The sequence below is a fragment of the Perca flavescens genome, chromosome 4, assembly GCF_004354835.1.
Source record: "Perca flavescens isolate YP-PL-M2 chromosome 4, PFLA_1.0, whole genome shotgun sequence".
In the NCBI taxonomy this organism is placed as follows: domain Eukaryota; kingdom Metazoa; phylum Chordata; class Actinopteri; order Perciformes; family Percidae; genus Perca; species Perca flavescens.
The window spans coordinates 18,526,209-18,755,489 of record NC_041334.1 but is presented as its reverse complement, the minus strand read 5'-3'; the positions used below and the strand labels follow the sequence as shown (position 1 = coordinate 18,755,489).

The following is a 229,281-nucleotide window of genomic DNA, read 5'->3' as shown; positions in this document are numbered from 1 at the left end:
ACCACAGCAAATACATACACAATAGACATAGAAAAATAAAGCTGCACATATGGCTAAATCTAAATGTTAGTGCTGCAATAGGAAAGTTAATCTGAGACATGACAAACTCACCCAGCTGTGTGAATTAAGACTCTAGCATTGGGTGGAATTATTAGGATTGAATCTTCAATTTGGACATCCAAAATTTTAGACTTTCTCCTGACTTATGCTAGACTGGTTAGACCCAGCCTGATCTGGTGGCGATTTGATTTCGTCCTGCAGCTCAGGCTGGAAACCTGTATGTTTATCTATCCTGCTTCAGTCACAAATTTGTAGGAACCAATCACAAACTGTCTTATCCACCAGGCGTGCTATTGGTGGGTTTAACACGATGACGATAGAAAAGCGAAGGCAAGCAGCTTTTTGTTTATATTCAACATGACGGCCACCGAAGCGCAGCAACCCGTTGATGCCGCTGTCGCTGCTGTTTTAAAAGATTCCAAAGGCAAGTTTTCCCTGAAAACGGAACATATACTTGCTCTGGAACAATTCCTACAGGATGCGTTTGCCTTACTACCGACCGGATTTCTTGTCTGCCTTGCTCTGCAAAGTACGTCACCCGGATCGTTGGTCTGATTGGTTGCAGGACTATCCAATTGCGTACGGAGTCATTTGAACTATGCCTGTTGATCATGCCTCTTGTGCAGTAGAAAATACAGATCAGACTCCCCAGACTAATGTTCAAACTTAAAAGATTGAGCTTGGTCTGGTGATAGCCAGACTAGATTTATGCCCCAAACCCCCCAAAATCATTAAATGGCAGAAATCCAAATCAGAACCTAATTATTACTTACTTATTGCTACTGAAATACAAGAGAGCATTATTACAGTGCAAACCTCCACAAACACTGAGCAATTGTTTAACTTGCAAAACTACAAAATCTGTATTTTATAATTCTTACAAGGGTTTGACTCAGAAGGGCAAATACATTTTTTATTCAATTTAATGAAGTTGGAAATATTAGTTGCATGCACTGACAAGCAGATGGTACTTAATTATATGACAAACTTTTGCATCATTTACGACTGTACATGGGTATTTTGATGGTCTTCACCAGCTGCATCCTTCTCTTACTTTAGTCTCAGCCACACTGGGTTTGTTTTGGATCAAATCAAAGTGCCCTCTAATCGCCATGCCGCAACAGCTGCACCGGCTCTGGGCAGGGCCGTGCCGTGCCCAGCTGCTTAATTTGGGTTTCAAGTTGGATATATCTTGGGTAGTTAATCACAGAGCTTAGAAAAGTTGAGGTAAACTGATGGTCATTCATTACCCGGGGGCCCCATTTCAGAAAGACGGTTTAGTAAAAACTCAAAGTCGGTTGATGGAAAAACTGGGTTTTGTGTTTTACAAAGACGGTTCAGCTTAACTCTGAGTCAGTTACTATGGCAACATACTTTGTGAACCTAACCTGCTCACTAGCAGGTTTTCTTCAACTAACCCTAAGTTTCTTTCCCCTTATACCCAGTGTTACCCAGTTATAATTCTTTAGCTCCTCATGTGTTAAAAAACAATGACTTTCTTTTTATGAAGAGATATCCTACAAGTATGCATTCCAGTATTTAATATTTGTCATGTTGTTGAAACAAGTAAAATCATCCACCTCAACACACTCTTAACTGATGTTCTAGCAGTATTTCAAATTCTGTCTTTTTCATCTGCAGCCTTATGTGGTCCATTTCAAGATCAGATTTTTTTTTTTTTTTTTAAGTACACCTTGTACAGCTTTTTCACAGGGAGCTATTCTAGATACACAGAGTTACAAATATTTAATCTTTAAGTGCCAGTCCTTCTTAATTTCATTGTAAGCCATGGGCCAATGCTGAACATCTTACAGAGCCAAATTGGGCTGTGGAAGTGGATGGCCCCTCTTCCTCGTAATCCCCACCCAGCATTGCTCTGTGTAAAGAAAAGAGTTTTTTTCATGGTACACCATCAGTTAAATGTAAGGTGTAAACCTCAAGAGGATTCTCTGTATCTTCCCTTGTAGCAGCTGACAATGTGTCTTCATCATCCTCCTGTAAGAGTAAAATTTTGAATAAATGTTATGTTATAGCAGGCTCCACCTGACAGATTACACCATCTATAACTGGTAGAAGATGAAGATAAGTGCCCAACATAATTCAAATTTTGTTTTTACAACAATGCAGGCCACATCACAGTTTCCCAAATTAATAACTGAATTGAGTCACCTTAAAATAGACATTGTAATGTCTATAGGACAAGAATCTGAAAAAGCCATAGGTCACCCACTGGTCTGACTGAGGACCTCAAGAGAGAACTTTATTTGTTTTTATTTTTCAAATGAATACTCACGAATTGACTCGGTCAGCAAGTTTCTGCCTCGGCAGTTCCTTTTCTTTTGCTGTTGCAACTGCATTGCTCTTTTTCTTAAATAAATGTTCATATTCCACATAAGCATTCATTAATATTTATAACTCCAGAGGTAGTAGAAGTAGGAGGTTGGAGTTTTTTTTGGTCCTGTTGTCATGATGAATCATGTTATCTGCATTCCACTGATGAGGGCTTTTTAAATGCTTGTGCACACACTTTATAGCCTGGTTGACGCTAGACCCTTCTCAGTTGTAACTGAGAGTGGGTCTGGGCAAGCTTCATAGCACAGCCCATTTCCAAAGGGGCATTACCAATGGACGCCGCTCAAATGCCTCTGGGCGCAATTAGATAGTCCTTCAACCAATCAGACCAACGATCCGGGTGACGTAGCAGCGACAGCGGCATCAACAGGTTGCTGCGCTTTGGTGGCCGTCATGTTGAATGTAAACAAAAAGCTGCTTGCCGTTGCTGCGCTATTGTCATTGTGTAAAGCCCGCCTCAACAGTTGTGATTGGTGCCTCGATTTGGAAAAATTGGAAATGGGCTTGAATGGGCTCTTGGCCAGACTGACTTGCAGAGCAAATCAAAACTGACTAACTGTCACTAACCTCCACCCACTCCACCAACCATCTTGTCGGTGATTGGCTGGAATGTGTTTTGTTGTATTTTGGTGCACTGCCTGTGCCCCTAGTGTTTGTTTGACGTTTACGAACCCTGTGTTGTCTCCTGAGACCGGGCGTATTCACAGTGTATTCAGGGGGGCAGGCAGCTAGCGGATCAAGGAGAGATGCCTACGATTTGACACAAAAATGAAATTGCGCTAAAACCATGCAGGAACTCATAGTGCACCTTTAACTCAGAGTTGATTGACCTAATTCTTATCACCTGTTCTGAAACCACAGTTCAGAATTAGTCAACCCAGAATTCAAGTTGGAACTCAGTCTGTTAAACCTGCTTTCTGAAATACCCCTCTCCTCTCTGCAAATGCACGCACGCACGCACGCATGCACAAACACATGGATGCACAAACGCACACACACATGCATTCATGAATATACACATATCCTACATTTTGCACACATGCGGAGGTGCTTAGGTATGTGGAAATTCACGTGAGCACACTTCAAATTTAAAATGTTTTATTTAGTCTCATTAATTTCATTAGTGTGCATGAAATCCAGAATAGGGTGAGGTTTTATACACATACAATGACACTTGCTCCCACACCCTGCCCCTCCACTTCTCATCAGGCTTCCCCAATGCTGCTGTTCCTCCTCAGGGGCAGTGCAGAATGTCTCATCTCATCCCATCACCCTCCTCATATTCAGACTAAAATAAAGAGCAGAGATGCTTCCCTCCTTTATCACCTTTGCTTCTGCTTACACTCCTCGCTAAAAACCACAGCAGGCTGGAATAGATGGTCCAAAAAACCCTGGTGTGTCACAAGAACCGGGTGTAATTTTAAGAACAGTCTAAAGTTGCCGAAATTATTGCAAAATATTTCTCACCTTCTGAACTGATGCAAGACAAGAGGTTGTATTTGCAATATGTCCATCATACCCAGACCGTCTGCACACAGAGACTGTGAAAGTGTCTGTTTCCTCTGAGTGCAATGAGGATATACAGTGCAATTAAGCCATTCTTAACAATCACACACTCACGCTAGTGCTTTGGGTTACTAAAACCTATTATTGCTATTTTGTGCCTCTGTCACACACATGTTAGCACCCTATCTGACTCTTTAGCTCTTTTTTTTACTGTAAACTAATTTAATCAACAAATTCTCCCTGTTCTCATTTCTCTTTTTATAATTTTTAAAGATATGTTTTAGGTTCTGTAGAATACAATCAAGAGAGAGAGACATGAAAACACATGCTTTAGTTGGTTTCAGGCTCTTGTATAACGGCACTATACAAAGCCTTCAGGCCAATGTCTATCCAACTGGTGAGTAAAATACAAACTTTTGTCATAATTTGCAGACAAAGATGTCGCTTCAGCATTGAACATGTTAAAAATACTTATTGGGAATTGTCATGTAGCATAGCCAGAGCATCAAAGATAGGCAGGCAGACTTCTTCTCTTCCAAAACAGCGCAGATTTATTTTCAGGGTGCCACACATATAAATCAGAAAATAACAACAACAAAAAAAATACAAAACTTGAAACTATCAACAGAAAACTGGAGCTAAAACAACAAAAATCTACTTGGATAAAATGAGACAAAGCATGCGTTTGAGCAGCAAGGCTTCTCCAATAGTCTGTCCCAAAAGTCGAGAAGGCACGTGTTTATATCAGCACTGCTCTTACCTTCTCTTTGTACAACTAAACACTCAAAACTTTCCTAAGCACGTGTTTGTATAAGCACAGCTTCCCTCTCCCAAAGCAATAAAATGCCACTGCCTTTATAGGACTCTCAATCAGCCCCTGGACTGCACCACTATGTTCCAGCGGTAAGTTTACCAAACACTTCTAACTTTACCAAAGTCTGGACAAAGTTAGACACAGTTTGCACACAATAAATACATCTTTAATTGCCCCTCAAATGCATTAACCAAACTCATGAAAATTAATTACTCACAGAAAACCCGTGACTTGTAATGGAATGAAATACAGTAATAGATGATGAGTAATACCAGTAGGAGGCAGTAATGCAACGTATGGGATGCCAATTGCCGTAAAACCCAAAAGAAGAAGAAGAAAATACTTTGCTGTAATAGACCAATGCTTGAACTTGGCTGTGAAGCAGATTTGATACTCTAAGCTCAATTTTATTTTCTGTTCAGTGTGGGGGAATAGATGTGCTGAGACTTAGCAGCAGGTTCTACCCATGACATTTCCGCTGTGACTATCAGTGTTCATCAAAATGCAGCCGTGACATTTTGTGTGTTGTTTTGACTGGAGGCAACTGTGTTACTAAGCACAATACTCTGTCACTGAGACGAAGGAGATAGAGAAGGAGAAGCCGAAAGGAGAAACTGAAAGGAAAAAGAGCGACTGCAGAAGGAAATTGAAGGGGGTGGAGATAAAGGAAAAGAGAAGGGGCCAGGGGGCAGGAGAAAGTAAAAGATGAGGGATGAAAGAAATGGGGTAGGTGGTGTGTATATTGTAGGTGGGTCAGCTGCATGGCTTAAGAGCAAGGAAAGGTCACTTTAAAAAAAAAAAAAAAAAAAAAAAAAAGCAATATTTTGTCTCAGGGTGCTTTTAGAATTGGGCCACCCATTCATTATTTAGGTAAGAGCTAAAACTTTAAAACTCTGATCCAGTCTTCCGTCTCTATGAATATTTAACCCCACATTTGGCCCTGGACTAAAGGGCAGAGAAAATAAATAAACCTGATTCAAAAGGTTATAGGATCAAACTGCCAAGTCACAACGATGGTAGGAAATAGAGTTTTAGGCGAATAATTATTGTATGTATTTGTGTATAATAAAGAAGAAGATTTATTTATTTATATTAGGACAGCAGTCCACTTACCCGCCACCGGATAAGCGGACGAAGATGGATGGATGGATGGATGGATATTAGGACAATGCACATTAATCAACATTTCTGTAAATGCACCAGTGATAGCCAGTTGGCTAATTTTCAACTGTAGTCCTAGTTGCATGCATGTCTTTATGGTGGGAAGAAACCGGAGCACCCGGAGGAAACCCACGCAAGCACGGGGAGAACATGCAAACTCCACACAGAAAGGCCTGGGACGACCTGGGATCGAACCCAGAACCTTCTTGCTGTGAGGCAGAAGAGCCACCGTGCTGCCGATAAGCACTTAGGACCCTCCCCTCCCCCATTCTTCGTCTTCTCCTCTCTGTTCCTTACCTCTCTCTCTGAGGAGAGTCAGATTGATGCAGAACTAACATTCCAGCATACATGATGAGGAAGACTTTGAATTTCATGGGCCACACAAAGGGAATAGGATGCTGTTGTGATAGCAGACAGAATTTGGCCATGATTAGTAAGTCCGTCCCTTCAGGCCACATAAAGGGTGAGAGAGAGGAGGATGGGAGGAAAAAGCAAAGCATGAAGAATTATGTTTTCCTAGTTCAACTCTGTTAGATACAAATCATGTTCATATGCAACTTATCTGCATAACTAGCCTAATTTAAAATGTACTTGAGTATTCAGATTTTAGTTACCAGTTACTTTTTAAATTAAGATTAAGTTATGAAATAGTTAAAATTAGTTTCAGCCTGACTAACGACAACAATAAAGTAGGCATACTGCTTACATATTGATAAATCAATAACAATGACCCAATAATATAACAATATAAAACTCACTCTGCATTATGAGTACTGTCACTGTCGAAACCTGGCAGACAATTTAACCTGTACCGCTGCACTCACATGACACACTCTACCTGCTGCAACATAAATCAAACGCACCCTTTGATTTCAAAGCGGGGTATATAAAGTGTCATCACCTCACCCCATTGTTTTGCTCTGCTAGGCTACTGTAACACACCTGAATATGAAAACACCTGCCGCTGATGGAGCTGACATGCTAACATGTTAGATAATGTAGCTTCAGGATTAACGTGCTAACGTGGGCCGTGCTAACGTGCATTTCGTAAGTTGTTGATGTGTGCTTGATGATATCCCAGCTGCTAAAGCTGATGTGTTGGTTACTCTTGGCTGCTAATTTCTGCTCATCTATTGCTTTTTATAATAGTACTTTATGTGCACTTTGCTTCAGTATTTTATGGTTTTGTTTATGGCACAGTGAGATATGATGCGTTCATGCTGTTGATTTTAAATATGAATGTTCATTTTTGAGTATTATGAGGGTTATGGCCTGGACTGTTGCTGTTGTTTTGGGAGGTTTTATACTATCTAGCCTACAGTAGAGGCTAATATTGTTTATCCACTTTCAGGGAGTAAAACATCACGTAGTCTTGCACATTGTTTATTTGCATTATTATTATTTTTTTGCAATATTGGTCACGTGAGACACTCAACATGGTCTCGTCACAAACAATATAAGTAATCACATTTACACGTTGTATTCAGTGAAGAAAAAGTGAGATGTTTTAACTCAAAGCTTTACTTCTTCCATAACTAGATGTGAACAGTTGAACTGCAGTTTATGCTGGTGATATGTTCATCTCCAGCCTTAAGCTTATATGCATTTTGCCCTGATCTGTATGGAGAACTCCTGAGCTAGACACAGATCCGTTCATAAAATTTGTTACAGGTAAAACACAAACTCAATGGATGGTAGGAAATCTGGAAATCTTCTTAGCGATCCATAATCTGAGAAAAACGTCTGTCATTATTTATCCTTTTCCAATAAAGTCAAACCTGAAAATATATTTTTTCACAATATGAGAACCCTTTGTCTATCGATCTGATATCAACTTAGCGGTAGATGCTAGGTCATATCCAGCGAACAACAACACAGGCATACTGCATACATATACATACAGTATATACATACATATATTTGACCCCTGCTAGAAGGGGATGTTGTAATGAATAAATATGAGGTCATTGCAGAAATAATCTACTTTATAATTAATTATACATGATGATGTGACTCACTTTATAAGTAATGAGATGTAACCCAAAGCCTGTCTTTTAACCTAACTCTAACCTAAAGTGCTAACCCTGACCCTAACCTAACTTAACATTTTAACCCTAACCTTAACCCTTCATAGCGCTGGCGCTTATGGCACAGTCTCGTTCGCTGGGCACTGCTTAAGTGTCGCACCCTGCTGCTGTGTATCAGGTAGTTCTGGGTTTAGATTTATAAATAAATACTATATTTCTTGCAATGATTGGAAGTGTTTTGTTGGGCCACACAGTGGAGTGATGAGGCCTATGTCACATTTCTAAGTTTCTTGTGAAAAGTAAACTCCAACCCTACAACCTAATAAAGAATCCATGGACCAGATTGTTGTTGTTGATACACCAAAAGAGACCTTGCAGCGCTCTGCTTCAGCCTGGAAATACATTAACTTGAGGAGTCAACTACAGGCATCTTTCTCTCCCACACTAATCATTCCTCTCTAGAAAGCTCTTCAGGCATTGAGACAGACGTGGAGGGAAATGTGGGGAGACAGCAAGGACAGACTAGTTAGTTGGGTTTGGAGAGACTGTTTCAAATGTCAAACAGATCACTTTATGAGCAAATGGTTGAAAAGAACAGACTTTAAAAACCTTGAGTTGTGAAAAAAAACCTTTCCCAATAACAGATGTACAAAATGGTCGTTGATGATGACTTCTGTTGAGTAACAGCATTAAATAACTGTCTGTGGGTGTGAGTCAGAACTGGAGATTTGTGTTTAATCTGGATTAATGATGACGAAGAACCCCCATTGGTCCGCAGTTTATGATTTAATGAAAGCAGGGAAGAGGTAGACCCCCTGGGGTGATGTGCGTGTGTGTTATTTGTGTGTGTGTGTGTGCAGAAATAAAAAAAAAAAGTAGGAGAGTAAGAAATGAATAGAGCGAGGGGTGGAGGACGGAGGGACTATATATGTGTGTATAGCCTATCCGTTGGTGTTTAAAAAAGTGTGAGTGCAAACAGTCACTTCATGAGAACAACACCCTGCAGAGATAAGACCGGCTGAGTACAAGGCTCAATTATTTAATGTTTGAGGGTTTAAAAGAATTGGAGGGGATTGGAGGGCCTTCATGAAAATGTATGCTTTTTTGTTGTTGGGGGAGGCAAAGTTTAAACGACGGCCGCTGAGCCATTAGCAGAGGTCACCTCTGATCTGAGTGTATGTTGGCCATGTTGGTGGTGGCAGAGTCTTCCCCTCTGACTGGGGCGGCTGCCATCACTGGCAGCAGGAAACCCAGCTCCTGTTTAATGATGACGAATGATCTGAAGAGGAGAATAAAAACTCCACGCTATGTGGCTCTGCAGGCGCTTGGATCTGAAGCTGCTGCGATGAGATGATCTCCCAAATTATCGCAGAGAAGCGGTGAATGGAAACATCACTTAATAATATGTTGTAATGTTGTCAGTGTGGGAGGCAGCAGGCTTCATGTTGCTTGTGTTGACAGAAATGGAAAAATTTGTCTCTGTCTTGTCCCACATTGTCACTGCCGCTAATTTGAAGTTAGATGGTAGCTGTGTTTATCTGTATAGAGCAGCAACTAAAGATTATTAATTCATCCGATAATTATTTCCTGGATTGATCGGAAAGTCATAATCATAATTCCCAAGTTAATTTATTCAAATTACTTGTCTTGTCCGACCAACAAACCAAAACCCAAATATTTAATTTACATAGCAAATCCTGAAATATTATTAAAACAGTTAATCTACTTATCATTTTAGCTCTATAAACTTCATCCAAGAAAATAAATGATTGCTTTATTACTGAATTTATTGACCAACGATACATCGCTGATCATGATGAGTTTTCTGAGGGTTCTCTGGCTTCCTCCTATAGTCCAAATAGACATGCCGGTTAGGTTAATTGCTGACTCTAGATTGCTCATAGGTGTGAATGTGAGTGTGAGTGGTTGTTTGTCTCTGTGTGTCAGCCCTGTGCTGGCGACCTCTCTCACCCAATATCAGCTGGGAGCACCACCCGCTAAGGATGAACGGTTACAGTTTAACTTGGCAGAGTAATAGCTCAAAATGAGTGATGCACTGAATTATATTATAGCTCATGTTTGAGTTGTTTGTTATCCAAGTTTTTAGGTGGATATTAAAGTGGAACAAATTAGACTGAAGAAGCTGTCCCTGTTATTATTTTTTTTTACTATTACCCATAACCTGAAACTAGCTTTTTAATGTGCAAACATTTCGGCTGCAACTGATGATTATTTTCCTCTTGTTTATTTTGTCAGGATTTTTTTAAATAGTGAAGATGCATGTTAAGATTTCCCATAGAAGGGGATGTCTTTAGATTGCCTGTTTTGTCTGAATAACTGTCCAAAGTGCAAAGCTATTCAATGTATTCAATGACATAAAACAGAGAAAAGACAAACTGTAACCAGTGATTGTCATTATGTCTTAATAAATGACTTTAATGATTATTGATCATCAAAATTGTTGTCAATTCACCTTTTTTTTCCCACTAAACAATTAATGGACTAACAGTTTCAGCTCTAGAATTAACCCCAACCGTGAACCATTGCTGTGTCTGATTTCACCCTCCAAGAAGATTACATGGGCAGGACACAGCAGGAGACAGAGAGCCGAAAGCCCTGAAACAACAGCACCGACAGCACTTGTCAACTGCCAGTCTGTGGTAGAGTCAGACCAATGTCAGACTACATTTGTACAAATATACACTGAATTCCTCAGATTCACAAAAGGCTGGCAGGCAGGAAGGAGATCAAAGCGTGGAAACATTCCTGTGTATTAAGTTCACCTGTCAGAGCACCTCAAGACATAAATCACAGCTTCAGAGGAGGGTGGTCTGCAGGGAGCTTCATGTTGCAGTCAGGTTTGTGTCAGGTTGAAATATTTAGCTCTGCTGGGATGTATCTTTAAACATAAGTTCTGTGTTCAGAAACTTTTCCCACTCATGAAGAACATTAGAAAACTGTTTTGGTGCATTTCACCATATGAAGTGAAGGTAAACGGGTGCATTTTGCTGTCAAACGGCAGTCCAGCAAGACATACCGTAGATCTACTGTACTACTACTCACATTGCTGCCTTTGTAATGTTTGTTCAAATGGCAAGAACGATGCCTGTGCACATAAGAATATCAATTAGGGCTGCACAATAATTTATCTAATGTCTTTCAATAGAAACGTATAGTTTTTTTTCTAATAAAAATGTCAGAAAATAGTAAAAAATACCTTTCCTGCAGCTAAAGGTGATCTATTCATATTGCTTGTTTTATTTGAAGAACAGTCCAAAACCTGTTTACAGTCAAACTATAAGGAAAAGACAAGCATCAAATTCTCACATTTGAGAAGCTGAAACTAGCAATTTTTTGCTTGAGAAATTACTAAAATGATAAATAAATCTGATTCATGTTTTAGCAATCAACTAATTGACTTATGTTGCAGGATGTAATGCATAACAATGGGACACAGTTAATTGTATTGAACATTATTTTATTGTTTTGTTTTTATTCAGCATTTTTACATAAATTTGCCATACATTGATAGCAGAATAATAGTGTTTCTTAAGTGATATTGATTTCCGTCTTCCCAGCTCTACCCTTGATATATTTTACTACTATAAGTTGACTTACCATAACACATAGCACATAAATGTGCACACTACGTATGCGGTATATCCCGCTTAAAATCAGTGTTGACACTAGTCTATATGCAGCTATTGTTTCAAGCATTTGTTTTTTAACCGCATGCATTTCTCATGCATATACACCCCAATATCTTACATTCCTACACGTTAATTTTACGGGTGTACACATCAAACATGTTTGACTGCACACTCAAAAATGACTAGGAGCATATCATGCGATGAACCTTTTTAAAGTGTTATTAATGCATTTCTGGTGTAAAGCTGCGCCCCTTTCCCCTCGCTATAAGCTTGAGTTAATAATGTTTAATGCAATCGTTTCACGTCTGTGAAGTTCCACTTTGCATGCATTAGCAGAACAAGAGAGCGCAAGACTTATCTTGAACGATAAGCATTGCACTGCAAAGAGGCCAGATGTTAAATCCCAAATAATTCACCCTAGATTTAACTCTTGCATTTATCTCTCTGCCAAATCTGTTTCTGCTTTGTGGCTTTAAGTTGTAGTCTTTCATTTCCAAAAGTGAGGGTGTTTATGTGCTACTACAAATGACCTATGGTTGTGCTAGCTTTAGAATGTTTGAGTGTATATGCGAAGGGGTCTCATGTTTCTTGTGGGAACTCCTTGCAGAAAGCCGCACTGAGTGACGATTCTGAAATTTAGTTGCTGACGATTATAAAAAGTGAAACATGAGCGCATTCCTGAGGGCCAATGTAGAGCTGTGTGGCTACACAGCTGAGGGCTTATTGAAAGATGAGTGCTTAGCAGAAAATTAGCCTACAGTGAGATCGAGAGGGGTCACAGAAACATACATGCACACACATAAATGCATACACTGTATTCCCCATTCACCTCCCCCCACTAACGAAGATCTCTTTTTTTATATGATTATCACACGGGCCCCATCGTTATGTTCATGCAATAAGTCACAGTTGACTGCTTAATCGTAACATGCCCTTGTCTTTGTGTTGAATCTGAGCTCTGCAGACTCTCTGACTTGACTCTGTAAAATTGTACGACTGTGCTGCACTCAGGCATTGTGCCCCAGATTTGGGGTGGGAGTGTTGTGAGGCTGTGAGAGAGCGACAGCTGACTAGCTGGGACCAGAGAGGAGGGAGGGAGGGAGGGAGGAAAGAGGGAACGGGGGGAGGTGGTGTTGGTCAGACGGCAGTCAGCTTCCACTACTGGGATCCTAGGGGAAACTGAGCCAGAAGAGAAGGGACTACAGTTGCAGCTGTTGTTACACACACACACACACACACACACACACACACACACACACACACACACACACACACACACACACACACACACACACACACACACACACACACACACACACACACACACTAATCTTCACTGACCGTGTCAGTGTTATGTCAAGTTATAAAATGTTCCTGTGAGATGGGGTTAAATCTGAGAGAATATTTATCTGAACATATTTGGCAGCAGATAAAAGTAACAGATAGTAGAAGAAGTATTGTACTGTGGCGTAAATGTCAGGTTTCCCTTCATACTGTATAGGTTTTAGAATGACACATTACCTTAAGAAGCAAGTTATGGGTTTTCATTCTTGAATTTGAGCTGCAACTAACGATTATTAACAATAGTGACATATAACATATAACATGCTGATTGTTGTTTTCTGACCAACAGTCAAAACCCAGTTATACTCTGTATTCAGTTTAAAATGATATAAAACAGATAAAATCAGAGTATCCTTACAATAGGAAAGCAGGAACCAATGCATATCTGGCATTTTTGCTGGAAGAAATGACTTACAGTTAATTACAATCACTTTGCTACTAATTTCATAACCTTGATGTGATTTTTCAAAACTCTAGACACAAAACTCACAACAGTCATCACTTGTAACACAGGCTATCCAATGTTCAAAACATTGGATTGTGCATTCATATCTCTAAAGAAGTCTTGCCCTTGCACAATCACTAGTTCAATAAACAAATATATTGTGAAATACCATTGAAACATTACTTTAGATCACCCACACACAAGCTACCCATAATTTCACTGGGTCATCGTTCGTACAATCATTAAATATTGTTGTACAAAATAGGTGATACATGTTTCATGATGGTACTACAAGTAAATACATCCCTGTAAAAGTACTGCAGTAGTAGAGAGAATACTACAGACCAATGTGGTATAAGTATATATATATATATATATATATATATATATATATATATATATATATATATATATATATATATATATATATCATACCTAGAGATTGGCATGGTTTGATTTCAGTTAGTCTAATAGATGGTTTCATTTGCATATAGAGATGATTTTATGGAAAGTACCCCATGCCAATCTCTAGGTATGGTGAAGGGTATGTGATGATTTGGGGGTATGGTGAAGGGTATGGATGAAGGGTATGTGATGATGTGGGGGTATGGTGAAGGGTATGTGATGATGTGGGGGTATTTTAATGCCAAAGGCCAAGGGAACTTCATCAGGATGCATAGTATCCTGGATCCATAAAATAACTGGCCTTTAAAAATAAAAATCTGCCGGCCTTTATGGGAATTTAACATAGGGGTGTACTTATTTATGCCCCCTGTATTTTAAGGAAGAACATTTATTTATTTACGATACATTATTCATTCACAAAGAAAATTGGTGTCCTTAAAGATTGGATTTTTCCTCATTTTTTTAATTAAGGCATTAAGATCAATTTGCAAAAGATGATTTTTTTATTCCTCTTTTTAGTCAACTTTAACATGGGTGTCCTAATTTTTTCACGACTGTAAATTATATATCTCAATCATCAGTAGCGAGTTGGAAGAATTGGACAAGAAATTCCAAGGGCCTGAATCCATACAGTGCAATACTGTCAATACTGTAAATAGTCTGAAAAGTTGGTACATGGGACCATAGAAACAGTGTCTGGTAAACAGTAGTACAGTACAGTAAAGGTAGTACATGGGACCATAGAAACATTGTCTGGTAAACAGTAGTACATTACAGTAAAGAATGATGATGAAATATTACATCCATAGATGATGTAGTCTATTGGTTCATGCTCCACGCTAACTGGTGACAATGAATCTCGTTATCTTGAAACTTTCATGATCTAAACATGGAATATTGTTTGTCTGTTTCCATACAACTATGCATTAAGAGTAATGCAACAGTTACTTATCATTTTGAGTAGTTGTATGGATTGATAGTTAGATGATTGTAATGAAATGAATAGACAATTATTCTGAAATGTAATGTGTGAATTGCTTTTTGAAATAGTAGTACTTTGATGTTAAGTTGTGTCATATTGAACAAGTGATCTTTGTTAAATGAACAAATGATCTTTTGTTTATGTGTATTGTATCCAAGCAATTGAAAAAAGTGTTAGAGTTTTGAAAAATGTGTATTTTGATCATTGGTTGTGAGTTGTGTGTCTAGAGTTTTGAAAAATGACGTCAAGGTTCTGAAATTAGTAGCAAAGTGATTGTAAAAAACTGTATTATACAAATAGTTAGTTTAGTTTTCTGTTGATCAATTAGTCAATTAATAGATACATTGTTTCTGCTCTAAAAGAGCCACAGCTTATCATGTGAGGGAGTTATTTCTACACTGTAGAGCAGATATCTTTTATAACAGCCCAGGACCTAAGCAGTAGGTATTACTTGCTTTTCTTGGATGGAGTGCTCGGGGACAGAACGATGAACTGACTGATGTGGTTTGATGTGTATCTCATAAAAAGCATCTCGGGGATGAGTGTCCTGAAGAGCCTGTGAGGAACAGCAGGGCTGCAGAGTTCACGTTGCTTTTGTTTATTTATTGAAGACCCAGATGGAGTTGTTGTACAGATTTAGAATCAATTTAGTGCACAGTTGATGCACAGGCAGTGAGTGACTTACTGGCTTTGGCCTCAATGAACCTGTAGTCATGCAGCAGCACTTTACTATAGTGAGGATGCAGAGCACGGCAGAAACAAATCGGGCTGAAAGCAAAAGCTGGTTGCTAGGGTCTTATATTTTCCTTTATTTTGTATACCAGGTTATGAATATACAATATAAGAGCACATTTGGCTTTTTATATAATATATGATAATGTGTTTTGAATTTCAAAATATCTCAACTACTTTGCAAACTTTATAACCTGCTAAAGGAGATCGTGTGAAGAATCAAAAGCTCCAGTTTTCCATGTCATGATATGCCTAGATATCAAGAAAATATTCGTATTAATATTGTGATATTATTTTTGACCCTTTTTGCCCAAACATATATGTCAGGATGCCGTTTGTCTGCTTTCTGGAAAGTTTCAGCTCCACACTAATACAACTAACAGCAATAACAGATTCACCATCTGACACACAGAGTGACATTTCTTGAAAACAGATTTAATTTACAAAGAGTCAGTGACAGTTTTACAGTGCACATGACACATAATCACTACTGAAGGTTCGCAGAACCCTGATGAAAAATATCAACAACAGTGCTGAAAATGACACTTAGACAACTGTAAATAGGAAGACACAAATGTTACATTTACATAAACACACTGTTTGATATGACATCTCAGACTGTGCCTCATAGCACAAACTTCTCAGCAGAAACAGTCTGGGTGTGTTGGACCCTCTGAAGTATGTATTGACCTGAATACTGAGACAACACCATATGGAACGACTGGCCAAGACACTCAAAAGGCCTAAGGCCTAATCCCTTCTGGCTAAATTGATTGGTCTAGGATCCCATTTAAAACTGAGTGATATTAACACTTTTTCATAATAATAATGAGTTAGAGAATTAGATTGTCCTTGCATAACAGTGGTCCTCTATAAAAACAAAGTACTTTGAGTCCGAGCGGGCAGTGTCATTTATAATCCTGAGGGAATCATGATATTTATGTGAATTTGTGAAGGAAGCTGTAGTTTTTTTTCTAACTGTGTAACAAATTGCTTGAAATGAAAAACACTGAAACGGTTTCTTATGATACGAGATAATAGATACTGTAAGATTAACTCATCAGTTTGTGGTTTAAATACATGTGTGGTGTTTTTTATTGTAATGTTACAGTGACATATTTATCCGTGCAGAATAATGAAATACATGTGATGGGATATTACAGTAAAGTTCGTTATTGCTGCTGTTTGGTTGATGACAAATATGTACAATGTTCTGTACACTGATACGGTCAAATAACGATTACGGGTCTGTGCCTCCACTTTCAACTGTCTCATCACTGTTACAGCCCTGTGATGTATTCACCTGTGTTTAAACAGTATGTAACACTTTCGTCATAATTCAGTTCATCCTCAAAGCTTTGGGATTAAACGAGCCCGTTTTGCATCTTCCTTGAGGCTGTGGTGAACAAGCTTTACATAACGACCAGGTACCAGATGGCAGTCAGTACTCGTGGTTGGCGTTGCCATCTTTACCCCCTCCTCTCTCTGAGGACTGACAATTGACTCAACATGTGCCATGTCTACACTGCAGAGAACAAAAACAAGCATTTCTAATGGCAAGCACAACATTGCTGATTATGATGAACAAATCTCAAAGTTTAATGTGCAATCTTTAAAGAAGTCATGCACTGTATTGCTGTTGCGTCTTTCTAGGCAAGATGAGATGAGGCAGGACATCTATATTTTTTTCTGTACTTGAAAACCATTTCAATGCGGCAGTGTCTCATAGTTTACTCCTGTGTAACATTCATTCCCTGAGCTAGGTGAATGAGACGGACAGGGTCGGTTAAACCTGAGTTTCCAAGGCTTCGAGGCCTGTTGGAAACAAAAGTGAGCTTATGACTCTTTAGTGGCAGTGCGTTCGGTAATAGCTGTTTATAGCATCACTAATAAAAATGGTAACCATGCAATCCAACAGTTGGTGTTTCTATTCATAGATGCAACAAAGTGAGATATATGAGAGTCCTGTAGCAGTGAAAAAGTCTGTGGCTATTTCATGAAGATCTGTAATGTAATGATGGTGACATTCTGAGAAAGATGTCCATTTTAATGTACTGTCTTTTAAGACATCCAGAGAACCCAGCCATACATGCACACATTTTAACAATACAAAACTTGCAGCATAAATCCTAAAAAAAAATTTCTCTCTGTCAGACACTCTCCAGCACACATGCACGCACGCACGCACGCACACACGCACGCACGCACATATATATACACACACACACACACACACAGCAAACAAGGTTTAGGTTTTAAGGATTGTCAGACAAAATGTTGCCCTGATAATCTTGTTAAGGGCGTGAAGTTCATTGGTTAATTTTTTGGAAGAAAACTGTATCCAAGCTTCTCATTCAATCATTCATTCATTCCCCCTCCAGCACAGCCAACCCCCCCAGCACCTGTCACTCACTCAGTTTGGCATCACTGGCAGTCTGTTGCCCCGAAACTCCCTGTCAGACCCACACAGCTGTGTTGTAGTCAAACAAGGGCTGCATTTTCTCAAGACCAGTCTCTGGCTGTCTCCTGTCTAAATAAATGCCAGCAAATGGCTGCTGGTGGAGCTGGGGGAAGTGGTGTTGGTGGTTCCTCTCTGCTTCAGCTAAATGAGGACATGGCCTGCCTTTGCCCTGTTGTCCATTTGCCCAGAAGGGCAGGTAGAAGCTGCCTTTTGAACTTTTAGGGGCCACTTTCTTTGGCCTTTTGAAGAGGTCGCTCTCTTGCAGCTCCGGAGCCATCCAACCAGGCCTCTCCTTGAGCAGCTTGTCCCTGTCAGGCCGGACGCTGCGCAGGAACTTCTTGAAGATGTTTGTGGTTAATGAGAATTTCCTACAGATCTCCTGCGAGCGGCTGAGGCGGAGAGGGTGAGCTGGGGTGTCTGGCCTGTCCACCTCTCCATCCGCTATCCTCTCCTCTCTTCTCTTCCTCCTTTCCTCTTCTTCCCATTCTTCCCTCTCCACTTCGGGAAGGTCTAGCCAGTTGCCCACGAGGTCGGCGAAGACGTTGTCGCCAAGCACTAATGGCTGACGGTTGCGGCTGCGGCTCATGAGTGAAGAAGTCCAGTCGCTGGCATCGTCTGTGCTGTCCTGGGAGTAGTCGCTGTCCAAAGAAGGGCCTTCTCTGGAGAGGCTGTACAGGATCCCAGGAAGGTCCACCGCCTGAGCTCGACCGGAAGCCTGTGGCTGAGGGTAGGGCTCCGGTGGAGGGTTTCCCACGATTGGTCCATAGAAATCCACCTGCGGGGCGGAGTATCCTGACCACCTTTTGGGTATAGACTCAAGGTCAGTCACGCTTTGTGCGCTTCTTTCACTTCCCTCGCTTTCACTCTCAAGGCTGGATGCTGAGGAAGATGATGTTCCCAGGCTGCTTCTGTTTCGAGACAGGCTCTTGTCATCACGGCTGAAGGTGTTTCTGCTCTCCCGTGACGGCCTTGGACTTGGCATCGGACTCGGGCTGGCCTCCTCAAGCATGTTTTGGCTAAAGCAGGACCCGTGACCCTTGCCTGAGGTTGAAGCCACTGTTGCTAATGCTTCAGGAGGAGCTGTCGGAGCTGGATGTGGGAGTCCTCGGTTAATATGCCGACCAGAAATGTCGAGGTTTTCTACTGCTGTCTGAACCTGAAGGAGCTTGAGTTCCTGAAGGGCTCCCATCATTGAATTCATCTGAGCGTGGAGGCCATCTCCGGCTTCTTTCATACACAGCTGCAGGGAGACAGAGAGACAAAGGGATAAATAGACGATGATGACAGACAAAAATCCAAAATGTCCAGATCGGTTTAACTGTTAAAGACCTTGTAGAGGTCATCAACGCAATCATTTGACTCCTTTATCTCTTGCAGGGCCCTTCTCATCAACCATCAAAGACTGATTTCCTCACTGCCCCCCTTCTTGTTAATCATTTATCTCAGCACCAGTACAAATCCAATTACATACCATCAACTAGCAGCATCAAAGGCATTAAATACATGTATTCAGGAATAAAGTCACACCACCAACAGTCCTGTTTTTTGTCTCTGTGTCGGTTAGACTCTTCGCTTGTGTGTTATGGGTCACGTGACCTAGTTTTAGGTGACAAGCCCCATATGGCTTGCACACAAGACAGGATCCAACCAATGACAGCTGTAAAACAGACCATTCTCCTACTCTTTTTATCTGTTTTTCATTTTGAATTCATCTATTTACTTTAATCCATATTTTCTCCCTCCTCCGAGCTCTTTGTCTTTACTCTTACTTCCCTCTGTGCAGCAGTAATCATACACTCTGATTTTATCCTCTTCCTACTTTTCCTCCTCCTCTCTCTTTTTACTCTCATCTGTTTAAGAGCCTGTGTCATGTGATCTTGACCAACCGTCTTGCCCTGAAGGCAGACAGAAAGTCCAGAGGCAGCATCCTGACCTGTCTTAACTTGTAGACTTGAATCATTTGACCCAGACCTTTGAATCATTCTCTTGATATAACAAAAGGTTCTTCTTCATAAAGAACATGCTCACATTGGAGTAAGGTACCTGCAGGGAGGCCTCCTTTAAAAAAACAAAAACAAACACCTGACACCTGTGGGAAGACAACTGAAAGCGTGCAAGGAATTTGAATAAATGTGCTGAAGTCTGTGGGAAAATGTTGTTTTGAAGCTTCTAAAGCACACCTACAGAAGACGACACTGATCAACAGTTCTTTTTCCTATAAACCAAGCTGTCTGTCAGCATCTGTTGGTTAAATCGCAACAACGTAGATAACTGTCAACTACATATACATCTAGTTTATTGCACGTAAAACAGGCCTCAATCATGAGAAGAAACTGCTACTTTATGTCAGTAGTTTAAAATAGAATAATCTGAAAACGTTAAACAAGAACTTGCTGGACTTTAGAAATCAAACCCACACCTTACCTTCTATAAACTGTCACAAAGCAGGGGGTAAAGATATCCCTGTCTGTCTCTCTGTTGTTGTTAGTCTGCACCTCTGCCAGCCTGTCACCCTCTCTCACCTTTCAAACGGATCAGTCTGAAGGCCCCTATATGTATCTCTCTCCAATCGGGGGACACCGTTGGGCGTGACAACCAATCAGCGCTGGCTGTCTAGACTGTAATCCCCAAATGGAGGGTGTGTGTGTGTATGGGGGGGGTTACTCAGGCGGAAACAGACAATGAGAGGAGTGAGAGGGATGGTGAGAGTCAGCCGGATGAGTAGGGATGGAAAGAGGGGAGGGTGAGACAGAGGGGGAGGAGGGTTGTGTGTGAGATGGGGAGGGATCCCTCGCCATATGTTAAGATGTCGAAGAGAAAACTGTTGATGGATTTAATTATGGATGACACCATAAGAACACATGAGGGGGGTTATAGATGGGAGAATGGTGGGGAGGGTTGGTTGTAGGTGTAACATCACCCGGCTGTGATACTTAATCTTGAGGGAGCAATGATTGCATTGACCCACTAGGTGGGAAAAGAAGCTGCGTAAGACAACTGGCAGTACGGCATCATAAACAAAGCAACCTTTAAGCACCGTGAGAGGAGGGACTGTTGCAGAATGTGGGGTTTTCTGGGAAAACAGACAAATGGTCTACATACAAAAAAACATTGTAGCCATTAAAAAACAGGCAAATATACCAAAACTACAATAAACTTCACATAATAATACATATCTACCTCAGGATTGTTTACCCCAATGGCTTTTCTTAGGCTCTGTGGATGGGAATGTCAGTTTGTCAGTCAACCACTTTGGTCCAGACTGAAATATCTTAACAACTATTTTATGGATTGACATGAAATGTCGCACAGATATCCATGTTCCCCTGAGGATGAAGCTTACTGACTTTGGTGATCCCCTGGTTTTTGTTTTAGCACATGGCACATGACATTTGTGGTTTCAAGTGAAAAGTCTCAACAACTATGAAATTTGGTACATACATTTATGTCCCCTAGGAAATAAATGGTTATCGCTTAAATTTTCATCTTGCACCATCATCAGGTTAAAAGTTTAACTTATTCAGTACATGCCTTATGACCAAATACCTGCAAAACTAACAACATTCTCATCAGCATCAGATGCACGTTGTGTTTAATGCTAATTAGTAAATGTTAGCATGCTAACATGCTAAACTGAGATGGTTATACCTGCTAAAAATCAGCATGTTAGCATTGTCATTTTGAGCATGTTAACATGCTGACGTTAGCATTAAGCTCAAAGACTTTTGACTTTGCAAAACGTTTTAGAACAGTGAAACTTTCTTATATAATTCAATGTGACTATTCTGCCACTTATTTTCTCAATTATCATGTATTCTATTAAATACTTCTGGATAATTGTCTACAACCAAATATTTTGTATTTACAATTACATAAAACAGAGAGAGTGAAATGAAGTATTCATTCTTAATAAATTACTTAATTGATCTTCATAATTGTTGTTGATTCATTTTCTGTAAATTGATTCAGCACTATATACTAACACATCTGTGCCTTGACACTTATCCAACCCTGCACCATTAACATTACATCTTTGGGGTTAAAACAGTCTGCACATTTCTAACATATGGCTGAGTAGGTGCACGGGGGCGTGAATAGCCTCTAACATCAGATAATAAGCCTATCATTGCACATGCTGGGAACAAAAGCCTCTGAGCTTCCCGCTGGCTCGCTAAATTAGGCAGCGAAGGTACATGTAATTAGCACAATCAGGTTGTCTCTTCTCTCTGTGCCTTCCACATATGGCTGACTTCATTAGCTGTAATTGGCTGTGTCCTGGGAGAGACTGGGAGAGATCACATAGTCACGGTTTACTTTCCTCCACATCAAAGGTCAACAAGTCTGCAAACAAGATGACGTGCAGTTATGTATTGTCGTTACATCTTCAGAGGCAGATACGTGGCTTCAGTGAAGTTTATGCAGGGATCAGCTGAGGGATTACCGCACTCTGAGCTGCTGGTGAAATCTGGACCACTTAAATGTATTAAATTTCTTTTTGAAATATTATCTGCTAAGCACACCGTTCTCAAGCAGTCTTAAAGGGCCACACCTGTTTGCACACGCTTACCAAAAACACCCTAATTTACCACACACATGCAATTTTTCCATTATCCCCAAAACGCAGGCATTTCCCCATGTTATTTAAAACACACTGAGTTGTTTACTGGCATTTCTATTCTAAGGCTACATTAATAATACATATTGTGCCCTGCGGAACAAACAGAAGAACAGTAGTAAACTAAACCCCATTATTTCACCTTTACAATGCCAACTAACTTCAGGCGCTCCACCATTTCAAGGCTGAACTTTGTGGCACAAATATGTCAGCCTTGTCAACCTTCATTCTGCCGTCTGCTAAGGATGCTAAAAGTGACTATAATCCTGCGGCGGTTTCTAGTTCAAACAACGATGTTGTTCATCCTGAGATGTTTCACTTTAACTATGTGTGAATCAGCTCAGGGCATCATTAGGACAAAGACACAGATGATGCAGACCTGACAGGACCTACACAAGCACCTCAAGGTATTACCCAGAAAAAAATAGAGATGAGAAGAAAACAAAAAGTCTGTCTAATCTTATTTATTAAGAGAACTGTGATGAAATTGTGGCTGCAGGGAATTTTAGTAATGCCCCAAAACACTGGCATCATTAACTCAGTCTTGTTAAGTTTAGTTAAATCTTCTTTTTGAACTCATGCCTCCAAACTATTTCAGCCATTTAATCCATCAAGCGTGTATTTCCATAAAAAAGATCATTTTAAAACCGCAAGCCGAGTTTAAATCTGCTAAATGAATGAAAGAAAGACAAACGGGCAGTCCAGATTCTTTCCTTTCATCCCCCCACTACTTCTTCTTTGGCTGCAGTGATGCCAGCCAACCATATATAATTGCCAATTAAAGGCTGAATGCTTCAAACTTTAAGAACAATGGTTGGCAGTCTTGCATTAATGTTGAATGGATGCTTATTAAAAGGTTCTGGCCGTTTTCATTTAAAACAATTGATTGGTGATTCTTTATTTTATATTCTCATGTCAAGGCCCATCTATTGTGAAGATGCATCCAGAAACCATTGAATATGCAAGTGATTTAAATACCACAAAGTATAAATATACCAATGCTCCCCCTCTACTGTCTGTTGAGATCGAGTTCTCTGCCTTCATTGCAGCCTTGATATAACCTCATTCAGTTATGAAGGCAAAAAATAAATTCACTGTGCAAACACACTGAGCTCACATGTCCACACATGCCCAAACATGCCTCGCTTGAATGAAGTCAGTGTCTTTTTATAAGGCATGCATGCATGTGTGGGCTTTTACATATGTTGTGTTCACTGATATACATTAACTGGATTGCTAGGTGAGAAATAAACACACAAATGTGAACTCAAAAACAAACCAGCGTTCTCTTCTGGCTGTGAAATACAGGCTATTCACGGTTGTTGTTTATTTGTTGTTGGCTGGAGGGGGAGGAAACAGTGAGGCCAAGGTTATAAGACCCAAACGGTCTTCCTGTTCAGAAGGAGCTGGCCAGCAGCAGCAGCTAGTGCACTCCACCCTCCCTCTACCACCAGCCCTAATTAAAAATGAATGCTGGGCTGTGTGGGTCAAGGACAGGAATGGGTTCTCTGTCTGGGGGATACAGAGAGGGTCTCTGTGACTGAGCTGCTGGACACGCCACAGACTGCTGTGGACAGCCCCGAGGTCGCAATCAAGAGTGCAATAAAAGCTGTGGAGCATTCACTGAAATAAATAAATCACTGTGCACACAGCAATGAATGCCTCTTTGACAAAAAGGCTACATGGTGACTCTGTTTGCTCCGAATGTCATGAAGGTCATGTTCAGGAGAGAAAGAAGTGTGAATAATGTTCAACAAAAGAGTATGGGACACAAATACCTCTTGTATGATGTCATGACAAAGTGGTCGCTAACCGAGACATCCACATTTTTAACCCAAATTTTATAATTGTAACTTTCAATATGTTGATATGCTACTATTGCATGTCTCACTATATAATTAGTCCTCACCGACAGCAGTATCTTGCCTGACAGATATTTTTGGTTTTATTTGTGCAGATTTTGAAATATTTGTCTCTTATATTTCTGCCTCAACCCTAGTACAATTAAGGTAAATGGAACTTCTATTGTGGTGCTCCCAGCACCAAAAAAATCTATTAAAAAAATCTACAGAAAGGTTTATTTTGTCATGATTACTCTGGATAATTATTAATTAGGGACCACAATGGAAATAAGTCTTTGGGCTTTATTGTGTTATCCCTGACTATTTATGTATTTTTAATGTATGATGCAGAGTGCTGTTTCATATATGTTTTTATATTTAAGTGGTCAAATAAAATCAATCAATCAATCAATCAATAATCAGAGACTGTCCTCCCAAGAAAAATTATTGCACCTGTTGATGCAATGTCTATGTGCAACTTACAATGCCCCTTACAAAGCCTAGTGGCTGTGTGCGTTTCTGTATGGCAACAAAATGTCAGACACTGAAGGCTGTTCCCATCTTGTTTCATGGAATCAATCAAGAGTCAGCAGTGGTTTCTTTTAACCATGACCATGATCTGTTTTTTTAAATCCCAAACCTCAATCTGTCCCTTATGTTGGCCAAGTAGTTATTTTAACCCAAACCATGATGTTTTCCTAACCTTAACTTAAGTATTTCATATGCCTACACATTCAGTACCATTCTAAACATAGTGGTATTGAGCGTGTTGATAATATTATCAATGCCTAAATCTAACTAAACCCTAAGGGTCAGGCTTAAAAAAGTAATGTGAGTTTGGAACAGTCTCGAAAAGCACTGGCAAACAATAGTCCATACTGCCGAAAGAGGCATCAATTCCCCCAATGATTATATAGGTAATTTTTAAAAGCAAGGGTAGGATAATCTATAGAACTCACTGTGAAAACTTTTCATTGGAACTAGTTTGTACCAAAAAAAAACTTACTGTGAAGACTTCTGACAGTAGGTTCTGTGGGTTAACCTGAGCAAAAAGATGATGCTCATGTATTTTTTAAATGTAACTTTGACTTCAATGCCGTGAGCACCACACAGGACTTAAAACAGATTGTATTTAAACCAAATTTATCACTGCTTCTCTGCCCCGGTACCCAGAAAAGACTCCCTAACGGCCTTTTCCGAGATGGGAGGTGGTTTAATAGCTTGTTTCCTGCTAGAGCTCATTTACACCAGCACTTAAACGATGCTGCTGTGGGAGACACGGGGTGATTAGGATCCGTATCATCATTTTTGGCAGATGATATTTGGAGAAAATCTGGGACCCAATCTGTTGTCTTCCTGGCTGAAAATCTAGAGTGCAAGCAATGATCATTAGACAGATCTTTGATAGCGCAGCAGTTGACGTCAGCACCTTGTGTGTGGGCAGTGAAAGTGCACGGCCGCTTCTCCAGCCCACAATTGTAACATCAAGTGTGACATTAATTTTGCAGCGACTCCAGAACCTGCCCCCTCTTAGTCTAATTTCAAAAGCTTTCATGATAGGTGGCTTGAGCGTTGTGGAGCATTATTAGCATTTAAAAGCTCATTGATTTCAGTGATTTATTGGGATTGAATGGTCCTCCATAGGCTTTAATGCATTATATTATGAAATGCATAGTAATGTGCTATGTATATAGTGTACATGCCAGTACATGTTCAGTGTGTTATACAGAGCATTTTGGAATATGAAGTTTGTTATAAATGCAGTGGCAGTAAATGGGCCTCTTTTAAAAAGGCTTTTCATATTTTTATATAAACATTAGATCAAATGACTATGTGTAATGTATTTGTGAACCCACGGAGAATTATCATCCAAATCTGCAGTTTTCCTTAGCTCTACAGAGCATCTTTTAGATCATTGTTTTGGTTTTATGGCCTGCAACGATACTGTTTTGATTCACTTATCACTGTTTTCATTGAATTTCTTTTTCAGTCAGCAGCTGATTTTAGGAAAAAAGCTGTATTAAACCCACTATCCACTACCTGCACTGCACCAAACGCCAGGCAAACAAAGTTAGCGACTAGCTGGTAAACATAGTGGAGCATTTAGCAGCTGAAGAGCCAGATGTTTTTCTCAGGAGTTGGTGGAGACCAAAGACAGAGCTAAAAGGAGAATGGATATTTGTCAGGGGTCCAAAATACGACTCCAAATAAATGCTAATGTTCTGTGTCTGCTGGATGTGTAAATAGGCGTCTGTATGAAAACATGTTCAGCACAACAACTTCATACAGTGATAATTTATCAATGTTTACAGCTTGTTCCGCTGCCACCAAGTGGCCCAAAAAAAATCAATTATTGCTGCTTTAATATTTTCTACAACACATCTTCCATTTTAGTAGCAGAACAATTAAAAAAAATCTAATTTCTCCTGGCCATAGACAAAGCAATAATGTCAGGCAAAATGTAATTTGAAGGCCCCAAAGACACAACAACATGAGGCAGAGCTATACTGACCTAAACCTCAGTCACAGCAACACCCATGAGAAATAATCCACATATTTTTCTTCAAATGAAAGCAAACAGAGGAGAGGAGATACACAACTCTCAGACTCAATCTCAGACCAGCGGGGTCATGTGTGGTTACAGCAGCAGTGTAATTAACCACTCAACTGTGTCTCAAAACAGTAAATCCTAAACATCTTTGTTGGTGATTTCCATTCTGTGATGCGTGATAAAGCAGGTTATGTGTGCACAGTCTCATAATGATAAACAGGCTTTGTAAAAAGGTTAGCGGTTTCATCTCAAACACAATGATCACCCATGCAAAACCCTGCAGCTGCCTCCAAGAGCTAGGCCAATTTTAGCCGAGGGGAAGGAAGGGCAGGTTGGAGATCGGGAGGCACCAAACAAACAAGCTTAAAGTTAAACCACTACACTTCTTTGTGTTGGGTGCCATTTTCTGATCCCACACCCTAAAGGTAACAAAGAACGGTCAACTTTAAGGCACACAAGCTTTTCAGACTACACTATACACTATTTTTTTCTCAGATTTCATGACCTCATTCTTGCAGGCTTTCGTGTTGAATTCCAAGCTGACAGTCATGTTTCGAAATGTGCCTCAGGTGGGAAAGAGATAAAAGAGTATGATGCATATGAAATCAGCTTCAGCAGTGATGACACCAAAATGTTTGACTTTAGTGTCTGAAGTGCAGGTGTGAACCCTACATTTAGACAAGATGACTCAAAGTCATGTCAGCTTTGTATGTTCGACTCTGAGCAGGCAGGAAGGGCTTATGTTTTTTTTTTCATGACTCTTCGTCTGTTGTGTGGATAATGAGTCATGCATGGACTTAAAAATATTTCATTGTTGCCATTATATCCTCAGGATTTCTATGGAGCCTTGCAGTGCTTTTTATAGGAACAAATGGGAGCTAACAGCCTGTTCATAAGTTCTATTTTCAGTTGGTAGAAAGGAAGAAAACGATGATATGTTCCTGACTTTGAGTTTTAGTATCACTGGCGTGTTGGATGTGGTCAGCAGTTAGGAGAAATTGCTTGTCAGGTCAGGGGTCAAATGTTCCAGCACGATCCGAGACTACCCCACACAGACTGACACCCCCCCCTTGTACGCAGGCTTTGAATGCTATGCTCACATTCTATGACACTGCTAACTAAACTACATATATTTTCCTTCCTATTACGCTGAACAAAAAGTCTGCATTATTGCCAAGTTATTGTGGCATGGGTAATGTAGTGCAGTCAAATCAATCTACAATCAAGCTGCATTATCCCGATGATGTATCTTTGAAAAAATTAACTGAGACTTGATAGTAAGTGGGATGGAGTACACAACTCAAGCAAGTTTTAACAGTCTGCTTACATATTTTCATACAATACAGAGATGAATGGACACCAATAGCTTCCTGAAACTGAAAAATGTCTTTAACACAGTGGTTTAACATGGTTTGCAAAATGTTTATCTGTGATTTAAGTATGGGATTTGTAGCAAATGGACTAAAACATGCAAAACAACTAGGATGGTCCTTTAAAACCTACACCACAATCTTTATTGAAGAAATAGACTTTGCAGCAGGTGAAAGACGGTTGTTACATGTTTGTGATCTCTGCGTTGCAGATTGAGCTGGTTTACTACTCTCCAGTGGGCACTGGATAAAAGTCCGTCACAGTGGAAAGAAAAGTGACAACCTTGGCATCGACACCCCTTGCTTTTCTAAACGACAGATTGCAACCCACATGGCCCTTTGCAGGGGGAGACTGCCTCGGCTTTTTAACTGGCATCTGTTCTCTGTTCTCCTGTTTGATCCCCGGCATGGCGCGACACTTTTTCTATTATGTTACCAAACTGTGATATGGCAGCTATAACACAACATGTCCTCCTGGCATCAACGTCTACATCCCTAAAACCTCAAGTGCCACTTCACAGACGTGTGGCTAATTCGGAGAAGCCAATTCACAGAAGTCACAGAGCAGATCATGTTGCAAAACACGCAGCCATGCAAGGCTTTTCTGTGGGCCAGTGGCTGGATTGAAAAAAAAAAAAAAAAAAAATATGAGTCTGCTTTGAAGATGATTCCAAATGAAATCTGTGCCAGTTAAGGTTCCTTTGAAAATAGGTCTAAAGTGTGTCACTGCCAAATGATTTGAGTGTGAGGGTGCAACTTACAGATTTTGATTTTACATCTCAAGGACGGGGGTAAGAGATAACACTCTAAATTTGCCACCATCAAAGAAATTAGTTTATTAGAGGAGAGAAGATGTGAACATATTAAATAAGAGAGACTGACAGCTTGATTTAGGGCATAATAATGTGATGAATACCAATTTCACTCACTCCACTGTAAAAGCAAGACCTTGCTGTTGTAGGGCTGCAACTAACAATTATTTTCTTTAACGCTTAATCTGTTGATTATTTTCTTGATAAATCAATTTTGTTTTGTGAGTAATTTTTTTCCTAGCTCAAGGTGAGACCTTAACATGTTTTGTTGTTTGTTTTGTTCGATCAACAGTTCAAAACCCAAAGGTATTCAGTTTATATTACACAGATAAAAGCAGGAAATCCTAAAATTTAGGGAGCCAGAACCACAACTCTTGGCATTTCTGCTTTAAAAGTGAATCAAACGATTATTCGACTATGAAAATAGTTGCTGAATCATTTTCTGTTGATCATGATCGTTTTAGCTCCAGTTTATTGCAACACATGATTTAAATTTACTACGACTCTTACTACTTTTTTTATTTTTAGGAACCAAGAGCAGTCCTTCTCTTTGAGAAGAGGAGAAACGGTCTTGAGCTCATTAAGCTTAAAACATCTGTCCCAGATGCGTGGACAGAGAGGAGGAGGATATGTACTCATGCATCTGGTGTGCTCAAGGCTTTAAGCTTACACAGATTAATGCGATTTAAAAAATACACATACATCCCCAACTGAACTAAAAAAACTAGAATATGATGGAGATATTTCAGGCCATGTGATAGGCTATGCAAAGAATAACCACAGCTGATGTTATTTTGAATATTTGTTTTGTGAGAAATTAATTTATGTTGGCGCGCACGTGGATTTGTTCATTAAAACTGTTATATGTTTAATAAGCACATGAATAAAGTAGAACAGCATAATTTAGAGCTGATTGCAATAGTAGAAGTACAGTAGATAGAACAGAACATACCAGTTCTTGCTTCAGTCGCCTCAGACACGCATCCATGTTTTTGCATTCTGGTTTAGAGAGCTGTTGTTCCATTTTTTTTTTCCAAATACAAAAATTTCAGATGAAAGGCTTCGCCAGTCGCGGCTCGAGCATGACTACGAGAGCTTTCTGCTGGGGAGGAAAATTCAAACAGCGATCTCGGGGAGAGCAGAAAAGAACTTGGGATTGGAGATGCGCAAATCCTGCTGAGGAATGCGTGCACGGCTTGCAATGACGCGAATCCTGTAATGAAAAAAAAACTCCTGATGACGAAAATGCGTTTACTCCAAAAATGATAATGAGGTCCTTCTTGTGGCTGCATCAAGAGACTCACTCCATGCGTGTGTGTGTCTCAGTAGCCGCTGCTTGGATACTGTCAGTCTGCTGTGTGTGTTTGGGAGTGTGTGTGTTGGGGAGTGTGTGTGTTGGGGAGTGTGTGTCTGTGTGTGTGGTGTGTGTGTGTGTGTGTGTGTGTTGCTCAGCCCGTTTTTTGCCCCTCTGCAATTTTCCCATTCAAGAGGAGCGCCTACGTTGCCCATCCAATTTCCTCCGATGAAAAAACCTCTCGACAGTCTCATTCAAACTAAGATCAGATGGGGATCCGTCATTTATCATGGACGAGTAGATTTCACAGAGATATGAAGAGAGGGACGAAAACATCTGGAAATATTTGAATCAAGGTTGAACTATTTAATAGTTGGGGCTACTGAAAGAGCATGCGTAAATATCTCTATCCCACAACACTGACAGACCCTAGAACAGATTCTGCAGCCACTGCTTCAGCTCATTGGACTGAAGGAGGAAGTTTGAGGAGGATGTGGCGAAAAGAAACCATATGTGTCATGAAACGAGCCATAGGGACAGTTTCCTGGCCACCTTCACTGCGGTCAGAGAGGAAACACCTGAGCCACAGCTAGGCTTTTGTTGCTTGACCCGGATAAGGCTTTATTAGCAGGGGAAGGAAGAGTTGCATATACAAGAAACTCAATCTGGAAGTTGTTTATCACTCCGTCCCTCACTATATAGATTTGACATTTCTGAAAGGTAGCACATTCAGTAACACTCACTGTATTTCCTTCAATCTGAAGATGTCAAGGTAACTATATGAGGTCTGTTTTTACCATGAAATGATTGTGTTGCTAAAAAGAAAACGAATGTGGGACATTTACTGTAGTTTGAAAGGCTACTTTAACTAGAAAATGAATTTCCTGTAAAAAATGCGTGTGAATGCTAAAAAGCTAAATTGCTAAAGCTAAATTGGATTGCTAGCTTAACTGCGTAAGAAGGTGAAGTAGTGAGAATAGTTGGAAAAGTGGGAATGGTTTTAATTAGTGTGAATCTTATTGAAAAGTTGAATAACACCAGTCATGTAAAAACGATGTGAAATATTTAAAGTTTTTTTGAAAAGGTAACACTAAACTAAATTATTGGCTTTAAAAGTTCAATAGTGCCAACAGATGTAGAACATCATAGGTTTGAATTTATTTTCTTGTTGAAATATGACATATGAGCATATGTCAGTAAAAGTCATAGTAGTATAGTATGTCCAAAAAGTCATAAAAAGTCATAGTATAGTATGTCGAAAAAAGTAATAAAAAGTCATGGTATAGTATGTCGAAAAAAGTCATAGTATAGTATACTACTATACTATACTATAACTTTTTTCATAGTATGACATACTTTTTTCATAGTATGTCGAAAAAAGTGATGAAAAAGTCAGTATAGTATATCAAAAGAAGTCATGTCGAAAAACGTAATAAAAAGTCATAGTATAGCATATTGATAAAGTCATAGTATAGTATGTCAAAAAAAGTCATTAAAAGTCATAGTATAGTATGTCGAAAAAGTCATGAAAAATCCATAGCAGCTTATAGTATTTTGAAAAACATCATGAATATTCACAAACAAGCTTATGTTTTCCAAACATTCTATCTATTCAGGTATCTGACCTGACACACATGTTTATGTTGTGTTATATTGCTCTTTTTCATTTTGTATATTTGACCTCAAAACTCACTACAACACATAAGGTTTGAACACACAACCTTAAGACTTCTACGCATTCTCTTATCAACCTGAGCTATCTGACCTGACCATCTGGTTGTAGTGTCTTTGCTATTTGACTTCTTCACTTAAGGCTCACTGATATTTAGTACAGTAATTCATAAAAAATGTCAGTAAAAGTCATGGTATAGTAAGTCCAAAAAGTCATGGTATAGTGTGTTGAAAAAACGTGATAAAAAAATGATAGTATATTATGTCAAAAAAGTCATAAAACAGTGATAAAATAGTATGTCGAAAAAAGTCATAAAAAAGTCATATTACAGTAAGTTGAAAAAAGTCATGAAAAAGTCATAGTATAGTATGTTGAAAAAGTTGGGAAAAAAGTCATAGTATAGTATGTCGAAAAAAGTGATAAAAGTCATAGTACAGTATGTCGAAAAAATTATAAAAAAGTCATAGTATAGTATGTCAAAAAAAGTGATAAAAAGTCAGTATACAGTAGTATGTCGACAATGCCGAAAACATCTTAAATAGTCATAGTATATTACGTCAAAAACATTGATGGTATAGAGTATTGAAAAAAAAGTGATAGTCATTGTATAGTATGTCGAACAAAGTCATATTATAGTTTGTTGAAAAAAGTCAGTATAGCATGTCAAAAAAAGTCATTAAAAGTCATAGTATGCCAAAAATGCCATGAAAAAGTCATAGTATAGTATGTCGAAAATGTCAGGAAAAAAAGTCATAGTATAGTATGCCGAAAAATGTCATAAAAATTCACATTATAATACGTCAAAAACATCATCATGAATATTGACACACAACCTTCTGTTGTTCTCTTATCACCCTGAGATATCCGACATGACACACAGGTTTATGTTTTGGGCATATTTATCTTTTTCACATTGGACCTCTAAACTCAATGCAACACATAAGGTTTGAACACACAACCTTCAGTCTTCTAAGCATTCTCCTATCACCCTGAGATATCTGACCTTACATACTTGGTTGTACCATCTTTGCTATTTGACTTCTTCAGTTAAGGCTCACTTATATTTACTAAGTAATTCATAAAAAATTTCAGTAAAAGTCATCATAAAGTATGTCCAAAAAGTCATAAAATAGTATGTCGAAAAAGTAATTATAAGTCATTGTATGTCGAAAAACGTCATAAAAAAGTCATAGTACAGTAAGAAAAAAGTCATGAAAAAGTCAAAGTATAGTATGTCGAAAAAGTTGGTAAAAAAGTCATAGTATAGTATGTCGAAAAAAGTGATAAAAAGTCAGTATGCAGTAGTATGTCGAAAATGCCAAAAACATCTTAAAAAGTCATAGTATATTATGTCAAAAAAAGGGATGACTTAGGATATCAAAAAAAGTGATGGTCATTGTATAGTATGTAGAACAAAGTCATATTATAGTATGGTGAAAAAAGTCAGTTTAGCATGTCGAAAAAAGTCATAGTATAGTAGGTTGAAAAAAAGTGTTAAAAAAGTCATAGTATAGCATGTTGAAAAAAGTGATAGTCATTGTATAATATGTCGAAAAAAGTGATAAAAAAGTCATAGTATAGCATGTCGAAAGAAGTCATAGTATAGTATGTCAAAAAGAGTTATAAAAAGTAATTGTATACTATGTCAAAAACAATTATAAAAAACTATGGTATGTATGTTGAAAAAAGTGATATAAAAGTCAGTATACAGTAGTATGTCGAAAATGCCAAAAACGTCTTAAAAAGTCATAGTATATTATGTCAAAAAAAGTTATAAAAAAGTCATAGTATAGTATGTCGAAAAAAGTGATAAAAAGTCATAGTGTATTATGTCGAAAATAGTGATAATCATTGAATAGTATATCGAAAAAAGTCATATTATAGCATGTTGAAAAAAGTTATAGTATAGTATGTCGAAAAATGTGATAAAAAATGCATCGAAAGAAGTCATTGTATAGTTACAAATGTCGAAAACAAATGAGCAAAAAGTCATACTATATAAAAAAGGGATAAAAAAGTCATAGCATAGTTTGTTGAAGAAATTGATTAAAAAAAGTCAGTATAATAGTATTAACTTAAACAGTGATAACACAAAAACTGTAAAGATATCAAAAATCTTAATGACATCTGTAGGTGAAAGTATGTGGGAGGAGTAGCATCTCAAAGAGGAAGAAGCCTGAAGAGGATTTGAAGATTGCTCCATTGACTTCAATGTACATTTTCTTTTAAAAAAAAGCCTAATATTTTAAAATTCATAAATAGCAGAAGAAAAGTTCAATAGTTGCCATCATGTCCTTAAGGAGCTAACCATTTTGATATTGAAATGTTTTTTTGTAGCTGAACTTATGCAGAATTTAGAGGCAACGACAAAAAGTTGAAGAATAAAGAATCAGATAACAATACTGTGAATGCTGCTGAATCAGCATTCACACAATAATAAAGCCCAAAAGGGTCCCAATCCTAGGCCGGCCATTGAATGTAATCTTGTTTAGTTCTTTGATCGGATAGTTCAAGATTTGATTCAAAATGTTTCCAATTTTAGACCATTTCATTTAGGCAAAGTTGTTTTATGTCTGCTTGTGTTTAGACAACATTTATGATTTGAGAACTTTGGCTTCTTTAGAAAAACTGAAACTCTGTTAAACCCCGTCATTTTTATCGACCAATTTCCAAAGCTCTATAATGCAAAAAAATAGATGAGGGAGACTGGATAATGTCAGCGGGGTTACATAATATAATGCATCACATACATGATAAAATTCAAATAAATCTTTTTCTGCTAGTTCCTCCTCCCTGTCCAGCGAAGACCTTCTGAGGAAACTTGGTGCCCATTATCAGGACCTGATGTTGGTGATGCTTCCCAGATGAATTGACTGAGGCTAAGAGAGAAAGAGAAGGAAGAAGGTCTATCTCAGATTCCAGGGCCGGGCTCAGGCTGGAGTTTTTGCCCAGTGCTGGGCTCTAAATAGTCTTTGCCAGCCCTTCATCCACAGCGCTGCGTAGGAGGGTCCGGCTAGTCCACACAGCATTCTGGGATGGGAGAAAAACGCGCTCTGGTTTATTGGCATTTCTTTAAACCAATCACAATTGTCATGGGCGCCGCTAAGCACCCGGCAGACTACGCTCTAAACCATAGACTACACTCTAAACCATAGACTACACTCTAAACCATAGACTACACTCTAAACCAACCATCCAACCAACCCAACTTCATAATGGAACTAGTTTAGTAGAACAAGTATCTATTCTGGCAACAAGTAAGTACATATTAACAAACACATTAACTAACTCATCAACTAACATTAAATAGTAAATAACACATTAACTGACTGATAACTAACATTAACTAACTCATTGACTAACACACTAACTGACTATTAACTAACGCATTATTAATTACAAATTCATGCAGAAATGAAATGGACTATTTGCAGACAGAAATGTATCATATATGTCTAGATTTAAATCAGCCCATTTAAGTGGGAAGACGCTGTACTTTATATCTTTATCAGTCAGGAGTGAGATGATGACACATGGGACTAATTTAACATTCAGGGGCTGCTTTATGATTCAGAACCATTTCATCCCAAATGTGACCTCCAACCTGCAGCTGCTTCTCCTTCATGTGTCCACTTCCTCCCAGCTGTCAGCATGCACAAGATAAGGAAGTGTCTCATCAGATCACTCTGCACTGAAACACAGAGGCAGCACATGCAGCAACAGCAACTGTCTAACTATACATCTGCAGACATATATTTATACTACACTGTTGTATTCATCCTTTATGTGACTGTGAGTGTTATGACTTGTTTGGTAACCCTAACTTTGGTTAAAAACAATTAAAACTACCAAGAAAAGAAAAAACATAATTGTCCTTGCAATAAAAACGCTCTGTGATATGAGAACTTGTGCTATGTTTTTATCACAAATGTCATTCCAACACACACTGCCAGTGTTTGGTTGTAAACAGAAACTGCTATAGCTCCCTACTGTCTGGGCAAAATAACAGAAGGGATTTAACCTAACTTATGAGGTTTAGGAAATAATGAGTTGACTCATTTTGTCCAAGAATAGAAAAAGTATCCTCTGCTTTGCTTTGTCAACCCATCCCAAATGATACTCAAGTTAGAAACTTAAAAATTGGTGTATTTTGCAATCAGTAGTTGTGTATGTGGGTCCCTTTGCACCAAATTTGCAACGTTTAAACTGTGATTTGTAATATAGGGTGATTTTAATGTTTAATTTGAATGTCATTTTGACACTTTCGCTAAAAAAATGAATCGGAACTTGCGTTTCATGCATGAGCATGCAAGAGCCCTGTAGGACTCGTAAATTGATATGCAATTTGCAAGCGACAATCATTTGTGAGGCATGATGCCGCCATCTGTGTGAAGACAGTGCTCGCAAATCACTTTCGTGAAACAGGCCTTTGAGTGTTAGATTAGTATTTAGGGACCTTCCCCAATTTCAATATCTGAAGTTATCACAAAGTAATCACAATCCGTGTGAACTGAGGGGTAATCGTGACTTCAGGACTAGTCAACCATATTTAAAGGAAATCTAAATTATGCATCAGTTCTGTTAATCATCTTACTGTACACATGAGTTATATCTTGGTGTTATGTCACTTCTCTGTACTCGTTTTAGATTAAAAAAAAAACGGACTAGGCACTGTGATGATGCAATGTCTTCCAGTTGATGTAATAACAGTAATTCCTTAACTGTATAATGTGCAATAACACCACATCAGTCTCCTGAACTGTCAGGTGATGTGTTACATAAACCAGTAACTGTTAACACTTCACACAAGGAGAATGATATGAAAAGAAATGATAATGGGAAGAAAAAGAGGAATCCAATAACTTGAGTTATTACTCAGTACTTTTCAGTCAGACATAATAGATTCCTTGTGAGGTGGCAATCAATGTGTTATGTGTACACAGCCAATATTTATTGATTATTGACCTTTGGTACAAACATTTTTTTTTTTTTTTTTTACAGTATGTCCCTTTTAAAGCAGACTTAATAGTCTGCCAAATATGTTAGTGCACTGCCATCTAAAGGTCAGCATGTGTCACCACAGGACTTGCAGTAATGGGTGTAGCTTTTACAAGGCATCCTGGTGACCTACAGTATAGGCTAAAGGTGCTGTCCATGAACTGCGTCTTTGGTTTGAATTGGTCATTCCCATTCGAGCGCCCCTCATTTCCTGTCACATCTCTACTGTTACTTTTCAAATAAAGGCATTAAAAAGTCGTGTTTGTAATGCATTGTGATACAGAGTGGCAGCCGGTTGGTGAGCATTGGAAAAGGGATTTTTTATGTCTTAAACATTTTTTTTTTACATGTAACGGAGAGACAGTTTTGAGTCATTCTCACATCATTCTAATCATATATTTCTTTGCCTCTTCACTATATCAGGAAATAATATTTCATGTATTTTATTGTGCAACAGCAACTAATAAAGGATATAGAAGTTTTGAGATATAGAACCTACAGTATATCATTTGAGCAAAAATTCAAAACAGTCTACAGGAATTGTATTTGATGCTCTGCTTGAAAAACCTTTCCAACAATGAAGCAGATTCGTGAGGGAGCTGGATGTGTGGGTTTTTATCTCCAAACTGAGTTAGTCATAGCCTGTTTGAGTCATCCAGTCCTTCTGTGTGAGGACATGAGCCAGACGACCACTAATAATGGGTAATAAGCTGTGAAAGATCAGAGTCGCTTATGTGGGCAGGAATGAGCTGACAGTGAACCACCTGGTTAAATACATGACAGTGGAGTTTCAGAGGTGTGTCACAACTTTGTTTTGACTTTGTGCATCATATTATGTTACAGCATTTAAATGTTGTTTTTGCATGTCTCCATTTTTGCCCTTTGCTAAGCTTTGTGTTTACATAACTAGTTTGGTCATATAGTGTTCCTCTATTTTGTGGCTACAGTTTAGATTTTTTTTCTTTTTTAAATCAAAGTGAAGTTATCTGTATTTCAATACAATAACTTTCTGTATATTTGTGATTATTCATTGAAATTGAAAAGATTATTGTATTTCTGTTTTTCAAAAAATGAATAGGTAGTTATAAAGTAAAAACATAAAATATGTCCTTCAATTTTGTTTTCTGGAAGAGAAAATGTAGTTTAAGTCCTGAAACGGATTATATTTTCCAATGTCACTCATAATCTTTTTTAATCAAAAAGTTTTGAAGTTTTAAATATTACTCTTGACATAGTGTTCAAATGAGATGAATGATACCAAAGTCAGTAACGTAAAGTAGCAATTGTTATCTTGAAGAAAGACCATTCCAGCCTGTTACATTTAGACACATTGGGGTTGGATGTAATCACTTAATAACTATTCTATTGAACTAAATGTCAGATTACTCAGACCTTTAAATTCAGTAATGATGAAAAAAATCAATACTAGTGTCCTCTCAACAAAAGATAAAATGTGTGTTATGCTGCCATCTAGTGAGACATGTACAGATGTGCAGATAGGCACATATATTGGCCCGTAACGTTTTATTGATGTGGGACCTAATGTTGCAACAAAAAGCCTATAAAATAATTTTCAGGGATATTTATATGTGAAGCAGATATATTGTAGCCTATATGCAATCTCTCCAATATTTGTGGACTTTTAATGCATGGGCTCAACAATATGAAAAGTTTTTTGTTGAATTATTAATCTTCCCACTCAGGAACTATTTTTTTCAATTATTTTAACACCACATGAATGCAGCACAATGTTGTCGCAATGTTGACATAAGTGAAAAAATAATTTGTGTATCCATCTCGTGATTGGGATCCGCTCCAAAGTGTAATGGGTTCTTCCTTCGCCTATGCTTCACCCTTCAACAAAGTCTCATGACCCTTGGGCCAGTATTTTTTCTGTAATCCTGCTGACAGACAAACAAACAAACTAACTAACCATCAAACGGCCAAACCAAGCTGAAAACCTAACCTCCCTGGTGGAGGTAAATCTACATTTCCATGTTGGTGACAGGAGGGAGAAGAAAGACAACACGTGGTTGTTGTGGCAGATTTTAATTCTCATCTGACACTTCATAGCTGTTATAACAAATAAACTGACAGAATACTTTAAACACAGCAAAAAGACAGAAAAGCTTAGTTCAAAAGGATAAAAAGATAGGAACAACACAAACAGCAATGCCAAGACTTTTAAAAAAGTGACCCCCACAATGCCTTTTGAAGTCCATCATATAATGACAACAAGGAATCATCAACCAGTGTGAGCAGTGCGTTCAGTTGTTGAAGCATGGTGATGATCTATGATACTGCAAAAGCCCTAATGTGCAGTGTCAACCAAGATCTGAGTTATAAACACCACAACGGAGCGGATGCTTGTTATTTTTGCATTAACAGTGAGGAGAAATGATCTAAAGGGTTTGTTATTTTTTTTTTTTTAATATATAGCAGCATAAAGAGTACCACTACTTTGTTCTTACAGAGGCTGGAGAAGTGACCCTTTTGGCACAAATACGTTCACCTCGGTTTTAAAACGTGACAAAATACAGAATGCAACACAAAGTATACAGATACAGCCAAACCAATTTCACTTGGTGCTTAATGACTGAAAAACACATTCGTAGTTTCCACTTTAGCAAAACAATGGAGACAAATAAACACATTGTTTATTTTATACAGATAACCATAGCACACTTTGCAAGTAGTAACACACTTTTCCAAACAACAGGAGTCTATCAACTTCAAATGAACAACAATGTGCAGCAGGTAGGTATATAAACAATATTAATGCTGGAGATAAGGCCATAAACCATTTTTAATCTATTTTGTTTCAATGTTAGAATGCATTATTGCTGCCATCTTGTGACCATTTTTGAGATTATCCTGATTGAGCTGCTTATTAATTGCCTATCCTTAAAGTTGCTGTAGGTAGGATTGTGAAGACTTCTCAGTCCCTCCCCCCCTTTCCGCTAAAGCCCAAAATGGTCTCCTAAGCCCCTCCCCCCCACAAGGGAGAATGAATGCGTGTGCACGAGTAGTGATTGACACGCAGTTAGACACCCCCCTTTAACTGACCTCCGAAATAGACCTCAACAGTCCCACAGCCGATTCCGGAAGTAAAAATCCCATTCATTTTCTCCATAAGGATTTAGAATATCAGTCATAATGTCTAAACCATCCGTGGTAGACTGACCAAGAGCTACGTGGTTGTAGGAGCTAGAAGTCCGTATGAAATCAACCTTGTTTTAAGAAAAACATGTTTTATCCGCAATCTTATGGAGAAAAACTACACTACCCACAATCCTAAGCGTAATATCTCTGATTGGTCCAACTCGCTGTTTCCATAGAAACGTTTACCGTACACAGCGAATAGCTAGAACGATCTTCTACTATTGAAGTCTATGATAGCTTCCATACACGGTATTGTACCGTTGCCTTTTTTGCCGTTTTCAAAATGTTTTTTTGCACCGAATCAAATGTGTTATGCTCACAATTCATCTCGTAGCTGGTTGGCTTTGTTCCAGACTTAAATCACTATATAAGCAATTTTCGAAATGTCAATGAAACACTTGGATGGGGAAAAACTAGAGATGGTCCGATACCAGTATCGGTATCAGTACCAGTATCGGTATCGGCTCCGATACTGCCTAAAACGCTGGTATCGCTATCGGGAAGTACTGGAGTTAATGCACCGATCCGATACCATGTAATAAAGCCCTAAAGAAAATCTACGTTAAGTAGTTTATTTATGTTATTTTTAAGTCTGACTGTCAAACTGGATAGTATAAGAAAGTTCTGGGCGCACAGATAGCTCAGTTGGTAGAGCGGGCGCCCATTTATTTAAAAAAAAAAAATTATTTAATTTAAAGTAAAGAGTAAACTCCTCGACACAGCAGGCCCGGGTTCGACTCCAACCTGCAGCCTTTTGTTGCATGTCATACTCCCCTTACATGTCTTCTGCTGTCCTATTGAAATAAAGGCTGAAAAATGCATTTTTTTTAAATTTGAATAAAAAAAAAATAAAGTTCTACGGCATTCATTGTTTGTGTTTGTTCATGTTTCACAAAGAGTTTAACCCTGAGCCAGACAGACAAAGATAGAAATCATATCACATCCATACAGGGATAGTAGTATACAGTTGTTAAAACATAATAAAATATATGACACACTGGTATCGGATCGGTACTCGGTATCGGCCAATACGCAAGTTCATGTATTGGAATCGGTATCGGGAAGCAAAAAATTGTATCTGTAGGAAAAACACTTCCGGAGTTAGAGCCATAAAAAAGTGGGCAGTCACTGTTGAGCTCTATAATTTGACAGAACTCAGCTCAAGGTTCTCTTCCTGCCTGTTGCTGAGGCAATTAACCATATCACATGGTCTTCATGAGCGGATTGATGACATGCTCTAGAGCTTTTATTTCATCCACAGAACTTGTCTTTTAGGTCCATGCTGTTTTAGCGAATTTTATGCATGTCAACATATCCGTCTCCATGACAACTAAGCAAACTCTGATCTGCTGATGAAAAAACATACGGATGAAAGCTCTGGGAAAGCCAAGAGGACCTTGAGTTGGGATTATTCTATCAAACTAGCGTATTCCTGTGTATTATCATGTATTGGCTTTCTTTTAAAGTACATTTAAAACTTAGAAATAATTATTTAAAAGGGAAATATTTTCAAGTTGCCACCTCATGAACACACTGTAGTCAGCTGTGAAATATCTTTTCATTGACTGTTTAACTCAAGACACAAAGTGGTACAACTGAAGGGAAGCAACTTAGGCTTTGTTAGAAGTTATTGAAAGGAAAAAAGAGACAGAAGATGACAAAATAAAATTTCCAGCCAAAACAAGAGTGACTGGATTCCCCCAAAACCATTTTTGTATTTGCATATTTTACCCTTTTTCTCTCAATTTTAAATATCTACAAATAATAATCAGGTTTTCATGTAACTTTTTAGTTTCAGGTTTAGCTTAAAAAAAAGCTGGATTGAACATGAATTGGCTGTTTTCCTGTAATGTTCTGGGTTGGTTGTTTGACAGTGGTGATCAACCTTTTTGGCATTCAATACCTAAAATGCCCACTCACACTCATGTACAATACACACATTACCTTTTTTTCATCTCCCTCTCAGCCTCCAACACTCTGCGAGTAGAGGCAGCATAACAGCTGCAGCTTTTACTTATTCCTCAGAACAAAAAGCCTCACATGTATATACACAAGATCACATACTGGTATAGTAAAAATACTAAGGGGTTAAGGCTGGAAATATTCTCTATTTTTCCCAACAAATCTAGTGAAATGACCAAAATCAACAATGATTCGATCCTCCTAACAAAACCTGTGTAGACCAAAGCCTGATATAAACCTTCATAAAAACACATCAGTGAACCACACTGGATGAACTGAAATGTTGGAGCAACATTTGCTTGACAGAGAGGGTGAGAAGGTGAGACAGTTTTGAGAGACAGGCTGACACACTGCTGTGATCTTTTCATGTGATTTGTTGACACTAAGAATAAATAGAAAATAAAGATGGCCTTATTCTTTTAATCAAAAAATAAAAACTTTACTCATAAGTCATTTTGTGGTCAGCTGGAGGATTATCAGGTTGAGAACTACTACTTTGTCTCACCTCAGTATTAAAACCTATAAGTCATGAAGACAGTGTCTTTCAGACTCACTCCCTGTAGTCAAACTCCAGTTAGAAATTTTAACAGGAAGCAAATAAAAAGCACAGTTTGGTTTGAGTCTTTGATATGATGAATAGATACAGTTTTGAACAAAAAAACCCACTCTTTTTAGTCTCAGACACATCAAACTCACATTTCAGCGATATATTAGCAGCATCGTCGGTACTGTGACTTTTCAAATGATGCTGTAAAATAATAATAATAATAATAATTTTATTACATTTTTTTACTTCAAAATACTTAAGACAAACAACACATAACGCAAATGAGACCCATCAAATTCAAGTAAACAGATTAACACTTTTCTTCATCCTTCTTCAAACACATTTAAAGTGAACGAAATATCCTTTTCTCTATTTCACTGCAAATTCACTTTAAATTTACTGTGAATTTCTGGTATGTTGAACAGCATCTGCTGATGTATGGATATCCTAATTGCACAATGTCTTTCAATCTTTTCCATGGTACTTGCTGTAAAACATCTGTACTGCTGTTAGAAACTATTAGAAATGCAGCGGCTCTGTCCGTATCTACAGTACATACACGACATGACGAGTGCGTGATTCTCGGTTCACATATCTACAATCGTTTACCTCCACATCATCTCTGGAGTACAGCGCTCTTCCTGTTGACCCTGTGAGATGGGACATGGTGCGTCCATAAAGGTAGGGTAACCTGCTTCGCCTCCTCCTCCTCCTCCTCCTCTTCGTCTTCTTCTTCTTCTTCCTAGTTTCTCTACTCCTTACTCCGTCAGCCAGAGAGTCACAGTGCAGAGACTTTGACGATGTTGGTGCCAGCTGAGCTTGTTGTGGTCTGGATGCTCAGAGTTGCAGGGTGACCTGGGGGTTGGGGTGGCCTCCTCTGTGGGGGCCCGCGGAGGCCATCGGCATCAGGGGTCAAAGCGGGGGGCGATGGGAGGCTGATGATCGCTGTGGTGATCCGGCCGCCTTTGCAGTTGATCCTGCTGCTTTCATTGGTTTTCAGGTTGAGGTTTAAACGACTAGAGGCAGAGTAAAATAGAGTAAGAGAGACTATATACAACTTTATAATGTACATCTACACAGACTTTGTGCAGTCAGTGAACGCAGCATGTAATCTTGAACACTATCAAGAAAATACAGTACATAACAGGCATATTTTCCCCCAGACTTTTCCATTAAACACATCCCATGTGAGCTATTAACAAATAATAATAAAAATAATGATAATAACACATTCACATATATTCCACAGAAGCCACATCATGGGATTTCTCACATTTCAACATTTCTAACCAAAGAAATACAGTTGAATAACCAGAGTTGGGATGTCGTTTCTGAAAAAGACACACTACTAATTAGGTTTTCAAATGTGACTCTTATGTTCATATTCTCAAAACCTTGGAACATGAAAAGCTTCTGCATGCTTTACAGCCTTTGGAGCAAATGAGAAAATCTGTCTTTTTGTAATTTGGGTAAACTGACCCTTTTAAGTGGAAATATTGTGAGCAGCTAAATTGTAAACTATTTCCCCCTCACAAAGTTGGCAGAATTTAGCGAACAACCGGGATACCATGCCTCTGTCTCCCCTCTGATGCTGCTGTGTGTTTCTGCTGTGCTTTACTTTTACCTGGCAGTGTGTGACGATGGGTCACCACACTGTATGTGGATGGCACTAAGCTCCTGCAGGGGGCACTGGTTTGATGGGACGGGGTAGGTGGAGGGCAGGCTGGCGTTGGGCAGAGGAGTGTTTTTCTTTACCCTGCAGCCACAGCAGGTACCCACAGAACTGGATATGGAGGGGCTGGGTGACGGGTAAGTCTGTAGCACTGTCTCTAAACAGTTCTGCTCGTACATCTGCTCGTCCACAAACTCATGAGCCTGGAGAGAACAAACAGGATGGTGGTTTAAATACACAGGGAGGGATTGGTGGACAGAGAGAGGTAAACAGAATAAAGACAGACTCATGGGACTTTTAGTCAGAATCTCCAAATCACTGTGCAGACTAATTATAATTAATTAATTAATTAATTGATTAACCTCTACTTATATAAAATGTCTAGTGAAAAGTATATCAACGTTTTGAGGCTTTTTTGCCAAGAAGTTGTTTCTTTCATCCAACTGATATTGAATCACAGTTAATGAGGGAAAACATTACTGCCCCGGTGATAGACATCTTTGACAGCAAATAAAGTTTTAGATGTGATCTGGAGGATTTGGGAGCTACAGGGTAAGTCAGTGTCAAGTACAATCTTCTGATAAGGCAACTTTTGAGAGAGATTATAAAATGTTACTCAACCCACAAAAAAGAGCAACACGTTTCTTTTTTTTTCAAAAGTTTATATAGTAATTATAATAATAATGGTTGTGTAAAGCTTGACCACGTCAGACAGTCAATATAGGTTCAAATGTCATAAAAATATATACAAAATACCATGGAGCAATACAGATAGGAAAGAAATACAAATAATAATGTTTTGTGGGTTGAGTATGCGGTTCCCAATAAGGGAATGTAACCAAGTACATTCAAGTACTGTACTTTAGTACAAATTTGAGGTACTTTACTTGAGTATTTTCTTCTCATGCAACTTTATACTTCTACTCCACTATATTTATTTGACAGCTTTAGTTACTAGTTACTTTACAAATTAAGATTTTTGCACACAAAACATATAAAAATATACAAGAACAGCTGAAACAATTAGTCGATTAATCATTTGACATAAAATGAATTGCCAACTATTCCAAACTTTTACAACAAAAACATTTCATAGTTCCAGCTTCACAAATGTGAGAATTTGCTGCTTTTGCTTTTTAATTATTTGAATACTTTAATTTATTTTCAATAATTTTGAGGTTTTGGACTGTTTGCTGGACAAAACAAGGGGTGAAGGAGTCTCTCTGGATAATTCTGATGGGCATTTATCAAATTTTAACAAACTAAACAATTACTCAATTAATGGAGAAAATTATCATCAGATTAATCCATAATGAAAATAATCTTAAATGGTAGTCCTATACAAAATAGTTAATAATTAGTTCCACCTCAACCAACTACAAATCAAAGTCTTTTTCACTGGTGAAACATTATTATCATCATGATTCAATCCTTAAATGACGATTAACAAGTGTTTACAACCTCATTAGGTGGTGTGGTAGATCTTTAATGCTAAAAGTGGAATCAAAGATAGAGAAGTGTTCGAGTGTGCTACCCACAGTGGTTTTCTCCAGACAGTGCAGTAGGTGGTGATGTTGGCTCTGTAACAGAGAGGTGGACTTAGTCCGGTTCTGCTCATCCTCTTCTGTGTCCTTAGTCCACACACACACACACACACACACACACACACACACACACACACACACACACACACACACACACACACACACACACACACACACACACACACACACACATGTTGACAAATGATATTGTTGGTGTATCCTCCTCACTCATTAAAGCCTCTCACTCTGTGTGTACAAAAAGACTCATGGATATAAATTTCGTGGTCATCCGTAATGAAAAGTCAGACGTGGCTCTTTTATTCTGCTTCGTGTCTACCAATTTAAACTGGACTATCTTGGTTTGTCCAAGATTCTGTTTGCTTTCAAATAACATCCTAGCCAATTAGTTACAGAGTGCACCACATATCTGTTTGGTGTGAAGTGATCCCTAAACGTTAGCAAGTGGTTTATTTATAATGAATTGTCTCCATTGTGCATCTTTTGTGCCATTAATAGTGTAATTGCCTTTAGTATGGTTCCTTATGTAAGCAGGCTGCAAAATAACTTCCCCTTTAAGTTGACTGAACTAAAACTATTCTAAAAACTGTTGTCCACTCTCTTACTTAATTATCTAAGTAGGTAACACTGAGCGTCATGTGATGCTCCAGGCAGCTGAACAGTTTTTGATGTATGAAGCTTCAGAAAGAGGAAAAAAGAAGAGTTGAGAAAAACAGAAACAGAAACTTATGGAACCATTTCTGGTATGTCTCCAAACAGGACTTGATTTCAAAGCTCAAGCTCCAATAAAGCTTAGTCTCAAAGTCATCACAAATGCCAAAAAAACATGAAAACTGAAAATTCCCTGCCCACAGCACACATTGTTACTCAAAGGATTTGGGTGGGTGGCGATCCAGCCCAAGGACTCTCATTCAGATTCCAGACACATGAACAATATTGCGATGTGGGCATGAGAAAACTACGCCTTCTGATGGTTGAATGTGTTGATCTGCCCTGTGGCACAGGCCCTATCAAATACACTGTATCGCTAGAGACTGAAACGTGTGTCAAGTTTATTTTCATGTGACCAAAGAAGGTGATTTGATACAATCCATCTGATATGTGACCCTAATAGTGTTAACCTCACCGAGGACATTTTTCTTATCTTGTGTCTTGCATTATATCTGGAGTGAAGAAAGGAAGTCAGTTTACTCAACTGCTGATGGAGAATGACTGGCTCTTTAATTTCACCTAATAATGTGAATAGGAGCTGCTGATATGGATAAAATGTATCATGGTTTATGAAATCTACTGCAGAATTACCGCCATCAAGTAGGCTATTTCTTTGGCTTGGTTTGTCTGTCAGTAGGATTACGGAAAAACTACTTGGTACGGTGCAGCATGGGCAAAGGAAAAAGCCATTACATTTTGGAGAGGATCCAAATCACGGGGCGGATACAATTCATTAACCAGCTTTTCCCAGCTTTGAGAAGATTACCATCCAGTAAGTTTGTACTTTCTAAAAGCAAATTTTATGAGTAGATCTGTGACTGAATGTTCAATTGTAATACATAGCATGCAGTTCCTAGATCAGAGTTATTTATCAGATATGTTGTAAATGTAAAATGAAATCCCACATTGCCATGAGTCAGGCCTGCTCATTGATTTGTAGCACTACCCAAAATGAGACACAATAGGGACCTTGTTATAGAAAATGGCTGACATATTTCTATTGTCTCATGACACTTCTCATGATGTTCTGGAAATCTGCTTTTACAAAAGACAAGAAAATGTTCCAATTCAAGAGCTGTTATTTCTGTGAGTGAATTTACAACAATCCATAAGGGGTGGGTGAAAAGACAATATATTCTGTAAGATGATATAAATGTGGTCATACAGTGCGGTGTCATACTGTGGTACTGTAGGTTCATCTCTAGGTGTATTTAGACCCTTGTGGCAATGTTGCAAATCAATGTGCAGAAATGCTTCATAGTTGTATTGGATTTGTATATGATTCCTGCATGAATGTGTTAAATTCACTTTATTCATGAAAGCAGACATTCACATCAGTCTCTCAATTGATTTTCTAGAAAATGCATTACTTCATGATAGACAGTGATAAGTCAATATGACAAAGATCTGATTGGTTCTGTTGTCAATGAAAACAACTCCACACTTGATTAAACCGCTGGAAAAAAAATGCAATGTGGACAGTGATTGGGCATTAACCATGAGGGCATATCACAACAAATCCTGTCACTCCTGTCAAGTGAAAATTAAGTTCACAGTACCTAAAGGGATAAAGCTGTAAGGTCTTTCTATTCAAGGTTATAATAAAACTTGACAGGATTATCAATAAATCACCCTCTATGATATTATAATGAGCCTGTGATCTCAGTAACAAATAAAAGGCTGTCAGAAAATTAAAAAGCCTTCAGGGGAAACTGGAAAAAACAGCAGACCTGAACTTCTAATCTAACTGTAGGCTGTGAGAGAAACAGTCTTTTTGTCATATAAATCACCACTCACTCCCACACCAGACCCAAGTAGGGCTACCGACTGACTGACAGCAGTGACACCACCATAATTTGATGCGGCAGGACTCTGGCAGCCTCATCACACACATGCAGAGGATGCAGAGGGATGTGGGTCGCTCAGCACTCACAGATGGCATTTATATGATAATTCTAACCAGTTCCAGACACCCATGCGCTTTCACACTGGACTTGATTAGATCCAAATGCATTTTAGCAACCATCTGCAAGGAGGGGAGTGTGTCACAGAAAGCAAGAGTGATGGACTGTATGGGAAGGATATAGGCAATTTGCTCATGCATTACCGAACGCATTTTTCCATGGTAGTGAACGAGTAAAAGTGGAGGAGAATGTATGGGCGGATTCTTACTTTACAAAGTAGAAAGTTGGTTGATGTCTGCCAGTACAGATAAAGAGGACATGTAATTCAAATGAATAGATAGATGTGTTAAAGAATTACACTCTTTTGCTTTCTTGCAGATATTTAGATGAGAAGATCAAAGAGCTAGAGACAGGAGGTAATTAGCTTAGCTTAGCATAAAAACTTAAAGCGGGGGAAAACAGAGCCTGGCTCTGTCCAGAGTAAAACTAATATCTGAAAGTTAACCCCTGAAATCTACTAATGTTGTATCGCTGTTGTTCATACAACAGAAATATATATAAAAAAATGAAAAGTTGTGGTCTTACTCCATTTCCTGTGTTATTTGTGTAGACTTACTCGTTGCTTAGCAACATAATGGTAATCATAACTAACTCCCTGTAAAACTACAAAATTGTGTTTATGTACAAAATAAACATAAGATGTGTTTAACAGAGTGTTAGTGAGCTAGTGAAAGGTGCTGGTATAGGCTTATTTTGGAATTTAGGAGAGAACCAGGTTGCAAAATTACGAATCCCACTATGGCCACGCCAAGACCCGCCCTACGAAGCAGCTCGATTGGTTGGGGTTAGGCATTTCACCTCGAGTGGTTAAGGTTAGGGTTAGGGGATTGGTCAGGGGATAGGACCTGTACATGTAAGCATGGACGCCTGGCCAATAGTAGTGTGTGAACGCTATTGAAGGGCGGGTCTTGGCGTGGCCATAGTGGGATTCGTAATATCGCAACCAGGTTAGCACGGTGTCCCCCTGTTTCTAATCTGTATAAGCTAACTGCCTAGCTAAGGTTCTATACACAGATATATCGCTCTCATTTAATTCTAAGCAAGAAAGCGAATAAGCATGCTTCTCAAAATGTTGAACAATTTCTTTAAAGTGACTTCAATGTATGTACAATACCTGCTTAGAACCAAATAGCAGACAAAGTTAGCAAGCATTTAGCAGCTAAAGCGTTTAGCAGCTAAAGAGCAGGAGAAGGTACAGGCCAAAAACAAAGCTACATTACATTCGCCAGCTGGTCAGAAACATGACTTAAAATAAATGCTAATGTAGCTTTGTGTCTGCTGGATGTGTAAATATGCAACGGTTTGCTACTGTAACAAGTTCACCATATTACATAATATTTCAGTGTTGTTTTTACAACTTTAATGAATTACAAATTATTGCAGGTTTAAGGTATGGTCATGTAAAGACAAGAACATAACAACACTGTAGTTGCCTATAATCACAGAGAGGAGGAAAGACTGAAACATTTTGTACCTTTTGTAGGAACAGGAGTCTGTGAGTGTGGGATTTAAGTACCCCGTTGTTCACTGCTGCAGTATTCAAGCCTCTTTTTTTAATATGCTAACCATCTAATCATCACTAAGAGCGACACAACAAGCAAGCAAAGTAAAAACAACCTCTGTTGTCTGACTTTTCCAGTTTTACAGACATGGATTAAATCAAGTCTAGGACTAAAAGACAACTAAGAAAAGTCAATTGTGTGAATACACTGAACGCCTGCATGGGGGATTATTGGCATAACTCCTCTGCTACCACCCCTGCCCTGTATAACAACAAGGCGGTAATGACTCCAACTTCTGCCTCTAAATGACTTCTAAATTGTCTTTTGCTTTATTATAGCAGTAATTGTTTATCATTTTGTGTTTGAGTGTGTGTTTATGTGAAGTTGCTGCTTCCAAGCTATTGAGTTGCAGTAAACTGAAATAATTAGCAGAAGGGTGTTTGACAAGGAACACGATGATTAATTTCTCATATCAAGAATTACAATCTGCTGTATGTCATTTTAAATGAACACATTTGAAATTACTTCCCAGTAATCATCGCGCCCACTTTGCTGTTGGTGGCTCTGCGTGGTCAGAGGGTCACGGGTTGTTCTCACCGTCAGCTCCAGCATTTCGTTGAGCAGTCCGTTGCGTTTGTTGTGGAGGAAGGTGTTGGTGCTGCCAGACTTGGATATCCTTATCCTGGCCAGTCTGGCTTTCTGGGCGTGGGAAGAAGAAGAGGGCACAGCATTAGACATGGGTGGCGGGAGGTTACAGGAGATGACCAGTATTTATTGGTGAGAATCTGCCAACTCGTCACCTAAGCTCTGTGCCAATTTTTCCAGCTACTACTGTAATTCTTTAACCATCACAATTTCAAATTTCTTTCATGAAGACTTTCTTTATGTATAAGAACAGAACTATAGATACTACTCACGACATACGCTCCATGGCCAACAGTATGTGGACAGACAGGACTCTGTGCAGAACCTATCCCACACCTTGTTTGCAAGCGTGAGCTTTGTCATGTAGAAACAGCAAAGGGCCTTACCAAAACTGTTGTCAGGAAGGTGAAAGCAAACTATTGTCTAAAAGATCTATGTTATAGGATTTTGCTTATTTGTGACGGCCTAGCGCAACCCATGACAAAGAGCCCCTGACCAAAAGGTACACAAGAATATGAGGAGCTGAAACAGCTAGTCTATTAATCAGTTAATCGATCAACAGAAAATTCACTGGCAAGTAGTTTAATTAAGTTATTTTTCAAGCAAAAGCACAATATACAAACAGTCTCTGGTTCGGTTCCAACTTTTCCAATGTGAAGCTTTTCTGCTTTCTGCTGTCTTGTGTTTTAGAAAACTGACTATCTTTGGGTTATGGACTGTTGGTTGCACAAAACAAGACGTTTGGAGATGTCACCATGGGACTTAAATATAAACGTTTTTCACTATTTTCTCACATTTTATTTACAAAACAACTAATTGATTATTCATCAATCAGATTAATTGATCATGAAAGTAATTGTGAGTTGTAGGAGGGGGGTGTCCACATACTTTTGGCCAGATATAGTACAGAATCAGATCAAAAGCAGATTTTTCCTTCAAAAACTCACTGAAACAAAACACGAACAATCTCACATAGATGTAATTAGATGTGATTTAAGATTTCTGCCTTTTCTTGTTTCATTGATACCGTGTTATTCTAAATTTCTGTTTATTACTATCAACTCCAGTAAGGGAAACAACCATTTTGTGGAACTAATGAGGATCCAAATAAACAATAAAAAAGAAAGCCTCTTTGAGTCCACAGTCTAAATCATTTCAGTTTGGTTCTTTCAAAATAGGATAATGAAGATTTAACCTAAATCATAAACTTATCAGAAAAACACAATTAAAAAACAACAATGCTAAAACTTGGAAAAATATAACAGAAAAATGAAGCAAACTTAACCAATGGATTCTGCCCATAAGAGGCTGAGGAGTTTACAACAATGCACCTGTCTGCTAATTAAAAAATGTGTTCAATTTCAAAGCCTGTTTGCCAGCTCCTCTTTGTCTATGAGGTGTAGCAAAAAGATAAATGCGATAACCGAACAGAGCAAGGTAGACAGGAAATGAGAGAGAAATCGCATTGGGAATTTCTTAAATGAAGAGGATATTAGGACGACTCTACGATATACCTCTGCCTCAAGTGCTTCTGGACACGTAAGGTGTGATATTTCTTTAACCTTGTCCTGCTCTCTCTACCTCCCCAATAAATGCATTTCAGAAACAGGAGACAGGCAGAGCAATATCTGCTTCCCAGATATAAATCAAAAGTAATGCAATTAGTTTGGATACTTCAGAAATGGTCTGTCAGACTGTAGATACCTGTGAAGGTGTGAGGAATGCTGGAGACTGAGATGTAATAATAATGATTGTGTATATACGTGCACAGTATGTGAAATAGAAAGGAAGAGGAAAAAAAAAAAGGACAACCGTTGACTACTTCTTTCTACGTAGCTTCAGCTAAACCGTGAATGAATTTGAAAGGGAAAGTGCTGTCGAGCGCTGTTTGCTTTTTTTATTGATCAAAAGCTCGACTTGACACGAGGAAAGAAAGTATTTTGTCTTCTCTGATGGTCCATTGAGCCCAAATGGTTGTCTAAGGAATCTTTACTCTCAGCTGATGAAATTCTGCATTTTTTTGGAGTCCAGAGATGTGAGCAAGACACAAGTTTGGTGAAGTCTTGAGACACAAGTTTTAAGTTACAAGTCTAATGAAGACTGTCCTCCCCTGAAAAACAACCCCATAGGTTCTTCGTACAAGCAGCAATTATGACCCATATTTAAATTGTATTGTTAGGCAGAGCCCTCTAATGGCCGTATGTAATTATGATGGAAGCAAAGCAGGAAGTAAGGTGACAAAGTATAACAGCGCCAAACTCTGCGTAAGGAGGCAGATTGGGGTGGTTGATGGTCAAACAAAAGGAATTTCACCAAGGACACTGGAGTTTGCGTCTCGTTTAAAAATAAAAGTAAACAGAGAGTTATTTTAACTTTACGGAACAAATGGAACCACGTCACGTTCTATGTGTTCTATTGAAACAGCTGGGTAATCGTTACCTAGCAAGAATGAAGTGCATCTGTTGGGGGACTATTTTTAGCTGTGGATTAACATAAATGTGTGGCTCTAGCGAGTATTCACGGCAGGCGAATGGTCTCTATTGACTAAAATAAACTAAATTGCCCATGCTCATAGTGGGAACATGTCACCAAGTGCAACTGTGTGTCATTGATGTGGTTTTTTTTCAACGTTTCTGGCCAACTGGATGAGAAGGGTTGGGTATCGTTTTTTTTCCGCATTTTAACCATTGTGTTTAATCCAGCTACTAGCTAACGGTAACGTAGCGTCCCGTGCAGCGATGCTTCTGAAAAAAAAAAGTCAGGCACCGAAATGAGGCACCGGAATTTTCTTTGTTATTCTCGTTACTACGTTTACGTCGGAACCGGTGGCCTATTGGCACTGCGTTTCAGTACCCAATTCTAGTGATAAGAAAGTATTTCATGGCTGAAGAAAGGGGAAATTACTCAAAAATTTGGTCTGTTCAGAGACAGGCCTAATGGGCCTCCTGAACACTCTGTCCAAAGCCCTGTGATCATGGAATCTTGTTTTTTTTTTTCAAATTTCTTTTACATATTTCTGTGGTCTTGGTTGACTGAGTAAATGAAGAATAGACCTTTTTCACGGCAGACATGTTGACATGTCATAGTAGGAAAAGCAGAGGTGTTTTCAAAACCATTAATGATGGCTGCATTCCACTTAGGAGAGGCCCTGGTATTGTGCATGCTGACTCACTGAAATAGCTTACTGAGCCATTGTTAAGGTTATCAATTTCAGCTGTGCTTTTCCTACTATGACAAGTCAAACTGTCTGCTGTGAAAAAGGTCCATATGCTCCAACATTACCACCGACAGCCAGAAAAAGGCATGACATGTTCCCCACCTTTACTCCAATCAGCCTTTCTGCTTTGTGTTCTCTTTCTCTCCTTTCCCTATTCCCTCATATCCGACCTCCTTCTCTTTTTACTCTTTTGCTCCTGTCATGTTCTTTTGCACTCACGTCTTCGGCCTTTTTTTCCCTCGACAACCTGCCATCTCTCAGTGCGTCTCCACTTGACTTTGCTGTCCCATTACCGGTGTGACCTCAGTCCATTTATTGCCTCGACACTCAGCAACACTCTGACACTCAACGCTTTTTTGAGCAGAAATAAAAAAGAAACTTGTCTTTTTCTTCTTCTTGTAGCTAGTTTCCTTTTTCAACTTATCACATTCGTATCAGGGGTTGTTTCTCCCGCAAGTTATGCCATCTGTGGGTGGCTGAACACGAAGAGAAGAGACACTACACTCTACACTGAGCCCCCCTCACTCACACACACACACACACACACACACACAATACAGTTAGTAGAGAACGACTATCATTAAATCCAATTTAGATTCTCTACTTTTTTCTGACTGTGAAGCTACAACGGGTACATGAGAAGACCTTTTTGTAAAGTCAAATCCCCAGATGACTACATAATTGTAATGGGAGCCAGGAGCAGCCTGTTGGTAGAGAAGAATGAAGATAAATAAGACCTAGAGCTCCCGATCTGGGTTCGGGGGGCAGAAACTGTAATCGCTTTCAAGAATGAACTTAAAACTCTTCTATTTGATAAAGCTTATAGTTAGGGAGTGAGGAGTTGCAGTGTTCACCTAACTGGCCCACCTGCTTCTCTTCATAATTGTTAGATTAATAATACATCAACAACAACAAAGTAGAGGGAGGCAGGCCAGCCAAGCCCGATCCGGCAGGGGGAGAGTTCTAAGCCCGAAAAAGCTACCTCTCCTTATGACCTGTCTCTCTTAGTTACGCTGTTATAGTTACGCTGTTATAGTTCTAGACTGCCGGGGGACTTCCTTCCTTCCTTTGACACACTGAGCTGCTCTCTCCTCTCCCTTTCTATTACTATTACTATTACTATTTGTGTGTATCCCGTCCCAGAAATGCTTGTTACTAATCCTAGCTTCTGGGGAGTTTACTCCCCGGAGTCCTTATGTTTTTTCCCCCAGCGTATTTCCTTGGAGAACGGTGGCACCAAGATCCTGGTTCCAGCTGTCGTCGTGGTCCTGCTGCACTCCCTGCTGAGCTCAGCTGTGCCCTGCAATGTCATGCTGAACCCTGCAGCTTCCCGCTACATCCAGTCACTGTTCCATTATTAATGTGACTATTATTGCTACTGTTCATCACACCCCCAACCGGCCCGTCAGACATCGCCTACCAAGAGCCTGGGTCTGTCCGAGGTTTCTTCCCAAGAGGGAGTTTTTCCTCGCCACTGTCGCACTGCTTGCTCTTGAGGGAATTACTGTAATTGTTGGAATTGTTGGGGCTTTGTAAATTATAGAGTGTGGTCTAGACCTACTCTATCTGTAAAGTGTCTCGAGATAACCTATGTTATGATTTGATACTATAAATAAAATTGAATTGAATTAGAGAGAAAGGGAAGGTCAGGTGAGATAGACTAATAGAAGAAGGGGAAATGATGAGCAGAGTTAATATAAAACAAATCTTTTCTCCTTTTCTTCCTTCTCTTTCTGTTCTCAAACTTTTACGATAAACTTATACTTCAATATTTCATATTAAAGAAGTACTGTATTTCACTGCTGGGAAGATGGCCTTCTCATAAAACTGGTCTGTCTATGCAGTAGAAAGACTTTGAAATGTGTGCTACATGACCAGAAAACAATGAAAAAAGGCTGTGGTGTTCTCTTTTGCTCAAAAGGTAGAAAACCTACAACTACCAGAATGCACTGCGCCACGCCACACCAATACACGCGTGTGTTTTCACCATACAGAAAACAGTATGACGCCCATTTCCTGTGCACAAACTTCTGTATTACTGCCAAACAGTGAACTAAAGATAGGTTTATGAAAACATTTTAGGTGAGAAGTAGGCAATACAGTAACAGAATCTTTGTTTGTATTTGATCAGCTTTGTCTTTTTTTTCTTTTCTTTTTTTTTTACAGTTTAATCTAAGAAAGTGGCGGCTCTCTCTCGATCTGCTTCTATACTGTTTGTGTCCGTATGCGGAAGTACAATCTGTAGTTTCGAGCAACAGCCCTCAAGCTTACCATAGGTTTAACATAGTTCATTTACACATACTACCCACATTGTTATGTTACAACGCTGGTTGAAAATCTGCAAAGTATCCCTTTAACAGTAATACTTATACTTAGTATGTGAAAGAGGTCACTCAGACTTATGAAGCCACCGAGAATTATCTTTACATTTTTGGTGTTGTTTTTGGAATAAACAGAAGTTTTTTGTGTGTGCTGAAAACAAATGCATAAAAACCTAATGTGCTCTACCTGCCCAGCACCATCATGTATCGCAGGGTTTCTTCTCGAGAGGAGATGCTAACTCTAAAAGAACTTCCATTAACTAATTTTAAGCGAATAAACTGCTACAGCATAGCATCGTCAGAAGTTGGTGCTATAGGCGACGCATGGCTGTAGCTGTAGCTCTGTAGCCCCCCTCCCCAACTACTTTATTGCTTACTGGTCAAATTAAGCCAAACTAGACCACATGAAGGTGCAAATGAGTTCACTCCATTGTGTTTGAACTGAAAAAAAACCCTCTGCTGATTCAAAGCAATATATTAATAAGGAAAGCAGCCACCTAGGATTCTTATATCACTATGGATTCAAACCAGACTTTTCCCTCCTCAATTAGCTATCAGCAGCTGCTCTCTAACTTAATAGCACTCTTATCTAGCCCGGCAGAAAGGTCAAGCCCACTGGGTGACTGTAATGAATGGATAGCTAAAATTTAGTACTTGAATTTGTGTGTGTGTGTGTGTGTGTGTGTGTGTGTGTGTGTGTGTGTGTGAGAAAGAAAGAGAGATAGGGAGTGTGCATGAGCAGAAGGACGTTGAATAATGTGAGTCTGAAGGGCAAAACATTTCTTTTGTGTGATAGTTTTGAAAGTATGGGATGATGTAAGTAAAGGACAGTGATTTGCAATGCGGACGTACAATTCCTAATTAGGGTCAGTCCTTTTCACCATCACCTTTAGTTTAGTTTGTAAAATGTCATCTGTGCTTTTGATTAAAAAAAAAGAAATGTATCAATCATCAAGATCTTTTAACCCTCTGTCATCATTTTAATGAACTGAATATATATAAAAAGACATTCAAGAGGTTTCTCAAGCATAACCATTAGTATCCACCCACCCACCGTTTTACTCAACACTTATAACCTCCCATTTATTCTCATTAATGTAATAACATCTAATAATCCTGTGTACTTTGGCCTTTTAAAAAACCGTGCACTCCTAATGGTCCGGTAATATGTATGTGCACACGCCTCAACACAAACACTCTTATTTAACCCACACATAACTCTTGAATGTCCCTGTTGGAGCAGATGGGATGAAATAAATACACTGACTTTTACCTTCTGAGCGCGACGTTTGTCTGCTCTTTGGTTCTGGTGGTAGATGCGACTGAAGTTGGAGACAATAACAGGGACGGGCAGAGCGATTACCAGCACGCCGCTCAGGGAGCAGATGGAGCCAAAGATCTTCCCGGCGATTGTCTTTGGCACCATGTCTCCATACCTAGAAATGAGACAGAAGAGAAAAGGTTAAAAAAAACAAAATGCTGAAATAGATGGTGTTGACTTAGGATACGGTAGGTATGTTTCCATCCACCTCTTTGTTAGGCAATTTGTGCATGAAAAAATACATTTGGAGAGGACAGAGCATTTGAAGATACCTTGACATTTTGGGGCCTGCTACTGTAGACAAAGCATTGATTTTAATGCTGCCTGCCACTCATCAGAAAGGTCCAAAAATAAAGAAACAAAAGAGCGGCGGAAGCCCCCATTCCAAGTCCAGACAGGGGTTCTGGTTGCATATGAATGTAGTGGCAGATAAAAAAACACCACGGGGTCCACATGGATCAGAAGGGACAAATTAATTGCCATCATGTATCAAAGCATCAAAGCTGGTGGTGCTCATTTAATTAGGTACTTTGTAATCTGTAAGAACGTGATGACAAATTAGTTTATTTAAAAAGGTAGTCAGAAGTAGTTCCCTGATCTCACTTTGTCTGTGTCCGAAAGCACTCCCTATTTTAGAGCACTATATTTACTTGTGTGATTTTATTTGAATGTGTTTTTGCCAAAAATACAACCTATATTGCATTAGATAAATGCGATAATCCCACTTATGAGACACTCCACCTGTCATTGAGGGCTGCGGAATCAAGCTGTAAACACATTACTGACATCACCTTTTGTTAATATAAAAATATTAATTGGAGCAGCTATAACTATTAAGTATTTATTATATAGATAAGGGAATGATTACAGACTGTTCCACATTTTAACGCCTGTTGTTTTCAGCTTCCTTTGGGCTTCCAATAATTCAATTACAGGTGACTGGCTGCTGTAACAGGTGGACAGAGGTAGAGAGATAGGACCACTGCTATATATTCAGCTCAGACTGGGCATAACAAAGCCTTGCCAGTGGGATCCATGGCCAGTAAGAAGCCAAGGTTAACTCACTGGCCAACACTGTGGGCCATGATGGCGTGTAGTGAAACAAATGGATTTTAAAATACAGACTTCTAGAAAGAGCTTGTAAGCGGCTGGGAAAAGACACTGGAGAGGCCGCTGACAGGTTTAAGTAGTGGTATGCAGTGACGGACTGGCCATCTGGAATTTGGGCAAATGCCAGAAGGCATATAATAATTTGTCTTTGGTTAATTTTGATAAGTTGTTTTATGCATGCAGCCAAAAAAATACAAGATTGTACTGCAGCAAGGTGCGTGGAAAGATTCACTCGGAAGGCAGAGTTCCTAAATTCCAAGCTAGGTTATTGACAAAAATAGGGCCGGTGTGTCGCAAATGTCAGGGCTGTTTTTTGATCCCAGTCCATCACTGGTGGTATGTGAAGCAATGTTTACTGCCGCATGATCGCTACCATTTTGAGAGAAAATCAAAGTAATCAGAAAACGAGGAAGACTACAAGAAAGAGGAAGTGGATATTCTGCATAAGAGACAGTTCTTGGGACCAAAGTCCTCAACACACTAATTTCCTCACGGGCCACTTTAAAAAAAAACAGATAAAGCATGGGTTTCGATTTTGATCCTCAAAGTTCCGAAGTTAACACTTGCACTTATGAAAAAGCCCATTTTTCTCTTCCTCTCTGGCTCCTCTGAGTTTCCTCTCCACTGCGTTCTCGACACAAGACTCTTGACAGGTAAGCCTCATGCACTGTTGACCACTGTGTCTATTGAGGGCCGCTCTCTGCCCAGACGTGGGGACTGGCGTTCCACTTTTCAGACTGTTTATTCATTTTTTTGGGCCCAAAGCTCCTACTCTCTATGCTGAAAAGCGCCATAATCCGAGATTGCCTCCTGTTTACTACCCACAAATTGAAGAGCTGGGGGATTATCACAAACCCAGCCTTCTGCTGTGCCTGAACAACGTACAAGAGGGAAGAACGTGATGTTGCTCAAATCCTCTTTTGAAAATGACTTTTTTCTACAAAGGAAAGAGGATCTCAGATGATGCAGACTGCAATTAATGACACAAATGAGGTAACATTAAAAGACAGTTTTGACTTATTTCTCCTATTTCTGGCATACAGAGGATTGACCTGCATCAACTGATCCCAGTAAAATAATCTGGTCCAAATCCAGAAAAAAATACCCTTAAAGGGAATATAGTGAAAATTTGTTATGTTGTTTGAAAACTCATAGCAGGCAGGCTGATGTGAACTGCGAGCACAGAAGGCAGAAAGTCAGAAATATGAGGAATTATTATCAAGCAAAGGAGATTTGACCACAGGCCTTGTTGTTATTGTTGCTGAGTCCTGCTCATGGCTGCCAGGCAATCAGACAAATCACTTCACAGTTCGCTCCACTCACTGTCTGTCAGCTGAGGAGAGATGACATTCTCCTGGCTGTGTCTCTGACTGCTTTGTTGTAATAATGTTTGACACTTTATATCCAATGTGACGTGTCAATCATCATTACAACTGCGATACGGTGGAATATTAAAAATGTTGCCCTTTGCAGTGAGTTAGTTCACTTCAGACATGTAAATAAGTCCTGGACTTTGTTGTGTTATCCCTGACAATGTCTCATATATTTGTATTTGTTTACTGCTGTATTTGATTTTTGTCAAATAAACTGCACAAAACTAAATAATCTGTTTCACACAGCAGTGGGCAGCTGCAGCATGAAATGTCAAGAGTTAGAAACGTTCGCTCATTTAAATTTAGGATTAATTAGGGAGAAATATAAATATTTGTGTATAAATAATACAAAACACTGAAGGGCAGGAAGGTGCTCATCTCCTAGATAAGCAAATATGGTGAATATATGGTTTGCCTTAATGACAGGAAAGCTGTTAACCTTTTCAAAACAATATTCGGAAAGGTGCTACCATGAGACAGGCCAGTATAGAGTAAATCACGTAAACAATGAATTATTCAAGAAAAGCCTGCAAGAGTAGTTAAACGATGCAACAAGGCCATGAAACACAGCAGTAAGGCTATTTCCCCGGTAAATGGTCTTCTACAGGGATTCATTACTTTGCTTTTTCCATCTGCCACAGTTTGAAACAGAAGCCTAAGCAGGTGGAAAAATCAATTGTGAGGGGATTTATTCAGTCATGTGTTTTACCTTTCCAATCTCTTTGTTTTGCTCTTCATTAAAAGAAAGTCTGCTGTTGCTTCCACAACACGTGGAAGCAACAGCGTGCTCCTCATAGATCTGTGATGGGCATCAAGTAAAACAGAATTGGATTGGACGTGCTGCATCAAAAAGGCCCAATGAAACCAAAGCAATCAATCCGGCTGAATGATTTTTGTTTATGGGAGGTAGAATTAAAAGCGGCAGAGTCAAACCAAGTCAAACATTGTTAAAGCTGTGATGAAGAACATTAACTGTTATCATGAGAGTAGCTAAAGGCCAAAACAAGTTTTTTAATCATTGGGGAGGGGTAGGGGGGCTGTGTTACTCTTGCTCAGGTGTTCAGAGCTTACATTGGAATTAGTGTTGTTTTGTGCAGTCCATGCAATGACTTTAGCATTACTTAACTTTGTGTAAACATGTTTTAATTTGCCCTACCAGCTGGTACTTGAAATGCACAACAACCATTGGAATTATTGCTGCAGCGACGATAAGTGGGTTCAATAATAGTTCTAAACACAACACAGGTTTTTTTTTGGTCTACTTGAAAAAAATAAACAGCTGAATAAGATCAACAGATAACATGAAGTGGTGGAGAACGCAGCACAGCAGGCACTGTGATTGAAGATGGAGGGTCACTGCTGGCTGCTAATGCTACTAAAATGGGTCCCAGAGCTGATTTAATGGACTATGTAACCATTCTTAAGAAGCACTTCATAACAGATCATAACATATTAATAAATTACACATTGCATTGGCGTGAAAGCAGGAGTATGGCAGAAAGACTGAGTATTGTAAAGTGTAAATAACGTTGCGCTGTTCTCAATGGTGGCAAGAAAGCTACGAGCATACACAAAGGCATTTATGCTTAAAGGGGTGGTTCAGAATTTTGGACATAGGACCTAATTTCCAAGTTAGCCAGTGTGTTATTTATCAGTGGAGACAGTTTTCAACACTTTTCATCCAGTCCTTCCAGTTGCAGAGTTCGCTGGTGCTAGGCTAGCGCAAGTCAACAGTATCTGCTAGCCTACCATTAAAGCTAAAGTCTTACACACTCCACAGTACACCCGCGGCAAATTGATCAGAAAACCAGACTATTGATGTAAATGTCTGTTGATAAAATAATGTTAGAAATAAAACTACCCTTGCATCTCAATGATCACATTACATTTTGAGGGACTAGTTTCTCAGCAGCGGCGGAATTTAACTTAGCTCCAGTTAGTAGTACTGCGCCAAAAAGTAAACAGAGAAGCGCACTCCAGTCGGGAAACCTTGTAGTAGCCTAGTACATTGATATTGAAGCATTGGATTGGAAAGTAAGGACTAGGCAACATGGTGATTCAGTGTGCATTTAGAAATTATAAAAATAAATCAAACATATGGGCACCACAAAGTTTCCACAAATTTACATTGGGAGATACAGAAAGGAACCAAATGTGGCTTCTTGCTGCTGGCTTGGACATCAAGACACCGCCTGAGACTCTACTCAAGTGGCGAATGTGTAGTGATCATTTTAGACCAGACGACTTTGAAAACCCCCACAATCTAAAGGACCACAAGTCACTGACAACGAATGTGGTTCCATCTGTCTAGTCTAGCTAATAAAGCTAGCCCCTTTCATAATGTTAGCCTAGCTGTTACTGATAGATTGAGACTGACAACATTAGTGGAGATAACGATGCATTGTGGACAGTGACAACGTTAGCTAACGGTATAGCTACACTCTTGGTAGATACCTGGCTGAGCTAACCGCTAACTTTAGGTAATTGCTGACAGAAAAGTCATGTAAGATCGGACAGTTTACATGCAAATTGCTAGCCCGTGTGCTTTCATGTACCGGTAACGTTATGTGAGTTATAGCCTGGCAGAGTGGAATTAGTTGGAGCTCACAGCGGCAGGTAAATAAACTTGCGTGATTGTCATGTAAACCGGCTTTCTCAGTAGCCTAGGTAATATCACTCCACCGCTGCTGTAGCCTATGCTACCAACTACAGGGAACAAAGTATAACTATTGCAATGCAATGCAAGGGTAGTTTTAACTCTAACATTATTCTATTAACAGACATTTACATCGATAGTCTGGCGTTATCATTTATTTGACTCGGGTGTACTGTGGAGTGTTTAAGACTGCTTTTAATGGCAGACTAGCAGATACTGTTGACTTGCACTAGCCTAGCACCAGCGAACTCTGCAACTGGAAGGACTGGATGAAAAGTGTTGAAAACTGTCTCCACTGATAAATAACACACTGGCTAACTTGAAAATGAGGTCCTATGTCCAAAATTCTGAACCACCCCTTTAACATGTTGTTTTTTGCAGTATGTTCTGAAATGCCAGGGCGCGTACAAACAACATATTCTATGAAGAAGCAAGAAGTTAATGAGTGTTACTGAAAGAGCGGCATAGACCAAACATGCAACTCCTCAATGCTGAGGTGGAATTGTAAGGAACGGTGAACTCATATCTCATTCGAGTATTCGTGGACATACTTAATCGCCTTTATACTTTCCATGTAAAGAAAGGTGACAAAAATTTTGATTAACAAAAATTGAAAATGAAGCAAAGTTGAATATCCTGCAAACAATTTGATTTTGCCTGGCAAAATATTTACTCAAATGTAGATTTTTAAAATCTACTGTTTTTAAAGCATTTAAAAACAAATTGGCTATCTTTCTAAAATCTTGAGTCAAAATGAATAGTAAAAATAATTCATTATTTTACTTTTTAATTCAAGTTGTTTGCTTTTATCGGTTTTTGACAGTCATGTCTGAAAAGACCTGCGTGCGCAGTGGCCGCTTAGTTGACAAGAATTTGGCGGTGTACTACCAAATGCCACGACAATGTGCGGAGCCTTCGTGCTTCATGCAAAATACGTGATGATGTTATTTTTGGCTTGTGCGAGCATAAATCTAGCTTAAGCTTCCAATGTTTTAAATCCAATTATGAACTATAACTTTTCTTGGATCCCCCCAAAAGCGAATTGTGAGTATGCGGCTGGCTGCAGTACAAGGCAAGACTTATGGGAATAATGTGAAGAGCAAAAACTTTAAGCTCATGTTCACTTTGAACCAACTTTGAGGTCATTACTCTTCTTAAATTACACTTTCTATATAATCAAATGCTTCTTGTGTCCATCTGGTGCAATTGATTCAAAGCTGACAAACAAAATGATAGATTTATTGTTTCAAGTCATCAATGATTCTACCAACTCATGGATTGTTTTTCAGCTGGATTTTGCTGATTTAAGAGAGCCTGCTTAGTCCAAATGTCCGTTATCGTACTGGTGCGAAGATATATTTGCCCTAATAAGGTTAAATTGATCTGAATTTAAATGTTTAACTCCTCAAACACATATGCACCCACATGTGCACATGCACAACTCAAACAGCGGAGGACTGATAGAAACTAAATATTGTAATACTACAGTAAAAAAAAAAAAAAAAAAAAAACGTGACAGCCACAGCAGCAATAAAGCTAAAAACAAGACAGCTCAGGAAACTTTTCTAATGAGGGATAGGTATAAGCATCATCTCAGAGAGGCGCTATGAGCTGATTGTGAATATTAGCCTACTTACTCAGATATTTAGTATAACAACAGCAACAGCAGTTACTTATTGGACGCAGTCTCACGGGCAGGAAAGTTCATGCTGATGTAAGTCTGGGCTTCCTCCGGCGTCGAGAAGATCCGTTCCTGGTTGTTATGCGTAATGCGAAGACGGGCCGGGTAAAGGATCCCGAAACGGACCCCCTCCAGACCCCGAAGTTGTTGTATCCTGCTCGGGCTCTGGCCACACGTGCCGTGTAGTCTGGGTAGACTGAAATGGTCATCCCGTCAAGCTTGATCTGTTGTCTTTCACTGGCACGGCGAAGGATGTTGGCACAGTCCTGGAAGTAGTGCATGCGGGCCACAATTACGCGTGGTCGGTCGCCTTGTCTGGGCGCTGGCAGCAGCGAGCGATGCGATCTATCCAACACCGGCGCCTCCGCTAGGCTGAACGCCCTCTGAAGTAGGGTTGAGATGGCGCCTGTGGAGCTGTCGCGGCTCTCCGGCACTCCGACGATCCTGATATTATTTCTCCTAGAGCGCGACTCTAAGTCCTCACATTTGTCCTGTAATGATTCCGACTGAGCCTTGAGACGATCAACTTCACGTTGCAGTGTAACGATATCATCCGTGCACGACGACAGACACCTCTCCATCTCGCCAGTGGTACTTTTCAGCATGGCTAGCTCTGTAGTAACCGAATTTTGATAGGATTGCAGTTCAGACCGTACAACGTTAATGTCGGCTCTGAATCTCTCCATTTCCTTTTCCAGCACGCTTCTAATCTCCATCTTGATTATATGTCCAATATCATCACGAAGAGAAGTGAGCAATTCTTGCCTGAAAGCTTGAGTAGTTAGTGCCACGGTCTTGTCAGCTGGGTTTGGTTTATCACCATGGTCCGGGGATGAGCCAGGACCACTGGGCCTTGTGGACGATAAAGTTGCATTGCAGGCTTTAGTAGACTTGCCAGCCATTGTTTTTTCGTAGGCTGACGTGCAGGAGTATGATAAAACGTAACAAAGTGGAATAAAGAAGCAAGTTATGTCGAAAGGTGCCTTCTTTACAGAATTTAAAGTAAAAGTTCTGTGGAGCCTGGTCGGTGCGTCTACTCCATAGCTTGCTCGCTAGCGCCTCCCATGTTTAACTGTTTTAATTGCACTTTATTCGCATATTTATCGCTCAGTTCTTTAAATTCTTATACTGCACTATAAAATGTATTCTTGTCTTTTAAATTGTTTTCTAACTGCTCTTTCATGTTTTATATAAAGCACTTTGAATTGCCCTGTTGCCGAAATGTGCTATATAAATAAAGCTGCCTTGTCTTGCTTATTTATTCATCCAAGTTACAAACATCATAGACAAGGAAACAGTGATAATTGTAGGTGAATGCTTTGCACATGTAAAGTTTGAGAATTTAAAATCCTTTCATGCCTTCAAAGGATTAACTTTAACACATTCATATAAATCTACTCAATATGTGGTAAGCTGCCAAATCCTAATAGCTTTTTGTCACGGACACACATTTGCTGTGTGACACTGCAGGTTAAATAGGAGATCTCTTTGCATGAAGTTTACATAATCTGCCTTGAATCTGAATGGCTCTGCTAGTATGCTACTATAATCAGTGTTGGATAATCCCATTGTAGATACAAGTGCAGATTTTGGAGAATGTCAATCCACTTTGCCAGGCACTCAAACAATCGCCCAAACAAAGAGGCAATGAGAGGACATTGTACTTAAAGTATCAAAAGTAAAAGTAGGCTACTCATTATGCAGAATGGCTCCTTTCAAAATGTTTTCATCACAAACAAATAGTATTTTTTATTTGCGTTTTATTGTTGTAGTTTGTCAATGTGGAACCAATTTTAGATACTTTGTATACTACTGGGTAGATTAGTAGTATAGTACTGCATCATATCATTGGAGCATAACAAAAAACTGTATGTCAAATGTGTCAAATAAATGTAGTGGAGTAAAAAGAACAATATTTCCATCTGACATGTAGTTGAGTAGAAGTATAACGTAGCAAATAAATTGAGTAAATAAGCTCCATAAAAAGACCCAACTAATTTTGAAACCCTTTGCTACAGCCCTGCAAGGGATGTGAGATATTAGTTTGCGTGAACTGCTGTCACTGAGAAGAAAGCCCCATCCATCATGACCTATGTGAGCTCCTGTTTAAATTAGAGGCTGGTCTATCTCAACAGGGAGAGTTAACATCAACTAACCTGCCACAGAGGTCAGTTCAGAACATGACCTTAACAGCAGTGGGTTTATTTAAAAGCATGAATAAAGCGGGTGTATCTGAGGTTAATTGTTGACCAAATGATGATGTATGAGAGACCAACAGCTGCACAAAAGCAGAAAATAAAAACAGTGAATAAAGGCTGTTCTTGTTAACCTTTATGTACCCAGGGAAGGTTTCCCAAGCAAGCATTGTCCTTTTCAACTCCCTGCTTAATATTCATACAGCTATGCTGCCAAGTACAGCCACTGTCCAATTTTTTTTTCCCCATTAGGTTTTTTTCTGCTGGTCTGAAGATTTCAAACAAATTGTACTTTAATATAACATCAGATCTGGTGACCAGGTCTGTACTGCGAGTCATGTACAAATACGGTCTGCCAGGGGGAAAATACTTGTTTGACTTATTGTCAATTGTGGGTTTTAGTGACCATAATATTATAGCAATTACCAGAAAAACTCACACAGGGGCATCACACTTCTCAGTTTCCCTGGTAAAGTCTACTCCAAGGTGCTGGAAAGGAGGGTTCGGCCGATAGTCGAATCTCAGATTGAAGAGGAACAATGTGGATTCCGTCCTGGTCGTGGAACAATGGACCAGATCTTCACTCTCACAAGGATCCTGGAGGGAGCCTGGGAGTATGCCCATCCGGTCTACGTGTGTTTCATGGATTTGGAGAAGGCGTATGACCGGGTCCCCTGGGAGATACTGTGGGAGGTGCTGCGGGAGTATGGGGTGAGGGGGTCTCTTCTCAGGGCCATCCAATCTCTGTACGACCAAAGTGAGAGCTGTGTCCGGGTTCTCGGCATTAAGTCGGACTCGTTTCAGGTGAGGGTTGGCCTCCCCCAGGGCTGCGCTTTGTCACCAATCCTGTTTGTAATATTTATGGACAGGATATCAAGGCGTAGTCGGAGTGGGGAGGGGTTGCAGTTTGGTGGGCTGGGGATCTCATCACTGCTCTTTGCAGATGATGTGGTCCTGATGGCATCATCGGCCTGTGATCTTCAGCACTCACTGGATCGGTTCGCAGCCAAGTGTGAAGCGGTTGGGATGAGGATCAGTACCTCTAAATCGGAGGTCATGGTTCTCAGCAGGAAACCGATGGAGTGCCTACTCCAGGTAGGGAATGAGTCCTTACCCCAAGTGAAGGAGTTCAATTGACCTTGGGGTCTTGTTCGCGAGTGAGGGGACAATGGAGTGGGAGATTGGTCGGAGAATCGGCGTAGCGGGTGCGGTATTACATTCAATTTATCGCACCGTTGTGACGAAAAGAGAGCTGAGCCAGAAGGCAAAGCTCTCGATCTACCGGTCAGTTTTCTTTCCAACCCTCACCTATGGTCACAAAGGCTGGGTCATGACCGAAAGAACGAGATCCAGGGTACAAGAGGCCGAAATGGGTTTCCTCAGGAGGGTGGCTGGCGTCTCCCTTAGAGATAGGGTGAGAAGCTCAGTCATCCATGAGGAGCTCAGAGTAGAGCCGCTGCTCCTTTGTGTTGAAAGGAGCCAGTTGGTGGTTCGGGCATCTGGTAAGGATGCCCCCTGGGCGCCTCCCTAGGGAGGTGTTCCAGGCAGGTCCAGCTGGGAGGAGGCCTCGGGGAAGACCCAGGACTAGGTGGAGGGATTATATCTCCAACCTGGCCTGGGAATTTCTCGAGATCCACCAGTCAGAGCTGGTTAATGTGGCTCGGGAAAGGGAAGTTTGGGGTCCCCTGCTGGAGCTGCTCCCCCCACGACCCGACACCGGATAAGCGGACGAAGATGGATGGATGGACCAGGAAAACTAAAATTCCTAAATGTAAGTATAGTAAATGTATGTAGGTAAATGTATAGTACATAAAAGGATGTTCAAGAAATTCATTCTGGAAAGTTTTTTGGCAGATGTTGGTGATATTGACTGGACTGATGTGTATGCTGCTGAAGAGCCTGAGGCCTCCTTAAATATCTTTATGGAAAGCTTCATGAAGATTGTTGATAGGCATGCCCCTATGAGAAAGTGTATTGTAAAAGCGAGACCAGCTCCATGGCTGAATGAGACTATAAAGAGCCTCATGAAGGAAAGAGATGAAGCCAAATCTACATTAGTAAATTCTGGATTAGTGGAGGACAGATTCAAGTACTATCAACTGAGAAATCAGGTTCCAAAATGGAATAGATCGATGAAAAAAGAATATTACACGCAAAGAATAAATACTGTAAAGCAAGATGGTAAAGAGCTCTGGAAAACCCTTAATGAAATAATGGGAAAACGGACAACTGGAGGGGCTTCATTTGTGGAATCAGAAGGCCATCTGATATAGCGAATTATTTTAATGATTTCTTCATAAATAAGGTCCATGCACTAAGGCAGAATATGGACAATACTGATTCTAATTATCTAAAGCTCATAAAATTGTGATGTTAGACAAGAGGTGCACTTTCCAGTTTAATACTGTGGAGGAGCGGGAAGTAATGAAGTTGTTGAAGTCCCTACCCGAACACGGCTCAGTGGTTACTGACATGCTGGACAGTAAAGTACTTGGGCTGGCAGCTGACTATGTTTGCGGTCCGTTATGTCAAATATTAAATGCATGCTTAATGAAAGGCGTTTTTTCCCCACTATCTGGAAAGAAGGTAAAAGTATTCCATTACCTAAAGATGGCAGACTAGCACTCACTGGGAAGAACAGTAGACCTATCACTATTCTCCCAGTTCTTAATAAACTGATGGAGAGAATAGTCCACTCACAAATACAGGAATACTTTGAATGTAATGGCTTGAACACAGATTTCCATCATACTTATAGACATAAACATTCAACTTGTTCCACCCTTACAGTAATGACAGATTACTGGCTCAAGGAAATGGATAATTTAAAGATGACTGGTGCAGTATTACTTGATTTTGGTGCGACATTCAATGTCCTAGATCACAATCTACTCATCGGTAAACTAGAATGCTAAGAATTTAGTCCAACCGCCATCCAATTTATGAAGAGTTATCTCACAAGTAGGACGCAACGAGTTTATTACACTGGCAGCTGGTCTCACTCTAAGGTCTTGGATTGCGGGGTCCCGCAAGGGACCTGCCTGGGACCACTCTTATACGCCATCTTCACAAATGATTTACAATCGGTATTGTGTAAAGCAACTGTACAAATGTATGCTGATGATTCCACATTGCATTATGCTACAAAAACTGTCAGTGAACTGGACAATGTTTTATCAGCTGAGTATATGGTTTTTGATTGGATAAAACAAAATAAGTTGGTACTGAACATCTCGAAAACCAAATCAATTATCTTGGGATCGAGTCATAAACTGTCATCTACACAAATGGGTTTGAACTTGTCTGGGGAACCTATAGAACAGGTAGATAAAGTAAAATTACTAGGCACAATAATAGATAGTCAGCTGTCATGGGCAGAACATATTGACACCATAGTGAAGAAGATGGGTTGTGGTATCTCTATGGTGAGGAAATGTCTTTCTTATGTCCCTAGACACATCGTGGGACCTGGATCATTGTGCACCTGTATGGTCATCCACATCTAAAGGTCAACTAAAGAAATTACAAACTGCCCAAAACAGAGCTGCCAGGTTACTATTACATTGTCCCAGTATGCACCGTCGACTCTCATGGTTAACGGTAGAGAACAGGCTGGTTTTCAATTTTTTTTCTCAACCCGTTTTCTTATATAACCAAATTGTTAGGTGTGATCAGGTTCATTCTCATTTGACTAGGTCAACTGATGATGGCCAGATGATGTTACCACGCCCAAAATCAAATGCTTTAAAGAGAACAGTTATTTATCGTGCCATCAATCATTGGAATAATTGCCCACTGAATATACGTAAAATCAATAGCAAAGTCTCGTTCAAGTACCATCTGAGAATGCACTATTTAAAATTGTAAGTAGGGAATGGACATATTTACTGTATGAATGTAATAATGAATGTAATAATGTAATAACTTATTCTGAATAATTTCTGATGATGTTTATTATAATGATGTCTACAATGTTTTACTGCTTTTAGATTATCATTGTTAAGTGATTTTTTTTTCTTTTTGTTGGACCCCAGGAAGATTAGCTCGTCCCACTTTGGTGACAGCTAATAAGGATCCCTTTAACAATAAACAATAAACCCATTGCATTAATTTGAATTAATTTGAAGTTTACTTTTTTTTTTAATAGGTTTTAAATGCATGAGTGTTTTTTCAGCATGGCAACTATTTAGATGTTGTCTCAGGGTCTTTATACAAGTCTTAATTGCAGCAACATAACATCATGGAATATAAATATAACTATTTCTCCTGCATCCCGCGTCCCATTTAATACGTGCACCGTTTTGTTTTAGCAACACAATTTTGGCATCTCACTTTATATCAAACAATTCTGTCTTTATCTCTGTCAGCGTATGGATCTGTGGGGACACAGCGCTGACAGCTGTAGTAATGTTTTCTGATTTTTTCCTGCCACCTAATATGTCTGCTGACACTGCTAAATCTGTTATATTTCTTCTGCTGATTTCCAGCAGCAGGCCTTTTAGCTTTGCAGTAGAACATTTTTATATTTGGGGTAAGCATGAATGTTGTCCACAAATGGAACAGGAAGCCCGACGTTTTATGGGTGTTGTTGATCATTTGCATAAATGATCAAATGTCATGTGTGCCAGCTGGTCATGAACAAGTGGTATTCCCAGTGGTGAAACTTAGATCATTTACTTAAGTAAAAGTACCAATACATACAAATACTCCACTCCAGTAAGAGTAAAAGTAATATATTTAAGTATCAAAAGTAAAAACTTGGCATGCCTATTTGACTTTAATCCAATCGTTCCAAACCAACGGGTCAGGCAAAGGGTAAAGGGTAAAATTAATTAGGGGGGTCATGAGATGATTAACAGGAAGAAAAGAAGAAAAACAATGATCTGCTACACAGAATTAAATAGTATCCAAGATTTCACAAAGAAAATATTTGAAGAAGTTGAGAAGCTTGAAAAGTTGAGAGAAGAAATGTCTCTTAGGTGAAATGGCTAACAACTAAAATATCTGAATCGGGACAAGGGGCTCCAAAGGGACACTTTTTTGCAAGGTGTCACAAGCTAAAAAGGTTGGAAACTACTGGTTTAACTTTTGACAATGTGCTGTATTCTACAGTATACGCTTATCATATTTTTATGTAAAATCTTAATCTGGAATTAACTATTAACTATATCGGTCAAATAAATATAGTGGAGTAAAAAGCAAATTTGTGCCATTACTTTCAGGCTTTGCTGAATCCGACAGAAGTACAATAAGAGAAAACCTGACAGAAAAAGAATATAATGGATAAGTATACAAAAAGTGTCTGTTAACAACTGTTAATAAAATGATCAAAAGTTATTCTGACAACTTTAAATCAGTATAATGCTGCATGTATTTTCATTCCCCCTCCCCACCATGGATGATTACTCTGAATCCCTGCTCACGGTTCTTTGCTTCTGTTTGTCAAGGCAGCCTGGGATTCTTCATGGAGTATCTGTCTATGCTGTCAGACAGGTATCATTGACAATTTCAGCTATGCAATCATCGGAAGTAATGAAGCATAGTGTCCCGAGGATGTGACAGGAAATTCACATTTGTCTTTTGTGTTTCATTCGTCTGCAGAGATGTAGCAGCGTTTGCAGCTCAGAGAAGTGCTGGGGCAGTAGGACATTCAGAAACAATTGTATATCAGTGCTGAGCCATGCAACAGACAATAAAACATTAAGCCTTTAAACCTTGCATTTCAAACCTTGCATTTCAGTTGATGAGGACAATAACAATTATTGCCAGATTAAATTACAAACACAGCTATAAAATACAGCATCGAGCATTAGGCTTTGTTCTAAATCACATTCTTCCTCCTGGTGAACAGAGGATTTACGGTGTTGTACTATATGACTGCAGTAAATGGCAGACGGACTTATCCAGGCTGAATAATTAACATTTCTGTGTGCTTGGAATGTTTCAAAATGATGAAATACTGTGTAATAAATGACCAAATGTTTGCAAAGACTAAGTAAGTGTATTAATCAGGAACTGAAAACCCTTTCTGTGCAAACCTTCTTCACCCTGTTGATGAATAAGACCCATTGTTAACGATCTTCTTTGTACTGTGTCATTCAATTCAAATACATACTGCAGCATCCACCTCTTAAGAATAACCCAGATTATTTGGCTCAATAGTTGGGGACTTGATAGACTATATTTGGCGTGAGTACTAAACCCAGAATATCATTAGTGTAAAGGCTATCATTTCATTTGGCTTCAGTGTAAACATCTTTGTGTCACTGCAAAAACTGTCCTGTTTAACGGTCTCACACATTTTTCTTCAATAAATATATCGTAAAACAAGGGAAAAATAAATTTAAAGTATGATATCTGGTTCCCAGTTACCATTCTTGTATTTAGTGCATACACACAGAAAGCTTTTCCACCTTAAATATCCCTACAGTTAAGTTTTCAGACTGCTAAGTTGTTGTGTACTCTACCTTTTAATTTGTGTTCACTGTGAACTTTCCAACACAAGAATATGTGACATCTGGTGACTCTAATGTTGGACAAGAGAAGTCATAATTTGAGCCAAGGATTTAACCCACAACCAATTAGTTTCTCATCTCTGCTTCTCTTCCTCCTGGCCATAATCTCTGTCACCAGGGGTGTATCCAGTGGAGCTTTTAATCAGTGGTTCTAAAATGTCCTCAACCATGATGTGATGGAATGCAACATAATTAGTAGTGGATCTGGTGAACTTGCCTCCTGTGTTGTATCGAGTGCAAGGAAATGAAAATGTGGCAATTAATAAGCAGGAAGTGCTGTCCATTCCCTCTCTAATGGGCCAATCTGGTAATTCTGTGATTGAGCTCAATCACTGGAGCAATAACAAGCTCTGCACAGACTGTGCAGGAACCAGATTAAATTGACATCATATCAAAGGACAGCTGGATATGCCATGCCAACCCACTGTCCTACAAATTGCTTTGATATGCAAGTATTTTGCATTAGCAATTGCATTTTGAGGGATAACCTATTGTCAGACAGAATGCCTGTAAGTGTGACATAGCTCAAACAACTCTGTCTCTGTTTATGTGTTTGCATGGATCATTTGTCATATTAAGAGCCATCCTAAACCAGCTGTGTGGAGTCAATATGGATAATAAAACCCTCCAAAAGTGTGGCACTGGCGATGCTGACTTAGTTATCCTCCACTGCCCATAATCAGAAGCATGAAGACTGGATACTTGAGAAAACGTTATGTGTTGTGTTCTTGGACAAAACGGAGACGGATAATTCTTTTCAGACTTTACTTCATTTCAGCATTACTTTTACACTCGTAGCACTTCCTTCACTTCCATGTACACTCTTCTTCTTCACACCTTATCCTCTCCTTCTACCCTTACCACTTGGTATATTCGATTCATCACACCACTCATAATGCCACCTACTGGTGGTGAAGCATATGTATAAATGCCAGTGTCTGCAAACACAACATCATGTATTTTTTAAGTTCAGCCTCACAAATAATTTGGGTCATGCAGAACGCCAAAATATTTTCTACACTTTCCTTGCACTGCTTTTTCCTAGTGGTTTTACAATTGTAGTGAACCCTGTTTATTCATGCATCAGTCAATTAAAATACATGACTGGGAGTCTACGGCCATGTTAGCAGCTCTGTGCGGCACTAGATAGGCAGAGTTACACTTTAAGTTAAATGTTGATAACAGCATGCTAACATGCTCACAATGGCAAAGCTAACATTCTGATGTTTAGCAGGTTTGATGTTTACTATGTTCACCATCTTAGTTTCAAATATTAGCAAGTTTACATTAAACACAAAATACAGCTGAGGCTGATCCAAAGAAACCAAAATATTGAACAAATAAAAAGCTTCATATTTCATTAAAGTTATTTCCATTCGTCCTGAGGGGGGACATTTCACTAAAAACTAAAAATGTCAATCTTATGGTGATGATAGAGAAAGGTCAGTGGATCACCACCATTCTGTGAGTATCATCAATATTTATACCAAGTCATGGTAATCAATCTAATAGTTGTTGAGAGGACAACTGAGTACATAGTAACAAATGTTTCCTTGTTATGGCGAAGAGTAGCAAGTGTATTCAACTTTATCTGTTTTATTTATTTGGGTATAAAAGCATTTGTCAACTAGGAATGTTTGGAGGTAAGGTGCTTCTGTTCTGTTGGCCATGATTCACTACAGGACAGCTGTGGGTTCAGTGCCTTGTTGGGGATGAGTTATTTATTAAACTCACCCTAAGTTAAAAAATAAAAAATACATTGTGTTCAATGGAAAAAGGTTTTTTTTTACCCAGACATTTCAAAATTAATACATTTATAGCTGTAATTGCAATACCGTAATACCGTAAAACTGTGGTATTTTTGCATTTTCGTATAGATATAATGATATAAAGTGGATTTACAGAAGATGAGACATCTGGTTTAGTGAGTTTGTTGAAGCCCTGTTGCAGAGGTCTGAATTAGTGCTACTATTACTGATGGCAACCTGAGGCAGAATCGGCACAATGCTTTGTTTTCACAAATTACACTTAATACACAGTGAGACATAATAAGACAAACACTGTTTATTTCACACCTTATTTGACTTCCAGTTGGTTGACAGATTCCTAGCAGAGAGCCACCGCTGTTTGCATTTACATTTTAACTGTCCATCACACACCTCCACTAACCACCTTCCCATGTGTCTACCTTCTCTTACGGTATATCCCTCCTCATGTCCAACCACCAATCAGCGGTCTTTCCATCCGGCTCCATTAGAGAGCTTGAGATGAGAACAGAAATTAAAAAGCTTTCTTTGGGATCTGTTAAAAAAGCCTCCTAAGTAGGTTACAGAAGAAAATAGGCTGCCAGAAAGGCTCGGGAGACCCAAGGAGCTACTGTTGTATCACTCAAGAGGAGTGGCATCCCACTTCAGGAGTCCGCATGAAGAGACGGATGCAAATGTGGTATTTGTGATGCAGCAGGTAGAGAGTAATTGGCATAAAATGTGTCCTGGACCACAGGGATCATTCACAGTGGGGTGATGGCAAAAGCAAAGCCTTAAATGACACACTTCTAGACTGTACATGTGGATAAGATGAATGAAACACCTCCAATACTTGCTTTGTTGTGCTTTTTTATTCCGCCATGCCGGCAATAGCCGTGACCAGCGCCATTATGTTTCGGGTTGTCAGCCCTGTTCTCATGAACACGATAACTCAGGAATGTCTTCACTGGAATACAACTTTCATTTTACCAAAAAATATACTTAATACTTTTTTATTATTTTCCTTTAAAGTCTTCACTACATATATTATGTAAGTATGGAACGACATGAATGTAAACTGCAACTTGACTTGTTGGCGGAGGCATGCAACCGTGAGGATTTAGAGTCGAATATCTTACATATATCATGGCCACTTACTAAACAATAAAATATTATTATTCTCTCTTAAGGAAAAGTATAAGGGAAACCCTTAAAAAGAAACTATTTTTGGCTCTAACTTTGTCAGCCTTTAATATTCCAACAAGTGGGAGAAGCGCTTGATTATGAATCTCTTTTATCCTTCTTTTTGTGTCTTAAAAACAAACCGCCGCAAAGCTGCTGCTAAATAACCTCGGGAAAGGAACTTGTTTTGGTGGGAATGTGTACGTTCAAAATTGTTTTAGTCGTGCAACAGAAAACTCAGATTGGACAGATAGTCTAGCTAGTTTTCTGGATTTACCCTGCAGAGATCTGAGGAGCTGTTAACCATAGTCATAAATCCACCAGAGTTTAAAATTCCAACACAAAAAAAACGTAACGAAACGGACATTGGCAAAAAGACATGCTATTTCTGTGTCTGAAACTACACGTCTTGTCTCAAGCACAAGTATGATCACTGCTCTGTCTTACTACTATCCGTCTCAATGTGTCCATATATGTGGGGAGAGTTATGGAACCATCTCTTTTGACCAACAAAGCATAAACTAAGCCTTATAAAGGTGTCATTAGACAGTACACTTTTAAGAGAAAAGTTTAAAAAGCCATTAATCCAGAGAAGAGTGCTGACAGTCTGAATTTATCAACAGGATTGTTTAGGATGCCTCTATTTCACTTCACTAGGCACCCAGACAAAATCCAGCAAAACAGAGAAAAGGGTCCTTTAATAGGTTATCTTAATTAAAGTCTAGAGACAAAGATAGAATCTAATGAAATGATAACAGTACAAGTTGTTTAGTTGTTTTTTTCATGAGGGACAAAACTAACAAGAGAACAGAACTACAAGTCCACAAAACAACAAGAGTAACAGCACAAACAATGGTGGCTTTATAAAAAGAAAACCCTTATTAAAACCCATGGTTCCACTAGAATTTTATAAAACCAAAGGCAACAAAATAACATGAAAGATCTGTTTAAAATAAATCTGGCCTTTGGGTCCACTAATGCAGTGAGAAAAGGGAAGAAAAAGGAAATACTATTCTTAATGAATGCAAAATATCACTAAGCGAGTTTCTTTCTCAAAAGTTGTCAAAAAAAGTGTTGCTGGAAATTTCATCAGAAAGTCATCCTCGAGCATACGTTTTAGAGATATGTAGTATTTCAGTCATTTTTCATTTAATATTAGAAAACACATTTGCATCAAACACCACAAAAAAAGTAATATAATAAACAAGCGGTTCAAAGATATTCAGATATCGGTATCTTTTACTGCTTAATGAGATATTTAGACAATGCGCATGTGTAGAGTATGAACAAAATATTTTCTGATGTGTGTGGAACAAATTCTTTTTTCATAACAAGATCTATATCCCACCCACAGGCATCCATTCAGCTCATTCACAACAGCAATGACTTTCTCTCCTCTGTTGTTCTTAATTAAGGCATCTTTGTTTTCCCTTGTTGGTTCAGTAAATCGTGCCCCCAGGCTGATTGAATTCATACTGTACCTAGATAACAAAAACAACTCCTTGCATAGTTCTTTTGAACAAGAAGACAAAAGTGGTAGCAGATTCAGTTCCAGCAAACAACAAAGATATTGCCTCTCTGACACATTGAATATAATACTCATTTCACCTCTGTGGTGTGTAATAGAGATTTTCCTTCTTTTCTTATAAGGTATTGTAGTCTATGAGATACACAGCACAACAAAGCTTTCATTTCCAGACCTTCAATCTGGAGAACCAAATAAAAAAGAAATGTATCCATGCCTTTCAGCTTCGCAACTTGCTTTTTCCACATTATATTTATCATATTTTTAGTCTGCATACATTTATGTTTGTACTTGTGGGGCTGCATGATATGCAGCGATAAATTTCGCAATTATGATACAACTTGCGATAAATATACAAATATTGAAGTGTGCTCAGTTCTTCCTTCTACTGTTTTCAGTATACTGCTAAAATACAACAAATTATTTCCAATATTCTTTTATTGAACAAATTGAAGCAAGCTTGTGACCGGAAGTTCGTCGGTTCAATCCCCCAGACCAGCAGGATCAAACTGGGTGGAGAAAGTGAAAAGCAGCATTTACCCCTCCCAAAATTACCACCAATGAGGTGCTCTTGAGCAAGGCCTGTAATGCCAACTGCTCCAGTGGAGTTGCTCAGTTGCCAACACGTCAGACGAACCAGGTGTGAATGTGTTACTATGTGACAAAGTTCTTGAAAAAGAGAGCATTGCTCTCAGTGAACCCCCGAATAAATAAAGGTGAAAAAAAACAGTTACATTTTAAAGTGCAGTTTTCTACCGATACTCTCTTTCAAAAATCTTTCGAGTTATGTTTATAACACAAGTTGACATTGAAATGACGATGAAAAAAACTATATATCGTGCAGCCTTTATTTTCTGTATATAATATTATATATATGTTGATATATAGGCCTTTATTTATATAATTATACTTACCTACATACATGTACTGTGTGTGCACTATATTGGAGAAATTTTTCCCTTTTACAAAAATTTAACTGAAATATTTACAAATGTGAGGAAATCTACACCCCTTCACAAGGGCTTAATTTCCATTGATTGATTGGGGGGGGGCAGACACTGTCAACATCTTATTTTTGTCCCCCTCACTAAAACCTCTCTAAACATTGTCCTTTGATTGTCCACCTTTACTGAGATACAGATTTATTTTACTGTTGAATATGTTATTGACAAAACTTAACATAACCGTTATAAGTGCTCTTTTATTAATTACTTATTTTTATTATCTCAATATTTTATTGAAACTACTCTACTCTTTTGATTAATAGATTTATTCTACTGTTGTATTTTCACTTTTCCTGATTTAATCTATGTTAACGACCCCACAGCTAACAATGAAGTCCTACCTTTTCTTAGAAACACATCCTTAGACAAGAAAAGTCTATAGCTAAATTAGTAGCTCCTTGAAGCTCAACAAACATGCAGAAAACTCAATTGTTGGATTGAAAATATTCTAGTGCCACTTTTCAAATGTAAACTGTTGTACAGGACATTTAACGATTCATATGAATTATTTGGACATGTAGTGTCAACTGACTCTTATGTTTGTATGTGATGATAAAAGAGAATGAGATGTAGTAGATGTCTGGGTTCACCTGGACCCCCACAGGATTTTGTCTCATTGAACTGGTATTTGCTATGTGTCAGCACTTTAGCTTTAAGCTGGTCTATATGCCAGGAGGGCACAGATGGGAGTGGCTAACTTCCTCTCATGCTTGGAGTATGAGGGTGAATGTGATGATGGATGGTCTGGCTAATGTCTATCAATGGGGGCATGTTAAAGTCAAGCAGAAAACTATAGGCACCAGCTAGGGTTGCCAATTTATTACCCAGCAAAAAAAAATGCAGTCTAGGAAAACAACATGCTATAAATCCTACCTTGATGAAGGTTATAATGTTTAGTTTTTGTTTTAGAGAGGGGTCAATGGGCAAAGGTTCAATGTTATGGCCAATTTGTAGGCTTTATTTTGTGGTGCTGTTGAATTGTCAAGTAGAACTTTATTTGTCCCCAAAGGGGCAATTGGTTTCGCAGCAGTGACAAGTACACAAGATCACGTTGTATTACGTTATTCTGTGTTTCTAATAATTTGTCTATCTCCCCACCTACATGTTATGTACCATTTTACAGTTATTATTAGTGTTCAAATTAATAGTTCAGAGCAATTAAAATCTAACAAAACTAGTTGTGGAAGTATTTGTTTGACAGAGTTTGGGTGCACGTAATGCAATGCTTTGAACATTTCTTTGAATATTTTAATGACGGCAGTTCGAGCAGTGTAATACTTCGTAGATAGACTACTCAGCTGAACCTGCACTGTCAGATGAGGTCAGTTGGCAGAAACAGCAGCAGACATTTTAAATCAGTAACAAAGGCATTAGCAGCTAAATGTGAGGCAGAACAACTGCACCCCAGACAAGGATTTTGTTATGATGTCAGCTTTAGGTGTACGTTTAGGTAATTCGAAGACTATTACCATTTGTTTGCACTTGTCTCTACGTGTACTAGGCCTTTAAACAAACAATATTTACTCTGCCTTTTCTGGGCAAACATCTGCTCAGCTGCGATAGGTTTTAAATATTAGGCATCAAAGCTTCCCCAAGCTATACCTGGAAGTGGCAGAATAAATTATATTGACATTTTCCACGGGGGTGATAATGCAGGGATTCTGTGCCAGCAGAAAACATTGTTTATTTTCTTGTGTTATTTGCATGCTGGCTGATACCGTTTTTTGCTCATCTATCCGCGATGTGTGCGTCTTACAACTCAATTGTGGATAAAAACACATTAGTTAGTGTCCCTGTGATTTTCATCATATATGTTAACATAGTCTCTCACCTTGTATTTGATTTCACAATCTCTCTTTCCCTATGAGTCCCTCCAATTGTGAGCGGAAGTGTGAGCAATATGTAATAGTATGGAAATGTAAGCAAGAAAAGAAGATATGAATTTGATCTTATACAGAATAAAGATGGCTTCTTGTCTCTGGTTTTGCTTCATGTATCTATCTTTCTTTCTATGTAGGCTACGTACATTATGGGCAGCTTCAAGATTTATAATTTGGTAATGTGCTAATATGCTTTTACTGCTAACATGCTAAACATTTGTAGCAACATGTTTTTAGCATGTTACTGTGCTAATATATTAATATTATTATTTATTGTGTATCGTTTAACATGTTATCATAGACTACCAGAGATGTCAAGTAACGAAGTACAAGTACTTCGTTACCTTACTTAAGTAGAAATTTTGGGTATCTATACTTTACTGGAGTAATTATTTTACAGCATACTTTTTACTTCTACTCCTTACATTTTCACGAAATTATCTGTACTTTCTACTCCTTACATTTTAAAAATAGCCTCGTTACTCATATTTCAGTTCGGCTTGTTTTCATTCCGGCTCGTCATCATTCAAAAACACACACAAAAAAACCTATCCAAATCGCTCCATCCGGAGAGAGTGAATGTGATTGTGGTTGGATGAGAAGTATAAACATAGTCATTCCGACACCCTATTGGTTTGTACGCGATCCATCAAACCTGCACAGACCCGGTGCTAATACGCCACCGGTGCTTTAACGACCGTTATTTACTGGACCGAATAGCAACGCTGATTTCGGTGCCTTATTTAGGTGCCACTTAGATGCCTGCGCTTCTCTCTGATGCTCCGAAAACGGACGTTAGAGGGAACTGAACATCGCCGCACGGGATGCTAGTTAACACTACAGTTGGCAGCAGCTAACGTTAGCCTACGGTTAGCTAGCAGCGGGAGTAAACACGGTTAAAATGCTGAGAGCTAAACGGTGTAAAGTGTGTCTGTATTTCACTGGAGAGGATTGTAACACCAGCCTGTAGCTGCCGTTGTCTGAAAAACACAGACACAGAGATGTGTCACCTTTTTCAGCCCTTCTGAGTTTGCAAGTATGATTTTAATATTACATTATTATAGTCATATGATTTTTGTCCTAACGTTTTGGGGTTAAGGTGTTGTCCTTAATGGCATTGTTTCCCCCTTACATCAGGGGTCTTCAATGTTTTTTAAACCAAGGACCCCTTAACTTAAAGTGAGATGTAGCAGGGACCCCCTACTACATATTGTATGAAATTAAGTTGCCTATTAAACTGGGCCTACAATAACAGTTAGGGCAACCTAAAGCGTTCTTACATACCCTTTTTTCATAAGCTATTAAAATATTAATTGTTGGCATGATTTTATAATATTTTAATGTTACATACTGTATGTGGCACAGTAAATCTAGGATTAACTGTATCTGTGGGCTGATATCTTAGGGACTCCCTTACCTATAGGCCAGTAAGCCTATCATCAGTGGGAATTTATATTTGCTAATAATATGTTGGAATTATGTTAAGGCATTTTAATTTTAAAAGACTCAAAGATAATAAAAAGACTCAAAAATTTACAATAATTTGGAGGCCCCCCTGCAATGACTTTGAGGACCCCTGGTTGAAGATCTCTGCCTTAAATTACTTTTACTTTTATACTTTAAGTAGTTTTGAAACCAGTACTTTTACACTTTTACTTAAGTAAAAAGCTTGAGTTGCTACTTCAACTTCTACAAAAGTCTTTTCAAACCCTAGTATCTATACTTCTACTTAAGTAATGAATGTGAATACTTTTGACACCTCTATAGACTACATACAGTGCATGTTGACATGGTAAGATTTAGCTACATAACATGTTAGCATGTTAACATTCTAAATGATGAAAGCAAGCTGAAAGTGAATAGTTTGGGAATAAAGCATGGATAATGTTCAAATGTTGCCTGATTTGACTGACGAACAAATTAATTTAGTCATACTAAATAATGCTACATGGTAATATATTTTGGTATGTCACAGTAAGTAGTTTGTCACAACTAATTCAGGAGAAACAAAAAAAAAACAGCAGCTTTAGTTTGTGTACTGTGACGTTTTTCCCAGTAAAAAACAGAATATTTGAGCCGTGTACAATTACAAGAGGGATTTCCTTTGCAGTTTGGCAGACTACTGAGCTAAATGCTGTTGGCTCAACACATACCTCCCTCACCTATTGTCAGATCAACACCCACACAACACTACTGATTGTTGACTTCACACGCAGTAGTTTACTTTAGTTGAGTTGTCTTTTTATATATATATATATATATATATATATATATACACATATATATATATATATATATATATATATATATATATATATATATATATGTATATGTACTTAACTAACTGTTGTGTGGACCTCCCTTCTTTGTTATGCTCTTGAACGAGCTGGGCATAACAAGGAGGACAAGGGAGAGATGAAAGGAAAACTTTGGTGATTTTCAACCAGTAGCCTACATGCAAATGAACTGTGCCAGGCAACCCTCCATGCTGCCAGAAGCCCCCGACGGCAAAAGACCGCAGTCATCAGGTGGCGGCATCATTCATCTGCATGTAGCATATTGTACTGAATGTTAGCTTTGTGCCGCTAAAGTTGCAGATTGATTGACGGGTGGATGTCACAATATTATTGGTCGGAACTGATTAATACCAGTTTACGTACGTATGAAAATATTCTGTTTTACAGGAAGAAAACACGATTGGATTTTGATATACAAATGATATACACTTGCACCTGTGCAAGTGTGGGTCAGGCTTGCACAGGTGCACACTGATTACATCTGATTGTCATCATGTAGAGGTCACACATCATGATGTGTTTTGCAGGCTGCTGTTAAGGTCTGGACGCCTGGAGGAATATAGACAAGGAGCTGTGATTACAAACAGGATAAAGAGTAAATATCAAAAATGAGATCCATGAACAATGAAGGGCATGGCGATGGATAAGACCTTCCTGATACTTCCAGTGGGGTCGTTAGGAATTTAGATACATTGGGGGAAATAAGTATTCAGCATGTCAACATATTTTTCATTAAACATGCAATTATTCACATGACCCCTGGAGCCTGAAATAACTCCTCCCACTTCGTCACTCTTAATTTGTATATGTCTGCATCATCCGCATTTCCACATGGATCATGACACGACTGCATTTATTCACCTACAGTACAGTAACTTTCATTCCCAGCACTCACAGGATCAGCAGTGCTGGGCACTCAGCATTTGCTCTTTTCTTTACTCACAGAACAATGGTCAGGTGACAATTATGGTCCCTGGGTTGAGATTAGAGAGTGAAAACCTACATGCTCTGTAGTTTGCACCAAGTCATTGAAATGTGGTTGAAACTCTTGAAGAGATCCTGCTGGCTATCTGTATAGTTCTGAGGTAATTGTGAGGAGAAAGAAAATGTAGCAGCATAGAAATAGGGGTGTTTTGCTGCAGTTAATTGCGCCTGTTGACCACTAGGGCGGCAGTATATAAGTGCGGCCCTCCTTCTCACGCTCCCACTGATGCATCATTTCCGGGTCAGGTGGTTGTCTGTGCAGGTAATGCTCCGCTCTCGAGCGGTGGTAAGTGTCCGCTCTCTCTCTCTCTGTGTTAAACCGAATGCTATCCTGTAGCTAATGCTAGTGTGGTCACTGGTAGATGTCCGCTGCCGTGTGGGTCTTTCTCTCCCTCCCTCAGCCCCTGATTAGGTTTTCCCTTTTTTTCTTATTTGTGATGAATGCTAAATTTTATGGTAATATATATACCTTTTATTAAATAAAGTATTTTTGTAAACTGGGAACCACGTGTTTTACCTATTGAGTGGAACGAACCTGTGTGCTTTAAAGGTCTTGGGCCTATCCCAAGTGGCGTTGTCGGAAATCTTAAAATCCCTGAGTGTCATCTATCCCATTCGCATTGCCACAAAAACAACAACTTTTTTTCAGTTAGCATCCTGCCAGGCTCCTGTTTTGAAGTGTGACAGAGAACAAGGTGTCTGTTGTCCCTTGAGATCAGTCCTAACTCACTGAAGTTAGTAACTGGAAAGCAATGCAGGTGATGCTTTATGGCGAGATGGGGCTAAAAGAAAAAGTGAGGAATAAAACTAGATTAACAGCTGGAGGCATGAGGAGATGAGATGATAGAAATGACAAACAAGGAAAAAATAAGTGGAACGTCTACGCCTTTCAATGTATAACGGAAAAAGGGAAAATGTTGCACATGTGAATGCATGGCTCTGCCCGACTGCCAAGAATAAAAACAAAAGTCACACACGTCATTCAACAGTCAGAAAAATACTGTTATCGATACTTCTAAAGCTCCTTATTCCCCCTCACGTCACACCCATCATCCCGGTTTTCATCTCATAGAGGCTGGGGTTGAGAGAGAACAGAACACGTTCAAGCTATTCAGAACTCTCCACCCACTGTGGTCCTAAGCAGGGGAGTCTACAGCCTAACTTACCCCCCCAGTCCCACTCCCACCTGGCAATGGAAGGTTAAACAAAGCTAAGAAAGTACAACCATGCTAGCAGTTCTGTAAGTATATACTAAGGTACAGCAGTGCTTTGAGCTAAATGTTATTGTCAGCATAGCAAAATGCTCACAATGACGTGTTAACATGCTAACAATTAGAAGGCATGTTTACCATGTTTAACATCTTAGATTAGCATGTTAGCAAGCTAAAATTTGCTAATTAGCAATAGCCACAAAGTACAGCTGAGGCTCATTGGAATGTCATTAGTTTTACAGATATATAGTCAACTAAAGTGTTGGACAAATTGAAATTCTGATCAGATAATCTTGAAATGTGAAGGGATCACCTCATCCTGAGAGTAACATGAGTATCTCTACTCAATTTCATGGCAATTCATCCAATAATTGTTTAGACAGTTCCCAAATAAACACAAAGTGATCCTTATGGGGGCATGGAGGAAAAGTAAGGGGATCACCAAAGTCATTAAGGTTCATTCTCTTGTCCCCATTGATACCTATCCCATATTTGATGGCATCCATCCAGCTGTCAGGATATTTAACTAACAAACCTCACAGTTTTTTAAATTTTGAGATATTTCAATCTGAACCAAAGTGGTGGACAACCGATCGACAGAAGTCATCCATAGAGCCTAAAAATGCAACTATTACACAAGTTACCCAATTGGTAGTTCAGGTTGAACAACTGGTCAATTTCAATCAAATTAAGGCTTTGATACAAATGCAAAAAAACAGAGACACAATGCAAAGGACTTAACATCGTAACAAAGGCAATGACATCCAATAAAAGCATTTGAACTTTAAGTGTGTTCTCTTGTGCTCTATTGAAAGGCAAGCGGCTACCCCTAAAATCGAATAACACAATCACCTTTGCCACCACTCACGGTTACTGAGTGCAATTCACCTAGAACAAGGCCCTGTAATTTACAAATCACTTTTGTTTTGCTGTCTTTGGTGTCCAGCTGTCAATGACTGAAAGAGACGGTTGTTTACCGCAATCAAAAAGAGCGTGCAGAAGCACTGCAGATTCTACAAATTACATCTAGCCACTTAGCTGCACCTCTCTCTCCATTGGGCAGGTGAAAAACTCTGCAACATGCCACACTGAGATCAAGGCTGCAGAGGATGTTAACTTATTTGTTGTTGTATACAAAAGGTCAAAATTATTCATTTTCTGAAAGTATTCTTTCTCCAATATCTCTATTTTCCAGTGTATATACTGTATGTGGGCCCCTACATTCTACATACTACGAATACAGACAGCTCTATTATAAAAAATGGAAAAACAAGTCCAAGAGATAAAACCCTGTTTATGTATTGTAGCACTGAGATATACGGGTAGAGGTTCAAGTCTGTGGGACTTTGGGCCAATCCCATCATCACAGTTGGTGATGTAGCCTTCCACTGCAGTGCATTTTGAACTGTGATGCATAGTATAGTAACACAGAAACATAGTAACATGCAACAACCCCTATATAGCAGCACACCTACTTTAGCCTGGTTTTAGTTTGGCTGCATTCCGATTGAATTTCGGTCTCCCAGAAAAAAACTCAGCCATCGTTTTTTTGAATATGGCCACTCCGTCAAAACAGCAGGATTGCCGATGCATCGTAGTCTGGGCAAACAATGCACGGTCATCCTGAAAAAAGGTTGAACCTGGCACAACTTTTGCCAGACTGCAATGTGACGTCATCCGACGTTGTCCAATCAAATATGTGCAAGTGCACATCCCTGGTATTATTTCATAACATGAACACTGTATTTTCACAGGAGACATACAATAATTGCCACCATGATAACTTTCCAAAGTTTTAAAATTCTGCCTCAGAGCTGTGCAGTACGTCTCCATAACAACAGGCGGCGCTAATCTGTATTGCTGCCCAAAAAATGAAAACCGGCAGCTGATTGGACGAACGCGTCACATGGGTTTGTTTTCTCTGGAAATTCAAAGCCAGACTGTCATGGCGGCTTGTTCAGAATACGAGCTCATATTGTACTAAAATAGTTCACTGAAACATGTTTCTGAAAACATTTTAAGCGAGAAATAAGCCGTGCAGTTGCTGAATCTGTCTTCATTTCAGGTCAACAAAGGTCAGTTTAAAAGATTTGTCAGATTTTGAGAGACTCTAGTCACGATCATTCTGCTCGCCATTTCCGGGTGAGTCCCGACTGCCCAGTCTCCGACTGAACACGTCAGGTCGGCCAAAATGAAGGCCGACAGCCCCTCAGACGGACGACGGCACGGGACACACTGAACAGACTCGAGTCACTGACCTCGCCAGACTGTCCAACGGCCGATTATCGGGTTAGCGTGTCAGTGCCTTTACTCAAACTGGTATTGCCTCGAGATCATTTAATGTCTCACCAGTACCTGGAATAACATATTAGCTGGGTACTTTCCATAGGCGGAAGCCATCACATCAAGACTTTCAAAGAACAGTGTAATAGTTTATGACCAGACCACCCTTCATGTTAAGAAATCAAACAATAAAAATATAATCAACAGACACATTTTAGTTTTGTCTTTTCTGTTCTGTAGAAGCTAGGGGGTTACTATTCTCCAGGGTTCCTAACCAAGTTTTCTCCAAGTATTGATTTGCACTATACTGTTGCAAGCAACTTCAGATTAGATATTCTACAGGATTCGGAAATTCTCAAAACAGAAAAATTTGAATGACACAGTAGGTATGCACTCACTGGTCATTTCCAATATTTGTTTTCAGCTCATACCTAATGTACAGCTAGTGCATTTCCATCCTGACATTTGTCTTTTTGTAATAAATAAGAATATAATAATACAGAATATATATGTATATATATTTATATTCTGTATTATATATTATTATATATTATTATATATATATATATTAATAATAATAGTGCAGAAGAAAAAAAATAATAGTGCAGAAGAAAAAATATAGAGCAGCCTGATATCTGTGAAGGTAAATATGGTGCAAAACGTGAGAGCTTGTAGAATACAATGTGAGAACTTGCATAACAAAAAATTTGAACTTGTATGTTAAAATTTGCACTTGTAAAATTAAAATTGCACTTGTAAAAAATATTCACACATGTGATCTGAATTTAAAGTCACAAAAAGAAAAAAAACATGAGAGCTTGTAAAAAAAATCCGAACTTGTAAATTGAAATTTGCACCTGTAGAAAAAATATTCACAAATGTGTAGATTGACATTTGCATGAACACAATGACAGCTGCAAACTTGTAATGCAACATTTACTCGTGTACTTTTTTTTTTTTTTTTACTCAAGTTCATTTTCCATCACAACCACAATTCAGTGATTACAACCTCTCGAATCTGTCACTGTATGCGCTCTCTCGCATCACAAAGTGGAGAATCTGCGCCTCGACAGGCTGGTTGGTTAGTTAGCTAACGCTAGCTTGTTATTCCACCAGGCTTCCATGCTACATAGCTAAATAAGCCGGACAGAGTTGTCTCTCATCTGGCAATAGAAACCCTGCTTTCCCCGTTCTGTTGGCTCAGAGCTCCACAGCCTAAGTCCACAGGTACAAATTAGTTTTGCACCAAATGTATTGCAACAAGTGTTGCAAAAGTCGAGGCGCAGATTCGCCACTTTGTGATGCAAGAGAGCGCATACAGTGACAGATTCGAGAGGTTGTAATCACTGAATTGTGGTTGTGATGGAAAATGAACCTGAGTAAAAAAAAAAAGTACACGAGTAAATGTTGCATTACAAGTTTGCAGCTGTCATTGTGTTCATGCAAATATCAATCTACACATTTGTGAATATTTTTTCTACAAGTGCAAATTTCAATTTACAAGTTCAGATTTTTTTTACAAGCTCTCGTGTTTTTTTCTTTTTGTGACTTCAAATTCAGATCACGTGTGAATATTTTTTACAAGTGCACATTTTAGTTTTACAAGTGCAAATTTTAACATACAAGTTCAAATTTTTTGTTCTGCAAGTTCTCACATTGTATTCTACAAGCTCTCACGTTTTGCACCATATTTACCTTCATAGATATCTGCTCACACATGGTGCAAAAACACAGATTTTTGGTTTTGGACTTCAGCCTGGCATATTCATTATTCAAAAGCTGGGGATAACTTCCACTAGCCTGTAGTGCACAGTGTATTATGCATCAGATTACACAGAATATCTGAGACTGTTATTGAATATCTTTCCTTTTTTGGTCAGAAGCCGTGCGCAAATATTTCACTGGTTCGGTTACATTTGTCTTTATTGTCTGAAGTATGTGCAGCTGTACTGTGATATTAACTACAAGAACACAGGACTATAAACCAATTTTTTTTTAAACATAACATTTGGTGTCAATCACGGGGAGTTTGTGAGTAGTCTCAGCAGTCACTGATAACTGTACATTGAAACTCTGACCACATCAAGTGTTCATGGAGGTCTCTGGAGGAGCAGCGAACAGAGTGATCAGGCACTCATCTGGCTCAGCTTCCGCCTGCAGCCCAGGGGAACCAAGCCTTGTGTTAACATCATGATAGTGTATGTACACTCCACTACCACACAGTTAAAATCACATTAACAGATGGCCTATTTGGGTGAGGCACTTTAATTAACACCAATGAGGCTTTTGGTTTCCATTAAATTCTATGTTGTATCATCATTAACTACATTTCAGTATCTTTTGTTGTCATATGGAAGGTTGTTTTGCAGCTGCTTATGGCTGATTCCAAATATGGCCCCTGAGATTGTATTTATATCTTTGACCTGGTGGAATTCAAGATGAGTTTTGATTGGCTGCAACTGCACAGCCATTATATAATGAAAACCAGGGCACATATGGCGTGTTATTATTTAATTTCCTATTATCGTAAAATGTAATCACAATATCAGTGCAGTACTATCTACTACACTGCTTTTGTACTAAAATCCATTGTCAATTGTTTTTACATAAAAATAACACATTATTATTTTATTTAAAGTAAGCCTTTTGCAAATTGCACATACCAAACATTAAAAATGGTAATTTACTGAGCTGATTATTTCTTCTGCATATCCACACATCTTTGGAAAACTCTATTATAGTGACGAGCCTAAATATTTTAGTTGTTTGGTAACATTTGTAATAAAGTAGATCATGTATTTCACCTGTCTACAGATTTATCTACATTCTTCAGGCAGTAACTGATTTTACATTTTCTGTTCAGAGCATTAGATATTCAACATTGCTGCAGTAAATTAGTTTAATTGGTTCTGTACACTGTATGCTACTGTATATATCAGTGGTATATTATGAGTGAAGAAAGTGGATTGTGAGCGTGAAAAAAGCAGTCACATGGGGAGACCCATCGAGCAGTGAGGAGCCTGCATGTACTCTGATGGTACCAGAGACGAAGAGGAGGCTTGCTAACTCTGCTAACTGCCACATACTGTATAAGTATACTCAAGTATACAATCCAGCTTGGCTTCAAAACAACTTCTCCTGCTGTTTATCATGTTTCAGCAAAGCAATTGCTCTATATACCCCTGTTATTGTTATTATTGGGAAAATTAACTTGGAAGCCTGAATTAGTTCAAATTGCAGTTGCAGTGTTTGTTTAGTTTTAAGCACTGATTGCACTTTATTTCTTGTTTTATTTTATTAGGTTTAAAAGTTCAGTCAATAGTAACAATTATAAATAACATAAATAGCATTTAAAAAAATTATCCAAGCACAGCAGACATAGTGACTAAGTTCAGACCACAGCCCTCCTTCCTTCTGTGCTATCATTCAGTAACCTTATTACCTGGGGGTAAAAACTATCCCTAAAACGTGATGTGCACATCACGTTTCAACGACATTTTTTTGGCTTCAGACTCTGGTGATACTGTTGCTCTGCTGCTATTGGACCTTACGGCTGCGTTCGATACAGTCGACCACCAAATCTTATTGCTTCGACTGGAGAACTGTGTGGGCATTAAGGGGTTGGCCTTAGCCTAGATTAGGTCCTATTTGGAAGGCAGAAGCTTTTCAGTTCAGGGTGGTGATGCTGTGTCCTCTACGGCTCCTCTGTCATGCGGAGTTCCTCAAGGGTCTGTCCTTGGGCCGCTACTTTTTTCAATGTACCTGCTGCCTCTTGGGTCAATCCTCAGAAGTCATAATGTTTCGTTCCATTTTTATGCTGACGACTGCCAAATATATGTACCGCTAAGTCAGTCAAAAACTCTTTTAGAGTGTCTAAATGAAGTGAAAGCATGGATGGCTATGAATTTTTTGTATTTAAATGAGAGCAAAACTGAGTTTGTGTTAATTGCTCCTAGTGACTCGGCTGCTGCGGTTCCTGTTGACGTAGGTTGTCTAACCGGACACATTAGCCCTGTGGTTACAACCTGGGTGTCAAGTTGGACGGTCATTTAAAACTTGATGCGCAGATTGGATCAGTGGTGAAGACCGGCTTCTTCCAGTTTAGGCAACTAGCCAAAGTAAAACCGGTTCTATCTCGACAGGATTTTGAAATTTTAATCCATGCTTTTATCACCACTCGTTTAGATTATTGCAATGCACTTTACACTGGTATTAGCAAATCTAATATGGCACGATTACAGCTAGTCCAAAATGCAGCTGCTCGTCTTTTAACTGGAACTAGAAAATTTGACCATATTACACCCATCCTCCAATCACTCCACTGGCTCCCTGTGCACTTTCGCACTGATTTTAAAATTCAGGCATGGCCTGGCCCCCCAGTACCTGTCAAATCTGCTCGTGCCCTACACCCCCTCTCGTTTGCTCCGGTCGGCTGACCAGGCACTACTGGTCATCCCCAAGACCAAACGTAAATCCAGAGGTGACCGTGCGTTTGCCGTGGCAGCTCCGAGACTCTGGAATGAGCTGCCTTTACACATCAGACTGACTGAGTCTCTTGGTGTTTTTAAATCTCGTCTTAAAACTCATTTATTTTCTTTGGCTTTTAACTCAGTTTGAGGGTTGACTTTGAGTTTTGTATTGCTGCATTTATTTTTATTGTTTTATTAATATTGTGTTGTGCCTCTGTTGTATGTTATTGTTTATTCATAGACTGTGTTCAGCACTTTGGTCAACAGTGTTGTTTTTAAAGTGCTTTATAAATAAAGGTGGATTGGATCGGATTGGATTGGATGCTCTGCAAACGTCTCCCTGATGGAAGGTGGGAGAAGAGATTGTGTGCAGGATGACTAGAATCCTGCATAAATACCTAGTGCCTTCTTGGTGCTGTATTTCCAGTAAATGTGTTGTAGCGGTTCAAGTGGAACCCCAATGATTTTATATGCAGTTTTGACCACCTTTGTCAGAAGATTAAGGTCATGTGAAGTAGTAGTAAAACTTCTTTAGAATGTTAAGGGACATACCATATTCTTGAGAGACCTCAGAAAATACAGTCTCTGATGTGCCTTCTTAATGGCACACCTGATATGGAACAAACATGTGAGGGAGTCTGAAATGTGGATGCCTAAGAACTAAAGGTGTTGACAATTTCAACTGGAGAGTTGTTAATATAGAAAGGTGTATGTGTGGGTTTGTTCTTTCTGAAATCTACTGTTATAATGACCTCCTTAGTTTCCCCCACATTGAGGGACAGGTTTAAAACCCCAAATGCACTTGTTTTTGTGAAATAAAATTCAAAAGGTGTTAAGTTTCCCTATGTGTGGACCTTGCTGACTAAGGAGAAATGTGAACCGTGAGGTAATAAACACTGCCATACACTTTATATCCAAAATTACTAATTATATCCTTAAATTAAGTATATTAACTCTAAAATCAAATGGTGCAGCAGTAAACAACACACACATTTTTAGCTAAGCCCCGATGGTCTCATCTACAGAAGTCTCTGAATCAACGCAACAAAACTGCCTGAAGGTCACAGAATTAATTTCTTCTCTTGGCGTTGACAACCGCTGGTGCTCTTTAGGTGGTCCTAATTTTTGTGTTGTGTGCTTGGAACTTCAGTTTTAGGGCTGTACTGTTGATTTATTATGAGGTTTTTGTGAACAAATACACAGTATATCCATTTATCTAATTTTATAGAAATGGATTTTTTATAGACACTGCAATGCAAACTGAATATTAGCGAGCAAACATGTTATTGATGAGGTTGTGAGAGCTAAGCCTGCAGAATGCCACCTGTGTGGATGTGGGTGGACATCCATCAACGACATTCAGAATCATTATCATTCAAGTCCTTTTCTCCCTTCACTGGATCACTGTTTTAATGCAATGACATCAGGCATTGTCAAGTTTAACTCTTCCCCAAAGTAGAATCACATTAGCATTTCATGACATACAATACATACTCAAGGCTCAAGGGAGTATTGGCTCTGTGCCTGATCCCTGCAGCACATACGCAATGGTCTGGAGTGAATACAAATCCTGCAACGATCACTTTGATCTACATCTGCAACTACAGGAGTCCTTCTGAGGGCTGACATCACTGCTGTTTGCTTGTTTTAAACTGTATCATGGAAGACTAAATGTCAGATCTAATGTGTTTCTGTACATCTGCTGCTTTATCTTTTCGCCTGTTTGCTATGGGAGTCTGTTGCACTGCTGGCTCATTGAGGATGATACATTCTTTGAGAGTAACTTTAATTGGGTCTAATTGCAGATTTAGGAGTGGAAGGAGTGGGAAGGAGGAAGAAGGACAGAAAGACCGACTAAAGATGTGTGAAGAGTAGGAGTTGGTGGGCTCAGCGAGTTCATTTGAAAGCCTTTAACAGCCATTGTGCTTGAGTGGTCATCTTGTGGCTTACTTTTAAAAAGGCCAAGCCGTAATCATCAACAACTCAACCATTAAGCACCAGATTCTAAAGATAGAGTCTAATGTATAAAATGAGATGGCACAATGAAGGATATAAAGCATATGAAAGCTTTAAGTGTTACTCTGTACAAACAAAATGTGTGGCCCTGCTAATGTAGCCTGGATGCTGCAAACCCCAACCACTGAGTGCTCTAATTATGTAGAATTTTGCAGTATTTGCAGCCCTACTGTATATGAATCACTTTGTAATGAACCACAAATTAAGATTCAAAGCCATCAGGAGTCACTCACTTTTGTTGAGGCAAAAGAGTGTGATTTGTTGGTACAATTTCATTGTTTAGTTTAAATGCTTTTAATTTAGGTTTCTAACAATTTGTATTTGTTATTTATGTAAAAGAATATTTAAAGAAAATAATATTTCAGTAAATTAAAAGATGCTTTATAAAGTTACTTTAGCAGTAGCTCAACTTAGCACCACAAAACAGCAATCTGTTATTTTCATTTTACCTGTTTCTTTCAGTGGCCTCCTGCTTGTATTTTTCCTTGTTCTGTAATAATCTAATCAAATTTTACAAAAAAAAAATAATCTCCCTACTAGGTCTATTGTTAAGATAGCATTAAAAGCTCTTACAAAAAGATCCAACCTTCCAATATTCCTACTTACAGCTGGTAAATTCACTGCACAGAGAATTGATGTGGTGTCACAGGGAGAGGTGGACTTCACATTAGGAGACGTTCTGAGACGTATTGAGCTATTCCATTAAATATAGCCCTGCTCTTGCATGATGAATACATACTTTCAATTCTACAACCAAAATTGGTTTTAGTTTACAACCAATATTCCATTTCAGTAGCAGAAAACACATTATTTTACCCTCCATATAAACTGCTGTTGGGCTCATTTACAGTCTTGGTAAAAACCCTTAACAAGTGCATTGACAAAACTGACTCCTTATTTGTATCTAATATCCCCTAGAGTTTTATTGATGGCCATCAGCACTTGAACATGGCACAAAGAGAAGCCTTTTAGGATCTCCTGGCAAAATAAATGGTGGTGAAATGGTGTGTAGAGAAAGGATGGCTCATTTTGCAGCTCACTCTTGATGAGGTACTGTCAACATTATGGCTTGATACACAGACAGGATCAAGTCAGACATCCCAACAAGCTTTCTTAAAATGTTAGCCCTAAACCTGACCATATTCAAATAGTAAAATATAGACATAACATGTTTGGATGAATCACTTGCTGTCATATTTACCAGATAATTGCCAATCTTTTGTTAAAAATGTATGTCTAGAAGAGCATTTCTTATGGCAATGGTGATACTGTATCTGAGCCAAAGATCCCACAACCACAAGGTTTTCAGGACGAGCACCAAACAAGACAGCCTGTCTATTGTGTTGAGGACAGTAGAAAAACACATTGCTGACAGCTCAAGGGAATGAAGCATTGTGCTGCTGCTTTGTCTGAAGAGACAATGACAGAAGAGTAAAGGCCACAGGAGACAATCTAGACTGAGTCGACTGGTTCGTCTCCATGGTGACTTCTCACTTTGAAGAGCTGCCCTGGTTCTTCCAGTCCAGACTTGGTGCAAACAAGATATTTTTAATAACACCTCACAATGATTAAGTCTATTGGGTTAACCATGAGTTACTGGTACTTTTAAAATCATGGGCAATTAAACTTAAAGACCTTACACCCCAATCCAGTTTATTTTGGCTGAGTAGACTTCTCCTCAGAGTGTTGTGGGCATGAACAGGTTGTTCTTGTTCGACATCTCCCTAATATCTTCCTGAAGGCTCGCTCCCTCCCAAACAGACGTGTACACGGACAGTTGCGGATACCACAGAGGCGTAGTAGTTCGGTTTACTATCTGCTTGGAGGACAGGTTTTACACATGCACAGTAGGTCGCTACGCTACCACTTGAAGTGGAGTAGCTGCGCGGACTTGTCCAGCAAAGTCCGTGTTTTCACAACAAATTGGGTGTATGCTACGGTGGCTGAACACAAGCAAATTAAGAAAACAACTTCATTAATTTGACAACACGTGCAGCATTCAGCAAACGCGCTGCAAATACACACAACACAACCAAATACATAAACGCGATGCAAATAAAAAACGATGCAAAAAGAAAAGCACACAAACCCCGAAAACAAATGCAACAAAAAAACGCTGCATCCAGGTTACACAATGGAAGTTCTCCAGGCCTCTAGGGGGAGCAGCTAAGTGGAACAGCTTGATATTCGACCCCATGAGGAGAGAGCACTCTGCCTTTTTATTAGAGTCGGGTATGGCTGCATAGTAAAAAGAGAACTCCCGTCTCATGCCCTCCTGTCCATAGACTATATATTAAATTGATATTATTATTATTAATAACATAATATAATATATTAGTAATATACAGTCTATGCTCCCGTCTCATGCTCTCCCGGCTGGTGCCGTGTCCGAGCTTCGACTTTTCAAAATAAAAGCTTGCGTCTGGTCCGCTCTTCTTCCTTTGTTGTTTTGGATGTTTTTGAACTAAACAGTACAGCAATCATGCTAATGAATACAATAACTTTTTCAGCAGATGTCTTACAACACGATGGAGCAAGCAAAGCAGTTTTGTGTTCATGTGCGGGCAGGATTTATTCAGTTTGATAAATCCCACGGTAAATTGGCTGGTTTACTAAACAGGGAGGGACTATAAATCGTGTCTTTGTATTTCAAGAGCGAATGCTCCACAATATGAATACAGATTGGTCACTTATTTTGTTGTATAATCACAATATTACACTTGAGGAGGCCTACACTTCAGTGATGTGCCTTCGGACCTGGAAATTAAACCCTCTCATGTAATATGGCTTAAACAAACGTCAACCTTAAACGCTGATGCGGTTTTAAATGTTTTATTACCACAAGTTTACAGACGTCTCTGCTGATTGAGTATCGCTGTGACCTGAGCTGAGACACACCCACCAAACGAGAGAAAACACTGTCTCAAACATAGACTTAATATTTACAGTCTATGATCTCACCGTTGCACAACATCTGGATGCAGCGTTTGTTTTGTTGCATTTGTTTTCGGGGTTTGTGTGCTTTTCTTTTTGCATCTTTTTTTATTCGCAGCGCATTTGTGTATTTGGTTGCGTTGTGTGTATTTGCAGCGCGTTTGCTGAATGCTGTGCATGTTTTGTCAAATTAATGAAGTTGTTTTTCTTTTTGCATCGCTTCTTTTTTTGGGGTTTGTGTGCTTTTCTTTTTGCATCGTTTTTTATTTGCATCGCGTTTATGTATTTGGTTGTGTTGTGTGTATTTGCAGCGTGTCTGCTGAATGCTGCACGTGTTGTCAAATTAATTAAGTTGTTTTCTTAATTTGCTTGTGTTTCATCTATTTGCATGTGTTTTCTGAAGTTGCAAGGCGTTTGCCCCTGTCGGCCACCGTAGTATGCGGAGAGCCTTCGCGTACACCCTCTGATGACGTCATTAATGCCAGGTGGACCCTAGAGCGCTCGCACACATGGAAGACCAATCTGGCACTGCAGATATGCAGAATTACCTCTCAAAGTTTGTGATCATTTTTGCAATAGGTTGTTGGTTTCAGATTGTCAGACAAAAGCAACTGTCGCTGGCAGATTTCTTTTAGAAGTAGCTCAACCCTGGAAAATAAACATGTGAGAGATGATTGTACAATAATGCAGTTGTCATATTCTTTAAATGTTTAAAGTTATTGTTTTCTCTAGGACTACGATATGGCAGTTCTGACAAACAACACCATCAGTTGTCGTACAGTTTGTCACAGCAACTGTGGATGACAAAGACCTTAAAAAAAAGACCTTTTCATGATTCAACTCCAAGTATTTGCAACTGACTTTATCGTGGAATTGTGGACAAAGATGTGTGGCATTGGGAGGAATACATTATCAAAGAATTAGTCATGAGCGTTCCTCTCTTTCAAAGAGAACTGTGACTTCTCCCAAGATGAAAGTAATGTCCTTGTGCAGTCTTTTGGCCACATGTACAACACCTTGAATGAAATGACCTTGGGAGGAAATAACACACTTGGTTACCTTGTTACTGTGGTCCTCGAACAGTGATTGCCCAGTGAAAGAAATGGTTCAGTGGTCTATAAAGAGAGTATTCACTAATGTGCACACTGACAGCTCTACTGTATGTTCATGTGTTTAGTTTTCCTATATTCTATTGACTTTTTCTCCACTCTTTAAATCCTATATGTCATCTCTGTCCTCAAAGAAGTATCTACTGTTTTTTTAACCATGCTAGCGATGTCTCTCTGTGGATGGCAATGGCAATCTTTTTGGTAAAGATATTCATGTTTCCTACAGTATGAATAAGTTTGGAGATCACCACACTTTTTATTTCGCACAATCACCAGGCATATTTTTTAATTTGTCCCATATATTGGTTAATGACAAAATACCTGCAAAACTGATGACCTTTCCATCAGCAGCATCTGTACTTGCAGTGCTATGTAGCACGTCACCATGCGAATGTGCTAAACTAAGTTGGTGAACATGCTAAGCATTATACCTACAAAACATCAGCATGTTAGCATAGGAAGACTATATTTTCAAACCCCTGAACCAGGACTCTTAAGTATATCACACGTCCATGCACACACAATAGGCTTTTTCATCAGGATGGGCCACAATTATTATTTCAGCGCTTAGCACACTTACAGAGCGCACCTTTCAACAGCATGGACAGCGCCGACAAAAAACTATGTTTTGACTTGGACTGTTTGTTCTGTTTGGACAGAACGTGATCCACATCTATGTAGAAGCTGAGAAAGGCTAATATTATTTAAAATAGGGTGAAAAAGTGTTTTGCAAATATTTGTCATGACTCAGGACACCCAGCTTGAAACAAGGACAGTGTCACTGTATGTCAGCATTGTCACTGTGACGACCATGTTGCCATGCAACCATTAGCATTTAGCGCAAAGCACAGATTTGCCCAAGTACAGCCTTACAGAGCGGCTAGCATGTCTATGTCTATATATACTCTTAGCCTTGTTTTCTGGATCTTCGTTCTGTTTTAAAGCATGAAGCAAAACTTTATAAAGACACATCATTGGTAGCTACAAGCTTTTAAAGCTTACCGGGGATGTTGGTTCCCCTTATCTATGGACACACTGCAGTCATAACAGTCAGCTTGTGGAGTAGTGAGTGAATCTGGTTCAGGGAGACAACTTCATTTGTCCATAGTCCTACTAGTGCCAGGATAAAGCAAACAACAATAAGATGTGTTAAACTTGTTGGTACATTTATGTACTAACTACTGCATGGTCCCATTTAATTGAAAATTTTAGCCTTAAGTGAGTATGAAACAGATGTAGGGAATGGTTTGAAAGTTGTTGTCTCTGAGAGGACAATGGGCGCACATAAGTTAGGATGCTTCAAGGTGAGGACCATATGATGAAATAAACTGTTACCACAATAGACGTTTAATCCTTAGAGTCCTTATGTATCAGAAGTAAGAGCTTTTTTGTCCCCACAGCTGGAGAAATCACTCTGGAGATTGTAGTGCTTCTGAAAATGCTGTTTATGTAATTGAATTCTGTCAGCTCAACAGACTTGTCATAATAGCATCAGCTAAATATAGAGGTGAGTGAAGCTCTCATGTAACCTTATAAAAAGGATGTCAAGGATTTCCAGGATGAAGGAGCAAAGCCACTGAGGAGAACAGGATGAGGACGAAAGATATTTTCAGAAAAAATATTAAGACATTTTCACAGGTCACTGTTTCAACAGGTGGTGCCCTGTAAATGATGCATATCACCCAGACTTTCTTCTATGACATGTAAACAGTGCACTATATTGAGCAGATTGTTTAAATGAAATACATATTACTTAAGAAGATCCTAAGTCTTATCTAAACAATGTTTAATGGTTGATTACACCTCACAATTCTATATATTAGAATATATTATTTTATATATTAGAGCAGGGATCTTCAACAGGGGGTCCGGGACCCCTAGGGGGTCCTCAGAGTCAATGCAAGGGGGCCTCCAAATTATTGTTAATTTTAGTTTTTTTCAATGAATCCAACATATTATTAGCAAATATTAATCCCCACATGATAGGCTTGCTGGCCTATGTAAGGTAGTCACTAAGGTAGCCATCCACAGATACAGTTAATCCTGAGGATTTACAGTGCCACATGTATAATTTAAAATGAAAACATTCATAAGGCTCAATTTTTTATTTTTCATTTTAAACGCTTAGTATTCCATGCTAAACATGTATGTATAAAAGCTTTAGGCTGCCCACATGTTATTGTAGGCTCAGTTTAATATGCAACTTCATATTATACAATATATGTAGTAGGGGGTCCCTGATCCATCTCTCTTTCAGTTAGGGGGTCCTTGGCTTTAAAAACATTGAAGTCCCCTGTATTATCCCCTGCATAGCATCCTATACTCTCTAAATGAGACTGTAGTTTTACCATAATTTGCCCAATAAAGGCCAATTTGACTAAGTTGTGTTGCATTGTTCTACCCCTTCTGTGTGTGTCATTTATCAAACAGACACACTAGTCTGGAAGCACAGTTGGCGAGACATCTGAGGCACACGTGTGCTATCAGTGAAATGCACAGATATTCCTTTTTGCATAGGCACTCAAGAGAAGGTTGTACAAATTACAGGAGAGGATATCATGAGTGCAATTAATTACACATTCCACTAGATTTATTAGTGTACACACAGTAAGCAAAGTCCAGTTTTGCATGAAAAATCCTCCACGTCCGAACAACAAACTTAAGTCTGTGAAGCTATATTAAAAGGAAGCATGTTGTGGAAAATACATTTATTTAATCTACATTTCTATAATATATAATACAGTATATGTATTCTATAGAATTTCAAATGACAGCAGGAAAATGATGAGAGCAGCATAAGAAATATAGAAGGGAGCTGCACTGAATTAGCTCAAACCCAAAATGTATCATGTCCTTAGGAAGAAATGAATATGAATTGTTATGTTACTTGAATAGTTATTCAGTTGAGAGCAGGTACAACCGGAATAGCAGCACTGTGAGGCTGTACTCTGAGCAAAATGCTAATGTCAGCATTGCTAACTTGCTGATGTTTGAACAGGTATATTGTTCACTATGTTCACCATCTTAGTGTAGTATGTTAGCATGCTAAGATTCGCTTATCTAGCTATAAATTGAGGAAGCTCTGTGTGTGTACAGTATGTGTGTATGTATTTGTGTGTGTGTGTGTGTGTGTGTGTGTGTGTGTGTGTGTGTGTGTGTGTGTGTGTGTGTGTGTGTGTGTGTGTGTGTGTGTGTGTGTGTGTGTGTGTGTGTGTGTGTGTGTGTGTGTGTGTGTGTGTGTGTGTGTGTGTGTGTGTGTGTGTGTGTGTATGTGTGTCTCCTACATGCGCAGTAGATCAGCGGGGGCGGACGGCTCATTGATTGCGGTTCACCGGCTCTGCTACAAACCCCGGTCTTCTGGGTGAAAGTCCTGTGTTGTTTGACAAATCCACTACCCCAAACTTCCTCCTTACGTGGATTTTTGGTCTTTAATACTACTCTATTGTTGCCGCTCTTCATACTACGTAATTTTACAGTGCTGCGGTCGAGCTGCTGCTCTGGTCGGTGCCGCCCATACAGACGCTAAAGGGTGCCTTTTGCGTCGTTATCTGATGTTGAGAGCCACTGACCGAAGTACAGTACTGGTGGCACTAGAGAAAAAGTCAGGGGATCACCAATATCATTAGTATTTCATCCATTGCATAGCAATCCAGCCAACAGTTGTTAACATATTGCAGTAAAAATGAAAATGTCAACTTTCTTTGTGGCACTGCAGGCAAGCGTTGGGGAAACAAATCAGATGAACTTAACTGTTATATGTTTTGAACATACATTTCTGATTAATTCTACAATTATTAGCACATTAATTATTTACATATACTTATGAGTGAGTCATTGGTGTGTGTCTGATATCTCTTTACTGGTGTCTGTGACACTCATGTCACAGGCCTGCTGAGCTGAGTCCATTCTCTGACTACACTGAAAAACATGACATAGCATGTGGAACACCTTTTTTCTATAGAAGATCTACAATTGCAATAGCCATTCAGTGTAATTATGACTGAAACCTTAAAGATTTTAACTGAAAAGTGAAGGATCACAAAAACAATCAAACTTTTTAAACTCATAACCTATTTGATAGTCTTTCATAAGACTGAGTGACATCTGCCAGAGACTATGATTATTACTTCTCAGTAAACCTCAGTTCTATCTTCAAACCCCTGTCTTACATTATTAAAACAATAAAAAGGTTGAGATAGGCCTACAACAAGAAGAGATGAGCTCACCTGAGGATGGAAAAACTCAAATCAATAGTGGCAGTCACTGTTAGATTTGACGACTGTTGGGAAAACAAATCTATGCGATCTCTTGAAGAGTTTTATGAAGAATTGACAATCAGTAATTTTGTCTGTGCAAAATAAATGGAAGTAAAACAGGCTTGCACACGCACAATGTCATGAGCAGCAGCGGGGCACTCTGTGCACTCTGTGAGCTCTTTATATTTGACCCTTTGCCACTAAGAAGTGCCATAATATTAAGCCAAAAGTGCAACTGACATTGGTGCCTCGTTATGGGCCACTTAGCAAAATTCAGGAAGCACAGTGGTGTCCCAACAAGCAAATCAAGAATACACAATAATATAATTAGACCAATACATAATAAGTGTAATGGCCCTGAAAGCAAAAGCCTGAAACTAATATGGGAGTCATACCATCTTCTCTACTCTATTTACCAGTTCAATGCTGAACTTCTGCATTCGAATGAGACAGAAGTGTACAGCTGTGGCAAGAATACAGTTGAAACAGTACACAATTCAAGTTGTGGAAAAGGCATATAGGTTGGTTTACTGAAAACATCCGATGGTTTTAATGATGTAAATATTAAGATTTTGTAATGGGAAACAAGCAGCTAGCTATGTTTCATTTTATTCTGACCTCAATAACATTGTCTATTTTTCTATTGCTGGATGTTAGAAGTAAACAACTATAAATCATTGGCACAGCAAAGAATCTATGTTTAAAGTGTTAGGTGACAACATTGGATTAAATAAAGAAGAAACTCCATAGCCAATGTGTGAAAGGAAGATTATTGATGTACTCCACAGAAAACAGAAAACAAGCCAGTTGAGGGAAATGATAGAAGAGAGGAAGGATGCTTTGACAATGTCAACCTCTTAAGATAAACAACTGACCTGACATCATCATCAGCATCAAAGACAGCTCAGTCAAACAGAAGTAGAACAGCATAACATATTATACACAGCAGCATGCACTGCTACAAAAATCTCATTACAACATTGAGACTAAATAAAGGTCAAGGTACTTTATTTGTCACATACACGTACATCTAGTGAAATTCACTGCATTTAACCCATCTCCCTCAAGGGAGCAGTGGGCAGCCAATGACAGCGCCCGGGGACCAACTCCAGATCTGAGCCAGTGCCTTGATCAAGGGCACTGACTGGAGAGCCTAGTTCATGTTTTTGATGGTGGGGGAAACCGGAGCACCCGGAGGAAACCCACGCAAACTCCACACAGAAAGGCACCGGAACGACCTGGATTCGAACACAGAACCTTCTTGCTGTGAGGCCACAGTGCTAACCACTGGGCCACAATGCTGCCTATACTCGTGCCTACAATACTACTTAGTTCGGAACAACTAACAATTGCTCATGTAATGTACTAATCCAAAGAATGCAATATAACAACTTTATGTGTAAATGTGTTGAACAGTCCATCAGAAAGGGTGACTTTCTAAAATACTGCTGCTGAAACCTATTGAAATTTTAAATGTGAGTATAGTATATAACCGAGAGCACCTTAAAGGGGCATTCAGAAAAGAAAGTGGCCTGGGAACCCCTCCACAGGGCTCTCACAGACCGCTCCCCACTTCGTAAAATACCGACGCTTTGTCATGACCCTTGGCGTCAGATACCGACTCACATGCACACGCGGCCGGACCTGCTAGCAGAACAGAAAAACAGAGAAGTTTTCAGAAGAAACACTACACACAGAGAGTGTGACTTCATTATATGCTCAGAATACCATTACTCCATATATATTTACATAGCAAATATTTATTTGCTGCTATATTAATGTTCTAAATATTGAATGTTTGAATATATGTTCCGAAAATTTTATTTGCTCTCTCAGTTACACAACCTCAGTTACAGTCTGTATAAACACATTATTATTGGAACGTTAACATAATAATTGGTTGTCATATTTTTGGGTTAAATCATTTGGAAAATACATTTTATGATATGTCTGTCTATTTCCTTATTTATAAAAAATAATAATATGGATTGTTATGGCACTGCTCCAACATAGAGTAATGTTAAGCCAAAATAAAAAAAAAAATCAAGTAGCTACTGGCAAAATAAAGTATATTATTATAAAGCATAAAAAGTATATATAAAATAATTATATCAGACGTTAATACTGGCTCCTTTTATTGTGTAATAATTGATTATCATGCAACGTTTCAGACATTCTGTTACATGTCCATCACGATACAGCTCTCTGCAGCCAAATAGAAGTCCATCAGTGTCATGAGATGTGTGAAAACCTGTTGCATTATAGTTGGCTTCTGATATTGGAATTAATGCACTGGACAGTCATTGCACATGAATATTCTGTTGCTCACAGGAGAACCAATCTGCCGGCCCAAGCTGCTATTTATTATGAACTGCTCAGAAATGGAGGCAGCTCTTTAAAATCCAAAGTTGATATGCACTTCACTCTGTCAATTTACTCCTCCAGTTGGTTTGTCATTATGTCCTGTCACCACACAATTATATTATAATGGCTTTGAAATGGTTGTCGTTTTTTTTTTTTTCAAAATGTATCTCTACATAAGTGGAGCTAAGTTGTTGAGATGGAAAACATAAGGTCACACCTATTGAAACGGACACAAAAATGTTTTCTTGATAAACAACCTGAATAAACGTTGCAGGGCAAAGTATTAGTGGAGTAAAAAAACTCTTTGCTGCAGTGGTTATAAGGCAACAGAAGAGACAGCAGAAAAGCTAAAACGCATGAGAATATGGAAGTGAACAACGTTCATGGGCTGTCATTTCCACAAGTAAACCCAAGTTCGACCTAGTGTGGGAATTCAGCACAGAAAAGTAATGAAGGTGGCTCACAGTGTAGCATAAAATATTTTTCTGCTGTAAAGATGTGCCATTTGGTTTCATCCGTGGTATGTGCCTGTGGGAGATTTAATATCCGTCTTGCTACCTTTTTTCGGCTTTACAGCTTGACATTCAAACTATCCAAATTGATTTAATAAAGTTACCAGGCTAAATTCAATAGATACAATGTATTACTTGTCAAAGGTTTGGTCATCAGAGAAATTTAAGCATGTGTGCACCGCTATCCATCCCCTCCTGAGAAGATCTATTCATTTTGTCTGATATCTCTAGAGGCCAACAACAAACTCAAGTCATCTGTAGTGCTTCAGAAGATGGTCATAAACCCCCTCCCAACACACATCTGTCCAACATCAGATTAGAAGTAGTTCTGCTCCAGCATGAAACCTTTGAAGATTGTGCTTGCCTAAGGTACAGGGTGGTGTTCAAACAGATTACACAAATTAGCGCAAACTGCTTTAAACACATCTTTTATCACTATTTTATATTTATATTACAGTATGGAGCTACTGTATAAGGGGGGAAGTATAGGGCAACACGCAGCATCAGCAACAAGCATCTTAAGGTGTGACAGTTTAAAATGTTTAACTGCATTCTTGCCACAGCTGCATCTGATTGAGGCTCAACAACAATATGGCACCTAAGCCTAAACATGGTATGTTTAGATATAATCTCACTCTGTGTCAAAGGCCCTGGTCATAAGAAGCCTTGACAATTAGTAACCACTGACGCTGGATTTAAATATAATCAATGTTTATAATACGCTAGAAAGAGATTAATGGCTTTTCTGTTCAAAAAGCATACAGTATAAGCAGAGAAGAATAAAAAATGCAATAAAAATGATGAATCTCTGAGTTCTGACATAATTACACTGTGTGAACCATCGTCTTCACAACAAATAAGTGGTCACCCATTGTATTGAGTGTCCTTGACAGGGGGTTTACATCCATAACTCCCACAACCGGAGCTGTGATTTCTCTATTCCAGTTTGTTTTTTGACCATGCTGTCCAGCTAAAATGAAAACACCTACAAATGAAAACAGCCTTCACGAAACTGCACGAACCCAAAAAAAAAAAAAAAAAAAAAGAGTTTGGACATGAGAAATTTACATAAAAATCCAATGAAAGGACTTTCAGATGTTGAGCGAACAGGGATAAGGTTATTTAAATACTGCTAGATTGAAGGATAATATTCTAATCAATGTATTCCTTTGTATAATAATGTAAACCTTCTGTAAAAATAGCAGCTTGTCACCATTACAACTTTACAGTATTTTATGAGTTAGGGTTAGAGTGTGTGTGATCTGTGTAGATTTCTACCTACAGTACTGTACAAAATACATTTTGGCAACTCAATTCTGAGGTAAATGTATCATGAAAAATAGGCAAAGAACTAAAACCTCACATATCAATATTTCATCTGTGCAGTGTGCACCAAATATTAACCCTAACCCACATAACTAAATGTTTTCCAGATGACTGTGTGGAGTGTAAAAACATTAAGATTAATACTGTTCCTATGATTTGGCAGACTATATCTTTCTGTGTCTCCATCTTTATGGTGAACAAAATGTAAAAAAGAACAAAAACTTCAAGTCTAATAGTGGCTAAACATAAACATTCATATAGAGCAACAGCTTCTCTCACTGTTTTACTATTCAGTAACAATGGTTGTGCACCTGGCTTCACCAGAGCAAAAGCAAACGTGAAAAACGTAACTGGGCCTGTGAGGATAACGAGCCTTCTTATTTTGGGAATACACAAAGAGGTAATCTTTGCCCCGAGATGTCAACATAATTGGCATTCACAGCTGTTGATTTACTTCAAGAGAGATGTGTCATGTTGACGTGGTCAACAATGGGGCTGCAGGCCTGTTTGATGGAGGATAACAATGCTGAATGGAGCTTTTTAGGGAGGCATTAGCTCTGTCCCAATTCAGGGGCCTGCCTTCAGAGGTTAATTTGAGATTTGATTTCTCGCCTAAAATAATCTCAGAACTGAATTTAATGCTAAAATAGCAGACGAAATGTGTAAAAGAAACGTACAGTAGTTGGCCTGATTCTTTGCTGCTTTCCTCTTTTTTTTTTACATTTTAAACTGCACACACACTTTTCATGAGATTAAAAGCTATATGGAACTAAATAACTGGCGTTTGTATCGTGGTCCTGTTCAGAGATACATGCCAGCCACAGCCACGACCAAATACTCAGCTGCTGAACCACATGAAGAACACGTCAATGGCTTATTGCTTACAATAACACTACTTCAACGTTATCTTTGAATTTCATCAAACAATCTGTAATTCAATCCATGTACTGGTCCACATTCAAGGTAACCAAGTGTTTTTGCAATCATCACATTCAGCAGCAACACATCAAGAGACACATCTGTTTCATTCTTCAGTACCTTTTCACTTGTCAGTGCTTTCACATTAAAAAAGCAGCATCATTGTGCTGTCCAATCTGGCAAACAGAGGGTTACACTTTTTTTTTGTTTTTTGACACAGCACAGCTGGAGACATCCAACATCAAATTCAGGTCAGGCGGTCATCTTACATAGCTTCTATGGCTAATATATATATAACTAATGAGTGCAGCTTGTGTGTCAAAAAGCTTGTTCATGACGTAAATTGTTACATGAGCATGAGCACATTAATGCTTTCTCCTATTTAGGTGCAGTAATATGTTGTTGTTTTTTGTCTGAGAGCTATCAACATTGACATATTTTGGTGCCTTAAACATTATAATATCAGTTTACCTTGGGATATTTTCCAAGTAACTAATACACTTTGTTGTGATATAGTATGCATGAAGAACACATCCATGTGAATGCTTTTGACATCCAACTTTAAATGTATAATATGTAGGAGGTATCGCTTACTGTTTCTTACCTTTCAAGGAACTGTTGTAACAGCTATACAAACAAAACACTTCCTTAATAAACATATAAGTTGGCAATCTATAAATAAGATATTTGTATAATATTATAATTTGTAGTTACTTCAACGCTGGGCTTTTGTAATTCCTTATTATCAGGTTGCTCAAATAAGTCCCTTAGGACTCTCCAATTGATCCAGAAGGCTGCAGCCCATGAGTGACAAGAACTAGGAAGAGAGATCATATTTCTCCCGTATTAGGTTCTCTGCATTGGCTTCCTGCAAAATCCAGAATGGAATTGAAATCCTTCTCCTGACCTACAAAGCTCTTAATGGTCAGTCACCATCATATCTTAAAGAGCTCATAGCACCCAGAATGCAGAGCTACTTGTGGTTAGAATGGGAGCCAGAGCCTTCAGCTATCAGGCTCCCAGTTTCGGTCCGGGAGGCAAACACCGTCTCCACATTTAAGAATAAGCTTAAAACTCCTCTTTGATAAAGTTTGTAGTTAGGGTTGGCTCAGGTTTGCCTTGGAACAGCAATTAGTTATGCTACTATAGTTTTAGACTGCCAGGGGACTCTACACACAGAGCTCCTCTCTCCTTTCTCTGAGATAACTTCTGTTATGATATGACACTATAAATAGAATCAAATTGAATTTAACAAAGTCATCTACTAATATAATATTTGTATAATATTATAATTTGTAGACTAAGTCATATACAAATTATTCTCTTTGCAAGGCTGGGGAAGAGAGAAATACTGCTCTCTGCAGTACACGCCACATAAATTAGGATATGGTATCAAGATGAACATGGATACTGAACACTCTTTGGTTCACAGCTGAACTTCACAAAACATTTCCCACATTTATCAAACCAAAAACTGATAATAATTTTTACCTGTACCCATTTTTTTATTCTGACTCTTATTAATATTATATGACAACTTTAGAACATTGTTGTGTGTTATGATGCCAATGTAATGCAGAAATAACACTAATAACAACTGTTATCGCTCCAAATGGCTGCTGAAGTCAGTCAAACCTTTCTGTTGTATCTCATTCGCTGATGATGACAAAATATCAATGTAACACCCTCCGTAAATGTGATTGTAGCGTGTGCCTTTATTACAACACACTTACAATTGTTGATTGCTTTTGCCGTCAAAGAAGAAAGCTCATTTTGGTTAATGGCCAGTGATTTTGGAGGAAAATAAAATACTTGATTCAAATATATGTAAGAAAACCTACACTTTACATTTAACATCTGAGGAACTCTGGCTGCATATAAATTGATATTTAAAAGTGAGGTGAAGAGGGAGGCACAATACTATATCCCGGAGCTGCATTTGAGACCATAATGGAAAACATAAACATGCTGTGTATTGTTTATAATGTCATGTAGGAATATGCACCCCTAAGGACTTATACACAGGCATTGAAACATGCACGCACATGTAATTTTATATCAATTTGGAATTTGTTTGGACAAAACGGAACAATCAAAAGTTTCCTTGTTTCTCTTTCTGTTTTATGCACTTCATTTCATTTTCCCTATACGGTCAAATTAACCTTGACTGTCCTCTCAGAAACTGTACCAGTTCCACTCGTCATCTGTATCCTCCTTCACAGCACACTGAAGGTTATTAGTGCAGTTTCTTTACCTTTCTCTGAGCTAAACCCCTGCCAGCTGTGTAGTGAGATAAGGGCCAAGTATCTAAAAATAACCTGCTCATTCGGGGTACAGAGCATTGCGTGTCATTCATGGTTTTCCTTTGTGCCCCGATACAAACATCTTGAGATAGCATTTTGGAAACTGTATAAGATAGCATCACATCTTCTGTCAACCTTTTCTTATTAATTTGACATTCACTCACTTCCTTTTCGCCTTCCGCCTACTACTCACTTGCCTCTTTATTCACCTCTATCTCTTTCCATTTCCTCCCACTATCCTATTACATTCATTTTATATCATATATCACTTCTTCTATGCCTTTGTTCTTTTTGACTTTCCCTAACTCTACATTTCACATCATCTCCATTCACTCCTCCTCACTTTGTCGACCTTACCATTCCTCATTCAATCACACAAACGCACCCCCCCCCCCCACACACACACACACACACACACACACACACACACACATCTCAGACTCTGTGCTTCGCTCCAAGGCCACTCTCCTAACAGCCCGTTACTACTTCTTCTAAGGGTGATGTCAAACATTAGACTGAAAAATGTCATGGACAACTTCAGATATCTGTAAAGCAGGCAACCAAACAGCTTTAACTTTATGCTACCAAACAACATGACGTAAAAAGCAGCATGTTTAAAAAGGTGCTAAATGTGTAAATTTGTGGTTTCTTGAAATACAATTTCCTGTTGTTTCTTTTCACAAAAAAAAAGTTGCCAAACACACAACGGCAGATCCGTCTCTGTGTTTGATGTGGAAAGCAAGAAGAAAGATCAAAGTAACTAACAGCTCTTGATTACAGCAGAAAGACTTCAGCAGGTAAGCTGACATGAAACAAAATCCAACCCATTTGCAATAAATGTCAAGGCTGCTAGTCTTCTCGCCATTAGTTTTGTTTAGATGACAGAATCAGAATTCAAAAGGACCACTAAGTAATTTGTTAGGGTAAAAAAGAACATTACCGGTTTATTATAAGCTCTTTTTTTCCCCCTTTCTTTTACAAAGCACAGTCTGATAGCCGCCATGTCAGACTACGTGAAGAGAACATACTGCACTGGTTTAAGCTGCTGGTGTTTACTGTACAGGCTGCATTGTTATCAGTGTTTTGTTATCGAAAGTCCGGTATGAAAAACAATCATTATACCTTACTGGCACAAGGAGAGTCCTAAACAATTAGGGCTAGAAAGCAAAAAAGAGATGAAAGAAAAAAAATTGGAGTCAAGTGACAGCAGAAAATAAGAGTGAACAGTTCGGCCTTTTCAAGCTGGATTGCTCTGAAGATGGATAAAGGATTGTTCAGTGATGCAGGAATTGTTTTTGAGATGAATGGGAACATAAAAGCATTCACTAAATGAAATAAAAACTTCCTAAGTTATTAAACCGATGGTGTGAAACATCAACTTTTTAGGTGACAAGGAAAAAAACCTTCAGAGAAGATTTACTGGCAAATCAGTTGGTGTAATTTAACTTTAATTAAGTTGCAATTTAACTATTTCCATAAACAGTAGTTTTAAAGCTGCACTAATAAATATATTTATAGTAACATTGTATATGACTGGCACTTTTACGTGTTCTGGCACTTTTACGTGTACTGCTGTACGTGTTCATTAAATATGCATTGTCCTTAAATAAATAAATAAAAATAAATGACTATGTATGATGTTTAAGGTGTCACTGGTAGTGACAAAGCCCTTAAAACAAATTATCATCCAAGTCTACAGTTCCATTAGTGTAAGAAAACTTTTTTAGCATCTCCAGCTCATTGTTTAGGTTTTATGGTCCACAACTTTACTGTTTTGGTTGAGCTTACTGCTCTCATCAGCATTGTTTCCCATCACAGAAGGCAGCTCTGTTAAACCCACTGTGCGTTACCTGCCAAGCACCAAACATCAGACTGATAAAGTTAGCGACTAGCTAGTGAACATAGTCGGGCATTCAATAGCCCGACTAAAAGAGCCAGATGTTCTCCCTCAGGAGTTGGTAGAGATCAAAACAGAGCGAAATGGAGAGTGAATATTGGACTTGCATTCACCAGGTGACCAGAAGCACAATTCCAAATAAATGCTTATGTTGCTTCATGTCTGCTGAATATGTAAATGCAAACATGTTCACTATAGCAACTTTATAAGGTTATAATGTCAGTTTGGTGTTTACAGTGTGTTCTGCTGCCCCCAAGTGGTGAAAAATCAAGAAATAGTGCTTAAAAGCTATAGTGCTTAGTTTCTGTCTCCCCCATGAGGAATTCTAAGTAATGACAACAAAACTGTCAACGCATCCACATGATACAAGCCTTCCGTGATTGCGCACTGCCCCCAAACCTCATCCACAGTTCCTAGTAGCCAAGGAGGACACGGAGGATTAAAAAAACATGATGAACTCTTCAGAAGAGGTAATTATCTTCGCTCGATTTTCTGTGCGTGAAAGTTGCCAGACAACACAATCTTCTGAAACTAGCCATACTGAGAAATACAGAGAGTTTTGTGGAGCTGATAGTCTTAATTAGCTTAGTATCAACTAATTTGGCAATGGCTTGAATGTAACGGACGTTCATGATTATAAAAAAGTTACGCACTAAAGCTTAAAGGAAGATTAAAGTTTATTGAAACCTACGGCACCTGTCAATGATGAGGTTTCATAATAGGGCAAGATAACAGTACAAAGCTGATATGAACCGGCTAGTTTGTATGACGGGTTGTCCAAACACATCGGAAGGCAACAGTGTTTAAACCGGATCCGAACAGTGATATGCAAAAGTGAGTGTGAACGTCTGGTCGTCTGCTTTGGGAAAGTTACAGAAATGGTTGGACACAGAAGCCCCTTATCCGACGTTGGGAAGATGTTGGAGGAGGGAGTTTTAAAAGCTATTTGACCATCTGACAAGCCCTTCTGACCGAGTATAATGGTGCCTCAAGGCATTGATTGTACGTCTATATTTGAATACAGAAAATGCTCCATAAGATGAGTAGAGTTTATGTTGGAATGCTCTATTATATTGCTTTAATGAAATGCGTGTGTGGTATTTCATTGATTTTTGTAAGTCAAAACCTCCCCTACACACCAGGGGAAAATTGCTATAAAAAGAGGATGATACCACTTTTGTGGTCTTCTAAGGAATAATTGTTTGCCATTATACATCAGCCTAAGAGGCTGAACTGAGGCCAGAGAATTATGAGAGTTCCTGTGCCCTGTATCTGAGCTACTGCTGGGGTGTGTCAGTGTGACTGATACTCCTGTGCCTATATCATGGTTCATGCAGCGGTGTCTGCTTTGACATGTGCATGTTGTGCTGCTGCTCAACCCAAAACAATTACCTGATGACACTACAGATGCAGGTTACTGCCTTATCAGTGGATTTATCTTGTTTACTGCATCAAACTAGAGGTCAGCACGCAGTATGAATGTGCATGTTCGAGAAATGTGTGTGTGAACACATGGTATACTGGGATGAAGCTTTGGTCATTTTACCACACCATTAATAGGGAGGGAGGGAGAGAGAGAGAGAGAGAGAGAGAGAGAGAGAGAGAGAGAGAGAGAGAGAGAGAGAGAGAGAGAGAGAGAGAGAGAACAGAGGTTTTTAAGCTTTCCAGACACCACTATCCTTTGCAAGTTTAATTCTTTTTAAATGAGTTTAGGTGTTAAATGAACCTGTGTTGGAGCTAAATTAAATTCCACAACTAACATTAGAAAGGTTTCTATTAAAGATCCTTGGCTCCAAGAGCATCTTGGCCCGATAAAGGCAGGAATATTTCTAATTTCCTACAAGCTGCACTCATTTTGACCCCAGTGGCTCAGCAAAGCAGCCAACTAGCCCATTAATTATATCTGAAAATATGGTGCAATAGAAAAAGACCACAATATGCAACCTCTGATAATTTGTGTGAAGGAACATTCTTACTTACAAAGTTCTGTCTCAGCGTGGGGCAAAGATTCTGAATTATTAACATGTATGTATCACAATGTCAATTCATTCTGGATTGACATTGAAAGTCTTTACTTCTGTTACCAATTATCCATTAGTAACTGTAATCACAACACATCCAACACACAAATCCTAGGAAAATAGAAAATTATTTACATATCAAGGAAGGAAATCAGGGGAGGAGGCCTCGGGGAAGACCCAGGACTAGGTGGAGGGATTATATCTCCAACCTGGCCTGGGAACGCCTCGGGATCCCCCAGTCGGAGCTGGTTAATGTTGCTCGGGAAAGGGAAGTTTGGGGTCCCCTGCTGGAACTGCTCCCCCCGCGACCCGACACCGGATAAGCGGACGAAGATGGATGGATGGAAGGAAATCAGAAGGCAAAAACCAATCAATACATTTTTTTCTCGCACACTGCGATATATTTTAATCAAAAAAGGCAAAGGACACTTTAGATATTACATGTATGCTTTAAAAACTAAAAAACTCAAACAAACTTTTGATTTAACTCCCAACATGAGATGCTTTGTTCTACCCAGTGTTAATTAATCCTTTTACACAGAGCCGGGTACCGAGCTAAGAATGCAGTTAAGAATACCTTTCATCAAAACCAGGCCTGAGATTATAGCTTCCTTTGTTGTCACCAAACTCACTGCTCCAGATTTTCTTATTGTAGTTCCACAGTCAACATGGAGACCAGTGATCAAGTCAGACAATTAACCTAATTCACTAAAATATTAATGAGGAACACAAACTTGAAGACACAGAACTTAGCTTATCAGTTGTTGAAAGAGGCCAGTTGCCAAAGGTTCAAACAAACAACAGCAATGTTGATGCATGGTATACTTTTGAATGCATTAAATTCATACATTGTGCTGAAATGGTTTGTCAATTGACATTAACTAAAACCACAATCATTTTTGTAATCAATTTAGGCCAAATGCCAAAAAGTCCCAGCTTGTCAAATGTAAAGTTTTGTTGCTTTTTTCAGTTTCATTTTCATTTCATGCTGTAAATGCATTTTGATTTTGAATGGTGGTTTAAATAAAAAAACCATATACTGTCTTTTTTTTTTTTTTTTTTTTTTTTTTTTTACTATTTCTGAACATTTTGTTGAACATTGATGAAGATTGATTAAAGTGCTCATATTATGCTTTTTGGCATTTTCCCTTTGTGTTATATATCTTTTCTGTGCACGTTATAGGTTTCCAAAGTGAAAAAGCCCAAAGTCCACCATAAGGGACTTTGGATCTCCAACAGAAAACACTGTTCACAAACTGCTCCAAACAGCTCTATTGTAGTCCAGCCTTTACTTCTGTGACGAACGTGCCATCACTTTGTAACATATGTTATAATGCTTGCTAGCGTGGCACGCCCTCATACTCTGCTTCTGACTGGGTAGTAGTCCTTACCTAGCTACTGCACATGTGCGACTCCCAAGAAAGATGGAACAGAAGTGTGATGCCACACTCTGTAGCTAAAACAGAGAGCTCAACACACAGGGTGAAAAGAGGAGCTGCAGCGATGTGCAGTACAACACAAATATGGTGTTTTTTGAAAATTCAACCATGTAAACCTATTCTGATATAACCTCTGAATACAATTATGAACCTGAAAATGAGCATAATATGAACACTTTAAATGGTTATTAATCCAAAACAGACTTGGACAAGGTTCTGGAAGAGGTCCTCCAAATTACATGACACTTCAAAGTGCTTTTCTAAACTGACACCTCTATCAGCAGGAACACATTATATCTTTGTCCCTTCCAAAACTCTAAACAAATTACTACAACAACATCACATTAATTCCTGCTTTGTCACTGGTGGACAAGGGTCATAATTGCAAACACCGCTTGGCACTTAAATGTAAAACATGTCGGTTTTAGGAATTTGATAAAATAATTGATACATTTTTTGTCTCTTCTGTTGATGTGTTAAGGGAGACCTATTATGCTTTTTTGGTTTAAGGACAGAGACAGCCGGAGACTGAATGAAACAGAAATAAAATACAAGTATGAACCTGAAAACGAGGATAATAGGTCTCCTTTAACACATACAGTATATGACCGTAGCAGACATGGGCAGATGACAGAATTTACATAATTTAGACACTTGTCACAGTATAATTTGAACTCAATGGATTCACTGAAAAATTCATTGCTAGATTAGTCAATTATAAAAATGATCATTAGTTGCTGCATGTGCATACATGAGTAGTGTAGTTCATGAATGTGGACACTGTAACAACACTGAAGCAAGAATCAAGTTTTGTTTTGCCTCCTCGCTTCACTTCGCCAATTCCTCATTGTATCGACCAACCCTGCACCACAGAGTTCTTATAAACTTGCACGACTCGTCTGACCTCCCTCTCCTCTCTCCTTTGGCCCCTAGGCCCAGGCCACAGTGTCTAATAGAGATGTTGAGCAGAGAACGCAGAGGGGAGCAAGCTAAAAGTCTCTCTGAAGAAAGAAGCAGATTATATATAGCCACTGATTAAGGCAGAGATGGGAACATGACCTACATGCATAACAACATTTTCTCTCACTCTCTGCTACAGAACAAGCCTCTGTCCAGGACCAGGACTCTACAACTGGGAGAATCACTCTAATTATAACACCAGAGTCAGATTTCAATGCACACCTCATTAATATTTCTATCATTATTGGGTTAATAATGTTTTTTTTAAGGTGTGGAAGACTTGGGAGAGCCAGTGGCATGCCAGCAAACCTTCGCTTCCAGTGCACCTGTCATGCAGGTAAAAAAACACGCTCTCATCCATTGTGTCTGTATGTATCTTGTATCAGATTATAGTTAAAACAGATAACTCCCTGTCACACGCAGGGCATGTTCTCAAAATAGCTGTTCCCCTGGGAGACTCATGGGGGATGAGGGGAGGAAGGAGGGAGAGAAAGAGAGAGGGCTTTCTCTTTCTTCATCAATCTTTTGGATCCCGTCCCACAGATGCCAATGGCCGCTATTCTGGCTGGCTCAGCGGCGGAGCGCCGAGCACTGGCAGGCAGCCGCAGGGAGCGCACCTTGCTGAGATTTAATCCAGATTCTTTCATCAGTCACCTGGGGTTGATTTAACACCCCTTTTCCTGGACAGTGAAAGTGGCTGATTATACAGCCAGTCAGTCCCCCCCCCCTCATCTCCCTCAGCTTCAGCCCATTACCCAGAACTGCTGCGCTGCACTGCCTGGGCTCACGCCGACACAGAGAGGACGCAGAGAAGCCGGTCATAAAGGCGAGACAAGATCAAAGGCAATAACTTATATTTTTCTATCCTACTGGCATATAACAATTTTCTGTTTTCAGGAGTTATTCGTTTGTTTGTTTGTTTATGTATGTGTTTGCTTCTGCCAGAGGACGCATTTGGACACAAATTATGGACTACACACCAATTCGATGACTGCTTCTCTAACTACCTTGCTGAGGAGTTGGTGTGCAGCCTGTCACCTTTAACTCTTCATCCAACTGCTCAGTGTCTGTTTCTTCTTGTTCTTATTATAATATTATGTCATATGTAATATTATTTATTATGTTGTATATGTCTTGTTTTGTAAGCATTTTTGAGCATTTGTGACTGCTTCACAATAAAAGCCACCTTGTGTTTTGCCACCCGAAGGCAGTTTGTAAAGAGTATCAAAAATGGGGCTTAATTTCATGAAAATCTTATTTTAACTTCATAACAATACTAATCTATATCCACGACGTTCCACTTCCGGGATTGCTCCGTTGTCGGCGGAAATTGCACAACTAAAACACGTCTTTGAACGTACACAGTTTCCACCAAAAAAAGTTCCTTCCTGAGGCTATTTTGCAGAGGCACCGTTGCGCTTAGCACTGCCCAAGACGATTGTGATTGGTTTAAAGAAATGCCAATAAACCAGAGCACGTTTTTCTCCCAACCCGGAATGCTGTATGGACTCGCCAGACCCTCCTCCGCAGCACTGTGGAGGAAGGTCCATGTTATTAGTGACCTCATCACATGTCCCTTCAGCATGTGAACAGATCGACAGGCGACAGTACTTGCATTTGTAATTATGCACAGATTAGCCTCTCTTACAGCACATTAAAGAGGAGGTTCGGGGTGCACCTAATGCACTAAGCACCAGTATCTGAATTTATTTTTAGATTTTACATTTTAGATATCTGATCGGGTACAAAAATATGTCTACCAACATCTGCTGCCTTCATCATTTCCCATAAAGGTAGTAGACCTGTGTCGCTGTATAGAGAGAACATGTTAAATTTACACATTCACAACATGAATTTTCATCATATTCTATTGAAAATGTGATGATGTATTTAAAGCATTTTAAATAATGTTTCTTAAAGACGAGTGCCTTGGGTTCTTCCTTGATGTCTACTGGACTCACAAAATTATATTGTGAGCCTTGAACATGCCTCAATTGATAGTTTTCCACATTGTATTTGACTGTCCTTGGTTAGCTATGAGGAGCACTTCTCCCGGAGCTGTGGACTGGTGCTGCTGCCTATTGTGTATCGGACATAATGGCTGCACACTTAAACACGTTGTTCAGGGTTCATAATTTACATAATGCTTTCACCTTGGCATTTCTATCCTTTTGTATGTGCGATACAATAGATCTGCTTATAACTATTTCAAAAAACACGAACACACACACTGTAGCACAGGTAAGGTTGGTAAAGTAGCCTGTTAAGCCTGTAAAAAAGGCCATAGTAACACTTGCTCTCCCTCCCGAGATGATCGACCAATCAGTGACGAGAGTCATCGCTTTGATCTCCTGCCAATCACTCACGCTCAGGCAGGAGAGGGGCACAGACCGCAGCAGCTGTGAAACGGACTTTTCTTTCTCTTTTCTTTCTACTTTTCGGACTTGTTGAAATGATGTGTGTAGCCCAGAACGCAAGTCTAAACTATCCCATAGCTTGCTAAATGGTCACAGAACCACATCCAACTTATGTTCAAGTCATGAATAAATCTTCCTGGATCCCAAGTCAGACACCTCTGGTTTTAGTTCTTACCGCACACCCTACAGCGGGCCAGTATTCCAGTAGCCAGTTTGCAGTAGTTTTTTCAAAGCCCTTAGAGAGACTAATAGAGCTATTCTTGTCCAGAGATCCATGCATGACTTTTCTTTTGGTTTCTTCCTTTGTGAAAGTTTGAGGTCTGCCTGCCAAACATGCCACTCACATCAAGGAAACTAAACATACTTTGTTTGAAAAAAAGTCACCAGGTCACAACATTAGGTATCTTGTAATGGGTCAAAAGCGGTGGAGCGGCCAACACACACGCCTAGCCAGTATTCTCAGCAGATCACTCTCAATAATGAACACAGCAGAAAATAAAGAGCTTTTGACACAATATTAACAGGTTTTAAAGCTCTCAAGTCTGTGGTCCTTTTTAGAGTATATCTGTAAAAATAGTATAGAGTATTTTTTTGGCAATGTAGATCGTCATTATTAGTTACAGTATAGGTTCACATTTTTCAAGCCTACATTAAAGTTACAATCCCTAAGATTTCAATCCTGGTAAGCAATTCAAATCCGCCACTGACAAACAAAAAGTACTAGTATACAGAGAGGTATTTACAAAATGTAAATGTATTGAATGGCTATAGCAGAAAAAGTGACAACCATTAATAGTATCAGAAATGGGCTTGAATTTATAAAAATCTTAAGGTTTTTAACTTTAAAACAATACTAATATGACCATTATGTACATGGAGTTATTGGATGCCATAATTATTCCAACGGTCCATAGTGGCTGTGATGAGATTTATTCCGAACACAATATCAGTGTAAGTTAGACAAATCAAGTATACATCTTCCAAAGTGAAATTCTGTTTTTTGTGTTTCCACAGACAGCATTTCCTTGCTGGGCTGCAGTGGCGGGAAAACATAAAGGATGGTTGTATTAAAAACACTGAATATTCACAGCTTCTCAAATGCTGCTTGAAAATCTTTGGTTTTGGACTTCTGGGCAAAAACAAAAAAAACAAAGTGACAACTACAGCTCTGGGGAATGGTGATGAGCAAATATCACTATTCTCTAAATGTTATACACCGATTAATTAATCATAAAACAAGTCTAACTGAAACCCCTTTTGCAATGCAAACCTGAAATTATCTAGACATTACTTGGCAGAGCTTTATGTGAGAACTAATCTAATGGCGGAAACCAGCAAGCTCCCCAGTACGAAGTCTGTGTAATCTCTGATTGAGCGCAAAGTGTGAGAATTCACAGCAAGCGAGTTGGCATTGTCGATCATGTTTTATGTGGCTCACGCAAAGCCGGAAGAAAACAAACATTAGAGGGTAAAGAAGAAGGCTAATTTACACGAAGACGGCAACGAAAAATGTCTACATGTAAAGACAAAAAGATTCAGGAACTTCTGTTAGTAAGGGCTGGCACCGAAATCGTCAGATAAATTCAAGGAATAAGAGACTTGGTTGTTAAATTACAAACGGCTCCTTGACCGTGGTGCAATCCGCGTCATGTCCTGTCACTGTCTACCCAGGCGCCAACCCCCGTCTATACAAAACAGAGTATTTATTAATCTCAGTGAGTTTGTGTGAAAGAGGGGAATCATAACAAAGGTAACAGAGGAGAGCTCATAGGAACACAGGCACAGGCTCCAGGCACACAGCAGAGAGATCCAACTTTATAATGCAGTTAAATGAATTCTTCACACAGTATTTTCACACTGAATAACTAGGCCATAAATATAATAAGCTTCTGGTGTGGCCCAAATTATAAAAAAGAAATACAGAAAACAACTACAACTATTATTTTCTCTGTAAAACAATTAAACTGAACCACTTATAGGAAGAAGTTTTAACATTTAAATGTCACAAGGATGCAGAGGTAGAAAAATGCTAAAGATTTGTTAGTTTATTGGACAATTATGAATAATTAACCAATCATAACACATGTTTCCAACATCAGTATAATTGTAATCATAATGGTTCAACCCTGATCTGTGTCTCGGGTTAGGCTACATGTTGTGCATCATTTTCTCAAAAGGCTAAAATTGAAAGGGATTTGTTTTCTAAAGCAAAATATTTATTAATAAAAGATCCACATTAATTGTGTCCTTAGTGCACACACAGATCTGTGTAGTATCTGGGCATCTTTTGTATTCAATGACCGTCCTTATTTGGCGAGCTCTAAGTGAGGCAAACAAAATGCCACGAGTATTTGTGCTGGTAGATAAATGCCACACTTCAGCCCATTACTCACACTGGCAGCCCCAAATAAGCTGTAGCGTACTGAAGTATGTGGGCTGGCTGTCTTAATGATCATTTGAAATTTAAAGTGGTTTTCATAAATTATTTAAATTTCTCAAAAAAAAAAAAAAAAAAATCACAAAAATGCATCTATTAACATCTGAAACGATTTTTTTTGGTGTATTTAACAAATACAAATACAGTTTAGCAATAGGAGAGATACAGGATGCTTACAGTGGGTACATGTGTATGTATTACCTGTTTGTGTTTGTGTGTGTGTGTGTGTGTGTGTGTGTGTGTGTGTGTGTGTGTGTGTGTGTGTGTGTCAGTGCGTCAGTGCGTGTGCATATGTCTACTACTCACCCCAACGTCGTCATGGTGACAATAGTATACCAGAAGGAAGCTGGGATGCTGGTGAACTTGGTGGAGCTGGAGCCCTTCTCTGCGTAGAACATGACCGTGGCGAAGATGATGATGGCCATGGTGAGTGAGAAGAGGAGGAAGCCAAGCTCTGAAGCACAACTCTTCAGTGTATAACCCAGGATCCGCAGGCCCTGCGAGTGACGGGAGAACTTGAAGATACGAAACACTCGAAACACGCGCAGCGTCACAAAGGCGCCGCTCACGTCCTCGTTGTTGGACATCACCAGGCCGATGTAGTACGGCAAGATGGCCACCACATCGATGATGCTCATCACTGAACGCATGAAAAGGTAGCGGCTAGGCGCGGCAAACAGGCGCATCAGATACTCCACTGTAAATATCATGACGCAGGCGGTGTCCATGCAAAAGAATGCCACCGTGTAGCGTTCACCACATGGCATGTCTTTCTGGTTGGCCGTGGAACCACAGGGCACCGTCTCCACAACATTTGTGATTACCGAGATGGCGATGAAGAAACCAGTGACATAGTAGAAGACCAGGGCCATGGTGGAGGTGTGGGGGTTCTCAAAGGCCCGCCACATGGTCTCCCTGAAGTTCATGTGGGGCAGCTTCATGTCCTTGTTCTCCTCCTGATCATCCTGCAGCCGCTCTATATTCTCCCTCTTTCTGTCCTTGTACTCTTCGTAGCAGCAGTCGCCGATGATCTCAGGGATGATGCCAAAAAAGATCAACTCCTCATCGTAGGCTGAGATGCACTGTTGGCGGGGGTAGTGAAGCTTCCCTGTCCGGTAGAAGTTGAGGATGCTCCTGAAGGCATCAGGGTCTCGGTCAAAGAAGTACTCCTTGATGTCCTCATTGTAAAAGAAGTCTTTTTCAGAGCTGCCCAGCAGGGTGTCAGGGTAGCGGTCCAGAGTGGTTCTCCAGGTCTGAAAGCGACGGCCGCTGACATTGAGAATGATCAGCTCGTCCTGTCTCTTACTGTTGTCCGTCGGTGAAACAGGCATGGGGCAGTTGGCAACAGGCATCCAGCCAATGGCTGCTGCCCTGGCAAAAGGGAGCCACGCTGCTGTCGCCATCGTGAAGCAGAGTCTTCAAAGTAGTCCTCCTCACCTTCAGAGTCCAACTGACATCTGAGGGAGAAATGCCAACAAACAAAAGGAAACATAAAGCTGAAAACAGCAGCACACTAAATGATCCACCGAATGATCAGTGTTCGCCATCATAGCACCAAAAGAGGCCAGCATGAAGCTGATGACATTTTGAAATCCAAATGAGTTTTTCTTTCTATTAAATTTCCAGTCACTATCCACTCCTGCTTTCAGTCCAAATCCACCCCAAATATCATCCAATTTCGATGACAAAGCTGATATATGGCAAACAATATGGCAAGAAGTAAAGCACAACTAGATAGGCAACACACAGGTAAAGGCGGAGTCTAGTCAGTCAGTTCAGCACACAACCTCAACGTAAAGTTTGTACAAAATGTGTATTTCTACTGATATCTACAGCCTGCATAGCCTGTTTCAACTGTGACTAATTTTTTGAGTTGCATTTGTAAACCAGATGACTTCTTCATTGGACCTGAGCTCATATTGGCTTCAGACATTAATAACTGTACAGGTAGATGTAGGCTACAGTGATGCAGTGAATCAGTTAACTAACAGCATCAGCAGCATCAGTAAATACACAAGCACAAACATGAGCTGAGCAGCATCATTAACGGACCGACAGGGAGACCACTGACTGTCAGGGACTGAAACAAACCTGTTGCATCGGAATAAGGAGGTGACTGCTCCGGATCTATCTACGTGGATATATTACATCCTTTTTCGGTGGGTTAATTTAAATGTTTAAAACAGCCTATAAGTGACCTGAAATCGTTTTTGAAATAACCTACATCACGTCAGTTAATTTTTCATTTGAATTAAATGTTTACACATATCTAAAAACATTCAAAACGTGGCAAGCCCTAAATTTTGTACACTGAAAATATTTTACCCATGCACTAGCTGACTAACTTCAACTCGAAATGCATATGTTCACCTAACATATGCTACTTTTGAAACGCACCTCAACATATTCTCAGACAGAGAATGAGTGAATGGAGTGGAATGGAGCAAACGCATTAAGACACTCACCGATAAAAGTGGAGGGAGGAATAAAAAAAACAGAATCAGACTTTCTGTAAAGACCGAGTCCCCGGTTAACAAGTGAGAGAAGAAGAGCTCGGGTCCATTCAGCGGGATAAAGCAGCGAGCTACACCTCTCCTCGTTGGTCGGCACTCGGCAGACTCCGGCACCGAGCAGAGCGCCAAAACGCGTCTGATGAGGCAGAATTAACCAGACTGTGGGACCACAAGACTCAGAAGAAACGGTTTGTAGCAGGATTTGTAAACGTCTAACGGATGTATTTATTTATTTATTTTTTACATCCTGGCTTCGTTATTTTCCCGTCAGTGTGTGGAAAGGGAAATGTGATGGAGAGGAGCAGCGCGCCTTCTTTTTCTCCAGCATAAAGTACCGTGCGCGTCTCTCTCACTGTGCCAGCTGTGTCATCAGCCCTCCTTCCCTCGCCTCACTTTACCATCATATGTGCTATTGACAGAACAGTCACAGAACAGACAGACAGAACAGACCCCACCCCACTTGAATATTATAGTAACTTCAGTACCAAAAGGGTGCAGAGTTACTGCTTGTAAACTATTACTTTATGAAGGATAACAATTTGTCCCTCATATTTAACATTATTTCCATTTTAAGGCTTTTAACATGACCGGACTGAAGTTCTTAAGGGGCTCAGGGCAAAAAGTGAGCTGCTGGGCCCCCAATAACCCCCCATTCTGTGCAACATGTACAGTTTTTGTCTAGGTTAGAATGCTATATTGGTTAGAATAAAAGAAGACCGTAATTATAGCCTGTTATTTAAAGTTGATTTGGCAGAAGGCCCAAAGCAGACCTTCCTTTATTTTTAAAGTCTTGTTTCTGAGGCCAGACAGTGCTGTAGTAATGTGAAGTGAGGATTGAGTGGGTGATCAGTATAATTTGCTGTGCTACGCCACGATTGCTCTGCTGTTGAGGTCTGAGAGGTCGGGTGCATGGAAGCTAATCATTTTGAAGGCTATTAACAAACAATGTCTACCTCGAATATAATACAACCCTCACTTTTTCAAATGTAATATCCAGAAAAAGAATATTGTCTTTCATTAATAAAATGGAAATAATTATGGCCTTAAAACTAGATTGCAAAACAGTGAGGTCCTGTTTAGATTAGATAATAATGCAAGACTCACTTTGAGGCCCTTATCATTTCATTTATCTTATTTCTTGCAAATTAATAACCATCTGATCTGGAAAGAAAATTAATCCCTACCAACTTTTTCCAGAGTTTGAGCTCAACTGCAACATTGTAATTAGTAAGAGATACTTTTAAAACTTTTTTTTTTTGTATGAACAGCTAGCCACAAAGAGTCTTATACAAGTGCTAAGTATAATTATTAAACCAGTACTAAAAGACTCCATCCGCCATCATTTTTCTCAAACAAGCCTTCATCATCAAATTCGAGCAAAGCTGAGTGGGTGTCAAAGGAAGCCCTATAGAGCCTCATCATCAGAGAGAAAGCCCCACTGCCTCTCCCTCCTATCTCACACTTTAATCCCAGGCAGCATGGTCTGTACATAGGCCCCTCGGGGGCCTGCTGTGGCTGGATGAGGAGGCTCTTTGAATGGGTGGCCTTGTGTGTGGCCATTAGAAGAGAGACAGAAGCAAAGTGAGAGACAGAAAGGCAAAGAGAGAGTGAGACTGTGGGGCCTGGGTGTTAAGACAGATAGGCTATTGATGGACTCCAGTACATTCAGATGTTCAGATGAAGTTCTGGCATATCGTGTGAAATATTCATGAATTGACTCTTTGAAATTTTTTTAAGCAGCAGGGAGTCTTACACAAAGAGGCTTGCTTTTTTTCATCCTTGGTCTTTCAGCGCTGTTGAGTCTAAGAATGAAACTATTTTTAGGTATGTTTTTCTCTTTTTTCCCCTTTAAAACTGTGTATTTGTTCTGCTGTGTACCACTTTTTCAGTAAGCACTGAATATACTTGATGCATGGACCCACTGATACCATATCATCAATGAAGAAATCTGAAGATACAAATGTATACAATTACCGAGGATATCTTTAGTTACATCACTGCCTTCCCTGCGTACACACATTTAATATAAATAATAATGTATACAGATAAAAGTAATATGAAATGATACAGTTTAGATTTTTGACATTTCCATCATGGTCTTCATTCATTGTCTTGTGATTTTAATGTATCACCTAAATCTGCCAAATGCCTATATAATACTGTCTTTGCTGTGGATCATTTTCCCACTCTTACTCTTTTTTTCTGACATGTTCAAACCTCTGAGGTGGCACTTTAACTTTAGAGAAGAACATTGGATGTTATCCATCTCATACTTTGCATGAGATAGTGGCAGTAGGGGCTTTCATTTAAGAAAAAAGGAGGGTATCTTTAGAGAATAAATATGGGAAAAATAGAGAGAGAGACCAAAATGCTTTCCAGAGAGGGAAACTGATATGCAAATAACCAACCAAATAATTATGTCAACCATTTTTCAAATGTAATGTAAACGCCTAAAATGAGGATGTGACGTTACGTCACGGACTAAGGTCCCTAAAGCTCGATTAATTTCAAAATGACAGTTCACTTTTGACTCAAACAAACACATCACATTGATCTGATTTTAACTTTTTTTCTAAACTTAACTTAGCAGTTTTTGTGCCTAAACATAACCAAACTGTGATAGTTTTACAACATTAACGTGTTTAAAATTGCAATCTTTACGTTCAAAACCGTGGCCAATGTTCTCTGATGGAAATGCTCCTGTGGGTTCTATTAGAGGATAGGAATAAACAACCCATATTGGAGGACTTGTTGTTTCTTAAGTACTTGCTAAACCATCAACTTGCCAACTTTTTCTCAAGCTATATTTCCTCAAGTGTGAAAAATTATTTTGCGTATGGTTTTTCAGTGTATTTAAATGTTAAGTCTTATTTAGCTAAAATTTCCACTGATAAAATAGGCAAGCAAATAAAAGTTTATGTTCTATCATACATCATCCAAATATGCAGTGATAAGGCCAAATGTAATCTTTGCAGGGCGTTGGCATTTCAGTCACTGTTATTATGTATTTAAATCTTACACAGCAATTGGGATCATTTCTGTAATAATTCATCATCCAATTTCTGCTGATCAGAGCTGAAGCAACAGCTGAGATTTTAAGGTGTTTTCATCTGGCTGTCCTGCACCTGTGGTCGCTGCATGCTAATTGGATGAAAGCCAAATTTTATGAATTATAGCCCCCTACACACAGACCAACTCCATTAGAGTACAGATCTTCTTCTACAGGCTTCATCTGCTGCCATTTATGTGAGCCGTTTCTCATTTTGACTGAGGCATTTGAATTAGATTAGATCTCTACATCTACATCTAGATCTTGTATCTTATATTTAGTTTGATCATCATTGTGTTATTAGCGTTATGTCCAGCCTCCTATTCTTTATGGTTTTCATGGTCATATGAACAAACGTCTTTTCTCTGCACTTCAATTGTGGCTGTTCAGTCCACAGAGAAAATACTCAGCAAAGACTTAAAAGCATAAAGAGATGGTTTATGTGTAGAAATATAAACAATGAGAAATCTTGATCTCACAATAAGCGTGCTCACAACTGTCACCCTCAGAGCCAGACTACATTTTCAGTAAATGGGTTACGACATCTCTTGGTCTATGCTGCAGGATACCTTTTCTGTACCTGTGAATTGTGAACATTTTTATTTTTCAGCAAGAAACACATTAGGCTACTGTACAGCGGGCTAATGTTGTGTTTGAATCAAAAGAAACTGAAGTTTTTAAAGGTGCACTAATCACTATCTTTTATAACAACGGATGAAATGACTTTGTGTAATGTGAACACGCCAGAACCTCAAAGAGAACTGTTGGCTGGGGAGTTGTATTGTGGGTAAAGTAGGCAAGGAAGGCCCACAAGGAGGAAAAAGAATGCATGGAGTAAAACGGATGATATCTGTGATTCTTTGGTTTTTAAACTCGGCCATTGTGAGTCCAACAATGTCAAAGAAGTGCAATGGTAAATCAGTGTTGTACTCTTTTAAAGTATTGGATTTTCTCTCCTAAATGTAGGAGTTGTGATGCTGATCAAATGGTGAACAAAAACAGTGAACAGCTATTCTTCTCTACTAAACTGACCCTTTTCACATTTTAAATCCGTTTTCATGCTAAGATGAAAACGAAAAACTTTCAACAACTTCAAACAAAGTTTCATAAATTACACTCCATCATCTCACACTGCATAACTTATATAAAACAGCCCCCACTATGTAACCCATGATGATTGCAAATGGTTTAGTATCCTGAAATCTGTTTGCCAATCACCAGTCTAGTGACCATTTATCATGAGCAGGAATGTTTTAAACATAGAGGGTTTGATGTCCTCCCTCATCTGGTAAGAATCAGTCTGCAGGCATTATCCATTACCCATCAGTAAAACATGCTTTAATATTGCAATTCAAGATAGATACAGTGTAGATTCATTGGGGAATGAAGGCAGATGTCACTTCTTTGTTAAATCATAGAATGCAGTGAATTCCATCTTAACAATCATATAGATAGAAAGATAGAGAAATAGATAATATATAGAGAGAAAGGAAAGAACATAGCAATCAAGAAAAAGAGGTAAAGGTAGTCAGGTGGACATGGGCCACAGGTGTCCTCCTCTGAACAATTACAGAGCACAAATAGCTGGTGAAGCAGTGGGCCTGAGAGGCTACAAGAAAAATAACAAACGAAAGCGCTAATAGAAAAATGGCGATGTCTGAATCAATGGGAATATGAAAAATCACAGGTATAAACAGGGAAGTATACAAGTCAGCCCATCAGTCTGACAGACTATAGACCCAGAGAGATAGTGTGGGTGTGGATAAATGAGTTCAGATGAAAGACAGTAGCATTGATTGTGTTTGAGCAGTCGTGACTCACTTCATTATCCAAAACACAAACCCCACCACAGCTTAGCATGCATGAATCCTGTTAATCCGACCTGTTGTGGTGATGCAGAGAAATTGCACAGAGACGAAAGACAGATTGACTGCAGTGTTGACCACACCATCAGGCTGGTTGCTGTGTGAAGCAGCTGCTGGAAGCCCTCCAAAAAACAGAGAAATTATTTTCACTCTGGGAACCTCTTAAGCTTTGAGCTGCAGAGCAAATAAATACCACGCAAAATCCTTTCTTAAATTCATACGCAAACACAGTCAAGTCAGGAGTAGAATGAGGTATTAGCATATATACACACTGCCATAAGTCTCACTGAAATGATGAATAGAAAGCTTTATGGCAGAGTTTTAAAACTCATCTGTCAACAGTAAATGGAGCCAAAAAAGCAGGTGCTTAAACTAAGCAATTACGCATTTGAACGGTGATGCTACTGCACTTCAATGCATATGATTATTTCTGAAAGTTGTTTGTTTATGGCATCCTTGACATATTTGCTGGTACAATAAGCCTTTAAAGTAAATTAGCATACAGAAAATATAAACGAGTGATTTAAATGTTCACCAGTTTTCTTCACTGAATACAAATACATTTAATTGAACTGTAATATCACACAGGGCTTTAAATGATCCAATTACATCACTTTTATTGAAAAAACTGACTTTGCCATATATTTTTTTCCTACGATATATATTCTTATGTGAACCATTCTTTGTTGAACTTTAATGCTTTACAAACACCAAAGCAAGTATAAGAGCTGTCACTACTGTTCTGAAGTGATTTTGGAGAGGGAAATGAAGTAGTCAAATACACAGTTTGACTGACATGACACCATTGTATTCAAATAATACTATCAATCCAGGCTAAAGTCAATGATATTAATACACATGCATAGCCTGGTTGACACCAGACCCTTCTCAGTTGTAACTGAGAGTGGGTCTGGGAAAGGTTAATTGACAGCTCATTTCCAAAGGGGCGTCACCAACGGATGACGCTCAAATGCCTCTGGGCGCATTGGATAGTCCAACCAATCAGACCAACGATCCGGGTAGCCGTCATGTTAAATGTAAACAAAAAGCTGCTCGCTGTCGCTGGCTATCGTTGTCGCGTAAAGCCCGTCTCAACGGTTGTGAGTGGTGTAAAGCCCGCCTCAGCGGTTGTGATTGGTGCCTCGATTTTGGGGACATTAGAAATGGGTTTGAATGGGCTCTTCACCAGACTGACTTGCAGAGCAAATCTCAAATTTGCCGGAAGTTTGTCAGGGTTTACACTAGCAACAAACTCTCTGTGTCAAAGAACACTTAAATCAGTGTAAATTACATTATATCAGACATAGAGTTCTGTTGTAGTGCTACGTTTCCAGCTTCGGGGCTCCGAGCCAAGTTGGGACAGACCCCTTATTTCTTAAGGCTAACTATATTAGCTTTAGCCCGGCTGGTAGCAGCTTTATGGCAACTCTGTGGTGAAAAATGGACGGGAGACGGCGTGATAACGTTGCATTAATCAGGTGATATATTTTTTTCTTTGCAGCGAACATAAAACACTGACCGCTGTAGGTTCACTACCCATGGAAAAGCATGCGCATCACTGTGTCTGCTGCAGCTGCCGCTTATGCAGCGGTGTAGTCTATGTGGCGCGCAGGTATACGCAACACGTACACACCCTAGGAAAGGTAAAGGGTTTCTGTATACCCACTTACAGAGGTAGGAGTATGTAACGATCGTTTTGGGACAGAACTTTTACACTTCATAAATTCACACTTCTGTTGTAAATCACGGAGGAACAACAACAGAGTTCTCTGTGCAAATTTGAAATGAACTAATGTGATCACTATAGACTACAAAACGAAAGCGAACTCAAACTACACTCTTTCCGTGTTTTCGTAAGCCTGCCTCTGAAGCTACCGCCGCTTCGAGTGACACTGCAGCAGACGTTAACGTTATGTTAGTCTCGCATAGCCAGACCTTCCTCTACAGAGCTGCGTAGGAGGGTCTGGTGAGTCCACACAGAAATCCAGGATGGGAGAAAAACATGCTCTGGTTTATAGGCATTTCTTTAAACACAACACAATCGTCTTCGGCGGCGCTGAGCGCTGCACGGAGCAACGGCGCCTCTGCTATATAGCCTCAGGAAGGAACTTGTTTCGGTGGAACGTGAACATTCAAAGGTTGTTTTAGTCGTGTAACAGAAAACTCACATTGGACAGATAGTCTAGCTAGCTGTCTGGATTTACCCTGCAGATATCTGAGGACCAGTTAACCATAGTCCTCATAAATCCATCGGAGTTTAAAATTACAACACAAAGAAAGAGGAAGGTAACGGACATCCCACCGAATGAGAAACATTTCAAGCGCCACTGGAGCAATCCTGGAAATGGAACGTTGTGGATATAGACTAAGGTCACAGAAACTACAGAAAATGAGCCAGATGAGGCTGATGCTATATGCATTAACGTTACAAAATACGCATGGGGTAACGCTCTGGGAAAAAGGAAGGCCTAAATGTGTGAATATGTACACAACATGAAGATTTATACCACTATACCTTACGTGTTGATTTTACTTTATTGCCAAATGTAGTGATACCTGTACAATGAAAAAAAGATACCACTTTTCCCATTTATTGCCCTTAAGAAAATAGCAATATTATCATAGTTCAGTGTTTTAATTAAAACTCTAATGAGCGCAGTGAATGGTCCAAGGACTCCAGGGCTGATTTAAGACAAAGTAATAAATGACATACAGTAATGAATATTATCAATTATAGAGTTCCTGGCTGACAAAATCATTCACCTCAATGGGCTCAAATGTGACAAATGTCCTCCTGTAACAGCTCAAGATTGGATTTGATGTTGGAGCCATTAAAGTTGAATGCAAATGAATGGCCCCCATACACATGGACACAATGCTATGCTGATAGAGGGCAATGTGACAACAGGAGGATGTAAAAGCCTAACTGGGTCTCCCCTGTTATGACCTAGTTACTGTATAATGGTTTACATCATTGTCTGCAACACACACACATACACACACACAAAAGTATTTAACATACGCAAGACTAGATTGTGCTCGGAGGAAGGCAGGCTGAACAAGTTCCACAAAAACATCTAAATAAATTATATTGTGTTGAAACGGTGAGTTGATTAACTGATCAGTCAAATGACGAATTTGAAGAATTTGCAACAATTCTAATAAAGTACTGGACAAATAAAAATGTTGAGCCAATGTTGGCATTAAAGGAAAAGTGAGGGGATCACCTGAGTAATAAGTATTCATCTTCGGGTCACCACATATATTATAATATCATATAATTTAATGAACCAAAGTGGTGAGCTGATTGATCGACAGACAGACATTTCCATTTCGGAAGGTCTGAACCTGATTGGCTTTAAAAGTCACAAACACAAAAACAATTTCAATCTTCTTCAGTGCCAACGCAGGAACTGACCATTCCTCTGACCATTCCTCTGACCCTGAACAGTGACTGTCCAATCATAGCTTTACAACCATAACTAGGCACAGCAAGCCTATCAACCAAGCAGAACAATGCAGCAAAGGTATGTCTTTGCCAACTGGATGTAGTGATCACAACCTAGTGGCTGTAGTAAGGAAAACAAAGGTCCCAAAAGCTGGACCACAAATCATTATTAAGAAAGCATATAAATACTTCAATGAGAACGATTTTATAGAAGATGTTAGAAATATTTGCTGGGATAGTGTGTTGAAGCAGGATGATCCAGATGACGCTGTTGAGGCTTTTAATAAGTTGTTTGCAGAGATGGTGGATAAGCATGCACCTGTGAAAAAGAGAACTGTTAGAAATGTCAGATCGTTTTGGATTGATGAGGAATTGAAGGATTGTATGGCACAGAGAGATTAAGCAAGTTTACCGCAAGCTAAGAAATTATGTGACTAAGTTAAATAAAAATAAAAAGATGTATTATGAAAATGCAATCGTTGTTTTTCTTTCAGTGATGTATTGAATATTGTTTTTTGGTGGTTGTTTTTAATGTAATGATGCGCAGCAATGTATAGCTGCACAAGCTGTGGGTGGACTCCAGGAAGAATAGCTTTCAACATGCTAAAGCGGTGTGCATAGGACTGTAGCAAGACCAATATACGAAGATGAAAAGATACAAAAATGAAAGAACATACAAATCAAAGAAACTGGTACAGTAGGAGGTACCTGGGTGTGAACACAGTGACAAATCAGCTAAGGGTCAGTGACCACACACCCACACCCGCACACCCACACACACACACACACACACACACACACACACACACACACACACACACACACACACACACACACAGACAAGATGATGTAAGGTACGATGTTGTGATGACATTTAGATGATATTTTCACGGAGAAACCTTTTTTGGCTTGAAAGCTACATGCATGCTTTGAACCTGATTGACTTTAAAAGTCACAAACACAAAAACAATTTCAATCTTCTACTTTGAGATTTGATAAGGACAGTGTGGGTTTCGGACATCCTCTATTCAACACGTAGTGCAAGTTGTTACATTTCTTTCACTGGTGAAGGAATTTATTCAATGGACTATATTTAAAAGTCTTCGCTCTGTCAAATTCTCACAGCCTTAATTGGCAGTTATGTGCAGTTATTCTATAAAGGAAGTAAATGTTTTCAGATTTATATATAAACACACACACACACACACACACACACACACACACACACACACACACACACACACACATATTGTACATATAATTGACATTTCTAACAGAAACAATTACACAAACTTTACATTCCTCTGTCTAGGGGTATTTTACCTTCCGTATGACTTGGTAATCCTAAAACTGATTTGATCATATCATTACATCCAATTTTCTTTGGCTATTATTATACCTCATTTATAAAAGCTCCGTCACTAATCTTATTCTGGGGCTTTAATTTCCAACTCAATTAGATCAGAGTGTATGACTGAGTACTTAAAATTCTTAAGCAGCGGAATTGAGACATTTTTGGCTGTGTCCAACTTCCTCCCTGGCGAGATATGTGTTTGAGATGCGGGAACTACCTTATCTAAATACCTACATCCATTTGGCATTTGTATTTAAGATTGTTTTTTTTTTCAAAGCCTTGTCTTATCCCTTCTCTGCTATGATGCTTGAATTCTTTTAAACTCAGTTCAAATCTGTTCAAAAACATTTTCTCCTTTTTCAACTTTCTCTTAGCTGTTCCAAATGCTGCACTTTGTTTGTCATCTTAGAGTTTCCTATGTTCTTTTCTTAACTGATGAAAATTACAGAATCTGGTCCTTATTTTGAGGATCTTTGCCACAATGAGAAACTGTGGCCTTTTCCCCAAGACTGAAAGAAGGAATTGCACAAATAAAGGCCGGAGCCAGAGAGACGTATAAACAAACAATCTACTTCAACTGGTCCGATTGGGCCTTTGAATTAATCTGTCTGGTGCGTGATGAGGACAAAGCTGCAGGTAAACACTGCACTATATGAGCAGTCACAGCTGTGATTTCACATCAGAGAGAGAATTATTTCACTTACCTGCAAAGTCAAAAAGGTGTTATTTAAGTCCAGCAGCCGATCAGCTTGATTATGGTTAGCAGACAGAGTTTGATTAGTTCAAAACAAGAGTAGAAACTTACTTCGCTCACAAATCATTGCCTTCTATTTAGACTGTGTTTTTCTACCTGCTGCTCATCTTCCTCTAGACAGTTACTGAACAAAAGAATGTATCACATCATCTTGGAGTATTTGCTCAGATTTTGGTTTTCTTACAGGAATACACCCGCAAATCCCCTCAAACAGGTCTTTGATACAAAGGGTGTGTAGAGGTGCTTTGAAAGCCCTCACCATCTGTGAATCGAAACCACCACCATTTCAACAGGAAAGTGAAAAGTGCTTGGCTTTCAGAACAGCACCAGCTGATAATTCCACCTGCTCAATAAGCAATCTATCCTTTGAGTATTGATTATTTACAGCCAAAAGTAGAAGGGACTACTGAATGTATTGTATGTTCACTGGGGAGATAAACGTCCACATTAAAGAGAACAACCTAGAGTGACTGATACTGTACAGGTAATTACATTTACTATTATATAGGAACAGCCCATGAATAACGTCCATATTGGGCAATTCCGCACTTTACGCTTAATGTTCAGTGCCAACACAGGAACTGACCATTCCTCTGACCCTGAAGAGTGACTGTCCAATCATAGCTTAGCAACCATAACTAGGCACGGCAGGCCTGTAAACTTTTGCATTTCTCAACATGCCGAACCGGTGTGCACAGGACTATAGTAAGACCAATATACAAAGAATTTGGAAGGTGCAATCTTTTGTAACCATAAAAAAGGGTTACTAGCATATACACTGTGCAGTCCTTCCTCAATGTGTGAAAGCCTATCCTGGAAGCTAACAGAGCAGCTCGGTCCCTTATTTGATTTGGGATTATACTCCAGCAACCCCCGTCAGTGTTACCTGAGATAGAAATATGTTTGCCAAACACATCAGTTTTTCCTCATCCTAAAAGTCTTTTCTCTTTTAAAAAACAAAAATTTATCAGTACCAATAAAAAGTAAAACTTTGTATTATACTAGGAGGACCCACTAGTTTTACACTGCAACATAATGCCGAACAATGCCGTTTCTTTATTTACATGTCCTCTACATGGATTATGGAGTATCTGTCTTTTAACACAAAATCATGCAACCACCATATTGATATTTAGGACTATTAAAACAAGTTGTTAAAATATTAAACATTTAAGTCAGTTGTAATAGCACATGAATTAGCTAACTAACTATAGCTAATGAAATATACCAGCAATGTTAATTATTTCAGCCAAAATTAATGGTCGCCGGCTATAAATAGCAAAAGCAAATAGCAAACCATCAAGTACTGTAACCACAGCTCAGGAGACAGAAATTAAAGGTGTGGAGGTCGGTGTGGTGGATGGGCATTTAACAAGTCTGACTTTTTTAGCAGGGGGCTGGATCTCAACTCATGTCACAGACATGCAATAAATGTTTGCATTTTAATTAACCAGGATTTTTCCCTAACCTGAACCATTCCATACTGTAGTTGCCACAATTCGAAAATGTTAACATTGTATGTATATGCCGCGGTTTTGCAGAATCCAACATTGATATTTCTTACCTGGCGATAGAGTTGAATATGAAAGTTTATTTTGTAGTTCGTTGCAGACAGTGCACAAATGAGGAGTGTCGCAGATAGACTTTTTAAGCTTTACATCAACAACCAATACTGAATGGACTCATCACTCCGTTCACCTTTAGAAGACTTAATGACATTAAATAAAGAAAGTCACAAAATCTTATCATCTGTCTCTTTGCATACTCTATATATCTGCAGATAAATACTTTAATGTCCATTGTAAAGCCAGAGAAGAAATGATAAAGGGCCTCTTTTGAGTTCTTATAGCTTAGATATTTCTTATGAAGTAGATAATCTAATTCAGTTTTATAACAGTGTTCATATCAGGCATTCATATCCTTGCGCTCTCCTTTGAGTTATTATATTAAATCTGTTGGAGATCATTTTCTATCAGTCAAGAACAGAGTTGTCTAAATGAAATAAAACAATTGTCCTCAATAGCCATCATTAAAATTCACACTGCATACTTGTTACTGAGGAGCAGACACAAGGAATTAGACTTTTGGAGAGTGTAGGAGCCATTATGTGATTAAATTACCATTCATAATTTTGCTATCTGGTGTTTTTAGCCTGGATGGTTTCCTGGATAAACAGGCCGCATCTGAGAGCTATGCGTGTTCTCTATTGTGCCATTATTTATTCAAATAGAGTGTTTTTAGACAGTACTTTGAGTATCATTTTGGTGCAGGACAGATATCTTTAGACTGCCACATTGTACCTTTATATTATGCCTTTGATGATTTTAATAGTTGACTGCATGTGTGGTATTGATTATGTTATATTGCTATGCAGCTGCAGAGAAGAAACTTCTGACCCTTTCTTAGAATCAGAGAGATTGGGCCAAGTATTGAAGTGAAGTATTGAGTCCAGGAAACTTGTTTTAGCTCAGCTGTTTTTTATGAGGAAAAACTAATATCCTTTTCATTTCTTTTGTTAACATCTTAAAGGACTCAATCAAGGTTTTGACGCAATTCAGGTTGAGGAGTATTTCAGTTTCAGATGGAAGTCGTTTCTTTTTGTAAATGACATTAAATCAAACAAAATCTCAAAGCCGTCTAAACTCAGCTGATGTATTTCTTCCTGCATAGTTTAAAAAACAACTCACCTTGAGGAAAATGAGCTGAGGTGTATTCAGTTAAGACAGGGTCATAAAACTCTCCAAGCCCCGTGCTGATCAATGCATTCTTGGTTTATAACTCACAAGCCCTGATAACAAAGACTGCGGCGGACATCCAAATTGATGGGGTTGGTTGGTCTAGTTGGGGAGAAAAGACCTTCGTCAAAAAAGTTGATTCAAATGTCACCCATGCAGATAAATCACATCTAACACGCCAAACCGCCACTTGTCTCGGTTCTCTTGTGAGCCAGTGATTTGTAGTGGGCATTTTTGTCAGCTCATACCTATGTGGGTTATAGTTTGTCTAAGCTCGGAGACGTCTTGTTGTCTCAACTACAGCTTTATGTCTTTTTCAGTTAAGCCATCCAGATATCATGTTCATCTTTTGGTGATTGAAGTCAAAATACACTTGAATAGCTGAGATAACAGGGAGCTTGTTTAGTGTGCACAGTTTTTAGGGTCCAATCAATGCCTTACATCAAAGCATTGTAAGTAAGCAACTTGCCTACGTATACAGTGAATACATAAATAACAAAGCAGTTGTTTGATATTAAATTCCACATCCAGCTGCTGCCCCATGATTAGAAACAAATACATTGGTAACAGTGACACAGTATGTTGCTTGAAGACACATTACCACTTAGGAGATATGCAAATGACTAATCAGGACTGCTTCAAGGTCAGACACTCAAGCAATTTACATTTAACATGGCCACTGGCAAAACAAATCAATTTCCCAACCTCAGCCTCTTTCAGAGCTCCACATCCAATCAGGTGAGCACAGTAGCCATGTGTGTATTACCGACATATTGACTCACTGGGGGGTATTGAGAGGTTACATCCTCCCACGCTCTTGAATGCATTCTCTGTACGGCGAATCAAATGCAAAAGAAGTGACAGATATGGAGCAATAGATGAATAACTAAAACCCCCACAGAAATGGGTGCCAGGCAACAGATGCTGATAACTGCCTCAGATTAGGTCCTAGATTGTCGTCGCCTCGTGCCAAGACTCTGATGCTATATTTACCGCTCCCTCTCCATCCCTTCTCTGATCGACTCTGTGCCACCATGGTGTGTTCTCTTCACATTATGTCTGGCATCTAGAATGAAGTGTCAGGTGTGCAACAGCAATGAAATATTCATTCTGAATGCCAGAATACTTTCACTTAAGCAGGGAATGATATGGCACAAGTAGGAGAGATTGAAGTTTTAAAGTATATTCATTCAAAGCTTGATAGGAGCCCCAGATGATAGGGGTTAAGGCTTTTGCTGTTTTTAAGGACACTTTTGGAAATATTCTTCATCAATAAAGCAGCTATTTTGAAAATCAGAGTGTACTTTTTTCATGATGCTCCATCGGTGCTGTTCTAAATGTGATTGTTCTGTTTAGACTTGGATTTAGGAACTCACTGAAAGCCAGGGCATCTTTAGAAAAATTAGCTATGGACTTCACAAAAACACCCAAGTCAGCAATTTTTCATGTGAAAAAGTACAAAAGAACAAAAAGAAGTTGTGCTAACACAACAACATTTTGACTTGTAGGTCTTTCTTTTGAACATGATTTGTCAGACTGCAGGGTTTCAGCATTAAGATATTTTGTTATCCGTATTAATAATATAAATTATTTGTGAGAAATACACAAAACAGTGGTGGAGAAAATATTCAGTTAAAAAAAGCAATGATGCAATATAAAAATACTCCATTATAAGGTAAGGTCCTGCATGAAAAATGTCACTTAAGTTAGGTAAAAGTATGAAATAGCAAAATGTACCCAGTATACGAAAAGTATTCATATTGCATGAGTGAGTGTTATATTATATTATTATCATTACTAATGCATTAATGTGTAAGTAGCATTTTCCTGTTGTAGTTGGATGAGGTGGAGAACATTTTCAATAGTATATTATTAAATAAATAGTATAAGAGTAACATGAAATAGAAATACACTCAATAAAGTACCTCAAATATGTACGAAAGTAGTTGTTGAGTAAATGTTAGTAACTTTGCACCACCGTAACCAAACCAATTTTTGATATTCCTTATTACAAAGACGTTTTTTGCCAATCCATTCTCCACCAACCTCAAACAATATTCTGGTTTTATCAATTTTAAGCCACTAACCTTTGTACCAACATTTTCCAGGACTAAACCAAAGCAAATGGAAAACTTAATGCTGTAAATTGTTGGAAAAAAAAGACAAGGACATAGGACAAAGACTCTGAAGACAGAGATCTCCACAGCAGCCAGGCAGCATGCTGAACAGAGCAGCTTAATTGAAGATCCTGAAATAGAGACTTTCCATTAGGGCTGAAGAGGCTCCCTGCACCAGCAGCCTATCAGGAGCGACAATTTGACTCTGACTTTGCTCTTTGCATACCCTCAAGATAGCAGAAAAAAGGGACCCGGTTATCAAATAAGCACAAAGATGCTGCATAGCCATAGGTAGGAGGCTCTCTGTTGTGCAAACTGTGCCAATTTAACGCTGACACAAGGTGGTATGTCTTGTAACTTCAAACAAAATTGCTGTCCTACACACCAAAGTGCACTCATTTCTTTGCTCTCTTCCAAAAGCAAGATTGCAGGGTTGCATTTTAAATCACCGTTTCTGGGTATTTGGCTGACGATCATATCTAACATGACTTGCGAGTTGCATCAGTAGAATAATCTTTATTGCCAACATTACATGCAACCGGTAACCGTAAAAGTGCTGAACTGTCCATTACGCTCATCCATGGAGAAAAGCCTGCATTTCCTGTAGTATTCTCTGCACGTACAGTATACTGGGTGACAAAACCACTTTGGTTACTGTAACTTTGATTTGCGTTGTGTGAGCATTGCACTCTACTGGCAGCTATTATGTATTACAGGCCTTAACAACCTTTCATTTTCAGGTCTACAACACAGTTAATACCTCATCTGATTTTTGTCACATGGCATCTGGAGTTAGACCTCCATAGTCAACTTTGTGTTGTTCCTGAGTGCTGCTAAAAGAGAGGTGTAGAATGTCTGTTTCTGTGTTACCGTAATACCTACAACTGTTCTGAGAGCTGCCAGAGCTCCATCTCCACTCTGTAAACCTTTTGATTTCCCAGGTGAACTGAAAAAACCCACTGACATTTTCCATTCCCGTAGCTCTGCAGACTAGGCTACTCTGGCTCATACAGTGACTATGCCACCAGATGGCACTCAATATTACAGTAATCCCACAAATCCAGGGATCAATGCAAGGGATGCTTTTGCTGGAATAATTAATAATGTTTGAATAATTCATATAAATGGTCAACAGATGGTTTGTATGGTGACATTTATAACATTGAATACTTATTTATTGGTCGCTGTGAGATAGAATGACCTATGGAGTTTTGTTGTATTGCAGTGTAATGCCTCACTTTTCTGCATACAGTTGCATGCTATGTATAGTTAGTTTTATTTTATTTTTTATTTCTTGTTTGTTAGTTTGCAAATGTTTGGACAGATGTTGTGTGCATGTTTTAAAACAGAATTACATCAAATGTTCATATCAGTGGTGGTAAGTAAGTACCTTTACTGTACTCAAGTGCTATACAGTAGTAAAGTACCATTTTTAGATACTTTACTTGAGTATTTCAGATACTTTATACTACATTTCAGAGACAAATAAAAAAAAATGTCAATCCACCTAACAGCTGTAAGAGTTATTTCTCAGATTAAGACACCCAAAGCATGATCAAATTCTAAAATGTGTTGCAGTTGTTATAGATTTAACTACCCAAAAGTATATAAGATGGTTAAAAGTGACCAGTAAACAACATTAGAATGCTGCTTACACATAATGCATCAATAATATTCCAAGAGAGTAATTAAATAATGTTAAATTATACTGTTATTATTGGTATTTTACTACCAATACTTAAGTAAAAGCATTTACAATTCTATATGTCCCATTTTGGTATTACTTTTGAGAAGAAAGATGTGAAAGAAAGAAGTGTAGCCTATATCTTCCACACGATAGGCTACTACGATAGCCTACTATACAAACATAACAGTATAACTAAACCATATTAATGTATCAAAGTATTAAAGAAATATAGGCTATAGGGACATCTAAATAAGAGATGACAACAAGAGAGTATGTAAGTGAATCACTATCATCACTGATCACTATAAAGTCACTATTAAGGACCACTTATAATTTTGTCCAGTAAAATACCTGCTGATAGTTTAAAGCGTGCTAAAAGTCTTTACGTGCGATACGAAAAAGAGGCAGGCACCCAAGAAATACTAAACAAAGAAGTCCAACCAAAATCCAAGAGGTGGGACGTCACTATTGTGGCCCCCTTTTCCCAGAAGCTCGTCTTTCATTGGTCAGCGCCTAGTGCTCTGCCTTGTCTATTGGCTGGCTCGGCCGTCAGTTAAACACTGCCTGGCCGCTAACTGTTTCGCTGCATCGGGATCAGAGAGGACGCAAATCAAGTGAAACAAATCTCCTGACAGGAGAAAAGTTCATGCTGGAGTTTTCAAAGACCTCAGAGGGCCTTATGAAGGTAAGAAGACCCGCAGAAAACAGTTTTTGTGTCGGCGGTGTGAAGCTGGAGACGGCAATATGCAGTGTCTGACCGTGTTTTAGCCACTTTTGGTTCAAAAGAAAAGAAAAAAAAGATTTAGCAAAAGCAGTCGAGGCTAGAGGCCGCGGGAACCATTTGGACTGTATTCTCTCAAGATTAAAAGTCCCGAAGATGCGTTTTGTTCGCGTACAAATGCATTAAAGATGTATCCTTAAAACATTTTTTCAACGAAGAAGAGAGGCGACAGTGACTGTCAGACTGCTGATGGTGACTGTTTGATCTTCATGAGAGTGCTGATTGAATTCATTTACAGTGGCTCCAGTTGTTATTTACTCAGCAGTGTCAACACTCTAGTTTAATTGATTCGTGTTTTAATACGTTTTAGAGACCAGACTGCAATAAAAGCAGTAGGCTATTAGGCAGCAAGCTGATTGAGTAAGTAAGTAAGTGGCCCACACAAAAATTAGGTTGGCTACCAAATCCAATTTAGTATCCTGACATGCATCTGGTCAGACAGCCTGATTACCAGAACACGGAAATTAAGCAGACTTCTCAGGCTGTAGGCTATACTTCCCCCTCAGTTGGTCCTCATTTGGTTCGCCAAAGATGTTTCACAGTCTGTGACATGTATTCATGCACACATTGTATTCCCCCCCTCCCTTACCAGTTCAACCAGCTGAAAGATGTGACTAAAAAGTCTCTCAATACTGTAGGTTCAGAGACAAGGCAATGTGTTACACCTTATGTGTAGGCTACATAAGAATCTTCTGTTGGATTGTAATCTGAAATATTTTCCACATTGTTAGTATAACTTTTGATTTAACTTGAGCAGTTGACTTAGAAACTGCCCTCAGACTAAGAAAAGGGAATTGTAATAGACTTTGATATGATTTGATGTGAAGGTGGTTTATTTTCCACTTCTAGGAGTCTTAAGCAGCTACTCACAAACCGAGGGCCTCTTTGTAATGGAGCCATGTTATTGCAGTAGGAGCTGCTATGTGTTTTTAATGAGTTTACAGTGTTGCAGACGAGGCACATGACACTGACCAGGCTTAAAACAAACACGGATAAAAAGGATTATGGACACAGGGCTTTCGTCATCGGAAGTGGAGCTACCATGTGGGAATATTTGTATTTCCCATGCTATCGCTTAGTGTTTGTGTACCCCTATGATTACCAACTCTAATTCAGGGGGGATTAGGTGAAATAATATAAAAAAAAATGATGAGGATCTAAACAAACGTGATGACACATGTAGGCTCCCGCTGGGCCAGACATTTCTCATAACACAGCACACACTCTTCGCTTAGTGATTACAGCTGCCTGTGAAATTAGCGAGCAAGCCTGTAAAAGCAAAACCAAGGGAGGTGCGTATGCTGTAGTTTAATTAGCATTTTACCCCTGTGGTTAAGCCACAGACCATGAGTGCTGGTGAGAGCAGAACTAAACACTCTTTGTGAGAGGATGCCGCTGTAGGGATTAGGCTGTAGGTGCAGTTCACCATGGTCGTGGCTCATTCCTCTTCTCACTTCTGCATACTGCTCTACATAAGTGTAACAGTATTTAAGTGGTAGAAATATGCTCATTGCTATTCAGGTTTCTCTATCTCTGATGTTATTGAAGATGCCTAGGAAACATTGTAGCTACCATCTCTGATATAGGCCGGTGGCTCCTGTCTCTCACTATGCAACCAGCAAGAGATCAGCCCACCCCCTCTGGGTGACTTCATGATGTGGAAAGTTGTGGTGACCACAACGTGCTCAGAACAGAGCCCGGGCCTGTTGAATAAATGCTAGATCACGGTGCTGTCTAGGAAACAGCAGTGAGCGAGATTTTTCAGATGCTTCAGTTGCATTTCAGAAGGAATATTTTTGGGATTCAAGCTAGAGTCTGCCAGTGCAGCGTACATCTGTCCTACACGTCCCACATGATGATCTGTAAAGGATGCTGCTTAGTGTAATACCATCAACAGCTTTGATCATATTTCAAAGAGGGGCCTGCATACATTTTCTTGGCCAGAGTGCAGTTGGATGTTTGAGGTATGGATACCGCAGGGCTTGTCAGCAGAACCACACAGCTGTGAGATTAGAGTGCAGAGACACTACAAAGAGACCACATCACATTTCCAACACAAAATACCTTCCTACTGTCATTGGATCCATTATGACTTAACATGCAGTGGGAAAAACAAAACAAAGTGATATTATTTTTCACGCTGAACTTAAAAGTTAACTTATTTGCACACTATTTAAGAAAGATGATGGAAGAGTTTGGACACTGGAAGCTGTGTTTTGTTTGATATGTGATCCATCTGTGCCTGATACACATGTCAGCTTGTATTGTTGCCATGTTGGTGCCACCGCATTGTGCCGAAATATCCAAAACTAGGAAAATGAAATGAGCAACTTTGGAGGAAAATTTTGCTCCCGTTGTTTAAAATGTAATATCCTCACATTCTTCTTGAGCTGTAACGCACACCCTGACTGGTTAAATGGGTTTTTTAAGTAGTGCACTGCACCCAAAGTATGGTTTTCTTTGTTTCTTTTCATACAGGAGAAAAGTGTTACTACTACTATTTTGTACACTGGTTCTGTGCTGCAAAATTACCTCCTCCCAAGATAATAACCACATATCCCCATAAAGCTCATAAATCAGTGGGCTAGATCAGATAGATCAGATGCCTGTCTGGATGTCTGATTTGGGGAAATAAGAAAACCCAGGGCTTTGTTTCAAGATGGAATTATTTTGCTTTCCTAGTTTATTATATAGTTTCTCAGTGTTTTCTCCTTTGGAGTTTAATAATAATATAATAGAATGAGTACAGGTTAAGAAGATCTTCATTTGCATCAATAAAAAAAGAAACAAAAATCTGAATTTAATTAGTCAACCAAGTTCTTTTCTTTCATCTTTTGCCCTCACAGTCCAAGCTGAATATGGAGAATTTGACCAAGCCAGAGTTGCTGATGCTTTTCAGTATTCTGGAAGGAGAGCTGGAGGCCCGGGACCTGGTCATTGATACCCTAAAGGTACCTATCAATGGAGCTGCTAACATCACTATAACATTTAAGTGATTGTCCGCACAAAATATGTCTTTTTAAATGGTCGGCACACGATCTGTGCTGCCTGCACAATCCGTCATGCGCAAGATGTTCATGCATGCACAGATGATAATCCTGTTTTACCGAGGATACGACCAAGGGGGTAAGCTTTGCTTCAGAACTCGAACCTCCGATGGCGCCATTTTGTTGCTACAAAGGTATCACCTCCTGTTAGCATTCCACTGACCGCCATTTTTTTTAAACATCACTTTACTGCGAATAACTTTACATCTGAAGCGTTTAAAGACTCTATTTGTCCATTGTTTATTTCTAAAGAAACACGACAATGTATAAAAGGCTCCATTACCTTGTACCTCACGTTATGGCTCGGTAGCAGACGTTTTTGTAAAAATAGGCTAACGATGTGGTGTCATAACCAAGTGACTTACTGTCGCACAGTAGAGGAATTACCGTATAGTACAGGAGAAGTTTGCAGGCAGTTTCGACTTACATTAACGGTTTAGGTTTAATTACTAATGTTAACTAGCATGTTAGTTAGCAATAATTAGCCTGTGCTTATGTTATCTCCTTACATATACCTACACTCTCCATCTCTGTAAGATGGGAATGATTAAGATTTCTCTTGGCACAGCTACCAGAAGACTTACAACTTTTAGACACGTTGCTCACGTCACATTTACGTTGTCTCTGTCAGTTGGAGGCTGCGCAGTAAAGCAAGAGATCACCGGAAAAGTGCTTCTAATAGCCTTCACTGGTCTCCGTCCAGAGCAACGGGGTCTATTGGTCCATTTTATATATATATATATATATATATATATATATATATATATATATATATATGTCAATGGATATGACACTGCACGATCTGTTCCACGCTTCCGGTCGTAGTTGTAGCGGTCTGCCGTTAGCCAGCCTCCACCGGGAAGCTAACGTTAGTTTAGCTAACCGCTAATTCGGCTAACCACTAGCTGAGACAGCATGTAATAACTTTAAAAGACTGTCAAAATAAAACCTGGAAATAACCGTTGAAATATAACAGCTGTTACGTCAGTTCTACTTTACTTGTGCTCATTTAAAATAAAATCAATCAATCAATACTTGTCTTTATTGTTACTACTGTAAAGTCTTAATTTAGCTGTAGCCTGCTTTTCAAAGTGTTTAGTTTGAGTTAACGTTATTTTAGACTGAATCAAGCTGTCAGCTAGCGGTTAGCCGAATTAGCTGTTAGCTAAACTAACGTTAGCTTCCCAGTGGAGGCTAGCGTGGAACAGATCGCGAGTGCTGTATGTGATACACAAAAATGGTGGACAACAGAGAAACGCATGATGAAGAAATCAAAGTAACCCTGTTAGGCACTCTATTCCTGTGAAAAAAACATTCTCTGCATAAAGACGACACAGCCATGTGTCTGTAAAGCTAACATTCCTCTGGATCTATCCAATTTGCTTGCAGCAAACTCTTGTCTGAGCCCTGGAGAATGGAGTATTTTGAGGCATTGTCTCAGAAGTCATCCTTTTCCTAAGTTTAAATGAGTAGACGTAGGGCTGGGTTATATATCGATATTATATTGATATTGTGAAATGAGACTAGATATCATCTTAGATTTTGGATATGGTAATATCCTTATATAGCATAAGTCTAAGTCCTGTTTTTTCCTGGTTTTAAACGCTGTATTACAGTGAAGTAATGCAATTTTCTGAACATACCAGACTGTTATATTTTCCTTACCCACTTAGTCATTTTATCCACATTACTGATGATTATTTATCAAAACTGTCATTTTTGTAAAAGCACCAATAATCAACCCAATAATACTGTCACAATATCGATATCGAAGTATTTGGCAAAAGATATTGTGATATTTGAGTTTCTCCATATCGCCCAGCCCTAAGTAGACACATTCCAATAAACTTAAACATATACTCAATTAGAAATGGGCACAATGTACACACCCACAGTTCAGGGAGGGGGGGAACTACAGACTATGTACAACAATTATTTATTAAACACTGAATATTAAATTTAAATAATAATATATAATTAATAAATTATATCTATATGGCTATCTGCGACATGGCGAATAAATGTTTGTACCAAAATAGTTCTGTTTTTCAGTCTTCATTTTAGCGAAGGTGCAGCTTCTGTTCCTCTGCTGTCTGCATGTTGGAGCTTCGCGGGGGCGGGCCGACACACGCACACACGCAAACACTGGCGCACTCACCAGATGCCAGCCACCACGTTGCTTCTGTTTACCTCAGGCTACTTAATTAGCTAGTAAGTGGTGATTTTTGGCAGCCAGCCTTCCAAAAGATGAAATGTTAAGAGATCATTAACCATTGACCGACAAGCGGAAAAACAAAGTCTCAGTTCACCTGTCCGGGAGGCTCGGACACATTTTCTGCACTCTGTGTTTGCGGACAGCTGTATGCTTGTACCGGTTAATGTTCTGTACATTGTCTGACACATGTATCCACTTTCCTGAAACCACTTGCGAGACTGACAAGTCCACAACAGCCCGTGGGGTTTATGTCCGAGCCTGTCTCCACCACCCCCACCTGCAGGTTGTCAACTGTGTGGTTTGAAATTAAAAGGAGAAAACAGGACAGAGTAAAATGGTGGATGGAGGGCCATCCAATCTGTGTACGACCAAAGTGAGAGCTGTGTCCGGGTTCTCGGCATTAAGTCGGACTCGTTTCAGGTGAGGGTTGGCCTCAGCCAGGGCTGCGCTTTGTCACCAATCCTGTTTGTAACATTTATGGACAGGATATGTCAAGGCATACATAGGGTCGTGGGTGGGGATCTGAGGGTTGCACACACTCGGGTGAAGGTGGGCTGGGGATCTCATCGCTGCTCTTTGCAGATGATGTGGTCCTGATGGCATCATCGCATCCCTGTGGAGGCTGGGGGCATTGAACCCGAGTGGACCTGCGACCTTCAGCACTCACTGGATCCGGGGTTCGCAGCTGAGTGTGAAGCGGTTGGGATGAGGATCAGCACCTCTAAATCTGAGGCCATGGTTCTCAGCAGGAAACCGATGAAGTGCCTACTCCAGGTGTGGGGAATGAGTCCTTACCCCAAGTGAAGGAGTGAAGTACCTTGGGGTTTTGTTCTGGAGGGGCCCGAGTGAGGGACAATGGGGCGGGAGATTGGTCGGAGAATCGGCTGGCTGGAAAGCGGGTGCGGTATTACATTCAATTTCTCAGGGCCACCGTTGTGACAAAAAAGAGAGCTGAGCCAGAAGGCAAAGCTCTCGATCTACCAGTCAGTTTTCGTTCCTACCCTCACCTATGGTCATGAAGGCTGGGTCATGACCGAAAGAATGAGATCCAGGGTACAAGCGCACCTCTAAATGGGTTTCCTCAGGAGGGTGGCTGGCGTCTCCCTTAGAGATAGGGTGAGAAGTACCTGGGGTCATCCGTGAGGGGCTCGGGAGATTGGTAGAGCCGCTGCTCATTCAATTTATCGCGTCGCCAGAAAGGAGCCAGTTGAGGTGGTTCGGACATCTGGTAAGGATGCCCCCTGGGCGCCTCCTTAGGGAGGTGTTCCAGGCACGTCCAGCTGGGAGGAGGCCTCGGGGAAGACCCAGGACTAGGTGGAGGGATTACAGGGCTCGACATTAAGGCTTGTCCGCTTGTCCGGGACAAGTGGATTTTTTGTAGGGCAAGTGGAAGAGAAATTTACTTGTCCCACTGGACAAGTTAAAACTCAAACAAACTAAAATGCCATTTTAGTTCACGTCATGTGCCACTCATTACGTCTATGTTACCGATTTGAAACGATAATTTCTTTCCCCCGCAATCCCGGTCAGCGGACCGCTAACGTTAGACCCAGCCCACTGTTCAGCTCGTTCTCTGTAAGCAATGCAGCATGAAAGCACGGTGAACCTGCCGGTGTTAGTTAGCTAACGTTAGCTTGCTAACTAACTCCGCCTTAACGTTACCTCCTCGTCACATCGTTGACAGAAAAGGAGAGACCCGGTGCTAATACGGCACCGGTGCCTTAACGACCGTTATCTACCGGACCGAATTGCAACGCGGTGCCACTGAAATGCCTGCGCTTCTCTCGGATGCTCCGAAAACGGACGTTAGAGGCAACCTAAACATCGCTGCATGTTACGCTAGTTAACACTACACTCAACAGCAAGTAACGTTAGCCTATCGTTAGCTAGCAGCTGGAGTAAACCGTTAAAATGCTGAAAGCTAAACTGTGTAAAAGTGTGTCTGTATTTCACTGGAGAGGAACATATGACATTGTGCCGCTGCTGTTGTCGGAAAAACACAGATGTCGCGTTCACTTGAAATTCGCCCCGCCAGCGTCGTGTTGCATTCAAAGTTGTTGTAAAATACCCTTTTTCCTATCCAGTGGTTGTTTTTGTCGTTTAACAGGAACTTACTGGTGAGATAAGTTTTTTTTATAAGTTATTGTTGTTACATTTTTAATAAATCATTTAATTTTTCCTTAGCAATAAACAAGCCGTTCTATAATGTCGTTTTTTTTTTGCTCCTTTTTGAACAAAAAAATAATAAAAAAAAATGCAGATTAAATATCAGGTAATAATCAACTGTAAAGTAGCTACACCTTTTTTTTTAAAAGGATCCTTTCGGTAAATCAGCCTCTGCTGGGTAGAAATTTGTGAAATTGTATAAAAAAGTTAACACCAACATTTAGTGGCAAATTCCATTGTTATGTCTACAAAATTATTTTAGATATAGTAGAAGTTCAAGTCACCACTACCTCTGGTCAAAATATTGATTTAGTATCTCAGAATATAAACTAAGAATCTCAAAGTAATGAGAAAATGTAAAATATTGACTTAGAATCTCAATATATTGGCTTAGTATCTCAATATATTAATTTATCTCAAAATATTGACTTAGTATCTCAATATTGACTTAATATCTCACTATATTGTTCAGTATCTCAATATATTGATTTATCTCAAAATATTGACTTAGTATCTAAATATATTGACTTAATATCTCACTATATTGATTTAACTCAAAATATTGACTTAGTATCTCAATATATTGACTTAGTAACTCAGAATATTGACAAAGAATCTCAAACCAATAAGAACATTTAAAATATTGACTTACAATCTCAATATATTAACTCAATATCTCAAAGTATCGACTTATTATATACGATATATTTACTAAGTAACTTAGAATATTGACTAGGAATCTGAAAGTAATGACAAACTTTAAAATATTGAATTAGAATCTCAATATATTAACTTCTGCACACCGGCGTGCAACATATTACTTTGTATTATGGAGTCTGGATATCCTTTTTTCTTGTTGAAGGGGAAATCTATTGTTGGGGCAAGTTTGTTTCTACTGTTTCAACAGAATTGTATTAATGTTGATAGTGTTTGGATGCTTTCAATGGTTTGTTCAAATTCTGCATTAGCAAAAAATTTTTTTTTATAAAATGATGAATCTTAACCCGGACAAGTGACTTTTATGCATGGACAAGTGAAACGTAAATGCACTTGTCCTTTGGACAAGTGCCTCAAAAAGTTAATGTCAAGCCCTGGATTATATCTCTAACCTGGCCTGGGAACGCCTCGGGATCCCCCAGTCGGAGCTGGTTAATGTTGCTCGGGAAAGGGAAGTTTGGGGTCCCCTGCTGAAGCTGCTCCCCCCGCGACCCGATAACGGATAAGCGGACGAAGATGGATGGATGGATGGATGTCAATGCGAGAAAAATAAAAACAATCGGTGTTGCCTACACCGTGTTATCCTCTTGCTACAGTTTGCACCCAGGAGACTGAAACAGGGCAAATTTTAAATGTGCTTTTAGCCTCTTAACATGTTCGAAATGTCATTAAAAGTGCCTACCCATGTGAAGAGATTCCTCCCGAGTGAAAACAGTGAATCTGACTGCAGTAGATGTGAAAGAAATGCATGAAAGTTGTACTAATTCATACCTCTGTTTAGCTCCGGTGTTGAGACGGCAGTAAGACAAGTGCTTAGGCACCGTCTACAAAGTACAACACCGAAAAGGGATACAAAAACAAAAATAATTATTAATTTAATGATTAAATAAGGCAGTGTCTCCAAACTTACCTCAATTATAATTTTTTTTCCTGCTAGTTGTACTACAGCACTTACTTTAAAAAAAATAAGCATATGCCTATTTTTGAAAATATTTTATATGTATCTCTTTTCGGTGTTGTAGTTTGTAGACGGTCCCGAAGCACTCGTCTTACTGCCGTCTCAACACCGGAACTAAACAGAGGTATGAATTAGCACGACTTTCATGCATTTCTTTCACATCTACTGCAGTCAGATTCACTGTGTTCACTCGGAAGGAATCACTTCACATGGGTAGGCACTTTTAATGACATTTCGAACATGTTAGGAGGCTAAAAGCACATTTAAAATTTGCCCTGTTTCAGCCTCCTGGGTGCAAACTGTAGCAGGAGGATAACACTGTGTAGTCAGCACCAATTGTTTTTGTTTTTCTTGCTACTGACCGCACTCTAAATTTACAAACAACAGAGCTACGTGTTGAAATCGACTGAATTTGTGCGGAATTCTCCTTTAACTGCAAAGTGCTGCGGGAAACCCTGCAGTTAGACACAGAGCAGCTAGTTCCAACCTCAGGATGTCTTACTTTGGCAGGATTAATGCTGCATTTTAATTACAGTAAAGGATTGGCAGGCTATTTTCCCACACTATGTGTTTTGCTGAGCTGTGTCCTGCAGGTCCACATACTCAAGCCTTCATACTGTTTGGAAGGCCTTAAGGAAGTTTTAAAACAGCTGCAAACTTACTTCAGTAACCATATGTCACTGTGACACTTTTAAATAACCAAAATAACAATAACAAAAACAGCAAGGAATATGCAACTTAATGATGGAGCATTTTTGCAATAGATGCCCCTACCTTTCTGAGACATTTATACAACACTGCAGACTTTATTTTCACCATTAATATTGCAATTCATTTTCCTGGTGTAAAATGCACCAATGAAAGAACAAATTGGAGAGGCAGCCAGCGAACTAGAGAGCAGCAATCTAAGAGAACCTGATGCTGAATGTTCATGTGTTGTGTCTAGACCACATTCCTACATCTCTCCTGGGATCTGGCCATCTAAGGCAAGAAGAGTTGCAGCACGCTGGGTGTCTGATGACTCAATGTGAGCGAGAGTAGGAGTGAACAAATAAACATTGGCCTTAACTGGAGCTTGAGGGGAATATGGCTGTGCTTCTTTCATAGCTCCACTGGCACAAACTGTTAACCCATTCAGGTCTGGGATTGGATCAATGCTTCAGTGTTAACTGTTACGGAGCTTTGATTAGGGGTATAATCACTGACCTGTAGCAAATTAATTGCAGGCAGTAAGTGAAAAATGATCTCTTCTCTACAGCAAAGCATACATGTTTTTCCAACGGTAAAACACAACTTCATACCGTTCTGCTGTTCTACTGTTCAGGAATTGGCGATGTGGAATCTCGGGTCCCCTCACATGAAAGCAGATTATCATCAGTGAAACATCACCCCATATTTCTTTTGTTTTAGCCACCTAGCAGCATGGCTCTATCGATGACAGCGTTTATCTGTTGGTCCAGACTGAGTTATCTCAACAGCTATTGGATGGATTGCCATGAACCTTTATGCAGACATTCATGGTTCCCAGAGGATTAATTCTGCTTGATCATGTGACTTTTCATCTACAGTAGCACCACCAGCGACACAAAGGTTTCACTTATCCAGTGAAGTATCTCAGCAGCCACTGGATGGATTAGCCCAACAGTTTGTACAAACAGTCATTGTCCCCAGAGTCCAGAATCCTATTGACTTTGGTGATCCCCTGACTTTACCTCTAGCGCCACCATGAGGTTGACATTTGTGGTTTTGAGTGAGTGAATGGATGGATTGCCATACAATTTAAATGAAAAATATATGTTCCCTTTAGGATGAACTGTAATATCTTTTGGTGATCCCTTTACTTTTCATCTAGCGCCATCATCAGGTCATATTTAATTTGTCCAATGGTTTAAAACCAAAATACCTGCAAAACAAATACATTCCCATCAGCCTGGTGTGCATTAGACTAGGGATAGACAGACTATCGGCCCTGGCCAATTATCTGCCCTTTTTTTTGGCAGTTTGCAGATTATTTGCCTGATAACACTAAGTTAATAATTGTAAAAAGTGCGCTTCTTTGGCTCCGCTACAGCTCTGTGTCTGTCCCTCTGCTTCGGTTTCACTCACCACTGAGTCTGACTTAATGCCCCGCCCACAATACTATCTGACTATCTTTTACTGGGTATCATGTTGAAAGTTTCTAATTCATTAAGTAATTTCTTAAAGCATTTAAACAAAGTTTTGTGTTGGAGTTTATAACTTACATTTTTAAATTTTTATTGTAAATGCATATCAGTTCCAAATATTGGTTAACGGTTTCAATATCTACTAATAATCGGTAATAGCCTTCAAAAACCAGTATCGGTCGATCCCTAAATTAAACGGCATGTTATCGTGCTGATGTTTAGCATATTGCTGAAAGTACTGCCGTGTCTAAGTACGGATTCACAGAGCTGCTAGGGGGCTGTAGACTGAGTCATGTTCCAACAATAAGATTGCACATGGACCTACTCTACAGTAAGTAGAGAAGTAGGTCCAGTCGTGTTGCTCATATCGGTCTTAACTGCAGTGTTATCGCTACACCGAGTGTCATGTGAGAAACATTTAGCTCAACCACAAATCCCCATGGTAATAACACCACTGCTCAATTCTTTGGTTTTCATGCCTTTGCTCATTTTTGCTCTAGAGGATGTAAAGTACAGGATGTGAGGTTAATGATGCAGCTTTTCTATGGTACTCTATATTTAATTATGCAGAACTATCAATGGCATTCTAACTATCCGCTGCATTTTTCCCTTTGTGACTCACTTCTGCAGCTGCTCACACTGTGGCTTTCAAAAGGAAGTTAGTCTCTGGCAGTGCTCGTATTTGGCACACAAAGCTCTGCAGTGATCCAGTAGTCCCTTTGCTTTGGGAAAGGAATATGATTCTTTACTTTAAAGTTCAAAGAAGACTCAAATATGGAAATGAGCCTTTTAATTAACTGTCGAGTTCACATGGTGTGGTTGACTAGAGCTTCCAAATGGACGTACTTTAAAAAAAAGTTTACAGTGTGTGGTCTTTGATAATGTGGCAGTACTGAAATAGCCTTGTTTATAGTTTTGAGATGCATCAGCTGATTGAATCATCGTCAGTTACTGTAGCATCCACAATCATGTGCTTATGATGGATAGTATTCTTCAGACATCTATTTCCTTTTCATTTAGTACATCGGGCATGAGCATTTCAAGGTATTTAGCAATCTGCCTAAGCAGCTCTGAAATATATAGAAATCTAATCAACTTCCCTCAGTATTATACAGATCTTGTTGCCAACATTGTGCAACTGGAAGAGTCCAGGCATGTGTCAGCAAAAGAAACTGGATTGGAACCAGCAGCAGCTATGGCACAACGTCTTTCCAAGCAAAAGCACACAAGTTGCCAAGAACTGTAGCCAACAGACAAAAGTATAAATAATGGAGGTAGACTGTGATGCACAGCAGCCATGCACTGAATGTTTGTGGGCATTGTTAATGTATGGTATGCAATGACTAAACTCTGGTAGATTTGGGTGTTGGGTATTAGGCTAAGTAATGTTGGAAATGTGTTTCCTGTAATCCCTCTTTTCACTTCCTCCACCCTCTCTGCAGCAGTGGAGGATTGATGCAGAGGAAAACAGCCTCCCTTTGTGTTGTGGAAGTCTGTCTGTGCATTGAAGGACAGGGAAGAGAAGAGCTGAGAGACACAGAGTCTGTGTTTATGATGAACTTTTGTGTAATAGGGGTCCTGTGAATTAGAATAAAAATGAGCATTTAAAGGCCAATTATCCAGTTGTGAAAATGTGCACGGACTGAATACATTTAAAATAACAAAGGAAAACAATGAACTCTCACACAAATCTACATTAAATCTGTTAAAGATTAAAAATGTTTCCCTATTGTATGAGCAATTGCCTACAAATTAAGTTTTTTCTCTTAGTATTGCATGCTGCAGCAATGAAAGTCAGACTTGAGTATATATCCTTCAGCAATGTTCAGTAGGTGTCAAGAATGGAAACCTGATCCAAGCATATTTAATCTTCAACCGTAAAATGACACATAAAAGCATTCATTGACGGGAACAGGGATGAGCTGTCTGCTTAATCTGCAGACAGAATTCTCTTTGAAGATTTCTCTTCAAAACTAGATATCTACAGTATAAAATCTAAAATCTTGCTCAATGTATTCCATTTTTAAGCTTAAGCGTTTTTATAAATCACATGTATGCATTCAAAAAAGAGCTTTGGCAGACACAGGTCATAGTATTTTCTTCAAGTCAATTCGATGTGAAACCTGTATTGTATAAACCTAGTGAGGAAAAAGGCTATATGCCACACTCATAACGTATTTTACACCACACACAACACTTGTAGATGTGCTGTAGGGTCACTGGGCTGTAGATAGTGCCCATATTTAAATTCTCCTGGGCATCCTGTGTTTTCCTGTTTCACCCCTTCATGCTGTTTGATCCGCCTTCACGGTCCTCAGCGGACTGGATCAAGTAACAGCAGCCTAGCCCTCCCCTCTTTGTGCCAGATGAGCCAATATTGTTGAAGATGACTGATGGCTGCAGACAACATTGTCTGCAGCCATCAGTCATCACTCCCTGTATCTTTCATGGCTTAACTCCAGTTGCTTAACATTAATCTGTTTTAGAACGTTAAATGTCAGTCATGTGAGAATGTCTCCATTACCGCAGCAAATGTTTGGCTTTTGAATCAATTATATGCAGTCCTGGGAAATTATTTGTAAATGATTTCTCTTGATAATATTAGGGATGCACACCTTATTAAGCAAGCAGACCAGGTATCAGCCATGGGGACTGATCCACATTACATCCAGTTTCAGTTGTCAGTGGCTGTACAAAAATTCAGTGTTTCCTGTATAAGTTCCATGGTCACTGGGGGTTGCCGACTCAGTTTTTAATGACACAGCAACCCCTCATGTTATCTTACATACAAATGTTTTCAATAAGGTCCACACATTACGGTATACCGATTTTTAAATTAGGGAAAAACAAAATACTGGCATCGAATCCGTACTTGGCATTGACTTATACTGTGAACTGAGGTATTGGTTGGATGAGTGAACTAGATAAGAAAAGTTAGATTGATGCATCTGTAGTTAAAGTAGTCATAGTTCTATGCCAATAAAGTCATTTAGCAGAGTACAGGTACAGAGCCAATGAAATGCATTCAACCAGAAGTGCAAAAGAAGCATTAAATACCAAAGTGCAGGTTGAGTACAGTATTCTGTGCAGTTATGTAGACAATAGAGATTAATTATGTACAACAGTGTATTTGGGAGGGATTGTACAGTAGTTTACTTGTGTGCTCAGCTGTAACAACACAGAGTCAACAGTTAAATGCTCTGTAAGAACAGTGACTCAGCTGAATATTGCTCTGCAGGCCCATCCACACTCTTGGCTTTACTTAAAACCTCTCAAGTAATCTTGGTATCAGTCATCAGGAGCTCTCTCCTCACCCTGCTAGAGACGATACTGTTCTCTCTAATCTTTTGATCCTCTTTTGTTGGAACCTCACAAAGACACATTGCCAGTTCCGCTGTTAGCCCTCATCCTCTCTCCTTCTCTCTCACTTCAGCCCCTTTTCACGGCAGGCCCAAAGGCATCTGCTGAACCTGAAATGTCTCGCTGCTATTATCCCTCCTTTGTCATGTGTTAAACAGAGAACAGGTCTGCCTTGGCCAATGTCCAGTCCAGAGCAGCTGTCATGCTAAAGATAGACAGACACACACCATCTGTTGCTTCTTCCTCCTGCTAGCACTCTCTTGCATTTTTATGCATTTCCTCTCCCTCTCTTCCCCTTCCTTTATCTACAGATCGTTCACCACTCTAGTATCAAGAGATGCTGATCATAGTGTGTGCAGTATTTGATTTCCTGTTCAAATGTGAGAGAAATGACAGCAGCATGTGTTAACGTTAATCATAATTTTCAGGGATTAGAACTATCCAATTATATCATAATAACTTCAGAGTTCAGTGGTGTGGATGTCAGGTTTTTTTTTTTACTTAATAATAATGACTGCTAAAATAAACCAATCCATTGTATAGTACCTTGATTGGCACTAAACACAAAGTACAATTGAGGTTGACAGGACTGTCATTAGTTTTACAGGTATTTGTTCATAAAATAATAATAATAATAAAGTATTAATACAGTACAAATTAAAGATGTGCCCTGACAATGGCACTAGCTGAAAAGTTAAAAGGTATTATAATTCATCCTGAATGGGTCATGCATGTGTGTTCCGAAAGTCAGGGAAACCATTGAATATTTGAGATAATTTCTGGATGAGTGAAAACTTTGACCTGCTGGTGGTGAAAAGTCAGGGGACTTACGTTATTAGGATGAATCCTTTGGGGAACGCAAACGTCTGTACCAATTTTTTTTTTGGCATAACATCTAATAATTGTTGATATCTTTATTTCAGTTTGGACCAAAGATTTGGACCAACTGAGCGACCGACATGGTCATCCCTAAAGCCACACCGCTAACATGGCTAAAAATGTCTATTCGAAAAAGGGTATATACACAGGAGTCAGCAGCTAGTACCAGCTGAGACAGTCTGAGGAGCCAGAAAAGTGATCCAAGAGAAGATTCACATACTAGGACCAAGTTACAATCCTTCTGTAAACAAGGATATTCATGCAAGAGCACACATAAGCTAAGAAATTCCACTGAGTAACAATTACTACCACATAACCTTTAGACAGCAAATCTACTGTAATTAGATAACCAATCACTGTTCCTCTCAGTGCTCCATCTCACTCTTGTCTTCTCTTCAGGCCCAGCGTAAAGAGCTGTTTATCCAGGAGCGCTATGGCAGGTACAACCTCAGCGACCCCTTCCTGGCCTTGCAGAGGGACAGTGAGGTTGTCGGGGACCAGAACAAGGACCCGGGCTGTTCCTCCCCCACCTCCAACCCTCTGGTGGTTCTCAAACTGGTGGTGAGCCACTGCAGAAGGATGCAGGAGAAGATGTTGGCCCAGCTGGCTGCAGCGGAAAGCAGGCACAGAAGGGTGGGTGTGGATGTGTGGTTCTTAATTCAGGGGAGGCAGAAATGAGCTGGTGGACTTATGCAGATTAAAAAAAAAAAAAAAACTAAAAAAAAACAATTGGCAACATATAAAATTAAAAAGCTGGCCTCAGTGGTGGGAAATACTGAAAAACACGAATGGAGAATGCAACCAGCAAAGTGCAATAAGGATTTATTTTCTGAAAGTATACGATATAAAAACGGTTGGCAACAAAAGCTTGCTACACAAAACTAATGTGATTAAATCATCCCTCTTCATTAAAACCTTATATGCTTAATCAGTGTGATCACAAAATTTCGGTTTCAAAATTTCATGTTCATGTCAAATTAGATTGACATAAAACTCATCAGTAACTGGAGGCAGATTTTAAAACTTTGCTGTGCTTACTGACGGCCTTCTATTGTTTTTGGTATACATTTAAATTACTGTTGCAAACAATGATTCCCATTGCATGGAACTGTACAAACACAGAGCACTCCGTCATCTTTAGGCTTTGTAAAACCACAGAGTGAAGACTATACTTTTCTCTGCAGGCGGGCCGAACACGGTACTCATTTAGATGAGCTCGACTGCGTAGCTGTTTAGCTTAACTGCCATCAGCAATTTTACTTACAATGTAGTAATCACATTGCTCCAAAATAACTGCTATTGGCCGTAATATCAGGCAGCCCAAACCCATGCGAGATCCTTTCTCTCCTGACTCTCTGTCTCGCCGCTGTGTTTGCTTCAGGTCATTGCAGATCTGGAGGAGGAACAGAGGAGGCACGCTGAGGACACCGCCGAGGGAGATGATGTCACTTACATCCTGGAGAAAGAGAGGGAGCGCTTACAACAACAGGTGCCCACTAATTAATAGTGACGTGGACTGCACTGTAAATATATGTCCAAAATGTACAGTATTAATAAAATGGGAGTCAATGAGTGATTGGTGGAGCTTTAAAAGAACTGGGGTCAAAAGTTTTGAAGTACACCGTAACCATCCACACCGTCTCAAGCAAAACAGTGTTTACTATGTCTGACACATTCGTTTCATATGTGTCTCGTCTCTGTCTATGTAGCTGGAGTTTGAGCGGAGCCAGGTCCGGCGGTTGGAAAAAGAACAGCGTCTGATTACTCACCAGCTAGAAGAAGAACGGGCTCAGCACAAACAGCTCTCCTGCGCTTTGGCCAAAGAGTGCAAGTGGGCAAGTGCCAGGGCTCTAGAGGAGGGTCACCGGCTGACGGAGCTGAGCCGTAAACTTGACAAGGTATTAACATTTTTAATCCAAGCTGGGCAATTTAGATTCTTTCGTTGTGATGAATGTTGGGCCTGGTTATATTTTGCACACTTGGTGAACACGGACCTTTCCCTCACGCAGGAGAAGGAGGCTTGTCAGGCACTGAGAAACGAGCTGGAGGATGAGAGGAGGCGAGCTCTGAGAATGGAGGCCAGGGTGGAGGAGCAGCTGGCCGAGTTTGACACGGAGCGAGAGCAGCTCCGCTCACGTCTGAAGAAGGAGGAAGCTCACTGCTATCAGCTACAACAACAGGTGTGAACACTTAAACACATTCATCAGGCGGGTGGCATTACATAGCACAGTTTGCATACTGTAACTACCTCCAAGGTCTCGGGCTCAGTGGGAGAAAACGAGCTTGCTTGGAATTAATCTCTTTCTCCATTTTCTGATCAGGTAGAGGAGCTGAAGAGGACGCTGGTAGAGGTGAATATGATGAGAGATGTTAGGGAGGCAGTTACAGCTCCTGTTGAGGCAGTAGGAAAGGAGTGGGCCACGGAAGTTCCTCCAGCAAAGACAGCAGTAGACACTATTACGGCGGAGGATGTTGAGGAAGACCTAAACCCGCAACCTGTGCAGTCAAAAGTCAACGGTCACCACTGTCCTATGGAGACCAATGAGCACCACGGCCCAAACAACGCCCTCCCAGATAACATCATTGTACAGAATGGGAATGAGAATTCTCCAATTCATCAGAGCCAGACATCATTCTCCCCCTGCAGTGCCACCCCCTCCACTCTTCCTCCTTCCTCCCCATGCGCTTCGCCTGTCCTTGCCAAACGCCCACCAGGCAGCCCGAGCCCTGGTAGCTACCATTCTCCCTACCAGGCCGGGATCAACCAGCGCTTCCACGCTGCTCGTCACCGGTTCCAGGGTACCATTGACCCAGAGCCTCCTTCCCAGGCCACACAGCCTGCTCTCCCCCTCTCACCAAAGGATGTCTCCCCTGTGACCAGCAGCTCGTCCCTAGAAGCCAGCCCAGTCAAGCAGATGGCCCGCAGCACAGTCACTCAAGTCCTGTCTCGCTTCACCACCGTACAGCAGAGCGCCACACCGAACAATTCACCCTTCGGTACAGACTACCGCAGCCTGGCAGCGCCTTTGTCTCCGGTCATCGGGAGGGCCGCAGGAGCACTTCTGCAGGGGATCCGATCACCCACTATCCCCAGGGCAGACAGGGGTAACCCTCCACCCATCCCCCCTAAGAAGCCCGGTCTGGCCCAGGCCCCTCCCTCCCCGGCAGCAGTGCCCAGGTCTGCCAGTCACTTCTCTGACAGCCCCCTCTCAGCCAGCTGTGGCCTCACCTCCAGCCAGGAGGGAGTCAAAGAACTGGACATGGTGGTTTCTTCGAATTAACGGATCATTTGATTGGTCAATGAATGAGTTAGCTGCTGCTCTGCTTGTGACACGATGGTTGAATCCACATCTCATAATCATGATTGTTGAGATATTGTTTTGTACACGACAGGATTTATATTATGTGCTTATTTGAACAGAGGTCCCTTCAAACACTGTTATAATTGTATTTATTAAATTTGTTTTGGTATGCGCTGAGGCACTATTTTAGATAGTGGTTAAAGAGCTGGTACTAGTGAAGAGTTACAACTGATAGTTTGAGTTTCAAATTAGGATTTGTGCGATATTGAAATCCCCCCTATTGACGATATAACTTTAACAACGATATAAGAAATTATTGTCCCAAAAACAGTATAAATATCTATTGACTGGAGACGCATACAGTACAGTATGTTGCAATACCCGTAAGTGGACAATGTATAGGCAGTAAGCGCTATTTTACAAAAGGGCATGCAGAGATCAATAAATCAAATCAATCAACCGGTTATTTTATTCAGTGACGCATTTATCAACATTGATATTTGGAATGAGGATAACAGATATAGTTATTGCGGCCAACCAATATGCGTTAAAAGATAATCTCATCATATCGCCCAGCCTATTTCAAATGTGCCGATACTGTATGTTGGGCACACCCTACTGTTATGGTATATTTAGTCTTTTTTTATGATATCATATTTCCAAAGAATACAAATCAGTTTATCACCTGAAGAGGTATTATGTTTCCCTAGTATGTTGCTCGTTATTACAACAAATACTGTAATCTTCAGACCAAATGTAACAAGTTGTCCTTGGACCAATGTTTGTCTCATTTCATGTCTTGTGTGTATGTACGTAGCGGTCGTTTTTATAAAAATGTATAGTTCATTTTATAAATGTTCCTTAGTTATTAATGTACAATAGTTTTACACAACAGGTAATCTAATCAGTGTTGTACTGAGCTTTGTTCATGTATTACTTTAATGTTGCATTGTTATGATAATCTTAAGGCTCAGAATGTATGCAGGTGCCATTGTACTCTTCTAAGGATTAGTGATTCTGATGAATGTCATGTCTTTGTCATTTATAAGAAATAATTATAAAACACTCAAGTATTTTTTAGTCAACCATGGCTTTGATTAATTTCATAACAACTGTTGTGTTGGTTATCCCTACTTTTTAATCAGATCCTTTACAGTACTTTAAATGCTGGGAAGTGACGGATAAAATAAATTAATCCCAAAGATTGTCATGTATTCATAACTTTTTTTATACTCCTATATACTCTTAAATCTGCTTACAGCCTGCAACTTGGAAAGATTTAGTGTAGGGCTATGATTTTAATTATTTTCTAGACTAATCTGCTGATTATTGTCTAAACTAACTGATTTATCGTTTGGTCTATAAAATATCAGAAAATTGTCAAAAATGCCTGTTATGTCTCACAGCCCTAGGCGATTTATTTATTTAGCTTCTTTTATTAGACCAAGTGTCCAAATCCAAAGATATTAAAGGTTTGGTAGGTAACTTTTTTTAATAACTGTTGTCATATTTGCTGAAACTGTCACTACATCCTGACAGTCTCCCATGAGACAGATTATCTGGGAAAAAATCATGTTCCTCTGCCTCCCCCTAGTGCCCGAAGATAAACAACCCACAAGAGCACAACAGTACACTAAGATACGTTTCTGAATTTAAGACGAGAAATGGACACAGAAACAGATCTTCATATTTGATCAGCACTGCCTAGTTTAACAGTTTGATAGGAGTTCATGAGCAGTGATTGACACAGCATTAAGAGAGTCCTTGGCCCTGATTGGTTGTTTTCCTTATAGAAGCATCAGCAGCATACGTCAGGAGGAGGCTCGTGATTCATGTAGTACTGTCAGGATATGGGGACAGTTTGAGCAAATATGATTTTTTTTAAATAAGTTACCAACTGTAGATTTTAGTTGTCATAATAAAAGCATCAACAATTTAAGAATCTGGAACCAGGGAATTGGTTTGGCATTTTTGCTATATTCTTCTAAATGAATCTCTTACAAATTAATGCATGCATTTGAATAGGAATGTTCTTCCAATAGATCAGCTTCAGATGAGGATTTACATATCGATGACACAGATTTTCTTATGATATCACAAAATTCAACTCAAGTAGTATTGTGTAGTACGGATATCTAGTGTTTAGTACTGTACAGCCAAAGAATGCCCTCTAGAGGTCAGTATTTTATAAGTAGCTTACAGCAGGCTGGGAAATGCAGATCCATGAATTATTCCTCAGATATTTGACATCTTCTACCGTTATACTCCAATAAACTGGATATCTTTTTAGTAATTCTTAATATTTAGTCACTTTTCTGTTAGCACACTAAAAGATAGCAGTGAAAATGCAGCAATAAGTAAGTAATTGTAAATATAACAACGTTACGTCTTTTTAAAAATAGTAACAGTATTTAAAATTGGAAGAAAAAAAAGTTCATTGGAGATGCTATGAAAAGTACAGACTGCATATATGAACAAAAGCTTACTTAGTACTATATTGTTGGCTTTATTCTACTCTGGAAGAAAAGATTCAGCGACACTCGCATGCATGGTGTATTTTTTGTATGTAATGTTTCATATTTCTGTATTTGTGTGTATGTGGTCTTTGACTAGATATGGATGCTGAAAAGAAGAATCTCAACTTTTACTCCCGTTTGGTTGCCATTCGATAAGTTATGAAATCGTTAAGTGGACTGAATGTTATTTTGCACCCTGTGTTGCTTCAACTCTAAACAGTGCTCTAGTGGTGGTATGTTGTTTAAGTGATGCAACTTATGAGAGAAACTGAGCGGTACTGAGTTTGCAATTGTGTAAGCACACAGAAAGACACGTTTACTTGACAAATATCTTCTGTGTTCTATAATGTCACAGTATATATATACACACACATATATATATACACACACACACACACACACACACACATATATACACACACTACACACACACAATATATGCAGAGCACACGCTGACTGGGCTTTCCGTCACACTAAATCCCCCTGCAGGTTGTTGGGGAAAGGGTTGACTGGCTAACGGGACGGGTCACCTCTTCTCTGCTCAGCTCACCTATTTAACATTCCAGTGTAGGACAGCAGGGCCGCATCCCAAATCCAGCACAGGCACGCCTGGTCCTCCAGCAAAGCCCCATCTTTCTCAGCCTCCATAAACACAGGCTCAGGTTGATGAGCTGTGAGGGCCACGTCCTCGCTGCTGTCCCTGCCAGCATGGCTGCTCACTCTACGGTACTCTACTCTAATGTTGTCCACTGCTGGGAGACAAACCACAACACTGAGCAGAAGACATAATAGTCTGTATTTTAAAACCACATGAAATTGTTGTGAGAAAGCCTCATAGTCTATGATAGCTTGTATCGTATACATGTTCTTTTTTTGGGTTTGTTTGAGTAGTACTTATGCCTCTCATTCAAAACATGGATGTCTTACATATCTACATCGCTGACCTGAAATGTATTTGTACGCATTAATATTTAAACACTGACTTAGTATTCAAACTCGGATACAAGCTTAGGGGTGCATGACGTGGACAGAATTTGAATCCTTTTTAAAAACTTTTATTTAAATTTCATGGCCCCAAAATGGAGCTTGGCTCTCATCTTCTAGGATTCCACATGACAAGAATGGTGCAATTTAACTTTTTTTCCCCCTAAGAATAAAATTCAGAGCAGCAGATTTCTTTTTAAGTGTCCAACCTCAGAAAGTTGGCGAATCTTGTTTTTTTTCCTGGAGAGGACTTTTATGATATTTTCTGTCGTTACAATTTGTTCTGATGTAGATTTGTTGGATCTTTTCTCTGTACAGTCGTGTGAGACGTGCTTGTGATAAAGCACAATATATTATAAATATATAAATAAATGAACTTGGAACTTAAAAAGGATTGCTGCCGCCGCCACATTGCCCTCCTGGGCGGATCTGGTAAGTGCTGTACTTTATGACTGTGGTGCACATAAGCAGACATACAATAAGAGACATGGTGTCATGGCTTCAGTGAAATGTAGTGTGAATGAGATGACAAAACTGAGGTCAAGGAGAGGGAGCACGCAACTTGTCATGAGAACCACAAATTTACGATCTTCTCGTTTCAGACCACCAAAATGTCCTCCGTTTTCTTGTCTGTACCAGTGATGGCTGCGGTCACTGCACTGGTCCCACAATAATGTCATAATCACGGTCATCTGAGCGCTCAGCTGCATGTGCTGTGGTATGTAGTGGTCCAATCTCGACTCTTATCCTCTTGCTTTCTTTTTCTTTTCTCCCTTTCGTCCGCTCTTCTCCGTCCAAAATTAGCCCAGGCCATGAGATGGGCCTAGAATAGGAGCCCCGGCCCCCACACTGAGCCTCTTAAAGACCACAGCTGGAGCTGGCTCGAAGCGAGACAGAAGGACAGGGAGGGCCGGATGACAAGTGTTATCGCCACCATCACCTGCTCCCTGTAAAGCAATTTGTTATAGAGTTGTCACTGTAAAATCCATAGCTTGTCCTGGGGTAAAGAAAGACAGGGTCACATGTAATGAGGATCCAAATCCAGATATGACATAACTGAAGGACAAACAGCTGGTCCATGTCTATGTGTGTGATATAGAATAAGACGGGAGAATGTCAGAAAGGACACAGGTTTGAAGCCTACAAAACTTGAATCTATATATTGTAAAGTACGCATATATATATGTGCATTTATTTGTTGTTTAGGAGGGAAACAATGGGGAAACTATTTCATTATAAGAAAATGTGTAATTTGGAAAATCCCACAGATGACATTTTGCATTCACAAACACACTATTGCATTCTGTGCGGTGGTATTTTTAGGCAGCCACATTGTTACTGACCTTTACATAGGTCTCTAACTAACACCCCTGGATTTGCACTGATTAAAATGACCTCACACTCTCACATACTGCATGCACATAGCGTCTTGTCTTGTCTTTCTCTACCTGCTGGACACACAGCACAAAGTTGCAGGGATACAAGCCAGAAGTGTCCTTGAGGTGGGTCATATGTTTCCACATTGGCTCGATGAGACAAACCTGTTTCTGGATCGGGACTGTTGATATGAGCTGAACTACAAACAGGCATTACAGGAGAGGTTCAAGTGCTTGCAGCAGGGAGGAAGATATTTACTCTCCCACCATGAGTCTTCCTGTACGGCATGAAGGCAACTTTTTAGAACTTATTAATCATTTCGGAAAAAGGACTATATCGGGCCCCATACCAAACTTGTAGAAACCAGGCCAGATGTAAGCCATGTCAAAAGTCAACCACTATGCAAAAGTAAAAGGCTACGTCTATATGGAGTTGTCTCTTCAAACCTCTTGTTTTGTTTATTGATATAGTGTGATTTTATTATCATTTGTTTTAATTACTGTCGCTTTCTGTGTGGACCCAGGAAGACTAGCGAACACTTTGGAAGCTAATGTTGATCCAAATAAAGAATAAACCAGTGACAAGTGACCGAAGTCTGGTTTGGGACACAAATTAATTACAAGGCCAAAGTATTTTCTCCGCCCTTTCTCATCCTCAATGACAACTGGAGGAAATTTAAATTACATATGTATTTTTTGTAATATAATAATAAATATTTGCTTTGTGCAGAAACATTTGCTTATATTCCAGTCCAATGTGATTCTCAGCTTTGAAGTAGACTTTTCCAGCTTCTGGGCTGTTGGGCCTCAGTCCAGACATCTTGGAGCTGGATTGCCCTTCTCCAAGACACTCGCCTCTTGTGTCTTGACCCTCTCTATGAACGGTATCCTTGAATTTTGCATCTTGTTTGTACTATACATGTAGTCCTCTTTCCTGGTCTTTGTGGTAGAAAGGGGTTTGTGTGGTTCAAGTCCTACCAGTCTATGTTGCACCTGGAAGTTGCTTGATGTCTTCCAAGAAACACATTTTTCAAAGCAGTCTATTTACCAAATATTGTCATTCTAGTGTAATTTGGCCATTATTAGTTCTGTCTTTTCTGTGCCTACGACATCTATTGCATGCCTGTCCATCCTGGAAGCTAAATCTCTCATCTGTTTAGTTTTTTGTGGTTAAAGTGTTAAAGTTTATTTATTATTTATTTATTTTGGGGGGCTATCCTTTCATCCAGAGGATAGTGTAATTTGTTGCACAGATTAACAAAAACCCTTTGAGGCAGATTTATTTTAACTGATGAAACCTTTGGGCAACTTCTTGGGAAACAAGTTTAATTTTAGGACTGAAATCTGTATATATTTTACAATTGTGAAAGTGCCTTTTAAATGGGTTTCTTGAACCAGTTAAAATCTTACACATCACTAGTTAAGAGGGTTCCACGCAACAGCAAAAATGTTTTAATCCATTTAATTCTGCAAGAGCATTGCGTTGAAATCAATTATACTGGGCTAGCAGGCATATCAAACACTGTCTAAAATGCCCCCTGGGAAGGGTTACCTATCTCTATGGAGACACTAAGTTCCTGTTTAATGAAGTGTCAAAGCATGAAAGCTTGACCACTCATAGCTGAAGGTCTCCAAGCAAATAAACATCTGCTCTACACTGATGACACAAACATCAGAAATGACCTACCCGTCTAATTTGTATTCATTGGAAACACACGTTTGGTCTGATGTTTTCATTTGTATCAATACTATTAATTATCTCTGTGAATACATTTTTTATTTAACATGGCTGCCACAGGAGGCTTTTTGGTTCAGTTGCACAACTTCCAAACACTAAGTGTGTGGTTATAACCCAGTCCTTATTGGTCAAGAGTCATTTTAGAGAACTACTAATAAACTGAACTGTGCAAAATGCCGAGACATAACACAGTGAACAATAAATACTGTTCAATTCCATTAGATATAAGATGACATGATAGGTGAGTGCAGGCAAATATTATAGGAATATCATTGGGTGAGGCTGGTTGTTCTGAAGTGGCAACACGTATGTGGATACGTAGATATCACAGGCAGGGACTACTTTCCAAACTAAATATATACATCTCCTTTCCTGCAGTCTGTAGGTCTACATACCGCTATTTGTAATTTTGAGACAAAGGGGTGGGAGGGTGGAGGGAGGGGGGTCACAGACAGCTGACGCACCGGAGCGGAGCGCGGCGGTGCGCATCTTCATTCCCGGCGACAGAAGGAAAGGTGCGCACAATGTCTGTCCCATCCTCGGAAACGGTTCTTCCACTCGACTCGTATCTGATTTAAGAGAGTTTTCTTGCTTTCGGTACTGTGTTACAGCATCGGATTCTGCGCTTTACGACCCGCAGCTGTAGTGATATTAAATTCGGCGCGCAACAACTGAGGAGAAAAGGTGAATGTATCGCTAATAAAAGGCTTTTAGATACATAGACGGAGGACTTATTCTGCCAAGGCACTAATTACAATCTCCGATGCCAATGAAGATTATGGATGTACTGACAGGAAATCTGTATGGCATTATTAAATATTAACTGGTGGAGTTTAAAAGCACTTTTCCTCCTTGTGAAGCGCTTTAAGTTCTCCGATGATGGACGGCAGACAATCGTCAAGGACATTCACACCTGATTGTGCAGCTTTTGCCAACACATGAAGGGAAGAAACATGTTTTGTCTGATGAAATTTCGCAGCTTATCAGACAGCAGCAGGGCTATGGGGATCAGACATGGGTCAAAAATCCAACATCACTCCAAACCCATCTCTAAAATATACTTAATTTTTATTTTGCTCCTGCTCATTTTCACACCGAGAGTGGATTCATCGTGGTGGTGAGTGAGAGTGCATTTTCTGATCTGATCATTTAGATCAGTTTTAATAACAGTCGATAGCATAGCCTATAGGCTACATCCGTAAAACTAATAGCCAAAGTGAAGTTATAAATGCAAGCGTAGAAAAAGGTTCTGATGCATGACTAAAACTAAAATCAAAATGTTACTCTCTAGTTAACCATTTGCTCTTAGTTTTCCTATGTCAGGTATAAGGATGGAAAATGCTCCCGTGAAAAAGGCAAAAAAGGGATACCCAACTTTCTTCTGCTTATTTGCCAAACATGATCTAAAACGTAATCTTGATAAAGCCATTCGCTTGATTTACTGCCAAAAAACCTACAACTCGGCTAGTCCAATATAAGGTACAAATTGGAACATTTTCATCTCAGTTCATCTCTGCATGGGAATTTTTGTTGCTGATGTAAAAGATAATGATAATTAAAACATCAATGCAAAGTGAAACATTCAGCACAGCAATGTGTGTCATGTGTTTATAAAGATTAATGGTGTTGGGGGAATCACCACTATCCATCCATCTCGCCCAGAGCAAGTGGCAGGTGCAGGCGCTGGTGCATGAATAAATGCCCCTTGATGATTTCTCTTGAGGTTTTAAATGCTCAGAGGAGGAAAAAAAAAGCCCCCCCACCCTCTCCACCTTATCACACCCACCTGAAATAGCTGTTCTCATGTGTCAAGGCACACTTACAGAAATTGTATTTGATGTGTACTTTATATTTAACCAACCACATTGAAGCACATTTAATGTTTTCTTCCTTTATCTTTGAATTATGGCTCTGCACCCCATACCAATTAGCTTTGGCTTTACAGATGGATTTAGATGAAAAAAAAAATTGTAAATAAGGTTATGAATGGTAATTTCCCAAGAGAGTAAGTAAGAAAGTATATGCTATCCTATTTTGCATTGTGTAATTCCATTGCTCTCTTATGCAAATACATTGTGAAAAAAAACCTGGGATTCAATTACTGACAAATTCCAGAGAAAGAAAGAGAGAGAGACACAGAACAGGAGAGGCTTGGAAGCTTTGTGTCCAGATGATTAATACTTATTTAATCCTGCTTTGCATTGTTAGGGCCTATTTTTAACTATTGCAATAATTTAGATGAGTTCCATGTGTCTTGCTGCACAGTAACCCATTCCCTCTCTATTTCTATGTGTGTGTCCTCTTGGAGACAGTCAGGGGTCTTTTGGCACAGCCAGAATGTACGACACACAATAAACACAAGTAGTGCTTCTGCTCTGCTTTACTGCTCAGGCAGATAGTAGCAGTTAAAACAAGACTGGGACAGCCATAACAGGAGTGGAAACTGCCTGCTACGTCCGTTTCTGTCTCGGAGGCCAGGCGACACAAATGTGGCTGCGATTAGGGACTATAATGATATCCGGATGGAGAGTGGAGCGTGCAGGCTTAGAGAGAGAGAGAGGGAGGAGAGGGGTGGGGGCTGCGTCTGCATATGGTTGATCTGTGAGGCAGGGAGGGAAAGGCCTGAGTGGTCACTTGCACTGAGGATGACTGTCCTCATGTCCAATACCACCAGCATGTGATCCGCCCTTTTAGGAGTTGCTACAAAAGAAAGGGATTATGTCTGAAAAGAGCAGGAAGCAAAGGCCTGTCACAGGGAAAGAGGTGTTTTTCACTGAACGTGAGGAATTTAATAATCTCTTCGATGTTCCTGAATATCTGAGTCTCAAGTAGGGGTATGGATGTGAAGAAAAATAGACACGCCGAGAGTCCAATTGGTAAACTCAATATAAAAGGAAAAGTTTGACATTTTGGGAAATACGTTTATTCGCTTTCCTGTTTGAGTTTCTGAGAATTGAGTTTGATGACAAGATTGATATGGCTCTTATATCTGTATGATAAATATGAAGCTCCAAACAGCAGCCGGCTAACAAACTTAGCATAAAGACTGGAACCAGCAAGCCTGGCTCTGTCCAAAAATAACAAAATCTGCCCTACTATCATCTCTGGATCTTCCCAACACATTGCATCTTGTATGGGGCGGCTGTGGCTCAGGTGGTAGAGCGGTCATCTCAATCGGAAGACACTGAACCCCGAATTGCTCCTGATGCTGTGCCATCGGTGTGTTAATGTGTGTATAAACGTTTATCTGATTATCTTGTATGGCAGCCTCGGCCAACAGTGTGTGAATATGTGTGTAAATGGTGCCTGTACTGTAAAAGCGTCCCAGTACTCATTAAGACTTTAGTTTAAGTTAAAGTTCAGTTTTTGTTTACTACAAAAACCAAAGTGTATAAAAGTGAAACTGAAGCTTTATAGTGGGTTTGGGGATAGGAGGGTTATGGGCCTGACTATTTCTTGGTCGGGACAAGGAATTGGTCCCAACCAAGTTGAAGATATTGGGATCTTTTTAATGGATTCAATATCTCCCACTTGATCATTAAAACGACCAAAAAAGTCAACAGACTAGTGGCAAAATGGCTGTAAAACCACCATCGCTGACAGTTACACTTAAATCAAATATTAATACTAATACAATTTATTCAGCTATTTAATATAAGATACACAGTTTGTTTGTACCTGGATTTACTTGTTAATGAACCACTACTAATACACAACACAGCAAAAGTACATGTAGCTAATTCAAGCTATTTATTGGCATGAACAAAAAGTTATCAGCAAGGGTAATCATCTAGCAATAATGCACGAACACTCCCAAATCACATTCTGCCGACACTGCGTGAATGCCACATAAGAGCAAGCTGAGATAACCCTGATCATTATGACATCATCATAGAGGCTTGACACAGCTCCTCCAGAGCCACAGAAGACAATACACCGTACGACATTACACAGGTCATGCTGTAGGCCCGCGTTATAAATAAACATCATGTGTAAAATTGGTAGGGTGCCTTTTTAACTTATCACGACGAGTACTGTGTCTGCAGGTACATTGGAGCGCTGGGTGCTCGGGTGATCTGCGATAACATTCCCGGCCTGGTGAATAAGCAGCGGCAGCTGTGCCAGCGGCACCCGGACCTGATGCAGTCCATCGGTGAGGGAGCCAAAGAGTGGATCAAAGAGTGCCAGCACCAGTTCAGACACCACCGCTGGAACTGCAGCACGCTGGACCGGGACCACACTGTGTTTGGCAGGGTGATGCTGCGAAGTGAGTCTGCACGTGTGTGACTGGGATTTCTATCTGTGTGGTTCTTTGTACGTGCGTGACAGTGGTTGTTTACGTCAGTGACACTCAAGTTAATCATCCTCGTAAATGTCAATGCTGTTACCAGATAAGCAGAGAATTAATAGGTGTCATTAAATCAACTTTGCTCTAGAATACAAACAGAAAGAGAAAGTGTTTTATTTTTTTTAATTTTTTTTTACCTTCTCTGGAATAAGGGAAGATGGGGTAAGTGGATGTTCTCCGAAAACAAGTAGCAGATCTGGAGATCCACACTGGTGATGTATAAACAGTAATAGGAGATGTAAATATTTGGGTAGATGTTTCTGGCAGCCAGACAAAGCTTTACTCCCTGACATATCGCCTGTGTTCTGCTTCATTGCGTGAGCAGGAATGAGAACAGGAGGTGGGTGGGAAAGCCAGACCAAATAACCCCCAAAATGTCCTCTGGTCTGAAAGAAAAACACAGCCCAGCGACTGAGAAAGCTGCCATCTGTGCAAAATAAAAGGTGAAAGGAGAGTCGGCTGGACTGTGATGTTATAGCTCACATGCTGCTACCTCTGTCTGGACCATCCACCATAAATGGACTGATTTCTGTGCTCCTGCGGTCTGGAATATACTGAAGAAAGACTGCTTTACTGAGCAGTAACAGTAAACTCGGGCACTAAAAGAACAGCTTGATTCTTACCAAAGAAAGCCAAAGTTGAAGCGTGGTTTCCGACTTTACAATACTAATTAAAAGTGGCAGTAAGAAAATCTGCAAACAATTTTCCATTGTAAACAAGACATTTTCTGAAGAACTTAATTGCAACACCTCTCTTCCCTGTGCACCCAAGGCAGCCGTGAGGCAGCGTTCGTGTACGCCATCTCGTCAGCAGGAGTGGTCTACGCCATTACCAGGGCCTGCAGTCAGGGGGAGCTAAAGATCTGCAACTGCGACGGCCACAAGCGAGGGCAAGCTAGCGACGACAAGGGCAATTTTGATTGGGGTGGATGCAGTGACAACATCAACTATGGCATAAAATTTGCCAAGGCCTTCGTAGATGCTCGAGAGAGGATGGTGAAAGACGCTCGCGCGCTGATGAACCTGCACAACAACCGGTGTGGTCGGATGGTGAGCAGCAGCTTTAATTTTAATGTTGATACTTATTTAAGACTTATTTCTAGATTTACTGTATGAGCCTGTGCCCTACTCTAAGAGACTATGAGAGACAAGAGCACATTTTACGACAATTGACCTCGTTATATTGAATAGATACTATCAATAATTTACAGAAAACGTTCCTTCAAGTAGGCATCCCAGTAAGCACACATACGCCACCACGATGTATGCAAAAGATCGCTTCATTGACGGTGTGAATACTGTGAGATTTTTGTATACGGTTTGTATCAAGTACCCCTTTAGACATCCCTTTAATACTTAGGTTTGATTTATACCAGGCCTGTAACAATTATTAAATAATTGTCTAACCGCAATTTTTTTTACATAAATCACAGTTATTTTGTATAACTTGACAACCGCAATTAAAGCATTAGAGCTTTTTTTTTTTTAAATGAGATTGGTCACACTATTGTTTGGATCCATCACACGCATTTGCAGTACCAGCGTAACATCACCTAGAACAGTAACGTTAGCTAGCCTACGATACTAGGATTCCTACCAGAGGACGCCCCACCCGCAGTTGCAAGTCCAGTCGGCTTTCGAAAGGTTAAAAATCCACCAAAGTACCTTTACATGTGTTTAGCTAAATAATGTAGTTAACGTTAGTCCGTCTGAGGTGTTTAATCTACTATGGTGCTTTGTTTAATTTGTAACGTTAGAACATTTTATCATTGTACAGTAGGCAATATGGCAAATCAAACTTCAGCATTTTTTATCTTGGAAATAGCCTTGTATTTCACTCGCTTTTCCAGAGCTTTCAGCAGATGGAGTTTGAGAACTGCGTTATATATATATATATATATATATATATATATATATATATATATACATATATATACAGTGAGGAAAATAAGTATTTGAACACCCTGCTATTTTGCAAGTTTTCCCACTTAGAAATCATGGAGGGGTCTGAAATTGTCATCGTAGGTGCATGTCCACTGGGAGAGACATAATCTAAAAAACAAAAATCCAGAAATCACAATATATGATTTTTTAACTATTTATTTGCATGATACAGCTGCAAATAAGTATTTGAACACCTGAGAAAATCAATGTTAATATTTGGTAGAGTAGCCTTTGTTTGCAAGTACAGAGGTCAAACGTTTCCTGTAGTTTTTCACCAGGTTTGCACACACTGCAGGAGGGATTTTGGCCCACTCCTCCACACAGATCTTCTCTGGATCAGTCAGGTTTCTGGGCTGTCGCTGAGAAACACGGAGTTTGAGCTCCCTCCAAAGATTCTCTATTGGGTTTAGGTCTGGAGACTGGCTAGGCCAGGCCAGAACCTTGATATGCTTCTTACAGAGCCACTCCTTGGTTATCCTGGCTGTGTGCTTCGGCTCATTGTCATGTTGGAAGACCCAGCCTCGACCCATCTTCAATGCTCTAACTGAGGGAAGGAGGTTGTTCCCCAAAATCTCGCAATACATGGCCCCGGTCATCCTCTCCTTAATACAGTGCAGTCGCCCTGTCCCATGTGCAGAAAAACACCCCCAAAGCATGATGCTACCACCCCCGTGCTTCACAGTAGGGATGGTGTTCTTGGGATGGTACTCGTCATTCTTCTTCCTCCAAACACGGTTAGTGGAATTATGACCAAAAAGTTCTATTTTGGTCTCATCTGACCACATGACTTTGTCCCATGACTCCTCTGGATCATCCAAATGGTCATTGGCAAACTTAAGACGGGCCTTGACATGTGCTGGTTTAAGCAGGGGAACCTTCTGTGCCATGCATGATTTCAAACCATGACATCTTAGTGTATTACCAACAGTAACCTTGGAAACGGTGGTCCCAGCTCTTTTCAGGTCATTGACCAGCTCCTCCCGTGTAGTTCTGGGCTGATTTCTCACCTTTCTTAGGATCATTGAGACCCCACGAGGTGAGATCTTGCATGGAGCCCCAGTCCGAGGGAGATTGACAGTCATGTTTAGCTTCTTCCATTTTCTAATGATTGCTCCAACAGTGGACCTTTTTTCAACAAAGCTGCTTGGCAATTTCCCCGTAGCCCTTTCCAGCCTTGTGGAGGTGTACAATTTTGTCTCTAGTGTCTTTGGACAGCTCTTTGGTCTTGGCCATGTTAGTAGTTGGATTCTTACTGATTGTATGGGGTGGACAGGTGTCTTTATGCAGCTAACAACCTCAAACAGGTGCATCTAATTTAGGATAATAAATGGAGTGGAGGTGGACATTTTAAAGGCAGACTAACAGGTTTTTGAGGGTCAGAATTCTAGCTGATAGACAGGTGTTCAAATACATATTTGCAGCTGTATCATGCTAATGCAAATAAATAGTTAAAAAATCATATATTGTGATTTCTGGATTTTATTTTTTTAGATTATGTCTCTCACAGTGGACATGCACCTACGATGACAATTTCAGACCACTCCATGATTTCCAAGTGGGAGAACTTGCAAAATAGTAGGGTGTTCAAATACTTATTTTCCTCACTGTATATATATATATATAACGCTAGTAAGTTGTCCTTGAGTTTTGCATCAATATGATAAACATTTATTTGTTAACCATTTGTTTTACTGGATTAGACAAAAAAAGACATTCCCAACAGGTTGTGTTCTATATCTCAATTAGGGCTGCAACTATCGATCATTTTTATAAGCGATTAATCTCCCAATTATTTTCTCACTTGACTGATTAATCGTGTGGTCTATAAAACCTCAGAAAACCATGAAAAATGTAATTTCTCAAAAATCTATTTAAATATTTAGTGACTAATCAATTATACTAGCGCTCCAATCAAAATTTCCAGAAAATTCACTATTTCACAACATATGTAAATATCAATTAGGGCTGGGCGATATGGAGAAAATCAAATATCACAATATTTTTGACCAAATACCTCGATACTGATACTGCAACAATATTGTAGTGTTGACTATTGGTGCGTTCACAAAATATTTACACAATGAGATTTTTGATAAATAATCATCAGTAATGTGGATATAATGACTAAGTGGGTAAAGGCAAATAATAGAACAGTTACAACAGTCTGGTAAGTTCAGAAAATAATGTAAACTTTACTTTAATGCAGCCTTTAAAACCAGGAAAAGACAACATTTATGCCATAACACGATATCCAAAATCGAAGACGATATCTAGTCTCATATTACAATATCAATATAATATCGATATATTGCCCAGCTCTAATATCAGTATCGCAATATAAAATTAAATATACCATGAAAGAGCATTTTATTTATGTAGTCCACCGATGATCTCAAGTGATAAATTAACGACTCGACTTCCCTTTTAAGAGAAGAAGAGTAAAATATTCCTCTGGGTAAAGACAACATTCCTGGCAACAGGCAACAAAGTAAGTATCAACTCTCCCAACAGCATATATTAGGAATTTGCTTTCATCAGTTGATTTAGTTTTAGGCTCAACACAGACAAGACAGGTTGTTTCAAAAAAGGCTTTGCAGCAACACAGCTTAAAGAAAACTCCAGTCAGATTGAAGCAGGGCTGATCACACCTAGGCTACATCATATAGGCTTAACACCCTGTCACCTTTGACCTCTGCTCTAGGCAGTAAAGCGCTTTATGAAGCTGGAGTGCAAGTGTCATGGGGTCAGTGGCTCGTGTTCTCTGAGGACCTGCTGGCTGGCGATGTCAGACTTCAGGCGAACTGGAGACTACCTTCGCAAGAAGTACAACACAGCCATCGAGGTGACCATGAACCAGGACGGCACGGGCTTTATGGTGGCTGACAAGGACTTCCAGGGAAGCACCAAGAATGAGTTAGTGTATGTCGAGAACTCACCAGATTACTGTCTCACAGACCGCTCAGCAGGTGAGTAAATGAATAAAGAATTTGTTTTTTTTGTATGATTATGCTTTTTAAAAAGTGGAAAAATCAGGAGCTCCTTGCAAAGAGTGAAAAATGTGTATTGATACTTTAGATGCACATGAATAAAAGAGTGGGACATGGTGGCCCTCATTTATCAACCTAACGTAGAAACCAGCACAGATATGAGCGCAAAAATCATCTTAAGACAGGCTTCACGTGTGATTCATGAAACGTTCGTATCACACCAATCAGAGCGTAAGAATGGTCGAACATTGATAAATGCAGTGGCTGGAAACAATTGTAATTTAAATATCATGCCCTAATGTATTCTGGGTTTTGAGGCCTCGCCCCTACAATTTACGACGTGGCGAGACATAATCGGGCTGAGAAGCGGCACTTTTCAGAGGTGGAGATTGAAACCCTAATATCTCAGGTTCATTTGCACTAACGTGTGTACTATTTGGCAACCTGAAAACTGGTATTAAAGGCTGTAGAAAGAATGCGGAATGGAAAGAGATCACTGATGCGGTCAACAGTGTTGCCGTAGTAAATCGGACTCCAGCTGAAGTTTATTTAATTTATACATCTTTGACATATGTATGCTATAGTCGTAATAGTGATATACAGGCTTATATTGCAATCTCTTATGCATACATATAGGTGTACCTATATTTAAATAAACACACAGTACCGGAGTTTACGCAGTGGCTTTTATTTTACTCATTTTACTCTTTTTTCTTTTTCTTTTTTCATGAGTCACAGCCAGGCAACCGTGAGCTGGCATCGGGTCATCTGGCTCCATGATTACATTTATGGCACCTTGTTTTCCTGTGGAGAACCCTGCAGGCTAAAACAATGTTGCAGACTTTTTCTGGCGTGTATAGGGTCCCCGCCGCTGGTGCAAGACAGAGCAACCTGCCTTTAATCAATCCGATGGAGCGCTCCACCGTGGCCCACGTGCATACGTGTGCACTGTTGTACCAGCGCATTAAGGTCTTCTAAAAGAGCCAGATGCCAATAAGTGATCAACTGAGGACTTCTCCTTCTCCTGTTAAACTGATTATATCCTGCACTGCAAGTCTACACTGATTTGAAAACGTGCATACACATGTTTAAACTTGACGTGAGATTTGATCGTAGCCTCCGCTCACATCCACATTGATAAAGGCCGAGCTTTGCGTGGAAATGACCATACGCCGGTTTTATGCTGGTTTTTGGTGGTACGTTCTTTCCTTAATGAGGGCCAAAGACTAAGACAATAGTGGCTGTAAATGTGCATGATGAGGTGTAAAATAATGAAATTATTTTTAATATAAAATATTGCAACACCAAATTTACAATTGAGTATATTGTTAAACAGGTGGTTGGTCCTGTGTCACTTAAAAAAATCTATGAGAATAAGAGACTCATCCACTGAAGGCTTGCATTCTTTCACAGCTTAACGTTCAATGGTTTGACCTTTAACATCTCATTTAATTCCTAGTGTTTGCTTTACCTTGTTAAACTCAGTCTCTCTCCTCCAATCCAGCCCCTCCAATAGAGCGTGAAGGAGTTCACTAGCTCACTATTAATAGGTTAGGTAAGTAGTAGGCTAGTGCATATGTGCAGGGGACATGATGGTACTTTGAGATTCTCCCACTCCTCCCTGCTGTTAGCTTGGTGTGTGTTCACTAAAGGAAAGGCTGTCTTTCCTTGTTAAAAGGTGATCTTAAAAGGAGCTTATGACCCTCCTCGCCACTAATCTCCATTGTATAGGAATTCATAGCCTAAGGATACATGCAGACTTATTTTTCAAATCCTTCCTTTGGTCAGTATAAGGCTCCACTCCCTAGAGCCTGAAGGGAATATCTCCTCTTATCCTTTTCTCTTTACTTCAGGGATGCTCTGTTATTAGACATGGCATCTGATCTTTGGCTTAGATTTCACACTTGAGTACATCACCTTTGTGTTGGTCTCTGAGACTATTCTGTCAGCGTGTCTGTAAGCCAATACCATGCCAAAGAGTTTGGAGTTTCAGTTTTCGGCATCAAAATATTCACTGGTGTTCTGGTGGTCAACTGCCAATATTAGCATTTCTACAGTATGTCAATAACTGGAGGTTTTCCAAAATGCAATTAAGTTGAGCTGATATGTGACTAGGAGTAACAACCACTGAAGAAGAGTTACTCAAGACTTAATTTGGTTACTGTAATAGGAAAGGTACATAGTTAGAACTATCACCCAACCCTCCTGTGCCCCTCAGCTCTACAGAGCATTATAGCCAGGGTGCGATTTGTGAAGAAAGCAGAACAAAACAACAAAACAAAAACATGCAAGAATTAAATCCACCCTTCCAATACCATGGATATAGTGCCACTCGGCCGGCCATGCCAAAACACTTTTGCACTTCAATATCCAATGGAAAATAAACTCAAAATGTAATAGCACATTATGTCAACATAAAACACAGCACTTTCAAGCCAGAGAGTGGAGTTCACTATGCGGCAAAAACAAAATGCTTTCACCCAGGAAACGCTCGTTTGTTTGTTCACCTGGTGTGTTTTAATCCAAATCCAATCTTTTTCCTAAACTTAACTAGTTGTTTTGGTGCCTAAACTTAACTGTCATCGCTGCATGACGCTAACTTCTTCTGGTTTAACTCAACTACCATGGCCCCTGAAAGGGCCGTCATCTGGCGGTGCCTGTAGCCGGCTCACAGTCAACTATTGGCGGCTAAACAACTGCTGCTCCGTAGCGGCTAAATACAACCAGCAACTGCTGCTTGGATTCGTTACAGCGCTTTATTTAGTTTAAAATACTTCTATTTTAGGTATATATAATGAATATATGGTCTAGGCTATTGGAGAAGTAGATTTATGTAGATGATTTGATTGAAATTTATTTTGAACTTGTAAAAGAAAAAAAAATTTATACAGAAAATATTACACAAATTAGAAAACATAGAGGTATAACAAATACTATTTTGTTTTGACATATACAAAAAGGAGTGGGAAGAATATACCTTTATTTAGTCCCACCCCTTAACTAATGAAAAAACTAAACAAAAATACCAAACATTCACTGTCAGATGTAGCATATTTGTCTTGCCGACTCAAAAATGTTGTATATTTCATGGTGTGTTAATAAAGGGCAGGTGTATACAACAACATTGCTGTGAAGTAAATGTTACTTTTCATTATGCTTGAAAATAACTATGATTTTTTTTCCCCCTCTTACGCTAATCTATACATTTCTTTACAGGCTCCTTGGGCACAGCAGGCAGAGTGTGCAACAAGTCCTCCAGAGGCACGGACGGCTGTGAGGTCATGTGCTGTGGGCGGGGCTACGACACCATGCGTGTCAAACGTGTCACCAAGTGCGAGTGCAAGTTCAAGTGGTGCTGCGCTGTGGAGTGCAAAGACTGCGAGGACTTGGTGGATGTTCACACCTGCAAGCCTCACAAGCGACCCGATTGGCTGGACATAACCTAACACGGAGACCTGACCAATCACAAGTCACCACTGACTCAATAACCTGCGTGCTAATGACTGCATTTTGTTATGGGATATATAAATGGGATCTCTTAACTGTAATACCTCTGGCTTATTTTTGATCCTTTGACACTTCCGGAAGCAGAGACTTCACAGACCTTGATGCTAAACTGGAAATTAGGCCCAGTTACTGATCGTGCCGCTTTAATAAGTGTTTCTGAGAACAATTTGTTGAGCTTTTTTTAAGACAAACTTTGAATCTTTGATACAAAATGGCTGAATATTGTTTTATTCTGTTGTAAATACACCCTTCAGTGTTTCCCCTAGGTTGACTGCTTTAGTCTGGGTGGGTTGGTGGCAGGGGGGGAGTGCTACCACCACACCAAATTCTGTTCTCAATTTAACACTTTAAAGTTTCTTTAAATATTTATTACTAGTTTTAGTTTAGTTTTTGTTTAGTAACTTTTCGAAATTCACATTAACCATTCTTCACATCGGCATGAATTAGATCCACCGCACAGCACTTATTTAAAAAAAAAATATGTCACTTTTAAAGCTAGTTCGCCTGTTACTCCTGTTATTTCCTTACAAGCAATGTAGCATTTAAAAGGCTATTTTTTTTTAAACAGAGTCTGCTGCAGTGCTCACTCCACATAAAGTGCTACATTACACCCCTCCAGCAAACTTCACAGAGAACAATGGGGACAAAACAGCATCACTGATCTGTTTTAACCGAATATTCTCCGGTTCAGCTCAGCTAAAAACACAAAAACACTACTGCGCCTGTTTGTCACCGGTAGGCTAAGTGACAAAATAACGCCAACATGTTCCTATTTCCATGTTGTGATTTATAGAGTCACAGCGTGTACAAAAAACAACGTAACATGAGACACAGCCGTCTTCTAACTGTAAACAAACCGGGAACTATATTCTCAGGCGGAAGAATATAGTACATGGGCGGAGTGATATGCTCGCAGCAATCCTGTCTGAGAATATAGTTCCCAGTTTGTTTGCTGTTAGAAGATGGCTGTGTCTCATGTTACGTTGTTTTTTGTACACGCTGTGACTCTACAAATCACAACATGTAAATAGGAACATGTTGGTGTTATTTTGTCACTTTTGTCACAATTCGGAGCAGTAGGCTAGTTGGAACCAGTTACCTGCAGGATCTGTGCTGGGCTAAGCTAATGCTGGAGCCGTCAGACAGCGTTACAGCACGCACGGAGATGAGAAGGGTATGTATCGACTTGTCTTACTCTGGGGGTTACAGTGAATAAGCTAAATTCCCAATAAGTCGGCGTGTTCCTTTAAAATGATATTAAGTATGCTACTGCAACAAATACAAAAGACAGTTGCTGCTAATGAGTGCAACTCTAACAAACTAGTTTCTATTAGAATAAGATCAGACAATTGTGCTGTGAACTGGAAGCAACCGCAAACAGGAGAACAAGCAAGGACTTTCAGTTAATGTAAAGTCGCGGGAAACTTGCAGCAAAGCTGAATTTTGGCAGGTTCCCAGTCATATGGACCTTGGACTATTGTCTGACAGGGTTACATTTCTCAGACAGTATTCCACATAATGTCATTTCTACCTCTGGTTCTTTGTTTTTGCTTCCCATGTTTTGATTCAATACCACACCGACGGCTTAAAGCAATTGTCCTTAGGCTGTGTTCAGACAGACAACAGCACCATGTAAAAACAAACAGCCCCCTCATACATTTCAATTAGGCTACTGCGGCAAACAATGTAAAAACATTGCAGCAACACAAGGCACTGTGTAGGCCAATCAAGTACATGCATTTGATGTAGATGACTTACTTTAACGTGAATGCAGAAATTCTACTGTATACCTGATGACTGTCGAAGGACGACCAAATGATTTTCGATTTCCAAAGTTGTCAAATCCAGTGTCATAATATTACAAACTGCTGTGCAATGACTCGGTGCCTGATAAATTCTTCAAACTCATGGATTTACTATTATGACCATCTCATATCATCAGTACCGTAAACAACGTGCCCCCACCAAAGCAGCTGTTTTTGATCTGAACACCCGGTTAGCCATCATGCCTGCAGCCTTTGTTGTTTGCCAAGATTTACGTACTGCCAGTTTCTCTTGGTCATAGTTGTTAAGTGTTAAGACAGTTAACTCCAGAATGCTATGTTTTTTTTATCTTTCAAACCTTTATCAGATGCAACTTTTTTTATTTTATTTTTGTTAAAAACAAAGAAAACGTCTCTACATCCTAGCTTTTAAAGCTATGGATCACTGATTGTGAGACACATTTACTTTAAAGATTATTTTTTGGGGGCTTTTCCCTTTATTGGATAATGACAGTGGATAGAGATGAAAGGGGGAGAGAGATGGGGGATGACACGCAGCACAGGTCAGCAGGTCGGATTCAAACCTGCGCCGCTGCAAAGGACTCAGCCTACATGGGGCGCACGCTCTTACCGGGTGAGCTAGAGGCCGCCCCACACATTTACTTATTTTTAAGATGGTATCGGACCCAGTGCTTTCCCCTTGGATCAATGTCCAGGAGCTTCCTGCTTAGATAATTATGTTTTCTTTTACCTGCTGGGTCTCAGTTGGTGAGCTGAAACTTTGGAAACAACAACTGAAACAGTTGGTTATAAACATTCTGTTAATGTGATGCAGGTAAATGATGTCTCATTTTTAATTAGCCTCACTGTCATTACCTCCAGCTTTAACAGACACCACAGCTGTTTCTGCTGCTGATAATGTAATGCTACTTCCATCAAAGTAGAAGGCCTTAGAATGTACATTAAAAAAAACATGTATATGCTGCTATATTGTCATAGATCATAACTAAAACTGAACAGCAAGATATATACTGTAAATCTGAAGATCCTAATTACACAGAAAAATATGAAAACATAATGTTTCTGTTCCATGTGCCTGTTCCATTTTAAACTAAAGTTGTTATCATATACATTCTGTTTCCAGTGTATGCCTCTCAGTGGTGGGCTTAAGGTTGTAAGTGCAGTCTTCATTGCGAAGGCCAGTACAGCATGTTTCTCCTGTCATCGTATTGTGACAGACCACTTTTACAATGCAATCTTATGCAACTGTGCTTTCAGTCCTTTGTGCACATATTCACTGGCTCGGACTGGTTTGTGAGAAGTTAAGTATTTCATGAAACTGGGCCAAGACATTGCAGAAAGAGCAGTGAAGTAGCTACAGACCCTGAATTTGACTTTTCAACATCTGGTAATGCAGCCAAACGCATGCTAGGCCACTGGAGACACAACCCTCAAAGGGGTTTATAGATCTAAATGAATCTGACAACAAGCTGTGGATGCTGGGAGTCAACAAATTTTTTCAAGTCCACGTAATGAGGAAGGGAGCCAAAGCAAAGTGCTTTGAACAAGGCCAAATGACACACCATGTCAAACGTTCACAAGTCAAAAGTTAATTGCAAACAAAGGAGCCTGTTTTGAATGTAAATGAAGAGCACGTTGGCTGTGTTTTTCTTAAAGATTAGAAAGGTGAGACCTGATAACATACAGTGGGGGCTGACCTGGGCCTGTGCTGCTCTGGCCCTCAAAAGTTCATATTTCCATTCCCCATTTCTACTGACAGCACAAAACTGACAATTTCAGTCTGCTATGAAATTTAACATTTTAATCCTGAAACCACATTGGACACCACTGGGCCTGCACTGATCTGTACTATGGATTTGGATTAGTTGAGGGTGAATGTCATAGTTACTGTTGCCTATGTGAGGTCACTTAGGTCTAGTCACAACATCGACATCCCATTAAAAGTTTTTTAATTTTCAGATGTACTGCAGTTAGCCTACATTTCAGCCAACCAAAATATATGTGTAGTTGTTACTGACACCCTGAATGTTTGACTGTTCAATTAAGGCTGATGCCACATTTTTACATCCAAGTCAATGTTTTCCTCTGTCAGTGTTTGGTGCAACAGTGTCCTAGTTTGTATTACTGTCTCTGGAAGTATTTTCACCTTTGTATTGCAGGTCCCAAAATACCTTACTGGCTCTATATTAAACCTTGTTGATCCACTCCCTCTGTCACTCCTATTAGAGGTCTTCCATTCCCTTCCAGTTTATATGGTCTCATGTGTTTTAGCAGGGAGTGAATAAAGATAATGCAACCAACTGTGTTGGTGTTTTAAAGTTCAGTCAGCTCAATGTTAGGATATTCCAGATTATATTTTCCAGAAACGTAACTGGACTGGCAGATAATGGGTGTAGATAGCAACATAATTTACATCACAAAACATATCCAAACATTATCTTTAAGGAAACTTAAAATTAAAATGAAATCCTTATAAAGGTATACTTTCATTGAACAATTAGCTAAGCTGTGCGTACACACAGAGTAGATTAATAACACTTAGTATATAGTATAGTATCCGTGCTGCTTTGTCCCCCACACTGTGTGATCCAGTTTAACTCTGTAAAAATAACAGGAGCAGCATCGCAGGCATTCTCTTCCATCATGGTGATATCAAATGGGCATCTCAATTTGACAACATTTCAGAGCTAAATTTGGCCCAAGGGAGAGTATGGTCCACACAGATGTTCCACATTCAGGGAAACCAGGAGAGAGAAATGTTGTTATCCATGCTTTTACATTGTAATGAGTCACAAATGATTTAGTGTTGTGCAAGTTCATACTAAACATAATTCTCCTTGAAACACTGTGCTCCATCTAATCATATGATTAATATCTATAAAGTACAGGAATATGGGAAATATGTTGGTATACATTCCCTACTGAAGGGAGCTGGAATTGGTGCTCTCTACTCTATTTAGGAAGTGTTGAAAATCTGTCCCAGTAGTTTCACTGTTTTTCTTGGAAGAGAGGATGCCCCTTATGACCCTATCAGCAGTAATTGAGCTTTATGTGGACATGAAATTGGACTTGACAATAGCTGCTATGTAGTGTATTTATTGTCCTTGCCAAGTGACATCATACACATTTTTTACTGGGAGAATCCAGCTATAAATCTCACATACAGTATGTTTCTATAGCATTGACAAAAGGAAGATACTCCCACAAACAGACTAATATAAATTATCTTCTTACAGCAAGATCTTTATATTGTACATACAATAAATGTAGTAATGTAGTGTCTTTCTCACGCATACAAGGGCACACAGATATTGACGCCCAAGTTAAATGTGCAAATGCGTAATCCTTAACTTTATTCAGCCAACTTACATGCAGTGGATTTATTATGGTCATACAAAACTGATATTTGGCATCTAGACGCTGATTCACTCCCCACAACCATACACCAAGATCAGCACAGCAGAGACTGTGGAGTGGTGATAAATACTTCCCATAAGAGCCACATTAGACACAGAGCCTGATACCAGCAATTATGTGAATTTTATATAAGCCACAAGTACCAGCTCTGCCATATGCCTACTTTCCTGCTTGGCACGAGAGACCACGAAGGGAATAAATTATGTTGTGAACTGAGGGGAGTAGCTAAATCCACCAACAACCCACTTGATGGCTATGCAGGCTTTGCATATTAAACTGCAAAAAGATAATGGCGTGAGCAGACAATGTCGTCTTGTGAAATGGCATTCATGTACACATACATGGATAAAACATTATGGCTATTGACTTGAGTGTTGCAGATGCATAAACTAAGTACAAGAGCTCAAGCAGGTTAGCTGTAATAATACGAAAGAGTAAAGCAAGCTGTCACCCCAACACATTGGTTTACTATTGCTAGGCTGAGTATGAGGTGTGTGGAGATGACCTCAGTACAATGTGTGACAAAACCATATGTTGAGTTTACTATGCAGCCTCTATTATACAGAAACAATGCATGCAAGAAACAGTTATGTTTACCTTCCTAACGCCAATATGAAATATCAGGCTCTACTATAGCTTGCAGGGAGATAGCCTAATAGAAAATAAACACCAAAACAACACAGAAGGGAAAAATACATGGCAAAACCAATCCGCCCATAACACACAAAACACTCAAACATGAGAATAAAAGGATACTAATTGACTGTGCAAAACAACAACAACAACAACAACAACAACCACCACCACCACAAAGTAGGCCCAAAAGGTAGATGAAAGCAGCATAAAAACAGAAATCAGCAAAACAACACTGTTCATAAACAAATCTGCAGAGAAACAGGCCAGCAGCATCAACAATGTATGTCATTAATGCCAGGCACAGAAACAAAAGAGCAGAATTAAGACATCACTGAACATTAGCATGTTAGCAAAGGCAGTACGTACCTTGGTAAAGTGGAACAGTCTCAGCGAAGTAAAACATCTTTGGTAAGAGTTACCATCATTGCTGACAGGAAAACTGCTTCCGGCTTGAAATGGCGTTTAAAGTCCACAGCTGATGAATGACTGGTGAAATTGTTGAATTCCAGCAGAAGCAGACGAAAGGATGGGATGATATGTATAGCTTAACTACTCCACTAAACCAAAAACAGGACTTATGTTAGCATGTAAGATTCCAAATGAAGTACGACATTTGTAACAAGTGGATTCGGAAATGTTGTTAGCAAACGAACAGTGTTAGCAGCAGGCTAGTAGTTCAAACATCAAACCAGTGGGCAGGGCACTGATAGTTTAAATAGCCCGCCCTATCACAAAGGGGTGTTCTTGATTTGTGTTTGGTATATGTCATAGTCATAATAATAATAATACCAAAAAAATGTTTATACAGATTTTTTCAAAACATAGTGCTTTAAATGGTAGGACCAGGATTGAAACATTTCAGGACAAATAGAAATGCCAGACAATTAAAAAAAATACCAAAGTAAAATGCCCAACATAATATAAGATAAAAGCAATAACAGACAAGTGTACGTCTGCCTGAACTAGCTCAAAATCACTCTATTTGGAGATGGATGGCCTCACAAATAATGTCACGTCCCTGGCAGTTTTCCATGACCCAGTCATTGCAGTCTAATGTTTCATAGCTGCTGATTATTAACTCACTGGGTGGTCATCGGGGGACTAAACCCAACTACATGAAATATCTCATACTGTCATAATTACACAGCTCATTCTTGTAAGGATCAATATGTGGGCTACACATTTAAACAGACCAATAGACAGACATAACACACATATGTAAGAATTGTTTTTTTTTATACTGGAGGCAGATGTTTTAGGAGATTAGTCCAACACTGTATGAAACCTTCAGGGACACACTTGGCAAAGATCCCAGGCCTCAAAATTCATTAATTCATAGTGCTGGTGAGCTCAGTGGGCTGGCAGCATGGCATTACCACATAAAAACTCTTTTTTAGTGGGTCAACTGGGTCAAAGTGTTTGCGTGTCTGTATGGGACATAATTTCCCACCTGCGAGGCTTTCCCACACAAGTATATGCTCCAAATCCTCATTTTAGCATTTCATTTTTCTTACAAACCCTACTGGCTATGGCCATACATGTTGTAAATGTCCTAAACATCTCTTATCATTAAGGACACAAAGAGATAAAATGAAACTTAATTCAAATACTCTCCGTCTACACCACATATTTGTTGTTATCATGTTTACCCTGTATTTTATGTCTTTTTTTCTGTTACCCTGACAATGATGCACTCCAGAGGTCAGCGAACAATTCATGTTTCAACAGGGAGCATGGAACCACGCTCTGGCACTGAGAGCAAACACTTGAGCAACCGTCAACAGTCATTGACAGCGATTTTCATTACTGGTGCTTGCCACTTGAGGGTGAGTGTATGGAGTATGATTATGGCACCAATGGTTCACTGGGAACGTGCCACATAAAAGCATCTGCTGATGGTGGTGGAGTGGTGTAATCATAGTGACGGCTCTTGGCTTTATATAGGGAGGAGAGAGGAGGGTGGCAGAGTGAGAATTTTTTCCTTAAACAAGATACTAACTCCCTATCAATACAGATGGGATTTTACAATATGAAGGGGAATTGCATCCACTGTGCAAAAAGAAAGTATTTAAATATGTCTGCCACTTTATGTTGAAAATTGTTTTTGAACAGCCCTGTTTGTCTTGTTTAAACAGGTACTCGCAACTAAAGTGACATATTCAGCACATTCATTTAGAAAATACGAATTCAGCATTTTAACAACAATAAAACTGAGGACCTCCACAACAACAAAATAAAAATCACAAAAGGAAGTTGCACTGAAAGAGAAATTTATTTTAAGTTTTGCCTTCAAACTCACCCAAGAGTAGTTACAATATTTTAAACAGTCTCTTGTCTTCAGCATGTACCCTTTATATTTCGGTTATGCACTTTAGAATTTCACATTTCTAGTGTCACAAATTGAAACAGACTTATTATAGACCGTGGTGTGAGATGCAAAACGGAATCTTTAGAGTAGACCGGGGTTATTAAAAATATAATAAAGTGGCCGGGTTGGATCAGTGGGTAGAGCAGGCGCACATATACTGAGAGGTTTATGCCTCAACGCAGAGGTCCAGGGTTCCGACCTGTGACAATTTCCTGCATGTCTTCCCCCTCTCTCACCTAGCTGTCCTGTCAAAAATAAAGGCAGAAAAGCCCAAAAAATAATCTTTAAAAATATAATAAAAATTAGCAATATCCTGTAGTAACGCACTGTGCCATTACATCACAAGTATATTTGCCATTGTTACTTGGCTGCTGTGTTTAATAATACTAATCATTGAACAATCAACAGTTCTGTTATAAATTACATTTTCTGAAGGTATCTATGTATCAAATTGAATCCATCAAAATTGAACAGAGTTGCCACTAAACTTGACATTAATACTGTAGGTGCAGTAAATTCCAAATGTATGTGTTTAACTATTGTGTTGTACTAAAAGGCACTTTATTATCACAATTTTTTTATTACAAGTAGAGTGAAGAGTTATAATGTCACTTACAGTAGATCCTGGTGTACAATAAATGTTGTTGTAGTCGCCAATAATGTAATAACTATCAAGTAACATAACTTGAAAAAATAAAGTAAACAAGTCCGCCTTAAGTGGTTTCAAATGAAATAAACCTGTTAATGTAATAAAAATGTTACATCAATAATAGGATTATATATTACATGTACAGGCTTTTTTACAATTTAGAACCAGGCACATTTGTTTCTGACAGGTTATTACATTACCGGTTCGTTTTTACATTATACTTATACAACAAGGTGATGCTGGCATCTTTAGTTTGATAAAACAGAGATGAGGGAAAAAAAATGATGTCAGAATTACACCAATTACAGCAGAATCAACACAATGAACAGACACAGTCAAAGGCAAAGCAAGTGATTTTGTACATATAAAGTAAAATAATAGCTTGCTTTGTACAATATGTCTGTGCGCGTCTGTTCATTTTGTCACCTATAGTTAGGTTGCCTGTGCCGGTTGATTCTCTGTATGACTATGGCAATATCTGCCTCTTTCATTTTTGTTTGGTGTTTGACTTATAACACACTGTAGTGCAATCAGCAGAAATGAGTGATGCCATGACAGGCCTAACTGTGACCAGCGGCGGCGGTTGCCCCAGTGATGTAGTGCTGGGGTGTCATGCCATAGTAACAACTGTTAAACTGCAGAGGCGTTGTATACACTGCAGGCACTTTGAAGCTGTAAATCACAGCTTTTTTTTTTTTCTTCTTTTCTTACAGACGTTTAAATCTGCCCCACTGGATGTCTGCGGGGCACTAAGAGGTTGACATAGGACACATAGGTTCCCATCCCAAATACCCAATGGGATCTTTTGTGATACACATAAATAATTTAACAGGGAAAAGAGGGGTAAAGGATCATATCAGTGAACATATTCTACAAGAAACGTCCTTAATGTACATATTGTTGTTTGTGTTTTCTGTTGTCAGTTACACACTGGTTAAAACTAACTAATCTGACAGTAGTTAGAGAAGTATTAAAAACATGCTTTTTTTTCATGATTTAATTTAATTTATTATTGTGATGGAGCAGAGGAGTGCCTCTATTGAATTCCTAATTAGAGTTTTGCACCAAATATATGCAGCCAGGCTTTGTGGGATACACAAAAACTTGAATTTGCCCAGGGCTAACATCATGGCTAATGAACGACCCTGTGCAATTGTTGCAAATGGTATTCACTAAATGTGCTCTTGGAAAAACTGTGGCTGCTGGAACAGTGTGGGAGAGCATCTTTGGAGTGATATTGCCATGTTGATACAACCTCAGCCAACATAATCAGTGACAATGCAGCAAGTGGACAGTAATGCTGAAGACAGGAGAGCAAACACTTTTTGTCTGAGGGTTTGGAGTGGTATCGGTGTGTGTATATGTGTGTCTGTGTGTGCGTGTGTGAGTGTATGTGTGTGTCTGTGTGTGAGAGATGGGGTCAGATTCGAGTCAGCTGGTGCCAAAAACTGGACGGCATGAAGCTTTCCATCTTGTCTGCGAAGAAACCCAGGGGTGCAAAGAGTGTGCTGAAGAACTGAAAGAGAGTGAGATAAAAAAAAGCAGAATGAGCTTTCAGTTGAATGCCAGTAAAACCTCTTCCCACCGATTGTTAGTTAATGTTGAAGTAAAACACATAAAATACAATGTTATGCAACTTATATATTCTGTCTCAAAGCCAGAGGTAAAACATTTACAAAAATATGATTCAAAAGGAACAGAGAAGAATGATTAAGAAAAATCAAGATAAAGTACTGTCCTGAATAGAATAAGTTTAAATGCAAACTTTAATGCACCATAAAGCAAAGTTTGGTGTATTTATATGTATATACACTACTGGTCAAAAGTTTTAGAACACCCCAATTTTCCAGGTTTTTATTGAAATTCATTTCAAGTATTTAAGTAAAAAAGAAAAAAAAAATCATGGAATCAATTTATAAACCAAAATGTATTCTAAATTTTTGACTCATCAAAGTAGCCCCCTTTGGCAGATATAACAGCTGAACACACTCGTGGCATTCTTTCTACAATGGAAATCAAATATTCTTCAGAAAGTTCTTTCCAACTCTGTTGCAGAAGTTGCCATAAATGTGTGGCACTTGTAGGTTGCTTTGCTTTCACTTTTCTGTCCAGTTCATCCCAAACCAGCTCAATGGGGTTTAAGTCTGGTGACTGTGCTGGCCACTCCATGTTTTTAAGCTTACCATCTTGTTCTTTTTTCCTAAGGTAGTTCTGGCATAGCTTGGACTTATGTTTTGGGTCATTATCTTGCTGTAGGATGAACCCCTGACCAACTAGGCGCATACCAGAGGGTACTGCATGGTGCTGCAAAATGCTGTGGTAGCCATTTTGGTTCAGGGTGCCTTTCACTCTGTACAAATCACCGACCCTGGATCCAGCAAAACAGCCCCAGACCATCGCGCTTCCTCCTCCATGTTTGACAGTTGATGTCACACACTGAGGAACCATCCTTTCGCCTACTCGACGGCGTACAGAAATCCTGCGTGATGAACCAAAAATCCATAACACCTTCTTCAGTAGTCCATTGATGATGTTTCTTGGCCCAGGCAAGCCTCTTTTTCTTATTCTGACGTCTTAACAATGGCTTTCTTGCTGCAACTCGAGCGAGACTTGCTTATTACGACCACTATTAAGCTGTGCTTGAAGCTGTTGTCATGTGAGCCGCCTATCACGCAAGCTGTTGACTCTCAGAAACTTGTCTTCTGATTCTGTTGTGGCTTTGGGTCTGCCAGACCTCTTCCTGTCAGTTTCCCCCAGTTTCTAAGTGCCTTTTGATGGTGAAGAATACTGTACTCACTGACACCTTGTCTTTCTTCACAGTTTCTCTGTAGGAAAGACCAACATTCTTAAGGATTATGATGGTCTGTCTCTCTTCCATTGTTAATTGCCTTTTTCCCGCCATTTTTATAGCAACACACTAATTTCTGCAGTACAATACTGTTCAAATAATGCTCACGAGGGTATGTACATTATTGTTCAGTTTGGGGTAACCTTACTTTTTTTTTTTAACCTCAGACAGTTCACCACTTACCTTTGTACCATTTCAAGCTATTCATTGGACTTGAACTGCTAAAATTTCAATAAAAAACAAAAACAATTGGGGTGTTCTAAAACTTTTGACCAGTAGTGTATATTTGACCGCTTAGCCTGTTTTCCTTTCTGGAAATGAGACCGGTGTGACATTAGGAGTGTCACCTGAACAGGATGCAGTACAGATTCAAATCGCACTTGAGTTGCAACAGGGCGATCCACAGCTAAATATTTGTATACATGAAATCCAAAAGCTTCCCAAAGTACAGGGAAGACAAACACAAAGCAGCATTATGGAAGTATTAAGTATTAAACATTTTAAAAATGTTTGTAGAAACAGTGCTGACAGTTTAATATACTTATCCGATTTGGAGATAAACTTTACATTATCTATGATTTATATGTCAACACTTTTATACATCAAATCAATCACGTTCATTGCTTTCTGTTTCTCTTTTGGTCTCTAAATAGTGAAAAATAAACGAAGGGAAAGGAAATAAACGCTTTAATTGTGTAACGAATTGTTGAAAGACAAAATTGGCAAAAGCCAAGCGGTCCTTTAAAACTGATGATGGGTATGAATTAACACTAAGAGCAAAGACCCTTGTAGGATAATTATGAAAAATATACTGTACTGCTGCTATAACTATAATAATAAGCTATAACTATAATATGACCATCACAAACAATGTATATTTCAATTCTATGTGTGTACTTTTGGCCATTATCACAAATCATTATCCCATCCCTGAGCAAATAGTAACATAAGCCAATAGCAGGTGTGTATCTGCATAAACCAATAGGATAACTTAATGCTGTTGCATTCACACCAATCCATTATCATGAGCTCTCAAAGGAGGTGAATGGATGTACAATGCAGCCATTACACATCCCATTAACCTGGTCTAAACAGGGCTATATTGAAAACAGAAAATTTGATTAATTTAACTGTTAGATTATAAGTATTATCTAATCTAAATTGTACATTAATTATTAGTATAACAAGTAAGCAAAAAGTATTTTAGCAGCATATTTTAAAATTGTTATGTTCTGCTGTCAGTTATAAAACAGCAGCAATTACACATCTACCAAAACTTAGAAGTACTCATACTTAGAACCTAGAAGGAGCAACTCAAACACTCATTTTTATGAGCAGGACATATATCCACTTAGATCTAAGATTAAGATCTAGGATATTAAACAGTGTTTCCTCTATGTTGATTTGACCGTGGCGGCCCCCCACGGCAACATTTCTGCCCCCCACGGTATCAGAAATAGGGCTGCATTGTTAGAGTGTGTGTCGGAGAATAGCGCGAACACGCGCCTCACACCGCGAGCGGGCACGCGAGTCACTCGGCAGAAAAAGGGAGAATGTCCGGATGATAAGCCAGTGGAGATCGTGTGTGTACGTCCTTGAGAACTGTAAGTCGTAGAACTTATGTTGTCAGTTCATTTAAACCTGGTCTTGCAAATTTTAATTAATTTAACTGGTGATTTTCGTTGTTTGTATTCTTCACCTGCTAGCTAAATTTCACGTGGCGATGTAACTTACGGAATTAACACTTTTGTTCCTGGAAATATCCTGGTCCCCAAAAGCTAGCGGTTAGCGAATTATGCGTATAGTCTAGCATTGCTAGGAGACACAACTATGTCATGGTAGGTATCTTGCTCAGGACCCAAGGAAGCGCCGTGTCGAGTGTAAAGTTGTTTGGGTTAGCTGTTCTGGAGAAAGCTGAAAGCAGCAATACCAGAGGCCAAGTGATCAGCCCGTTCTGACCAGGCATGTTTTGAATGGACTATTTGATTTAGCATCTATACATTTTACAGCAGCAACTTTTGTAATGAAATTGAGATGTGTGAGGTGAAGTACTTACTGCTTTGGCAAAAACACCCATGAGCTCAGGGAACTGATGTGTGAGCATGGCCAGCATGGCAGTGAAGGAGCAAAGGCCTGCTGTGAAGAGGATGAAGAAGGGAAGCTCTTTCTTTGGGTACACAGACACCTCGTGGAAAGCTGGAGCAAAAATGAGAACAGTCAGCAAAAAGGGAGCAAGAGAGGCATAACCAGTGCAGATAAGAAAATATGAAGCATTTTGAAGAGACATGGGGTTTAAATAGTGAGAGGATGACTAATTACACAATCAAACTGGGAGCAACTAGGCACATTAAAGCTGGGGTTAGCACTTTATGTTTGGCCTCATTGGGCACAAAAATCATAATAATCTTTCAGCATATTGAAATTCAAGTGATCTGAGAGAAAACTAGACTTCTGCACCTCCTTCTTAACTCTTTAGATAATCTAGCCTTCAAGGCAGACTTTGGCCAATCACAGGTCATTTCAGAAAGAGAGAATGTTTCTATTGGCTGTTCTGCAAATGCAATTGTGTGGGCATGTTCCTTCGGTAAAAGTTCTGTTTACAGTAGCCAAAGACTCACGGCTGCAGCTAAACTATTAGTTAAGAGACTTTATTGTCATTCATCTCTAAACAGTACATAGAGGAACGAAATTGTGTAAAACTGCAGTCCTGTGTATTTTTTAGGGAGCGGACATTTGCTGTGAAAACAGTCTGGAGAGCTGGTCTGCTGAGGTGAGCCTTTAGCCTAGCACAGACATGCACAAAAAAACGCATGCTCTTGTGGGAATGGTCGGTTCTCTGAGTGTGGTCTAGACCTACTACTTTATCTGTAAAGTGTCCCGAGATAACAGCAGCTGTGGCTCACTGGTAGAGCCTGCCAATCAGAAGGTTGGTGGTTCGATCCCTGGCCCTGCAGTCCCATGTCGAAGCGTCCTTGGGCAAGACACTGAACCCCGAGTTGCCCCCGACGCTGTGCATCGGAGTGTAAATGTATGTGAATCTGATGAGCAGGTGGCACCTTGTACGGCAGCCTCGGCCACAGTGTATAAATGTGTGTGAATGGTGAATGGTTCCTGTACTATGTAAAAGAGCCTTGAGTAGTCGTTAAGACTAGAAAAGTGCTATATAAATACAGTCTATGTTATGGCAGGACTTAAAAAAAAAAAAAAGGGGCCATTCTTATAGAATTGCTGTGGGATGAAATTAATGATCAGTACTCGTAAAGGTTACTGTATGAAGCCGGTGCATGCCCGTGCTCTGCGCCTGATTGGAGGAGCTGGACCGAGCGGCAAGAGGGAGTGAGCTGCAGGAGGATGTCTCACTCTATTTCAAATTCTACCTCCCACAGCTTTAATGGACTGCACGTGACCAAAGCACGTACGTAAGCTTTGGCTATTGTACTTACAGGGCAGCAGTTCCCTATCTGCTGTTTCTGTGCATCCTGGGTAGGGGTAAAACAGGTGACCCTTCTCCAGTGGGTAGGGAATTATCCTAAAGGCTGTAAAGACACACACAGGTGCAAATAGGAAATCAAATTAAGCTGAATAACAGAACAAGTAGGACTTAAACACCATTTTTATTAAATGATTTAAGTAGCAAAATATTATACAAAGTGACAAGATACTAACAGCCTAAAAATTACAATAACATTCTTCCTGTGCTTCGTGTGAGCAATGATCTCATCCTTGTATAATCACAAGTAAAGTATTTGTGGGTGTGCTGTGCATACATGACCTATGACACAACAATTAAAAAATGACAAGCAGCATACAAGGAAGATTCTCTATTGAAGTACTGTATAATAGTGACTTCTAAACATACACAGAATGGACGACTACTCACTTTTAACAGAAATCCTTTTCATAAAAAAAACTTCATATACAAAGCTGTGGTATTCAATAGAATAAGTAATATTGATACTTACTGCCCTCCCAGGTACAGTGTAGTAGGTTTAAGGCTCCCTCTGCCCTCTTCCAGTGCTGCAGGTGGAAGAAAGCGTATGCCACTGCCTCGCTGTCACCCCTCTTCAAGATGTGCTCTGGAGGGAGGATCAGGCTCTTCATCTCTAATAAGTACTGCAGACAGGAAGAGGAAGATATACAAGACTTCAGGTAAGAATACAGTACAATGCTGTAATGCTTTTTGGCTCCTGAACATGGTAAAGAATAGCAGAAGTGTCTAGTATAGGTGCACATTATACTGCTGTAAAAACCTGTGATAATGTGCAGTGCCTTTTGAATGCTTGTTTGTTATAATTCTGATTTCTCAGCTTATAAAATCAGCAGTCAGCTACAGTGGGATCAATATTTTTCTTTGTGAAATTCTATGTACTTCAGCATAGTTCAGTCTTAGTGGCTCTTGCCAACAGTGCCTTATTCATACTGTAACCACAGTCAGGTGCTCACACCACTTGAAGTCACATAAGCCAATTGTATAATACATTTCCAGCAAAATGGCAGTGAGCAGATGTAAAATTGTTGGTAACACCTTGGCTGGCCCAGACACGTGTGGGCTGAGATGAATACCATGTAATTTGCAACGTTCATCATTTGCACTCATTTGGAGACATTTGATGTCATCCTGCTCCTTCTCCCTACAGCCTTTTATTGCATAAATGCAAAATGCTGGCAAAACAATTTAAGATTTAGCAAGCAAAAGAGACACAAATGCTTTTCTAAGGCAACCAAACCACAATTAAAATACTAGTGGGTGGTGAGAAAGAGGCAACTCAAATGGAATGTCGCTTTGTTTTGCTGGATACTTCTAAATTCTAAGTTTTTTTTAAAGTTATTAAAAGGTCTGCCCCCTTGTGGTTTTATTCACATCTTCTCCTGTTTCTCAGTCACCACTTAACTTATTCTATTGTGCAATTGCCTCTGGTTAACTCAGTGCAGACTGAAAACATGTTTTCTTCATGCGAGGTATTTGTTGACTGCCTTATTTTGCAATTGTTCAAGGTGGGAGGGAAAGCTTCCCAAAGCCCTCTGAGTGTGTGTTATTGTTACAGTACAGTACATTCATTCCATGAACGTGTAACATCCCCCGCTCACCCCTCCTCTCTTCCCCTACTGTGTAAGTTTGTCCCAGTGAGTCAGTCGGTTCACTGTGCTGACAAAGGCCCACATTCCAGAGTTACAACCTACAGAACAGGTATGCTTTCTGAAATAACCGAAAACAAGCATCTACAAATTACGCAGGTATATTGTGTGCTGCTTTTCTGCAATTGATATTTTGAATTAAGGCCTTTCTCTGTCCATAGATAATTCATTAACTGGAGTATGGTGACTTTGACGAACATGCTACTCTATATACTGTATGTCTGTGGTGCCCAGTGTGTTAAACAAAATCCATGTGCGGGGCTTGGGCCCCCTGGGCTGGATTCCCAGGCGGCCAGCTTCACAGCGCTCTGGATCTCAGACTGACACTTTGGGAAGGTTACCCCACAGCTAATCCTGTCTAATCCCTTCCATGGTCACAAGCTCAGCCAGCCATCCATCCATCCACCCATCCAGCCAGCCAGCTAGCCAGACCATGCTGCTTCACCCATCTCCCCCCTGCCTTACCCTCTTTCTCCACTCTCACCCTCATGATCACAGCCTGCACAGGCTCTACAACTTGGCTCATCCCTGTCTTCCTCCAACCCTCTTCCATGCTCCTTTAGCTTGCAAGATAAGAGCCTGGGTCCCCTGGTAATCTGTTTTGCTTATTTGGCAATGTCAGTTATGTCAGTCTTGTCAATATTTCCTACTAATACTTCCTCTACCTCACTGCTGTACTATAGCCATATTCATAAAACATTTCTGTATATTATGTTCTATGCAGACAGTTTGCTGTGCCCGCCTCACCCCTCTGTTGTCGGTTCCTCACTCGCCACCCCCTGAATCTCTCACCCTCATGGGTAAAAGCTCAATCAAGCACGCAGCCCCCCAACAGGCATGAACACTTCTCCTCACCTCACTCATGCATTCCCAAAGACCGTCCTGTCTCCTGGCCTCTTCTCTTTCGAACCTGACACAGTCTGTAGTCATTACAAGGATCGGCAGCTAGAGACAACCAGAAGCTGCTGGTTTGACCTTCTCACTTATCCTGTCTGACTTGCTTAAATCAGCTCTCTCTGCTGCTCCAGCCAAGACATTTGACTGTCCGCCTTCATCCTCCTCACCATTTCGGTCTCCTTTCTTCCGAGCACAAACCTTTAACCATCCTCTACTCCTCTGGCACCAGTGTGGAGGCAGCCAGTTTAAGAGGAAACCTACCACTTCTCTGTTGCAGAGCACAACTACTACAGTAACTGAAAAAATGACATACATTCATTCGGTACAACAATTAAGGACATGCATGAAGAACCACATGATTAGTAGGAAGGTGATCTTAATTTGGGGCCCAATCTTAAAATTCTAATTTGATAATCTGTAAGCGAGCCAATTTGTTATTCTGGATAAACCTGGATATTTTACAGTTTTACACATATTTCTATCTCCCTATTAGTCTGATGCTAATAATGATTGGCCAGTATATGGCACGCTTGTAGGTCTGGGTCCTCTGTGCTTTAAGATTAACCATTTAGAGAGGCTGGCTGCTCAGCTGTCCTTCCTCACATGCCACGGCATTAGACCTGGTGACACCTCAGTCCTCTGTGCTGGCCAACCCCCCACCCCCACTCTCTCGTCCCCCTTTGCTTCTCCACTCCCTGTCGTCTCTTTGATGAAGGGATTGAGTTTCATGTGTTCTCCTTTTATCCCTGGGCAGTCATAAGCCCACAGCATAACTCATAAGCTGCCTTCTGATTCTAATCTGCAGCACTTTGCTTCTCACAATGGGACACACAGGCAACAATGATATCAGCCTTGTAGTTGCTCTATAAGGGCCAGACAATCATACACGTGTACAGTGAAAGAACTAAATAAATTAATAAAAACAAACAAAACAGGTGTTGCAGATTAAAATGGCATGCAGTCAGTAAACAGCACTACTAGCCATGCCAAGCTCCAGTGAGAACAGCGGACAGTGGAAGACAACTTACAGCATTTATCCCAAAATGGGCCAGGATGAGGCAATTCCTAACTACCCCCTTTGCCTTGCCTGAATCAAACCTTATCCATCTTAATTCAGAACAAACCCAGGACTGCTGCTCTGTCTCAATTTACAAACCAAAAAGCCAATTTCAGAGGTAAACTAAGCAACGGTCTGCATTTCTGAGCCTCGACAGGCGATCTAAGAACATGTCAACCAGAATGGGGTGAGATGAGAAACCGCCTTCCAAAGTGGAGTAAACTAGCAAGGTAGATGGGATCGGGTCCCCCAGACTGCTTCAAAATGAACATGTATGGACCAAAGTGGTGGTAAATGTAAATGTACAACAGATTCAGATAGCAGGAACACTTGATCAGTTGTCCAAGCATCCGACAAACTGTCAGTTCCTTAACCACGGGCTGGGGGACAGGCTGATTAGAATGGACAGACAGATGGAGGAAAGGGTGAAAGAGGAGGATGATTAATAGAGAAGGACAAAAGATGAGGAGGAGAGGAAAATAGAACAGTGGAGGAGGTAAATAGGGGCAAGATTGAGAGCTAGTGAGTGAAAGGGTGGGTTGTGTGGGAGGTGGGTGGGACTGAAGCATGTGTGTGTGGATGTGGTTTTAGTGTGTGTATAGCTTTTTGAGCGGTTTGAATAAGCTCATGTGATGTAGCCTGGTATGATATTCATCTATAATCTCCTTGGCATGCTTGATAACACAGGCACACACTTGACCTGACATTGTTCCTTCATTCACTTCCAGTTTCCATTGTTTTTTTTTCCGACCTTAACTTGCTGTTAAAAAATGCCCTATAAAAACTCGCACAGACACACATTCACACCTGGAAGCTACCTGATACAAGCACAGTCTGTGGGTTAAATGTCTTGCTTGAGGGCACCTCAGTGCTGGTTTTTTCCATACCCAGATTCATCTTGCTGGTCCAGGGACAAAACGGGCTACCGTCCTGTCACAATCCGATTTCAACCATGGCAACTGGTACATCAATGATGATGGTTGAGAAATTTAAAAAACACACACAGACTCGCTTTTTGATTTGCCAAAGCTGTGCTACTCACTTCAGTTCAGTACAGCACTGGTATCTGTTAGGGCTTCTCTATAGCAACACAAACACACAGGCTTTCTTATTGAGTCACCTTTGACACATCTCTCGCTGCCTTACACTGATATACATTTTATGAATATATATAGTATAGTATTCATTAGTGTAAGCCTTACATGATGGTGTTAGGGTTAGTTTCTACAATATTAAGGAAACTAAATCAAATCTACACAAAAGTACAGAATTAGGCTCTAGGGAAGTTTTGGACAAAAAGCCCTTTGCAGATCCTACTTAAGGTGGCAACAGGCCAGCTCGTGTCTAAAAAGGCCCGAGTCACAGGTGCACTCATCATGCCAGACAGACAACAAAAAGCAACACCACCCCTCCCCCGTCCTTCACCACCGTTACATTTTCACACAAGGTAATACAACTCTGTTATGAGGCCTGAGTAAGTACCAGATGCCAGTCAAATGCTGAAAGATGAGCCTACTTATAATCCTCTGTGAAAGGTGTGTTACAAATTTCATAAAGTTGGCCAACATCAGACTCTCTGTTTTGGCTCAAACAGGGGATGAGGGAACATGAGAGAATAAGAAACAGGATGAGGGTACGTGATGGAGAGAATATGGCTGCCTCTGGGTGCAGCCAGGAGGGAGTAGTTGGAAACACTGAAAATGAGGGCCTCACTTTAATATCAAAGGCTGGATCAAAGTGCTGGCTAACACCCCTGCACCACCCACACACACACACACACACACACGGTTCTCTCTCTCTCTCTCTCTCTCTGAAAAGGAGTTCATGAGATGAAAGACCTCCACACTACAAAGGCTAAACTGAGACAAAACTCTGCTGCAACCAACTAGTTGTGTATGACTCTGTGTGTGCATGTGTGACATCTAATCCTGTGGGAACTGGTGTGAAAGGCCAGTGAGATACCCAATTGTAGTCCCATGTTATCTCTGGTTCAGTTGTATATAGAGCTGCTCTCTTATTATGCAAAACTGTGACCAATCTGTTACAGTTAAATGTGGAATTCAAACTAAACTACCTGCAAAAACACATAATGCATGCATGATTCCAAAAAATACTGTATTGCCTAGTAACAGTAACTGATGATTCGGCGAAATGTGCCCATCAAACATAAAATATTATCCCATTTAATTGTACTGAATTGATTAATACTAAATACACCTACATACAAATAACCTAAATTACTAAAATAGAGAAAGAATAGACAAATGCACATGCAAACAAAGCTTTAGGATCTAGAGCGGACACGTCAGGTGTGATAAAAATGAGCTCCTGTATTAAGACCTACACTGACACCTGCTGGTGAGCCAGTATATGGCATGTCTACATTGAAGACTGCTCTAGTCGTAAGTTGCACCACATGTAGTCTCGCTTTGGCAGACCCTCCTCCAAAGCGTGCTGGAGGAGAGTCTGTCTACTCCACATTGCATTCGGGGATGGGAGGAGAACGTGCTCCGGTTTATTGGCATTTCTTTCTTCTGGATTTACCTTGCAGAGATCTGAGAGAAGGTTAACCATAGTCCTCATAAATCCACCGGAGTTTAAAATCCCAACACAAAGGAAGCCCAAAACAAAGGATTTCCAGCCTAAATGAGTGAAATATGGCGGATTTACCAGTTGCAACGGCACAATCCCAGAATTGGAACTGTAGATGTCGACTACACCACATGTTACTGTTGACATAACTCACCTACTGTTTAATTGCCTGACTGATCATTTTCCTGTCTACCAGTGTGTGTTCTGCGTGTGACCTATATGCATGTGAAACCTGCGTGATCACAATGAATATAGAAATAATGAGATTAAAAAAATATACCTGAACCACTTGCAGCATAGCAAGGATTCGTGGCCCACAACAACCATCAGAATCTATGTGACACTCATTAGTCTCATGACTGACCTTTGGCACATGTGGATTGAACTCAACAGCTCTGTGTATGGCCTCCACAGCATTCATCTCTGCTGTGCTTAGCCCTCTCCGTGACGCGGCCTCTGGAGAGAACCTGAGACAGAACACCTCATATGACACACTGCTGCTGCTCACAAAGTTATTAAATGCTGCTGTTAGAGCAGCCGTATTAGAACAGGTTTTAAGAGACACTGATGTTGAATGGCAAGGCTCAAAATATTTTTTTAAACTATATGAACCAAAGGGACACATACTTATCTGATACAGCACGTGCTTTTAACAGTGCAGATGTGTAGCATATAGTGGCGGATTTCGGCAAGCTGATGTCTACAATGGCAGAGGAAATTGAGGTCATGTCACATATGGTATGTCATACATTTTCAAGATTGATTTAACGGCACAAACATAGTGTGACAAACGTGCGTTACCATCATATTTGGCAAGGACTGCTTGGACATCAGCATACGCCTGAAGCTCTAGAAGTGCTTCCAAGAGGTTTTCATGTATATTTAACATTCCCAAAAGTGGAAACTCCTTCATTAACTGTAACAAGAGAAAATATCATAGATTAACAATACAATATGTTAGTACTACTTTACTGCCATTGTTTTAAATACAGTAAACATGTTGCCTCAGTTACTCCGTTGCATGAGTAATTTGACATTCGCCCACTAAAGCTGTAAGCACTATGAGGTCTGATTAAAAAAAACTCACATCTCTCATCATTTTCACTGCTTCTTTAATCCGTCCCAGCTTGCGTGCACACATTGCCAGTCTGCGTTTAATGTACACCAGTAAGTTGATATCTTTTCCAGCTGTGGATGGCAAACAAAAAATATGAGACATTTTACAAACAAATCACGTATCGGTCCATAGAAATTTTAAACATGAATAACATGGATTGAATTGTATTATGTATAATACAACTTCATACTACATGTTGTGGTCTTGTGTAAAGGAAAAGCATTGATTGCATTGATAGAATATTGCACTCGTGATTACATCCTTCATCACAGGTGGGTGTGGAAAGATCTCTGATGTCTATTTTATTTTTTACTCCAATTGCCTGCAACGTGGAGGGCATTCTGCAGTGCTGCACTGCACAGGGTCGTGTCGCACAATCAGGACTAAAAGTGGCTGTAATTATTCCTTAACTAGTTAGGCATCTACCTGCTACTGTGCCTCATGATTTACAATGGGTGAGTACTTAATGTATATTCAAATTAGGGCTGCAGCTATCGATTATTTTAGTAATCGAGTATTCTACGGATTATTCCATTGATTAATCGGATAAGAAATACTTTTGTTTTATTGAAGAGCAATAATATACAATAGTTTGGTTTAATTTTCGAAAAAAAACAACATTTTTATTGCCTACATTGCTTACAATATCATCTCTCAAAAAACTAAACATATTAAGTGTATTTAAGTGCCATATTACATTGTTTTTAAAGAAAACATTTTCTGAAATGCAATAACAACCTCAAACTAAGGCAGTGTTTCCTCTATGTTGATTTGACCGTGGCGGCCCCCCACGGCAACATTTCTGCCCCCCACGGTATCAGAAATAGGGCTGCATTTTTAGAGTGGATGTTGGAGAATAGCGTGAACACGCGCTTCACACCGCGAGCGGCATGTGCAGAAAAAGGGAGAAAGGAAAAAGAAACGCTGTCCGGATGATAAGCCAGTGGAGATCGTGTGTATACGTCCTTGAGAACTGTAAGTCGTAGAACTTATGTTGTCAGTTCATTCAAGCCTGGTCTTGCAAATTTAAGTTAAGTTAACTGGTGATTTTCGTTGTTTGTATTCTTCACCTGCTAGCTAAATTGTACGTGGCCGTTGATTCAATAGCGATTGCTGAACGCCCTTACTCACGTTTGTATTTTAGGTGCATTATTTACATGCTGAAATAGTTACACTGCATTAAGATAATGTAATTAATATTGGGTTTATTGTTATTTGCTACAGAATGCTCAGCCTATATGTCAAGATCAAAGTTGGCCTATATAGTAACTGAAAAAATATGACAAAAAATGACAAAAAATGTTCGGACCTGCCCCCACTGCTAAAAAAAAAAAAAATCCTAAAGGAAACACTGTAAGCCATACATTAAACATACATAAACATTACCTTAAATTGTGCAACTTAACTTTCAGAACTACAAGTTTCAACCTGATACTGATCTGTATATAGGCCTATATGTTAATATTGGTTATACTCAACCTATTTTCATTTATATACAGTATTTGATTACACACAGCTCTGTTACACTTATGCTAGTAGATCGTTGATCAGCTGTTTCTCTGTGAAGAGAGAGAGTGAGAGAAAATGGTGCACAACAATCAGCTGTTTTTTTCACAGGGGTTGTCAACAAGTCGGCTGTTTAGATCAAATTGTGGTCACCATTACGTATTTTCTTGTCTTTGTTTTTGGTAGTTGTTGTGTTTGGTGTAGTTTCATCGTCCATACGACTCTGTGATTTACTTTTGTCAGGTCCGCTTCGTGGAATGGATGATTAAGTTAGACTCTATGTTTTCTGTTGAGATGCTGAAGCATTGACGTCATGCTATTACTGTGGTAAGATAGTTTGATTTTGCAGTAGACACGCTGTACAGAGGTTTTGTTTTAATTATGTTTGAACGGATTCTTTGGACACTTTCTGTCGTTTTCTCCAGCCTGTCTCTTCTCTTAGCCCCACACTATTTACACTCTCTTTCTTAATTTTGCAAACTGCGCCGGCAGTTTCACGGCATGTGTCGCCAGCAGCGTCAGACCGGTGTGCGACAGTAATAATCATCCCTGAGCGATGCGTTTGTAACACTGTTTAAACGAAGCTTCAAGGCAAATCATTTTGTATCGAGGATTTTTAGTAATCAAATTGTTCAAGTTACTCAAGGAATCGTTTGAGCCCTAATTCAAATCCATTCTTACCGATACTTAGTGCTTTTTTGAATAGGCGTTCAGCTTCTGTGATGGTTGTGGCTTCTTCCTCTGCTAAGAGCACATACGCTGCAGCACATCTGCACACAAATGTAAGACACAAAAGGGACAGATTTTCAACAGCCCATACCATTTGCATGCACATCAAAAACATAATGCAATCAAGGCAATAACTTGAGTATGAAAGTGTCCATAAAAAAGCCATAATATGATTATATTAATGTATGCTCTTATCTGAAGCAAGCACAATCCCAGTTACAGTGGGGGAAATAAGTATTTGACCCCTTGCTGATTTTGCAGGTTTGCCCACTTACAGAGAATGCAAAAATCTACAATTTTAATCATATGTACATTCTAACAGTGAAAGACAGAATCCCAAAGAAAATTCCAGAAAATCACATCATATGAATTTATTAAAATTGATAACCATCTGATGAGGAAAAACAAGTATTTGACCCCCTGGACAAACAGCATGTTAATATTTTGTAGAAAAGCCATTATTTGCCAGGACAGATGTCAAACGGTTTTTATAGTTGGTGACAAGGTTTGTGCACATTTCGGCAGGGATGTTGGCCCACTCCTCCCTGCAGACAGCCTCCAAATCATTCAGGTTCGAGGTTGTCGCCTGGCAACTCAATTTTAAGCTCCCTCCAAAGATTTTCAATCGGATTCAGGTCTGGAGACTGGCTAGGCCACTCCAGAACCTTGATGTGCTTCTTTTTCAGCCACTCTTTTGTTGCTTTGGCGGTGTGCTTAGGGTCGTTGTCGTGCTGAAACACCCATCCTCGACCCATCTTCAGCTCTCTCACTGAGTGAAGGAGATGTCGGTCCAGAATTCCACGATACATGGCCCCGTCCATCCTCCCCTCAATACGATGGAGTTGTCCCGTCCCCTTGGCTGAAAAGCACCCCCAAAGCATGATGTTGCCACCACCATGCTTGACGGTGGGGATGGTGTTCTTTGGGTTGTACTCGGTGTTCTTTGCCCTCCAAACATGACGAGTTGAGTTGAGGCCAAAAAGTTCTATTTTGGTCTCATCTGACCACATCACCTTCTTCCAGGCCTCTTCTGAGTCGTCCAGGTGGTGAATGGCGAACTTCATGCGGGCCTATACATGTTTCTTCTTGAGCAGGGGGACCTTGCGTGCGCTGCAGGATTTCAATCCATGACGGCGTAGTGTGTTACCAACCGTTTCTTTTGTAACTGTGGTCCCAGCTGCCTTCAGTTGAATCATCAGTTCCCCCCTTGTGGTTTTGGGATGATTCCTCACCGTTCGCATGATCAGGGACACCTCACGAGGCAAGATCTTGTGTGGAGGCCCAGACCGAGGGAGGTTGGCGGTGGTGTGGTGCTTCTACCATTTCCTGATAACTGCACCGACAGTTGATCTTTTCTCTCCAAGTTGCTTTCCGATTCTCTTGTAGCCCATCCCAGCCTTGTGCAGATCAACAATCTTGTCCCTGATGTCCGTAGAAAGCTCTTTGGTCTTGCCCATGGTGGTGACGTTGGATGCTGGTTGTTTGGGTGTTGACAGGTGTCTTTTATACAGGTAACGAGGTGAGGCAGGTGTATTTGATGTAGATAATTGGTTCGGATTGGGGCTGTGTCTTAAAAAAAGACTAACTGGCTTGTAGGAGCCAGAATACTTGCTGTTTGTCCAGGGGGTCAAATACTTGTTTTTCCTCATCAGATGGTTATCAATTTTAATAAATTCATATGATGTGATTTTCTGGAATTTTCTTTGGGATTCTGTCTTTCACTGTTAGAATGTACATATGATTAAAATTGTAGATTTTTGCATTCTTTGTAAGTGGGCAAACCTGCAAAATCAGCAAGGGGTCAAATACTTATTTCCCCCACTGTACTTACTTTGAGTACTACCATTTTAACTTCATTACAAAAGTAGATGCTATTTAAAAGATTTAATGTTGTTGTGTTTTATCAGTACAGTATTTAGGTAGACAATATAAAATGTGTTATAATGTGTAAGAGTAGGACTCACTCATGGTTCATTTCTATGGCCTGGTAAGCTGCTCTGATCCTGGCTTGAGGATTTCTCTCTCTCCAGGCTTTCTGCATCACTGTAATGAGATGATGAACTCAAGCCTATTACAGATGCCACCTTACAGTCCTGACATATTTCATTTTATATGTCCAAGTCAAAAGCACCAAAACATAAACAAAAAGCATTTCTGTCTGAACATTTTCAAAGAACCAGAGAAATCTTTTACAGTCAAATAAATATTTCTGTTGTTTTTTTTACTAAACTGGGGATTTAGTTTGCATGTGATTAACTCACCAGCATCTTCTGGTCTTAACTGCGGAGTGTCTCCTGTGAAGAAAGTCTGATGGTCTTGAGCAGACAGGTTCATATCATAGTATGTTAAGGGTTCCTTCCCTGTTACCCAGGTGTACCTGTAGTGTAACATGTAAAATACACAGCTACAGTTTTATGATCCACAATGAATCAAATGAAATTGTCTTTCTCCAAAACCCAAAGTTAGTTTAAGAGGGTATGCAACTTTATGTATAGTTTCACATTATGAGCCATCCATTTTAAGTAGTAAAATAACACAGCTAAATATCTTATTCACACATACCTGTTGTATTCTGCTCCTCTGAACAGATTCAAAGGATTCCTCCAGACCTTACACTCTACCAAAAGAAATATATTGTTATTACTGCTAGTAGTATTAGGAGTAGTATGTCAGTTATAGTTTTCTACTATAAACATATTTACCTGAAACACTGGGCCTAGGCTCTGCCTCTCCATTAACTGATGCGAATAGACCAGTCGTGGAGCTGCTCTCCACTCCACCCAGAAGAGGACGCAGGTGGCTCACTGACACTTGTTCAATGAATGAGGTCCCATATTTACGAAAATACCACCACTCAAATATCTGCGGTGAGAACACATATGGAAACAACATGCTTTACACAAAAAGTATATGATAAGACAACAATTACTCAGATATCCCTTAGTCTTCTACCATGGCCCCCTTTCAAAGCTGCAAAAAAAATATTTAACTTGTGCAATTTAACCTCTGTCCAAATTGCCATAAAACATAAAAGACACAAGGCTCTGTCACTGTAATGACATTTTTGTTAAGTGAGTACTACCTTTTATTTTCTTCCCTGTCAAAAATCTGTCAATTGTGTACATTACATGCCATTTCTTTGTCTGCATACATCTGGCTAACCTTAATCTACGTAGCCGTGCCAACACTCTTGTTTGTTTGTTTGATTATTGCTTCCAAATGATTCCGATTCATTCATTCACTTTTTATCCATATTGTAAATATATTGTATTTAATGGTGACATTCCTCTGAAACAAGGCTTCCGCTCAGGTATGTCTAATCATTGATTCCTGAATAAGAGTTCTGGATTCAGGACGAGGTCACTGCAAGCTGTGTCTATCATTTGCCTATTAGCAAATAATTTTTTTTGCAAAGGGTAACTAACTATTTAACATATGTTCTACAGTACAATAAATAACTAAGGTGATAACTTACAAGGATGAGTCCAGAGATGAGAGAGGAGGTTCCAGTGAGAGCCACATAGAATTTGGGGGTCAGTGTATTCAAAAACACTGAGGCTGCAAGAAGAAGAGGTGACAGTCAGTATAATGTCATAATGCAACTACAACTGTGAGAAGTTGTGACCATGCAATAAAATGCATGTCAGTGCCAACAGAAAAACATTGGCAGTGGGTCTAGTAGACAGTAGCAGGTGACATGTAGCCGCATACATAATCTCGATTATATGATGACCAAAGCAGCATAAAATAATACATTACCGAATTATAACTAGGCTACATACAATACACGCTGCCGTTAGAAAATAAAATAAATAGGAGCTGGGAATAGATATGTAAAAACTCGACTTGAATCTAACCAGAAATTCGCTTCTATTTGTGCTTGAATGAGTCAGACACCGAACTGTCAAAACAGCTCCCGCTTGCTGTCGGCTAAAGAAAGATACCAGAAGGCTAACAATAGCTAACTAGCAGTCGCATTAATTCACCTGAGGTAAGAGTTTCCTGCAGTTTCAGCGGGCTCCACAGGACGTATATCATGATCAGCACCATGCCAAACCAAATGAAGCACACATAGGTCCATGACCAAGAGAGCCAAGACTTTAATTTCTCTGTAAATCCGAGAGATTGGGGATTACTGCCAGCGGTGTCCTCCATGTTTCTCCGGATGCCTGTAAACAGAGGAGTCACGTGATCTAAAAGTAAGACGACTTCTATTTTGAAATCTCTACAAAACTCCACTTCCGGTGACTACAGAAAGAATATTCATTAATTTTTCTACACGAGTAGTAAGTGTTGTTTGTTCATCATCTAAACTATATAAAATATTAACAACAACATAAATCGTCGGTCAAACGTTTTGCAGTTGAGTTTAACATAAATCCAAGCGTATATGTCTGGCTTTAGAGAATGAGTAAGTGACAAGATATTCCAAAACATAGACTTTAGTTGCATAGGGACCCATTATAGAATATTTAATTAACAAATGAGATACCATTTTATTTTTAACTCATAATCAGTTAGTAATACAAGTACGTAGCCTACTGTACTTGAGTGAGTAGGACTTTGAGTATATCTATTTTGTGTTACTTTATACAACACAGTAGGCTACATAACACACAAACACTAACATATTGTACTTTTTCCTCCACTTAATTAATCCATGACAGCATGGTAACGTAGTTACGTTAAAAACGTATTGCTGGCATTCAGTGATTAGACCGTTAAAAAAAAAGTTAAATATCAGGGGTTCAACTAACAGTTATCTAGATTTTAGATTATTTTGTTTAATCGAGTAAGCATTTAGTTTGTAAAATTTTAGAAAATACTGAACATGCCCATCATAGTTTCCGAGAAGCTCAAGGTCATGTCTTCAAATTGCTTGTTTTTTGCGACCAACAGTCTAAAACCATGAAAATTATCAATACATAATGATATCAAACAGAGAAAATTGTCAAATTCTCACATTTCAGAAGCTGGAGACAATGATGTTCGGCATATTTGCTAAATAACTGATTAACTAACAACTAATCCATGCATTGTTTCAGCATTACTAAATGTAATATAATATTTATGATGGATTCCCTACAGTACCTGTAGTACTATTCATGGCCAATAAGTGGGGCTATTACAACATTAAAACATTCACTTCTGTTGCCATCTACTGACTGCAGGTGGAGACAACATTCAGTTTTGTTTACGTCCTCTGAGTCTTTAACTTCATTACAATATTTTAGAAATCATGTTTCCATGCATGCAAGTGAACTCTTTTATTTAAAGCTCATATTGTCATTACCAAAGAATGTTTGCAGGCCTTATCTAAGGCTCAGAGTTGGATCAAAATGGTATGGCTTTGCTCAAACTGACAGTTGTACATTCAGAGAACTCTTTATTACCATAATTTACATAACAGTAAATGCATACATTATACTTTTTCAACAACAAACAATTCAGTAAGATTGTTGCTAAAAGGTAGAAGTATATTTTTGGATTTATACAACCTGCAGCACTTCTCACCTTGTGCGATTGACTCACATCCTAACAGTGCAGGAATAAATGTGATTTGTTGGAGTGCATTCTAGTTGGAGGTTACTGCCTCTGAATGACAGAGAGCCAGATTTGGTCCTGCTCACACATGCCCTTGGGTGTTTTCTGCCTGATGCTGATGGACAAGCACACGCAGGGTTAAAGGCCTGTCATATAAATCAGGTACAATCACTTTAGAGGTGAAAACATGCATGATGCCACTGACAGGGAGGAAGAGAGGGGAAACGAAAGAATAAAAGAAGAACAACAGAGGTCGGTAGAAGTTATCGGGGGTGTATAGCATGACCTGCATGTCTAAATGTGTTTCCAGCTGAAATATTTCCAAAATGACCTTTGCTCAGTGACTCATTCTTTGACCAAACATACATGTAGCTACCAAGAACATACTGGGTAAACAGTGTTATCTTCTCTTGTATTCACACTGCGCCACTTCCATCGGTTAGATCTCAACAGCAGCAAAATAACATATATATATATATATATATATATATATATATATATATATATATATATATATATATATATATATATATGTAAGGAGATTTGAAGATTTTCTATATCTATCATAATCACACATTAAAATGTTTATTCGGCACATGAGACAAAACTTTACTTTTACATACAACAAATTGCAAATATAAAACACAACATTGATACAAAAATTGCAAGCAATGGACAGTGCCTTAGTAAGTGTGATATGACCTGTACACAAACGGTCAGCCAGCGCCCTGCCATGCAGAAGCAATATCTCTCATCATTCTGCAGTCACCTGTATACTTAAGGTTCATTTACAATTTCACATCTCGTATCCATCCAGCCATTCTGGACTTCATGTTCTGTTTATGTAGTTTCTTTCTTTTCTCTCCCAAAAGCTTTTAAGAGTCCTCTAATCATACATAATTAATCAGGGTTTTCACTTAAATGCACTGCATTTCTCACTCTCATTATTACTTAAGAGGCTGCTCTTCAAGGCTTGAAAATACCTGGCGTTCTGTTGATCGTATTGTTCAAAAAGCAAGCTGTTACCACAAATAGAGAATGTACAAGACTAATATACATAACATACATTAATGTTTTAGAGAATTTCAGGCTAATGTCATAATTTCATGACTTCACATGAAAAAATCTGATTAAATCTGCTAGATGTAAGTGAAACATGTTAGAATAACCCGAGCGGAGATTTAGATGCAATGCAATTTTAATAAGTAATAAAGTTTGCTCTGAGTACTATAGTGCACTGCATATGTTCATACTATGTGACTGGTCGTTTGTCAGCTCTGTATTGTATATTATATATCTGGCGATGGAAAACTTTATGAAACTGGTTCTTGTCTCCCACACAGCTTTCTCTCTGTGAGTTTATATTACTTGTCTCCACGAAGGGACTCTCCCCCCACAAGTCATTTCTCTCGAAACACTTCATTTTCAGAAAATGTGTGTTCTTTTTTTTTTGCATCAGGAGACCGTGCCGTTTGACCACATCTGAAAGCAATGGTGCCGCAGAAAAATGATTTCCTCCATGACAGGCTTAGAGACCATGGAGCAACATTTCAACCTTTTTCTCTGTAAATCTGTGAGGACAAGTGGACATGCTCTGCTGCTGTTTCATAACTATAATAATGACTAATTTACACCACATTGTGCTCCAGCAGAGAGGATACGCACCATTCAAACAGCAGCAAGGAAGATACATATCATGCACACTTTACTTTATTTGCCTGTATTATGACAGCAAAGTCTTCAGTTTGATGAAAATGGATATTATGTATATGTGAAATCATATTAATCCCTTTGGATGTCAAATAAAACCTACAAAACATAAAGCATAATCATCATCGTAATCAGTACAAGCTCTAGTAACATGGGAATGAAAATGCAAAACATGGAATAACAGCTTAAGAGTGCAGCAAGCAGTCTCTCATACAGTGTGTACACTGGCTTTTTCATCGTATACAACTCCAGCCAACTGTAAGTATAAATGGAAGAGGCAGAGATGAATAATACATATGAATTACCTTCATGGAGTCAGGGTATTTTTTCTACCCCCCTCTGCTGCAAGAACATCATTTTTAGAAACAATAAAATAAGAGGCAAGGTGCACAGATAAAAACCGCAGGTATTGCGAGTGAATACGAGTGCGTCAATAGTTGCAGGTGCTTGAAAGGTGTAACGGTACCTTTTGAAAGGTGTTAAATAGTGTGTAGGCTAACTGCAAACAACAAGAGAAAAGAAAGTCGTTCAAATTCAAGCTGCAAAGATAGAAAGAGTAAATCCTGCCTTTTTAATGTTAATAAGGCTGCTTATGTTTGTAGCCTACTGTGGGAGGACATGTCTGATGTCATTGGCAAGTTGAGGTACTGTGTTCCCATTCTTTCATTTATTTCCCACTGTTTAAAATAACAGTTGTAACTAGTTGTTTTGCTTGACATTGTTGAGGAAGCAGTTATGGGCAAATGGTGAATGTTCAAATCCATATTCCCAACATTAACAAAAGAATAGCCGGACAGCAATACACAAATCAAAAGCAAATGTTAATTCATATTTGAAAGTTGAAAAGCTCAGAATTTGATATAATTTATAATTGAGTTAATTTACTAGAAAGTATTTACAATGTTTAGTCAGTTAATCATTTACATATTTATGTTATACAATTATTAGTTACATATTTACATGTTTACATATTTAACACAGTCAGGATATTCTGTTGAATCTGCCTCTCTGATTCCCTCACGTTTACCTCAGTCTAAGTACTTGCTTCTGATTGGTTAGGGCAGTCACGTGAAAGGTCTGAAGAAGGAAGTGTTGTTGTTGTGGGTGGTGTTCAGTAAAGTACCGCTTGAGGAAGTTATCCGTCTCCATCCTGCTGTTTATTCTCATAAAGAGTGATCCACCACCACATACCGAACCCTCACGTTACAAAAGTAACAAGACAAGAGTCTACATCCATGCTAATGGCTCAGTGAGTCTGTACTTGGGCACAGAGGTGATTTAAGCTAAATGCTAATGCTAGCATGGCAAGTATTACTCTTAAAGCTATAGTGTGTACTTTCTGTCTCCTCCATGAGAAATTCTAAGTAATGACAACAAAACTGCCGGCGCGTCATGATACAAGCCTTCCATGATCGCGCACCTCCCCCACACAGTTGCTAGTAGTCAAGGAGGACACGGAGGATTAAAAAAACATGATGGACTCTTCAGAAGCGGTAATTATCTTCACTTGAGTTTCTGCACGCCGCTGTCGTCTGATGACACAATCTTCTGAACATAGCCATACTGAGAAATACAGAGAGAGTTGTGTGGAGCTGATAGTCTTAATTAGCTTTGTAGCAACTCATTTGGCAATGGCTTGAATGTAACGGACATTCATTAATATAAAAAAGTTACGCACTAAAGCTTTGAATCCTAAAAGCCTGTCAACCATGCTGGCAACAGGATTCAAGCATTCTGCTGCCACGAACTGTCTACAGTTATCCAGTTCAACCCACATTTAATTCCCCAGCAAGGGGGTCAAATGGAACCAGTAACATCTGTATACCATGGTCACCATGTGTAAGCATGCTACAGTAGCCTACCATTTGCTAATCAGCACTAAACACAACGTATAGCCGAGGCTGATGGGAATGTCATTAGTTTTTCAGGTATTTGGTCATACACGTTTTTCACCCAAAACCTCAGATGTCAGGTGAAAAGTCCTCCTGAGTGCTTGATGTAAGTGAAACAAGTTAGTAGGCTTCATCCTCTGGGAACCACAAATGTCTGTACAAAATTCAATAGCAATCCATTCCCCAGTTGTTAAGTAAAAGCCTGAAAACAGGCATTTCTAAAGAATGACTGTTTCCCTGTGATCTTCTACCCATCACAACAATAACATCAGATGATGGATACAACAATTTACTGACTCACAAACCTTCATTTTAAACCATCAACATTTCCTTGAAGGTAAACCTGACTCCATTCACAGAACCTGATAAGGTTTGACTGAGAGCATGTGAAGGAACACGACACAATTTGGGTCTCTGTGGTTAAAGTCCCCCATCACAGTCAACAGGCCTTGATTGCAGTTACTGCTGTTGAGAATCATGTAACCTTTATAGGAAGGTTTCAAAGATGACTCATAGGGAAGCTAATTTTAGAGGCCTTTGTGCTTTAGATTGGCTTTGAAGTATACAATTATAAAACTAGAAATGGAGTGACAGACAAAGAAAGAGACAGTTCAGTCTCAATGGAAAAAGGGGTAGAAAACAGCCTTGAATTTAGAAGCACATTTTGAATATTTAGATGTGCTTGACATGATTTACACTACTGCATAGTTCCTGACTGCTCAGTGGTTTTACTACATTTTTATGTAGACCTAACACCCATATGTAGAATGTGAAATTTGATGATTTGGATGGTGGGTCTGTGTGGCCTTTACTGACAGTAATTTAAGACAAATGTAAAAAGGACAACCCCCACCCCAAATGCATATCGCAAGTAAAAGAGATGTGAAATGAAACTGCCACAATACAATCTGAATAATTGAAGTGAAATAAAGAGTTTATTCCCACCGAACAAGTTGCGTTGACTAGGAGCCACCGCAAGCTACAGGTTTGTCCAATGCTACAAATATGGAGCTGGTTTATATGACGCTGGCTCGATTGTCTGTAGAATAAATATTTAGCCATAAGTTTATGTATTGAGCATTGCTGCAGCTCTGTCATGAAGCACCATTTTATCAGCTGCAGGAAACTCTTGAGTTGCTTTGCTCAAAATAAGGGACTGAAATCATGACAAAAAGAATCTCAGGTCAGGTTTGAAAATAAACTACAACAGGCAGCTGGTTCAAATAAAGTAGCAAATTATCTGCCTGTTTTACTTTCCATTTCTTTCATGATTAATTTATTGTGAATATACTACTTATAAATATCAATATTTAGTATCAACTTAAGTGTTTGTGTGTGTGTGCAAGAGGTACAGAGCAAATGCACAAATACACAACTGTACATGTTGGCTGTTACGCTCTGGGAATAATGCACTATTTAATTGCTGTAGCTGTGAGTTACAAATTATGCTACTGATGATGAATATTTTCAGTACAAATAGTACCAAATAATCAATTGTGGGGTGATATTGGCACAAGAGGGATTGTTGGACATTGGTCCATACGCACACTGAGGATTTATGCATCTTTTGAGCAATTTTCTGTCTACAGGACTACAGCCAGATGGTTTAGACTATTCAACTTCTACTGATCGCTTATTGTAAATGTAATCCCAAGTTACTTGTTAACCTATTGTGGAGAGTGGACACAAGTGTAGGAGAAGAAAAAAAGTATTTCATGATTTGAATCAAATTATTGAAATAAATACTCTACCAGCCAAATGAACTGACACTGACCTCATTATATGTATTAAACTTACCTCTGTGGATACATCATGCTGTAAGCTTCAAGGCTTACAGTCAATAAATGGTTATATTATTTTGGACTGAGCTTTCTTTACGTGCCAATTAATGTGTTCATTAAAGGTTGATGTCTTGGTTCTTTGGTTCCATAGACTCCAAGAAAACAAAAGCAAAGACAGAGGGAGCCTTATTATTATAATGCGATAGATTCTACACATATTTGGGCTTAAAGTTAGTCACTGTTAAAACCCCAACCATCGTTGACACTCTCTTGTCAACATAGCAGGTAGTGTAAGTGATAGCTGTTGGATACTGACGGAAAACAAAACATGAAATTGACACTGATTCTAGTTCCACCGCTGTGTGTCTGACCTTTAACAGCAAAACGAGACACGTTAGTGTCACCTGGAGAAAACACTGCTGATTAACACGGCGATTCCCCTGTCCGTGACGTCACTACAAATCATCGTTACCTGGCCACTGGTATTTGTGGTTGAATACTGAGTCGGATGTCAGGAACAACCAGATTTAAACTGACAGCACTTGGGAGAGAGGTTACCTTACCATATTCGTCTTCTTTTTTTTTTTTTTTTTTACATGGAACTCAAATCTGGGGCAAAGTAAAGATCATGCTCTTCAAGCCCAGCAATAAAATCTATCTGAAGTGTCTGCAAATTAATTGCGTCTGTGTTTTCTTCTTCTTCTCTGCTTTGTGTGATATTCCACAGTAAACGTGTTACGTGCTAGCACAAATGATGATGATTTTTTTATACAGTAAGAAGGTAATCACTTCTTTAAATACTGCACTCCTTTTAAAATCAGGTGTGTGACAGCATGGATGTGAAACACTATACGTAATCTAGCCTAAGCAAACAATATAATTATGTAATTTGAAATAAAGAAAGTAGCAATACAATGAAGTTAAATTACATTTGAATTAACACAAAGAATTGAAAATAAAATTAAAGGGTTCATAAAATTTTAACCCCCCAAAAGAAAGCTATCTATCCGTTCATACAACGCATATCAGTGCCCACTGTAATGTCAAAATACAATTAGATAGTTGTAGACTGGCAGGGGGATGCCAGTCAACCATGACATAGTATGCTCACTGGACTGACATCTAGAATGATCTAACTATAATAGGCATCATGATTGTCCTGGCAGGGTCTCTAGAACCTCCCATGAAACACATTGTAGACTGTTACCATGCAGCTTAAAGACTACTAACAACATTGATCAGCTCCATCTGAGCTGCAGAAAGCTGCAGCCCATTTAAAAAATACAAAACGCTAGAAATAGCTTCACATTTTCTTTTAGAAGGGAAAAAAACTATAGATTCCGTCTTTGAAGTGATTTTTTTTCCTCTCCTGCACACATTTTGTGTTTCACAGAAGCTGTACATTTCCAAGTTCCTTGCCATCTGTGTAAATGTGATACCTCTGCTTAGTACAATGAACTGGAAATGGAAGCTGTGTTTCATATAATCCCTAAATCCATCCAACTCTCACATCCTATCATGCAAATGTGGTGCACTTTGAAGAGAATCCGGTCTCTCAACCATATGCACGAGCCGTGTAAAAGATACAACAATTTATTATGCATGCATTGCGCCAGGCTTATGCTAATAAGGTATTAAATTAGTGCTGGACATTATTGCTCTACTATATCACTTCTGCTCAAAAGATTTCACATAAGTCACATAAAACAGAAAAAGGATGAGATTTTAGAACTGATTGGCTGGCAAGCTATAGTGACCTCTTCCTTTTAGAATAACGTTTGCCCATTCAGATCCATTCTGCTGAAAACTCTGAACTGGACTTGTGTTTAATTTTGCCACTGTTGGCTCTGTCAACAGTGGTGGAAAGTAAGTAAGTACATTTACTTAAGTACTGTACTTAAGTACAATTTTGAGGTACTTGTACTTTACTTGAGCATCTTTTTTTTTTTAAGATTATTTTTTGGTGCTTTTCCCTTTATTATAGTGACGGAGGATAGACATGAAATGGGGAGAGAGATGGGATGACGCAGCAAAGGGCCGCAGGTCACATTTATTTGACAGGTTTAGTATTGATTGGATTGTATAAGCTTGTTATGTTTTTAAATGTAAAATCTACCTTTTTGGGTTGTGACCTCTTACAAAAACATAATTAAAACAATGTATAGACTAATACAAAAATAATCCCTCTCCATCATCACTTATGACCCACTAGAAGTGTGTGGGGGTGTCTGTATCTGCAGAGACCCTGCCCTTATGTCTGGATTTTTTCTTTTCTTCTTATTTTTTGTGTGGTGGACGTTTAAGGGTGTCAGCAAAGAGCCTCTGGGTACCATGCAGTTGTGTAACCCCCACCCAAAAACAGTGTGCAGGTAGTGCAGCCCGTTCCCAAGTAGTGCAGCCAGTTGTGACGCCTCCGGTTTCTTATACTGGAGCACAAATTTTACCAACACACACACACACACACACACACACACACACACACACACACACACACACACACACACACACACACACACACACACACACACACACACACCTTCCTGTGGAGGTGTGGGTGTGTATATTTGTGCAGTAGAACGTAACAGCAGTGAAACAATCAGAAAACGTTTTATTTCTCTGATTATTTTGCTCGGTGCTTTATTCACTCTCTAGCTTGCTCAACCACCGCTGCTTTCTCTCTCTCTCTCTCTCTGGCTTGTTGAGCATAAATGCTGTGTTTACCTCCTACATACTATACCTTTAAATATGAAAAAAAAGATTAGAGAAAAGTAAAATAATAATAATTCTTCTTCTTTCATCTTCATTAATCATCTTTATGGACATTTAGGATCCTAGTGGTAGAGGGTAGAAGCACTTGAGAAAATAGGTTCAGTCAACAGTTACTGTTTACTCACACTAGCAAATGTTTAGTCAGATTTGCCTTCCATTTACACTCTCACCTCAAATAGTCATATCTAATGTAATCTGCTGCTCCTCTTCAAGTCTTCAAGTCCATTGTGTACCAGAGCTGATAAAGAAATATGTGAGGCTGCTCCCAGTGACCTTGTTAATGTAGTAGTGCGAGGAGAACTGAAGTGAATTCTGACCTTCATCATGATTAGACATTACATGATCCTCTTCAGACATGTTTTAAGACATGATAATGCTTTGCTTTGAATAATAATTTATGTCTATGTGTTTTTTCCACAGAAAAACTTTAACTAAGTTACATCTACTCTAATGTAAGATAACCTTGTTTCATTAGAAACCTTATTTAATAACCCCGTACATTCATTCATTCATTACATTTCAGATGTTTTAAGTTGACTTAACTTGACATTAATAAAACATACAGTATGTATTTACATCAAGTTGAAATACGTCTGTATTTCTGTACGATGTTTTACAGACACACTCCACATAATGCTTGTCCACAGTGCTTCACACTCAAAATTAAGAGTTGTCAAATCCTTTAGTGTTCTTATTTGATTTTATTTATTACTCTACAATGCCAAATCAGCCCAAAAATACAATACATTTTACAACACCAACCTATGTTTTTGTCACATACTGTAGGCTACATGCATAACAGTTACCTCATCAATGTCGGAACATTTTGCTTTTGTGAAACAGTACAAACGTGACAAAACCACACACACATTTTGCTGATAATCGTATTATGGTTAAGCCAGCAGACATTCTCATTACTGAAGCAGCTGCCTTGTTCAATTGTGTTTATGATGTAGAAAGAAAGCGAAGTGTTATTTCTTTTCACCTCTAACTCTCAGTTTTTTTTTGGGTGTTTCCCCTGAAAAAAAGCAAAGAGAGAGAGAGAGAGAGAGAGAGAGAGAGAGAGAGAGAGAGAGAGAGAGAGAGAGAGAGGGAGAGAGAGAGGATTACAACAGATTGTGAACCGACTTTGTTAAACAACTTGAAAAAGAAAATAAGGTCTGCAGTAATTTTATAATACACTTAATCTGCAACCATGTTACATGGTTCCATGATCACCGCACACCAACCCTTTCTATGTGTGTATGCTTGCAGATTACAGTTATCTTTTACAGGCTAAGGTTTAGTTTAGTGTGAAGCCACTCCCTGTGTTGTTTTATTGCATGAATGTTCAAACTGTGAGAAAACACCCACGCTGTCCTCACTGCCCATACCTGCCTGTTTTTTCACCGTCATAAACAACTGCCCTGCGGCTGTTATTTCCCATGCTACAGACACAGTGTGTAAACTAGTGTAATGCAACATTGTTATTACCATTGCCATACTACAGTATACCATTATAAATGCTGCCAGAGCTAAATCACTATTAGCTGTTGGTGCTGTCGCCGCTATTGTTGTTGGTTTTGTTATTGCAAATTTGTAATGCATCGCCTTCAGGCCATAAATCTTGTACGGGATTACTGTGTGTAAGTCGTTTGTATGGTCTTGACTCATCAATCAGAGCTGGAATGTTTGTGTTACAACTGCCACTTTGTATGATGGATGAAGATGGGTGTTTTCTAACAGTACTGTAGTTGTGGTAGGAGATGGAGGCTGTGTGTGTGTGTGTGTGTGTGTGTGTGTGTGTGTGTGTGTGTGTGTGTGTGTGTGTGTGTGTGTGTGTGTGATGGAGCACAATGCAAGCAGTGACACTCATTATTCCATCTGCAGCCGAGAGTGATTGAACATGCCTCATATTAACTGTCTTTTCCTCTTAATCCCATTCTGTTCTGCGAGATTAAATTTGAACACTAATAAACGTTTTTTTTTTAATGACTAATTAATGTTTCGCACCTTGCCAAGAATCATTTTCTTCCTCTACTAATTCTAATTGGTCCAATTAATCATGCAAAAGGTAATTAGCACAGTTTGATGTGCAGTAAGACACTCCGGAGCCCACGGGGGGATTTGGAGAGCTTTTGTTTCTCGATACAAACAGAAAATTAGTCAAGGGTGGTGGGCGCTTGATGCTGAAGCACAGTGCAACACAATACTAATGAGCGTGTTCTATTGTGATGGTCTTTATGGGACTGACAGCCATATTCATACCAAAGGCAGATGTACATTGCAAATGAATGAAGACGACTGGCTTTGGCTGCCTGAGAGATCTTTGCAATGTCCCAGATATTTACAGTATAGAAAGGCCACTCTCTAACACACAGACACCCACTGAGGCAGGAGCGTATACACAGACTTTAAAAGGTCTCCTGCTGCAGTCTATAATAGAGGTATATTGATCTGGATTTTCTCTATGCATGCAGGACTCTTTCCTTTTTCAAATCAATAGTTAAAACTTTTCAGGAATTTCAGGGAGATCATGTTTATGTTTTTTAATTATCAAGTCTTGTGTTATAGTGTTTAAATCTATATTTGACAGTTTTCACAAGTGTACACAACATTGGACTAGTACAAAAGAGAATAAAGGATCTGTACACTACACCATATATCTAAGGCCAATTTAGGAAAACATATTCAGACTCAACAACTCACTCATGAGACAAAGGAACAAGGGCTGATTCAGGGTCAATATAAATCAGGTTCCATTACTTCTGAGCTGGCCAACCCAACAGTACAACACCTGATTTGGAGATTAAGATGTTGCTAAAAGCTGAATATCTCATTGATCTACAATTTATTACACACTCCCCGCTTAATTCACTTCTGAACAAAGGCTGCTCAACAAATGTTTATAAGTGAGATGTCTCACTCTGTAGCTAAAACAGAGACCTGAACACAGGGTGAAAAGAGGAGCTGCAGCAATGTGAAGTACAACAAAAATATGGTGTTTTTTGACAATTAAACCATGTAAACCTATTCTGGTACAACCTGAAAATACAATTATGAACCTGAAAAAGAGCATAATATGGGCACTTTAATAAAATTTGCATCTGAGCACCGTGGAATGAGTAAAGCCTACACATGACAGGTGGCAAAACCACTTTGCACCAGCTGTTCCATTGATTTCCTACGGGGAGAGCTCAGATTCAAGTTCAAATTATTTCAACTTTGATCTAGTTGCCGCTGACCTTTCGAAAGCGCAACCAATGACATAACAGCATGTTGTTACCTAGTAACGGGAAATAGCTTCCTTGCCACCCTTGACATTTACCTGCCCTGCGCTTTTCTCTGCACCATACCAGTGCGCAGAGAGAAAATCGCTTGTCAAGTGTAGGCGGCTTAAGAAGCAAATCCAACAAGTCCTCCAAACCATACGGCGATATAGGTCGCTCATCCTACCCTCTAAAATGATCCACAGGGGCGTTTCATAAATTAGGGTCCAAAGCGGTGGCAGGAAATACAACCCACAGGAGCGTTTTCCATTCTCATATTGTTGTTAACATTGTGGAATTGACAAAAGATTGTGGTTTGGGTTAAAATCATGGACATTTGTTGGATTACTTCACTTCCGATTACCCATGTCATGCATAACTTGATGTAGTTCCGTTTGTAGTAAAGGTAAAAAAAAACAACTCGCCCTACTATTATTTTTAAATGGGATTCAAAAATTCCTTATGCGGTATTTGATGCTCTTATCTCATCAACTTACTTCCTGTTTTGCTCCCGTCATAATGACTACGGCCACTAGAGGGCACCGTCACTATAAACGTTAATATGAGTCGTAATTGCTGCTTGACTTTTGTGGCCATTTTTCAAGGGAGGACAGTTTCAGCAAATCAGAATATCAATTCTAAAAAATGAATAGCCACCGAAATAACTTATAGATTACATAATGATGATTTTCTTGAGAGAAAACTGTTGGATAGTATGTAAATTAACCAGTGTATAACATTTACTTCCTGAATATCTGTGAATCTGTAAAATTTTATTCACTATAAATTATAGAGAGAGCTGAATTCTGGGGAAAAAAAACAACCTTGCTTTAATTACCATTTTCAGAGGACATTCACATTAATATTTACACCCATGTGTCATATCATCAGCAAACATAGCCCTCTGTAGTCTCTTAAATCAGGGCCAGAAACATTAGGGACTGCTTGATGATGTCACAGGTTATTTCCCTCATGTCTCAGTGTTTGTTGCAATTGTAAGAAAATGTTTCCAGGGTTCAGTCAATCAAGCAATAGAAAATGTGGGAAATCATAAATAAGTTGTGGTTTACAGTAAACCTCAGAGCTGTGAGAATACTGTTATAGATAAACAAACCAATTTCACGGTACTTTTTAAGATATGGTAATTCAGTTTGTCAACATTTATATTTCCAGTAAGGAACTATTTTACAATGCAACCATATCTCATAAAAAGTATTAATTGTCAGGTGGCCTTAGATGTGCCACATGTTCATATGTCTTTTAACCTGAGTGTTATTGATTCAATACATTGAGTGGTATTTGTCTGTTTGTTGTCTGCAGATACATACTTTATATAATAAAATAAATCTTTTGATGTGTTATCTAAAGAAAATATAGCTGTATTGAGATCTTTAGTATATTTTTGTAGTAGTGTGTAAAATTGGGCAGAATTTGCCTTTTCAATTGTGATGAACATGGCCTCTCTCTTGATGATGGGCAAAACATTTGTCTCTGCACTTTCTCACTTAACAGTTTTGCACAATGTCAGCATCTATGGATGCAATTAACACATGTAAACCAAACTTCAATCTCACAAAAGTAATTTACAAGTTTAAAGAACGACATTTAAGATCAGATTAACACAAATTCAGCACTTTTTTTGGTGCACAATCTACAATTCAGCCCACACAATATTTCTTATCTGCTCTCTTATCTTCTGCACCACAAAAATCTATGCACAGTTTGAGTGTCAGCGAAAATAGTTGGCCCTATAATATTCTACAAGCTGAGCTTGATTATGATAGTGAAATTGGCAGCGGAGCGTGGAATGTCCCCCCGGTGATTTTCCAACTCCAACTCATTTCACGGGCCATCTCTGGGTCCCGATCTCTGGGACTGGGTTGACTTGGCTGTGGCCCCTGTGCTACTGATGTCTTGATTGCTGTTTCATAGGTTTTCACGTGTCAATGCAGCAGCGCCGAAGGGACCTGTGAGGAGGAAGTGATGCAACCACAAAGACATGTAAGGGTGGCTTGAAAACACTAACACTGTGGTTCGCTGACCTCAAAGGAAGGAAAGAAAACAAGAGAGACACACACACACACACACACACACACACACACACACACAGGTGGTCAGAGGGTCTAAATGTCAGGTGTTGACAGTTCGGAGAATGAATGTCAAACTCGTGTTGAGGATATTTTTTGCACGCATGCAGTTTCATTTCTCATGCATCTGTTCAACCCATATGCATAACACTGTGCACAATACTGCACAATACACTACAGTGTTACAAGATGATAAGTAACACACATTAATCAGGTTAATGGCAGGTGAAACAAAACCAGGCTGCTATGTAATCTAAATTATACCCTAAACAGTGACAATCTAATTGCTGCTGCCAAAATATTTGATTTTAAGTATATTAGATCAGTAGCTAAAAAAAATAGTCTTGGTAAATGGAGCTTTATCTGTAAGTCAAGGCCATTAGCAGCCCTAGTCTGAGTGGCCTTGGGCTCTGTAATTAACTCCGCTCAAGCACAGCTAAACATTTTTGACATTTTTCCTAGTCCAGAATTAACTGTCACAGCAGAGGGAGAAAGTAACCATCTTGTCACATTGAGTTTATCCGAGGATTGTGAAACGCTGTCCTCCTCTCTCTCTCTCTCTCTCTCTCTCTCTCTCTCTCCCCCCCCCCCCCCACACACACACACACACTACCTGGATCTCATTTCAGTAATGTTTCATGATGAGCGAGATGATGGAAAGTGTGACCAGGCCTAATGTTTTTAACGTTTGGGTGGCGCCATCATCAGGTTACATTACACTACTAATTGTTAGGCAAAATGCATTCCTCTTCCTTGTATATATGGAGCAGAGGTCTGGATCCCATCTAGGTGAGGTTACATGACACAAATAAAAAATCTCTTAGACAAGTCCATGTGAAGGAAAAATAACTATAAAACACCACTCAGTCAGTTTTCTATCACTGTTGCATTAAATATGCTGTATACTTTATGGTTAAATGACTGCTTTAGCTGAATGCTTTGATACACATACACACACGTACACACACACACACACACACACACACACACACACACACACACACACACACACACACACACACACGCACGCACATGCATGCACACGCACACGCATGGACACGCACGCGCACGCACGCACGCACGCACACACAACCGCACGCTGCACAGAGGCTGTGTGGAACAGCAGATTCACCTGATTGGTTTAGCTGAGAAACAGAAAAATGAAGCGGCTGATGTGTGTGGAAATGCCCAAGGTACCGTAAACATGTAGCATGTAGCATGACAACTCCCAAGCTATCCAGGAACTGCCTGGTTTCCAGTAAAGAATTATTTCTGTGTCACCGCAAATGCAGTTAGTCTTTGATTTACGATTTGTCTCGAACAAGGAGTTAGGTGTCCTGGTGGTTTGGGGGGTAAACCACACACAGATAAAAATCAGTAAAATATTGACTGTGTATAGGTTGTACAATAAGCTCAGTAAACACGGTAATTAGCACTTCAATCAGAAACAAAGACAAAAGTAGTTTTTTTATATCTGTAAATGCATGAATATGTAAAATATCAGAGAAAACTGAGAGACACTGATACTGATATTGCGAGAAAAAAAACTTTTTACACAAACTATTTGTGAGATTTTTACAAATTGACAATCTGTAATTATCTCACCTAATAATATGGATCAACATAAACTGAACATTGATGACATTACTTTAACCTCTTTCAGTTATGAAATCTACCTTGTTGGTAGTGGTACAATATACAGTACAAAAACAATCAGCTTTCACCAAATGTTCATGTCAATCATGGTGAAATGAAAGTAGCTAACAGACCATAAAGAAACAACAATTTCTATTCAAACAGCACAGTTGCATAAAAGGGTTTTCAGACCATTCAAGAGCGCTTTAATGATGGTACAGTTGACCTCAGACATCGCCCACACAAATTACTCATTTGCCACATAATAGACGATTTCTGCTAAGTTTCATTTATTGAGAAGCCGTTTTCAACCATTCTATCATCCTGGATGGTCGCAATGAGTAGTTGGGAGGTTATGAAAGACACAGCGATAATGTCTGACAAGCCTAAACGAAATATCACTAAAGAAAAGTCTCAAGTCAATATGGTGCAAATTCCCCCTGATGAACACACATTAAACCAATCACTGCGCGTTAGCATTTCAGTCGTCCGCAGACCATTACCGGGCGCTGTAATTATACCACATATTCCATATATTACTTTGAATGAAAGAAGTCCAATTGCAATCCTTTTACTCAGTATGCAGGCTGATGCCTCCATAAAAGTCTGCGATTAAATTACTCAGGGGAAAGCACTCACATTTTATATGACAACCCCTGACGCATCGTTCAGCCACGAATTCCCCAACCAGCAGCAAATCTTCTGAGAGGCTCCGGCTGCAGACAGGTGGGTCCAGATGACTGAGAGAGACAGAGAGACAAGTCCCTCCAGCTTTACGCCTTATGCTATTACTCTCTGTCCCTGTTTATTGATATAGAGCTAACTTACCTGCCATACATATTGTGTCATCTGACAGGAACATTAGGAAGAACGTCACTACATTTTTGAACTCCCTCCCTCAGCATTCTGTTTTCCTTCTACTTAGCTGTCAAAATGTTAAGAGACACAATGCTTATCATCTTGTAACATTACTGTATGCATAAATGAAGCATGAGTCCAGTACCTGTGAGCGTAGGGGCTCTCCAGACTAATTCATAACTAAACAGGTTATTCAAAACTTCTTGTCATTGTCTGTCTGAAGTAGCACGAATGGTGATACCCACCGCCAAATGCCCCTCTTTCAGGTAAAATCAAAATCAAAGACTTAAAATGAATATACAGTAACTACATACTCCCACATGTTCCACTAAGGCTGAAAATTCCCTCATTTGAGACGAGTGTCTGTGGCAGACTGGAGGTGTTGCTGCACTGATAAACACTGGACATGTAGGCACCGTGAGAGAAACCCCGTTCAAGGCTCGCAAACATAAGTAAGAACTTTACATAACACTCAAATGTGAGTTTATTTAAGAATTTTATTCCCCCCTTGTCGATGTACAGGAGTCATTTTAGACAAACAGTGCGAAAAGCGGGGCTCCAGAAATCTCCCTCATATTTCACAGCAGAGAAATTCAGAAGTTGTTCAAGTCACGCTGGAATGTGAAATGTGAGTTCTGGGAAGACCTGGGCCAGACAGACACAGAGGCCCTTCTGACAAGGAAGGAAACCTTAACTTGTCAATCACGTCACTCCTCTGTCAATAGCTGTTTAATCCTCTGCTGAGAGCTGGTAGGTACTGGATCTAGAGGCCGACAGGAGGTTAAAGGTGAAGTGAATGACAACCCGCCGTTCCTGCAAGAGCATTTTCCATAGTCAGAGCATAACATTAGTTGGCTGAAAGGTAAGATCTCATTGTTTTTTGTGAAACCAGACATGAGTTTTTAATATCAAGCCTGTAGCTCTGCTTGTGACAGTGATACAGATGAAAGTCATACGGAGGGGAAATGCCTGTTATCTACTTTTGCAGATGGCAAAATGTCTCTGCCTGAGAGCAGATCCTTCATACCTTACTAGCCATACAAAAAAAAAAACGCATGTTAAAGTGTATTGCTTTATACTGAAAAAAGACAGACGGTTGAATCAATTGTGGTTACATGTGTGGGTATAAACAAATCCTAATGAAATGAGCACAGTGACGACAATACACTTGTTTTGAACAAAAATACATTTGCGCTTATATAAGCCTCATCATCTCCATGACAACAGCTTTACTGGTAACATGGAGACGTATTTGTGTATAACCACAGCAACGTCTTCCAATTGAATTAAGCTGCACCTGTGCACATTATGGATGGAAATAAAAGACTGAAGGCTGTTACAGTGAGCCTGTTGCTGACTAGATGTGAGCATGAGACTTTGTGTTGTTTTGCAAAGCACTGAGAGTATATTCTCTCTCACCGATGACAGAAATTAGTAATTACTATATAACAGTACACTATTCATTAGCTGATAAAATAAAGTGATGTGTAGATAAAAATGTTTTTTTTGTTATATAATTTTACAGTATTCCGTGAGAAAAAAGACAAAAAAATCTGTTATCGTGCACAATCTGAGCGTTATGTTTGGAATGGCTTTATTGTTCTGCTCCATATTAATGATTGACAAAATATAGGTTATACGTTGCACATTGAGGAAGCTGACATTCAGATAAATTGCTTCATTGTGAACTTTTGCCTATTTTTGTTTACCACTGGGATATAAACTAAATACCTGATTTGTGGAAAGGGCACCAGAGCTGCATACAGAGAATATTAGATCAGAACAGTAAGATGTATACGATTTATAAGATCTGGAACACTGGCTGCTCTCTCCTATAATTGTAGAATGTTATGTAGAATGCTCTGTCAATACATTTTCTCAGAGGATAACTGTCCTGTGCCAATGAATAGTTATGATTAAAACAGCTATTTGTAATACATATTTGATGTTACTTTAATTCACCGAGCTGGTTATATAACATTTCATACTCATTTAGTCAGTTTTTTTAGTTTAATTTAAAATACATAACGTATTATTTGTTCAATAAGCAAACATCAAGTCTGAGTTACTGCTATTCTTTTTTCCAATTAAGCTTTAGATAAAGAAGTAGAAAATGTAGGTGAGCTCACAGCTGAAATTTTGCAGTTGAGACATTTGATACTGAAACAGTTGTAGTTGAAATGGCTGTTGTGTTACAAATACTGAAAGAAATTGAATTAACAGTTGTGTGTATGCACCGAGAAAAGCTGAAGTGTCAATCCATGAGTGTGAGTGAAATGAAGTTTCAGTTGAAAGGAAAGTAAAGGTAAGGCAAGTTTATTTATAGCACATTTCAGCAAAAGGACATTTAAATACAATTAAAAACAGTCATTAAAAAGTCAAGAGAATAGAAAATAAAAAAGAAGGAAAGGGAGATTTAATTGAATTTTTTTTCAATAGTTGAAATGCCAGTCAAAGTGTTAGATCTAAAGGTAGGTGAACTGTCGGTTGAATTAAAAATCTGTTTAAGTTTTATTTGACATGTAACGAGTAAAAGCAGTTTAAGTGTCAGAAAAGTGTTAGTGATGAGAGGATTTGATATTTTGCTGAAAGCCAGCACAGTCATTAATATGATTTAAATATAAATACCAAAATATGACCTTGTACCACTGAAGGTGAGCACACAAATGTGTAAAAGTAACAAGGAATCTGGATTCACTCATGCCAGGAGGAAACAAAGTAGTGAAAGATGAACATTAAGCCCCCATATGTCTCAGTAATTCTCCAACACAGAAATAAAGCCCACAAGAGTAAAAGTAAAAAGAGTAAAATACATAACAGTTATCTCAACTGTATATTAAAAATAAAAATGACGCATTAGCCTTAGTCAAACAGCTGTATAATGACCAGCTTGGTTGGCAGAAAAACAGAAAACTACAACCAATCACACAACAAAACAGATATAAAAAAAAAAAAAAAGAGTACCCACACATGAAGATAAATGGATGCTTTATTTTTTATTGTCAATATTTGCATGAACAAACAAAAGGTGGATGTAATGATGACAGTGAAACTGCCCTGGAACTGTGCCAGAAGTGGTTGCTGCTAGCAACAGAATGTTCAACTGAAACCAACTGCTGGTGGCAGAATTGACTCATGAATATGTTGCCAACCAAAAAAATAAGAAATGTAAGGGCCTTTTTAAATGTTTTCATTGATTTAATTAGGTTTCACAGCACAAACAACTTTCACAGCACAACATTTTGTCTTATATAGTCTAGTCTTCAGCAAAAAAACTAGCATACTTTCTCTGTACCAACATCTTTGACTGCATAATTTAACCTCCTAACTGTAATTAAAACACCACATCCCTTTTATTTCTATGATCACAGTTTAATGGATTGGTTAATCACTGTAAAGATTATATCCTGCATGGATTAAGGTGTCACAATCTCTCGCAATCTAAGTTTGATCATTTTATGAATACCATACTTACATAGATGCTCGAACATATAGTGATCATAAGGGCCCATTTATACATTATGACCCAGGCTGTATTGAAGATATATTGATATAATTTCAAGGGGAATCTTGCCCAAATCTTCATAGTTAACCTGTTCCAAATTTGCTGATTGACTTATCAATTCATCAACAAATAATTTCTGCTCTACAACTCTATACAGTGTCTAAATAAATGTGTCTAAGATGTGTAAGAGTGGCTAATATTTGATGAAAATGCATAACATCCCTTGAAACAGGTCCTGTGTTCGTCCAAATACAAGTCTGTGATCCATAAATTACTTTTATAGGGAGCATGAACACACCACAGTTGTT

At 39.4% G+C, this 229,281-nt stretch overlaps 5 protein-coding genes across 5 annotated transcripts; 2 read left to right on the top strand and 3 right to left on the bottom strand.

The window, feature by feature from the left end:
* Positions 1–17,701: 17,701 nt before the first annotated feature.
* Positions 17,702–30,499, bottom strand: inka2 (inka box actin regulator 2). The gene is made up of 2 exons (XM_028576448.1): positions 30,081–30,499; positions 17,702–19,179 (listed from the first exon to the last, which is right to left on the bottom strand). Exons 1-2 carry the CDS (start codon positions 30,150–30,152, stop codon positions 17,935–17,937), a joined length of 1,317 nt encoding a protein of 438 aa, XP_028432249.1. The 5' UTR covers positions 30,153–30,499; the 3' UTR covers positions 17,702–17,934.
* An 11,294-nt stretch (positions 30,500–41,793) lies between these two features.
* Positions 41,794–185,745, bottom strand: LOC114554578 (potassium voltage-gated channel subfamily D member 3). Its single transcript, XM_028576502.1, has 7 exons — positions 185,412–185,745; positions 121,004–122,154; positions 57,631–57,793; positions 50,772–50,873; positions 45,974–46,066; positions 44,388–44,638; positions 41,794–43,779 (listed from the first exon to the last, which is right to left on the bottom strand). The coding sequence occupies exons 2-7, from the start codon at positions 122,098–122,100 to the stop codon at positions 43,542–43,544; spliced, it is 1,944 nt and encodes a 647-aa protein (XP_028432303.1). The 5' UTR covers positions 122,101–122,154; positions 185,412–185,745; the 3' UTR covers positions 41,794–43,541.
* LOC114554579 (CTTNBP2 N-terminal-like protein) lies at positions 140,779–161,015 on the top strand. Its single transcript, XM_028576503.1, has 7 exons — positions 140,779–140,904; positions 143,847–143,951; positions 156,907–157,140; positions 157,889–157,996; positions 158,217–158,405; positions 158,517–158,687; positions 158,829–161,015. Exons 1-7 carry the CDS (start codon positions 140,866–140,868, stop codon positions 159,786–159,788), a joined length of 1,806 nt encoding a protein of 601 aa, XP_028432304.1. The 5' UTR covers positions 140,779–140,865; the 3' UTR covers positions 159,789–161,015.
* Positions 166,872–179,982, top strand: LOC114554580 (protein Wnt-2b-A). The gene is made up of 5 exons (XM_028576504.1): positions 166,872–167,540; positions 170,470–170,690; positions 171,543–171,820; positions 175,416–175,680; positions 178,918–179,982. The coding sequence occupies exons 1-5, from the start codon at positions 167,362–167,364 to the stop codon at positions 179,145–179,147; spliced, it is 1,173 nt and encodes a 390-aa protein (XP_028432305.1). The 5' UTR covers positions 166,872–167,361; the 3' UTR covers positions 179,148–179,982.
* Positions 185,746–187,645: 1,900 nt separating the features above from the next.
* Positions 187,646–208,116, bottom strand: st7l (suppression of tumorigenicity 7 like). The gene is made up of 15 exons (XM_028575396.1): positions 207,931–208,116; positions 207,420–207,502; positions 206,647–206,806; positions 206,507–206,561; positions 206,206–206,321; positions 205,909–205,987; positions 203,897–203,985; positions 201,680–201,780; positions 201,394–201,508; positions 201,220–201,292; positions 200,957–201,059; positions 194,873–195,023; positions 194,354–194,446; positions 192,967–193,106; positions 187,646–189,578 (listed from the first exon to the last, which is right to left on the bottom strand). The coding sequence occupies exons 1-15, from the start codon at positions 208,097–208,099 to the stop codon at positions 189,483–189,485; spliced, it is 1,623 nt and encodes a 540-aa protein (XP_028431197.1). The 5' UTR covers positions 208,100–208,116; the 3' UTR covers positions 187,646–189,482.
* Between the last annotated feature and the right edge of the window lie 21,165 nt (positions 208,117–229,281).

Bases quoted from the DNA above. Each gene is read 5' to 3' on its own strand.
- st7l (XM_028575396.1), bottom strand. From the start codon at position 208,099: ATGGAGGACACCGCTGGCAGTAATCCCCAATCTCTCGGATTTACAGAG. The intron at 207,503-207,930 runs GTGAATTAATGC...TTCTTCTTGCAG, and splicing joins GCAGGAAACTCTTACCTCAG to CCTCAGTGTTTTTGAATACA. The intron at 201,509-201,679 runs GTGAGTTTTTTT...CTCTTGTTACAG, and splicing joins CAGTGAAAATGATGAGAGAT to TTAATGAAGGAGTTTCCACT.
- LOC114554578 (XM_028576502.1), bottom strand. From the start codon at position 122,100: ATGGCGACAGCAGCGTGGCTCCCTTTTGCCAGGGCAGCAGCCATTGGC. The intron at 57,794-121,003 runs GTGAGTAGTAGA...TCTCATTTCTAG, and splicing joins GTCACCATGACGACGTTGGG to GTATGGAGACATGGTGCCAA. The intron at 50,874-57,630 runs GTAAAAGTCAGT...TCCCACGCCCAG, and splicing joins ACAAACGTCGCGCTCAGAAG to AAAGCCAGACTGGCCAGGAT.
- LOC114554580 (XM_028576504.1), top strand. From the start codon at position 167,362: ATGAAGGGAAGAAACATGTTTTGTCTGATGAAATTTCGCAGCTTATCA. The intron at 170,691-171,542 runs GTGAGTCTGCAC...TGTGCACCCAAG, and splicing joins TGGCAGGGTGATGCTGCGAA to GCAGCCGTGAGGCAGCGTTC. The intron at 175,681-178,917 runs GTGAGTAAATGA...ATTTCTTTACAG, and splicing joins TCTCACAGACCGCTCAGCAG to GCTCCTTGGGCACAGCAGGC.
- inka2 (XM_028576448.1), bottom strand. From the start codon at position 30,152: ATGGAACAACAGCTCTCTAAACCAGAATGCAAAAACATGGATGCGTGT. The intron at 19,180-30,080 runs GTATGTTCTGTT...GTCTCCCTGCAG, and splicing joins GGCGACTGAAGCAAGAACTG to CTGTGTATGAAAGAAGCCGG.
- LOC114554579 (XM_028576503.1), top strand. From the start codon at position 140,866: ATGCTGGAGTTTTCAAAGACCTCAGAGGGCCTTATGAAG. The intron at 157,997-158,216 runs GTGCCCACTAAT...CTGTCTATGTAG, and splicing joins GGGAGCGCTTACAACAACAG to CTGGAGTTTGAGCGGAGCCA. The intron at 158,406-158,516 runs GTATTAACATTT...TCCCTCACGCAG, and splicing joins TGAGCCGTAAACTTGACAAG to GAGAAGGAGGCTTGTCAGGC.